The sequence below is a fragment of the Amblyomma maculatum genome, chromosome 7 (assembly GCF_055883805.1).
Source record: "Amblyomma maculatum isolate TAMU_Amacu chromosome 7, ASM5588380v1, whole genome shotgun sequence".
NCBI lineage: Eukaryota > Metazoa > Arthropoda > Arachnida > Ixodida > Ixodidae > Amblyomma > Amblyomma maculatum.
The window spans coordinates 113276676-113565033 of NC_139350.1; the positions used below are offsets into that span (position 1 = coordinate 113276676).

The window sequence follows — 288358 nt, forward strand, 5'->3', positions numbered from 1 at the left end:
CGGGTATACATGCTAGAGTTAACTATTTTTCTTTCATTTTGTTTTTCCCCGTGGTATTGTTTATGGTTCTGAAATATGATTTAGCGCTTTCTCTGCGGTTTTCTTGTCTTTCTTTCCGTATGATGCATACCATGCAGCGCTTGCACGGGCATCGAAATATAAAGCCTGTTAAAATGATTGCTTACGACTTGCTAACCACATGTATGTATCGCGACACATCTACATATGCATTCATTTTAATACTTACTGCCTCTACTTAACCCCTATCGTTGTTTCCAGAACAGAGCGATGTCGTGGCTGTTATTTTGCGTTTTATACCTCTCAATTTACAAAATGGAGCGTGTCTCGATGCCATCAATAATTACTGTCTTGTGCTGGTCTTGCGCAACGCCAGCATGTTTTTTTTTTACTTCTGCTATGCAACATGATTTTGAGGCGTGGTAAAAGACGTTCACAAAAAAAAAATTGCTCGGGCTACTCGCCTCGGGGCTCGTCTGGAAAACGCGCCGCACATATTTATTGATAAATATGCTTTACAGATGTCAGACGCTAATTATTGTTGCATATGTAATATCATGGTCTTAAAATAATGCACATTTTCTGAACAAACGACTGCTTTTGTAGGCGCAAAGTCAGCTTCTTTGCGAGCCGTTCTTTACATAAATTTTGTATGGGCCGCCCTACCGCAATGCATTTCTAACTCAGATTCTAGACAAGGAAGGGTTTCAAAACTAGATTGCCTCTGCAATGACACCATACTTCGTCTCACACTTCTTCAAAGCGCTTGGCAACGTTCAACCACCGGCCACCACTTCTGGGGCTCTGCGCAGCGAGAGAAATGTTGCGGTAAGTTCTGTTTAGATGTGTTTCTACGGATCGCACTCCCAAATCGCACCCTCATACGTTTCACGGTGTTTTAAAAATACTTTGTCTCGGTAATGAGATTTCAAACTTTCACGATCTGTTCTAGAGGGTTCATGGTTACTTTAAACGCAATAACATTTTTATAGATGCCCCGAGAAACTAGAAAACTGCTTTGGAATCTTTCGCTTCCATGTATTCCTATGGGCGCTAAGCCTACTTTCGCCCCCCAGCCGGCCCAGCCAGGCGATAGAAGCGCCACCGCATCTTTCTTACGTCACAGACCAGTGTTTGTCTATTGACGTTGGACGTAAACACAGCATTGCCCCGGTTCAGACAAGGCCATATTGGCAGTCTTCTTAAAAGCTATAGCGAGTGCTTTTCGTCAGCATCGAAGGTGCGACAAAAGCCCTTGGCAAAGCATCGCATTATCACTGACGAACACGCCCGGCCTCTTAGTAAAAGCCCCTATCGATTATCGCCGCGAGAACGCCAAGCCATCCAATAGCAAGTGGATGAAACGCTTTGTGACGACGTCATCTAGCCATCTCACATCCCCTGAGCCGTACCTGACGTCCTGGTGAAGAGGAAAGACGGAGCACTTTGTTTCTGCATTGATTACCACCGCTTGAATAGCATAGCGAAGAAGGGTGGATACCCGCTTCCCCGCATCGACAACACACTGGACTGGCTCTGCAACGCTAAGTACTTCTCGTCGATGGAACTGAAGAGCAGGCAATGGCAAATTGAGGTCTATGAACGAAACCACGCGAAGACCGCGTTTATCACGTCAGACGGCCTTTTCGAGTTCAAGGTAATGCCATTCGCCATCTGCTCAGCACCAGCAACATTCCAGTGAGTAACGGATACCGTACTGGCTGAAAAGAAATGGGAAATTTGTCTGGTATGCATATACGACGTTGTTGTCTTCTCTTCGAACTTTGAAGACCATCTGAGAATGGTTCGAACAGGGGTTGACGTAATCATGTTGTCAGGTTTAACTTTGAAAGTAGAGAAGTGTACCTTCGCCTACGAAGAAATATTCTTGCTGGGTCATATTGTTACCAAATAAAGAGTTTGCCCAGACCCACAGAAAACAGCTGCGATGACACACTTCCATAGCTCAGTGATAAGAATGCTGTACGCCGATTCCTAGGACTGTGCACGTACTACTGATGATTTGTGATGGACTCTTCAAGCGTCGCTGAACCTTTAATGCAGCTTACAAAAGCAGACGTGCCATTTGACTTGGATGCAAAGTGTATTATCGTGGCCACTGCTACCTTACCCGCTACGTTCAAGCAACAGCCCTACCTAATGATACCGCGGCAGAAGCCGGCAAGTTATTCGTTGAACGCAGTCCAGTGCGACACGGCGCCCCTGTAGTACTCTATACAGACAGGGGCACATCGTTTACGGCACAGCTCACGCAGGCTATCTTGACCTACAGTCACACATGTCACCGACGTAAAGCAGAGTAGGATCTCCAGACCAATGGACTCACGAAGCGCATTAAACGGTCGTGGACATGACGGCTATGTACGTCGACGACGAACACAAGGCCTGGGAAACCATCATTCCGTAATTGACCTTCGCGTATAACATCGCCGTCCAGGAGACAACCAGAGCAACCTTGTGATGCTTGTGCACGGAAGGGTGCCCGCAACGACGCTCGACGCGATGCTGCCGCACGTGGCAGAAGATAACCTCGGCGTAGCCGCCTACTTACGGCGAGCAGAGGAAGCCCGACGACTCGCCCGGATACGCATTAAAGACAAGCAACGCACCGACTTCAGACGCCACAACTTGCGGGGACGCGACGCAGGGTACAAACCAGGAGATCAAGTTTGGGTTTGGACACCAATACGCCGTCGTAGACTCAGTGAAAAGCCCTTGCGGCGGTACTTTTGTCCATACAAAGTCCTTCGGCCCATAGGACAGCTTAATTATGAAGTCATCCCCTATGGCACGCCCACAACCCAGCGATGCCGGGCGCGATAAGACATATTCTATGTTCTTCGGCTAAAGTCATATTACGCGCGCTAAAATCCCTAGTTATTTTATTTCTCGTATTTTGTGTACTTTTCCGTGTTTTCTTTCTAATCCTCGGGGCGATGCCTTTTTAAGATGGGAATAATGCCGCTAACATTTCAAGTCTTTATTTACTATTTTTCTACAGCCGCCGGCATGGGGCCTTATCTTTGTGAATCTAGCGCGCGGATCGCTTCAGCATTCTTTGTGTATGCTCGTTGTCGCGAGACGCGGCCTTATCATTTACTTTGTCGTGGCAGATGATTCGAGATTTATCTTGAAGGATTCTAGCCAGGCGCTTGTATTTCTACAATGTTCCCGGTTATGCTAGTCACTGCTCGGGATTGTATCGAGATCTTTCTACGCCTCTTTTAAATTGAGCGCTTACGAGTGAAACGAGCATTTGTAGGCTTATGACCGCTGAGCACAATTGTTGCTATTGCCGCCGCTAATTGCTTAGTTCTTTTGCGGGCGCAAGTCAACTCAATAGAGAGTTCATTCCTGCGAAGATGTTTGTTCATGTGTTGTCAAAGGCATTGTCACCCCCATGGGACAATATACTGTTGTTTCCACTACAGGGACATATTCGAAATCGTACAATCACATCCGGGCTACAGCTAAGACCCAATAAGTAATTAGGAAACTCTTCCGCTAAATTCCGGTCGCAAATCATCATCTCGTTTAATTATATCGAAGTAATTCTTAGATTTTCATCGTGTCTTAGCAGGTTACTTAGTTTCTTCGAGGTGATGTCGCTGGACCCATTGGTCGAAGTGAAATCAGATGTGAAGTAATCATTCTTTGATAACTTTGGTAGGCAAGTAAATCATCTATCTCCTTTGTCTCAATAAGCTTGTGGCAAAGATTGTTCTTTTTTATCTTGCGCCGAAGAAGGTGTGTGGGCCATGGTTTGCGGACGTTGTTATCCAGATTAATTCTCTTTACGGGAAAACAAGCATTACATATATCCTTTAGAATAGCAAGAACGCTTTCATAGGCCTTGTTTGCGTCACTCTCAGAAAGCATAGGCTTCTAGCTAGAATCGTGTGGACGCCGCCTGAATGCGAAAAGTCTTCAGTGATTTCTTGGTAAGAGATTGTTGGTAGTTTTTATTTTCGAGCCTTGACCAAAAAATAAAAAATATAATTATGGTTGTCAGAGATCACTACCTTGATTTAGTCGATTTATTAGTGACGTTCGTTGATTTATTAGTGACGTTATGCGCGTGAGGAGCTGAATGTATTTTTAAAAGCCTATTCATATATAGTAATAAGTCAAAACTTTTCTTGGTACTGTCATCAGCTGTAATATTTATGTTCATATATCTACCGCAAATAAATGTGTTTTGTGCGAGAGAAAAGAAAAGGATTCAAGAAAGTCTAAAAACCACATAATTGGAACCCTATAGTGGATCTCTGCTGTTATCCAAGTAAAGTGTGGTAATAATTCAGGTTCACATTCACTTTTTATTAACAAGCAAGCGCCACCACCATACCCTGTAGAGCGGTTGAAGTAGAGTGTTTGATAGTCGGAGAAACGAGGTACATCTGAATAATTTCTAGCCCAAATTTATGCAATCATTAAAACATTGAATGCTGCGTCTAGTTGTTGAACCAGAAAACTTAAACTGGATTCTGTTTACAATCGACTGGGATGCATATGGTTGCATTTGAAGGACTGTAAAATTTGGGGAAGGTGTTTTGCAAGGTCCCTTGGCATGGCATAGGTAACCGAGATTGAATCCTTTTATATTTGAGAGTTCAGAAGAAAACCAAAATGAGCAAAGTGGCTCAGTTAGGTTTGCAAGAACACTTCTGTCGTGTAAAACGACTGCGGTGTTTCTGATCGGAATTTTCTCATTGCTATGCCACACATATTTATACCTAGAAACCTTTGCCCTTTCTTTCACGTCGCTCAAATGTTTCAGGTTCCTTTTCGTTAAGTTTCCCGGGATTCGTACTTCATCATCATCATTGCTTAGTAGACACCTTTTTCCCTATCACACATCTCTGACATTTTGATTTGTAAATGTACAAATGATGCTTGGGATCTTATCTTTCTTTGAGGGCAGTCGATGAACTGCACACACATCGCATTCACTCAGTAGGCGTAGGTCTTTCTTTCTGGCCAAGTCATTTATATTGCTAGCAGGACATTATTTTCTGTTTTCTTCCAGATTAGGCCGATTGTGTTGCGTCATTCGACATCATTTAGTTGAAGCTAAGGCTATCCAGCTATCGACCTTCGCATTCAATCTTCTTCATTCGTGTTGTGAGATTTTATATGTCATGCTCTTTCCCTCCAGTACGGGTTAATGGCTCGGTCATCTGAATGGACATGAATTGATCTAAATTTTCAGTGCTGTCTCTGTTCTCTTTTAACGGCAATAACACATCGAATTTTTAATTTATGTTCTTAAGCGTGCAGATTGGGCCTTTCTATTTTTTTCCGCTTTTCTAGCACGAGAGTTTCCCGTTTTACACAGGTCACACTTGCAGTTCTTGCGGCACACTTCACCCTTCGATTTCAATGTCGCGTCAGAAACGCCTGCGCAACTTCCAGTATGGTATTCACTCTCGCACACATTACACAGTATGCTATTACCGGTATCATCCAACTGCTCATCACAACTGGGGCACTTTGTAGTATCAGATCTATGAGAGATAACCGCAGTATCGCAGATAACAAAACGGCAGCAGCAGCGGAGAAAAGATATTAAGTTGGAAGGTACAAGGGAAAGCACAAGCTTGTAATGGAACCGCAGTTAGTTTCCGACAAGATTCCTTTGGCCACTGCTGCTGCCAAAATGCCCTCCGCAGACCGTTGACATCAATTTAAGAAGCTGGAATAGAGAAAGTGTACGGTCCGCACTGCCGGCTCTGATGCTCCTCGACGATGCGTCAAAGGGTGATGAAGGGGCCGCCGCTCGAACTTCGGATGTCTCGATTCGTGCGCTATCTTCTAGGGTGGAAAGGAGCACGTTGTCTGCTACGGCGTCTGCCATTCTTGGACCAACTGTTTTCATAACGCTTCTCGAGCACGCACTGTCCGAACGCACTTTTTAGAAAGTAATCTGCATTGCTCATCGAGTGCCTCGTAATCGTATAAGTAAAAAAGCAGATGACGAAAACGTTAAAACGCTTTTCATTTACAAGGTCTAGGTGTGTGGCTGCCTATTTTTAGTGATTATTCTTCAGCAGTACAAACGGTACGTAAGCATGCAAACGATGTTTGGTATTCCAGCATGCAATATTATATCTAAATTTGATAAGACATAATTAGGAACCCTTAGACTATACATGCCGTACAGAATAAACTTTCAGAAAACTTGATCGGCCCTTGAAGAGCGGTCACATCTCAATGAAAGCATAGATGGCAGAGAAAATGACATCATTCGCTCAAAAGTGTATTATTCAATCTATGACCAGTGAACTAGCCGCCAACCTGTCTGCTTTCGTCATTGCAAAAACTCTCAACTGCGCAGGCAAAAGCTACTAGTCCAAAAAAAAAAAAAAACAGAAAAATGATCTCCTTGTAGAAGCTGACACCAAAAATCAAAGACAAATTTCTCGCCTTGAAAAATCTCTCCGGAATGAGTGACCAAGCAACTCCGTACCGCCGCCTGAATAAGACAAAGGGCGTCGTTTCAGATTACGAGCTCCTACAAAGAACTGATGCAGAATTTGAAGAAGTTGCCGATCAAGGCGTAATAGGAGCGTGCCGAATTACAATCAGGAGGAACAACACAGAAATTCAAACTACGCGCATTGTACGAACATTCAAAAGTAAAACTCTACCAGAATATATCCATGCCTGATATCTGAACGGAAAACTCAGATCCTACATACCTAAGCCACGGCGGGTTTTCACGCGATACGCTCAAAATAGAAACATACAGAAGAGAGATGCAAGCCGACACAAAAATGCACTAACCGCAGTGGTACACATGGCGCGTACTCCCGATGGTGCCCAATCTAGACCCAGAGAAGGAAGTTATCAATTTTAAGACTACAGAAAACGTATTATACCTTGAGACAAAAAACTTCGCTTTTAAACAGAAAGGAACATACTCCGGAGTGGTGACGCGGGGATCGCCTCCACCTTCAGCTTCAGTCGGCCTATAGGTGAATCCAATGGATCTGGCGTCAAAACACAGTTCCCCCCCTGTCGACAGAAGCCAGTGGCACAGTCCACAGGGCTAAAACTCTCTTCCGATGATCACGTGCTCAGCGCTGGAGGTTCTCAGTTGCAGCCTTCGGCAGTTGCCCCCTTGGTGACAGACATCCAGAACAGTTGTACTGAACTGAAGCTGTCGCACCACCCCACTAGGAAGGCGGCTGTTTCTCCAAGAGACTCTGCCACAGGAGCAGAGCCTGGTTCAGTGGTGCCAACAAAAACAGATACGTCTCAAGGCCTCTCGCCATTGCGATCGTTAAGCATCCTACACGTCCACCATGATGAATATGGATGTTGGCGACAGTAAGCCAACGTCCAAAACTCGACCATCCGCGGCGTCTCCGCCAAAATTCTAGTTCTCCACCGCCCCAACAGCGGCGAGATTTTCTCGAGAGAAACGTGAAACAGCGACTTACAGCTCCTGAGAATAAATAACTTCCCCACAACCCAGCTTACTACAATGGCATATATAATAGATTGGAACTGTAGAGGGTTAGACACAAACTACACAGACATAATAGAAATACTAAACCATTGAAGCCTACAGCTGTGTGTCGGCCGGAAACAAACGGCCACAGCCCACAAACATTGAAAAAAATATATTTTCCAGAAAGACTGAGTGTACTCTAGCCAAATTTCTGTAGGCGTCGCTATCCTAACTCAAATTGGCGTACCTGCAAGAGAGGTGGATTAAAAGCAAACTTAGAAGCTGTCGCGGTAAAGATCATAGGCCGTACTTGCGGAGATGAATCGCAGACACACGTTGTCGGGTTTCCACAAAGCACCTTACGGGACCCGAACCGCCGACATTTAGTCCTGCAGCCACGAAGAAGAATCTGCGCGCGATTTGCAGGCGTGCTGACACCCGTCTTAGTCAGTGGCCGGAACACGATGGCGTGCCTACAGGGTCCCCTCTATCGATGGAGCCATGACTGAAGGTGAATGGCGAAAAACGGATAGTGTGGGTGGAAATCGTACGCGCGGCACGATGGGGAGGTTGTGCAGTGGCACAGGAGGCGATGACGTGAGTCAAGGTGGACGAGTTTAAGGCGATAAGCGGAAATTGTGTTCTCCCGGCCATTGATGCTCAGTAGAAAATGCTTAGGGGCACGCCGAAGAACCTGGAACGGATGATGGCCCTAAGGGTGAACGTCGTGGCAACAAAGACGATAGTGTACCATTGAATGTCTAGGGGGACGTGGGTACGACGGGAATACTGGTGCTAACGTGGGAGAACGACAGTCCTCATAGCGCTATGTAGACAGTAGGCGTAATCTGTGACGTCAGTAGACGTGGGTGGCGAGGGCTCGCAGAACTCGCCAGGGACATGGAGACAAATTTGGTTAACTCTACTGCACAGGTAGAAGAGTCACTGCGAATTGCGGTGCAGAGACCAAGAGGAAGAAGGGTTGGGACTCAATCCATGGTGAAGGGAAAGCGGATGCCATAAGTGCACCTTGGAACTGACGGTGAAAACGCTCAATGATGCCGTTGGAAGTCGGGTGGTAAGAGGTCGTCTGAATGTGATTGAAGCCGAGGAGCTGAGATAGGTTGGCAAATAATGCTGAGTCTAATTGACGACCATAATCAGTCGTAATGGTGGAAGGGGCATCGTAGCGGCTTATGCAAAGTGTGATGAGTGCTCTTGCGATCAACTCCGCCGATATGTGCAGAAGGGGCATCACTTCTGGCCTTCTCGTGTGCCTGTCAATGCAGGTTAACAGGCAGCGGTGGTGCCCGCAGAGAGGAAGGGAACCGATAATGTCGACCTACAGCTGGCTTAAGCAGGCGTCCGGGGACGGGAAGGTTACAAGAGGAGCCGCAGTGTGTCGGGGTACTTTGCTGACAGATGAGGCACGTGGCGAACGTCAACGTTGATGCGAGGCCAGACTTAACGAGCCATGACGAGGCACTGAGTGGCGAGAAAGCCAGGTTAGGCCAAAGAATGGAGAGCATCAAAGACGGTAAGGCGTTATGATGGATGCAGGTAGGGGCGAGGGTGACCGGTTGACGTGTCACAAACGAGAGGAACGGCGCAGTCAGAGAGTAAGACGTCCTCCACACTCGCAGAGGTGTAGCGCGTGCAAAGCCGTTGCAGCTCAGCAACGGATCGTTGAGCAGCAGCTATAGCCGTGAAGTCGATGATTGGCCGTCCATTGCTGGCTGCATTGAACAGCATGAGAAAGAGCATCGGCCACTATGTTCGACATGCTGCTGACGTGAGGAATGTCTCAGATAAATTCGGTAATGTCGGTGAGCTGCCGGATTTCGCGAGGAGCGTAGGAGAAACTGCTGCATGTCAGCGGAGACGTCAGAGGCTTGTGGTCAGGAAGGATGTGAAAAGAGGGTCCCTCTAGAAAAGGGCGCAAGTGCTTCACGGCTGAGTATATTACAAGTAGCTCTCGGCCGAATTAGCGACCTTCAGGGGGCGCAAGCTTTTTGGAAAAGAACGCGATTGGCTGCTAAACTCCAGCCACGAATTGTTGCAAGACCGCTCCGAGAGTAGTGTCCTATGCGTCAACCATGACGGAAGTGGGCGCCTCACATCTGGGAGGAACTAGGAGCGCGGCGCCGGCGATGGCAGCTTTGATGCCACTGAATGCGCGGTCAGCGGTATCGCTCTAAGCGAAAAGAGCTGCCTGCTTGCTGTGGCCCGAGAGAAGGTCGTGAAGAGGCTGCAGGAATTAACCGCTGATACTAGATGGCGAGGCCAAGAATTTCGCGCAGTTGCCGGGTGGTGGTGGGCCTGCGAAACTGAGTGATGGCGGTGACACAGGCCGGTTTCTGGTGGATGCCATGGGCGTTCGCGCGATAGCCAAGAAAGTCTAACTCTGCATTGCCAAAATCGCTTTTTGGTCCATTGACCGCAAGATCTAAGCGGCTTAGCCTTTTGAGGACTTGACGCAGATGTACCTCGTCGGTCTCTGACGGAGGGCTGCAATATAGAATCTCATCACGATAGGCAAAGCAGTATGGCAAACCGCGTGGGACTTGATCAAGAAAGCGCTGAAAAGTTTGGGCGGCATCGTGAAGAACGAAATGCATCCTCAGATATTGAAACATTCCAAAAAGTATAACAATGGCAGTCGTCGGGATATCCGACTACTCCACAGGAATCTGGTGGCATGCCTTCAAGAGATCAACCTTGCTGAAGATTGTGCAGCCATGAAGGGCGGAAGTAAAATCATGGATATGGGAAATGGGGCAGCGGTCAGGGACTGTGCCCTTGCTGAGAGCCCGGTAATAGCCGCACAGGCACCAGTCGCAGTTCTTTTTCGGCTACATGTGAAGGGGCGACGCCCAAGAACTGAACGATGGAGGGATAAATCCAAGCTCCAGCCTATCCTCGAATTCTTCTTTGGTGACAGCGAGGTGATTCGGTGCAAGGCAACGAGCACGAGCAAGCTTGGGAGGCCCACCCTATTGCGAAAACCAGTGCCACTGGGTTCCAGCGCCCCAGCGCCATGTCTGATTATGGTCCCAGTATGACGCTGGAGACTGGGCGCACTGGGACGCGGCATACTGGCACGCTCCGCACCGGCGGCACTGGTCGCCCGGTGAAAAAAAGGCCTGGGATAAAAATGAAAGCGCGCTTCGAACTCGATACCTCGGCACATCATCAATCTCTAGCTCTTCGCGCTAACCACTCGGCCATGCAAAGAACAGAAAACGTTTAAGCATTTTTGCATTTTATGTCAGTACCGCATTTATCAGGTTAGGTCTTGATGTTTTACAGTTTACAGGACATTGCTGCTGCTCTAACAATTACATCTTCCAGATCGTTGGAGCTTGCTGCTGCTCTGACTACTTGCAACTAATGTCCTGGATGCTTATGCGCGCAATTTTGTGCACTGGAATCATTTTAACATGTGGAGTTTGACATCCCTGCCAAATTTACCAACGCCGGCTCTTCAGTGGTGCTCTGCTACTGTGGGCGTACGTTTCACTGAACACGGCGCTTTAGTACAAACCTTCAAGGAATAAGTGCAACCAAGCATCAATACCGGCAATCGCAGCAGCGGCGACACTATTTTGCATATAACGTGAACATTTCGGGAAGCGTTGCGATGATCGATTGCTCGGCTGTTTTATACGCAGATCAAAAAGGAGTGCAAAAGCTTGAGAAGCACGCAAAATATTATGCGTTACACGAACTGTATGTTATTTATTTTTCTCTCATGGGCCATCGCTCGGTAAGCTACTCTCTTCCTAGTTTTATTTTTTTCTTCTCCTGTTCATACTGGGCCGCGGTGCAGGCTACGCTCGCCTACGAGTGAGCCCGCACTGAACATCTTGGCAGTAATCATTGCGTTAGGGTGCCCTTAACATCAGCTGTGAAGTTTGTTATGCACGGTAGCCCACATTATTCAATTACAGTTTTAGTTGTACGTTATTCGTGTGTGTGTGTGTGATGAGCTGTCAAAGCTTAAGAAACTCTCAAAACGCTCGAAACTACCTATCGAAACATGGAAACTCTGAAATAAAGATACTGCCTTTGTTTTCTCACAGGTGCGCATTGAATTCGCAGGAAAAAGCGCTTACTTTAACCATATTTTTCAAATGCGCCCCGATGGTCGATTGCGAGTAGGCTAGCTGTTGCCATGTTGGCCCCCAGGGATGCTAACCTGTCGCGCCGCGGGCTGCACCGGCTATATTGGAACACAGGGACCAGAACGGCACCAGCGCACATAAAGCGCTTCTCCAAGTGCATCGCGGATGCCAGCGACACACCCAGAGAAAAAAGCTAATCCCAGTGTTTTTCTCCGATCGTACCAGTGCAACCAGTATCTTCCCGTTACTGCTCCAGTGAATATCGCAGACCTCTAGCGTGCCCAGGTGATCCAGCGCAAAACCAGCACAAAAATCTTACTGGTTGTGTACTGGAAGACGCTGGGAGAGGGCAGTTTTCACGATATGACGAATCAAGCTGTGGGTGACTGGTGCTTGAAGAAACGGGGGTCGGAAGACCTCCAAAAACTCGGAAAGTACGCTAGACCAATCGTCAGAAACTGTGCTATTCGCCTGGAAGGTCCCGTATAAAAGATTTGCCGATATGAATCACAGATAAACTCGCTGGCGGGTCTCCACACAAACGTTTTACAGGACCCGCTGAGCCAGGGGTAACAAAACAGCCAACCGCCGACATTAAGTCCTGTAGCCACAAAGAACAATCTTCGCGCTCTTGGCAAGTGGGCTGAGGTAGTCGTCGTCTTCTGCAGCCTGACCACGATGGCATGCTACACCATAAAACAACAACAATATACTCTGTGTACATACCATCACACTACACAGTTACCACACATGACTTGGAGGATCTCTTTAAACAATTGCCTGAACCATATGCGATATCTAGGTATTTTACCACGCACTCTTCATTCTGGGGAAGTGAACACACCGATTCCAGGGGACAGCTCTTAGAAGATTTTATTTTTGCAAAAACACATCCCTGATAAATACCGGAAAGGCTACATGCGGCCTTAGCTCTGCAAAACTGAGCTGCCTTGATTTAGCATTGACATCTCGATCAGTTTTTGGTGATTTGTTTGGCATGTCTGAGAAGGCCCCGGGGACGTGAACATTCACCCACAATGTTAAAGCTAACATCACTTACACTGTGAAGAGGAAGAAGTGCACAAGGAACATGCCAGTCAGTGGCATCGTGATGGCTGCGCGTGCTGGATCTGACTGTGTTCGCTGCCGCTGTGTTCGCCGCTGATCTGCTCAGACCTGCTGATCAAGTCCTGTTGACCTGCTGAATAAACCCCCCATTCTTACATTTGGTGAAGTTGCCGGTCAAGATCTATCCTCTCGCCCTGGAACTGCGCAGCCGTACATTACCGCCTCCTGCGATGCCTGAGGACGTCAACCACCAAGCCGTACAAGTTTGCTCGGCCATCATCTGTCCCGGCTCCCTCCGCCAGCGAGACCCCGCATCTTCAGAGGCACTGGCGACCACGATGCCGAGGACTGGCTCACATCCTATGAGCGAGTGAGCGTTTACAACAAATGGGACGCGGAAACAAAGTTAAGCAACGTCATTTTCGATCTCGCCGGCGTAGCAAACCTATGGTTTCGAAACCATGAAGCGGACATTTCATCATGGTCCGCGTTTAAAGCCAGCTTCTCTGAAGTTTTCGGCCGACCAGCTGTGAGGAAACTCCGCGGTGCGTACGCGGTCTCAGCAAGTTGGCGAAAATTTCACGAGCTATATCGAGGACGTCGTCGACTTGTGCAAGCGCGTTAACCCACACATGTCAGAGGCCGAGAAGATCAAGCACATTCTGCAAGGCATCGAAGACGATGCCTTTCATATGCTGTCGGCTCGAGATATCCGTACCGTCGCGGAAGTGGTCACACTGTGTCAAAGTTATGATGAACTGCGGAAACAAAGGGCCATAACTCGCGCGAACACCATGCACTCTGAGTCCCTTGCTGGCCTGACAGATGCAGGCGAACATTCTGCGCTCCTGCCACAAATTAAGAGCTTCATTCGGGAAGAAGTTGCTCGACAGCTCTCCCTTATATCCTGCCATCAAGAACCTTCCTCACACCTAGCTCCCAGTTTGCGCCACATTATTCAAGAACAGGTAGCTGAATCTCTTCCTCCAGCCCCTCAACCCATGCCTGTTACAGCACCGTTAACATATGCGGCTGTTGCGGCCCGACCGCCACCTGCATATGCTCCACCGCCTCCTACGCCTGAGCGAGAACCTGCGCAGTTTATGCGACCGGCTCCAAGGCCACGTTCTTCCTGGCGCACGACGGATAACCGGCCAATTTGTTACACTTGCGGGCTTGCTGCACACATTTCTTGTTATTGCCGCAACCGTCTCCCGGTGTCGGCACCACCTACTCATGGTTCTGCATACTGGTCTCCGACGCCTCAGTATTCCGCGCCTACTGAGCCTCCAGCCCGTCCTCAGTTCTCCCCAGACCGCTCAGCCATGTCCGACCGCCGTTCACCGTCGCCGCAACGCCGCTCTATCTCTCCGATGCGATGTCGACAGAACGCTTCACATCTGGAAAACTAGAGGCCGCAGTTCCTGAGGCGAGAAATGCGACCCAGTCGAACTTCCCAAGTCCTCATCTGTCGCCGACAAACCTAATTGAAGTTTTCGTCGAGGGTGTTGCTGTCATGGCTCTAATTGACACGGGTGCTGCGATTTCGGTAATGGATGCAAAACTATGTCGAACTTTAAAGAAAGTGAAGACGCCAATTGCGAGACTTTCGTTGCGAACGGCCAGCGCTCAGCATATCAATCCTTTAGCAGCGTGCACCGCTTGAGTAGTTATCCAGAATTCCCTTTATACAATTGAGTTCGTCGTGCTGCCAAGTTGCTCGCACGCTGTAATTTTAGGCTGGGATTTCCTGTCGCGTCATGCTTCTATTCTCGATTGTGCTCGAGCTGAAGTGGGGTTCTCGACTGTGCCCGATGCCTTACCAGACGCTGATCAATCAAATTTCGGTGCTAAAGCCCTCCTCGCCGAAGATATCGACCTTCCTCCCTGCTCTTCAGTGCTTGTTCGTGTCGCTTGTGCATCTATTAGCGATGACACCGTTCTCTTCACACCAGCCCATACTTTCCTGCGCCGCAAGTGCATTCCATTGCCCTACGCAGTGCTCGCTATTTCCGCTGACCTTTCCATGTTATGGGTCTCTAACCCATTTAACTCCCCTACTGCTTTGCGCCATGGCGAATGCCTCGGAAGTATCCAGCCAATCGCATCTCTTCTGATCTCTGAGGAACCTGACAACGCGCCGCACTGTGCCGTGACTGCGCTCAGCCCCCCTTCACCTGCGCCCGCTCCCCCCTCTACAGACTTGTTCCTCCGTTCTATCGATGCCGATCTTCCTCCAGAGCAGCACACTCAGCTTTTGAACCTACTACATCACTTTCGCTCCTCCTTCGACTCTCATCAAAGTTCTTTGGATCAAACGTCTACAGTCACTCATCGCATCGACACCGGCACCCACGCACCACTACGACATCGCCCCTATCGTGTCTATTGAAAAGCAAGTCGACCTAATGATCCAGAATGACGTGATTCAGCCCTCAAGCAGCCCTTGGGCCTCACCTGTTGTCCTTGTAAAAAAGAAAGATGGTTCTATCCGCTTCTGTGTCGATTATCGCCGCCTTAATAAGATTACGCGAAAGGACGTCTATCCTCTCCCACGCATCGACGACGCCCTCGATTGTTTGCAAGGCGCCGAACTCTTTTCTTCCCTAGATTTACTTTCCAGGTACTGGCAAGTCCCCTTGGAAGCGGCTGATCGCCCCAAAACTGCCTTTGTAACTCCCGACGGCTTGTACGAATTCACAGTTATGCCGTTTGGCCTTTGTAATACTCCGGCAACATTTGAGCAGATGATGGACACCATTTTGCGTGGCCTAAAGTGGAAGACATGCCTATGCTACCTCGATGACATCGTCGGCTTTTCTCGTGATTTTGACAAACACCTCTACCGTCTGAAGCACGTTTTGACCTGCCTATCTGATGCCGGACTGCAGCTGAATTTGAAAAAAATGTCGTTTTGCCGCCCGCCAGCTCACCATTCTCGGCCACGTTGTTTCCAAAGGTGTATCTCCAGACCCTGCCAAACTTCGTGCCGTAACAGCCTTTCCCAAACCGACTTCCATCAAAGACCTACGTAGCTTCCTCGAGCTGTGCTCTTACTTTCGCCGCTTTATTAGGAATTTTGCTTCCATTGCTGCTTCCTTGACAGAACTTCTGTCCGGCAGTTCCGACCTTTCGTCGTGATCACCAGCGTGCGACAATGCCTTCAATGCTTTACCACACATCCTCACGGCACCGCCTGTCCTACGTCACTTCGACCCCACAGCGCCTACTGAGGTCCACACAGACGCCAGTGGTATTGGTCTCGGCGCTGTGCTCGCTCAGCGCAAAGCAGGTTATACTGAATATGTGGTCGCCTATGCTAGCCGTACACTCACGAAGGCTGAATCCAATTACTCTGTCACTGGAAAAGAATGCTTGGCGATTATTTGGGCTCTTACTGAATTTCGCCCTTACCTCTATGGTCGCCCTTTTGACATAGTGACGGACCACCATGCGCTTTGCTGGCTTTCCTCACTGAAAGACCCGTCCGGCAGACTGGTAAAATGGGTTCTTCGCCTTCAGGAATATGATGTCCGCGTTGTTTACCGCTCTGGCCGCAAACATCACGATGCCGATGCACTTTCCCGCTGCCCCCTTACAGCTGAGGTCGCGAGCCTTTCCCCTTCCGACGATTCCCCGCCATCGCTTCACATGAATGACATGCCGTCAGCGCAGCGGCAAGATCTTTGGATAAACTCTATCCTCGATTTTATCTCCAATCCTACAGCTGCATCTCCATCACGTGCTCTCCGCCGCCATGCTTCCTACTTCGCCATTCGTGATAACCTCCTCTACAGCCGCAACTACTGCACAGATGGCCGCAAGTGTTTGCTAGTTTTTCCCCGGCAGCTACGTTCGCAAATTTGTTACTATTTCCACTCTGACCCACAATCCGGTCACGCGGGCGTCTTCAAGACATACACTCGTCTCCGGCTGCGTTATTACTGGCGGGGTATGTACACCTTTGTACTCAAGTACGTTCGCTCATGCCTCACCTTTCAACGTCGCAAGCCATCTCCTCAACTTTCTGTTGGAGAGTTGCTGCCTTTACCCAGCCCACCACGTCCTTTCCACCGCGTCGGCATTGATTTGTACGGGCCGCTTTCCTACACTGCGGCCGGCAACCGCTGGGCTATCGTAGCCGTTGATCATCTGACGAGGTATGCAGAAACCGCCGCACTTCCATCTGCCACAGCGACAGAAGTAGCTTCCTTCATTTTGCAGCGATTTGTTCTTTGCCATGGCGCACCTCGAGAGCTGCTCAGCGACAGAGGACGCGTTTTCTTGGGTGATGTTGTGAAAGCCTTGCTCACCAAGTGCAACATTATTCATAGAACCACCTCCGCTTATCATCCCCAGACTAATGGCCTCACTGAGCGTTTCAATCGTACCCTTGGCGACATGCTCTCTATGTATGTCCCCTCCAGCCACTCCAACTTGGACCTCGTCCTTCCTTATTTCACGTACGCATACAATACCGCAACGCAGTCTACTACTGGCTTCTCTCCTTTTTTTCTCCTCTACGGCCGTCACCCCTCTGCTACAATCGACACCATACTCCCGTATCAGCCAGACATATCAGAGTATACACCTGCGTCTCAAGCAGCCCAGCATGCGGAAGACTGTCGACAAATCGCCCGCGCATTCACGGCTAACACCCAGTGCCGCCATAGATCCAACTATGACAGCCAACACTCGACACCGCACTTCTCGTCTGGCGCTCTTGTGTGGCTATGGATACCTTCCAATGCCCCTGGACTGTCTTCAAAATTTCTTGCTAAATACCATGGCCCATACCGTGTTCCGGAGCGCACCTCTCCGGTTAATTATGTGGTGGAACCAGTTATGCCGTCCCATGATCTACGACGGCGCGGATGCCAGATTGTTCACGTCCAGCGCCTCAAACCCTATTACGACCCTGCCGTCTTACTCACGCCGTAAGTCGCCAGGATGTCTTCTCTTCGTCCCGCGGGTAATTGTGAAGAGGATGAAGTGCACAAGGAACATGCCAGTCAGTGGCATCGTGATGGCTGCGCGTGCTGGATCTGACTGTGTTCGTTGCCGCTGTGTTCGCCGCTGATCTGCTCAGTCCTGCTGATCAAGTCCTGTTGATCTGCTGAATAAACCCCCCATTGTTACAACACCCATAATCCCAAAGAGGCCACGACGTTGGAAACGTCACATCACCGATTGGGCAGTTTTTAGAAGTAATGCTACACTAGAAAAAGAGTCCTTGCAAAATTTGTGTTTAGAAGAAAAAAACGAAGCATTCACTACATGTGCAATATCTGCAACTCAGTTATCTATACCCCAAACAGCAGAACACGCAAGAAAAAGCACAACGAGACGCAACCCGTAAACGTCCTCGACGAAGAATTAGCTGATCAAGCGTGGTAGTCTGGGTGGGTAGCGCAGACATCGAATCCACTGAAGGCGTCGTCGAAAAAAAAACCAAGCTGCTCTTGGAACGAGGTCTCGAAATCTCATATGGCATTGCGAATTTACGGAGACGACAAGCAAGGGTGCTGGTGCCGAACTTCACTGAAGAATACAGGCACTCTAAGAAAGCCACATCGATAGCTTTCCTCGACGCGTTAGCAGATATCCGAGATCTCGTCACCCTACCCAAGTAGCCCGCAGATGATGCACACACCAGTGGAAATCTGCTCGCTTTCGACGTCCACCCAGCACTACCTTGGTGCAGACAAAACCTGACTAGCACTCTTCCTAAAACCTACAGCGAGTGCTTTTGTCAGCGTCGAAGGTGAGACAAGTGCCACGGCAAAGCATGGCTTTATCACAATCATGCTAAATCTTTACTCCAAAATCCCTACCGCGTATCGCCGCGACAACGCCAATCTATCCTCGAGCAAGTCGGTGGAATGCTTCGTGACGACTTCATCCAGGCGTCAAAGAGCCCCAGGATAGCACCAGTCGTTCTTGTGAAGACGGGAGACTGCGCAAGGTCAATTTAAATGGTCGCGTTACTTGGAAGAAAACGCGGGCAGCTGCCTATTGCCAGCGGCATCAACTCGATGATGATAGCCCCTGCGAACTTTGTGGCCAATTACTATAGCACAGAAAATAAGATCTGCCAGAACTCCAAAGAACTAGAAAGTAAACATAATACTTACGCTCAGGAATGAATGCAGTTTTTGTTTTGTTTTGCGTAAGAAAAAGCGTGTCAAATTTATAATAATATTTTAACTTCTTTGTAACGGCCTCTCGGCCATTTAGTATCCGCTCCGTAGTTGTCCAAACCTCAGATATGGCTCAGACCAAACCTTTTTCATCTGCGGGATGGGTGCGTCATCGGCCCCGGTTCAACGTTCATAGTTGCGTGCTGCGTGCAGAGTGTTATCTGTACCAAGCAGTCAGTATTTCGTTCTGCTGGTTGTGGTAGAGCTTTACAGCAAGGCGAAGACTGTGTGTGCCCGATGAGAAACTGATTGCCGCTGCATGTGCGCATTTCTGGATGATGGGACAATGCTGCGTCGCAGCTCGGCTCGGCCAGCTCGGCCTCCCAGGCACGTCGCAAAAGTGGTGGCTAGTTTTACGGATACAAGTCTGCATAAATGGCGTATCGTTGCATCTGTTTTAATTGAACGAAGAAGGTGAGATTGTATTGCCCCCAAGACGCATGTTGCATTGCGCAAAGCCTTCCGTTTCACTCCCTTTGCTGCGTGTTTTGCTTACTGCGTCGGATTACCGCACCAACGTTCATTCAATATGCTTTAGCTGTTATCAATGGGATGTTCCTATTGTCAATGGGATCTTTCTCATGAACATGTTAAATGCTTAAGTTGTAAATTTGTAGCCTCACATTCACTCCTTTCAGTGAGAAATGAAGCGCGAGTAAAGTAATGGCATTGTGCACAGGGCGAGATTTATTAGAAGGAATATTGCAGATATTTTCCCTTTTCAGACGCATTAACTTCTAAATACTAGCAATCCCAATTTGAATTGCTTGCCTAAGCTCTTGCCGGTTGGTGTTCTAGCGCTAGCGTTAGTTATTCCGTTCGTTTTTCTTTGTTCTTTGACACTGATATGTACTTTGCTTGTTAGTAAAATCTTTTACCCTTATATAATCTCACCGCGTCTCGTTTGGAGACCTACGCTCAGGTAATCTTGTTATCGCGAGGATTTCATGAAGACCGGGAATAATGAGCGGTGGTCGCTTTCCTACACTTCAAGATTTGCATTGTCGTGAAGCGTCTATGTAAGTAATCGTGAATTATTAAATCCTGGCTTTCTAGGCAGTACAGCTTCACTCATTTATGTCCTTAGTGAAATCCCTCAAGCCATGTGATTCTATCCATTTTCTTGCCGAATTTACTTGAAGGCCCTTGTTCACAAACGTGCCCGAAGAAAGAAGCCCCAGAATGTGTTTACATGACGCGCGACGAAAGACGACGGAGGCAGAACGATGCTATGATAAGGTGGTTAAAGATGCCGTAACATTTCAGTTAGCGTAAAACTTGACAGTAGAAATCTATGTCAAGTAAAGTTGGCTGAACAGTTACGGTGTCCATTTTTCTGCCTTATCCGAGCATTGTTCTACCTCCGTCGTCGTTGGCCTTGTTTTTCGTTCATACGTAAAAAGACAAGCAAATTCCCCGCGAAAAGTACGTAACTGTGATGTCAAAAGCAACGTCACGTGTTAGTTTTGCCTCACGGTTCGCAGGGGGCGCCGGGAAACTAAATCCTCGCTCAGAGTCTACACGCAGGCTTCTATGGGAGTTACGCTACTATTTATTCTTTCTACCATAGACTGCGTTTCTGCGTCGATTACCATAGACTGCGTTTCTGCGTCGATTTTCGCCGCTCGAACAGCATAACGGAGAAGGATGTCTACCATCTCCCTCGCATCGACGATACACTGGACCGGCTCTGCAACGCAAGGTACTTCTCATCAATGGATTTAAAGAGCGCCTACTGCAAAATTGAGGTCCAAGAAAGAGACCGCGAGAAGACCGCGTTCATCATATGAGACAGCCTCTTCGAGTTCAAGGTAATGCCATTCGTTGTCTGCTCCTTACCTGCGACGTTCCAGCGAGTAATGGATACCGTTTTGACTGCCTTGGAGTGGCACATTTGTCTGGTCTACTGAGAAGACGTCGCTTGTTTCTCTCCGACCATTGAAGACCACCTGAAAAAGCTTCGCATAGTCCTCGACGCATGAAGTCGTCAGGACTAACACTGAAAGCCGAAGAGTGCCAATTAACTTACGAGGAGCTGCTGTTTCTTGGCCACGTTGTAAGCAAAGATGGTGTTTGGTTCGACCCCAAAAAGTCTGTAATCATGCAGCTTCCCCAGCCAAGTGACAAGAAAGCATTGCGCCGGTCCCTTTTAGTGTGCGCGTATAATCGACGATTCGTCAAGAACTTTTCGCGCCACGCCGAATCCTTGAGGCTGCCGTTGCTTACAAAGAGAGACGCACCTTACAGTTCCACCCTGTCCTCTGTAATTTTGATGAAAACGCTCTGACTGAAATTCATACCGATGCAAGCAGCGTAGGTATAGGCGCTGTCCTCGTTCATAGGAATTCCGGAGTAGAAAACGTTATCGCTTACGCTGGCAGGTCCCTATCAATAGCCGAAACTAATTATTCGACGGCCGAGAAAGAATGCCTCGCGAGCATGTGAGCGATGTCGAAATTTCGTCCGTACCCATCTGGCCTGCCGTTCATAGAAAGCGATCACCATGCGCTCTACTGACCTGCCAGTTTGAAAGACCCCTCCAGTCGCCTTGCACGATGGAGCTTACGCCTGCAAGATTTCGATATCACGGTGGTGTACAAGCCTCGTTGCAAACATTCTGACGCAGTCCGCTTATCGTGGGTTGAAGGCTCTGGGGTAGCTCACATACACGGAACTAATACAGTACTTCAAATTAGAAAGAAAACGATACGCAGAACCGCACAAACATCTCAGCAGACAGGAGGCAGTAACCTGGAGGAACATAGAGGCTAGGACATTCCCAAACCTAGCAAAGTACCACAAAATCTCGCCCGAAAAATTTAAAAATTTAAAAATGTGATAACGTGATAACATGCCGAGGCCGATGTTCCGTGTTGCTGCCAAGTGCCGATAAGATCACCCAGTGTTATCACGTGATGTTCGACGCCTTTCCTACGTGACTATATATGTGCCGTGTCTTGTACGCTTGTGAAATAAATGTTTGCCTCCGGATGCGACGCAGCCTGCTCGATCATTACAGTGGCGACGAGGCACGGTCTAACCCTGCGCGGGTAGGACGGACGTGGTTGGCGAGATGGCCTTCGGCAGTCGCGTGGGCGAGTTTAATCTCAACGAAAATTCTTCATGGGAAGAATACGTGGGGCGCATCGAGTTGTGCTGCGCAGCGCACAAGCTGACGAGTGACGCCGACAAGAGGGCAGCTTTACTCAGCTGTTGTGGGGAGACAACGTACTCCTTGATAGCAACCCTCGTGAAACCTCAACGACCGCCAAATGTCGAGTACCAAGTCATCGTCGACGCCGTGAAGGACCACGTCAACCCGAAGCCTTCAGAGTTATACTCAAGGTACGTTTTTTCCCAGCGAGACCAGCACTACGATAAATCTGTAGCTGACTACGTTACATCCTTACGCAAGCTAGCTGAGAACTGCGGCTTCAGCGACAAACAGCTGCCCTTGGATGTAATGCTGCGTGACCGCCTGGTATTCGGATTGAGGGACAGCGTTGTGCAGCAGCGACTGTTGATGGAAAAAAACTTGACGTTCAAGAGTGCTTACAATCCTGCAGTGACCGCGGAAATAGCCGCTAAAGAGCAACGCGTAATGAACCAGCATAAGCAGGAAGCTGTAGATGTGACAGCAAAAGTGAGCACGCCCCCTAAAAACGAGCAGGAGGAAGAGAACCGCGTCGGAGCGTCGAGTCATGTTCCGGACGAAAGGTGTTTCCGATGTGGTGGGAAGCACAAAGCTTATCGCTGCAAGTTCAAGAACGCTATGTGTTTCAACTGCTCTAAAAAAGGGCATCTAGCCAAGGCGTGTCGAGGAAAAAAAATGCAAGTGCAGCATCAGCTGGAGGCTGCATCCACGCTGGCGCATACTGAGTACGACGCTTTACTGAGCATCAGTCAGGTAACGAACTGTCCCAAATTTGTTGTCACCGTCAGCATTGGTGGGCAGGACGTACAGATGGAAGTCGATTCCGGAGCAGCTAGGTCAATCATGAGCAGCAAGGAATACAAAAAACTACAAGTCGCTAAAAATATCGACCTGGAAGTATCAGATGCTCAACTCGTCAGCTGGACGAAAGAAGGCCTTGACATTGTCGGAAAAGCCAGGGTTCCCGTAGAATTCAAAGGGCTAATTTGCGAGCTGCCGCTACTGGTAGTGAGAAATGAGGGCAGCACACTTCTAGGTCGTGACTGGTTCAAGGCTTTAAACATAGAGCTAACCTGTCTTCACACCGTGAGCAGCAGGCAAGAAGCTATCCTGTCGAGGTATGCAGAGATTTTTAGCGAGTCATTTGCTGGCGCTAGACTGCCGCCGATTCACATTGAGCTAAAGCAGGATGCCCAGCCAAAGTTCCTGAAATGTCGCAGCATTCCGTTCGCGTTTAAGGACAATGTGATAGCCGAGTTAGACAGAATGGAGAGACAAGGAATTCTACAAGCAACGCAGTATTCAGAATGGGCTACCCCTGTAGTCGTTGTTCGAAAAAAGAATGGATCGCTCCGAATCTGTGGCGACTACCGAAGCACAGTCAACCAAGCGTTGAGGAGCAACGGTTATCCTTTGCCTACGAGCAAAAAATTATTCGCAAAGTTGGGCAAAGGCCGTGTTTTTTCAAAGTTTGACTTCACGCAGGCGTACCAGCAACTGGTAGTTGATGACGCCACAGCGCAGGTTCTCACGATAAACACCGTAAAAGGATTGTACAACGTGCGACATTTGCCGTACGGCGTGTCGGTAGCTCCCGGTTTGTTCCAACGCGTAATGGACACAGTACTCGCGGGTCTACCGCAAGTAGCTGTATACCTGGACGACATTCTGGTGGACCGCGAAACAGCCGAAGAGCACAGCCAAATGCTCGCCGAGGTCTGCGAACGAATTGCAAGAACGGGACTGCGGGTCCAGTCGGCAAAGTGCGAGTTTTTTGAAGAGAGCCTCGAATTCTTGGGCCACCGGATAGACTCGCGTGGTATCTACCCATCGAAAGCTAAGGTAGAAGCCATTCATCAGGTGCCTGTACCGAAAACCAAGGAGCTGCAAGCATTTCTTGGTATGGTGAACTTTTATAATCGTTTCTTGAAAGGCCGCTCCGAGGTAGCAGAAGTTTTGTATCGTCTACTGGAGACTAACGTCGCGTGGGTGTGGCGAGCAGAACACCAGGAAGCGTTCGAAAGCCTGAAGCAGCTTCTAACGTCCGATTCGCTGCTGGTGCATTTTGATCCCAGCGCGCCTCTAGTTCTGTCATGTGATGCTTCACCGGTGGGAGTAGGAGCAGTCCTAGCGCACCAAGACCCTGAAGGACGAGAGAGACCCATCGCGTACGCGTCAAGAACGTTAACAAGGACCGAGCGGAATTATGCCCAGATAGATCGAGAGGCTTTAGCCATCGTTTTTGGCGTCCGGCATTTCCATTAGTATTTTTGTGGAAGGAAATTCTTTATTCTCACTGATCACAAACCGCTGCTCGGCATATTTCGACAAGAGAAGCAAATTCCAGCTGTATTGTCACCACGCATGCTCCGTTGGACGTTGATGCTGTCGGCTTATGAATACCACCTTGACTATCGGAAAACGCAAGATCATGCCAATGCTGACTGTTTAAGCAGATTACCAGCAAAGGAGGCGCGAGGTGAAACCGAGCCGCCAGGCGACGTTCTTCTGTTAGAAGCAATGGAGTATCCCCCAGTGACTGCACAACAAGTGGCATCCTCTACCAGGGATGACCCTCAACTACTTCAAGTAAAGTCTTGGATTATCGACGGTTGGCCTGAGCACAAGGTGCCACCAGAATATTCTGCCTACCATGACAGACGATATGAGCTATCTGTCGATCGCGACTGTATTCTTTTGGGAAACCGAGTAGTGCTGCCGGAACGACTGCGAAAGCGAATTCTTGGCATGCTACATGCAAATCATCCAGGCATTACGGCTATGAAAGCTCTCGCGAGGTCCTATGTTTTGTGGCCCAGAATTGACGCGCAAATCGAACATTTCGTTCGGCACTGCAAACCCTGTCAAGAGAACAGACAAAGTGATCCCAAGACACCTGCACATTTCTGGACGAAACCCGAAAGACCTTGGGGCAGGATTCACATCGATTTTGCGGGGCCAGTCGAAGGCGTTTGTTTTCTTGTGGCAGTGGATGCGTTTTCGAACTGGGCTGAGATCGAGATAATGCCGTCTCTTCAATCATCTTCATTGATAGAAAAGCTGCGTAGAATGTTCGCATCGTACGGTCTACCAAATCTTATCGTGTCCGATAATGGGACTGCTTTCTCAAGCAAGGAATTTCGGGAATTCCTAAAGCTAAACGGCATCCAGGTTATGTACACAGCGCCGTATCATCCTTCGAGCAATGGAAGAGCAGAAAGGATGGTTCGCGAGCTCAAGTGTGCACTCAGGAAGCAGAGACAAGCACAGTGGCCTGTAAAGTTTCTCGCTTCTTGTTCAAGCAGCACTCTACCCCTCATGCTGATACCGGAAAGGCACCAGCAGAGCTCATGTTGGGACGGAATTTCCGCTCTGCCCTGTCAAGACTTCACCCCGACATGGAAAGCGCGGACTTGTGTCAACGTGTGCCGTCGAAGGCTTTCCAGTGTGGGGATGCTGTGTACATGAGAAATTTCAGCCGACGGCCTACATGGCTAGCCGCTCGGGTGTTACACCGTCTGGGCCACGTCATCTACGAAGTTCAGACGTCTGAAGGAAATTTGCATAGACGTCATCGGGACCATCTGCAAAAGGCATGGGTGTCGGAACCGGCAACAACAGCTAATGCAACCGGTTATTTCTTCAGATTCCTACCGCCTCCAAGCACAGAACCCGAACTACCCAAGGATGAGGCACCAGTGGTTCTTAGACGGTCCACTCGTGAACGGCGACTTGTTCAGCGCTACGGCATTAACGTAGGGGGAAGGGGTGTGATAACGTGATAACATGCCGAGGCCGATGTTCCGTGTTGCTGACAAGTGCCGATAAGATCACCGTGTTATCACGTGATGTTCGACGCCTTTCCTACGTGACTATATATGTGCCGTGTCTTGTACACTTGTGAAATAAATGTTTGCCTCCGGAGGCGACGCAGCCTGCTCGATCATTACAAAAAATAACACATGCAGTGCATGCGGTGAAGTCTTGGACATCCTTCACATAATATGGAACTTCAAAGAGCACTTACAGAAATATAAAGCTCGCGCGCTCAGCCAAGCGGAGTGGGAGGCAGAGCTGGCCCACACGGATCTCTGTGAGCAGCGCAGCCTGCTCACCAGGGTCCGGGAGACAGCCCAGGCCAATGGTATTCTGGACTGAGGAAGCCACCTACGCTATTCCGTTCAACAATTGAAGTTTTCTCTCTCTCTCTCTCTCTCTCTCTCTCTCTCTCTCTTTCTCTTATCGAAGGCACTTGTTGACGCGCCTCTGAAGGAAGACGGCGTCGACGCCTTTTGGGACCGGTAAGCAGCACCAGTTTTGCACAGCAGCAGCGCTCGGACCTTCTGTTGAGAGACCTGGTGGATTACCTAGAAGGCAAGATGACTTTCACTCCTACGTTCTTCCCCCGTCCGCTATCGTTCTTCGCATTGCACGACGGTGTCCTTGTGAAGAATCTCGCACCCAACAGGACTATATACCTGCTTGTCGCCCCTAAGCAACTCTGAGAAGAAATTTGGCAGGCGTTCCACGATGAGCTGACAGCGCAGCATCTCGGGATGATGCGAACGTTATATTGAATCCAAGAGAGGTATTATTGGCCGCGGTTACCTGCCGTCGTGGTACGTTACGTGAAAGATGGATCGGGCAAAAAATGGATCGTCGTGGCCACTGACTACCTCATCCTCGACGCCGAAGCAAAACACTGCGATAGGATACCGCGGCCGCAGTCGCCAAGTTTTTTGGTCGAAAGCATTCTCCTGCGTCACAGGGCCTTCGAAGTTCTTATCACGGACAGGAGAAGAGCATTTACGGCGGAGCTCACTCAAGCCATCTTTGAGTACAGCCAGACAAGCCACCGGCAGACGACCGCCTATCTATCACCCGCAGAAAACGGACTTACCGAGCATCTAAATAAAACTTGTGGATGTGCTCACCATGTAAAGGTCTAGTCAAAGATTCCCAGCCTGCTCTTAATGGCCGGGAAGCGGTTGCTCTCCGCTATCGCTGCGCTGCTGTCAGATTCGTGCCCCCCTGCGCGCTGGTGGGGAGGGTATGCACTGAGATGGTGTCCTCCGGCACCTTCGGTTTCGCTCTCCTTCATGGCAAAGCAGTGAAAAAGATAGCACGGCGCATGCCCTCCTGCTTCCTTCTTCAAATTTCGCTGCGCTGCAGACCGTGGCTTGGCAGACGACCCTTCGCCTGAGAGCAGAGTGAAGCTGGCCTTAATATTTAGTTGTACAATGTTTTTCTGTACTTTTCGCCTTCTTTCTCGGGAATAACATGCGTTTACACCTTACCATCAGAACTTTCACAGCTAGCGGAGTCTTACTGTGGCTTCGCTAATCGTTCTATTTTTCAGCAATTTACTGCGCACGAATTGGGGTAGAGCGTGCATTGTTTGCTTGTGCTTTTTAAGGGTTTTCTTTACTGTGTTCCATTCAGCTCGTCCTCTCGAGCCTTGTATTAGTAAGGCGTGTTCTTTGTCCACGGAAGTGACGACCGGCGAATCTTGAAGATTCAGGATATGTGACCGACATTTCTGCAAAGTATTTCATACATTTTACACAGTATGAACTGTCAGGGTTTTGAGCGCCTGCGCTGGCCTTTCTGATCTTAGTGGAATGTAAGAATACTTTTGGAAGAAAATAAACGAACAACGAATGAGTTTCACAACGCGAGGTCGCGTCAGAAATGTTTTAGGTTAAGCGATATGCAATTCTATCCGTCCCTGGATTTTAGACTCCGCGCTTCCCGTTTGGCAAACTGATATATTCGTGACCGCTGCAGAGGCATATAGTCAATATATGTGATTACCTGCATTTGCGTTGGTGTTAATACAGGGCTGCGGACATCTCGGCTTTTGTTTGGCATTTAGGCAGTGATAGACCTTCACTCTCAATATAAATTGGTAAGGCGTTACTGATAGCAAGGGGATTATAGTTCTGTGTCGTCACTTTTGAGTTTCCCAGCAAAGGTACATACGATGACAATGCAACGGCGCGAAAGGGGACAGATGTTCATGTCTACACTCTTAAAGTGGAATGGATGATCGGCCAGGGAACAGTTTGGAAATGGATATGCTCAGGTTAGTGTGACTGTGTCTTACAACAGAAACCGTGACACCAAACTGTGGCACACATGTGGAGCATGTCCAATTACAACCTGTTAGGAGATAGGCCACATGACTACCTTTGAATAGCAAACATTGATGAACGCATGGTGCCTTTTGCAAGGTGCTACTTCGACATTGTATAAGAACCTACTATGCAAAATAAACTAAAAAAGGCAAAAACACTTTGCTTTCAGGAACGTGAGCTAATAATTAGGAATTCGTATGGCTACGTAGGCGTGAAATGAGTTGTTTCTATCTCCAGCGAAACGCAGTAATTGTGAGCGTTGAGAGGTCGAAAGATCGAAGGCGACAGAGAAAAAAAAACGGAAACACATGCAAACAAATAGAGGTATAAAGGAAGTCGACCGTTTCCTCTGCGATAGTGACGAATATATCGGTCCGCTTCTCGACAATTGCGCAATTGAAAATACCGCAACGGGTTGAAGAGCACGTCACTTAATCTAGAAGAGTTTGTGATGTGACCACTTGTTGTCAGATGGTTTCGTTTCCGGGAGAAAATGTGCTTCTCATTCTCGCAAGAACAGAATAACGTGCACAAGCACTGAAAACGTACCCCTGAGAGTTCATACTGTGTGAAAACTCATGAAATACTTCACTGAAGCATCAGCGACAGAGGTTAACTCCCTAAAACACGCAGCTCTTCAAGTGTTTTGCCCGCGTACTTAGGTGAGCTAGCTCACACTCATTACTGAGAGAGCGAAATGGCAATTACGCACTAACATAAACCCCTCAGAAACACAAGCAGTGCGTGCTCTACCACGATTCGTGCGCAGTAAATTGCCATAAAACGAAAAAGGTTAGAAAGGTAACAGTGAGGGCTCCCGAGCTATGAAAGAGCAGATAGCCAGGTAAACGCATGTTATCGGCCGCTAAGAAGGCGAAAAGTACGGAGAAGCGCGCATATTACCAGTAACTTTTGAGGCCAGCATCACGTTTCTATCAGGCAATCGGTCGTCTGCCGCCCCACGCAGCGGAATCTGGAGAAAAAAACGGCGGAAGCGCGCGCCGCACTACCTTTTTCCTTGCTATATCAACAAGGAGAGCGGGAACGAAGGATCCGGACCCCTCTCAGCGCATACCTTCGCCACCACCTCGCGACCTGGTTAGCATTTGATAACAGCGCAGCGATAGAGGACCGCAGCCGCTCTCCGGATATTCGGAGCGGCCTGAGAACTTTTGACTATTCTTGTACATCGACGCCGAACACAAGACCTAGGATGCCATCCTGCCGTAAGTGATGTTCGCGGATAACAGGGCGATCCAGGAGACAACCAGAGTAACCCCCTTCATGCGTTCGTGCGGCAGGGAGGTCAGGATGACGATCGACGCGATGCTTCCGCAGAAGACAATCTCGACGTCGCCGCCTACATGCAGCGTGCCGAGGAAGCCCGACGACTCGCCCGGATGCGCATAAAAGACCAGCAACCCATCGACGCCCGCCGCTACAACTTGCGACGACGCGACGCAGAGTACAAGCCGAGATATCAAGATTGGGTTTTGATGCCGATTCCACGTCGCGGATTGAGTGAAATTGTCTTGCAGCGGTACTTGTGTTCATACAAAGTCCTTTGTCACATCGGACAGCTCAATTATGAAGTCATCCCCGACTGCACGACCATATCCAAGCGGTGCCGGGAGCGCCCAGAAAGAGTTCATGTTGTGCGCCTAAAGCCTTATTACACGCGCTCAAGGTGCTCAAGGCCCTAGTTATTTTTAATTCGCGTATTTTGTTTAGCTTTGTTTACTTTCTAAGCACATGGGCGATGCCTTTTTAATAAGGAAATAATGCCGTAGACCATTCAAGTTTTTATGTGTTTATTTTCGAAAGCCGCCAGCATGCGGTCTTATAATTGTAAATCTAGCGCGCGGATCACTTCTGTATTCTTTGTTCATTTTCGTTGTCGCGAGACGCGGCTTCATTATTTCCTGTGTTGTGACAGATGATTCAAGATGTATCTTGATGACTCTAGCCACGCTCTTGTATTTCTACAATGTTCCAGGTTATGCTAGTCACTTTTCGCGGTTTCATCTAGACGTTTCTAGGCCGCTGTTAAATTTGGTGTTGACGTGTAAAACAGGCATTCTTAGTTGGACAACCGACGAGTACGTTTGATTTTATCGCCGCCGCAGATCCTCGTAGTTCTTTTGCTGGCGCAAGACAGCCCTTAAAAGAGTTTCATTCAAGTGAAACGCTAGTGTCTTCATTTGTGGCTACTCTGCTTGTGACCACTACGTGATAATATAAAGCCCTGTGGCCCAGACAGTCAAAATGCACATTCTGATGCGACTACTCATGCAAGCTACTCCTTATGGAAGGAAAAAGTGTGGCGGGGCCGCAGCAGGTAAAAAAAACCCCACCTCGGTCTTTTATGTTTAACGTTTTTTTCCTCCGCGTCCATTCTTTTGAACACGTTTTTTATTTGTGGATCTGTGTTTCCCTCAATGGCAAAGGAACGTTGGCAGTTAGAAACTCTGGTTCTGAGTACGTCGCCGGTACCATCGTGTTCCGTGAGGCTGGAAACAGTAACATCGCTCTCGGTGACTCCATGCAGCTAAGGTCGTTTTCTTGCAAAAGCAATACTATTCTAGGTCTCGAGCCTTCAGATTAGCGCAGCGGGTAGCCACGTCTTACCCACATGACGCTCTGACGTCACACCCTGCGTGGGCTGGCAGGAGCTGCCAACTTGGGTCTCTCGTTTCACATGGGACGGTTATTTCAGAATCAGCCTTCCAGAACCCTGTCATTCCTGTTACCCCTATATGCCACTCAGGCACGTTCAAATGGCTTGGTTAAAGCGGGACTTTATATGTGGGCTGAGGAAGAAGAAAAAGAGAAGGAGAAGAACACTCGGTCCCCCGCAGCTAATGCATTCTTTCAATATTTGTTTCAGCAGCGTTGAAGTCTTGTACTTTCTTAGACTTTTTTTCAAGATGAGCGCTGGACCGAATTTGTGGCTTTCATTTCTACTTCTTCGCCATTTCTATTGTTTTTCCTTTCCGTTCAAAGTCTATCTGTAGCGCCTGTGCCCTGTTCCATTCATTACATTCGTTTTTATATAAATCAGGCCCAGTGGAAAAGAAAGTGTGTGATCGCCCGAACCTTTAGTGTTGCCGCGTACGTTTTCTTATACAGAAACTTCTTGTGAAACAGTTGCCATTGCCCCTAAAGCTCTACCTTTCCCTCTGGCACCCACACCTCACCTCGTCTGTGCTCCCTCACCCTTGCACTCACCAGTTTTTTTTTTTTTTTCAGTGTCGATCTTCCCTCACCTTCACTTTACCTAGTCAAATCATCACGAGGTGAGGGTGAGGACACTCTCATTGGGGCTCACCCCCGTGAGGATGCCCATGTTTGTGCAGCTGTGGACTCTTTTACCTGTTAGCGTTTCGAAAAACCTAGGCAGAGAACTGTGAATCCGCAAACATGCCCGACTGCTGCACTTTCGGCTGCAGCAAGCGCAAGGAATCCAAGAAGGCACTCCTTGTCATTCCGAGCGGCAAGAGTGGCAGCAAAGTGAAATTTCACCACACAAACTAAAGCAGAATAAATACATACGGCTCTCCGTGTAAAAATGTTAAATGCTAAATTTTACAAATGTTAATTATGTGTTAAATGTTTGAGTATACCGTGTGCTTCATCGCTCTCTGGATATGAAAAACTAACGGAATACGGACAAGACTGTAGAAGCGTAACTGTATGAGTTTTTTTTAGTATAATTTGTGACTCATATTTAAATATAACATTCGCTACCACACAGAACAAGGATACTTTTATAAATAAGAGTACCAAAGCAATGTATTAAAAAATATTGGATATTTCTGGCATACTCTGTTACATTCTCGTTGTTGAACAGTGGTGTAGCTTTAGGTAATACTCGTTATCAGATTTTTGATGTTATGTTTTATTTTGTTCTATCACTCCTCCACTCTCGTCGACTCTGAGCACTCGATGGAGAATTCTGCGAATTCTGAGTAATTATTCAAACAGCGCATGCTGTCTCACCTTTGAACAACCTCCAGGGCGGGAAGCACTCACGCGAAGGGGGACGCGGTCAATTGCATTGCTTTCATCCTTTTTTTTTTTCAGGACTTGGTTAACATTCTGGCCCATGTTTACTATTGTATATCTTTTTTGCCTACTTCGCGGGGCCACGTGACGCTTTTTGTGTTGGTGTGCATTCAACAAGGTTTATAGTTTCATTGTAATATGAAGCCGAAACATAACGAGGTTTTGTATAAACAAGAACGAAGAAAACTACTATCTAAACTATCTTTTGCTAACCCTCTTCGAGAAAAATGCAATTGAGAACGTATTCGGCACTAAACCACTTACGTTTCAAACTCGCAGAGCAAGAGAATTCAGATGTGCACTTTGAATGATTATGTGGCTACAGTATGTGAGGCAAATAAATATGGTGCATAAGAAATAGGTCACTCCATTCGGCTTGCCGAGCTATATCATTAAGCCGGACTGTTCTTCCTCCTGTTCAGCATGTCGAAGGTCAGTCTCGAATGAAATTAAACCTGCACTACAAGGCAGGATAGATTGTATATAATAAAGAGAAGAAAGAACTATATTAGAAGTTTGTGAGAAGTTTGGGCTTAAACCGAACATTAAAAAGACAAAGATCATGGCGTCTTGCCCTATCAAGTCCTGGAGCATCAAGGGACAAGAAGTGGAAGCTGTGACAGATTTTCTCTTCTTGGACTCCAAGATTACCCCGGAAGGAGACTGCAGCCATGAAATTAGGAGACGCTTGCATCTGGGAAAGAGAGCCATGGCTAGCCTTGACCGCCTAGTAAAGAGCAGAGACATTACACTGCCAACCAAGATCCATACAACTTGTGCTATATGGTCTTTCCAGTTGTGATGTATGGATGCGACAGTTGGACTGTGAAAAAGGCTGACCGCCGAACAATCAACGCGTTTGAATTGTGGTGCTGGCGGAGACACTTGAGAGTTCCTTGGACTGCCAGAAAATCAAATCAGTCGATATTGTCGACCATAAACCCTGACTGCTCATTGGAGGGTTAAATTCTAAAGTTAAAGCTTAGCTACTTTGCTCATCTGATGAGAAGAGAGGAGTCGCTGGAGAAAGGTTTGATGTTGGGAAAGATTGAGGGTCACCGGAGAAGGGGTAGGCAGCAAACGCGATGTTTAGATGGCGCTGCAGATGAAGTTATGGGATGTTAGGAAGATAGAGACTGGAAAGCGTGGCGTGGTATGGTCCATAGGGTCACGAAGAGTCGAACACGACTGAACGACTGAAATGAACTGAGACGCTTTAAATGACTCAACAAAGACGGACATGCCTTCTTTTACTAACAGCTATGTTTAAGGATCGCAGTCCGTCTAAATTGTTTCACAATATGTATTAGCTCTTTTAAATGAGGCCGAGAACTACTTCAGCGGTAGCGAAAAGCAACAGACTGAAGGTATTCTTAGGGTTCAATCTCTTCAGGTTCTCATTTTAAAGAAACTAGAAGCCACTGTTGGCCTTTGGACCTCACTGGTGTTTGTCATAACGTCCTTTGGGAGGCCTTTTTAAGCCTATAATCACATTTCGTGAGGCGAATGAACCTATGTTGGAAACCCTCAGGGCAAGAAAAACATCTGCCTTGAAGGCTTTAGAATCTGAGCTGGTGCTGCCAAAATTGGCTGACATAAGCCTGCGCAACTTCTTTCAATTTCTATAGTCCGTTTCCATATTATTGGCCCCACTTCTTTCTTTTTTACTCAAAAATACACAATAATCATTACGTGCTTGTAATGTAACAAGCTTGCCTTCGGCCATTTGCTCCATAATCTGTTTTTTAGCTCCTACACATTTAAACACAGTAATTAAATGATTCAGTGGCAGTTGATTGAAATATGTGACATTGCCTTTATTGTGGTCAACAATATATTCCTGAACTTTGGGAGTTTAATGTAACTATCAAATCACACGCGTATTAGTTGATACCAGAAAAAGATCTTTCTTATAAAATATATTCTGCCCACATTAATTTAGTGCTGGCTAAATGTTTCTTCATGAATAATTCCCAACCTCGTATAATTTTCTTACTCTCTCTTATAAGAATTTCACTTATAGAAGGCAATCAGTTTATTCATTCAGCCCATTATTTCGTTGCACTAATGTAATTCGGAAGTTGAATTATTTTACAGCTTTCCTGGCAAACTAAGCAAGACCTCTTAAAGCTGTTGCTAAACGGCTTGTAGAAAGCTGCGAAAAACATGCCGGCCATGGGCGTGCCGGCTGCGCGAGAACGTTGGTCGTCTAAAATTGCGTGCAGCGAACACAGCCCCACATATTCAGCTTGCAAGACTGGCGACTTTTAGTGGCCGAGGAGGCTTAGCGCATGTGCAGGTCGTTACTGGATAAAGGTCCACAGGCTCGACTGGTTGGTAATCCATTGTGATTCGAAGGCCGAGCGCGCCACGAGAGAAAGAAGAGTTTTTCGCCCGTCTTGAGCCTTTCTTTACTGTTCCCAAGGATGAGGGATCGAATCCCGGCTTCGGCGGCCGCTTTTAGATGGCGGCGAAAAGCAAGGACCCCGTGTGCTATGCGATGTCAGTGCACGTTAAAGAACCCCAGGTGGTCGAAACTTCCGGAGTCCTCCACTACAGCGTCTCCCATAGCCTGAGTTGCTTTGGGACGTTAAACCCCACAAACCTAACTAAACCAAAGCTTCTAGGGACTAAATAGAACGGGGCATGGTTCTCTGGCGTTGAAAGCCTATTTGAATTAATACCGTACGAAATTCGAAATGTGCGACTTTGCGCACGGCGCACAAATATTTCCCCGTCTTGGGGAGGAGGGGGGGGGGGAAGTGGTTACACACCTGTATGTTTAATGCAAAATGATTAACTACTTTTAGTGTTGCGTAAGTGGTGCCGTTTATGAGCGCAAAAAATCAAACCTTTGTTTCAATGGTACTGGCGAGCATTGGCTTTCCCACAGAACTTTATGCAATGGGCTACGGGAGGCAAATCTTCGTCTTGCAGTGTGTGTGTGTGTGTGCGTGCGTGCGCGCGCGCTCTTCTCCATGAAAACTTCCGCAATGATGCAGGACTCCGAGGAGGATAAATTTTTGAAGGAGTTGGACGAAAAGGACGCCGAAATAAGGGAGCTGAAAGACTATTTACGTTACCTGGAAGACAGAGTTCCCAAATCCGCCAGGACAGAACCGTCTTCTAAACAGGCGAGCTGTTCTTTTCTGCCGATGTTATGCTTTCTGCTGCTGTTCCGAATTGACACAAAATGCCCCCTTAAAAGTTGTCTCTATGCCGATATTGCCAGAAGTTTCAGGCGATGCTAGCTTAACTATTTTCGCCATGCATTTTTCGTGTGTCTTTAGCCTCATTACAGTGGCTAGAATAGGGACAGTGTGCGGACTGCGGTGCCGGCTCCGGTGCCCTCCGCAGCGCACCGGAGAAGGTTCCCTGTGCCGCTGAGACTACCATACACGTGCGCTTGCTGCATATCATCTGATTACCACGCAAATAATCGGCCGAATTTTAGACCTTCCTTCGCGCTCTGGAGCGTAATTTCATCTCATACTGCGACCTTCACTTTTATACAGCATCTTTCTTTATTCCCCACCAACTATGTCTAGTAACGATGCAAGTATATACCTCTGTGAAACGTCCCTGTTTAATCACTAGAATTACTACCCGCATTGCAGGCAAGATTTTGCAAGGTGGAGGAAACAGTGTGATAAAAACTTGCCGCCATGGTTTTTGGACATATACAGTAAAACAAAAGCATTAGCTTTGCCGGTCACCGCGTTTGACCGCTGAGGAAGCTTCATGTGCTAAGCTGAGCTTCGGATGTTGTCTTCTTCAGTCCGTCTATGTGGCAATTCAGACCATAATTAGGACCGTTCCTCCTAATCTTAAAACACCTGTTAAATACTTAACTGAACGTAATATCATTTGGTTAAGCAAAGCTAAATGAAGCCAAATTTTGCTTAACATAAAAGGTGACCAAGCTATCTTTAGCCAAAGGTTAACAAATATAACAATTGAGGTAGGCTAGATAAACCATTTGTATACAGCTGCGAACTATCTAGGCACGTAACCAAATTTTAATTTTAGTACTATTTAATTAGTAATTAAGATAATTTTTCTTATTTAATAACTATTGCCTTTAAAAACTAAATGGATTTGCAAAGTAGGAGAGTGCCTTCTAAAACCCACAGTCTGTTTATTTTCAATTAAGGAAGCCTCACGTGTGTCGTTTTTCCAAGCTTTAAGAAAGCTCGCGGAATACAAAATTATCATGTGACTAAATCATTCAGTCGCAACCTTTGTGCTGCTCTAGAACTAGGTTATGTACTTCGTCTCACAATATGTTTGCAGCACTGCGAAATGTACAGCTCTCTCATCCAGTTAGGGCTGCGAAAACACAAAACTATTGCCTTTAAACAATAAATGAATTTGCTGAGTTAGAGTGCCTTCTAAAACCCACAATCTGTTTATTTTCGATTAAGATAGCCTCACGTGTATTTTTTTCCGAGCTTTAAGAAAGCTCACGAAATACAACATTATTATGTGACTAAATCATTCAGTCGCAACCTTTGTGCTGCTCTCGAACTAGGTTATGTACTTCGTCTCACAATATGTTTACAGCACTGCGAAATGTACAGCTCTCTCATCCAGTTAGGGCTGCGAAAACACAAAACTATTGCCTTTAAACAATAAATGAATTTGCTGAGTTAGAGCGCCTTCTAAAACCCACAATCTCTTTAATTCAATTAAGAAAGCCTCACGTGTATTGTTTTTCCAAGCTTTAAGAAAGCTCACGAAATACAACATTATCATGTGACTAAATCATTCAGCCGCAACCATTGTGCTGCTCTCAAACTAAGTTTTATACTTCGTCTCACAAGATATTTGCAGTACTGCGAAAGGTAGAGCTCTCTGGTCCAGTCAGGGCTGCGAAAACTAAAAAAAATAGTCCCTCAAATGTTTGAGCCGTGTAGAGTTATTAAAAATTAACAAGCACTGGTAGATTTACATGGCAGCGAGTGTTCCAATCACTGAATAAATTATCAGAGAAAACCCGTAAGGACACAGCTCTGCGGAAGCCTTGTGCGACGTAGTGATGCGTTTCCATTTTCCAACAAGTCGTCAGCCTAGTCGGTTGTCTCCTGTGCGCCGCACACCGACAGTGTGCTGGTTTCCCAAGGAGACGAAGCAGCTGGCTCTAACTGTTTTTAAAACGCTTCACGTCTAGGCTGGGGCAGCTCAAATACGAATGCGCTCATCGAGAGGACGGCAAAACTCACTGAGGTGAGCGAGCTTTACGAGTGCACAATGGAGGCGTTGAAGGCGGGCTTAGTGCTATCACCGAAGAAGCGTGCTGGCGGAAGAGGTCGCGAGCGCCCGAAGAAGCTGGTCGATTTTGAACTCAGCGTAGTACGGAGGGTGGTGCACAGCGTTCTCCAGAGAAGCGAAATTCCAAAGGTGGTAGCATATATCTCAAATGACGACTCGCTACCAACCGTGTCCATAGCGACAATGCAGAGGATGCTGAAGAAACTCGGCTTCTAATGCAAGGAGCGCTCTCGCAATGCAATGCTAATCGAAGGGACGCATATTGTGCGGTGTCACCACCGGTACCTACGTCAAATACAGAGCTTCGAGGACAGGGTAGACCAATGTTTTTTCATCGACGAAACGTGGGTCCATACCGGCAGCACGCGCTATGCAATTGAATGCACTATGCAATGCAATATGCGCTCGAAGTACATCAATCCGGGCTGTCGACTGGTCTGCAAAATTTCAGTGGCAAAGGTGGCAGGCTCATTTTTATCCACTGCGGCAGTGAACAAGGTTTTGTTGAAGCCACAGCGGAAGTTTTCCGAGCTAAGAAAACCTTGGGCGACTACTGAGAGGAAATGAACGGGGAATGCTAAAAGAAGTGGTGAGGCTACGCTCAATACCGGGCATCTAACACGTGCGACCCTCTGGACAACGACCCCGTATCCCAAGAGTACTCAACAATCTTGAACTACTACAAAGGCTGCAGAATGCGGTATCCTCCCCCGCACAGATCCCTCAGCAAGGAGGACTCCGTCACGTGGAGGCAGCTACAGACAGGTTCCTTCCTGAACCTGCACACACAACACAAAATGTACCCCACACAATACACAAATAAATGCCCATGGCGCTTAGAGACACCCACACTATATCACACGATGTGGGAATGTCAGGGAATTCCAGTAGCGCCTATCATAACAAACCCGAGTGTGAAGCAGCGGGAGGGAATGCTCTAAATCGACCGGCGGGAAGACAAAGAAGGTCTGATCCGACGGGCCCAGTTGGCGGCGGCATCCTGCGGGACCCTGGAATAAGGGCGGACGACCACCGCTACGGAAGATGGTAGACATCTAATCACCACAAACTCTATATATGAAATAAATGTTTATTCCCTCTCTTCCAGAAATTTCTCCCACTACTACCACCCAGCCGCGTTATAGTGATGGACAACGCGCCATATCATTCAGTGAAGCATGATAAGGTGCCGCTGATGAGTAGCCTCAAAACGGAGACGTAAGCTTGGCTGTCCGAAAAAGGTGTCGCGTGGAGCAGTGAAATGGTGAAAGTCAAGCTCATGTAGCTTGTCAACAAAGTGAACACAGGTGGCAACCGATACCGAGTAGACTCCATCGCTGAAGCTGCTGGCCATCTCGTTTTGCGCTTGCCGACCTACCACTGCCAACTGAACTCGATAGAGCTTGTTTGGAGCGACGTCAAGGTTTTCGTGGCTAATCGAAACAAGACGTTTAAGCTCCTAGACATGGAGCCTCTGATTTGGTAGGAAATCAGGCAAATGGCAGCTAAGAAATGAAAGAATTATGCGCAGCATCTTATTAGTGAGGAAGATGTGATGCGAAAAATGGACCACATCATCGACGATGTTGTTGACCAAGAACCACCTATTGTTTTCAATCTGGAGGACGACACAACCAGCCGCCCTGAATGGAGTTGTGATGAGGGCAATAAGATGAGCCCTTGAATGTGCATATGTGATTACTGAAATGTGTACGCACAAGTCGGAACTATTCGCTACTGTCGCAGCGAGACTAACCAAAATGAGAATATCGTCTCTCATGGGATATGGCAGGCTCCGTAGTGGAGGGCTCTCGATTAATTTTGAGCGCTTGTGCTTCGACTTTTGAGATGCACATGCGATTGTTTTTTATTCCGCCACCACTGAAATTCCACTGCCCCGGCCTGCATTAGATCAAACGCTGGAGCAAATAAATTTATATGCATATATCAAAAACACTGAAAATAATTGTGATATGACAACCGAGGATCTGATACGAATAGGTGGTGACAAAAGAAAAAGTGGGGCCAGCCCCTTTGGAACGGGTGTTCCCCTGTCCAAGAACAAAAAACAGAACGAAAGACATGAAGCGCCACCTGCTAGAGACAAAATGAAGCTAACTATTAGTACGCCTCCTTTCACATGGATGGAGCCGTCTGTCGGGGCGACTGGCGCGTAGGAACATGTCATGTAATGCGTACAGTCCTGATTGGGCGAGAGAACCTTAAGTTTCGCAGTCCAGCGAACATCTTGTGAGACCAAGTATAGTATGCTAATTCAGCTGCGGGCTTTGCTTGACGATCTCACTGCAGTCGCAGGCCGACATAATTGCTGTGGTTTCCTTGGCTGCTGCGTGACGGTGCAAGTCGCAGCTAGATCATCATTATAGTGCTCTAGAATTGAGAATTGTGGCATCTGCTGCAGGCGAGCAGGCCGGTTCAGCGATGACCACTGCGGGCGGCCCGAGAGGGTGCTGTGTGAAAAGAAGCGCATTAGTGCTGAGCAGAAAGCTAGGTGAACCACCTTCGTCACCGCTAGCTCTTCGCACCCCGAAGTCGCGCAACAATAAACTATGTCGCTTTATAGCTCCCACAAGCTTGACTGCATGGATTAAACCGATTCTGTGGACGAATAAATGCACTACCCTAATGAAAAATCCCGTATCGCGCCGAACGGGTTTAACCGGTCCTGTAAGGTCCCGTATAAACTTCATAGGGATGTGACCACTCATGTGTAAAGCTTAAATAGTTTTATAGTGGACAGGTCATGTCCGGTATGAATCTCAATCCGGCAGTTCGGTCCGGTATGGACCAAATACAGGAGAGGACATTTTCCAGTATGCAACTCAAACAGGACATCCCAGTCCGGTATGGATATGAAATAGGGCAGAGCAGTGCTGTATTGAGCTCATATACAGAACAGGTGATGTCCGGTTTAACTGAAACTGGACAAACCAGTCATCAATGCAACTGATACGGGATAGAATATTTTCGTTTCTCAACACACTTCGGGCGGATTGTGAAGCTCAACCAGAATAACCACATCGAAACATTCCTGCGCTCAAAATAAGCATGATACCATACATATTACATTCTGCAATGTTTCTGTGCATGTGCAGAACGCGTTGTTTTCACAAATACCTAAAAGGTATGGAGCTGTAGACGTAGCAAATATATAAGCGCAATGCGTTCATCATCATCATCATCGTCACCATTTATTAACCCCTTCAAGGTCCCTTTCGAGACATTACATAAGGGGGGAGGGGGGTATACAGGGTTGCTCAGCAGTCATACATGAACATAATCATAAAAGTAGTTTAGAAATATAGAAAATAACCAGGTTAAAACAGAAAATAAAGTATCAGGTAAATCAAGCTGAAAAAAGACAAGCATAACAAATATAGATAATCACGTTAATCTACAAGGATTAGCCTCAATGACAATGTGTTCGGGGAGGTTATTCCAGCTTTCTATCGCACTGGGAAGGAAGGATTTATTGAAAGAATTGGTGGAGCCGTGCAAACGCTGGATGCTTAAAGAGTTAAATAAACGGCGAGATGATCGTACTGGAGCTCGTAGAAGGTTTTCTCGAAGTGCTGGAAAGTACAGTTTGTGAAAAAGACAAATAGTAGAAATGTTTCTGCGGAAAGCTAATGATTTGAGACCGAGAGATGATTTCAAGAATTTGATGCTGAGCTGCGATTAATAATGTGAGGTGATGAATCGTGCTGCCCGATTCTGGATGGCTTCGAGTGAATCTATCAAGTAGATCTGGTGAGAATTCCATATTGTTGAGGCGTATTCTAGTTTAGTCCGAATGTACATTTGATATGCTAGTTGTCTGGTGGCTGCGGTGGACATGGAAAGTGATCTCCTGATGAATCCGAGTGATTTGGAAGCACTAGCACATAGTTTGGTGATGTGGTCAGCCCAAGTTAGGTTGGTTATCTCGATGCCGAGGTACCTTTATGAATTTGTTTGAGAGAGCGCTATGGAGCTCAGGGAGCACGAGAAACAAAGAATGGAACGTTTACGTGAGATGTGCATGAATTTACATTTCGAGACATTGAGCTGCATTAGCCAGTCGGAACACCACTTCTGAATTTGGGTTAGGTCATCCTGTAATATTTCCTGATCTCTACAATTGATGCTGTGGCGATATATGACGCAGTCGGCAAAGAGACGGACAGATGATAAAATACCAGATGGCAAATCGTTAATGAAAATTAAGAAGAGTAACGGAGCAAGAACCGATCCTTGGGGGACCGCGGAGATTCCTGTAGTAGTTTCAGATGCATGATTGACGATGACGGTGAATTGCAAGCGGCTAGTTAAGAAACAGTGGATCCAGGATAAGACAAGAGGGTCAAGGGACAGACCTGAGAGTTTGAAAAAGAGACGCTGGTGAGGGACGCGATCGAATGCCTTCGCGAAGTCTAAGTAAACGACATCGGTTAGGAAAGAAGTGTCTAGATTTAAGTGAAGATCAGTTGTAAGTTCGAATAGTTGAGTTTCGCAAGAAAAACCTGTTCTGAAACCATGCTGATTGGGAAAGAAAAAAGAGTTGTAGTCAAGGTGAGATGCGATATGAGAGTATATTATTTGTTCGGAAAGTTTACAAAAGATACATGTCAGTGAATTTGGTCGATAACTTGAGGGGTCAGAGCGATCTGCAGCTTTGAAGACTGGTATAACCTTGCTTAATTTCCAGTCGTCTGGAATCTGACTAGTATTAAGAGACAGGGCGAAAATGAGTAGCAAAATTCGGCTCGTGAAATATTTAGTGGCTTTAAAAATCTTAGCAGGGATGTTGTTGGTCCACGGGAAGTGCATGTCTTTAGATTATCAATGAGGTTTGAAATTCCCTCTGTTGAGATTGTATTAGGTGGCAGGTGCATAATTTAGACTTGGCACGGAAAAAGTGCTTACTGTTGGTTCGTGGGTAAACACGGAGATGAAATAGGAGTTCATTACATAGGAGCGCTCGGATATTGGAATGTCGAAGCCGTCTTGTGCCTTAAGAAAAATACTGTACGAACTGCTTTTATTGGGCATGAGTAAGTTCCCAAATTCCTTAGGGTTTACTTGCATTATCTCTACGTGACAGTAAAATTTTCGTTTTGAAGATCGTAATAGCTGCGGGTATTCGTGCAGGCTTGCATTGTATTTGTCCCACATCGCAGCGCGTCCTGACTTCTTGGCATTACGAAATAGGCGTTTTTTCTTCCGCGACAGCTTCCTCAGCGCATTTTAGTACGAAGGTTTATTGGCATCCCCTCAAATGCAGATAAGCGGGACATAAGCTTCTATAAGCGATAAAATATTTTCTTTAAACAGACACCAGTTGTCATTCACGGATCTGGCATGTATAGAAATTCGAAAAGTATGAAAAAATTCTTCAAGGTGGGAGGTAATGCCTCTGAAATCGGCCTTGGAATAATTACGTATGTATTTCACAGACGGCTAGCGTATAGGAATTTTAATTGACAGGCTGAAAGTTATGATACAGTGATCACTTAGACGACTAGTACACGAAAGCGATTGAACTAATTATGAATTAGATACAAGGACTAGGTCTAGCATGTTTGAGCCTCGAGTTGGGCCACATACTGTTTGAGTAAAGTTAAAGGTAAGGACCAGTTCTAAGAAGTATTTTGATGGACGAGATGATGCAGTCAAGTTATCCCAATCGACGTGGGGAAAATTGAAGTCGCCGCAGAGTATGAAGTTGGCATGAGAGAAGCGAGACTGCAAGTACTCAAGAACAGAGTGAAGGTCACTAATGAAAGAAGCATCCCTGTCGGGGGCTCGATAGCATGCAATTAGAATGTTGGTGCAAGAGGGGAAACAAAATTTTATACATAATATTTCGCTTTTGCGCGTTCAACAACCGCTTTAGCTAGTATGATCTTGCAGTGCTTCTTGATATCTGGGACTGAAGAACTGTCGCCTTCAAAGCGAAAGTACAAGGAAGAACGTAGCGTTCCGTTAGCGAGGATAAAAACACGCTCGAGAGGAAATAAGCATCGCTGACAATCGCAAGATGCACAGATAGCCGCACAGCGGACGACGCTTTCTCGAATGTGCACATATTAAAACCACTCAGTCGGAAGTTCATTTATTTATTTATTTATTTATTTAGTTTCTGTCAGGGCCGTTGAGGCATTAGAGATAGGAGTAGTTTAACTACTTGTACAAAAATTAGAACTAGGGAGAATGTTTTAACATAGGTGATGAAGAAGGGCAGATTTGAAAGCTTCGGGTTCGGAAATGGAGATGGTGCAGGCGGGCAGGTGGTTCCAGTATGAGCTGGTCTTGGGAAGGAAAGAGTAGCAATACTGGTTAGTCCTGCATCTTGAACATTAGCTTTAAAACGATGGTCAATGCGGGACGATATCTAACTATAGCAGTGAAAAGACTTTGTTTCAAGGATTTATTTGTGTAATATATTTTGTGGAATGTGGAAAGTCGAGAAAAATAACGCTGCACCGAAAGGTCTGGGAGATCTAGAGATCTCTTCATAAGTGTGACGCTAGATGAACGGGAGTAGTTGTTCAAAATAAAACAAGATGAACGATTCTGGACAGATTCTAAGATAAATGCCAGTCTTGATGTTAGGATCCCACACAGAAGACGCGTATTCCATCTTACTACGAGCGACCGTTTTGTAAAGTAGCTTTAAAAAAACCGGAGCAAGTGAAAAGTTACGGCGAATGAAGCCAAGCATGCGATTAGTGTTGTTACATGTTCGATATGCCTTTGCCATGAGAGGTCACTGGTCATATGTACGCCAAGATATTTATATACTGAAACTAAGTCTAATGAAGAGCCATAAGAAAGTACGAATGTGGGTTAGCCTTGTTAGGAAGTCGTGTTACTTTCATTGCTTTACATTTGCATACATTAAATTTTATTATCCAAGTTTCACACCATGCATATTTGTTGTTAATATCGCGCTGAAAAACAACAGTATAAGATGGGTTAGAAATTAACCTATATTTCACACAGTCATCAGCGAAGGGCCGGATAGAAGATGCTGTGAGATCAGGAAGGTCATTAATATAGATTAGAAAGAGGAGAGGTCCTAGTACAGATCCTTGAGGAACGCCCAATGTTACCGATTAAAGATTGGAGTTATGGTCACTAGCTGTCACGTAATGTGTGCAGCCCTCCAAAAAACATTCAATCCAGTGTAACACGTCATTATCTCTGTTAAGTTTACTTAGTTTTAGGAGTAGGAGAGGATGAGACCCGGTGTCAAAGGCCATGACGAAATCTATGAAAATGCAATCAACGACCTATGAATTATTCAAAGCTGCAAAAAGATCCTTAGTAAAAGCTATTATTTGTGTTTGGCAGGAATGATTATGTCGAAAACCATGTTGATTGGCTGCAAAAAAAATAATTGAATTCAAGATGTTTTACAAGGGCAGAATATATAATATCACGTGGTGGTGGCAAGGTCGATGACACAAATGAAGAGTTGTTGATTGCACTGAAGAAAATCTTTATTGGGTTGACTTGCGCCCGCAAAAGAACTAAGCAACTCGGCGGCGGCGATAGCAACAAACGTGCTCGTGGATCGTCGAGCAAAGAATGCCCGTCGCACTCGTCAACGCTCAATTTAAGGATCCTCAGAACTATCTTGATAACGTCGCAAACTGCTAGTAGCACAACCTGGAACACTGTAGAAACATACGCGAAAGATCGGAATCTTCGAGACAGATCTCGGCGCATCGTGCGACAAAGAAAATGATAACGCGTAGTATTGAATCAACGAGCATGAACAAACACCGGATACAGAATTGATAAGCGCGCCAGAATAACAATGATAAGGCCGCATGCCAGCGGCCGTCGAACAGGAACCAATAAAGACTTGACCAGTTCGCGGCATTACTCCCCCCTCAAAAAAACATCTGCCTCGATGTTCCAAAATAAGAACCTAGGTATAAACATTACAAAGTTTAAACACCACGGATTCTTTAACGCGCGTAATAAGGCTTCAGACGAACAACATGTACGATTTCTGGGCGCGCGTGTCGTCGTTGTGATGCTGTTGTACCTTCTGGAATGACTTCATAGTCCAGTTGTCCGACGCGGCGAAGGATTTTGTATGGCCCAAAGTATCGACTCAGCAGCTTTTCACTAAGTCCACGGCGGCGAATCGGAGTCCAAATCCACACTTGGCCTCCTGGATTGTACTCTGCGCGTGGCGTCGTCGTAAGTTGTATTGTCGGGTGTCGGTACGGTCTTTTATACGCAGCCGTGCCAGTCATCGGGCTTCCTCTGCACGCTGCAGGTAGGCGGCGACGTCAAAGTTGTCCTCGTTGGTTACGTGCGGCAGCATTGCGTCGAGCGTCGTCGTGGGCTCCCTGCCATACACAAGCTTAAACGGGGTCGCTCTGGTCGTCTCGTGGACTGGCGTGTTATATGCGAAGATCACATACGGCAAGATGGTGTCCCAAGTCTTGTGTTCAGCGTCAACATACATGGCGATCATGTCCGCTATTGTTCTGTTCAGGCGCCCCGTAATGCCATTGGTCTGGGGATGATACGCAGTTGTTCGTCGATGGCTTGTATGACTGTATTCCAGGATGGCTTGCATCAACTCTGCCGTAAACGCCGTTCCCCTGTTGTGATGAGCACTGCTGGGGTGCCATTTCGCAAGAGAATTTGTTCGACAAAAAATTTGGCGATTTCTTCCGCGGTACCATTGGGTAGTGCTTTTGCTTCGGCATAACGGGTAAGGTAGTCAGTGGCCACGATGATCCACTTGTTACCCATAGACGAAGATGGAAAGGAGCCGAGGAGATCCATCCCATTTTGTTAAAAAGGCAGGATTGGGAGAGGAATCGGGTTTAGTAGTACTGCTGGTCTGATCGGCGCCGTCTTGCGTCGTTCGCACTCACGACACGTCTGCACGTAGTGGGCAACTTCGGCAGGCAGTCGCGGCCAGTAGTACTTCTCCTGGATTCGACTAAACGTGTGCGCAAATCCGAGATAGCCTGCTGTGGGTTCATCATGCAACACCTGCAGAATTTCCTGTCGGAGGTTTTTAGGCACTATACGAAGTTGCGCGGTCCTGTTGGGTGCGACGTCTTCACGAGGAGGCCATTGCTTAACGCGAATGATGATAAACATCGCCTGAACACACCAGGAGGGGAAGCGGTCTTTCATTTTAAGTAATCGGCGAGCGCTTTAAGCTCAGGGTCTGATCGCTGTTGTTCTGCAAAATTGCTGGCGCTTACCGGTCCCAAAAAGGCGTCGTCGTGGACGTCCTTCGGGGGAGCGTCGACGGGAGCGCGTGATAAGCAGTCTGCGTCGGAATGCTTCCGGACTGACTTATAGACTACAGCCAAGTCAAATTCTTGAAGTAGTAGGCTCCATCTGACAAGGCGGCCGGAGGAACCTTTCAAATTAGCCAGCCAGCAGAGCGCATGATGGTCGCTTACCACCTTGAATGGTCGGCCGTATAGGTATGGACAAAACTTAGAAGTGGCCCAGATGATCGCGAGGCACTCCTTCTCAGTCGTCGAATAATTGACTTCGGCTTTTGTGACGGACCTGCTAGCGTAGGCGATTACTTTCTCCTGTCCGGCACTCCTCTCGACGTTAATGGCTCCTTGGCCCACACTGCTCGCGTCGGTGTGAATTTTGGTCTCGGCGTTTTCATCAAAGTGGCCAAGTACAGGAGGGCACTGGAGGCGGCGCTTAAGTTCGTCAAAGGCATCTCCTTGAGCCGCTTCCCATTTAAAATGTATGTCAGTCTTTGCAAGCTGCGTCAACGGTTCGTCGAAGCGTGAAAAGTTTCTGACAAATCGTCGATAATAAGCGCACAACCCAAGGAATCGGCGCACAGATTTCTTGTCGAGAGGTGGTAGGAATTGTGCGATTGCAGCGGTTTTCTCCGGGTCTGGGCGAACACAATCCTTATTAACGATGTGACATAGGAACCACAGTTCTTCGTAGGCGAAATGGCACTTCTCTGCTTTAAGAGTTAGTCCCGATGACTTGATGGCTTTCAGCACTGTCTTCAGCCGTTTAAGGTTGTCTTCAAAGTTTGACGAGAAGACAACAATGTCGTTCAAATATACCAAACAAATTTACCACGTCAAGCCTGTCAGGACTATGTCCATTTCTCGTCGAAACGTGACTGGTGAGGAGCAGAGGTCATATGGCATCACCTTGAACTCAAAGAGGCCGTGCGGTCTGATGAATGTGGTCTTCTCGCGATCTCTTTCGTTGACCTCAATTTGCCAATATCCGCTCTTCAGGTCCATCGATGAGAAGTACCTTCCATTGCAGAGCCGGTTGAGAGTGTCGTCGATGTTGGTTGGTTGGTTTGTGGGGTTTAACGTCCCAAAGCAACTCAAGCTATGAGAGACGCCGTAGTGGAGGACTCCAGAAATTTCGACCACCTGGGGTTCTTTAACATGCACTGACATCGCACAGCACACGGGCGCCTTGCTTTTCGCCTCCATCGAAAAGCTGCCGCCGAGGCCGGGATTCGATCCCGCGTCCTTGGGAACAGTAGTCGAGCGCCGTAACCACTGCGCCACCCCGGCGGTGTCGTCGATGTGGAGAAGCGGGTAGACACCCTTCTTAGTTATGCTCCTCAAGCGGCGGTGATCAATGCAGAAGCGAAGTGTGCCGCCTTCACGAAAACGACTGGTGCCGCCCAGGGGTTGTTCGATGGCTGGATTACGTCATCACGCAGCATTTCCTCAACTTGATCGCGCATGGCTTGGCGCTCTTGCGGCGATACACGATAGGGGCTTTGGCGCAGAGGTCGGGCGTGTTTGTCCGTTATAATGCGGTGCTTGGCCAGTTGTGTTTGCATAGCTTCGATGATGACGAGAAGCACTCCCTGTAGCTTCGAAGAAGACTGCGAATCTGGTCCTTCATGCTGTGGGTCATGACGGGTTGATGTCAAATGTGGGCTGATGGTATTGGTCCGGTGCGTCTTCCAGTTATTGATCGTGGAGGGCGAACACGTCTTTGGGGTCTGCTAATCCGTCGAAAAAAGCGATCGTCATGCCCTTGTTGAGATGCCGGTATTCTTCGGTGAAGTTTGTTGTCAGCACCTGACCTTGTCCTCGCCGGAATTTCGCGATGCCTCTTGCGATGCCGACAACTCGTTCTAAAAGCAATTGGATATTTCCTTCGACAATGACTTCAGCGGTTTTGATGTCTGCTTTACCTACACTGACTGCGACGCTTGATCGGGGCGGCAAGGTGAATTCTCCGTTGAGGACGTCTAGAGCGACGTGTTTCGTCGAAGTCGTCGTAGCAGGTATGGCTTTGTCTGCAGAGAGCTTGATGAGCTTGGATCGGAGGTCGATGATAGCCCTATGCTCATTTAAACAGTTCATGCCTAAAATCACCTCTCCGGAGCACTGCTGCAAGACCACGAAGCTAGTGGGGTAAGTACGCCCATTTACGGTTGTTCTTGCAGTGCATCGTCCCGATGGAGTAATCAGGTTGCCACCTGCGGTGCGAATCAGCGGACAATCCCAAGCGGTGGTAACTTTCCTGAGCTGAGAGGCTAACGGTCCACTGATGACTGAATGGTCAACTCCGGTGTCTACTAGGGCAGTGACTCTGCGACCGTCGACATCAACTTCATGGTAGCTTATTCGCGTCCTCGATTTGCACGTAGGCCTTTGTGGCCGATCTCGGCTCCGTCGTTTCTTCAGGTCACGGCTGGGGCATACCGTTGTTACGTCGCTGGGCGGCGGTGTTGGCTTCCACTCTGGTCGTGTTGTCGAGGATGTCGTCGTGTGGACCGGCAATGAAATGGCAGCGTCGTCGTTAGTGTCGTCGACGGCGGAGGATCTTCGTCTTTTCGCCGTTGAGCAACCTCACCTCCAAAGATTGCTGCCTTTAGTTTCCCCTACGAGATCTAGGAGACCGTCCTTGCACGTAACCGCGGCCCGGCGACGTAAATGGGGCGTTGTACGGCGATGGGGAGCGTGACAGACGCCTTGGCGACGAGTTCGCTCCGCTGCGCAGAAAGTTGTTGATTTTGGACGCTTGCCAGGACGGCGTCGTGGGGCGTCGACAGCGAAACCACGGATGCCTATCCGCCTGTACGGGAAGACTGAGGATGTGTCCTGCCTCACCACAATGGAAGCAGAGCAGTCGGTTGTTAGATGTCCTCCAGGCGTGGTATTTCCTGGGGCTTGGTGATCTTTGGTACACTTGGCGGGCGGGGGCCAACAGGCGGCTTTCGGGGGCAGGATGGTAGCGACGAGGGCTTGGGAGGTCGCGTCAGGGTGCAGGACGACGTAATGCAGCAGCGTACTTCATCACTGCTGATTCATGCACTGGAGCCGTTGGAGTTGTCGCTTGAGGAACGCCCAGCGCATGCTGGACTTCTTCACGGACGACGTTCGCGAGCGTTGCCACCTGGGGTTGTTGCGATGATGGCAGCAATCGGCGGAGCTCCTCTCGCACGATATCCCGGATGAGGTCCCGAAGGTTCTCTTCGCTTGCAGATGCGCTGGGGTAGTGGTTTGAGTAGTCCGGCTGAAGTGGTCGCTCGTAGTGATTCATCCGGGTGTCCAACGTCCTTTCGATGGTCGATGCTTCCCTTTCAAATTCGTCCACAGTTTTCGGCGGGTTCCTAACAAGTCCTGAGTTTCGCAGCGTCATTCCAGCCGTTGAATACTGCCACACGGTCGAAAAGGTCCATCTAGTCTTCGGCATCTTCGTCCGGTCGTCCATGGAAGGAGGTGGGATCACGGGGTTGGGCGAAAACAACCTGTGCTGTAGGCTGGGTCATTGTCAACGTCGATGCCTTCTGAGATCGAATAGGGTCCAGCAGCAGACCGTGTTCAGGTTGGAGTCCTTGAAGCCAGCGACTGGCTCGGTGGCCTGTTGGCTGGTCCTCCAGAGTAACATGAACAAGACTGGGGTCTTCGCTTGAAGGATCAAAGAACCCACCTCCACCAGATGTCACGTGGTGGTGAAAAGATCGATGACACAAATGAAGAGTCGTTGATTGCACTGAAGAAGCTCTTTATTGGGCTGACTTGCGCCCGCAAAAGAACTGAGCAACCCGGCGGCGGTGATAGCAACAAACGTGCTCGTCGGTCGTCGAACAAAGAATGCCCGTCGCACTCCTCAATGCTCAATTTAAAGGCTCCTCAGAACAATCTAGATAATGTCTCAAACTGCTAGTAGCACAACCTGGAGCATTGTACAAACATACGCGAAAGATCGAATTCTTCGAGACAGATCTCGGCGCATCATTCGCGACAAAGAAAATGATAGCGCGTCGTATCGCGCCAACGAGCATGAACAAACACGGGATATATAATTGATAAGCGCGCCAGAATAACAATGATAAGGCCGCGTGCAGTGATAAGGCAGCGACCGATGGTCGCTAAGGATAACAAACTGGATTCCAAGGGAAGGAAAGCGTAGCAGGGGGCGGCAGAAAGTTAGGTGGGCGGATGGGATTAAGAAGTTCGCAGGGGTCAAGTGGATGCAGCTAGCACAGAACCGGATTAAGTGGAGAAATATGGGAGAGGCCTTCGCCCTGCAGTGTGTATAATCAGGCTGATGATGATGATGATGATGATAAAGGCCGCGTGCCAGCGGCTGCCGAACAGGAACCAATAAAGATTTAAACAGTTCGGGGCAATAACATGAGGGGGTTCAAGTAATTTGCATGATATAGATATTAACGATATAAGTCAGTAATTTAAAGGGCAGTGAACATCACCAGACTTCTGCACCTTAACCACCTTGCCCACCTACCAGTCATCAGGGAATGTGCCGGACTGCCAAGATAGAGTAAGAAGTTCTGACAACATAGGTGAAGAATAAGTGATGGCGTTTTTCAATAACTTCTTGCTCATACCCTCAATGCCTGCAGATGAAACTTTAGCATTATCAATAAGTTTGGAAATTCCCTCCCACTCAATGGTGATAGCATACATCAATGGCAAGCGTGAGGAACATACTTCAGGAGGGTTTGCGGGCGTAGCTCTTGTTGCGACCGTGCATGGTCCGCGCTTGCGCGCACTAATGTGCGCCTGTGGGCATGGTATTGATATGTGCTGTTTGTGCAAGGGCTCTAACTGAGCATGTTCACATGAATCTTTTTGTGTGAGCATGCTTTCCTTTGTCGTGACCCTACAACTGCCAAGTTGTCCCTGTCAGGGGAGTATCAAGAAAAATACAAAGAAACGTCGCCCTGCGAGAAATAGCCGGAAGTGCTTTTGTTCAACTGTTCACCCTTCCCGTCGAGCGGCACTATTGTCAAGTGAGGAATGCCTATTGTCCAAAGGAGACGATCGGAGTGACACGTCCGCTGATGTACAGGAGAAGAAACGAGCATAAGGATTACGGCCATTAGAGGATTTCCCGTGAATGCAGGAAAGAGTTGCAATTGCCGGAAAGGGACAATGCTGGGAGCAGTATTCGTGGCGCGCACGAACACTTGGGTTTCTGAGAAGGAAATCCACATGCCGGAACCAACATAGCGGATCTTTGCAGAAGAATCGAAATTTACCTCCTCGCCGTTCCCAAGCTCTACCCGACAACAAATGACCACGCCCGACGAAACAATACTGGAACAGTCAGTGCACCAGACCATCAGTGCAGTGATGTGGTCGATTGGTTGCCGATATTTGAGGGGTGTGCCCTGGAACTGATTGGTCAGCATCTTCAGAGAGGGGCTGGACATAGGGGATTTAAGGACGTCGCAGAGCACGAAATGACGCGCTGAGCCCTGCGTAAACGGCTCATCCAGACGCTTCTCGCTATGAACTCTTAATGCTTGCCATTTTGCTGATATACCCTTTTTTCTTGTAAATAAGTTTTCTCAAAGTGCCATTAAACCTGCTTGTGTATATTTTACTAACTTTGAAGATTCAATCCTTCATCAACCCGGAGTCTCTGCACGCTACCAAGTGAAGGCCGGGTCGACTTAGTCCCAGTGTCACGAACCTCTCATGAAACATGAAGAAAACATATGATTAAATACCGTGCTACATTAGTTCATCGGGATGAGACCACCTCGGGTATTTTTCAGTGCAATAGCTTTTTTAGGAGTCACGTCAAGAACAGCGCAGAACTTTCGCCGATTAGTAATCAGTAATTTAGGCAAGGCATCCTGAAAAAAGATGCGTTTTGCACTAGATAAAGCTTTCGTATACTGCGATGATACAGTACGATAAGCACTCCATCTGTCACTAGAGTTCGGCGCGTTAGTAATCAGTAATCTAAAACAAGATGTATGCGATAAGGGACAAGGCGGGCAACGTCATCACGAATATGGACAAGATAGTCAAAGTAGCCGAGGAGTTCGATGCAGATCTCTACAGCAGCCAAAGTACTCAGGATCGTAACGAGATTGGCGGCAGGGAAAAACAGTCGGACGTTCCACCAGTGATGAAGGACGAGGTCAAGAAAGCATTAGAAACTATGAAAAGGGGGAAATCAGCTTGAGAGGATCAGATAACTACAGAATTGCTAAAGGATGGGGGGGGAGGATAAGGTATTTACTAAGGTAATCGCTAATAGAATCAGGACAACCTTAGACTGCAATCAAGGAAAGGATCATGCAGGTTTTCTGAAACGGTACTCTACTATCGATCATATCCATACCATCAATCAGGTGATAGAAAAATGCTCGGAGTATAATCAGTCTTTATACGTAGCATTCATTGATTAAGCTTTGACTCAGTTGACACACCAGCGTTGATGCAGGCATTGCGAAATCATGGGGTAGACGAGCCATACGTGAAAGTGCTGGAAGATAAATATAGTGACTACACAGCGACCATAGTTCTGCATAAAGAAAGTAACAAAATTCCCATAAAGAAAGGTGTTAGGCAAGGAGACACAATCTCCCCAGTACTATTCACAGCTTAGGAGGTATTCACAGACTTGGAATGGGAGCAGTTAGGGATGAAGGTAGATGGAGAATACCTGAGTAATCTGCAATTTTCTGATGACATTGCCTTGGTAAGCAACTCGGAGGATGAACTGCAAATAATGATTGATGACCTAGACAGGAAAAGTAGAAAGGTAGGCTTGAAAATCAATATGCAGAAGACTAAGGTAATGTTCAACAGCCTCGGGAAGGAACAGCAGTTTACATTAGGTAGCGAAGTAGGCAAAAGATGGATCGGGCAAAAAATGGATCGTCGTGGCCACTGACTACCTCATCCTCGACGCCGAAGCAAAACACTGCGATAGGATACCGCGGCCGCAGTCGCCAAGTTTTTTGGTCGAAAGCATTCTCCTGCGTCACAGGGCCTTCGAAGTTCTTATCACGGACAGGAGAAGAGCATTTACGGCGGAGCTCACTCAAGCCATCTTTGAGTACAGCCAGACAAGCCACCGGCAGACGACCGCCTATCTATCACCCGCAGAAAACGGACTTACCGAGCATCTAAATAAAACTATTGTGGATGTACTCACCATGTAAAGGTCTAGTCAAAGATTCCCAGCCTGCTCTTAATGGCCGGGGAGCGGTTGCTCTCCGCTATCGCTGCGCTGCTGTCAGATTCGTGCCCCCCTGCGCGCTGGTGGGGAGGGTATGCACTGAGAGGGTGTCCTCCGGCACCTTCGGTTTCGCTCTCCTTCATGGCAAAGCAGTGAAAAAGATAGCACGGCGCATGCCCTCCTGCTTCCTTCTTCAAATTTCGCTGCGCTGCAGACCGTGGCTTGGCAGACGACCCTTCGCCTGAGAGCAGAGTGAAGCTGGCCTTAATATTTAGTTGCACAATGTTTTTCTGTACTTTTCGCCTTCTTTCTCCGGAATAACATGCGTTTACACCTTGCCATCAGATCTTTCACAGCTAGCGGAGTCTTACTGTGGCTTCGCTAATCGTTCTATTTGTCAGCAATTTACTGCGCACGAATTGGGGTAGAGCGTGCATTGTTTGCTTTTGCTTCTTAAGGGTTTTCTTTACTGTGTTCCATTCAGCTCGTCCTCTCGAGCCTTGTATTAGTAAGGCGTGTTCTTTGTCCACGGAAGTGACGACCGGCGAATCTTGAAGATTCAGGATATGTGACCGACATTTCTGCAAAGTATTTCATACATTTTACACAGTATGAACTGTCAGGGTTTTGAGCGCCCGCGCTGGCCTTTCTGATCTTAGTGGAATGTAAGAATACTTTTGGAAGAAAATAAACGAACAACGAATGAGTTTCACAACGCGAGGTCGCGTCAGAAATGTTTTAGGTTAAGCGATATGCAATTCTATCCGCCCCTGGATTTTAGACTCCGCACTTCCCGTCTGGCAAACTGATATATTCGTGACCGCTGCAGAGGCATATAGTCAATATATGTGATTACCTGCATTTGCGTTGGCGTTAATACAGGGCTGCGGACATCTCGGCTTTTGTTTGGCATTTAGGCAGTGATAGACCTTCACTCTCAAGATAAATTGGTAAGGCGTTACTGATAGCAAGGGGATTATAGTTCTGTGTCGTCACTTTTTAGTTTCCCAGCAAAGGTACATACGATGACAATGCAACGGCGCGAAAGGGGACAGATGTTCATGTCTACACTCTTAAAGTGGAATGGATGATCGGCCAGGGAACAGTTTGGAAATGGATATGCTCAGGTTAGTGTGACTGTGTCTTACAACAGAAACCGTGACACCAAACTGTGGCACACATGTGGAGCATGTCCAATTACAACCTGTTAGGAGATAGGCCACATGACTACCTTTGAATAGCAAACATTGATGAACACATGGTGCCTTTTGCAAGGTGCTACTTCGACGTTGTATAAGAACCTACTATGCAAAATAAACTAAAAAAGGCAAAAACACTTTGCTTTCAGGAACGTGAGCTAATAATTAGGAATTCGTATGGCTACGTAGGCGTGAAATGAGTTGTTTCTATCTCCAGCGAAACGCAGTAATTGTGAGCGTTGAGAGGTCGAAAGATCGAAGGCGACAGAGAAAAAAAAACGGAAACACATGCAAACAAATAGAGGTATAAAGGAAGTCGACCGTTTCCTCTGCGATAGTGACGAATATATCGGTCCGCTTCTCGACAATTGCGTAATTGAAAATACCGCAACGGGTTGAAGAGCACGTCACTTAATCTAGAAGAGTTAGTGATGTGACCACTTGTTGTCAGGTGGTTTCGTTTCCGGGAGAAAATGTGCTTCTCATTCTCACAAGAACAGAATAACGTGCACAAGCACTGAAAACGTACCCCTGAGAGTTCATACTGTGTGAAAACTCGTGAAATACTTCACTGAAGCATCAGCGACAGAGGTTAACTCCCTAAAACACGCAGCTCTTCAAGTGTTTTGCCCGCGTACTTAGGTGAGCTAGCTCACACTCATTACTGAGAGAGCGAAATGGCAATTACGCACTAACATAAACCCCTCAGAAACACAAGCAGTGCGTGCTCTACCACGATTCGTGCGCAGTAAATTGCCATAAAACGAAAAAGGTTAGAAAGGTAACAGTGAGGGCTCCCGAGCTATGAAAGAGCAGATAGCCAGGTAAACGCATATTATCGGCCGCTAAGAAGGCGAAAAGTACGGAGAAGCGCGCATATTACCAGTAACTATTGAGGCCAGCATCACGTTTCTATCAGGCAATCGGTCGTCTGCCGCACCACGCAGCGGAATCTGGAGAAAAAAACGGCGGAAGCGCGCGCCGCACTACCTTTTTCCTTGCTATATCAACAAGGAGAGCGGGAACGAAGGATCCGGACCCCTCTCAGCGCATACCTTCGCCACCACCTCGCGACCTGGTTAGCATTTGATAACAGCGCAGCGATAGAGGACCGCAGCCGCTCTCCGGATATTCGGAGCGGCCTGAGAACTTTTGACTATTCTTGTACATCGACGCCGAACACAAGACCTAGGATGCCATCCTGCCGTAAGTGATGTTCGCGGATAACAGGGCGATCCAGGAGACAACCAGAGTAACCCCCTTCATGCGTTCGTGCGGCAGGGAGGTCAGGATGACGATCGACGCGATGCTTCCGCAGAAGACAATCTCGACGTCGCCGCCTACATGCAGCGTGCCGAGGAAGCCCGACGACTCGCCCGGATGCGCATAAAAGACCAGCAACCCATCGACGCCCGCCGCTACAACTTGCGACGACGCGAGCAGAGTACAAGCCGAGATATCAAGATTGGGTTTTGATGCCGATTCCACGTCGCGGATTGAGTGAAATTGTCTTGCAGCGGTACTTGGGTTCATACAAAGTCCTTTGTCACATCGGACAGCTCAATTATGAAGTCATCCCCGACTGCACGACCATATCCAAGCGGTGCCGGGAGCGCCCAGAAAGAGTTCATGTTGTGCGCCTAAAGCCTTATTACACGCGCTCAAGGTGCTCAAGGCCCTAGTTATTTTTAATTCGCGTATTTCGTTTAGCTTTGTTTACTTTCTAAGCACATGGGCGATGCCTTTTTAATAAGGAAATAATGCCGTAGACCATTCAAGTTTTTATGTGTTTATTTTCGAAAGCCGCCAGCATGCGGTCTTATAATTGTAAATCTAGCGCGCGGATCACTTCTGTATTCTTTGTTCATTTTCGTTGTCGCGAGACGCGGCTTCATTATTTCCTGTGCTGTGACAGATGATTCAAGATGTATCTTGATGACTCTAGCCACGCTCTTGTATTTCTACAATGTTCCAGGTTATGCTAGTCACTTTTCGCGGTTTCATCTAGACGTTTCTAGGCCGCTGTTAAATTTGGTGTTGACGTGTAAAACAGGCATTCTTAGTTGGACAACCGACGAGTACGTTTGATTTTATCGCCGCCGCAGATCCTCGTAGTTCTTTTGCTGGCGCAAGTCAGCCCTTAAAAGAGTTTCATTCAAGTGAAACGCTAGTGTCTTCATTTGTGGCTACTCTGCTTGTGACCACTACGTGATAATATAAAGCCCTGTGGCCCAGACAGTCAAAATGCACATTCTGATGCGACTACTCATGCAAGCTACTCCTTATGGAAGGAAAAAGTGTGGCGGGGCCGCAGCAGGTAAAAAAAAACCCCACCTCGGTCTTTTATGTTTAACGTTTTTTTCCTCCGCGTCCATTCTTTTGAACACGTTTTTTATTTGTGGATCTGTGTTTCCCTCAATGGCAAAGGTACGTTGGCAGTTAGAAACTCTGGTTCTGAGTACGTCGCCGGTACCATCGTGTTCCGTGAGGCTGGAAACAGTAACATCGCTCTCGGTGACTCCATGCAGCTAAGGTCGTTTTCTTGCAAAAGCAATACTATTCTAGGTCTCGAGCCTTCAGATTAGCGCAGCGGGTAGCCACGTCTTACCCACATGACGCTCTGACGTCACACCCTGCGTGGGCTGGCAGGAGCTGCCAACTTGGGTCTCTCGTTTCACATGGGACGGTTATTTCAGAATCAGCCTTCCAGAACCCTGTCATTCCTGTTACCCCTATATGCCACTCAGGCACGTTCAAATGGCTTGGTTAAAGCGGGACTTTATATGTGGGCTGAGGAAGAAGAAAAAATGGAAGGAGAAGAACGCTCGGTCCCCCGCAGCTAATGCATTCTTTCAATATTTGTTTCAGCAGCGTTGAAGTCTTGTACTTTCTTAGACTTTTCTTCAAGATGAGCGCTGGACCGAATTTGTGGCTTTCATTTCTACTTCTTCGCCATTTCTATTGTTTTTCCTTTCCGTTCAAAGTCTATCTGTAGCGCCTGTGCCCTGTTCCATTCATTACATTCGTTTTTATATAAATCAGGCCCAGTGGAAAAGAAAGTGTGTGATCGCCCGAACCTTTAGTGTTGCCGCGTACGTTTTCTTATACAGAAACTTCTTGTGAAACAGTTGCCATTGCCCCTAAAGCTCTACCTTTCCCTCTGGCACCCACACCTCACCTCGTCTGTGCTCCCTCACCCTTGCACTCACCAGTTTTTTTTTTTCAGTGTCGATCTTCCCTCACCTTCACTTTACCTAGTCAAATCATCACGAGGTGAGGGTGAGGACACTCTCATTGGGGCTCACCCCCGTGAGGATGCCCATGTTTGTGCAGCTGTGGACTCTTTTACCTGTTAGCGTTTCGCAAAACCTAGGCAGAGAACTGTGAATCCGCAAACATGCCCGACTGCTGCACTTTCGGCTGCAGCAAGCGCAAGGAATCCAAGAAGGCACTCCTTGTCATTCCGAGCGGCAAGAGTGGCAGCAAAGTGAAATTTCACCACACAAACTAAAGCAGAATAAATACATACGGCTCTCCGTGTAAAAATGTTAAATGCTAAATTTTACAAATGTTAATTATGTGTTAAATGTTTGAGTATACCGTGTGCTTCATCGCTCTCTGGATATGAAAAACTAACGGATTACGGACAAGACTGTAGAAGCGTAACTGTATGAGTTTTTTTTAGTATAATTTGTGACTCATATTTAAATATAACATTCGCTACCACACAGAACAAGGAGACTTTTATAAATAAGAGTACCAAAGCAATGTATTAAAAAATATTGGATATTTCTGGCATACTCTGTTACATTCTCGTTGTTGAACAGTGGTGTAGCTTTAGGTAATACTCGTTATCAGATTTTTGATGTTATGTTTTATTTTGTTCTATCACTCCTCCACTCTCGTCGACTCTGAGCACTCGATGGAGAATTCTGCGAATTCTGAGTAATTATTCAAACAGCGCATGCTGTCTCACCTTTGAACAACCTCCAGGGCGGGAAGCACTCACGCGAAGGGGGACGCGGTCAATTGCATTGCTTTCATCCTTTTTTTTTTTCAGGACTTGGTTAACATTCTGGCCCATGTTTACTATTGTATATCTTTTTTGCCTACTTCGCGGGGCCACGTGACGCTTTTCGTGTTGGTGTGCATTCAACAAGGTTTATAGTTTCATTGTAATATGAAGCCGAAACATAACGAGGTTTTGTATAAACAAGAACGAAGAAAACTACTATCTAAAGTATCTTTTGCTAACCCTCTTCGAGAAAAATGCAATTGAGAACGTATTCGGCACTAAACCACTTACGTTTCAAACTCGCAGAGCAAGAGAATTCAGATGTGCACTTTGAATGATTATGTGGCTACAGTATGTGAGGCAAATAAATATGGTGCATAAGAAATAGGTCACTCCATTCGGCTTGCCGAGCTATATCATTAAGCCGGACTGTTCTTCCTCCTGTTCAGCATGTCGAAGGTCAGTCTCGAATGAAACTAAACCTGCACTACAAGGCAGGATAGATTGTATATAATAAAGAGAAAAAAGAACTATATTAGAAGTTTGTGAGAAGTTTGGGCTTAAACCGAACATTAAAAAGACAAAGATCATGGCGTCTTGCCCTATCAAGTCCTGGAGCATCAAGGGACAAGAAGTGGAAGCTGTGACAGATTTTCTCTTCTTGGACTCCAAGATTACCCCGGAAGGAGACTGCAGCCATGAAATTAGGAGACGCTTGCGTCTGGGAAAGAGAGCCATGGCTAGCCTTGACCGCCTAGTAAAGAGCAGAGACATTACACTGCCAACCAAGATCCATACAACTCGTGCTATATGGTCTTTCCAGTTGTGATGTATGGATGCGACAGTTGGACTGTGAAAAAGGCTGACCGCCGAACAATCAACGCGTTTGAATTGTGGTGCTGGCGGAGACACTTGAGAGTTCCTTGGACTGCCAGAAAATCAAATCAGTCGATATTGTCGACCATAAACCCTGACTGCTCATTGGAGGGTTAAATTCTAAAGTTAAAGCTTAGCTACTTTGCTCATCTGATGAGAAGAGAGGAGTCGCTGGAGAAAGGTTTGATGTTGGGAAAGATTGAGGGTCACCGGAGAAGGGGTAGGCAGCAAACGCGATGTTTAGATGGCGCTGCAGATGAAGTTACGGGATGTTAGGAAGATAGAGACTGGAAAGCGTGGCGTGGTATGGTCCATAGGGTCACGAAGAGTCGGACACGACTGAACGACTGAAATGAACTGAGACGCTTTAAAGGACTCAACAAAGACGGACATGCCTTTTTTTACTAACAGCTATGTTTAAGGATCGCAGTCCGTCTAAATTGTTTCACAATATGTATTAGCTCTTTTAAATGAGGCCGAGAACTACTTCAGCGGTAGCGAAAAGCAACAGACTGAAGGTATTCTTAGGGTTCAATCTCTTCAGGTTCTCATTTTAAAGAAACTAGAAGCCACTGTTGGCCTTTGGACCTCACTGGTGTTTGTCATAACGTCCTTTGGGAGGCCTTTTTAAGCCTATAATCACATTTCGTGAGGCGAATGAACCTATGTTGGAAACCCTCAGGGCAAGAAAAACATCTGCCTTGAGGGCTTTAGAATCTGAGCTGGTGCTGCCAAAATTGGCTGACATAAGCCTGCGCAACTTCTTTCAATTTCTATAGTCCGTTTCCATATTATTGGCCCCACTTCTTTCCTTTTTACTCAAAAATACACAATAATCATTACGTGCTTGTAATGTAACAAGCTTGCCTTCGGCCATTTGCTCCATAATCTGTTTTTTAGCTCCTACACATTTAAACACAGTAATTAAATGATTCAGTGGCAGTTGATTGAAATATGTGACATTGCCTTTATTGTGGTCAACAATATATTCCTGAACTTTGGGAGTTTAATGTAACTATCAAATCACACGCGTATTAGTTGATACCAGAAAAAGATCTTTCTTATAAAATATATTCTGCCAACATTAATTTAGTGCTGGCTAAATGTTTCTTCATGAATAATTCCCAACCTCGTATAATTTTCTTACTCTCTCTTATAAGAATTTCACTTATAGAAGGCAATCAGTTTATTCATTCAGCCCATTATTTCGTTGCACTAATGTAATTCGGAAGTTGAATTATTTTACAGCTTTCCTGGCAAACTAAGCAAGACCTCTTAAAGCTGTTGCTAAACGGCTTGTAGAAAGCTGCGAAAAACATGCCGGCCATGGGCGTGCCGGCTGCGCGAGAACGTTGGTCGTCTAAAATTGCGTGCAGCGAACACAGCCCCACATATTCAGCTTGCAAGACTGGCGACTTTTAGTGGCCGAGGAGGCTTAGCGCATGTGCAGGTCGTTACTGGATAAAGGTCCACAGGCTCGACTGGTTGGTAATCCATTGTGATTCGAAGGCCGAGCGCGCCACGAGAGAAAGAAGAGTTTTTCGCCCGTCTTGAGCCTTTCTTTACTGTTCCCAAGGATGAGGGATCGAATCCCGGCTTCGGCGGCCGCTTTTAGATGGCGGCGAAAAGCAAGGACCCCGTGTGCTATACGATGTCAGTGCACGTTAAAGAACCCCAGGTGGTCGAAACTTCCGGAGTCCTCCACTACAGCGTCTCCCATAGCCTGAGTTGCTTTGGGACGTTAAACCCCACAAACCTAACTAAACCAAAGCTTCTTCCCGCGGTGTATGCTTCTAGGGACTAAATAGAACGGGGCATGGTTCTCTGGCGTTGAAAGCCTATTTGAATTAATACCGTACGAAATTCGAAATGTGCGACTTTGCGCACGGCGCACAAATATTTCCCCGTCTTGGGGAGGAGGGGGGGGGGGGGGAGTGGTTACACACCTGTATGTTTAATGCAAAATGATTAACTACTTTTAGTGTTGCGTAAGTGGTGCCGTTTATGAGCGCAAAAAATCAAACCTTTGTTTCAATGGTACTGGCGAGCATTGGCTTTCCCACAGAACTTTATGCAATGGGCTACGGGAGGCAAATCTTCGTCTTGCAGTGTGTGTGTGTGTGTGCGTGCGTGCGCGCGCGCTCTTCTCCATGAAAACTTCCGCAATGATGCAGGACTCCGAGGAGGATAAATTTTTGAAGGAGTTGGACGAAAAGGACGCCGAAATAAGGGAGCTGAAAGACTATTTACGTTACCTGGAAGACAGAGTTCCCAAATCCGCCAGGACAGAACCGTCTTCTAAACAGGCGAGCTGTTCTTTTCTGCCGATGTTATGCTTTCTGCTGCTGTTCCGAATTGACACAAAATGCCCCCTTAAAAGTTGTCTCTATGCCGATATTGCCAGAAGTTTCAGGCGATGCTAGCTTAACTATTTTCGCCATGCATTTTTCGTGTGTCTTTAGCCTCATTACAGTGGCTAGAATAGGGACAGTGTGCGGACTGCGGTGCCGGCTCCGGTGCCCTCCGCAGTGCACCGGAGAAGGTTCCCTGTGCCGCTGAGACTACCATACACGTGCGCTTGCTGCATATCATCTGATTACCACGCAAATAATCGGCCGAATTTTAGACCTTCCTTCGCGCTCTGGAGCGTAATTTCATCTCATACTGCGACCTTCACTTTTATACAGCATCTTTCGTTATTCCCCACCAACTATGTCTAGTAACGATGCAAGTATATACCTCTGTGAAACGTCCCTGTTTAATCACTAGAATTACTACCCGCATTGCAGGCAAGATTTTGCAAGGTGGAGGAAACAGTGTGATAAAAACTTGCCGCCATGGTTTTTGGACATATACAGTAAAACAAAAGCATTAGCTTTGCCGGTCACCGCGTTTGACCGCTGAGGAAGCTTCATGTGCTAAGCTGAACTTCGGATGTTGTCTTCTTCAGTCCGTCTATGTGGCAATTCAGACCATAATTAGGACCGTTCCTCCTAATCTTAAAACACCTGTTAAATACTTAACTGAACGTAATATCATTTGGTTAAGCAAAGCTAAATGAAGCCAAATTTTGCTTAACATAAAAGGTGACCAAGCTATCTTTAGCCAAAGGTTAACAAATATAACAATTGAGGTAGGCTAGATAAACCATTTGTATACAGCTGCGAACTATCTAGGCACGTAACCAAATTTTAATTTTAGTACTATTTAATTAGTAATTAAGATAATTTTTCTTATTTAATAACTATTGCCTTTAAAAACTAAATGGATTTGCAAAGTAGGAGAGTGCCTTCTAAAACCCACAGTCTGTTTATTTTCAATTAAGGAAGCCTCACGTGTGTCGTTTTTCCAAGCTTTAAGAAAGCTCGCGGAATACAAAATTATCATGTGACTAAATCATTCAGTCGCAACCTTTGTGCTGCTCTAGAACTAGGTTATGTACTTCGTCTCACAATATGTTTGCAGCACTGCGAAATGTACAGCTCTCTCATCCAGTTAGGGCTGCGAAAACACAAAACTATTGCCTTTAAACAATAAATGAATTTGCTGAGTTAGAGTGCCTTCTAAAACCCACAATCTGTTTATTTTCGATTAAGATAGCCTCACGTGTATTTTTTTCCGAGCTTTAAGAAAGCTCACGAAATACAACATTATTATGTGACTAAATCATTCAGTCGCAACCTTTGTGCTGCTCTCGAACTAGGTTATGTACTTCGTCTCACAATATGTTTACAGCACTGCGAAATGTACAGCTCTCTCATCCAGTTAGGGCTGCGAAAACACAAAACTATTGCCTTTAAACAATAAATGAATTTGCTGAGTTAGAGCGCCTTCTAAAACCCACAATCTCTTTAATTCAATTAAGAAAGCCTCACGTGTATTGTTTTTCCAAGCTTTAAGAAAGCTCACGAAATACAACATTATCATGTGACTAAATCATTCAGCCGCAACCATTGTGCTGCTCTCAAACTAAGTTTTATACTTCGTCTCACAAGATATTTGCAGTACTGCGAAAGGTAGAGCTCTCTGGTCCAGTCAGGGCTGCGAAAACTAAAAAAAATAGTCCCTCAAATGTTTGAGCCGTGTAGAGTTATTAAAAATTAACAAGCACTGGTAGATTTACATAGCAGCGAGTGTTCCAATCACTGAATAAATTATCAGAGAAAACCCGTAAGGACACAGCTCTGCGGAAGCCTTGTGCGACGTAGTGATGCGTTTCCATTTTCCAACATGTCGTCAGCCTAGTCGGTTGTCTCCTGTGCGCCGCACACCGACAGTGTGCTGGTTTCCCAAGGAGACGAAGCAGCTGGCTCTAACTGTTTTTAAAACGCTTCACGTCTAGGCTGGGGCAGCTCAAATACGAATGCGCTCATCGAGAGGACGGCAAAACTCACTGAGGTGAGCGAGCTTTACGAGTGCACAATGGAGGCGTTGAAGGCGGGCTTAGTGCTATCACCGAAGAAGCGTGCTGGCGGAAGAGGTCGCGAGCGCCCGAAGAAGCTGGTCGATTTTGAACTCAGCGTAGTACGGAGGGTGGTGCACAGCGTTCTCCAGAGAAGCGAAATTCCAAAGGTGGTAGCATATATCTCAAATGACGACTCGCTACCAACCGTGTCCATAGCGACAATGCAGAGGATGCTGAAGAAACTCGGCTTCCAATGCAAGGAGCGCTCTCGCAATGCAATGCTAATCGAAGGGACGCATATTGTGCGGTGTCACCACCGGTACCTACGTCAAATACAGAGCTTCGAGGACAGGGTAGACCAATGTTTTTTCATCGACGAAACGTGGGTCCATACCGGCAGCACGCGCTATGCAATTGAATGCACTATGCAATGCAATATGCGCTCGAAGTACATCAATCCGGGCTGTCGACTGGTCTGCAAAATTTCAGTGGCAAAGGTGGCAGGCTCATTTTTATCCACTGCGGCAGTGAACAAGGTTTTGTTGAAGCCACAGCGGAAGTTTTCCGAGCTAAGAAAACCTTGGGCGACTACTGAGCGGAAATGAACGGGGAATGCTAAAAGAAGTGGTGAGGCTACGCTCAATACCGGGCATCTAACACGTGCGACCCTCTGGACAACGACCCCGTATCCCAAGAGTACTCAACAATCTTGAACTACTACAAAGGCTGCAGAATGCGGTATCCTCCCCCGCACAGATCCCTCAGCAAGGAGGACTCCGTCACGTGGAGGCAGCTACAGACAGGTTCCTTCCTGAACCTGCACACACAACACAAAATGTACCCCACACAATACACAAATAAATGCCCATGGCGCTTAGAGACACCCACACTATATCACACGATGTGGGAATGTCAGGGAATTCCAGTAGCGCCTATCATAACAAACCCGAGTGTGAAGCAGCGGGAGGGAATGCTCTCCATCGACCGGCGGGAAGACCAAGAAGGTCTGATCCGACGGGCCCAGTTGGCGGCGGCATCCTGCGGGACCCTGGAATAAGGGCGGACGACCACCGCTACGGAAGATGGTAGACATCTAATCACCACAAACTCTATATATGAAATAAATGTTTATTCCCTCTCTTCCAGAAATTTCTCCCACTACTACCACCCAGCCGCGTTATAGTGATGGACAACGCGCCATATCATTCAGTGAAGCAGGATAAGGTGCCGCTGATGAGTAGCCTCAAAACGGAGACGTAAGCTTGGCTGTCCGAAAAAGGTGTCGCGTGGAGCAGTGAAATGGTGAAAGTCAAGCTCATGTAGCTTGTCAACAAAGTGAACACAGGTGGCAACCGATACCGAGTAGACTCCATCGCTGAAGCTGCTGGCCATCTCGTTTTGCGCTTGCCGACCTACCACTGCCAACTGAACTCGATAGAGCTTGTTTGGAGCGACGTCAAGGTTTTCGTGGCTAATCGAAACAAGACGTTTAAGCTCCTAGACGTGGAGCCTCTGATTTGGTAGGAAATCAGGCAAATGGCAGCTAAGAAATGAAAGAATTATGCGCAGCATCTTATTAGTGAGGAAGATGTGATGCGAAAAATGGACCACATCATCGACGATGTTGTTGACCAAGAACCACCTATTGTTTTCAATCTGGAGGACGACACAACCAGCCGCCCTGAATGGAGTTGTGATGAGGGCAATAAGATGAGCCCTTGAATGTGCATATGTGATTACTGAAATGTGTACGCACAAGTCGGAACTATTCGCTACTGTCGCAGCGAGACTAACCAAAATGAGAATATCGTCTCTCATGGGATATGGCAGGCTCCGTAGTGGAGGGCTCTCGATTAATTTTGAGCGCTTGTGCTTCGACTTTTGAGATGCACATGCGATTGTTTTTTATTCCGCCACCACTGAAATTCCACTGCCCCGGCCTGCATTAGATCAAACGCTGGAGCAAATAAATTTATATGCATATATCAAAAACACTGAAAATAATTGTGATATGACAACCGAGGATCTGATACGAATAGGTGGTGACAAAAGAAAAAGTGGGGCCAGCCCCTTTGGAACGGGTGTTCCCCTGTCCAAGAACAAAAAACAGAACGAAAGACATGAAGCGCCACCTGCTAGAGACAAAATGAAGCTAACTATTAGTACGCCTCCTTTCACATGGATGGAGCCGTCTGTCGGGGCGACTGGCGCGTAGGAACATAAGTCATGTACTGCGTACAGTCCTGATTGGGCGAGAGAACCTTAAGTTTCGCAGTCCAGCGAACATCTTGTGAGACCAAGTATAGTATGCTAATTCAGCTGCGGGCTTTGCTTGACGATCTCACTGCAGTCGCAGGCCGACATAATTGCTGTGGTTCCTTGGCTGCTGCGTGACGGTGCAAGTCGCAGCTAGATCATCATTATAGTGCTCTAGAATTGAGAATTGTGGCATCTGCTGCAGGCGAGCAGGCCGGTTCAGCGATGACCACTGCGGGCGGCCCGAGAGGGTGCTGTGTGAAAAGAAGCGCATTAGTGCTGAGCAGAAAGCTAGGTGAACCGCCTTCGTCACCGCTAGCTGTTCGCACCCCGAAGTCGCGCAACAATAAACTATGTCGCTTTATAGCTCCCACAAGCTTGACTGCATGGATTAAACCGATTCTGTGGACGAATAAATGCACTACCCTAATGAAAAATCCCGTATCGCGCCGAACGGGTTTAACCGGTCCTGTAAGGTCCCGTATAAACTTCATAGGGATGTGACCAGTCATGTGTGAAGCTTAAATGGTTTTATAGAGGACAGGTCATGTCCGGTATGAATCTCAATCCGGCAGTTCGGTCCGGTATGGACCAAATACAGGAGAGGACATTTTCCAGTATGCAACTCAAACAGGACATTCCAGTCCGGTATGGATATGAAATAGGGCAGAGCAGTGCTGTATTGAGCTCATATACAGAACAGGTGATGTCCGGTTTAACTGAAACTGGACAAACCAGTCATCAATGCAACTGATACGGGATAGAATATTTTCGTTTCTCAACACACTTCGGGCGGATTGTGAAGCTATACCAGAATGACCACATCGAAACATTCCTGCGCTCAAAATAAGCATGATACCATACATATTACATTCTGCAATGTTTCTGTGCATGTGCAGAACGCGTTGTTTTCACAAATACCTAAAAGGTATGGAGCTGTAGACGTAGCAAATATATAAGCGCAATGCGTTCATCATCATCATCATCGTCACCATTTATTAACCCCTTCAAGGTCCCTTTCGAGACATTACATAAGGGGGGAGGGGGGTATACAGGGTTGCTCAGCAGTCATACATGAACATAATCATAAAAGTAGTTTAGAAATATAGAAAATAACCAGGTTAAAACAGAAAATAAAGTATCAGGTAAATGAAGCTGAAAAAAGACAAGCATAACAAATATAGATAATCACGTTAATCTACAAGGATTAGCCTCAATGACAATGTGTTCGGGGAGGTTATTCCAGCTTTCTATCGCACTGGGAAGGAAGGATTTATTGAAAGAATTGGTGGAGCCGTGCAAACGCTGGATGCTTAAAGAGTTAAATAAACGGCGAGATGATCGTACTGGAGCTCGTAGAAGGTTTTCTCGAAGTGCTGGAAAGTACAGTTTGTGAAAAAGACAAATAGTAGAAATGTTTCTGCGGAAAGCTAATGATTTGAGACCGAGAGATGATTTCAAGAATTTGATGCTGAGCTGCGATTAATAATGTGAGGTGATGAATCGTGCTGCCCGATTCTGGATGCCTTCGAGTGAATCTATCAAGTAGATCTGGTGAGAATTCCGTATTGTTGAGGCGTATTCTAGTTTAGTCCGAATGTACATTTGATATGCTAGTTGTCTGGTGGCTGCGGTGGACATGGAAAGTGATCTCCTGATGAATCCGAGTGATTTGGAAGCACTAGCACATAGTTTGGTGATGTGGTCAGCCCAAGTTAGGTTGGTTATCTCGATGCCGAGGTACCTTTATGAATTTGTTTGAGAGAGCGCTATGGAGCTCAGGGAGCACGAGAAACAAAGAATGGAACGTTTACGTGAGATGTGCATGAATTTACATTTCGAGACATTGAGCTGCATTAGCCAGTCGGAACACCACTTCTGAATTTGGGTTAGGTCATCCTGTAATATTTCCTGATCTCTACAATTGATGCTGTGGCGATAAATGACGCAGTCGGCAAAGAGACGGACAGATGATAAAATACCAGATGGCAAATCGTTAATGAAAATTAAGAAGAGTAACGGAGCAAGAACCGATCCTTGGGGGACCGCGGAGATTCCTCTAGTAGTTTCAGATGCATGATTGACGATGACGGTGAATTGCAAGCGGCTAGTTAAGAAACAGTGGATCCAGGATAAGACAAGAGGGTCAAGGGACAGACCTGAGAGTTTGAAAAAGAGACGCTGGTGAGGGACGCGATCGAATGCCTTCGCGAAGTCTAAGTAAACGACATCGGTTAGGAAAGAAGTGTCTAGATTTAGGTGAAGATCAGTTGTAAGTTCGAATAGTTGAGTTTCGCAAGAAAAACCTGTTCTGAAACCATGCTGATTGGGAAAGAAAAAAGAGTTGTAGTCAAGGTGAGATGCGATATGAGAGTATATTATTTGTTCGGAAAGTTTACAAAAGATACATGTCAGTGAATTTGGTCGATAACTTGAGGGGTCAGAGCGATCTGCAGCTTTGAAGACTGGTATAACCTTGCTTAATTTCCAGTCGTCTGGAATCTGACTAGTATTAAGAGACAGGGCGAAAATGAGTAGCAAAATTCGGCTCGTGAAATATTTAGTGCTTTAAAAATCTTAGCAGGGATGTTGTTGGTCCACGGGAAGTGCATGTCTTTAGATTATCAATGAGGTTTGAAATTCCCTCTGTTGAGATTGTATTAGGTGGCAGGTGCATAATTTAGACTTGGCACGGAAAAAGTGCTTACTGTTGGTTCGTGGGTAAACACGGAGATGAAATAGGAGTTCATTACATAGGAGCGCTCGGATATTGGAATGTCGGAGCCGTCTTGTGCCTTAAGAAAAATACTGTACGAACTGCTTTTATTGGGCATGAGTAAGTTCCCAAATTCCTTAGGGTTTACTTGCATTATCTCTACGTGACAGTAAAATTTTCGTTTTGAAGATCGTAATAGCTGCGGGTATTCGTGCAGGCTTGCATTGTATTTGTCCCACTTCGCAGCGCGTCCTGACTTCTTGGCATTACGAAATAGGCGTTTTTTTTTCCGCGACAGCTTCCTCAGCGCATTTTAGTACGAAGGTTTATTGGCATCCCCTCAAATGCAGATAAGCGGGACATAAGCTTCTATAAGCGATAAAATATTTTCTTTAAACAGACACCAGTTGTCATTCACGGATCTGGCATGTATAGAAATTCGAAAAGTATGAAAAAATTCTTCAAGGTGGGAGGTAATGCCTCTGAAATCGGCCTTGGAATAATTACGTATGTATTTCACAGACGGCTAGCGTATAGGAATTTTAATTGACAGGCTGAAAGTTATGATACAGTGATCACTTAGACGACTAGTACACGAAAGCGATTGAACTAATTCTGAATTAGATACAAGGACGAGGTCTAGCATGTTTGAGCCTCGAGTTGAGCCACATACTGTTTGAGTAAAGTTAAAGGTAAGGACCAGTTCTAAGAAGTATTTTGATGGACGAGATGATGCAGTCAAGTTATCCCAATCCACGTGGGGAAAATTGAAGTCGCCGCAGAGTATGAAGTTGGCATGAGAGAAGCGAGACTGCAAGTACTCAAGAACAGAGTGAAGGTCACTAATGAAAGAAGCATCCCTGTCGGGGGCTCGATAGCATGCAATTAGAATGTTGGTGCAAGAGGGGAAACAAAATTTTATACATAATATTTCGCTTTTGCGCGTTCAACAACCGCTTTAGCTAGTATGATCTTGCAGTGCTTCTTGATATCTGGGACTGAAGAACTGTCGCCTTCAAAGCGAAAGCGCAAGGAAGAACGTAGCGTTCCGTTAGCGAGGATAAAAACACGCTCGAGAGGAAATAAGCATCGCTGACAATCGCAAGATGCACAGATAGCCGCACAGCGGACGACGCTTTCTCGAATGTGCACATATTAAAACCACTCAGTCGGAAGTTCATTTATTTATTTATTTATTTATTTATTTATTTATTTATTTAGTTTCTGTCAGGGCCGTTGAGGCATTAGAGATAGGAGTAGTTTAACTACTTGTACAAAAATTAGAACTAGGGAGAATGTTTTAACATAGGTGATGAAGAAGGGCAGATTTGAAAGCTTCGGGTTCGGAAATGGAGATGGTGCAGGCGGGCAGGTGGTTCCAGTATGAGCTGGTCTTGGGAAGGAAAGAGTAGCAATACTGGTTAGTCCTGCATCTTGAACATTAGCTTTAAAACGATGGTCAATGCGGGACGATATCTAACTATAGCAGTGAAAAGACTTTGTTTCAAGGATTTATTTGTGTAATATATTTTGTGGAATGTGGAAAGTCGAGAAAAATAACGCTGCACCGAAAGGTCTGGGAGATCTAGAGATCTCTTCATAAGTGTGACGCTAGATGAACGGGAGTAGTTGTTCAAAATAAAACAAGATGAACGATTCTGGACAGATTCTAAGATAAATGCCAGTCTTGATGTTAGGATCCCACACAGAAGACGCGTATTCCATCTTACTACGAGCGACCGTTTTGTAAAGTAGCTTTAAAAAAACCGGAGCAAGTGAAAAGTTACGGCGAATGAAGCCAAGCATGCGATTAGTGTTGTTACATGTTCGATATGCCTTTGCCATGAGAGGTCACTGGTCATATGTACGCCAAGATATTTATATACTGAAACTAAGTCTAATGAAGAGCCATAAGAAAGTACGAATGTGGGTTAGCCTTGTTAGGAAGTCGTGTTACTTTCATTGCTTTACATTTGCATACATTAAATTTTATTATCCAAGTTTCACACCATGCATATTTGTTGTTAATATCGCGCAGAAAAACAACAGTATAAGATGGGTTAGAAATTAACCTATATTTCACACAGTCATCAGCGAAGAGCCGGATAGAAGATGCTATGAGATCAGGAAGGTCATTAATATAGATTAGAAAGAGGAGAGGTCCTAGTACAGATCCTTGAGGAACGCCCAATGTTACCGATTAAAGATTGGAGTTATGGTCACTAGCTGTCACGTAATGTGTGCAGCCCTCCAAAAAACATTCAATCCAGTGTAACACGTCTTTATCTCTGTTAAGTTTACTTAGTTTTAGGAGTAGGAGAGGATGAGACCCGGTGTCAAAGGCCATGGCGAAATCTATGAAAATGCAATCAACGACCTATGAATTATTCAAAGCTGCAAAAAGATCCTTAGTAAAAGCTATTATTTGTGTTTGGCAGGAATGATTATGTCGAAAACCATGTTGATTGGCTGCAAAAAAAATAATTGAATTCAAGATGTTTTACAAGGGCAGAATATATAATATCACGTGGTGGTGGCAAGGTCGATGACACAAATGAAGAGTTGTTGATTGCACTGAAGAAAATCTTTATTGGGTTGACTTGCGCCCGCAAAAGAACTAAGCAACTCGGCGGCGGCGATAGCAACAAACGTGCTCGTGGATCGTCGAGCAAAGAATGCCCGTCGCACTCGTCAACGCTCAATTTAAGGATCCTCAGAACTATCTTGATAACGTCGCAAACTGCTAGTAGCACAACCTGGAACACTGTAGAAACATACGCGAAAGATCGGAATCTTCGAGACAGATCTCGGCGCATCGTGCGACAAAGAAAATGATAACGCGTAGTATTGAATCAACGAGCATGAACAAACACCGGATACAGAATTGATAAGCGCGCCAGAATAACAATGATAAGGCCGCATGCCAGCGGCCGTCGAACAGGAACCAATAAAGACTTGACCAGTTCGCGGCATTACTCCCCCCTCAAAAAAACATCTGCCTCGATGTTCCAAAATAAGAACCTAGGTATAAACATTACAAAGTTTAAACACCACGGATTCTTTAACGCGCGTAATAAGGCTTCAGACGAACAACATGTACGATTTCTGGGCGCGCGTGTCGTCGTTGTGATGCTGTTGTACCGTCTGGAATGACTTCATAGTCCAGTTGTCCGACGCGGCGAAGGATTTTGTATGGCCCAAAGTATCGACTCAGCAGCTTTTCACTAAGTCCACGGCGGCGAATCGGAGTCCAAATCCACACTTGGCCTCCTGGATTGTACTCTGCGCGTGGCGTCGTCGTAAGTTGTATTGTCGGGTGTCGGTACGGTCTTTTATACGCAGCCGTGCCAGTCATCGGGCTTCCTCTGCACGCTGCAGGTAGGCGGCGACGTCAAAGTTGTCCTCGTTGGTTACGTGCGGCAGCATTGCGTCGAGCGTCGTCGTGGGCTCCCTGCCATACACAAGCTTAAACGGGGTCGCTCTGGTCGTCTCGTGGACTGGCGTGTTATATGCGAAGATCACATACGGCAAGATGGTGTCCCAAGTCTTGTGTTCAGCGTCAACATACATGGCGATCATGTCCGCTATTGTTCTGTTCAGGCGCCCCGTAATGCCATTGGTCTGGGGATGATACGCAGTTGTTCGTCGATGGCTTGTATGACTGTATTCCAGGATGGCTTGCATCAACTCTGCCGTAAACGCCGTTCCCCTGTTGTGATGAGCACTGCTGGGGTGCCATTTCGCAAGAGAATTTGTTCGACAAAAAATTTGGCGATTTCTGCCGCGGTACCATTGGGTAGTGCTTTTGCTTCGGCATAACGGGTAAGGTAGTCAGTGGCCACGATGATCCACTTGTTACCCATAGACGAAGATGGAAAGGAGCCGAGGAGATCCATCCCATTTTGTTAAAAAGGCAGGATTGGGAGAGGAATCGGGTTTAGTAGTACTGCTGGTCTGATCGGCGCCGTCTTGCGTCGTTCGCACTCACGACACGTCTGCACGTAGTGGGCAACTTCGGCAGGCAGTCGCGGCCAGTAGTACTTCTCCTGGATTCGACTAAACGTGTGCGCAAATCCGAGATAGCCTGCTGTGGGTTCATCATGCAACACCTGCAGAATTTCCTGTCGGAGGTTTTTAGGCACTATACGAAGTTGCGCGGTCCTGTTGGGTGCGACGTCTTCACGAGGAGGCCATTGCTTAACGCGAATGATGATAAACATCGCCTGAACACACCAGGAGGGGAAGCGGTCTTTCATTTTAAGTAATCGGCGAGCGCTTTAAGCTCAGGGTCTGATCGCTGTTGTTCTGCAAAATTGCTGGCGCTTACCGGTCCCAAAAAGGCGTCGTCGTGGACGTCCTTCGGGGGAGCGTCGACGGGAGCGCGTGATAAGCAGTCTGCGTCGGAATGCTTCCGGACTGACTTATAGACTACAGCCAAGTCAAACTCTTGAAGTAGTAGGCTCCATCTGACAAGGCGGCCGGAGGAACCTTTCAAATTAGCCAGCCAGCAGAGCGCATGATGGTCGCTTACCACCTTGAATGGTCGGCCGTATAGGTATGGACAAAACTTAGAAGTGGCCCAGATGATCGCGAGGCACTCCTTCTCAGTCGTCGAATAATTGACTTCGGCTTTTGTGACGGACCTGCTAGCGTAGGCGATTACTTTCTCCTGTCCGGCACTCCTCTCGACGTTAATGGCTCCTTGGCCCACACTGCTCGCGTCGGTGTGAATTTTGGTCTCGGCGTTTTCATCAAAGTGGCCAAGTACAGGAGGGCACTGGAGGCGGCGCTTAAGTTCGTCAAAGGCATCTCCTTAAGCCGCTTCCCATTTAAAATGTACGTCAGTCTTTGCAAGCTGCGTCAACGGTTCGTCGAAGCGTGAAAAGTTTCTGACAAATCGTCGATAATAAGCGCACAACCCAAGGAATCGGCGCACAGATTTCTTGTCGAGAGGTGGTAGGAATTGTGCGATTGCAGCGGTTTTCTCCGGGTCTGGGCGAACACAATCCTTATTAACGATGTGACATAGGAACCACAGTTCTTCGTAGGCGAAATGGCACTTCTCTGCTTTAAGAGTTAGTCCCGATGACTTGATGGCTTTCAGCACTGTCTTCAGTCGTTTAAGGTTGTCTTCAAAGTTTGACGAGAAGACAACAATGTCGTTCAAATATACCAAACAAATTTACCACGTCAAGCCTGTCAGGACTATGTCCATTTCTCGTCGAAACGTGACTGGTGAGGAGCAGAGGTCATATGGCATCACCTTGAACTCAAAGAGGCCGTGCGGTCTGATGAATGTGGTCTTCTCGCGATCTCTTTCGTTGGCCTCAATTTGCCAATATCCGCTCTTCAGGTCCATCGATGAGAAGTACCTTCCATTGGAGAGCTGGTTGAGAGTGTCGTCGATGTTGGTTGGTTGGTTTGTGGGGTTTAACGTCCCAAAGCAGCTCAAGCTATGAGAGACGCTGTAGTGGAGGACTCCAGAAATTTCGACCACCTGGGGTTCTTTAACATGCACTGACATCGCACAGCACACGGGCGCCTTGCTTTTCGCCTCCATCGAAAAGCTGCCGCCGAGGCCGGGATTCGATCCCGCGTCCTTGGGAACAGTAGTCGAGCGCCGTAACCACTGCGCCACCCCGGCGGTGTCGTCGATGTGGAGAAGCGGGTAGACACCCTTCTTAGTTATGCTCCTCAAGCGGCGGTGATCAATGCAGAAGCGAAGTGTGCCGCCTTCTTCACGAAAACGACTGGTGCCGCCCAGGGGTTGTTCGATGGCTGGATTACGTCATCACGCAGCATTTCCTCAACTTGATCGCGCATGGCTTGGCGCTCTTGCGGCGATACACGATAGGGGCTTTGGCGCAGAGGTCGGGCGTGTTTGTCCGTTATAATGCGGTGCTTGGCCAGTTGTGTTTGCATAGCTTCGATGATGACGAGAAGCACTCCCTGTAGCTTCGAAGAAGACTGCGAATCTGGTCCTTCATGCTGTGGGTCATGACGGGTTGATGTCAAATGTGGGCTGATGGTATTGGTCCGGTGCGTCTTCCAGTTATTGATCGTGGAGGGCGAACACGTCTTTGGGGTCTGCTAATCCGTCGAAAAAAGCGATCGTCATGCCCTTGTTGAGATGCCGGTATTCTTCGGTGAAGTTTGTTGTCAGCACCTGACCTTGTCCTCGCCGGAATTTCGCGATGCCTCTTGCGATGCCGACAACTCGTTCTAAAAGCAATTGGATATTTCCTTCGACAATGACTTCAGCGGTTTTGATGTTTGCTTTACCTACACTGACTGCGACGCTTGATCGGGGCGGCAAGGTGAATTCTCCGTTGAGGACGTCTAGAGCGACGTGTTTCGTCGAAGTCGTCGTAGCAGGTATGGCTTTGTCTGCAGAGAGCTTGATGAGCTTGGATCGGAGGTCGATGATAGCCCTATGCTCATTTAAACAGTTCATGCCTAAAATCACGTCTCCGGAGCACTGCTGCAAGACCACGAAGCTAGTGGGGTAAGTACGCCCATTTACGGTTGTTCTTGCAGTGCATCGTCCCGATGGAGTAATCAGGTTGCCACCTGCGGTGCGAATCAGCGGACAATCCCAAGCGGTGGTAACTTTCCTGAGCTGAGAGGCTAACGGTCCACTGATGACTGAATGGTCAACTCCGGTGTCTACTAGGGCAGTGACTCTGCGACCGTCGACATCAACTTCATGGTAGCTTATTCGCGTCCTCGATTTGCACGTAGGCCTTTGTGGCCGATCTCGGCTCCGTCGTTTCTTCAGGTCACGGCTGGGGCATACCGTTGTTACGTCGCTGGGCGGCGCTGTTGGCTTCCACTCTGGTCGTGTTGTCGAGGATGTCGTCGTGTGGACCGGCAATGAAATGGCAGCGTCGTCGTTAGTGTCGTCGACGGCGGAGGATCTTCGTCTTTTCGCCGTTGAGCAACCTCACCTCCAAAGATTGCTGCCTTTAGTTTCCCCTACGAGATCTAGGAGACCGTCCTTGCACGTAACCGCGGCCCGGCGACGTAAATGGGGCGTTGTACGGCGATGGGGAGCGTGACAGACGCCTTGGCGACGAGTTCGCTCCGCTGCGCAGAAAGTTGTTGATTTTGGACGCTTGCCAGGACGGCGTCGTGGGGCGTCGACAGCGAAACCACGGATGCCTATCCGCCTGTACGGGAAGACTGAGGATGTGTCCTGCCTCACCACAATGGAAGCAGAGCAGTCGGTTGTTAGATGTCCTCCAGGCGTGGTATTTCCTGGGGCTTGGTGATCTTTGGTACACTTGGCGGGCGGGGGCCAACAGGCGGCTTTCGGGGGCAGGATGGTAGCGACGAGGGCTTGGGAGGTCGCGTCAGGGTGCAGGACGACGTAATGCAGCAGCGTACTTCATCACTGCTGATTCATGCACTGGAGCCGTTGGAGTTGTCGCTTGAGGAACGCCCAGCGCATGCTGGACTTCTTCACGGACGACGTTCGCGAGCGTTGCCACCTGGGGTTGTTGCGATGATGGCAGCAATCGGCGGAGCTCCTCTCGCACGATATCCCGGATGAGGTCCCGAAGGTTCTCTTCGCTTGCAGATGCGCTGGGGTAGTGGTTTGAGTAGTCCGGCTGAAGTGGTCGCTCGTAGTGATTCATCCGGGTGTCCAACGTCCTTTCGATGGTCGATGCTTCTCTTTCAAATTCGTCCACAGTTTTCGGCGGGTTCCTAACAAGTCCTGAGTTTCGCAGCGTCATTCCAGCCATTGAATACTGCCACACGGTCGAAAAGGTCCATCTTGTCTTCGGCATCTTCGTCCGGTCGTCCATGGAAGGAGGTGGGATCACGGGGTTGGGCGAAAACAACCTGTGCTGTAGGCTGGGTCATTGTCAACGTCGATGCCTTCTGAGATCGAATAGCTTCCAGCAGCAGACCGTGTTCAGGTTGGAGTCCTTGAAGCCAGCGACTGGCTCGGTGGCCTGTTGGCTGGTCTTCCAGAGTAACATGAACAAGACTGGGGTCTTCGCTTGAAGGATCAAAGGTCCCACCTCCACCAGATGTCACGTGGTGGTGAAAAGATCGATGACACAAATGAAGAGTCGTTGATTGCACTGAAGAAGCTCTTTATTGGGCTGACTTGCGCCCGCAAAAGAACTGAGCAACCCGGCGGCGGTGATAGCAACAAACGTGCTCGTCGGTCGTCGAACAAAGAATGCCCGTCGCACTCCTCAATGCTCAATTTAAAGGCTCCTCAGAACAATCTAGATAATGTCTCAAACTGCTAGTAGCACAACCTGGAGCATTGTACAAACATACGCGAAAGATCGAATTCTTCGAGACAGATCTCGGCGCATCATTCGCGACAAAGAAAATGATAGCGCGTCGTATCGCGCCAACGAGCATGAACAAACACGGGATATAGAATTGATAAGCGCGCCAGAATAACAATGATAAGGCCGCGTGCAGTGATAAGGCAGCGACCGATGGTCGCTAAGGATAACAAACTGGATTCCAAGGGAAGGAAAGCGTAGCAGGGGGCGGCAGAAAGTTAGGTGGGCGGATGGGATTAAGAAGTTCGCAGGGGTCAAGTGGATGCAGCTAGCACAGAACCGGATTAAGTGGAGAAATATGGGAGAGGCCTTCGCCCTGCAGTGTGTATAATCAGGCTAATGATGATGATGATGATGATAAAGGCCGCGTGCCAGCGGCTGCCGAACAGGAACCAATAAAGATTTAAACAGTTCGGGGCAATAACATGAGGGGTTCAAGTAATTTGCATGATATAGATATTAACGATATAAGTCAGTAATTTAAAGGGCAGTGAACATCACCAGACTTCTGCACCTTAACCACCTTGCCCACCTACCAGTCATCAGGGAATGTGCCGGACTGCCAAGATAGAGTAAGAAGTTCTGACAACATAGGTGAAGAATAAGTGATGGCGTTTTTCAATAACTTCTTGCTCATACCCTCAATGCCTGCAGATGAAACTTTAGCATTATCAATAAGTTTGGACATTCCCTCCCACTCAATGGTGATAGCATACATCAATGGCAAGCGTGAGGAACATACTTCAGGATGGTTTGCGGGCGTAGCTCTTGTTGCGACCGTGCATGGTCCGCGCTTGCGCGCACTAATGTGCGCCTGTGGGCATGGTATTGATATGTGCTGTTTGTGCAAGGGCTCTAACTGAGCATGTTCACATGAATCTTTTTGTGTGAGCATGCTTTCCTTTGTCGTGACCCTACAACTGCCAAGTTGTCCCTGTCAGGGGAGTATCAAGAAAAATACAAAGAAACGTCGCCCTGTGAGAAATAGCCGGAAGTGCTTTTGTTCAACTGTTCACCCTTCCCGCCGAGCGGCACTATTGTCAAGTGAGGAATGCCTATTGTCCAAAGGAGACGATCGGAGTGGCACGTCCGCTGATGTACAGGAGAAGAAACGAGCATAAGGATTACGGCCATTAGAGGATTTCCCGTGAATGCAGGAAAGAGTTGCAATTGCCGGAAAGGGACAATGCTGGGAGCAGTATTCGTGGCGCGCACGAACACTTGGGTTTCTGAGAAGGAAATCCACATGCCGGAGCCAACATAGCGGATCTTTGCAGAAGAATCGAAATTTACCTCCTCGCCGTTCCCAAGCTCTACCCGACAACAAATGACCACGCCCGACGAAACAATACTGGAACAGTCAGTGCACCAGACCATCAGTGCAGTGATGTGGTCGATTGGTTGCCGATATTTGAGGGGTGTGCCCTGGAACTGATTGGTCAGCATCTTCAGAGAGGGGCTGGACATAGGGGATTTAAGGACGTCGCAGAGCACGAAATGACGCGCTGAGCCCTGCGTAAACGGCTCATCCAGACGCTTCTCGCTATGAACTCTTAATGCTTGCCATTTTGCTGATATACCCTTTTTTCTTGTAAATAAGTTTTCTCAAAGTGCCATTAAACCTGCTTGTGTATATTTTACTAACTTTGAAGATTCAATCCTTCATCAACCCGGAGTCTCTGCACGCTACCAAGTGAAGGCCGGGTCGACTTAGTCCCAGTGTCACGAACCTCTCATGAAACATGAAGAAAACATATGATTAAATACCGCGCTACATTAGTTCATCGGGATGAGACCACCTCGGGTATTTTTCAGTGCAATAGCTTTTTTAGGAGTCACGTCAAGAACAGCGCAGAACTTTCGCCGATTAGTAATCAGTAATTTAGGCAAGGCATCCTGAAAAAAGATGCGTTTTGCACTAGATAAAGCTTTCATATACTGCGATGATACAGTACGATAAGCACTCCATCTGTCACTAGAGTTCGGCGGGTTAGTAATCAGTAATCTAAAACAAGATGTATGCGATAAGGGACAAGGCGGGCAACGTCATCACGAATATGGACAAGATAGTCAAAGTAGCCGAGGAGTTCTATGCAGATCTCTACAGCAGCCAAAGTACTCAGGATCGTAACGAGATTGGCGGCAGGGAAAAACAGTCGGACGTTCCACCAGTGATGAAGAACGAGGTCAAGAAAGCATTAGAAACTATGAAAAGGGGGAAATCAGCTTGAGAGGATCAGATAACTACAGAATTGCTAAAGGATGGGGGGGGAGGATAAGGTATTTACTAAGGTAATCGCTAATAGAATCAGGACAACCTTAGACTGCAATCAAGGAAAGGATCATGCAGGTTTTCTGAAACGGTACTCTACTATCGATCATATCCATACCATCAATCAGGTGATAGAAAAATGCTCGGAGTATAATCAGTCTTTATACGTAGCATTCATTGATTAAGCTTTGACTCAGTTGACACACCAGCGTTGATGCAGGCATTGCGAAATCATGGGGTAGACGAGCCATACGTGAAAGTGCTGGAAGATAAATATAGTGACTACACAGCAACCATAGTTCTGCATAAAGAAAGTAACAAAATTCCCATAAAGAAAGGTGTTAGGCAAGGAGACACAATCTCCCCAGTACTATTCACAGCTTAGGAGGTATTCACAGACTTGGAATGGGAGCAGTTAGGGATGAAGGTAGATGGAGAATACCTGAGTAATCTGCAATTTTCTGATGACATTGCCTTGGTAAGCAACTCGGAGGATGAACTGCAAATAATGATTGATGACCTAGACAGGAAAAGTAGAAAGGTAGGCTAGAAAATCAATATGCAGAAGACTAAGGTAATGTTCAACAGCCTCGGGAAGGAACAGCAGTTTACATTAGGTAGCGAAGTACTGGAAGTAGTAGGCGATTATGTCTTTAGGACAGGTAGTAACTGCAGATCCGGACCATGAAAAGGAAATAACAGGAAGAATAAGATTGGGATGGATGCATTTGGCAAGCACTCGCAGATTGACTAGCAGCTTACCGGTATCGCTCAAGAGAAAAATATACAACAGTTGCATCTTACCTGTACTCATCTATGAGGCTGAAACGTGGAGGCTAACCAAGAGAGTTCTACTTAAGTTGAGGACAACTCAGAGGGCTATGGAACGAAAAATGGTAGGGGTAACATTAAGAGATAGGAAGCGTGCAGAGTGGGTCAGAGAAATAACTCAAGTTACCGACATTCTAGTGGAAATTAAGAAGAAATGGGCATGGGCAGGACATGTAGTGCGAAGAGAGGATAACCGATGGTCGCTTAGGGTAACAAACTGGATTCCAAGAAAAGGAAAGCGTAGCAGGGGGCGGCAGAAAGTTAGGTGGGTGGATGAGGTTATGAAGTTCGCGGGGGTCAAGCGGATGCAGCTAGCACAGAACTGGGTTAAGTGGAGAAATATGGGAGAAGCCTTCGCCCTGCAGTGGGCATAGTCAGGCTGATGATGATGATGAATCTAGGCAAGACATCCTGAAAGAAGATGCGTTTTGCACTAGATAAAGCTTTCTTATACTCCGATGATACAGTACAATAAGGACTCCATCTGTCACTTGAGTTCGGTACGGTGCAGCGACAAAGATGCGTTTTTTCTTGTTTAGGAGTCGTTTCAATGAAATGCTGAATCATGGTGAAGGTTTAGTGCACATTCCTCTGCGAAGAGGGATGTTCTTTTCACTAAGGGCTTTTAGTTTGTTTTTAAAAATAGACCAGTTATCACGCAGTGAACGTTCCCAGAATCCGGGAAAAAACACGTCAGTAAATTGTCCTAGTGCATTGTCAATTGCAGAGTAATTTCCTAATTTCCTTTTTGTAATCCCGAATTATATTATGATGTTTGATGGGGTGAGGTGATGAAACAGAATCAGGGCAGAGCATTTATTGACGTCGCTGCTCGGCTTGCAGATCATGAAAATAAAACGTGCAGTATTACAAGTATTAGTGCTCCTGTTACCTCTGTATATAGGAAAACTTGCATGCGCTCGTAGATGCTGACAAACCGTATCACTACTAGTGCATTATGATATCTTGTGGTTTGCCTGCAATAAAGGTACGCAGTCTAAAGATAGGGGACATTTGTGGACCCTCATGATAGCCTGGTAAATAATGCAGTGTGTTTAAACGCCGATCGGTCAATTAAGGCCACAAGCTGTACAAGCAAGAAAATATTGTAGTAATCCCGATCGCCATCAGCTCGCGCGCCAACCCAAAGAGGTAGGCGAACTGGAGCCGGAGCCTTGTTGGCAATGCACTGTTGGCAAGCTGTTGGTTCGAACGCTACCCCCGTCAATTTGGTTTGCGGACGTTGCCTACGGTCTTGCTGCTCCAATAAACACCTTACACTTGGTGGAGGTGTCTCGGTCGTCGCCCCAGTCCTCCTCGAAAATTTCACCCTGGAACTTCGGAACCGCACGCTACCGCCTTCGGTCACAACCATGCAGGACGCTCCCAGCCAACCATCGGCGCCCATCCCTGCCACTCCTGCCACCATCTTCTGTCCCAGGGCACAACGCCCCCGTGACCCACCTTTCTTCAGTGCTATCGACGACCATGACGTTGACGACTGGCTGGCCTCTTTCGAGTTCGTCAGCACTTACAACCGCTGGGACGATTCCATAAAACTGAGCAATGTCCTTTTCTACCTCACGGACGTGGCAATTCTGTGGTTTCCAAACCTCGAAGCCGATCTTTCGACATGATCTGTCTTCAAGAAGAACTTCGCGGATGTCTTCGGCCGTCCTGCGGTACGCAAACTCCGTGCCGAACAACGCCTCAATGCACGGCTTCAACCTCCCGAGGAAACGTTTACCAGCTGCATCGAGGACGTGGTTTACCTCTGCAAGCGGGTCAATCCGTCCATGCCCGAGCCCGAACGAGTCACACATGTTCTAAAAGATCTCACTGATGATGCGTACTATATAATGTCGGCCAGGGACATTACTTCCGTATCCGACATTATCACCCTGTGCCAGAGGTTTGACGAGCTACGAAAGCAACGCGCTTCTACGCGGCGGGCTGCCGCACCTGCCGACATTGCTGGCTTGGCCCTGGCTACGTCGTCGGTGGAACACTCTCAATTTATGCAGAATATCCAAGACTTCATCCGCGAAGAAGTTGCACGCCAGCTGTCCCTCCTCCATCCAGTTCAGCCGACCGTCTGCACTTCGCAATTAGCGCCGGCCAACGCGCCATCCATATCGCCGGCTATCCGCCAAGTTATCGAGGAGAAAGTCGCCGAAGCGCTGCCTTCTAGTGTTCCCATCGCTCCTGTGCAAGCCCCACCCACTTACGCTCAAGTAACCGCTGGAACGCGCGGTCCGCTTCCTACATCGTCTTACCAGAACGGCCCTACATTTTATGCTCCACCTCGTTTCATGGCCTCTCAGTCTCCGATCCCTCGACCGCGACGCCGCATTACGAACCGATGGCGAACCGCCGACAATCGCCCAATTTGCTATGCATGCGGGCTCCCGGGTGACGTCGGTCGCCTTTGCCGTCAGGGCCCGCTTCATCCTGAGAACAAAGTCTGTCAGTACCACTACGATTCCGAGCCGCCCTTGAGCAACGTCTCTTCTGGATCGTCTCCACCTCGCGCTCAGTACTCGACACGCCGTTCGCCTTCGCCTCGCCGACGTTTCATTTCGCCGATGCTCCGGCGACAGGGCCCTACGCAAGGGGAAAACTAAATGCCGCAGTTACGGAGGCAAGAACGGCGCGTTTGACGAACTCGTTAAGTCCGCCGCCTTCTCCCGCCAACGTCATTGAAGTGTTCGTAGAAGGTTTTCCCTTGCCTACGCTGGTGGATGCAGGTGCTGTCATTTCCGTAATTAGTGATGCCCTTCGCCGGAAAATTCGCAAGGTCACGACGCCGCTTTCTGCCTTTCGCTTCGTACGGCCAGTTCGGAGCGCATCACCCCTGTGGCAGCGCGCACGGTACGAGTTTGCATCAAAGACATCACGTATCTCATCGAGATGGTGGTGCTTTACGCCTGCTCCCACGACATCATCCTCGACTACGACTTTCTGTCGACTCACAGTGCTGTGATTGATTGTGCCCGTGCTGAGGTTGAGCTTTCCCCTGTGTGTAATGTTTCCCTGTGTGAGCCTCCTGTGCACCTTGCTAAACTCCTTGTAGCTGCAGACACCAACATTCCTCCCTTTTTTCTGTTCTCGTTCCCCTTATTTCGACATCTGCCCTCCCTAGTCCTGTTCTCTTTACGCCCAAACTCGCATCCGCCCACCATAACCGCCTCCTTCTTCCTTTCGCCATTCTAACGATTTCTGATGGCAGCTGTGTGATCTATGCTTCCAACCCTCTTCCCTGCCCGACGGTTGTTCTTCGCTGGGAGTGCCTCGGCTACATTGAAGAGCTGGACTCTGATCGCACTTACATGTTCTCCGAACCTGAAGTTTTTCCTCGCGTCGCTGCCCTGACGTCTTGGGCTGCTACGAGTGATGAGCTTCCTATCGACGCCCTTCATCGAGCTATCGCGACCGACCTTCCGTCCGCCCAACGGGACCAAATAGTCGCTCTCCTTCAGCGCTTCAGTGCATCTTTTGACGTGTCCCAGCCTTCCTTGGGCCGCGCCTTGACCGTTTCTCATGCAATCGACACTGGTCCTCATGCTCCCCTGCGACAGCGACCATATCGCGTGTCGCCCACTGAGCGCCGCGTCATTCGTGACAATGTCGCCGATATGCTTCAACGGGGCATCATACGACCATCTCATAGCCCTTGGGCCTCCCCCGTAGTGTTGGTGACGAAGAAAGATGGCACGATCCGCTTCTGTGTGGACTACCGGCGTCTGAATAAGATAACCCGCAAAGATGTTTACCCACTACCACGAATTGACGACGCCCTAGATTGTTTGCAAGGAGCGGAGTTCTTTTCGTCGCTAGATTTGCGCTCTGGCTATTGGCAAGTACCGATGGCTTCTGCTGACCGCCCGAAAACAGCCTTCATCACTCCCGATGGCTTGTATGAATTCAATGTGATGCCATTCGGACTGTGCAACTACCCCGCCACCTTCGAGAGAATGATGGATAACATTCTCAGTGCGCTCAAATGGGAAACGTGTCTTCGTTATCTAGATGACATTGTCGTTTTCTCGAAAGATTTCCCTTCCCATCTTCTGCGCCTTCAGCGTGTCCTTACGTGCCTTACTGAAGCCGGTCTACAGCTCAACTTGAAGAAATGTCACTTTGCCGCTACCAAGCTCACAATACTTGGTCAAGTCATATCCAAGGATGGCGTTCTACCGGAACCTACCAAACTTAGTGCCGTCGCAGACTTCCCCAAGCCCACAACCTTGAAAGAGCTTCGCAGTTTTATCGGTCTATGTTCGTATTTCCGCCGTTTTATCCGCAACTTCGCCAGTATCACCGCCCCTTTAACGCAACTTCTCGCCGTTGCGTTAAAAGAGGAGGCCCGAACCTCTCCTCTTGGTCACCAGCCTGTGATGCTGCGTTCAGTACACTACGCCGTCTGCTGGCCTCTCCCCCTATACTCCGCCATTTTTACCCTGCCTGCTCAACCGAAATACACACTGATGCAAGCGGCGTATGTCTGGGCGCTGTTCTTGCTCAACGGAAACCTGGATATTCAGAGTATGTCATCGCGTACGCTAGTCGTAGTTAGAACTGATGCTTGGGCGAGTTGGTATGTGTATCGCTTGTGTGTTTTATCTTGTTGTTTGGAGCCTCATATATATATATTACCACGTTCCGAGCAATAAACTTCAGTTGCAAGTCAGCGCCTGTCCGTGTTGTCTTCATTCCGTCCTTGTCCAAGTCGCGCTGTTCTTCAGAAAAAACGCTAGTCGTACCCTCACGAAAGCGGAATCGAACTATTCTGTGACCGAAAAGGAGTGTCTGGCCACCATATGGGCCATTACCAAGTTTCATCCTTATATTTACGGTCGCCCACTCTACGTTGTTACGACCACCACGCGCTCTGTTGGCTATCCTCCCTCAAAGACCCCTCCGGCCGCCTCGCCCGCTGGGCGTTACGTCTTCAGGAGTACGATATCCACGTCATCTATCGATCTGGACGCAAGCACACCGACGCTGATGCCCTTTCCCGTTCACCGCTTCCTAACGACTCGACGGCTGGCTTCGTTTGTGCCTACGATATGTCGCCGCTCAACATTACCAACATGAAATCTGAGCAGCAGAAGGATCCTTGGATATCCTCCCTCTTAACATTCCTGTCAACGCCCGCAGTGCTGTCTCCGTCACGTGCACTTCGTCGTCAGGCCCACCACTTCGCCACTCGTGATTGACTTTTATACTGCCGCAATTACCATCCTACAGGGCGAAAGTAGCTTCTCGTGATTCCGCTACATCTCCTTGCTGAAATCTGCTCCTCTTTCCGCGCCGATCCCCAATGCGGCCATGCAGGTGTCATGAAAACCTATTCTCGACTGCGTATGAGATATTACTGGTGCGGTATGTACCGCTTCATTCGTCAATACATCCGATCCTGTACCACCTGCCAACGTCGCAAGAATCCACCCCCTCAGCCAGCCGCTCCGTTGCAGCCATTGCCTTGCCCCAGCCGCCCTTTTGACCATGTCGGTATCGATCTGTATGGCCCGCTTCCGACCACTTCGGCTAACAACCGCTGGGTCATCGTAGCCGTTGACCACCTAACCCGTTACGTGGAAACATCGGCCTTGCAGTCTGCCACCGCACGGGATGTTGCTTCGTTCATTCTGCATCGCCTAATTCTTCCTCATGGAGCACCGAAAGAATTGATCAGTGACCGCGGACGTGCGTTTCTTTCCGACACTGTCGAAGCCCTCCTCAAACAGTGCCAGATCATTCACCAGGGCACTACGGCGTATCACCCCCAAACGAACGGCATGACTGAACGATTCAATTGCACTCTTAGTGACATGCTAGCCATGTACATTGATAGCTCTCACTCTAATTGGGACCAAGTGCTGCCTTTCGTAACGTACGCCTACAATACGGCTACGCAGACTACGACTGGGTTCTCCCCCTTCTTTCTTATATATGGTCGTGAACCCACGTCCACCATGGATACTATCCTGCCCTACCCCCCCCCCCCCCCCCGACGCTTCAGAGACCACTCTACTGTCTGAAGCGCACACATTTGCCGAAGAATGCCGACAATTGGAGCGCTCCTTCACAATGGAGAACCAGGCTCAACAAAAGCATAACCGGGACCCTACAAATCCAGCGCCTTCATATCCCTCAGGTGCCCTCGTTTGGCTCTGGGTGCCTTCGTCAGCACCCGGCCTCTCATCCAAACTCTTATAGCGCTATCATGGACCTTACCGCATTCTCGAACAATCTTCTCCCGTCAATTATGTAGTGGAGCCCTTGAACCCATCTCCAGATCATCGCCGCTGCGGCCGAGAAACTACATGTCGACCGCCTCAAGCCGTATTATGATCCCCCTAACCTTTCCTCACCATGAGTCGCCAGGATGGCTCCTTTTCCGCCGGGGGGTATTGTAGTAATCCCGATCGCCATCAGCTCGCGCGCCAACCCGAAGAGGTTGACGAAGTGGAGCCGGAGCCTTGTTGGCACTGCACTGGTGGCAAGCTGTTGGTTCGAACGCTACCCCCGTCGCTTTGGTTTGCGGACGTTGCCTACGGTCTTGGTGCTCCAATAAACACCTTACAATATACACAAAATTGGCTACATATACTGAATCATAACCACTCTAACCATAAACCATTGTGGAGTAGTGATTAAAGCGTCCGTCTCAAGAATGTGAAGGCGAAATTTCGAACCCAGACTTGTTGCTATTGTTTTCTTTACTATTTTTGTTTATTTTGAAAATGTAGTCGGGTCATTTTATATTGTTTCATGTTTTTTCTAGCCTGGGGACGCGTTTTTACTGGGAACGATGGCCATGAACCATGAAGACATTCCGGTATCAGGGCTACGCGCGGTTTCATTCCTGACTTTCCTTGGCAGTGCAGGAATTTCCTGAAATAGCCCACAGTCTTGTATCTTAGATGCTGTACAATAAACCTTTATACGATTTCCTTATGGTTTTTATAAAGGATTTTTCAAAAAAGTAGGGTAGTCCCGTATAAAAGCAGCCGTCGCCGGAAAAATGTGTGTAAGCGGCAAGACATAACGTGAAAAATCCCGTATCGCGACAAACGGGTTTGAACCAGTCCTCTATTCTCCCGTATAAATTTCATACCGGTTTGACCAGTCCTGTATGAAGCTTGAGCGGGTTTATACGGACAGACCATGTCCGGTATAAATCTCATATCGGACGGTCCAGTCCGTTATAGAGGTAATACAGGACAGACCATTTCCAGTATTAATCTTATACATGACATCCCAGACTGAAATGGATATGAAACAGGGCGAACCAGTCTTGCATGAAGCTTAAATGGGTTTATACGGACAGGTCATGTCCGGTATGAATCTCAATCCGGACGGTCCAATCAGGTATCGAGTTAATACAGGGCAGACCAATTCCAGTATTCACCTTATACATGACATCACAGTCCGGTATGGATATGAAACAGGGCGGACCAGTCCTGTATAGAGCTCATATGGAGGACAGGTCATGTCCGGTTTAACAGAAACCGGACAAACCCGATATGAATGCAACTGATACGGGACAGAGTATTTCTGCTTCTCAGTACTATTTGGACGGATCGTGAAGCTCAACCAGGATGACCACGTCAGAACATGCCTTCACGCTAAAAAAGCATGAAACCATACATATTATACGTTACAACGTTTCTGTATATGTGGAGTAAGTGTTTTTTCGCAAATACCTAGAAGATATGAAGCCGTGGATGTGTGCGCTAGCAAGTACATACACGCATCGCGTTTTCCGTGTGCAACAGTCCTTGCAGCTTGTACGATGTTGCGGTGCATCTTCATATCTGCGACTGAAGATCTGCCACCTTCAACGCGAAAGTGCAAGCAGGAACGTAGCGTTTCGTTAGCGAGGATAAAATACACTCGACAATAAATCAAAGACATCGCTGACCATCGAAATATGCACAGGTCAGCCCGACATCGAGAGTCGCTTCCTCGAGTGTTTACGTATGCAAAACACTTGGTCAGAAGTAAATTCATTGACGTCGCGACTCAGCTGGCAGCAGGTGAAGCTAAAACAAGCAGTATTACAAGTGTTGGTGCACCACATATATCTATATGTAGGAAAAATTGCGTGCGTTCGAAGACGATGACAAAACGCATCAGCACTAGTAAATTGTGACATTCTGAGGTTTGTCTGCAAGAAAGCGATACATTGTAAAGATGAGGGACACGGATAACCCTTCGTGATAGCCAGGGAAAAGATTCAGCGCGTTTAAAGGTCGATCGTTCAATTACGACGACAAATTCTACACCCTACAAAAATACACAAACTACAAAACAGCAATGTCGACTACATAAGTAGAAATATAACCCTTACCACCGTATCTAGCCTACCTTGAACCGCTTTGCTTGGCCATCCGGAATAATGAATGCATAACAGGATTCACGCTACAATCAGTGCATGTGAAAATCCTGGCTTATGCCGACGACATCGCTGTCTTTTGTGCAAATAGAGAAAGTATTTGTGAGGTGACGAATGTAGTACAGAAATTTTGCAGCTGCACAGGTGCCCAGATAAACTGGGAAAAAAGCTGCGGTTTCTGGCATGGTAGCTGGGAGGTCACACCCGAACACTATTCTCGGATGCGCTGGTCAACCACTCCAGCATTGTATCTAGGAGTGCCCCTTGATTCATACCGGGACCTAGATCCGTACTGGCATGACCAAGCATCGAGGGCCAAGGAGAAAAGTGATGCCTGGCAAGGAAGGCAGTTGTCCATGTTCTCGTGTGCCACTATATGTAATCAGTTCTTTACTGCTAAAGTGTGGTACATGATGAATGTTCTCAGTGCTTCGCGGACAAACATACAAAAACTTCACCTTGTTTTTGCCGCTTTCATTTGGGCGTCGACCTGGGAACGGACGAGCCAAACAAATTTGTTTCTTTCCGTACAAAAAGCAGGGCTTGGTGTGGCGCATTTATTTTTGCGACAAGTTGTCTCGCGTTTCATGTACCTTCGTGACCAAAATGATGTCTTCCTCTAAACAGTAATCCAAGTTCGGCTTGGTCGACTCCTTTCTAATTTTCTTGTCAGTTCGTGTCTCAATGTAGGTTGTACAGTATGAGGGTACTTGCGAGTAGTGGTGCTCGCTTACATATAGCTGCATGTGCGCTTTTCCATGGAGTATTTGTGCAATGTTAAGCGGAAAAAATTGTATGCGGACCTACTGGACACAATGCTTCCTGTACCGATATACTCTTTTGTCGCACTGTCCAGGCCAAGGAGATGTACTCAAGAGAGTTCAGAAGATGCCAATATCACCACCAGTCAAATCATTTTTCTTTAAACTCCACACTAGCACATTATCAGTCAAAACATGGATGCACGCTAAAGGCCTGTTCGTCCCTTGGTCAACAAACTGTTTCTTGTGTAACAGACCAGAGACGATAGAACACGTGTTTTTGGACTGTTGGGATGCCATTTTTTTCTGGGATGCGCTTCAGAGAACTTTAAAAAAAGAGCTACCTCTAGATGCATATGGCATACGCTTTTTACCTTTCCCTAATACAGAGGAGCTTCCCTTTGATACAATAATGCTCCTGGGCCTCCACAGCTTGTGGAAAACCAGAATGCAGTTTAACAATGCAGATATACAAGTCAATCCTGTACGAGAACATTTCATAGTGTTGTGCGGTTCAGGGAAGTGCATATGACACTCCCCGAGCAGCCACAATGGATTCATGTGCTTGACAGTTTGGTAAAACTGAAAAAGTTTTAACCCGCCGTGTGACGTGAAAGTGTGCTGGCACATTTTATTGTTCATCGTCTTGTTTTGAATCTCCAAGTCGGCAACAAATGAAAAAAAAACTGCCGTGGTGTAGTGGACAGAGTGCGTGGTTGCCGGTTGAAAAGACCGAAGTTCGAATCACATGTAAATTTTTTTTCTTTTCTATCTTCTTTTTGTTTTGTTTTTTTTCCTATTTTTTTCTTTCTTTTTCTTTTTCAAATGTAGTGGTGTTATTTTATAGCTCTGCATGTTTTCTCCAGCCTGGCGTACAGTTGTTTTCTGAAACAAGGGCCACGGACCATACAGGAATTTCCGAAATGAGAGCTCCGCGCGGTTTCATTTCGGTTCAGCCTGTATCAATTAACCGGAAACCGGACGAACGCGTCATTTCTGGAACTGATACCGGACAGATTATTCAGCTTCTGAACAGAAGCCGGGCCGATCGACGAAGCTCAACCAGAATGACCATGCCGGACACGCGAGCGCACTAAATAAGCATGATACCAAACATATACAACTATTCTGTATGTAAAGGGCACGCTTCGTTTCCCAAATACCTCGAAAATGCGAAGCCGTCGAAGTGTGCGCTAGCAAGCATATACGCGCGTCGCGTCGCTTTTGCGCGTACAACAGTCGCTGCAGCTCGTACGATCTTGCGGTGCGTCTTCATATCTACGACTGCAGATCTGCCGCCTTCAACGCGGAAGTGGAAGCACGAACGTATCGTTTCGCTAGTGATGGCAAAAAACTGTTCGAGAAAAAATCAACAAACATCGCTGACCATCGAAAGCTGTGCAGATAGCCGCACACCGGGCGATACGTTCTCGAATGTGTACATATTGAAACCGCTCAGTCGGAAGTGTATTCATTGACATCGATGCTCCGCTGGTAGCACGTGAAGCTAAAACACCCAGTATTATAAGTATTAGTCCACCGGATATCTCTGTATGTAGGAAAACTTACAAGCGTTCGTAGACGATGAAAAACACATCAGCACTAGTAAATTGTAATATCTGGAGGTTTGCCTTCAATAAAGCGACGCATTAAAAAGATACGGCACATTTGTGAACCCTCGTGATAGCCTGCAAAGATATTCAGCGTGTTTAAAGGGCGATCGGTGAATTACGGCTACAAATTCTACAGCCAAGGAAAACATACGAAGTACGAAAGAGCAACAGCAGCTACATATACTGAATAATAACCACACTAACCATAACCTACTGTAGAGTAGTAGTTCAGGTGCCCGTCTGAAGACCATGTGGCACGAGGTTCGATACCACACTTGGTAGTAGAATGTTTTTTTTTATTTTAAATGCAGTCGTTTTATTTTATATTGTTGCATGCTTTTTCCACCCTGGCGACGCGTTTCCTTCCGGAAACGAGGGCCATCAACCATACAGGCCATTCCGGTATCAGAGCTGCACGCGGTTTCATTCCGGACTTTCCACGGTAGTACAGTAATTTCCTGAAATAGCCCCCAATCCTGTATCCACGATCCTGTGCAATAAACCTGCATACGATTTCCTGTACGAATTTTATACCTGATTTTTCAGTAGGAGTAATGAAAGGTATAAACAGATTGCCTTTTTCCTGAATGTGTCATGTACTTTATTTCTTGAACGTTAACGACAGGGCAAATGACGAATGCCTAACATATATTTATAACCACAAATATTTATTATCGAATGCGCCAGTTTATGCGGACTAGACTGAATTCCCTCACTGACTCTCGCTTGGGCTGAAAACGCAACGGAGGGTTATTTAGGCTAGGCTAGCTTACCTTTCTGCGCACATGTAAATCGATGTATGCGAAGATTGCTTGGAGAGATAAATTACGTCAGGGCCTGTTCGATACTTCATTTGAATGTGGACGGATAAATATGAAGAGGCTATTGTAAACAAACGATATATTTCAGTGAGAGCTCCTACAAATGCACGAAAATATATAACGAGCGATGTCGTAAACCAGCAGGATAAACCATTCGGGACCTATGTGAGTATAAGTAAATTGTTCAAGTATAAGGTACCAACATATGAAACACTACAGAATTATATGAAAATATGAGTGAACTAGGAGAATGTGATTGCATTAGGCTGGTAAGTTTGAAAACACTTAAGACACGGCAAAGTCATTAAATAGTGCCCTCAAACACAATTTTATGCATCTCCTCAGCTTCAGGAGCTTTATCTGCTCTGCTTTACAGCTCTGGTCTTGGTATTAGTGACCTTAAATAAAGACGAAATCGCATGAGGGTGCAGAACTTCACTATGCCAAGCGTAACTTCTGACATGGGTGGGGCATCCATGCTTGTAAATGTCTACACTTTGCAGAAACATCGCAAATTCGCGAATATGCTTCTTGCATTCATTTTCCCTGAACTGCAAATGATCCTGAAAGGCCCTTTTAGCGTATTTACGACCTAAGCTCCGCAGACAGGTAAAGAAGTTTCCCTTGGTGGTAGTTTGAAAGTAATTCGTTTTTTCTCTTTGTGTCGCGCAGATGTACTTGAAATCAGACACGCAGAGTACTGCATTTTAATTGTGCATGAGCTTTGGGGCAGGATATATTGCAATATAAGCTCTGCGACTGCTAGAACTGTGCCTAGTGGCGTACCTATGGTGATCTAGGGGAAGGGCCTTCAAACTACCTTCGACGTTTTCGAGCCTTCACTCGTCAACCAAGCGGACAAGCTCAACAATCATACTTTACAGAAGGAAGGTGGGTTCCTCGCTTGTGCGGCTAACAGGATTCCTCCACCGCACGGAGAGAGTGTATCTCGAGAAAGGAAGGGCTGGAATGGGGAAGAGAGCGGAAAGTGTGCGCAATGAGCTATAAAAAAGAACGAAAAAGAACATACAGTAGAGGTGAAGGGATGGGGTGTGAAATGCCAACGAGACGGACTTGAACTGTAGCAGCGCTGCTTGCAGACGTGCGTTTTTCTCCCTGACCAGTCACCAACAACGCACCATAGCATGACAGAGAAGCAACGCGATGCAACGGAATCAACTCAGGACGCGAGTTGCAGATGCAGACGCCCCGAACAGTTCCTCTGCGGCGCGCGCGCTTCTGATGCGCTCCTAGAACTGACAGCGCCACTTACTCTTTTTATTGTTCCGGCGACCACCTCGCTTTCATTGCCACGCGCTAGAAACGACACATTTCTCAATTATTGAACACTATCATAGTACTGACTGCAACCATCTCAAACATATCAGCTTAACCCCGGTAGTGGGCTGTCGAGTCAAGGCCACAGCTAATTTTATTCATTCAAACAACGATTGAGAGCGCTACAATAGCGGCGCTTGAATGTGTTAATCACGTCATATTTTTTGTTTTGAGCTTGGAAAAAAGATACACGTGAGACCTTCTTTATAGAAAATAAATGGAATTGGGGTTTCAGGAGGTGCTCTCCAACTTTTCAAATCACTTTTATTATCCAAAGGTGTATACAATTTGATTTTTCTGGCTGATATCAAATGTTTCAGTTTTTAACCCTTGGCTAAAGTGAGCATACACCCCGGTATATGCTTAAATTTCCTTCTGTATGTAGATGCTGAGTCAACCGAAACAACACGCTTAATTGTTTTCGCTATGAATTTTTATGGTTTAGACTCTGCTTATTCATATTTCGAATCGTTGAGCAGTTGCTCGCTGTTGGCGTTTTATTTATGGGATTTGGCCAAAATAGCGATGCGCAATGCTGCTGTCAAAGTGAAGTCGTTAGCCGAGAACGCTTGAATTAATGAAAAGCTGTCAATATTTCTTGGCATTGAGGGAACTTAGCGATTACAGTCTTATGATAGTTGCAGTTTTCACTAGTGGATTATTGACTTGCTGGACTGTTTTGTTTGTTTCCAGCTATTCATTTCGCAGTTTTTTTCTGTGGTCAGATTAAACACGTCGCTTCTGCAGGAAACATTTTTATTCCGCGCATAATTAGCACTGAAATATTCAAGAATGTTTTTAATTAAAGCCATTTTATTTTGTTCTATTGCTAGATTTTTTCTAGTTCATATTGGATGCTGTCAATGAAGATTTCGCGTGAACATGCACAAAAAGACATCCTTGAACATATTACACAATATAAATTAATGGCCTGGATAATCATGATAGACAGTCACCAGGGTTGTCCAGCACAACTTTAACTGCTCGTGCCAATATTTACCATTACGAATGGTTATAGCAAACAAGACGCCATTGCTCGGCGCACCGGAGATTCGAGCCAGGTCAGGGCAGGCGCACACTGCACGTGACCTTAAGCGAAATCCGATTGAATTCGCGCATTCTCCAGGTTTATGCTAACAGCATTGTGATTACATGCATGCCTGTGAAGCTAGTCGAGGAGCGGCCGTGGGGGACTCATGAGACTCCTCAGGTGACAGCGATAGCAGCATGTCGTTTCCCACCACTTTTCTCTCCCAGCAGGCGTTGGATAGAGCCTTTTTTTAAGATTATTTTTCTTGGGGCGTGCTTTGACACGTACGCAGCACAGTAAGAAAAATGGTCTTAAACGCACCAGACAGACGCATCGGTCTCGATAGTTCATTCGTAGTGCATTCACAGTTTCGCCATATAGAACGTCCTGTAGCTGATGTTATATGAATTCTGTTGAAGTGCAGCTGTGCACTCGCAGATGGCAGCATTGAAATCTAGCATTGATACTCCTTGTTCTTGGAATAGTGAGTCATTTTGGAAACACCTTGCACGGTTGTGCCTGCTTTTACAGCCCACTAAAAAACAAAAACACTACTCTTCTGTGTGGCTCGTCAAACACCCTCAAGTGGGAATCGTGCAAGACACCCGCATCATGCATGCAGTGGAGGTATCAAGCACGCATGTCATACGCCGGCATGATGTGCAAGCGTCAGAGAGCGCAACCCATTCGGATTACATCTTCTGGCAGCTTCAACGCTTCCCATACGTTTCGCGCAGCGTTAGTCACTTTTCACGCGTTCTAGGCACTGTAGCCTCGATAAACCTATGTAAAAAATTGGGTTCCACAAGCAGCATCACATACTGGAATATATACCTCCGTTTATAGAAATAATGCAGGTTTCAAAAATAATTATCAATTGCTAACACTGTTTCAAGCAATCATACCTGGTGAAAATTCTCAAAAGGATTAATTCTACACATTGAGCACATTTGCTAGCAATTTTCAGAACCTTTTCCTGCCCCCTTTATTATCACAAAAATACACATATATTGCATTTGACAGCGTTGCTTGCATCAAATGTAGTCTCAAAAGAAAGAATTTTAGTTATTTGCTTGTGGATACTTAGGTTGCAATTAGACGTCCACAAATCATTGGTGAATAATATTTAAGAAAATTAGGGGGGAATACATATTAGGTTTGAATTTTATGCATAAAGAAGTTTCAACTGATGTTTATTGATTAAAATATGCTGGACTTCCCACAGAATGAACAGCAGGATATTATGTGACAAGGGAGAATTAATTGAATTTGCATGAGAACCGTCGGCATAGCTGTCCGAGGGCATGGATAAAGGAAGACCTTTAAGTGAGGCATTTGTCATGCAGGGGAGAAACATTGGTAGATAATCAACAATTTAGTTTGCAGTTTACTCAGGAATTCTCATTTTGACAAAGCGCTCATCTTTACGTTCAGTTTTTGGGTTGTTTTCGATTCTTGCCTCTTCTTGAGCACGGCCTTGAATGATATCTAAATGCGCTATTCTTATGTGTTTTTTCTTCCAGGTGGCAGTTCAGGCGGATCTTTACAAAGAAGAAATAGAAGAGATTCGAAGCGAAATGAGAAAAATGAAATTTAGGTGTGTGTTTTGGGCTCTTCACACATTTATATTCTAAAAAAAAAACACTAATCTATTTCTTCTGATATGAATTAGGCTGCCCTGCATAAGTCAAGGATATGGTTTACTGAGCATACATTTTAGCTAGACACCTCTACCATGCCATATTATTGTCTTAACTGAGTAATTTAAAGCGTTACAAGTTCAATGCTGGGTATTATTTATTAGGTCTTGAAATAAGCAATCGCTGATGCGAACTCTTAGATTAAAATTTCGTTTTTTCTTAAGAGGGTTGATGTGAGAGATTATCTAGAAATAAACAGTTTATTAATCTCCAACATTTCAACAACATATAAAAATAGCTTTCTCATATGAGATATCTGCCTTGTTACTGAAAGCATTAAATATTTACAGCCTCCTGTGTATAGTGTGTCCTTTTGTGGGGTTAAATTTGTTGCCCTGCCACTCAACTGGACGCGTGGAGGGGGAAAGGAATTTTCCCCTAACCAAACCCATGAAGATCTATAGCCTAGGAAACGTTTTGGCAACGTTTAGTATCATTTCTTCGCAAGTAGCGGGAATATCTAGCGATTTTGTCTACCCTTGTTAGTACTGCTTAAAATGAGTTTTATCACAACTATGAACAGCAGCTAGCCTGTTTATTCCGCAATTCAGTGACGCAGAGTTGATGCCACCAGTCATTTGAGGCGTATTAACATGATAGTACTAAAGACCCCTTCTTCAGAAAATTTGCCGTCGGTGTTGAAGAAAAACATCCCAGACGGCTCTGGTAGTGGGATATGTCCGTGCACTGATTGCTGCCGGCCTTGATGTCACAAGGACGCGTGATGTGGCGAAGGTGTCGGCGGTAGGAGTGTCCGGCGAATTATCTTATCTAAGTGGGTGCTATTGGAGGCAATTACCCGACAACCCACCTAATTACCTCAAACTTGGAAACGAAGTCCCAAGGACAGAGGTCGCGTTTTAGAGGATAAGAAGCGGCAAACATTGTGTATTTGATCCATCTGTACACCTAAGCAAACTGATGAACCGGCTGGTGATATCATCCCCCAAAACTGCCCTTTACCACCAACGAATCCTAACATTTTGATTGCCACAGCAGTAACGTAAAGACGATCCATTTCAGCTGCTCTGAACAGTTGTCTGATGCGTTGCTGAATTTGGGTTCCGGACTGCTTAATATAAACAAAATCATGCCGCCACAGCGAGGGAAGAGTGTGCACGTTAAATAAAAATGCATGAGTGAACGAACCATCAAACCAACCCAGCTGCCGCGGCAGCGCTAGCAGGAGCGCCGCAACGCGGCTGCTGGTGATGACCGTGGCTACTAACCTAGTTGTAATGTTTGTTCGGATGCCAGAATTCGGGCATTCGTGGCTATCAGCATAACGTCAGGAGTCATTTCAAAGGTTAGTTATTGGCATGTGTTGGCGTGTATGGAATAAAACGAAAATACAATTGTCCATATCTTAAACAATTCATTTTCAAAGAGTGGAAGAAAAAGTCTCGAAAAACATGCTTCCTCTGTAGAAGTCTAAACGTGCGCCGCATGTTATTGTATATATGACTTGAACTTAAATATACATCTGCTCCTGATAAGCATTTATGCATACTGCTGCACTTTGTATACTTTGTTTTCATTTTTTGTGTCCACCTTTCCAACGACTTAGAAAAAAATACCGCAGTATTAATAAATAAATACACAAAGCTCATGAGTGAGTTTACACACCCTTAAATACAATCCACGAAAGAGTATCTTCTGAATATCTACAAACCGGCTACTTTAATGAATATAGCTCTCAATATTAAAACAATGTTGACAAATGAGATTGAACAGTGGGACAATTTGTGGACGTCCTCTAGATAGGGTAATCAAGGCTGGCTAACTGGAGCAAATATCTCGGTCGTTTATTTCCAGCGATTGGGGGGAAAGCCTTTGAACTTAGTGGCTTATCGAATGTGGTGGTTCCCTTATGCTCTTTGTGGTTGTAATTGAACAAGTGCAACTGGGTGACGGTTTTGGTCTTGTGCAGTGTGGATGCCACTGTGGAGGCAGTCAGGAACATTGAGGCCAAGATGAAGCGGAAGGAAAAGGAAGCTAAAAAAACGGAGGTGCTCCTGAAAGCAACCATTCGGGGGCTGCTGAACAGCGTGTACATGGGTACGATACTCCTTGCCATACGCGTGCGGTGTTTCGAAAATTTTGAATGTTACGCACAACGCGAGTGCTTGTTTGTTTTTCTATTGAATAAAATTATTCTTTTGAAGAAAATTGGGGGGTTATATGGATGCAGCTGACACACGACCGGGTTGTTTGAAGGGATTTGGGAGTGCGTTGGGTGTAGCCAGGTTCCTGCTGCGGCTGATAATGATAATTTAGTTTAGAAGCTTTATTTCCTGCAAAAACAGATATGTGAAATTTCGCCGAGGCACTTTGTCTTAGCTTCCTAGAACAGTACTCATTCTGCAAGCATTTTGTGCTAGCCCAAGTCGCCTTACAGGTATTGCTTGCATGAGAGTTCTCTTTGGCCTCTGCATCTTTCTATGTATATCAGCTTTTAGCGTGATACCATGGAATGTCAAAGCAGTTATGGAGGGCACGTTTGCAACACTCTCTTACTGTTTTTAAATGGCAGCGAGCTGTTGTGAAACAGAACAGAAATATTGGCATATATAGATGGCTTTTCAAAAGGGAAGAAATTCATTCCTGTAGCAATTTATAATTTATATTGGCAAAGTAAGTCACAATATGTGCTAATGACGGCGCTTTGCCGTGTTCACACTTCGCCACTCTGCGTGGCCATTCCTCTAGTTGATCACTGGGGGCCGCTAATAATAAGCCTCAGTACAGCAGAAAGCTAACAGAGAAGCATGTTTTTAAAGTTTCAGGCACCTTCGTTTTGCTTTGTAATATCTAATAAATAGCCATTACGTCTTGCCTTTTGTCATGTTGCGACCCTCCGATCATCGTGCTCGCATATATCGCATATATAGTATGTCCTTAAGCAGAGTCAGAAAAGCCGTCAATGCGAACAAAATTTGAAACTGTTCTGGGATAGCCAAAAGCAAAGAAATTCTTTAAGAGCAGCCAAATATCTTTACAGCTCTGTAGAGAAAAGAAGTCCTTCATGTGTATCATAAAAACGCTTATTGACAGACTAATGTTAAAAGCGATTGCTTGCCTCTCATTCTTGGCAACAGAATAAGTTAACAATACTGTGGCACTACACATAAACTGGAACCTTTTTTGCTCCATTCAGCGGCCAGAGGTACAAAGTATCCCATAAACACGTTTTCACTTAGTTACCAATCTAAAAAAGCTTTAATGAAACACTTCAGTAATATCAACTTTCTATGCAGCTACACCGTCCAGACTACGGCAAATATATCCTGAGCACTTGAATGTCCGCGGTGGCCTGTGGAATATAAAATGGGCTCATATAACCAATCCACAAATCATACCTGCAAAATGGCCCCATAAGAATGCTCCAGCAGAACAAATTTAATGCAGCTAACATGCATTGCACGCACTTTTCACAAAAACACTCTACAATCAAATCATGGTTACAATTCTTTGTGCTCATTTGTGTTGGTAACGACTGGCATGACCTTTTTCGCTTTCATGATGGATGGATCTCGGTAAATCCCCAGTGTATTAGGACGTTTTTATTCACGGACATGCTCATCATTGGAGTATATATGCCCTCATTCTTTATAATTTAAGTCGCCAATACAGTGCTCCCGTTATGGTACATCATTGGTTAGGGCTTTTGCTGGTGAGCCAATTAGCATGCGGGTGCAATTTGCCTCAGCGGCCAGTTTTGATGGAGGCAAAATGCATGAGCCTTTGTACTGTGCGGTGTCATTACCTGTCAAAGCGCCTCTGTCGGTTGTAATCACCAGGGGCCTCCAATGTAGTTCCTCACACCTGCTATTAATTCATCAAACTCGTACTATTGTGCCATGGAATATGCACAGTACATGGTGAATATAGTTCTCGTGGGTGCGCACGTAACAATTAGAATCTCGGGGATAATCTCTTGGTGTCACAGAAGATGTTCATATCTTCCAAAATTCTTAAGATACAAACCAAACAAAATATATGTGCATTATTGTGAGACGTCCATATGCTCAAATACTTTTTTAGCCGCCAGATCTCCATTCCATCACACACTATCGAGATACCAATCCATAACCTGCATGACACAGATTAGCGCTCGAGGTCAATGCCTAGTCTCACGCGACCGGAAATCACAAAATAGGTGTTGAGCAGTAAACGTGATACTAAAAGATTTAATCATGTAATATCTGTTCTGAAGCTCACATTTGACGATGAATATTAAGAACACTGAAAATGTTCAAGATTTTATAAGAACCACAAGTCAAGAGTACTTTTGAACAATTTGAGCAGTTTTGAGCATGTTCTGGAGGACATTTTTGAACATTTTGGCGGCAGCGGCAGCTTCGTGCGCACTGCTTCATACACTTCTTTCGCTTGCGCAGAATATTATCTGGCTATACAAGCATACTGTGTGACTATACAAACATCTGCACGTTCCCGCTTATCCATAGCACCTGGTCCGGATATCGTCATCTGACAGTGCCTTCGCAATTCACCAGGTGGCGATCTTGAAGCGATAAGCTTCACCACGAGGGTCAGAGTCAAGCTTCGCGCATGCCGTATGTCGTATGCTTTATGTAGTATGCCGCGACCGAGTGACCTCACAGCCAAGGCCAGCTGCGCAGCCACCTCGCCAAGCTCCGCCGGCGTTGCAGATGCCCATATGAACCCATGCATTTGGAGGTTATCGTAACTATCACTAACCATCAATTACTAGTTACGGTGTGTTTACCTAACACTAATAAGACATTAACTAGTACTCAGAACGTGCAAGCCATGGTTAACTATCACTAACCAATATTAATGTTAAGATGTTTCGAGACGTCCATAGCTGTCACGTGGTGATGGCATTGGCAGTGACGTCACGACCGGATAAGACGTCATCATGACGTCCCATCCGGTGATTTATAAAACCTGAAAGTAATATGACGTCGCATCTGGTCACGACGTCATGACTGGTGGTGACGTCACCAGGAGAATCACGCATATACGAAGCTGACCTCGCCAGGTGTTCCATCCCTGTGTACTTGTGGCGTCTTTCATTTGGGGCAGCCTCGAAAGTTGCACCATAGTGGATATATAGAAATAGACAAAAACGAGTTGCGTCCCTCAATTAGGGCGACGTCAGTGATGTTACGTCACCGATCTGCCATCTGCTATGAGTAATAAGCGGGAACCAGCGCGCTCCAATGCCGCCGGACGGCGCTTCTTTGCCTTGCGGGAGTAACAATGCTGCGCCTTTCCTTTCCTGTTAACGAATTATAGAACGCTGCCTCGACGGAGTGGTGCAGTGGTACGACGTCCGACCACTATGCCGGAGACCCGGGTTCGATCCCGACCGCGGCGACTAAAGTCTGATGGAGGCGAAACGAAGAGGCATCCGTGTGCTGTGCGATGTGAGCGCACGTTAGAGATCCCAAAGTGGTGGTCGAAATTACTCTGTAGCTCTCCACTACGGCTCCTCTTTCTCTCTATACACTTTCACTCGACCTTCCTCTCTTCCCTAACGGCACGGTTCAGGTGTCTACAGAAAGAAGTGTGACAGATATTGTGCATTTCCCTTCCCGTGAATTATTTATAAATTATATAGATATATATATATATATATATATATATATATATATATATATATATATATATATATATATATATATATATATATATATATATATATATATATATATATAATTTGACAAAGGCAGGACCCCGGCCGAAAATTTTTCTACCGTGCGTCATCGCCTTTACATTTATATGTATGTATATATATAAATTTATAGAGAGAGAGAAAGAGAAGTAGAGCGAAGTGTACTCTTCATTTAAAGAAACATCTTATTTTACTCCATGTTGCGACCACAAGCTGGCCTTCATCAGGAGTGCGAATGTATAATATGCGGGTAGGTTATAAAGGCGAACAGCGGAAAAGAAACAGGTGGCGGAGAGGTACAGAGGGCTTATCAGGAGAGAAGTGCAATAGTATTGTAGTGGTGGTTGTTGTAAAAAGCAAAACATAAAAAAGCATGCGCAGGTGGGGAGTGCCAAACCATTCAGGTAAAGTGCAGGTGGGGGTTTAAAAAAAGAAGAGAGAAAAAAGGAGAGAAGGAAAGAGGACACATGGAAGAAAGCACGGTAATAGGTATGACTGCAAGCGACGAAAGCAGGAATTATGTGGCCTTAATTGTGTGTATGGTGGGGGAGGCTGACATTCCCTCAAGCTACTGGCAGTAAGCTTGACTTGACAGTTTTTGTGAGTTTGACGGAGGAATTTAGGGAGTAACTGAACTTTGAAGTGGAGAAAGAATACCAGGGCTCTCATTTATACCGGCCTGCAGGGCATTAATTTTAAAAATTAAGTACGATTCTTGTTGTTCCCGTTCGTGGTTGCTAAGAAAGCCGCTCTGGGGCAGGATAACTTTGAGTTTGTCGAATTCGTGACTTTCTGTTGAAGGTGTTTGAACAAGGGAAGGTGGGGGAGAAATTTAGTGTGCGCGCGATCGTTTGTTGAATTGAATTTGGAAGGGGTTCTCGGTCTGCCCTATGTATTGTATTTGACATCCGCCACATTTGAGCATGCATACCTCGTTCCTGTAGTCACAAGTCAAGTTTCCGCGAAAGGAGTATTTAAAACCAGAGTGTGGGCTCTTTGCTGTGGTCGTTGTTTGCATGTGTTTGCCAACTTGGTATCCATTTTTTCCGCATGGCAAGGAATCCACAGGATCTGCTTTATCGACAGTAGAGTTGGCTACATAATTTTGTAAATTTTGTGGTCGTCTTTATGCAACCCGCGTATCCATAGGAAAAATTTTGGAGAAGAGATCACTTTGTTCGACGATGTTAAAGTATGTTTCATTATTTTAATAATATTCGGAAAGTTGTTTGCGAGAGTTAAGATGAGATTTGAGCAGTGTTCATTGTTTGCTTCCGGCCGGCCTCTCCAAACATTCCATGCGATAAATTAATCCCGCTTTTCGAATGGCCTAATCAATGATAAGGGGCAGATAGTGGTGGTGTTCCAGTACCTCCCGCATACGGTTGGAATTTTCCGCAAAATCTTTGAGCATGAGGAGATTCGTTTGAATCTTATTGCCCTAGAGTAAGGAATTGGTTTGGTTTGTGGAGTTTAACGTTCCAAAGCGACTCAGACTATGAGATGCCGCAGTGGAGGACTCCAGAAATTTCGACCACCTGGGGTTCTTTAACATGCACTGACAATGCACAACACACGCGCGCCTTGCTTTTCGCCCGCACCGAAATGCGGTCGCCGAGGCTGGGTTCGATTCTGCGTCCTAGGGAAAAGTAGGACAGCGCCATAACCACTGCGCCACCCCGGCGGGTAGTAAGGAATTGATGTTTAGCAGTGGCGCGGGTGGCAGCTTTTAAAATGAAGGTATTGTCTGTCCTGAGTTTTCTGTAGAGACTGGTGATTAGTGCACATTCTTCAAATTGAATTATTACGTCCAGTACGTTAATTTGAGTGGAGGAGTAGGTATGTGTGAATGAGATGTTAGTATATATGTTGGTAAATGAGGTAATAAATCGGATGAGTTCGTGCTCGTTTTCTCTACTTATGATAAATACATCGTCTAGAAAGTGTTTATAAAAACCGGGTTTTTTGGGTATGACCGTACAAGCCCGATTCAATGTGGTCCATGAATGTGTTGGCATAGTATGGCGCCATTTTCGTTCCCATGGCTGTAACACTGGTTTGTATGTAATACGAGTTTGAATTCGAAGGAATTGAGTTTTAGAAGATTAGCGAGTGACACGATGGCGGTTGGGTTAGGGAAGTTTGGGGCTTTGTGTTTTTCATATGATGCTGTCAGAGTTTGGATCCTGTCCCCGTGTGGAATGTTCGTGTAAAGGGACACCAAGTCAAGGGTCACTAAAAGGGCACCTTTGGAGACAGTAAATCTAGATAACTCTTTCAGGAAGTGATTAGTGTCGCGTATGTACGATGTATGCTTACGAGGTATATATTTGACGAGGGAATCGATGTAGTTAGATATTGGTTCTGTTAGCGTGCCAATGGCGGACATGATTGGTCGACTGGGATGATTTTCTTTGTGCCCTTTCGGTAGCATGTAGAAACGCCCTGGGGACGCACCTATTGTCTCTAGTACCTTACGCACTCGCCGTGGTATTTCCTCTGTCTCCCTGAGCTGCTTTAGAGTTTGTGTTATAATTTCCTGGTGTTCGGCCGCAGGATCTGATGGAAGTAATTTATAGAAATTTGGTTGTTGAGTTGGCGATATCCCTCGTTAATGTACTCGTCTGTGTTTAAAATCACTACACCATCTCCTTTATCGGCAGATTTGATGACAGAGTCCGTTCGTTGGCTAAGTGATTCTAAGGCGTTACGTTGTTTCTTCGAAATGTTAGATGGTCCGGGTTTGTAAGTGTCGAAAGCGCGAATAATGTTCCGCTGTACAGCTTTTATGTACAGGCTCAAATGCTTTTCCCTACCATGTCTAGGGGTCCACTGTTCCCGAGACTGGGGAAGTGAGAATTATTGCTAGGTTTTTGGAAAAAAATATTCCTGTAGTCTTAGGGTTCGCGAAAAATTGTCTAGATCCTTAAGTAATTTGCATTCGTTATATCGTCCCATATTTGGGCAAAATTTTAAGCCACGGGATAGGAGTGCTTTTTATTCAGGGGTAAGTGTTACGTTCGAGAGGTTAATAATGTTCTGTTGAAAGTGCGGTCTGTCCGGTGTTTGGTTAGAATGGTTTAGGTGGGTTTCTGAGTCCTTATAAATCTTTATTATTTATCCTTGTGAATAGATTGATTTATACTATTACTGGTTTGTGGTGTCCCGCCATTCTCGAGGTTTATGTGAAAAGAGACGTTATCTCTGAAATTTTTTACACTTCTTAGTCCAAATTTCTGCATTTCTGCCCTGGAAGACCTGCAGCTTATTAGCCTAAGTTGTTGATAGTGTCATGTTGTGACGAACCAGCCCCTCCTCCCAACTCAGTGATGCCAACGTCTCCTCGCAGTGATCTATGGTTATTTTCAAATGGTAAAGTGGGGGATGTATTGTGAAGTTCTTCGCTCCAAGCTAATTTACGGGCATTTGAAAAGTCCATTGAAGGAGTTAAATCTACAGAAAGGCCTTTCGGTACCATATTTGATTGGAGATATATCTTAAGGGTTTTTACATGAAGCTGGTGTCTGATTCGTTTGTCTATAATATTTATGATTTTTAAGAAATGCTTGGAGTGCGCGGCATCATCTGAGGAGGGAGTAGCAGGCGGGCGAGTTCGGTCAGCTCGTCAGTCCCACTTAATCCGCTGGACTAAGCCACAGCGTCCCCTGAGGTCATACCTTTGTTTCGGTGTAGCGGCGCTCTCTGGCTGGTCGTTTCCAATGAAAGAAGATTGGTGGTGTCCTGCTGTTTCCCTTGGAGTGGGCGTGACGTCATTTCCAATGTCCTGCATAGCGGGTGAAGCTTGCTGGGATCCACGTGTTGTAGCTGAGACTGAACCCATCCGTGATCGGGGCCTCGTCGACGTGGAAACCAGTGACGTACTGCCTTGCACAGCGGGCGTCGGTGGTAGGGACGAGTGCTTTGATGATGGGCATGTCTGGTTATGCGGTGTGGGATCTTCTGTGGTTGTTCGCGATGATTTGGCGGCTGCTGGACGCGAAGTGAAATGCGGTGATTGTGGAGATGGCAGAAGAAATTGGCGAGGGGGTGTTTCTGCCTTTGTTAGTGTGGCGTAGCCTCAACCTCTAGGTGGTAGGTTCTATGAGGTGCGCCGGCATTTCAGCCCAGATGTATGCCCTTGGTTGATCAGGTGCTCTGTTTCCTCAATAGTCGGGACATCTCGAGTTGCGGGTGGACTGACTTCATCATTTTTTTTTTGGCACGTGACCTCAGCACGGCTGGCAACTATTCGGGTAGTTTGCTCCATGGTAGGTTGGTGGCTCTTATCGGGTGTTGGCAGGTGGTCTTGCGATGGGGCCATGCAGTTCCGTTGAGCACTGAGGAGGAGGTTGAAGATATTCCAGGCGAGCACCGAAACTCCCCCAAAGCATGGTTGCACTAAATCAGCAGCCAGAACTTTGGTAGCGGGAAAGGCCTCAATGGAATGGTATAGGTAGAAAAAATTTTCGCTTTAAGAACACAACTCAATGAGTCCGTTGTTGAACTTCATGGCGCGTTGATCAAATTTTTCCACCATTCGCCATATCCCGAAACTTCGCCGGTGATTAGGGGCCCGCACTAGCACCAAAGTGGCATATACTACCGCGATTTCAGGCCGTGTGGTGCGAATGAGCTTCAGCGTTTCCGCGTAGTGGGTGAGGCACCGTCGGTACTTGTACGGTAGCGGTCATCATCATCATCATCATCCGCCTGACTATACCCACTGCAGGGCGAAGGCCTCCCCCATATTTCTCCACTTAACCTGGTTCTGTGCTAGCTGCATCCATTTGACCCCTGCCAACTTCTTAACCTCATCCGCCCACCTAATTTTCTGCCGCCCCCTGCTACCCTTTCCTTCCCTTGGAATCCAGTTTGTTAGCCTAAGCGACCATCGGTTATCCTCTCTTCGCACTACAAGTCCTGCCCAGGCACATTTCTTCTCCCTAATTTCCACTAGAATGTCGGTAACTTGAGTTATTTCTCTGACTCACTCTGCCCGCTTCTTATTTCTAAATGTTACCCCTACCATTTTTCGTTCCATAGACCTATGGGTTGTCCTCAACTTAAGTAGAACTCTCTTGGTTAGCCTCCACGTTTCAGCCCCATAGGTGAGTACAGGTAAGATGCAACTGTTATATCCTTTCTTCTTTAGCGATACCGGTAAGCTGCTAGTCATAATCTGTGAGTGCTTGCCAAATGCGCTCCATCCCAATCTTATTCTTCTCGTTATTTCCTTTTCATGGTCCGGATCTGCGGTTACTACCTGTCCTAAGTAGACATATTCGCTTAATACTTCCAGTACTTCGTTACCTAATGTAAACTGCTGTTCCTTGCCGAGGCTGTTGAACATTACCTTAGTCTTCTGCATATTTTTTTGCAACCTACCTTTCTAGTTTTCCTGTGTATAGGCCACCAATAATTGTTTGCAGTTCATCCCCCGAGTTGCTTAGCAAGGCAATGTCATCACTAAATTGCAGAATACTGAGGTATTATCAATCTACCCTTATCCCTAGCTGTTCCCATTCCAAGTCTCTGAATACTTCCTCTAAGCAAGCTGTGAATAGTACTGGAGAGATTGTGTCTCCTTGCCTAACACCTTTCTTTATGGGAATTTTGTTACTTTCTTTGTGCAGAACTATTGCTGCTGTGCAGCAATTATATATATCTTCCAACACCTTCACGTACGATTCGTCTACCTCCTGATTTCGCAATGCCTGCATCACCGCCGAGGTTTCAACTGAGTCAAATGCTTTTTCGTAATCAATGAATGCTATGTATAAGGGCTGGTTATATTCCGAGCATTTTTTTATCACCTGAGTGATGGTATGGATAGGATGGATAGTAGAGTACTGTTTCCGAAAACCTGCTTGATCCTTTGCTTGATTGCAGTCTAAGGTTGTCCTGGTTCTATTAGCGATTACCTTGGTAGGTACCTTATACGTAACAGACAGTTAGCTGAGCGGTCTGTAATCTTTAAGCTCCTTAAAGTCCCCTTTGTTTGGTGAGCAAATGAAGAATGAGTCCACTTACACTCGGAGGCACGAAGTCCAGGATGTTTCTTACGTCGATGATTTTGGCTCTTGGTTGTAATATGAAGGCTGGAGAGTATAAGCTTGATGCGTCGAAGTAGTTGTTGAGGTGATTTGTCTGGTAATCGCCAATTAGAAACCATGTTGGCGCGCTGAGTTGAAATTTCTATAAGATGTTCCTTGAATCGTTAGTGGCGGCCATTGAAGGTAGGATGCGAGAACAGTTAACGTACTTGGCCGCTTAAAAACTTATGGAGCGAAGTTTATTTAAAGAAACATTTTATTTTACTCGACATTTCGACCAGAAGCTGGTCTTCATCAGGAATGCGAAAGTGAACGCGGTTAGGTTATTAAAGCGAACAGCGGAAAAGAAACAGGTGGCGGAGCGGCAAAGTAAGAAAGAGGGCTTAGCAGCAGGGAAGTACAATGGTATTGTAGTGGTGGTTGGTGTAAAAAGCAAAACATAAAAAGGAGTTGCAGGTGGGGAGTGCTAAACCATGCAGGTAAAGTGCAGGTGGGGAATCAAAAAAAAAGAAAAAAGGAGAGAACGAAAGACCACACATGGGAAGTAAGCACAGTAATAGGTATGACCACAGGTTACGAAAGCAGGAATTGTGTGGCCTTCATTGTGTGTATGGTGGGGGATGCTGACATTCTTTCAAGCTATTGGCAGTAAGCTTGACTTGGCAGTTTGGCTGACCTTGAGGGAGGAATTTAGGGGATAATTGAACTTTGAAGTGGAGAAAGAACACCACGGCTCTCATTTATACCGCCCGTAGGGGATTAAATTTAAAAATTAAGTACGATTCTCGTTGTTCCCGTTAGTGGTTGCTATTGAAATCGTTATGGAGCATAATAACTTTGAGTTTGTCGAGTTCGTGACTTTTCTCTTGAAGGTGTTTCGACAGGGGAAGGTCAGAAGCGGTACAGAAGCTGGTCAAAACTTCGAGTAAAATAAAATGTTTCTTTAAATGAAGCGTATACTTCGCTCTATAATTGTTAAATCGGCCAAGTACGCTAAATGGTCTCGCATCCTTATTATGTATCTTTATACACGCCTGTGAACTTATTCGCGCTCGACATGGAAGCCAAGGAGAGTTCAGCTGCTGGCGAACGGCGCACAAAACTGGAGAAATTAACTTCTTCTGATCTCGAGGTAGCCACTGTTTCGCTACGTATATCCAGGCATAGCAGAGCTAAGCCGTCTTTCAATTTTTGTCCGGCGACGCTGCAAAATGAAGAGATTCAGCCACCATCGGAACATTTTGGCAGCGGTAACAGCTTCACGCGCACATGATATACTTCTTTCTCCTGTGTAGAATACTGTCCGGCTATACAAGCATCTGCACGTGCCTGCTTATCCACAGCACCTTCTCCGGCCATCGTCATCTGACCGTGCCGTCGAAATCCTCCAGGTGGCGATTTTCGTCTGGCGACACTGCAAACAGAAAAGATTCACCCACCATCGGAACACTTTGGCAGCCGCAACAGCTTCACGCGCACCACATCATGCACTTCTTTCGCCTGTGCAGGTTGGTCATCAAAAGTTCACTCGAGTTTTAGTAGTTTTGTCCTCTGCCGCTGCTGCCAAAGTCTAGCTGAAATTGTGCCTACTGTGTTGCAGTGTGCGTTCGTAATATCACGTTTCTATTTATGCTTAGTAATTATTCTGTAAAGTGCCAACATGCGCTGAACGTGCTAAAAGAATTGATAAAATTAAAGTAAAGTTCTTGAAAGAATCGGATCGGCTCGCTGATCAGATAGTAAAAAAAATGATGCTTAAACTGCAGACATCAGATTGTGAGAACTTGGACCGGAAGAAGCAAACAGAAATAAATTAAGCGTGAAATTTAAAAATGATTTGGCTGATGAGCTGCGGAATGAAAAGACCACTCGGTTATCGAAAACAAGAATCTCTGGTCTGAAAACAGTAGCCTGTCTCGGAAAGTCGACGACAGATAACCGCCAAAGCTTCTCGTCCTTTGTATTTTTTTCCAGAGGAATTTTAAAAGCCCTCTCAGGTACTAAAAGAAACATTATATATAACAAATGTCAGGCCTGTATTAGAATATGCTTGTGTAGCATGGGACCCTTTCGCGGGCGCCCTCATTGACAAGTTCGAAAGGGTACACAAAATCGCTGCAAGGTTTGTGACTAGCAATTATAATTCCAGTTTAAAGAGCTATGAAATTCGTGATCGTATTGGTTGGAACACTTTAAAAGCCCGAGGGAAAATCTGCAGGCTGAAGTTATTGTACAGCATTTACAATGATTGTACCGGTAATAATAAAAACACTTATCTAAAAGCCATATTGCATTTCGGAGAGACTTGACAACATAAAAAAGATGAGGAGTTATCGACGCCGCATTATTGTATTTAATTATTCGTTTTTTCCTAACACAGTTCTCAACTTTCTTAATATTCTGAATGATGTAGTTTCTGCACCTGACTTCCAAAATGCTGTAGAGATGGTTTTGTGATATATTTCTTCCGGGTCTCGTGCGTTTACTAGCGCTGTGTTGACATATGTTATGTGATCGCTTATACTGCTTGTGAATTCATTTAGTGTTTTTTAGTGTGTTGTGTTACGTTGCTGACAATTTACCCAATATCTTCTTTGCATGTGTTATTGTGTGTAATTATATCCCCCTATAATAATGCCTCAAGGGCGCTGCAGTACTTACAATAAATAAATAGATAAATAAAGATACGTAGATCAGTACTTGACGATTAACAATGTGGAGATCAGAGATCAGGGAGTTTCCCTGCACTCAAGAATGCATCACTGTTATGCAGGCATTTGGCAACCAATTTTGATGCTCACTCTCACCTCCTGATCTCAATATTGTGGATCATTTTACAACATAAAATAAAGACAGGGAAAATGTTCTTGTCGCTTTTGTTTTACCACAAAAAGGACCGAGTTCATTGGTACGATTTACAGGGCAAGGCTCTCTCTGAAGGACACCGGCTTCTATGCCAACACTAGCCCCATTTTTTAATGACCACCTCAGCCAGCGAAACAAAGTGCTTTTTGCTAAATCCTCCGCGCTAAAGGCGGCGAACAAATGGTAGTATATGCGGACAGATAATTGCCAAATAAAGGAACAAAGACACCTGACGGTGATGTTCGAATTCCGGAAGAGTCGCATCTGCCGCAACTCAAGTAATAACGTTCGCATCCAACTTCATGTCATTTTTAATACATAGCCACCATGGTCGTCTCATTTCACAGAAGCACAGGTAAAACGCTCATCTAGCGCCAGTATTTTTAATTTCAACGCCCGTAGTCTTCCTAAACACTGATGATTTCCAACACATTTCTGAATTAGGCAAGTCTTTTTGGTTATTGCCATCTTTGAAACTGGGTATATGATGCGCACAGAGACCTATATTGTTTAAGTTCTTATTGAAGCGAAAAGCTTCACTACGTGGGTCAGAGCTGAGCTTCACGTATGTCGTATGTCGTATGCGGTATGCCGCGACCGAGGGACATCACAAACAAGGCCAGGTGCGCAGCCACTTCGCCAAGTTTCGCCGGTGTTGCAGATACCCATAGGAACCCATGCATTTGGAGGTCATCGTAACTATCACTAACCATCACTTACTAGTTAAGGGGTGTTTAACTAACACTAATCAGACATCAACTAGCACTCAGAAAGTGAACGCCATGGTTAACTATCACTAATTAATAGTAATGGTTAGACATTTCGAGACGTCCATAGCTGTCACATGGTGATGTCATCGGCAGTGACGTCATGACAGAATGTGACGTCATAATGATGACACATGCGGTCATGTATAACCGGAAGTGGTAATTACGTCACATCCGGTCATGATGTCATGACTGGCGGCGACGTCACCAGGAGATTCACGAATATATGAAGCTGACCCCGCCGGGCGTTCCATTCCTGTGTCCGTGCGGCGCCTTTCATTTGTCGCTTCCTCAAACGCCGCACCACAGAGCATATATACAAATACACTAAGGAAGGGTTACGTCATTCAATTAGGGTGAAGTCAAGGATGTGACATCATTGATCTGCCTTCAGCTACGAGGAATAAGCGGGAACGAGTGCGCTCCAGCGCCACCGGACGGCGCTTCTTGCCTTCCGCAAGTGACGGATGCTGCGCCTTTGCTTTCCTTGTAAACGAATTATAGAACGCCGCCCCGCTGGAGTGAAACAGTGGTAAGACGCCCGACCACTGTGCCGGAGTCCCGGGTTCGATCCCGACCGTCGCGGCCACGTTTCAACGAAGGCGAAATGAAGCGGTGTCCGTATGCTGTGCGATGTCAGCGCACACTAAAGATCCCGAGGTGGTCGAAATTACTCCGTAGCCCTCACTACGGCACCTTTTTGTCTCTATCCACTTTTATTCCCACCTTCCTCTTCCCTTACGGCGCTGTTCAGGTGTCCACAGAAACAAGTGCGACAGATACTGCACCTTTCAGTTCTCGTGAACCAATTATAAATTATATATATATATATATATATATATATATATATATATATATATATATATATATGGTTGGTTTGTGGGGTTTAACGTCCCAAAGCAACTCAGTCTATGAGAGACGCCGTAGTGGAGGACTCCGGAAATTTCGACCACCTGGGGTTCTTTAACGTGCACTGACATCGCACAGCACACGGGCGCCTTGCTTTTCGCCTCCATAGAAGAGCGGCTGCTGAGGCCGGGATTCGATCCCGCGTCCTTGGGAACAGTAGTCCAGCGCCGTAACCGCTGCGCCACCCCGGCGGGGTACATATATATATATATATATATATATATGAAGGAAAGAAGCCAACAGTCGGCGAGGCCGAGGAAAGCGTTGGGGATGATACTTTGTCTTTTTTTTAATGTTTACTTGAATAATCACAGAAATTAGTGTATTCCCCTTCCTCATTTCCCATTCCTCATTTCCCCTTGATTGATCTGCTTGTAGCTTACGGGGGTCTCGGTTCTGGCAGTCTTGAAGCCATAGGTAGCGCAAGAGGGTTCTAGCACAGCTTTCACCCTCGCTCTTGATCACGTTCTACGTGACCCTGGCGGTAACAAAGGACGTCCCACGTCCGCCGCTATGGCAGAGGGTGGCGCTGGTGAATACTCTCAAGGTTCGTCTACAGACAACATAAATGCCCAAGAAAGTAGCAGGGGGACAGCGGCCGATGTAGCTCAGTTGGAAGAGCACCGGACGCGTTATTCGGAGGTCGTGGGTTCGGATCCCGCCATCGGCACGTTGTTTTTTCTTCTACTTTGTGTCTAATTATCTTTCCCCTAAACAGATTACATTACTAATTTCTGTGATTATTCAAGTAAACATTAAAAAAAAGACATAAAGTATCGTCCCCAACGCTTTCCTCGGCCTCGCCGACTGTTGGCTTCTTTCCTTCATGTATTATAACAAGCACCCTCATTTCCCCTTGATTGATCTGCTTGTAGCTTACGGGGGTCTCGGTTCTGGCAGTCTTGAAGCCATAGGTAGCGTAAGAGGGTTCTAGCACAGCTTTCACCCTCGCTCTTGATCACGTTCTACGTGACGCTGGCGGTAACAAAGGACGTTCCACGACCGCCGCTATGGCAGAGGGTGGCGCTGGTCAACACTCTCAAGGTTCGTATACAGACAACATAAATACCCAAGAAAGTAACAGGGGGGACAGCGGTCGATGTAGCTCAGTTGGAAGAGCACCGGACGCGTTATTCGGAGGTCGTGGGTTCGGATCCCGCCATCGGCACGTTGTTTTTTCTTCTACTTTGTGTCTAATAATCTTTCCCCTAAACAGATTACATTACTAATTTCTGTGATTATTCAAGTGAACATTAAAAAAAAGCCAAAGTATCATCCCCAACGCTTTCCTCAACCTCGCCGACTGTTGACTTCTTTCCTTCATGTATTATAACGAGCACCCTCATTTCCCCTTGATTGATCTGCTTGTAGCTTACGGGGGCCTCGGTTCTGGCAGTCTTGAAGCCATAGGTAGCGTAAGAGGGTTCTAGCACAGCTTTCACCCTCGCTCTTGATCACGCTCTACGTGACGCTGGCGGTAACAAAGGACGTCCCACGTCCGCCGCTATGGCAGAGGGTGGCGCTGGTGAACACTCTCAAGGTTCGTATACAGACAACATAAATACCCAAGAAAGTAGCAGGGGGGACAGCGGCCGATGTAGCTCAGTTGGAAGAGCACCGGACGCGTTATTCGGAGGTCGTGGGTTCGGATCCCGCCATCGGCACGTTGTTTTTTCTTCTACTTTGTGTCTAATTATCTTTCCCCTAAACAGATTACATCACTAATTTCTGTGATTATTCAAGTAAACATTAAAAAAAAAAGACATAAAGTGTCATCCCCAACGCTTTCCTTGGCCTCGCCGACTGTTGACTTCTTCCCTTCATGTATTATAACGAGCACCCTCATTTCCCCTGGATTGATCTGCTTGTAGCTTACGGGGGTCTCGGTTCTGGCAGTCTTGAAGCCAAAAGTAGCGTAAGAGGGTTCTAGCACAGCTTTCACCCTCGCTCTTGATCACGTTCTACGTGACGCTGGCGGTAACAAAGGTCGTCCCACGTCCGCTGCTATGGCAGAGGGTGGCGCTGGTGAACACTCTCAAGGTTCGTCTACAGACAACATAAATGCCCAAGAAAGTAGCAGGGGGACAGCGGCCGATGTAGCTCAGTTGGAAGAGCACCGGACGCGTTATTCGGAGGTCGTGGGTTCGGATCCCGCCATCGGCACGTTGTTTTTTCTTCTACTTTGTGTCTAATTATCTTTCCCCTAAACAGATTGCATTACTAATTTCTGTGATTATTCAAGTAAACATTAAAAAAAAGACATAAAGTATCGTCCCCAACGCTTTCCTCGGCCTCGCCGACTGTTGGCTTCTTTCCTTCATGTATTATAACAAGCACCCTCATTTCCCCTTGATTGATCTGCTTGTAGCTTACGGGGGTCTCGGTTCTGGCAGTCTTGAAGCCATAGGTAGCGTAAGAGGGTTCTAGCACAGCTTTCACCCTCGCTCTTGATCACGTTCTACGTGACGCTGGCGGTAACAAAGGACGTTCCACGACCGCCGCTATGGCAGAGGGTTGCGCTGGTGAACACTCTCAAGGTTCGTATACAGACAACATAAATACCCAAGAAACTAACAGGAGGGACAGCGGTCGATGTAGCTCAGTTGGAAGAGCACCGGACGCGTTATTCAGAGGTCGTGGGTTCGGATCCAACCATCGGCACGTTGTTTTTTCTTCTACTTTGTGTCTAATTATCTTTCCCCTAAACAGATTACATTACTAATTTCTGTGATTATTCAAGTGAACATTAAAAAAAAGCCAAAGTATCATCCCCAACGCTTTCCTCAACCTCGCCGACTGTTGACTTCTTTCCTTCATGTATTATAACGAGCACCCTCATTTCCCCTTGATTGATCTGCTTGTAGCTTACGGGGGCCTCGGTTCTGGCAGTCTTGAAGCCATAGGTAGCGTAAGAGGGTTCTAGCACAGCTTTCACCCTCGCTCTTGATCACGTTCTACGTGACGCTGGAGGTAACAAAGGTCGTCCCACGTCCGCTGCTATGACAGAGGGTGGCGCTGGTGAACACTCTCAAGGTTCGTATTCAGACAACATAAATACCCAAGAAAGTAGCAGGGGGGACAGCGGCCGATGTAGCTCAGTTGGAAGAGCACCAGACGAGTTATTCGGAGGTCGTGGGTTCGGATCCCGCCATCGGCACGTTGTGTTTTCTTCTACTTTGTGTCTAATTATCTTTCCCCTAAACAGATTACATCACTAATTTCTGTGATTATTCAAGTAAACATTAAAAAAAAGACATAAAGTATCATCCCCAACGCTTTCCTCGGCCTCGCCGACTGTTGACTTCTTTCCTTCATGTATTATAACGAGCACCCTGATTTCCCCTTGATTGATCTGCTTGTAGCTTACGGAGGTCTCGGTTCTGACAGTCTTGAAGCCATAGGTAGCGTAAGAGGGTTCTAGCACAGCTTTCACCCTCGCTCTTGATCACGTTCTACGTGACGCTGGCGGTAACAAAGGACGTCCCACGTCCGCCGCTATGGCAGAGGGTGGCGCTGGTGAACACTCTCAAGGTTCGTATACAGACAACATAAATACCCAAAAAATTAGCAGGGGGGACAGCGGCCGATGTAGCTCAGTTGGAAGAGCACCGGACGCGTTATTCGGAGGTCGTGGGTTCGGATCCCGCCATCGGCACGTAGTTTTTCTTCTACTTTGTGTCTAATTATCTTCCCCCTAAACAGATTACATTACTAATTTCTGTGATGATCCAAGTAAACATTAAAAAAAAGACATAAAGTATCATCCCCAACGCTTTCCTCGGCCTCGCCGACTGTTGGCTTCTTTCCTTCATGTATTATAACGAGCACCCTCATTTCCCCTTGATTGATCTATATATATATATATATATATATATATATATATATATATATATATATATAATTTGCCACCTGGCGCTCCTGACGCAAGCAGCACACCACATTGGACAAACAATGTTGCAGTACTGTAAAACACTGGCATCTATATTGTACCAACATAGGATTTTCTGAAAATTACTACTTTTTCCGACATTGGACCATCATTCATACCAACATTGTACCAACTTACATCCACTTTGGCACAACAAACATGGGCTTATTGCTGAATTTCGCATCATTATCTAAGTTCGACAACCTCTCTAATTCTATGGAATTCCCATGATTGGAAAACTAGTGGCTTAACCCTCATCATGGTTTTCCATCCATGCCTCATCATAAACCAATGGCTTATCCTACATGGGCGCATCACTGTGTTTTCCATACTTGCTCCATCATAAACCACAAGATTATCCTACATGGACATATCCCTGGTTTTCTCATTTATGTCCGATATACAACAGGCATGTAAGGAATTTTAAGCAGTATTAAATACATGCAGCCGCTCATACTATTGGTTGTACCTCTGGATTTTGCAATTTTATGCTAAAGAGCAACGCACATACTCAAAAGGAAGAAAAATGTTTATTGTCTTTCAATACAATTGTACTTGCTCGCCTGCGGACACAGCATCCAGATGAGGTCTAGGGGAGGGAGGGTGCCTGCGAGTGAGTGGAAGGGGCCACGGGGGAGGGTGCTTGGGCGAGGGTGGAAGGGGCCTCTGGGGAGGGCTGTTGTTCTAGGGGTGGAGGGCATGCACAGGCCCACAGTGCAGGGGGGTGTCCCTGCACTGGCATGTGGTGCCACCGTGGTGGAGGGATGAAGGCATCTGCAAATTGCCTCTTCCTACCACCCCCCTATCACAGGAACCTGCGAATAAAGCCCAGCGCTTCGCTGGTATTCACCCTCAGCTTCTCCAAAATGGTATCTGCAGAAAATAAATGCCGTAAGGAACAATTCTCAATAACACTCCACAAACACAAAAATAATGCACATTAGTTAATGAAGGATATAATAGGAAATAAAAACGGGTTTGACCATTAAGAAATGATATATGAGAGTGCCATATATATATTAATTTAAATCACCTGGAGCCTTTTAACGTATATTAATGATGCACACAATACTGCTTTGTTTGAAGTTAACCTCCATTTATAATTTTGACACAAATAAGCAACAAAAATTGCTGAAAGAGCCTCCTATTAAATAAGAAGTCTGGCCTCTCATTATGATCAAACCACCTTGCCCTTGCTAAATAGCATCACAGGTGGCCGGTTAATAGGACATGTGACTTCTAATTCATAACAGGTAGACATCACTCTTTCGAGGGGCATTTTCAACTTCGATTAGTGGCATCAATGATACAGCTTCAGATATTTGGCATTAAAATAAAATTACACAAGCAAGATATGAACTTTCTATAATCAGCAATATGGCAGACGATTACAATATTCTTTAATAAGAAATTTTAGCACAGCTGTTCAGATAATTAGGTTTTGTGATATGCCAGATAGTATAGCTACTCTCCATTTCATTCATGCTTCAATTGACTCCTTTCCTGTTCTTCACTGTTATAACGGAGGCCTTGTTGCTGTGGCTTGGAAGAAGGAAAAGAAAATCCATGGGCCTTCTACTGTCTTGCAGCTGAGTCACCTCTGCTGCCTCGTGCGGACAGAAGAAAGAAAGTAGAAAAGAAAGAAAAAGAAGAGGGAGAGAAAGACTCGCGCTACAACAGCCGTCCACCACCTAAGTGATGGCCTACAAAGATGGCCTACAAAAGACAAGAATTCGGTGGCAGGCTAGCCCCCGCCGCAAGCGGCGTTGACTTACCAGTCTAAGCTCCGGAGGGCCAGGAACAGCCACCCATATAATGGAGGCCTAGTGGTCCAAACAGAGGCAGTGTTTTTCAGATGCTGGATTAATGGCAGTTCTGATAAGATAAGAAAGAAAAGATAAGATATTTTGCATAGGTTACATGAGGTCATCACAGCAATGGAACGGGTCGTGCAGTTGCCTTGGGAAAGCATAAGCATGTTTCTATTTTGCCCATTCACATTTCCGTAAGGCCCCCATCACACAACAGACTGCACTAATGGAGCATGCCCCTCTTCCCCTTCCCCCTTTTCCACTCATGCTTCTGCCTTTCCCTCTTGTCAATCTAGCTGCATACCCTTCCTCCGTTTTCATCATGAACTGTTTTTATGGTAACAGGGGTGGAAGCAGGCTTAAACATTTTGGAGCAGCTCAGGCGGCAGTAGTAAAGCCATTTTGGAGCAGATTTGGAGCAATAAAAGGAGTTCTTGAAGCACCCAAATAATGTTTTCGAACATGTTTTTGGATGAAACGCTTCTATTGACGGCAATTTTCAATTCTCGACAAAAATACATCCTATTTGAATAATTTTGGTTTAAAACTGAATGCTTTGCTTACTATGCACGCAGTCAAAACGTACAGGTGCTTAAAGTTAAATAACTGACCTGAGCAACAATTTCGAGGAGACTAGCAGCAAATGGAATGCCTGCTCCTACACTTCATAACTAATATCCTTCGGAAAGCTGTTGTCTGCTTGATGTGCTTGGTCTCACTTGTTGATTTTTCCCCTCCTTATATATGCAGTTACCTGAGCACTTCAGACTGGCCAATGCCTGTAGCTTACCTGCTGCTCGCCTGCACACCACTGCACAATTGAGGGATGCATCAGATGATCTACCAGCAAGCCCACTGCAGTGCCCTTCTGCAAGCCATCACACGTTCAGGGATGCATAATAAAGGTGATACCCTAAACACTGCTAAAAACGATAGTATGAATGGACAGCTGCTTTGGTCTGTCTGCATTATTTCTTTAATTAAGGGTGTAGTCAGCGAAACAAAATTCATTCTGAAGCAAATCTACTTGCATTGTTGTGGTCAGCAAAACCAAGCCTTATATCATGTGTGATATATCTGAAAATTATGGTTTTGTGTTGGTTGCAAATGGTGATAGCATATTTATCCCACCAACTATTAACTACGAAAGTTTGAAATGTACAGGTGCCTGGTAAAGACTGCAGACCATGCCTCTTGAGTTTGAAATTATCCCATGAGTTTTGTAGGGAAGATTTGGTCTGTGGGGTTTAACGTCCCAAAGCAACTCATGCTATGTATGAGATGCCGTAGTGGAGGACTCTGAAAATTTCGACCACCTGGGGTTCGTTAAGGTGCACTGACATCGCACAGCACACGGGCGCCTTGCTTTTTGCCTCCATCGAAAAGCTGCCACCGAGGCCGGGATTCGATCTTGCGTCCATGGGAACACTAGTCGAGCGTCGTAACCACTGCGCCACCAGGGCGGGTTGTAGGGAAGATGTGATAGTTACTTGGCTCCATACGTGAATGCTTCTGTGACGTGCTGAAGTATATGCAAGGTATCTTCCAAGATTTGTTAGGCGAAATGTAAGAAATGGTTTTATCACTGAGTTGTGCTTTGTATTATTATAGATGCGACTGTGCATGTAACATTTGGGTTTCCACAACATTTGGTTTTTTCTTCTAGCAGTGTTGTGGTTTTCGTTGTGACTTTACGCCTTGTTAGTCGGTCTCCACAACCGTACATGCTTTTCAGGTCTGCATCAATGCTAGCCAGATTTTGATGGTCTGTTACATTTTGGGAAGTAAGCTTCACATCCTAAATTTTAAGAGGGCGCCCAACTCGGCAATATGTGGGCATAGACAAGATGTTAGCTATTTGTTGACACTGCAGTCGAGCAAACAATCAGAGCAGTAACAGTTTGTTGATGCTTTTATCGTGGTCATTTGTGTAGGATTAGCAAATGACAAATGTATAGTCGTCCTTATGCCTACACTATTTTCCTCTACTCTGACCATATCATATGTGAAAACAATCTGGAAGAAGGCAGACAATTCCTATAAAAGCCCTTTTATTGCTCCCATTCGAGTTATAAGCAAAGCTGTTGTCTAATCAACACTGTTCAGTCCATGCCAGTCAATACAATATACTGCAAGATGTCGCAAGGTATCAAGATTTTAAAAATTGAGTGTCCTAGAAGTGAATAAGACTGGGCGTGTTGGTTAGGCATTGTAAATCAAAGAGTATAGCGCGGGAACAAAACGGAGGCAACGACCAGACAAGACAAGCGCTAACGTTCCACTGAGGGTTTATTACAGAAATGATAACATGTATACACTTCGGGATCAGCAATGAATAAGAAAACGAACACATCACTATCAGACAGCCACGTGCTACGGCAAGAATTCAAGCTCTTTGCTCGACAGTGCAACAGATGCCTTACTGACACATTTATCCTTGCCCGAGAGCGTTAGACAAAAAAGAAAGCTCTCTGCAAAAAAGAATGCTCTCTGCAAGCCATGTGATTATGCCATGAATGAAAGTGTCGTTATGTAGGTGGCGCGTTTGCAGGCGGCGGGCTACCCTAAACATGTTATTGTTGTCGTTGCTGAAAGCCTGCATCGCAGAAAGAAAATTGCGGCACCCATGAGTGACCAAGAACGAGCGGAAGAGAAGAAAAGGAAGGAGGTAGAAGGAAGAAAGAAAACGTAGTTGTCATTTACTACCTGCATAATATTTCTCATAACTTAAAGAAGGTGGGGCAACATTCTGGCGTAAGCTCCTGTTCACTGCAACAAAAAAGCTTTTCAGTTTGTGCAAAAAAATCCTGTCCTATGCGAACGCGGAAGCCTGAGTGTCCGATTAAACACAGAGACCCTTACGTGCCCTGTAGGAGGAGGATTGTTTATAAAACTCCACTTTGATGTGGAAAGCACTACTTCGGCCATACCGGTAGATGTTTAAACGTTCGTCTTCTGGAGCCCAATATAAAAGTTGGCAGCATTTCTGCAGACGCCCATTTGGATGCGCACTGCAGAAGATGGGATGCGAAACCACCTTGCCATCCCCTGTTTGAAAACACAATCATCTTGTATCAACGTCGTAACGAGCTGCCAAGGGAAATAATGGAAGCACTGGAGATAGCTCGGGCAGGGCATAAATGTGTGAGCAAGGCATCTGTTGCACTGTCAAGCAAAGAGCGTGAATTCTAGGTGTAGCACGTGGCTGTCTGATAGTAATTTGTTCGTTTTCTCATTCATTGCTAATCCCGAAGTGTATATATGTGATCATTTCTGCAATAAACCCTCAGTTGAATGTTATCACTTGTCCTGTCTTGTCGCCGCACCCATTTTTGTTCCTCCGCTATGCTCTTTGATTTACAATGTCTAATCAACATGCCCAGTCTTATTCACTTCTAGGTCACTCAGTCTTTTAAAAACTTGATACCTTGCGACACTTTGCTGTATATTGTATTCACTAGCGTGGACTGAGCAGTCTTGTTTAGGACACAGCTTTGGCTATAACTCTAGTGGGAGGAATAAAAGGCCTTTTATAGTGAATTGTATGTCGTCTTCCAGATTGTTTTCATGTATGATACGGTCAATGCAGAGGAAAAGAGTGCAGGCAGAAGGACGACTAAACATTTGTCATTTGGCAATCCTACACAGGTGACCACAATAAAAGCATTAACCAACTGTTACTGCTCTGATTTTTTGCTCGACTCCAGTGTCATCAAACAGCTAAGGTCATATCTATGCCCAAATATTGCCGATTTGGGCGTCCTCCTAAGACTTAGGATGTGAAGCTTACTCCAAAATATCTAACAGACCATCAAAATCTGGCTAGCATTAGTGCAGACCTGAAAGGCATGTACTGTTGTGGAGACCAACTGAACAAAGCTAAATGTCACAAGGAAGAACACAAAACTACTAGAAGAAAAAAATAAAATGTTGTGGAAACCAAAACGTTACACGCACAGTCGCATCTATAATAATACAAAGCACAACTGAATGATAAAAGCATTTGTTACATTCCACTTATTGATTCTTGGGAGATATTTGCATATACTTGAGTGTGTCACAGAAGCATTCTCCTATGGAGACAAGTAACTACATCTTCCTTACAAAACTCATGGGATAATTTCAAACTCAGGAGGCATGGTCTGCAGTGTTTTCCAGGCACCTGTACATTTCAAACTCTCGTAGGTAATAGTTGGTGGAATAAACATGCTATGACATTTACAACCAACACAAAACCATAATATTCAGATACATCACACATAATATGAGGTTCGGTTTTGATTAGCACAACAATGTAAGTAAATTTGCTTCAGAATGAATCTTTTTTCACTGACTGCACCATTATTAAAAGAAATAATGCAGACAGACTAAAGCAGCAGTCCATTCACACTACCATCTTTAGCAGTGTTTAGTGTATGACCTTAATCGTGCATCCCTGATCGTGTGATGGCTTGCAGAAGGGCACTGCAGTGTGCTTGCTGGAGATGATCTGGTGAATCCCTAGATTGTGCTGTGGTGTGTAGGTGAGCAGCAGGAAGGCTCCAGGAATTGGAAAGTCTAAAATTCTCAGGTAACTGTATATATAGAGGAAAAAATCAACAAGTGAAACCAAGCACACAGCTCCTATTGCAGTAATGAAAACAGACAGCTATAAATTCAGTACCTACAATCAATTATGAGGAATCTGGGCAAGCACCTTTAACACGACTGTTCACAACATGATGAAAAAAATGCTAGACTTCAGCCTCAATACCATATACTCTTTTTGCCAAAAGTAACCAGCCTACATGGTTTACTTCTCCCTTGTATAGGAGAGCCTTTACAGTTTCCCTAAAGAGGAAAAGGTCATGAAAGACAATCTAGGTATTGCCTTGCCTTCCAAGATTTATTATGGGAGGTGGCATAAGCGCTCCACAGTATGGATGATAGGCAAATCTCAAAGCCTGGCTGCTAGAAAAGTTTTAACATGTGACAAGTCTCAAATGAGGCTATTTTTAATCATATTTTTTTTACTCCATGATTGTGAGGCGCACCTACCTTAAAATTAGAAAATGGATAATAAAATTGGTCTCTAAATGTGTACGAATGTTTCTGTTATACATAAAATTAAAACACATGAAACATTTTCCCAATTATGGCATGTTTGAACAGAGTAGCTTGCTTCAAAACTAAAAAAAATTGCCCCATCGTCCCATAAATTGTATCAAGTTTCAGGATCTAGTCTCCTGTAGGAAATGAATAAAGAGTCTAGGTGAACACATTGCATTGTTCCACTTCGAGCAATGTTATCAAAAATGAAACATACGGCTTCTCAAACATCGTCGCAACTGTTTGAATAAAGGTGCAAAATTAGCAAACAATGCCTATAGCTAAAATTTTATCCTTATGTTAAGGCTGAGTCCTGCACTGGGAAGAGACAGCATATATGATTGCATTATTATGAACAATTGCTGATATTTGCATCAGGAGTATGTACGGCACGGCCATTTTGGGTGCAGGAGCAGCGTGAAGTGACGCCCATAGGAATGCACGTAAACAATTGCTTTGAAATTTCCAAGTTTCAGACTGCGCCAATGGCACGTGTATGGCAATTTTCTTCATTTATCATAACTAGGTGCATTGTACAGCAAAAAAAGGTTGCGTAAGATGTCATTTCAAATCCAGTATTTTTAAATCACTCCAACATCAACTTGACAAATTTGTTTCATACATCCACATTTTGTTCACATTTTTTAAACAAGGCAACCTGATTTCCTTATCTTGTAGTACTTCTGATGGGCAAAACTGAACAGGAAACTAAGAAATAGTGTGGAAATGTGAGCAATAAATATAAATTTTCTAATGGGAGCAAAAAAATCCCCAACATGTATTTCATGAATAAATGCCTTTTACAAAAAAAAAAAGTAAAGCAAGTATGCCCACAGGGGAAGACAAAGCAACAATCTGAGCATGCGATAGTCATCATAGATGCACTGTGAAAAAAAATATACTGAAAACTGTCATGTACACCAGGATCGCTAAGGGCGGTGCCACAAGCGGCTATCCACACCCATGGATAGTGGCACCGCCACAGCCTGCGCCTGTCACAGATCAGCATTGGCTTACAATAATGTATTCAGGTATGCTTTCTATTTATGTTAAAGGTCGCAGGGTTAGCGCATGGGCAACATTCTGAGGAGCGGGGAGTCTTACATGTTGATTTTGAGCCTTCACTTTAAGCCCCTCTCCCCAATGCTCGAAAAAAAAAAGTTTCCGCTTTGATAGAGTTACTAGAAACAATACAATGCAACATGTAAACTTGATTGTTAACTTTAAGAAAAATTAGGAATGGGGTTTATTCCTTTAATTCCTGTATAACACTACTATATTTAAATGCACCGAATTTGGGACAGTATTTAATGTGCTGCGATTGTGTAAATAAAAAAAAAAAGATGTTCTGAAACATTTCGCTATCAAGTGATTATCCATTCTGCCCATTCTGCACAGGTGTGCCTCAGAATCACAGTGAAAAAAAAAATTAAAATAGCCTTTTTCAGACTTGTGGCACATCTGAATTATTTTTCTAAGTAGTGACTTTTTCACAGCATCAGAATTATGCTCGACATTCTACACTCCTTTTTGCTCCGAGCACATAAAATATATTGATCAGTGCCTGTATATCTCAATCCAAAATAATTACAAAGTTGCAAAAAAGTGCATGTACCGAAAAGCGGCTTATGCCACGATGTCAGTCATACTTCTCCTCCCAAAATACTAGCAATAGCACAAAACTAATTTCCCTTCTGAAGTATTGAGCTATGTGGATATAATATTAAGGCAACCAAAGAACTGCAAAAATAAAGGCCTCTAATATCAAACTAGCTGGAAGGGCAGCGAACACGAATGGCATTAAAGAAGGGAAATGACTTTTGCATTTCTGGTTTGAAACTGTTTACTACTGCATCACTTTAAAGATTCCATGAAAAGCCACGACACAAAGAATTAACGAATGCAACTGCTCACTGCTGCTAACTGCCCGCCTGTTCTGTGCAAAAAACTAAAATACGCATAATTCATAACAAAATACCAAAGACTTATTTAGTAATGAAAGCTATCACTCTTGTAAGGCACATTTGACTACGTGCGGTCACTCAAATAATTCTTTCGAATCATCATTCTACTGCTAAACACCTAACAGCTGAGTAGTACGCGAGTTTTGTACCTTAGCGTCAGCCGACCATGTTTCACTGAGATAGAAATAGTTTTTGTACTTGCGCACAAGCACCAAACCTAATAGCAGCGACCACTGTGAAACATGCGCCACAGCAGCAACCTGCTTTTGCGCGCTTTTTCTACTAATTGCAATAATGGACCCAACAATTAGAAAAAAGGCGCGTTTAAAACAGAAAATACTTATCTAAAATTAAAGCTTGAGAGCCACAATGGTTATATTAAGAGTTGAATAAATGGCAAAATAAAAGCTAATTCGTTCACTCACTTGCCTCGAAAATGATTACACAGGTCACAGCTCGTTCGGGGTACTGATCACATATGTTAGGAACAAAAAGGGGGTAGGATATGGAAAAGGAAACACTCAACGGACATAAAAAGATAAGAAAAGAACGTTAAAAGGTTATATTCAAGGCGATAAAAAAAGATAACGTGATTAAAATTTCATACTTTCTCCCACACTTTCGCACATATTCTTCGTGGAGCGTTGTTGTACCAGTGGATCCCGCAGCTGCCACCAATGTTCTGCCGGTGGGGTTATCACACAGTAGCCCACCGTCAACAGGGTTGTACCAAGGAGTTGGTAACGCAGCGCTCGTCACCCGTTTCGTGAACGAGGGCTGTCAGCTCCCTGGGCGGTAGCGATGAATCCGAGTCGGCGTTGGTGAGATGAAGGAAAAGTTTTATACACTATTTACAGGCATTTGAACAACGAGTTCGGCTCTGGGGCCGAAAGCTAACATAGCCGTACGCGACTGTTCTCGCGCCGCGACGGCCGAGGAGATTCCGCCGCGTGCGGACTGTCAGGCGGCGAACTGCTCCCGATGAACGCTAGTGACGAGATCACACTCGGAGTCTCGAACGGAAGCACTTTGGACTCCGTCGCTGAGAACCGTTGACGCTCAAAATGGTCCAATCCGGTGGCAGCACTTTCGCAGGGCCAATGGGAGAGCTTGCTGCGCTCTCGTTTCAAATATTCCGCGGGGCGAGAAGGGGTTCACCGTCAGGGCCATGGCGCCGTGCTGTCTGAACGCTCAGCTCATGTTGAAACACGTCGCCTCTCTCCTTTTGGTACGGCTCGCCTCCAGTGCACTGGTGCTTTGCAGAGAAGTATCCGTATTTTGTGAAGGAGGCGTTAGCCGAAGAAGTTGGCGTCCGGCTGAATTTCTGGGCGGCTTTGGCCAGGCACAACAGCACCCCCGCCATCAGACAATGCGCCAGGAAGACGAGCTACTCGCATGTGGCTCGGATGCCGGGCGCGCTCGTTCGCCAGGTTCCTCCAAGCTCACGTCCAGTGCGCCAGATAGCCTCACGTGCCTCGGGTTCCACTCGCCAGGTCAGGATCTCTGCCTACAGCCTTGTTGCCGGGGCACGCCGATCAACTTCACTCGGGTCGCTCCGATGCCCTTGCCACTCGCCACTGGTAACGGTCGACTTTTCTGCGGCTTGCAAAACCGACTGACAACAGGCAACACCCAACACAAGCAAGTACCCTCGGTCACCCGTCAAACACCAGACGGAGGCAAAATTTCAAATTCAGTTAGCTAAATTGTTGTCCAATTTTTGCTCTTACTACAACAAGAGACATGTGTATAGGATCCAGTACACAAGGTTCAAACAACAATTTTGCACATAAATGGTATACATTAAATAGGATAGAAAATTAATGATCAGTAATGGAAAAGAGTCTCCTTGAAATCACTTGGACCGTAGACCACAACTGAGGAAGCAAGGAGGTCATTCAATTTTGCCCCGATCTGCCTACAAAGTTACCGTTAGCGACGAAACGCTCGTTGAAGGTAGCTACGTCTCGAATGCACGGCTCAAAGCATCCGAGTTCGCACTGTGCTGCTCTCTTCCGCAAGCGGCAAAATGCGTAGCAGTATTTGGGCGGTTTGGCTCTCCTCCCTCCGCTACAGCCTCGGCTGTCCATTTCTCTACGAGACTTTTCTTTCCACTTTACGCGTGAAAGAACAGACGTGCACAAGTTGCTCGCTTTGTTGAACGATCTGTCTCGTTCTTTACGCTTTGCGCACCAATCGTTCATTTTCTCAGCACGGGTGCATTTGTGCCGCTGGGATCGACGCTTCGTTTCCTTTCGCGATCGCTTGCGTTTTCGCACCTTTCGGTGACAGCATTCTTTCATGCACCTGCCCTTCCGCTCGTTTTAGCGGCTGCACTTGAATGTTTGCTTTCTTTCTTTTGGTGCCAGCTCTTTCAAGCTGCCGGTAACCGGAGCTAGTATGGCGCCGACATCGTCGGAGTGCGGCGCCGCGCCTGCATCGCGGCCAGCGGCGCATGACTCACTGCCAGTCGCGTCCGAACAAGGACAAGGCTCGCTCACGCCAGCCCCTGAGCTAGGCATATCCTCTGCAGGCTCGTCTCTCAAGTTACCCCGATCTGCCGGTGTGCCGCATCGCTTAGCGCTAACCGGCGCACGATCAAGGTCGTCCGACAGCAGGGGCGCTTCGGATCGTGTGAGGTCAATGTTCGCATTAGGGTTGTTTTCGCCAACACAATTGAGCACGTCAGGACAGGAAGAATCATGGCTCCTATCTAGTCGCTCGCTGTCGACTTCACAGGTGTGATTCTCGACAGCGTCCGCGTCATGGGTCTGCCTTCGCTGTTCACCACTCGTAGGCTGCGCAGATTCCATGAGCGCCACTTCGTTTTTCCGCGAGTGATGATCTACGACAACGCTGATCTCGGACATCGCCAATTTGTCGTCTCCTAGCCTGACTACATCTCCGCCATGATTGACAACTTCTGCTTCTGAGTTGTCAGGCGGTTGATTTACTGCCAGTTCCCCACTCTCGATTGGTGGAATGCTTACACCTACATGGGAATGCGTGCAGGACGGTGTCACTTCTGATTTCTTGCCGATGGAGTCGGCTCCAACCGTCTCAGCTGCCAGTGGCTCGACCACGGTAACCCCAGATACTTCTGTTCGAGGCTCGATCGGCTCACCGCTGCGGTCGCGTTGCTCGGCCGCTTCCCAAGCTTTGTCTCATTCTCTGGTACAAGTACAATTTGCTCCGAGACTTCCTGAATGTCTAGCCATTCGGTTATATCGGCTTTCAACTGATACGCCAAATCGAAGAACGTTTTGGTACAGTTTTTCTCTCGCTGATACCTGTCCCTAAGTTCCATTGGTGACAGCCGATGTCTTTTCAGTAAAGACTCTTTCAGGCAATCCTAGCTTTTCAAATCAACGTCTATCACGCGCTTGATTTCTTCCGACGCCTCAGCGGAGAGAATAACTACCAATTTTTGTGCCCAAGTATCTCGCTCGAAGCGCTTACTTTTGCAGACACGCTCGAAATCGTCCAAGTACTCTGCCATATCCTCGGCGATGAGGAACGGTTGCAGACCCTCCCGCGACGTCGAACTGTTACCTTGAATGGCAATTGTAGCTTTATGCCTTTCAACACTTTTTTTCATATGCCGAAAGCTCAAGCTGCATAAGCTTCTTTAAGCGAGAAAACCACTTTTCACGTTCATTGCGCTTTTGGAGTTCTTGCCTTTTGGCTTCCTCCTCCCCTTTTCTTTCTTGAATATCATCCCAGGCCTCTGCGGCTTCCTCAACCGTCACGTCCTCTGCCTGCATGATCTCAAGAATTTCCTTTTTTCTTTTTGTTGAGCCCAAATCGATGCCCAACTCATCACAAATTTGGAGAAGTTCTCTGACCTTGTAACTCTCCATCTTTACACCGGCCTCTTGTTGTTTGCCTTTTTAGAATAGTATACTAGACGTTCGCTATCTCGCTCCTAGCAAGAGCCGCGCAAGCCTTTCTCACACTGATTCCCCTCTCAGCAGCCCTTGGTTTTCAAAACACTTCCTGTAGGCTTGAAACACGCAAGGTTAACACAATGCTACGCTCAGCCTTTCTCTAAGCTACCCTGTGTGTCAGAGAAAGTCTGGCGTTTGAGGGAAACTTCAGGTACTCACTGCGCCGAGGTGAGTACCTGAAGTACTCACCGTGCCGCCTGACGCCGGTCAATCCCGCAGCTGCCATCCAATGTTGTACCAGTGGATCCCGCAGCTGCCACCAATGTTGTGCCGGTGGGGTTATCACACAGTAGCCCACCGTCAACAGGGTTGTGCCAAGGAGTTGGTAACGCAGCGCTCGTCACCCGTTTCGTGAACGAGGGCTGTCAGCTCCCTGGGCGGTAGCGATGAATCCGAGTCGGCGTTGATGAGATGAACGAAAAGTTTTATACACTATTTACAGGCATTTGAACAACGAGTTCGGCTCTGGGGCCGAAAGCTAACATAGCCGTACGTGACTGTTCTCGCGCAGCGACGGCCGGGGAGATTCCGCCGCGTCCGCACTGTCAGGGGGCGAACTGCTCCCGATGGACGCTAGTGACGAACTCAAACTCGGAGTCTCGAACGGAAGCACTTGAGACTCCGTCGCCGAGAACCGTTGACGCTCAAAATGGTCCAATCCGGCGGCAGCACTTTCGCAGGGCCAATGTGAGAGCTTGCTGCGCTCTCGCTTCAAATATGCCGCGGGGCGAGAAGGGGTTCACCGTCAGGGCCATGGCGCCGTGCTGTCTGAACGCTCAGCTCATGTTGAAACACGTCGCCTCGCTCCCTTTGGTACGGCTCGTCTTCAGTGCATTGGTGCTTTGCAGAGAAGTATCCGTATTTTGTGAAGGAGGCGTTAGCCGAAGAAGTTTGGCGTCCGGCTGAATTTCTGGGCGGCTTTGGCCAGGCACAACAGCGTCCGCTCTAGCAGACGCCGCAATGCCCACTACTTCACCCTTTTCTTCCAGTTCCCGCTCTCACTGACGACACACTGTTGCTCTGAGCACCGTGATGCGCCGTCTCACAGCAAAACATGAACGCTCTATTCGCTTCACACTAGGCCCATTAAAAAAAAAAACACCACAGCCAAAATAAGACAAACACGGACGGCCCGGTGCCGCCATGTCGGAGTCTCACTGGAGGTGGGGGGTTTTCGATTTATATGTTCCCAGGCGCACGTACTGGAGCCTCACGTGTGGTTCAGTGTTCACACACCCGCCACCAAGGCGGGAATTCCCGGCGCAATAAGTCACCGCTTACACATTCAATACACACCCGCCAAGATTATATCATGAAATATACACCATAACATAACTTTTTCGCAGAAGGGACGAACTTGCATACGAAAAGCGACGGCTTCCGCAGAGTTGTATAACGAAGACTTTTTGAGACCACATGCAACGATATTAACAGTGCGTACCTCATTCGAAAGCAACGTTAAAAAACAATAATTTCAAGCAGCGTACTCTCATTTTCAAGCAATCACGCCAGTTCATTTTCTCCTTCCGTGTTCATGCCGGCGTTGCCACGGCGTGGTGCAAGCAGTGTATGGTAGTGAATATATTTACTACTATTTCACGTACTTCAGAACACCTATTGAAGTGCACATGTCACACACTAATTATGCGGTCCATTCAAAGAACCACAGCACAAAAGAGCAGCACAACGCAAGGAAATAGCGTCCACAATCGCAGCGAACGACAACAAAGGCAGCATGATAACATCGCACCTCTCCGCCACTGATGACTTCGGATTGGTTCGGATTGAATTAGTAGTGGCTTTTGTGGCTTTTTCAACTGTCGCTTCCTGACAAACTTTCCGATTCGGAAGCCAGTTTAGGCAATCTTTCTTTCTTTTTTTTTGTAAAGGCAGCGTAAAGTCTGAGTCCAGGGTTCTAATTAGGCACAATACTGGCAGACTGGGAGAAAGTGTTTTTTGCACGCATCTTCCGCCGTCATGAAGGCACGGTCTCATTCTGTACTGTCTTTGAAGGGGGTGGTTAAGCAGTATAATCTCAGTCCTGGTTATATGGCTTTCATTGGATCTTTTAAATGTGTGCTTGGATCGATCTGCGAAAAAGAAAGTTCAGAATCGACGCATGAAGACAATGGAATCCTTAGGTGCCACGTATGCTCTATGTCATCCTCAGAGATCAACAGTGGCATTTTTTTAGATCTTGTTGCATTCAGTTCGTTCATTTGTCAGAAATTTTGTATTATATGTAACCCCACTCCCCTCTATAATGCCTATGCGATTAAGGGCATGGAAATTAAATAAATATAAAAGTGAAATAGAGCAGCAATGTAATCAGGAGTGTTGAATACTTCAATATTCCTGTTGTGTATAGTATCAGATATGGTCTGATCGTGGTAATAACAATTAGGGTATATTTACTACCCCTGCTTCCAGTGAGCTATTAATGAGGTCGTGCAAAGGCAGCTGAAGTCAAAAAACGTAGTAACAGCAGGAGTTACTACCATGTTACTACGTGAGGAGGTTGTAGAAATGTAGTAACGGTTAAAAAAGGTAGTATCGGCAGACATTACTACCTGTTTACTACCCTTTTTTCTAAGAGTGTTTGCAGATAGCGAAGAAGAGGTCCCTTTGGTATGCATGCAGTGACATATATGCTTATGTTAGTAGCAAACACACAAAAATTCACCCGCCACAATTACAGCTTTCGACACCTACCACTGGAAGCATATATCAATGCGCGTTTTCAGTTAAAACCAATTTCTTGAAATTTAATTGCTTCCATGTATGCCAGTTGTCTTTTTGTTCAGTTTATCCTGAAATGTCGAAACCGGCGCATATCACTGCAGGGTGCTGAATAAGGGATGATTTGTGACATCATTATTCGGGACACCATTTAAAATGAAACATTCACCGTTTCATATATGTCGTGGAACCGAATGTCATGATCAACTGAATGGCTATTCTTGTGCTGCTACATGCATTCAGTCAAATGTCACTGGAATCGACGAAGCCCCGCGCGGTCACATCCGATCGACAATTTTAAATCAAATCGCATGCGTCTGCTTCATCTCAACTGTGTGCAGTATACGTGATTTTGATATACGGCTACTTGTTCAGAAAATGATAGTATGTGTACTGGCTAGTTATATGTAAGTGCTGTAACAATATAACACGATTCAGCATGACATGCAAGTGCAAATTTTGCCGGGATACGGATATGGCGCTGATTTTATTGTCGTAAATGACTGCATGTTTGCTCTCTCTCTCTCTCTCTCTCTCTCTCTCTCTATATATATATATATATATATATATATATATATATATATATATATATATATATATATATATATATATATATATCTGTGCACGTAAATACATGGTTATTTTTCATAGTACAAAACGTAAGTTGAGCTTTTTATGTCAATTATTGTTACATATCTGCATGACGTCATTGCAAATTTATTATTATCCGCAGACCAAAATATCTTCAACAAGCGCCAATGAATTAATGAGATCGACCGGTTGGGAATTAACGCTTGATTGCCCACTTCACGCTAGTGAAAAACAATTTATATGAATATTACTTCATCAAAGGATATGTTCAGCGGCCTTTCTCAATTTATGAAACTGCTAGCATGCTCGTTATCCTCAAGCGAAGCCCACGACTGCTGCCGGTAGATTAAAACATAACTCGACATATGTCGGTCATATCGGCGTTTGGCGCTCATTGTATGCCCATCTTGGCATCTGAGCAGTCGTCGATTTCACTTCATTTTCGCCGATGCTACACGCGACCATTTGCATTTCCTCAAACTCATGCATTCACTCTCCACACTCGCCGAAATCGCTACGCTAGTTAAGTCCGTACTCGCGTTAAAGATGTCGATTGAGACATGGAAAACTTATTGCTGGCGACTGCTGAAATGCACCTGAACATGTGAAATGTGTATAGCATATCCTGATAGTGCCCACAGGAGCGCAGCTATTCAGGCCGCACTCGTCGACGGAATTCTATACTGGTACCACCGACCAGCAATAAAAGCGTCATCATAAATAAATAGCTGTCACTGTGCTATTGTGCGGTGTCATGCCTCCCGGCCATTGTGGATGACCAAAATTACTGCATGTCTGGCGCCGAAATTTTCAATGTACGTACGCCTCGTTATTTATATAACTCGCTGTCTGGACAATCAAGAAATGTCAAAAGTATACGGCCCAGGAGAGGCTCGCTTCTGAACCCTATAACGCGGCTGCTAGCAGAAATACTGGAATATGAATGGAAGCTAAGAGGAGAATGAGGGCAAGATCTAGTTGTCATCTACGAGATTTTGAATGCTAGAGTAGCTTTACGAGCTTCGTAACTGGGCTTACAACAAAAATCCTTGGGCCGTATACTTTTGACAAAGACTGCATGTGTTTTGATCAGCAAATTTATAATATCTATACTGAGTAGAAAAATATATGTTTCATTTTGTTAGCTTTTGAGTTGATGCCGGCTGAGGCCGAAGCGTAATCAAAATTTTTGAACGATTAAGAGATAGATGAATCTTTTTATTGTTTCCAGCTTGCGCAGTGTGAAGCTACTGAACCGATGCACCTTGCCTTACGCGTATCGCATGAACGGCTTTAGTGAGAAAAACTCCGGCCGTCTGCAGCTCAGGGCGTCCGTTAAAGCCTATTATTTCAGTCATAATTGTTCCCGAGGGAATAGGCTTCTAGATGCAAAAAATTATTTATGCAAGTTCAACTTCACTGGCGACCGCTATACAAAAGGTGCACCTTAATCATAGCGCGGTTAGCAATTCTGCGTTATTTGCTAATATATAGATGCGAAAAACTAGCGCGTTTCGCTCGGACACACACACACACACACACACACACACACACACACACACACACACACACACACACACATATATATATATATATATATATATATATATATATATATATATATATATATGTATATGTGTGTGTGTGTGTGTGTGTGTGTGTGTGTGTGTGTGTGTGTGTGTGTGTGTGTGTGTGTGTGTGTGTGTGTGTGTGTGCATGAGCGGACAGGCAAACGTGACTGCAGTGCTCTGTGAATGCGTGTTGCACCCGAATCTCATTGTCAGAAAGATGAAACAGCTTCAATCATGTATTATATATAGAAAAGTCTATCTGCATAATCAATGCATTGTAATTTTTCAATGAATTGTAGCCATGCTTTAAATGCAGTGTGTCAATATCGAAAGAGCCCTCTCTGGAATGAAGCAACTGACCCTCGTCAGTTGTTTCGTTGCAGCCAATTTTCAAATATGCCGGGAAGAATATTGGAAGAAAACAAGACAAATTGGTCCAATGCAGCCAGTTGTAAAAAATGGCTTCGCTGATACTGAAAAAAGCAAGACAACTTGGTTAAAACTTGTGCAGCTTTTACAATGGCGGGGCCAATAGTGGAAGAACACACAACAAATTGGTCCAATGTAGCCAGGTTTTAGAAATGGTGCATCCAATATTGGAAGACCACTAGGTCCAACACAGTTGGTTATCAACAATGGCTCATCCAGTACTGCGAGAACACAAGAAAATAATCCAATAGAGCCAGTTTTGAGAAATGGCGCGCCCAATATTGGAGGGCCTCTAGGTTAGATTTGTCTAATCCAGCCAGTTTTCAGAAATGGTGCCTCAAATATGAGGACAACCAATAGGTTAGACTGGACTAACGTAGTTGGTTTTCAAGAATGGCATGCCAATTTTGGAAGAGTGTAGGAGAAATGAATCCACTTTTAACCAGCCAAAGGAAGAGACACAAGGAAAAATAGTACAGTACAAGGCTGGACTAACAACTGAATGCTTATTGAACAAAAGAAAATAACAGACTCATTCTGAAAAGCACGCACACAACCCAACCGGTGAAATGGCAAGAAATTGAGAATGAGAAAATTCAAAGTCAAGAACTAACGATGTTCCTAGTAGAGCGAATTCCTTACAATAAAGGCTAACCGATGCCTTAGCTACACACTTGTCCTCAGCCTTAGCAATGTAATATGTCTCAACCAACTCACGACAGAATTGTTTACCATCGCTGTAAACTACACCCATATTACTGAAATCAGGCATGCAAAGAGACGGGTCATCCTCCGATATATACTACCGGGATTACACATAAAGTGGCAGATTAGAATTCGCCTTCCCTCCCAGAGAATTAGAATGCTCCGTCAGGCGCACACTTAGACATCTACCTCTCTGCTCGTAGTAGCATCGGCCGCATTTGAGCGTAATGCGATAAACCCCATTCTTTCTGCAGGTGGTGAACCTTTTCTTATGTGACGCTGTGCAACGAAAACCATCATGAGCTACATTGTTCACCACCTGCAGAAAGAATGTGGTTTATCGCATTCTGCTCAATTGTGGCCGGTGCTACTACGAGCAGACAGGCAGATGTCTAAACGTGCGCCTCACGGAGCACTTTAATTCTCTAGGAGGGAAAGGGAATTCTAATTTGGTGCTACTTGTGCAATCCCGGGAGTGTAAATCGGAGGATGACCCGTCTTTTTCACGCCTGATTTCAGCAATACGGGGGCAGTTTACAGCAATGGTAAAATATTCTGTCGAGTTGGTTGAGGCGTATTACATTGTTAAGGCTGAGGACAAGTGTGTGGCTAAGACATTGCTTAGCCTTCATCGTACGAAATTTGCTCTATTAGAAAAGTCGTTAGTTAGGCCTTGGCTTTGAATTTTCTCAGTCTCAATTTCCTGCCAGTTTAATGGTTTGGTTGTGCGCATGCTTTTTCAGAACGAGTCTTTGTTGCTTTCTTTCGCTGAATAAACATTCAGTGGTTAGTCCAGCCTTGTCCTGTACTCTTCTTCCCTATTTCTCGTCCTTTTGCTGGTTAAAAAGAAACCCTTACTAAATTGCACAGTTGTCAACCTTTATGAATCCAATGTAGACCAGTTTCACGGATCGCTCATCCAATATTGGAGGACCACTAGGTTGAATCGGTCCAACGTAGCCAGTTTTCAAGACTGGTGGCCTAATATTGATGTACCACAATGACAGATTGGTCCAATGTAGGAGGTCTTTAAAATGGTCTTGCCCATATGGGTGAGCCACCTTATATCGTGGTCCAATGCAGCCGTCATTAGAGAATGGAACCACCTACATTGGGAAACCATTGTATAGCTTGGTCCATCGTTGGATTTGTTACTGATTGTCATAGCCTATGTTGGGATGACACCGGGAATTCTGGGCCTTTTTAGACCATTGATTTCCAGTGGACAGCAAATATTGGGCCATTGTCTTGTGCTGCCTGGGGATGTTCTTAGGTGGTGCCTGGAAGAAGAGGACACTGGAGTCGTCTCGAGCTCTGTGTTCAGAACTGTGCCTGCCCTACAGCTTAGCCCGGTCGTTCGCGTCTTGCCCTGTTGTCCATGACATACTTTGGTACGGCGCTAGGTTTCGATCCCCGTACATGTCCCGTACACCACCGCACGGCCAGGACTCAAATCCTGTGCCAGTCGACACCCTGTGCACCATACACGACTGCCTGAGCCCTTCAATGGCAGTCAGACCGAAGACGTCGAAAACTGGCTCATGAAATTTGAACGGGTCGCCTCGTTTAATCAGTGAGATGATGCTGCCAAGCTTCGAAACGTCTTCCTCAGCCTGGAAGATGGCGCTCATACTTGGTACGAGAACCGAGAAGATGCCCTAACATCATGGCGCGAGTTCTGCCGACGCATTCGTGAGACCTATACCAGCACGGATCGGCGAAAATGCGCAAAAAGGGCTCTACAGTCTCGTATGCAGATGCCGAATGAGACTGTGACCATGTATATAGAAGACATGAACCGGCTCTTCCGACGTTCTGACCCGGCCATGACCAAGGACAAAAAGGTGCCGCACCTCATGTGTGGTATTAAAGAGCAATTGTTTGCTGGCCTCGTGCGTAATCGACCAAGAACGGTTGCCGAGTATTTGCGGAAGCTGTCACAATGGAGAGGATGCGCCAGCAGCGGTCGTCCACCTACGACAGGCCGTTGCTCGCCACTTCGGTTATGGAGCCGCTTTAGGCTACGCGCCCATCTCGAACCTACGCGACATCATTCACTCAGTTGTACGCGAAAAGCTCCAGACACTTTTCGGTGTTCCCAGCTGGTGGTCCGCTCTGTAGCGGACCGCGAAGAGCGTGTCCGCGAAGAGCTTCAAGCGTCCAGACCTTCGGTAGCGTCCGCTGATCCGTAACTTTTTCCCACGGCGAATCTACGTCCAACTTATGCAGAAATGGTGCAATGCCCTGCGCCTGCTTTGGCGCCATTACAGCCACCTGATCAAGGCTCATGGTATTGCGCACACATTGAGCCGTTCGTCGACAACCAACGACCACCCAAGCGGAAGGCGGACTTGCGGCGCGCCCAAATCGCCAGCGCCTGGGATTTCATTGCGGGGAACCAGGTCATCTCTATCACCAGTGCCCCTATCGACACCTTGAACTTCACGGATTTCCCTTCGGCATGCGTCGCCCTCCAATAGGCCAATGACCCGTGATAATGAAGACTACATAGCCCAGCAGCACACGGCGCCAACTGCTCAGTGGCAGTCACGCTCCCCGTCCCTCGCTGACCATCGCCGCAACCTAGTTCATCCTGGATGGCGCAACGACGGTCGCCAAGTCCCCGCCAGGAAAACTAAAGACAGCGAGCTCTGGGGGTGAGGCCGCTTGTAATCGACGTGACGAAGACCCCCTGACAACGAGACTTGTGAGCGATCACGATGTTACGGCACCGACTACTGTTTCTATGCATGAACATCGATTCTTGCTGGACATACCCGTGGTTCTCGACGGGCATAGAGTTAGCGCATTGGTGGACACTGGCGCTGATTTTTCGATAAAAAGCGGGAAGCTAGCAGCGCTATTTAAAAAACTAATAACACCATGGTCTGGCACGCAGATGCGCACCACTGGCGGACATGTCGTAACTACTGGTGGCCTGTGCACGGTACGAGTTCAAATTCGCCGCACCACGTTCACTGTAAGCTGCCTCATTACACCTGACTGTTCCCGTGACATTACCCTTGGTGTTAATTTTCTCCGGGAGTATGGAGCTATTATTAATCTCCCGAAGCGCACAGTGACATTTTCAACTGAGAAAGCTGCTCATACTGAAGCCAAGAATCGCCAACGCCGCACCGCCTTTCGAATTTCCGCCGAGAGCGTTTCGATTCCGCCACGCGCCAGTGTTTTTGTGACTGTTAGTTGCTACGAACTGTGTGACGGGCATGCGGTCGCGGAAGGCAACCAGTCTCTTTTTCTCATCCACGGCATGTGTACAGCGCACAGCCTTACCCACCTCCATGACGGCCGGTCTGAGATCCCAGTGACAAACTTCACTAACGAACCCCGCACCGAAACCCGCCACCGCGTTTACGGCACAGCTCATGCGCGACGTGTTCGAGCTTAGTCACACGAGCCACCGAAAAACCACTGCATATCACCCGCAGACAAATGGCCTCACAAGAGACTCAACAAAATCATCGCCGACATGATCGCAATGTACATAGACTCGCAGCACAAAACTTGGGATGAGATTCTCCCCTACATCACATATGTCTACAACACGGCCGCCCAAGAGACGACGCGTTTTACACCATTTCGCCTAGTCTATGGACGTGACGTTCAACAATGTTGGATGCCATGCTTCCGAGCTGCACAGATGATCATACACCCGCGCCAGACGCCGAGCAGTTTGGTCAGCGCGCTGAGGAAGCACGTCAACTGGCCCGCCTTCACATTCAGCAACAGCAGGGCACGAATGCACACCGCTACAACCTCCGTCATCGACACATCACATACCATTTTGGCGAGAAATTTGGGTGTGGACCCCGGCTCGTCAGCCCAGCTTGTGTGACAAACTGATTTCCCGTTACTTTGGACCTTACCACGTTCTGCGCTGTGCCACGGAAGTGACATACTATGTTCTTCCAGCGGGTTCTGTGCAGCCCTCGCGTCGGCAACCACGCTCCGAGGTCGTACACGTTGTCCACATGAAGCCCTATTTTACGCGGTAGTGTGCTATGCGCGTGTTTTGTGTTGCATAGGACACCTTACCTCGCCTCCGTTATCTATTTGCCCATGTGCTGATCTTTGTTTTCGCTTACATTGCCCATCGCTCGCGCTCCATCTGCAATTTCTTTTAAGAGAGGGAGTAATGCCACCTGGCGCTCCTGATGTTCTTAGGTGGCGTCTGGAAGAAGAGGACACTGAAGTCGGCTCGCGCTCTGTGTTGGGAATTGTGCCTGCCCCTAAAGCTTAGCCCTGTCGTTCGCGTCTTGCCCGGTTGTCCGTGACAACATATATATATATATATATATATATATAGTGTGGCGCTATATAGGGTATATATATATATATATATATATATATATATATATATATATATATATATATATATAGGGTGGCGCTATATATATATAGGGTGGCTGAGGGTGGCGCTGGTGAACACTCTCAAGGTTCGTGCACAGACAACATAAATTCCCAAGCAAGTAGCAGGGGGGACAGCGGCCGATGTAGCTCAGTTGGAAGAGCACCGGACGCGATATTCGGAGGTCGTGGGTTCGGATCCCACCATCGGCACGTTGTTTTTTCTTCTACTTTGTGTTTAATTATCTTTCCCCTAAACAGATTACATTACTAATGAAACATTAAAAAAAAAAAAACAAACAAACATAAAGTACCATCCCCAACGCTTTCCTTGGCCTCGCCGACTGTTGGCTTCTTTGCTTCATGTATTATAACGAGTACCCTCATTTCCCCTTAATTGATCTGCTTGTAGCTTACGGGGGTCTCGGTTCTGGCAGTCTTGAAGCCATAGGTAGCGTAAGAGGGTTCTAGCACAGCTGTCGCCCTCGCTCTTGATCACGTTCTACGTGACGCTGGCGGTAACAAAGGACGTTCCACGTTCGCCGCTATGGCTGAGGGTGGCGCTGGTGAACACTCTCAAGGTTCGTGCACAGACAACATAAATTCCCAAGCAAGTAGCAGGGGGGACAGCGGCCGATGTAGCTCAGTTGGAAGAGCACCGGACGCGATATTCGGAGGTCGTGGGTTCGGATCCCACCATCGGCACGTTGTTTTTTCTTCTACTTTGTGTTTAATTATCTTTCCCCTAAACAGATTACATTACTAATGAAACATTAAAAAAAAAACAAACAAACAAACATAAAGTACCATCTCCAACGCTTTCCTTGGCCTCGCCGACTGTTGGCTTCTTTGCTTCATGTATTATAACGAGTACCCTCATTTCCCCTTAATTGATCTGCTTGTAGCTTACGGGGGTCTCGGTTCTGGCAGTCTTGAAACCATAGGTAGCGTAAGAGGGTTCTAGCACAGCTGTCGCCCTCGCTCTTGATCACGTTCTACGTGACGCTGGCGGTAACAAAGGACGTTCCACGTTCGCCGCTATGGCTGAGGGTGGCGCTGGTGAACACTCTCAAGGTTCGTGCACAGACAACATAAATTCCCAAGCAAGTAGCAGGGGGGACAGCGGCCGATGTAGCTCAGTTGGAAGAGCACCGGACGCGATATTCGGAGGTCGTGGGTTCGGATCCCACCATCGGCCCGTTGTTTTTTCTTCTACTTTGTGTTTAATTATCTTTCCCCTAAACAGATTACATTACTAATGAAACATTAAAAAAAAAACAAACAAACAAACATAAAGTACCATCCCCAACGCTTTCCTTGGCCTCGCCGACTGTTGGCTTCTTTGCTTCATGTATTATAACGAGTACCCTCATTTCCCCTTAATTGATCTGCTTGTAGCTTACGGGGGTCTCGGTTCTGGCAGTCTTGAAGCCATAGGTAGCGTAAGAGGGTTCTAGCACAGCTGTCGCCCTCGCTCTTGATCACGTTCTACGTGACGCTGGCGGTAACAAAGGACGTTCCACGTTCGCCGCTATGGCTGAGGGTGGCGCTGGTGAACACTCTCAAGGTTCGTGCACAGACAACATAAATTCCCAAGCAAGTAGCAGGGGGGACAGCGGCCGATGTAGCTCAGTTGGAAGAGCACCGGACGCGATATTCGGAGGTCGTGGGTTCGGATCCCACCATCGGCACGTTGTTTTTTCTTCTACTTTGTGTTTAATTATCTTTCCCCTAAACAGATTACATTACTAATGAAACATTAAAAAAAAACAAACAAACAAACATAAAGTACCATCCCCAACGCTTTCCTTGGCCTCGCCGACTGTTGGCTTCTTTGCTTCATGTATTATAACGAGTACCCTCATTTCCCCTTAATTGATCTGCTTGTAGCTTACGGGGGTCTCGGTTCTGGCAGTCTTGAAGCCATAGGTAGCGTAAGAGGGTTCTAGCACATCTGTCGCCCTCGCTCTTGATCACGTTCTACGTGACGCTGGCGGTAACAAAGGACGTTCCACGTTCGCCGCTATGGCTGAGGGTGGCGCTGGTGAACACTCTCAAGGTTCGTGCACAGACAACATAAATTCCCAAGCAAGTAGCAGGGGGGACAGCGGCCGATGTAGCTCAGTTGGAAGAGCACCGGACGCGATATTCGGAGGTCGTGGGTTCGGATCCCACCATCGGCACGTTGTTTTTTCTTCTACTTTGTGTTTAATTATCTTTCCCCTAAACAGATTACATTACTAATGAAACATTAAAAAAAAAAAAAACAAACATAAAGTACCATCCCCAACGCTTTCCTTGGCCTCGCCGACTGTTGGCTTCTTTGCTTCATATATATATATATATATATGAAGGAAAGAAGCCAATAGTCGGCGAGGACAAGGAAAGCGTTGGGGATGGTACTTATGTCTTTTTTTTAATGTTTACTTGGATAATCACAGAAATTAGTAATGTAATCTGTTCAGGGGAAAGATAAATAAACACAAAGTAGAAGAAAAAAAACGTGCCGATGGTGGGAACCGAACCCACGACCTCCGAATATCGCGTCCGGTGCTCTTCCAACTAAGCTACATCGGCCGCTGAGCTACATCGGCTTCTTTCCTTCATGTATTATAACGAGCACCCTCATTTCCCCTTAATTGATTGCTTGTAGCTTACGGGGGTCTCGGTTCTGGCAGTCTTGAAGCCATAGGTAGCGTAAGGGTGTTCTAGCACAGCTTTCGCCCTCGCTCTTGATCACGTTCTACGTGACGCTGGTGGTAACAAAGGACGTTCCACGTCCGCCGCTATGGCTGAGGGTGGCGCTGGTGAACACTCTCAAGGTTCGTATACAGATAACATAAATACCCAAGCAAGTAGCAGAGGGGACAGCGGCCGGTGTAGCTCAGATGGAAGAGCACCGGACGCGATATTCGGAGGTCGTGGGTTCGGTTCCCACCATCGGCACGTTGTTTTTTTTCTTCTACTTTGTGTTTATTTATCTTTCCCCTAAACAGATTACATCACTAATTTCTGTGATTATCCATGTAAACATTAAAAAAAAGACAAAGTACCATCGTCAACGCTTTCCTTGGCCTCGCCGACTGTTGGCTTCTTTCCTTCATGTATTATAACGAGCACCCTCATTTCCCCTTAATTGATTGCTTATATATATATATATATATATATATATCTTGTGGGACAGCACTTGCACAAAACGTCTGTTCTATTCCAGAACCAGCTGGCACACAGCGCGCGACGCTCCGAGCAGCAATCAGCGATGATGATGATGATGATGGATCTATGCAGATGAAAGAGGTGAAAGTTCACGCGTTGCGCTCCCACAAATCCCCCCCGACAAAAGAGCGGCCACCCTGGTCGCTGATTACAGGGATGAGGGACGACGGGCATAAGGCTTCATGCGCGAGACGTGGACGATCTCTTCGGAACGACGACGTCGATCTGCGACGGTGTGCGAGGGAATAACGCGATAGTTCACCGGAGACATTTGTTGGAGTACTGTATAAGGGCCAATGTAACGATGGAGAACCTTCTCACAAAGGCATGGAATGTGGATTGGTGTCCAGAGGAGAACTACATTACCAGGGTAAAAGGAGGGAGTTCGATGGCGTTGATCATACAGGGCTTTGCGTTCTTGTTGAGCATCTTCAGTGTTCGAACGGGCAAGTTGGCGACACTGGGCCATACAAGTGGCAAACTCTTTGCCCAGAGATTCAGACGTAGAGGGAGCAGAGAAGAGAAGTAGTGTCGAATACTGTCGATGGTTGACGGCCATAAACTAAAAAGAAAGGGCTATAACCAGTAGTGCGCTGAACAGCGGAATTGTAGGCGTAGGTGACGAAAGGTAAAACGTTGTCCCAGTTCCGCTGATCAGGAGCGATATACATGGATATCATGTCGGACAAAGTGCGATGAAACTGCTCGATGAGTACGTTGGTCTGAGGGTGGTAGCTAGAAGAAGTCTTATGGACGGTGCTGGCGGCGCGCAGTACTTCCTCAAGGACTTGAGAAAGAAATGTCTTTCCACGGTCGCTAATGAGAATACGAGGAGCACCATGACGCAAAACTATCGCACGCAGGAAGAAATCGGCGACTTCAGAGGCGGCACCGGAGCGAAGAGGTGCGGTTTCAGCGTACCGCGTTAGATGGTCGATGGCAGTGACAACAAAACGGTTTCCGTCTGACGTCAAAGGGAGAGGACCAAACAAGTCAATGGCGACCGTGTCAAAAGGCACAGATGGGCAAGGTAGAGGTTGCAGTGGGCCAGCAGGAGGGGATGTTGAACGCTTGCGATGCTGGCAAGACGGACATGATGAAATGCATTTGGCGACGCTGGCAGAAAGCCCAGGCCAGAATTAACGGCTCTTGATACGGTCATAAGTGTTTTAAAGTGGCCTAAATGTCCAGCAGTGGGGTCGTCGTGGTAAGTCTCCATAATTTTAAAATGAAGGGAGCGAGGGGCAACGGGTGCCCAGCGTTGTCCCGTAGGGTGATAAACGTCGCGGTAAAGTGTTCTATGGTGAAATCGGAACCGACGAAGCTGACGGCGCAAGCGCCTTTTTGGGACAACTGATTCCCCACGGAGGCGAGCGATGATTGTGCGGCAGTAAGGGTCAGTCAGCTGCAGGGACGAGAAATCAGCGTTGTTGTCGAGTGGAGCTATAGCAATGGGTGCAACATCCAGGTGGCGAGCAGAAGGCTGACTCGGATGGCAGGAGGGAGAGGAGACCGTATGTGGGGCCGCGTCAGTAGGTAGCAATGGGAAGCGAGAGAGGGCGTCAGCGTCGAGGTGTTTTCGCCCAGATTTATAAGTGATGGTGAAGGTGTATTCTTGAAGACGTAGTACCCAGCGACCCAGTCGACCCGATAAGTTCTTCAGCGATGACAGCCAACAGAGTGCGTGATGGTCTGTGACATTGGTGAAGTGGCGGCCATACAAATAAGGTCGAAATGTTTGAACCGACCAAACAACGGTGAGGCACTCTTGCTCAGTAATAGTATAGTTACTCTCAGCTGCAGTAAGCGTACGACTGGCGTATGCGACAACTTGCTCTTCAGACACTGCGTTGCGTTGCAAGAGAACCGCGCCAATACCGTGGCCACTGGCGTCTGTGTGAAGTATGGTGGGCGCGTCAGAGTCAAAATGGCGAACACAGTAGTGGAAGTCAGTGCCTGCTTGAGAGCGTTGAAGGCGTCTTCACATTCAGTGGACCAGGTGTAAAACACTTTGGAAGACACGAGCTTGTGTAACGGGGTCGCAATTGTTGCAAAGTTCCGAATAAAACGGCGGAAGTAGGAGGCTAAGCCAAGGAAGCTGCGAAGATCTTTCTGACGTCGGGGCCGAGGAAAATTAACGACAGCCGTAATTTTTTCGGGATCAGGCTGGATTTCTGCCTTACTAACGGCATGGCCGAGTATTGTGATGGTCTTACTGGCAAAGTGGCATTTCTTAGTATTCAGCTGAAGCCCCGCCTGGGCACGTGAGGACTTCAGTAAGACGCTGCAAGTGCTGAACGAAGTTTGACGAGAAGACAATGATGTCGTCGAGATAACATAGGCATGTTATCTCGTTAACATAGGCGAAGCACGGTATCAATCATGCGCTCAAAGGTGGCCGGAGCATTGCAGAGTCCGAAAGGCATCACGTTAAATTCGTAGAGACCGTCGGGGGTAGAAAAGGCAGTCTTGTCCTTGTCTGCATCGTGCATAGGAATTTGCCAGTATCGCGAGCGGAGGTCGAGACTGGAGAAATACTCAGCGCCTTGGAGGCAGTCTAATGCGTCATCAATACGAGGCAAAGGGTAAACATCCTTGCGCGTGATCTTATTAAGTGCCCGTTAATTCACGCAGAAGCGGACTGAGCCATCTTATTTTCGAACTAGGACCACAGGTGAGGACCAAGAGCTCGTAGTAGGCCGGATGACATTTCGAGCAAGCATGTCAGCAACTTGCTCCTCAATGACTTTGCGTTCTGCTGCTGAAACGCGATACGGCCTTCGTCGAACAATAGCAGAGCCGTCCGTCTCTATGCGATGAGAGGTGACGGAGGTCTTCCCCAACGCTGAGGCGCACACATCAAAAGACTCTCGGTGCCGCAAGAGGACATCTAGCAGAGCTGTGGACTGCTCGGGATGTAAGGTCAGGACTGATGGCGGCTGCGAGCGCAGAGGATGTCGGAAATGGAGGCTTGGCAGCAGGCGGTGGTGCGCTGGAATGTGTGTTGAGGGGAACGGGATCGCAGTCAAAAATAAACCCAACTGCGGCTCCTCTGGGCAGTAAGAACGGTTGGAGAGTTGTACTGAGGGCCGCAACCACCGCGCAACCACGGGTGAAGGAGGTGAGGCACGAGGCAATGGGAGGTGGGGCAGGTGCCACAGTGCAGTTGAAATTCGTCAGTTCATTTTTGATGATGCTGCGCAAATTCACCTTTGCTGGCGGAAGAGTTGGATATACTGCAGAGGGGTTTGTAAGGCCGTAGAGCTCCTCTCGGATCATGGTGCGTATTAGGGATCGCAAATTTCCATCTATGAGGGAGCCACCATCACTGGAGTCTTTCACGAGGCGGCACGACTGCAGCTGGTCCAGACGTTGGCATGTGGATGTGATGTCAGACACGGACGATGGATTTTTAACCACGAAGGCATTGAAAGCAGCAGTGTTGATGTCCTTAATTAAGAGGCGAACGCGCTCAGATTCAGGCATAGCAGTGTCGACACGGCGACAAAGAGCCAGAACGTCCTCGATATACGATGCATAAGGACTCGCCGGGCTACTGGAGACGAGCTTCAAGTTTTTTCTTTGCCTGCTCTGAGCGACCAGCCGGAGTGCCGAAAATTTTCTTTAGCTGGTCCGTGAATGTAGGCCAGTCAGCGATGTCATCCTCGTGATTGAGGAACCAGGTTTGGCGACGTCAGCCAAGTAGAAGACGACGTTGAGCAGTTTATGAGCGTCATCCCAGGGGTTAAATGTACTGAGCCTGTTGTAGTTGTCGAGCCAGTCGTCGACATCTTCACCGCGAAGGCCAGCAAAGATTTGGGGATCGCGCTGGCGGCTGGTGACAGTCCAGGCAGGGGCAGCCGCAGTAGGAGCAGGAGACGCCGGGGGTGAGCGAGTACCGTTGCCCTCATCCATAGCGCAGGGCCGTTGATGCAAGCGAAGGCCTGAACGGAGCTCCAGGGAGAACGGTAGGTGGGTCTAAAGCGAGAGGTGGGGAATACGAATCGCACCTCCGCCACGTCAACCCACCCCGCCTTCCCCGACTTGTTCGGCACCCGTGTGCGGTCACGTCGCTGCCATGATACCATATCCTACAGTGCACCGTCCTGTTACAGCCTGGCGCCCCTCCCGCCCTGTGTGCTACTATTGTGGGATACGTGGCCACATTGCCCGTGTCTGTCGCCGCCGCCAGCAAAACGAGCAACGGGGTTATGCTCCCTTTGAACGTGCCCGCGTGCGCCAGTCTGATGATTCTACACTGCCCTACTCAGAATTTTACCGGCGTTCTTCCTCTCCTACGAATTCCACCGATGTTTCACGGCCCTCGCGTCCTTCCCGACGCCGATCCCCTTCGCCTTTTCGCCGCACGTCATCGCTTCGTCCTGCCTCGCAACCCTTCCAACCTATAACGGAAAACTAACCGAAGCAGTTTTTGGAGGGAAAGCTGCTTCGAGTTCGAAATCTACAATTCCTCCTGGGCGACCGTCGAGTATGTTAGTAGTGATTGTTGAAGGATTGTACGTTGAGGCCCTCATCGACACCGGCGCCGCTTATTCCGTCATGCATTGCTCTCTGCGTTCTCATCTGCGCAAAGTTCTAACGCCATACATCGGTCCGCCACTTCGTTTAGCTAATGGAACTATTATGAAACCCACCGGCCAATGCACAGCACGTGTCCTCATCGATAACCAGCGGCATCATATTGAATTTATTGTGCTCCCCACGTGCGTTCATCTCATGATCTTGGGGTGGGATTTCTTATCGTCGGCGTCCGCCCTCATCTCTTGCCGTGAGCGCCTTATTCATCTTGTGGACCCCGATATATTACCGACTTCTGATTGTTCACCACCACACGTGTTCGCAGCAGTTGATTTCGTTTTGCCCCCAGGACGCGAGCATTTGATCATCGTGGCATTGAACTACCCTCTCCATGGCGAGGCCTTCGTTATGCCTGCTCCTCGGTAGACCTCCGACGGCCTAGCTCTTACCCCGCACCTCCACCACTTGTGGGACAGCACTTGCACAATTCTATTCCAGAACCAGCTGGCACACAGCACGCGACGCTCCGAGCAGCAGTCAGCGATGATGATGATGATGGATCTATACTAATGAAAGAGGTTAAAGTTCACGCGTTGCGCTCCCACAATATATATATATATATATATATATATATATATATATATATATATATATATATATATATATATATATATATACACGCTAGTGAACTCAGACGCGCTCGACATGGAAGCCAAGGAAAGTTTAGCTACATGCGAATGGCGCTAGAGACTGGAGAAATTAACTTCTTCGGATCCCGAGGTAGCCACTGCTTTTTGCGACGTATATCCAGGCATAGCAGAGCTAAGCCATCTTTCATTTTTCTGATGAGTATTGTCACAGACAGCTGAGCCGTAATGGGGGTGCGGCCATTTTTGTGTTGTCTACCACCACGTATAAGCGTGGGTATGATCTTGGATTTAAAATTGCTTACTGTGGATTAGTCTGGTTAGAATTTGATTACTCTTATTAATATTGATGACAAAAAGGTAATTTTACGCTGTATTCACCATCATCTTCAACTTGTGAGTATTGCAACGCTCTTGAGCATGCCTTGGAAGTGTTGTCATTTGAGAAATGCATTGTAGTAATTATGAGTGACATCAGCAATAACCTTAATGACACATATTCCGCCTTTATGTTTGTTCGAACTGTCTACAAAAATTTTGGGTATGAATGCTTGACTGCTGTTTCAACACAATGTACACACAGGAGTCCAGGCGCTCTAATCCAACACTTACTAATTTTGGTAGTCCATCATATGCATGCGTTTTATTAATCAATATTACCTACGACTATCATATCTGTTTGCGTTTTCACTCCAATGATTAGTCTAACACAACCACGTCTCACAAAGTTTTATTCGATGAGCTCTCATTCATTACTGCGTATGTGACGCTGACTGGTCCGAGGTACGCTCATTGACTGACCCACAAGAAGAGTTTTTGCTGTTTTCTAAACTGCTGTTATCATAGTATCAGCCACATTTCCTCAAAGAAAAAATAAAAGGATAGCACCATCATAGTATCCATGGTTAACAGAACAGTTGCTGAAGTCTTAGTGCAATAGAAAAAATGTCTCTGAAAAGGAAAAAAACCTACCCTTCAACGCAAGATTGCTAGGTAGATACAAAAAAAAATTGCCAGCTCTTTCTCAGCACAATCAAATATAGCGAAACGAAAGTACTATGACTGTAAGCTACTAAGCTGCGGAAGCAATATCGGGAAAAAATGGGTGAATGTCAACGTTTTCATAAATCGCTGTAAGAAACATATGATTACCAAGATAGTAGATGATGGCGAGGAATATTGCCACCCCTCAGATTTAGTGTATGCCTTAAGCAACTTTTTTCTATGTATGAATAATGATACTACATCTTGCTATTCGCATCCACCTATTCGCCTTGCGCATTCGTTTTTCTAATTTCCAACAGCACCTGAAGAAGCTTGCGTTATTAACAGCCTCAAGGTAACATGTGCTGGCCTCGATATCCTTTTTACCTCAATCATATTAAACTCATTCCAAACTTATATTTCATGTTTTAACTGCAATCATTATTTTATGTTTAAAACAGGTTCCCGCGAATTAAAGTATGATAACACCAGTTTTTAAGAAAGATTATCGCACCCTAAAAAAGGACTAGAGCAATTTGTGCGCTACCGTTTTTTAGTGAAAAAATAAAAAAAGCACATTCTAAAGCGCCTTAGAAATATCTTGCCAAGTTTAGGAGCCTTTCTCTGTGTCAGTATGGGTTCCGCTCCGGGTACACTACTGATCCAGCAATTGTGTGTCTGACAGAGCAACTCAAGAAGTAGCTTGAGAATAATGAATGTGCTGCCTGTGTGTTCATATACTTATGTAAGGCTTTCGACTCGCCTAATCACGCCATTCAATTTATTAAACTCGAAAGAATTGGAATTACAATCCCACCTTTATCGCTACTTCGTAGTTAGTGGAAAGAAATCAGGTTGTTAGTGTTGCAGGGACTTACTAGAAAGTAACAACTTATATAGGCTTCCCTCAAGATTCCAGCTTAAGACTGCTTCTATTGTTACTTAACACTAATGATCTGTCTAACTGTCTTACATCCACCAATCGCCTTGTATACGCTGATGACACCACGATCCTAAGCTTTGACAATTGTGTCTCTTCGCTAGTTAGCAAACTTAACCATGACCTTGCTAACGCTATGGCTTCGTTCAAGCTAAATTGTTTACAAGTCAGTGTTGGTTTGGTAGTTAACTTTACCTGGACTAAAGCAGTCTTGATTCGTCCCCTTAGCCTTGATATTACAGTAAACAATACTCCGCATCCAGAAAATAACATTATTGAAATTATAGAGAAGCTCAAATCGCTCGGTGTTGTATTCGACTCTCGCATGATGTGGTCTGACCATATAATGTATATTGAAAGCAAGCTTACCAGATCTGTCGGTTTCCTCTCCAGACTGCGTAGCGAATTTCCCCCAAAGTATAAGCTCCTTTTTTACCACGCTATAATTCAATCACACAAACTATTGTCCCTTCGTTTGTGGTACAACATCCAAAACATATCTAAACATCAAACTTGGTCTCCAAAAGAAGGCAATTAGATTGATCGCTGGTGCATGCTACACTGCCCACACAGAAACATTATTTTCGCAATATAGGATTCACCGTGTTCATACCATGACTGAGTATCGTCAACTTCACAGCCTTAAATTGTCACCTCAATGCTTAACTGATGTCTTGAAGAAAATATCAGGACTTAAGCCTTACGAAGAACCCTTTCACACCAGAAGTAAACAAATATGGGACGTTCCTCGAAAGAGGACCTTATGCGGTAACCAGAGCTTTCGTTTTACTTTACCATGCATATTAAATCATTAAAAAATACACAACCGAAACATTTTTAGCGCCTCAATTAAGGAATTTAAGCTTTGTTTTATCAATTCCGCACTGTCTCTCTGTACTTTCCGTTCCTTGCCTTAAACTTTATTATAAAAATAGTCATTTCATTTTCATTACGTTTTGCCATGTTTTGTGCCTACAGTTACATTATTGTGGGCCGTTAATTTACTGTGCTGGTTTTTAACTTGCTGTTTCATTTGTATATATGTGCTCTTTCTGTGCTTCATAATTTTCATGTTATATATGTATATATTTGCCTTAATGTCACACGTCTTGCTGCTCTGCCATTACTGGGCCTCGGACATCTTTCAAGTTATCGTTGTAGCTTTTCGCCTGAGGCCCATTTCCTGTATATTACTGGAAATATATATATTTTTTTCAATTTTCAATACTAAGACCAAATTTGTCGTTTACTTCGCGATCGTGACTGCCTAACTCTATTCCTTTCATTTCAGTGATTCACTAAGCAGTTTCTCCCAACGATTGCTGCATATACTTAGGGGTTAAATTCGATCCAGTCTGAAGTTTTATCATCATATAGATCGCATAAACAAGAAAATTACTTATGGAATTCAAATTGTTTTATCCCGTATATTCTTTCCCATATCTACTCTTATGTTATTGTATCATGTCTTCATTCATTCCCGTATTAACAATGATATACTCTCATGGCGCCACACAACCCTACTCACAAACTCCCTTATGGCGTGATTGGAGCTAGCTCTACGCACCCGGACACTGGCCGCTCCCAAGTTGTACGGGCAGAAAAGCGCATGATGGGGCACTGTCGCGACTTAATTTTCTTTTTCTTGTGTGCCGGAATGGGCTAAGTAAAGGGGGAGAGGAGGGGAAAGATTTTCAATCGGCCGAATGGTCGGATCTACTAGAGCTTGGCCAAGGAGTTTTGCCATGTGGTCAGAATTTATGGAATACTTATTGCTGGTGCGAAGTTTTCTAGTTTTAGAAAAAAGCCTTTTATAGGCCCTTAAACATTTTCTTGGTGTATGTACTCTACTGAATTTAGCCTAGCTGCGATCCCTTATATAATTGAGAAGCTTCGAACAGATGGTTTCTTTTTTATTTCCATTTTTCTGTTGTCTGAGGAAACAATAATTCAAATTCCGGTTTCGCTGTTTGTCCTCCCTCTCCCCCACTTACTGCAGAAAGTGGCGCCCTCGGGAGCCCGAAGCTTCAAGCTGCAGGAAACAAGAAGATACAGACGCCAAAGCGTGGTGGCGCTCTCATCAAGTCAGGATCATTGCTGAAGATGTTGAAGAATAAGACTCCTCATGCCCGAGAAGAAACACAGGTCATGAAATTTGGCCGCATCCTGGAAGGAGACACAGCTGGTAGGTAAGTGAAGATGGATCACTTCAAGAAATTCCTTTACACCCATGCCACCGAAGAAGAACCTGACTGCGAGATACAAGGATCATGGGCTAATCACAAGTTAGTGCATTGCTTATCACTAAAACTATGCAAGATTTGGAAGGCTAGAGCTGGAATCGGCGGTCGATTGTAAATGCGGTACAGCACAGTTTCTAATTGCTTACCTTACAACCCGAATTGTGTCTTCTCATGCTTACTTTTTATGAAAATCTCAAATCGAGCTCGTTGTTTATGGACCGAGAGTCCAACATGAACGTTTCTGCTGGCGTAAATATAAAATTAGAAATCACTGCATATGCTTATGTTGTCCAGCAACTTGCAATAAAACCCACTTAAAACATTGAAATGCTTAGAAAATATTATTATTATTGTTTGTTTGGCGGGGTTGTATCATTTTTCTTATTTTTTTAATGGTTAGCTCTCGGTGACTTGATTAAATTTTAAACGATAATGCACTATTACAGCATCTTTACAGTTATGAGCGGTTTATTTTAGGATAGAAAACATGGAAAAGCCCACAGTGCCGGAGACGTTCACTGTTTTATCCCATATGTTACTCTAAACAGTACGGTTATAACTTATTTAAACTGCATATATTTTACAGTGCGCTTCTTGGTGCTTAATGCCTTAACCATGAATACGAATTTTCGCAAGTGGTCTTAAAAAAAAAATCAATATTCAACTTTAAACCATAGAAGCTGTTCAGTAACTCTGTTTTGAGCCAAGCATTGCTCTGAAAGGCGATAACAGGCCATAAAAACAGCGACATCTGTGATACGCTGGTTTTCTTGTTTTTGTTTATTATGTCTGCTATTAAAATCAATGTCTTAATTGATCACAATGCTTTGCAGTTTTATTTAGCTAAGAAACATCAATATTCCGCATTCCACTTCAAAATACAATGACAAGAAGATGGGTGTGGAGAGTGTAGGGTCAGGGTAAGAGCAAGGGAGCAGACTGGAGGATGTAAAGTGGAGGTGCAGGTGCCTTCAAGCTTTTTTTTCATGGTTTTCTTCATATCTTAGTCTGTCATATATGTTCCAAGTTCCTATCTTGCATTCATGTCACGTTATTGATAAAGGTTCTTAAATATATTTTCATTCTATCGGCCTTGACCCATGTAGTGTGAGCAGTCAAAATAGTATTTAAAACAAATACTGACGATATAAGGACCATTGCGCCTAATTACCTGGAAATGAGCACAGTATTGCTATTTTACCGTCCATATTTATGAGCCGCATAATTTGCTGTTTTATTGCAGTGCTAAGGGTTATACGAAATTTACAGGAAGCAGTTTGATGTTGCGTACAATATGCGGCAACAGTGGTACTGCCACTAGATGCCGCCATTTCGAGCCTTTTAGCCACGACGGACAGCGGAACTGAAAGTGTTGTATGTCAAAGCGTTTTAACAGGCATTTAATTGCCAAAGTGTCCGGTGTTGTTGTTTTTTTTTTTTGTTTCGAGTATTGTGGCCACCAGCAAACACTGGTGCGTCACCTCGCTCGGTTCAATGGCGCAAGGTATATACAAAAAGAGAAAACTCAAATTTTCCTTTCGTCGGCATTTTGCAGAGGATTGAGCTCATATTCCATGATTAAAGTACGTGCTCTTTACTGTGCCACAGAAAGCTCTGCTAAACAGTGCTGTACTGAATACAAGAGAGATGCAGCGATAAAATCGAGGTTAGCAACAGTTCCTCCCCGTAGCTCTACGAAACAGGGCAAATATTTTGATCCTTCAATCCACTCGCAGCGAAGCCAGCGCGTGCACTTCAATGTCCATTCAAGAACGCATCGTTTGACGTCGACATATTCTGACTTTGGATCACGAAAGACTATAATTTCCTCCTTAAAGGTCAGGCAGCATGTATACGAAGTTCTTCATTACCTACAACTCCCCGCGTTCTTATAGCAATACTGAGTGACGGCTATTCAGATCGCCAAAAAATTTGACGGTGAAACTTACGCGCAGGGATTTTTGAGTCTTAAACAGTTTTTTCTGAAGTTGTTTTATTTCTTTGCTAATGTGCATGATTTTGTGAATGCAAGCAGAGGTAAAATAATTTAACTTGGCAAACATTTTTACCGGTAGACAACATCAGCCCTTGCAGAGCCTCCACGAATGACTGAGTCGATAATCACGCAGCAGGACGGCTATAATACGTCTCTTTGCCACTTTTCTAAACACTTTTGATCTTCCCAATACACTGAAGGCTAGTGTAACATTGTACAATCCTGGTGCTTAGTTTTGTTTCAGTAAGGATGAAACCTATTTTCTTGCTTCGGTTGGCGAGAGAGCGGAGACACTCCGAGGTTCCTTTTCCATCTTCGTCCTAGGATTTCTGACTGATGCTGAGAAAGTCGGCATTAATGTTGTTAACCTACCTCGGCGACACACTTTCAACATTACTATTAATGGGATAACCGTTCCGTACATACAATAAAATAGAACACGTAACTGCGATATTTCGTAAAACAGGGTATTTTATTCTTCAGCTTATCCGCTCTTGTAATGAAGTGGACTTGTCAGTGACTTCCGATGAATAATGTAAAGCAACAGATCATCTATCAATTCAACTGATTACAGCAAATGAGGCACACAGTTTTGTCTATTTAATGAGAACAGCTGAGCACTTAGACAATCGTTCAAGCAACTTGCTTTGAAGTGTACAAGTTGGCCAGGACGCTGAAGAAAAGTAAAATAGCGTACCAGTAGAAAACGTGGGCGAACATATGCGCACGCGCGCGTGTTCAGTTGTATATGTCATGCAGTGCTAAGGCCCTCAATAGTTCTATCCACATTTCTTGCAGACGCTCCAATGCAAAGCACTATAAAGGAAACTTTCAGACTTCAATACTGTGAAAACTCAGTATGCGTGATAATTATTTACTTTCTCCGCTACCGCCATCAGATTATCAATAGAAAAAAGGAAATGTATAAGCTTGCGAGAGGCTGTGTGTTTGTCCCCAGATTCAAACCAATCCTTATATTAGGTAGCAGATATGCAAATTAAGATGTGTTAAATACAGCAAATGCTCCTGTGAAGAAGGCTTTCGCACCTTCCGCGAAAGCTCGAAAAGCTCCTTGCTGTATGCCACACCCGGAACACTATGCGCGCAGGGGTGGCGGAATCATGTGATGAAATGCGGCAGCGCCCATGCTCTGACAGTGCAAAGCATCTATCAGCAGAAATTTCCAGTTGTTTGATATGTGTAACACTGAAAAACAGTACCCCCTCAGGTTAATGATGCGCAATGGCTTCCATTTGCTGCCCCCCTCGCGGATCCTCACTCGTGTACACTCATTTTGTTATTACCTTAATTTCTAATCTCTTAATTTGCGCCTTTGTTATCTCACACGCACTCAATAGCATAGAAGCTATCATACTATCTATTACACCACCTGACATATATACTATAAAGCACAACTTAAACCAAGTTGTGCGAATGGGCCTGCTCGTTTTTATGGCTGACTAGAAATTGGTCGCGGAGCGTAGGATTTCGATCTCTAAGTCCAATCTGAAGTGCTACCGGCATTAACAGCACCTGTTATCTCAGCTAGGTCATGTCTAAAAGACCGGCCACGTCATTGTCCAAATATAACCTGCCGAGGGAGTGGTCATTATACTTTGCTCGCAGCACTGACACCGATTTTCGAGAATGCGGACAATTCACGTGTGCACGTGTTAGATACATAATAAATATTTCCTGAACAACGAATCGGATGTTAGGCGAAGAATTGTATTCTGTCCTATACATATTCCATCTCATTTCTTGATTTGCCAAGAAAACACCCTTGACTGGCCCCACGGCTGAAAACTGTTATGACGAGGGCATGTAACCCTATCCCTTGGCAAATGGTAGTACATCTAATAGACAGCAGCAAAGCACAGACAAAAACACGCCATTTGAGAGCAATAATGGAGTTATAGTACAAACAAGAGTGCAAAACAGAAGTGGAATGCGTAACAGTGCCTGTAGAAAAATCGCACGGATGAACAGTTTGACAGTTGAAGGTATTTGCAATATGTTCCTAAAATCGCAACTTATGAAAGAATTGAAAATTAGTGTGCATTATCTAGAACAAAATTATAAAATAAATATACAGAAATTTGCTGCCAACTATGGAGATTTAATGTGGGATTTTGTGCATTTCGGTATTTAAATTTTATGGCTAATTGTAATGCAATGTCTGCAATGCCGTTCTTCGAGTATGTGCGTGGCCCTGGTTTCACAACTAAAAATGCAATAGCAGTGAGGAATTTTTTAAAGTGGCTAGAGGAAAAATGAACATAAGATGCAAAAACGACACCAGTACTGAAGTTTAGTAATGGTGTATTTTTAATACAGTCTGTGTGGAAGAAAAATATTCTATTCTTGCCACTTCTGCAGGTACTGTAGTGTGGCAATATTATCTTTCGAAATAGTCACCCATATTAGGCTATGTACAGTAACTTATGTGAGACAGGAAGCGCGCTGTATATGTAATTTAGCTTTTATTGCCAAAAATCGCGACATCAGGTTAGTGCTTTGGTTACAGCTGCCAGTTTGTTGCACAGGTTGGTGGCATGGTGATCCCAGCAAATTTGATAAGAAAATATGACACCAGGAGTTTTGTGCTGAATCTGAACAACCCGATTTGCCTAAGGAAGCGGTTTTTTTAAGTTGCCGGTTTTGTTCTTGGCTGGGAGAAGTTTGCATTGGCTTTTGTCTATTAATATGTCTCCAAAACTAAACGCTCATCCTCTGTAATCCTCGGCACTCCTCTCATGTTCCCTAAATCAATGTCTCTTTTGCAAGGCTCCGTAGAATCAGTTGTATGCATCTAACCTGTTTCTAAAATGGAGTTCCTTTTCCTCTTCTGTTAACACTGTTTTCAACATTGGTTCAGGACTTAGGAAAGAATGGTTGTTACATTACTAATAACAGGAAACGCAGGACCAATAATTCCGCAAAAGGTTATTGCCCCTATTGGGATTATTTGAAGCGCTCTATATATAACTGACTATTACAGCAATGTAGTTAACAATGTTTGTGGCAGATTCATGCTTAGTTCGGCATATAGAAGAGCCTGATGTCGGAGCAAATGCGTTGAATAAGGGTTATAGTCTGAGTTAGTATTTTTGTTGCTACTAACAAGAATATCTTTGGAAGCTGCATTTTATGAATTCCTATTAGAAGAATTATTCATATATGCTATAGTTTTCATTAAACAGCAGGGAACTAACTTGCCCTGATTGAAGTCTTGCTTTTGCATACTTCTCCAACAGTGGGTATTCTCTATATCAATACACTAAGAGTGATAATCCTGGTTAACTTTACTATGTCAGTGTGCTGCCTATCTTGACAGTTCTACTATCACAAGAGAATAAGGATTACACTTGAGGTTCTGGCTTTCTAGGGAGGCTGACGCTATCCTGGGTTCTTGCTACATGTGTAGCAAGGCTCGAAGTCTGAACCAGTACCCGTCCTGTGTTGTGTTCTTGTACTCGATTTTTCATGCATTGGTTACGTTTAAATTGTTCAACATTCTACTCTCTACTAAATGTCAATTTCGTTCAAGATACATATCAATTGAACTAATGCAGCCAAAGGTTTTATTCCTGTGATTATTTTGGATAAACCGTGGGTGCATGAACCAATATATCGAAATATGAAAACTGAAATCATCTCTGGAAAGTAAAGATCGGCGTCCACAGCATCAAAACATGGCTCAGCTTTCAGTTTGCATGCGTACTGACCACATTGTCAATGCGAAGCAATATTTTTATTGTGTCATATATTTTTTTCAGCTACTTAATATCAGCATAATTATGGCTCTACCAGTAGCTCCAGGGCGGTGTTCTGACGAAATGATGTCTTTTAGATTTCTTTCTCCAACGTATTGTCGTTTACTTTCATTGCGTGGTGTTAAGCATTGCTTAAAGGTCAATGTTTTTCAGGTCACATGCCAAGAAACAATGCCCCCGGAAAGCACATCGCACTAATCCTCCTGAAGAAGCCAAGGAATGTGCTGGGGGTTTGGATGGTATGTGACAGAATATGTTTGTCTCAAGTATTCAGTGTAGGTAAAGCTTCGGTCAAGTCCTTAATCTAAAGGATCTTTATCTCAGCCGCAAAATGAAGCCGTCCCGGTGTCGTTTAAGACTGAAGGGCCGTGAAATGCTATGCGCCAATTTTGCACTTATATAAGCAATTTCCAAGCATTTTAAATTCCTTTTGACTTTTAACAATGGCACATTGGCTCCATTTTACGGCGGACACAAAAATGGTTTTGCTTCTGCACTTTTGGCGAAGAATGTGCTTACTTTATTCAAGAGGTGAGCGCAGCCGAAACTCTCTGCTCAAACCGAGCCCGGACATTATGCTGCAGACCCGAGCCCGGACCAACACACAGAGCGTTTTAGCCCGGCAAGGCCTAGTGCTCACGCCTAAAGCCTGGGTTCGGCCCAGCCCGACCTCCTTTTTTGCGCTTATTTGTCGATACAGAAAGAATGAGGTTATTAGGTTCATTTATCATCAGATGTTACTTTGAGGCTGCTAAAAGTTCTCTCGCTGCTTTAACTTCTTGCTACAATGACCTATTTTTTGCAAGAGCAAGATTGTGGTACACAGCTTCCTTGCTTCTTCAAAAAGCTCTGGCTCAGACTCTGAGCAAAGGGTTGATGCTGTGGCCAAGCATTTCGAGGACTCATGTTGTTCCCCAGGTGCCTGTGAAGGTAGCGGCAATGCGACACCGCTGCATTGCGTGTGCCGAGAAACGAGGACACAAGTTTGGTTGATTTATGAGAGTCATTGTCCCAAAGCAATTGTTGCTTTGAGAGACACCGTAGTGGGGGGCTTTGGAAATTTCTACCACCTTGGTCTCTTTAACGTGTACTGGCCTCGCACAGAACACGGGCGTCTTACATTTGACCTCCGATCGAAAAACGGCTGCTAAGGCTGAATTTTATACTGCATCCTTGGGAACAGAAGTCAGGCGCCCTAACCACTGCACCGCCCAGGATGAAGAGAATAAAATAGCGCCACGGAAGAAAAGACAAGAATGGTAGACATGCGTCAATTGACAGCGAAGTAGTGTATTGCAAAATGTATAGGATTTATATAAACTAAATGACACAAATAAAAACGAGAAAGCGAAAGCTCACACCGATACAACCTGGCTGAAATCAAGGAACATTAATGATTAAATTACACGTGTTCATATGGGAACAGAGTTACCAGTGGTCTGGTAATACAGGTGGTGCCTAGCATTTGTATATTGAAAGCCTCGTAATTGAGCCTCGAATTCTCATCATTACATAGGGTAAAGGTAGCAGTGTAATTGAGATTCATGTAGGAACCTTTATTCTGTGCATAATAAAGTGCAGGGTGGCTTCTACATGACCGGGTCTCTATCATTATCATTTGCATGTTTATGTAGTTGATCATTATAGCAGCGTCACATCTCACCAATATAAAAATGGCCACATGACGTCGGGCCACATGACATCAGCAATCTTTCTTCTTCACCCCGCTGTGGTAGCGCAGTGATTAGGGCACTCCACTACTGTGGCCAAAGATGAGGCATCGAATCCCGGCAATGGCGGCTGCTTTTCGCTGGAAGTGAAAAGCCAGACGTCAGATGTCCGCGTGCTGTACGATGTCAGTGCACATTAAAGAACCCCAGATGGTCATAATTTACGGACTCTTCCACTACGGCATTTCTCATAGCCTGAGTCGCTTTGGGAACTCAAACCCCATAAACAAAAACCAAGCCTTTTTCTTGCTTTTAATCCTTATTACATATTCTGCTTATTTTATTCGTGGCTGAAAAACCTACCAAATGCCTGCTTTGCTCATAATTCAAGTAAGGATTTGCGAAACTGTACGAACGCGGGATTCACCCTATTTTCTTATTGTCTGCTTGACTAGCATTGGTGCACTTGTTATTTGGTAATATACATTTGTCAAGTAATCAAGTCAACGTTTTTTGGGTCTCCTGCAACCGATAGCATAGGAGTAGATGTGTCTGTCTTAGCCTGAGACCGAGGCAGAAAGCTGGTGAGGGATCAGAGACTGACTAGTGCACTTTGCGGGGCTTGGACTCTCGGGCGGGCCTCAGCCCGTTAATGCCTCAGCATCTTTCCATGAGCCTTAGAGTGTGATTGCCAGCAATGAATGTATGAGCGTTCCTTGATCGTTGGCAACGATGAATAAGTTCCGTAGTGAACTCCTAGCAGCAGAGTCTGCAGCTGATGCCCCTCGTGGGCTTTTTTTTATAATTACATCAACAATCTGCACTACTTTATCCTTGCAGGCAATTGCATGGTGCGACAAATGGCTTTTTTTCAGCTTCTTTTCTAAGGATCTTAGTGTAAGCAGTTGTAAATGCGCCTCCCAAGGTAGATCAGCGGCTGGGGTGCTCGACAACTAACCCCAGGTATGCAGGTTTGATCCCGACTACGAGAGTTTGAGGGATGCAAAACTTGTGGCATCCATGTCCTGTTTAGTGTCAGTGCGCATGAAATAACTTTAGCTTGCCGAAATTTCTAGGGGCCTCTACTGAAGTGCCCTTATAGCTATAAGCTGCTTTTTCATATCAAAGCTACAAAGATGATTTGCAAGGCAGGCCTCAAATGTTGATAACAAATATGTTATGGGTTTTCACAACATTGTAAGAATTTCTCATTGAGTAAAACTTGTTAGTTAAAGGTTTGTCAAACTGCAGTTTGAGGTTTCCTGTTTTTTGTAAAACAACTAATGTCAGAAAGATAAACACAAAATATTTTTTCTTTTAGTGATTTTACTGATTTTTAGTGATTTTATTCTGCAAACTTTGGGCTGAACAAAACTAATAGTGGGATGGTACTGCTGATGAAACATCCGGCAATAAAATGCAAATAGCATTCTGTGCCGTTGCCTGGATAAAATGGACATGCTTATCTTAAAATTTTACATATTATCGCCAAGAATTACATCATCAAATAATAGCAAAATCAGGTGAAGCTTGAATTGAAGAGCGTCAAATGAATGTCTCCGTCAGTGCTGTGCATATTTGTGAACCCTAAAAGAGAATCAGGTTTTTGCCACTCCCTTAAAGCGGATAATTGGCCTAGTTGTTACGGCATTGTTTATAAGGCAGCGCACCAGGAAACACATAGACAGGAAGAGGGACAAGCGCTGAACCTATAAATAAAGTTCATTCCGGAGCATGTCAGAATATTACGAAACTTCAACAAAACAAACACAACAAGGTCGGATAATATGAGGATCCCGTGACATCGATAATGACGGCTTACCTTCGCGCATCTAGGAAATTCAGAATCCGTTTGCAGAATACTTTTCCGACTGCAGAATCCTGGCGTAACATGAGTGCAAAACAGCATTATAGATTATTCAAGTAGATGCAATAGCTAATGCTATTTATATGTCAATAGAGGCAATAGCTAATTGATGTGTCAGCCCACTATCACTATCAATTCTATCAAAAAAAGAATTGCATTTCCTTGATGCCTGGTGGTCCGCATCTTATCCGACCTTATTGTGTTTGTTTTGTTGAAGTTGTTGCGCATATATTTTGAGGAGCTCCCGAACAAAATTTAGTTCAGCGCTTGTCCCCTTTCCTGTCTATGTGTTTCCTGGTGCGCCGCCTCTTATCCAATGCCACACCCGACCTGCGGTCGAACAGGAGCACACCGCATCAAGGTCAGGTAGTAAAGGTATAAGACAAGAGCAGTATGCTGAAAACACACGTTCTCGCCATTCTTTTGGTTTGACAAGATTCTCTTTACTGTGTGTAACCGCGTAAAAGATTACGCAATCTTCGTCTATTTCAGATGCCAACCTTCACACTTAAGTTAAAAATGAAGGTGAAAATGGAAAAACGTTTGATGTTTCTTATCAGAGAGTACTCCCTGGATGTACTTACATCTGTGTGGTCAGTTCTTTGATACCGCAAAGTTTCTAAATTTTCCAACTCTGAACAAATTGAGGCACATTCATGTGAGAACGCTATACATGTTCTTAATACGTAAGCATATGGGCATTTAGATGGGTTTCGCTTGGGAATGACATTCTAGGAACAGTAAAATGGGAACTACTTGGTATATTGGAAAACAATGATGCCATCGAATAGAGCGTAAAGGTGTGGTAGTATCAAAATGATTGATCTGGGTTAATTAGCTATATATTGAAGTAAGTTTGGTCAATCAGACGTCTAAATAGCCGGAGGGGTACATGGACGTTCAAAGGGGGTCACGCGGTACTGGACTTCCAGTGACGTAGCATAACTTCCATGTTGCTGAACATTGAAAATGTTTGAACGTGAACGAGCGGGAAAGGATAAGATTAGCGTGCAAAAATGGGTGGGAATGGTTGCAAATTGTGTAAAGAGAGGTTATCAACCAACTGCAGTCTGAAAAATTTCTAGATGAAGCAGAATCTGCATTGTAGAAATTCGAAAGCCTGAACGTTGCTACTGCACACGGTGCATCACGCGCCCCTTGTTGAACAAAACCAGCGTTTTGTTGAACACATTAAAGTTAACTGGTGTTCTATAATTGGTCTATAGGAAAGGAAAGGCGCAGTATCTGTCACTCGCAGAATCCCTCTGACACGTCTCGCGGACAACGCAGCAGCACTCAGGTTTACGCATTTCTTCAGTGCAGATTTTGCTTTGATCTCGGAAACTTGCTTAAATGGGCCGTTTATCCATGATATATCGATTGGGTTGTCGAGAAAACTGTTAGCTAGTGCCCAGTTACTAGAAATGTGGCATTACACTGCAAATTACATCATAGTGTAATGCAAATCACTAGGAGGGGAGCACCTGCAGTCTCTAAAAAGCTTGGCGTGCTCACACGCCGTTGATACATCTACGTGAAAAATGCAGCAGACTCCATTGTTTCTTGCCTTTCAAATAGAGATCGGACTCAGATGCAACAAAAATATGACACAAACAAAAATGGAGCGACACTTGTGCTTCGCGTGACGCATGTCCATTAATGGCACCCTATTGCAGGCTCCCTTTGTGGACCTTCATATGCACACATGCCCTTAGCTAGTCATATAATATGCGTGTTCTTCACTATACAGTCGTATGCTACCACAGTATGCTACCGCAATGTAGAAGAGCACACCACACAGATATAAATCCCCTTTTTTCTAAGTAAAGTTATGCTTGCAGTTATGAGGTACAAGGTATGATGTATATTTTAATTGCTTTTCTCCTCCTTGAGGTTTTTAAGGATATTGCTAGAGTTAAAATTAGGTCAGGCTCAATTATTAATTCATTTATAAATGGTGCTTTCAAAGGAAATGCCAAATGCATGTAACAAGCGGTATTTCTGCTGACAGAGCAGTTGTAATAAGATTCATCGCGGAGATACTGTTAGGTTCTTTCATATATTTTCCCCGCGGGCATGATCAATCTTATATTGATGCTCTTGACTTCGTTTCGACCCGCAGCTGTGTTCTATGGCAATGTGAATAACAGTCCTATTTTCAAGCCATGTTTATGAGAGCGCATAAAGCGCTTCTTTTTTTTCGGAAACTTAAAGCACTGTTTTAAAACCAAATCACAGGGTCACTGCCGAGACGTATTGCGCTCCCAATGAAAACGAAAAATACCGCAGAAAATGATGCGTTGTGTTGTGTTCAATGGCGCATAAGCAACTAAGGTAAAAATGCGCCAATCTCGAAGTTAAAAACCAGTTTGGTGCATTCAAGAATTGCAGTTGTTCTGGGCTATACTGTGTGTATATTAGCTTCTTTAAAAAAATTAATAATGCAGGATAATTTTACAAGGGAATTTTCACCTAAAACTCAAGCTGGGCATAAAGGAATTTGTTCATCTTAGAATTTCTGCGAAATGTTTCCTCCTCAATGTTCGAATTTTTTACACGAGTATAAGGCATAAGTCAGGTAATTACTGCATGCATCGCATAAGGGTTTGTCTTGTTTTGCGAGTAGAACAGTATGTGTGAGATGAGTGTGGCCTATACGAAGAAAACATAGAACTACTTTCTTAAAATACCGCAGAAAACATTAAGAGTAGGAAATTGCTCCTAAAAGAGCCATTGATGAAATCTCAGACACTACAGAAGCGTGGTTCACAATGACAAGAAAATTGTTCTGGGCTATACTGTGTGTATATTAGCTTCTTTAAAAAAATTAATAATGCAGGATAATTTTACAAGGGAATTTTCACCTAAAACTCAAGCTGGGCATAAAGGAATTTGTTCATCTTAGAATTTCTGCGAAATGTTTCCTCCTCAATGTTCGAATTTTTTACACGAGTATAAGGCATAAGTCAGGTAATTACTGCATGCATCGCATAAGGGTTTGTCTTGTTTTGCGAGTAGAACAGTATGTGTGAGATGAGTGTGGCCTATACGAAGAAAACATAGAACTACTTTCTTAAAATACCGCAGAAAACATTAAGAGTAGGAAATTGCTCCTAAAAGAGCCATTGATGAAATCTCAGACACTACAGAAGCGTGGTTCACAATGACAAGAAAATATGACAAGAGTAGAAAATATTTTTACTTTGTTATCTGCTTTCATTCAAGAATCGCGAGAGAAATTCTGGAATGAACGTAACTCCAGCTTCACTCCCTAATACATTTAATTGCTAGTGTGAGTGTGATGATGCTATGGTGGGCACATATTTCAATCATTACTTGAAATAGATGTTTACACAGGATAACAAATCTCAGCTCTTCCACTGATTTCCCGTCAATTTGAGATGTGATTTTCTGCACCATATGACATTCTATATCCTTTTATGAAGCATTATTTAGAGCGGTGTTCCCAATACTTATGCTGCTTCTTTAACAATTTAGTGCGCGAACGTTAACTTCCTGAGCACTGACGAAGGGCCAGAATTAAACTAATTCATAAAAATTATGACACAATATGTATTTTGAGTTGCTTACCTATATAATTAACCCCTGCTGCCGGGGGTGGCGCAGTGGCTACGGTGCTCGACTACTGTTCCCAAGGACGCGGGATCGAATCCCGGCCTCGGCGGCGCTTTTCGGTGAAGGCGAACAGCAAGGCGCCCGTGTGCTGTGCGATGTCAGTGCGCGTTAAAGAACCCCAGGTGGTCGAAATTTCCGGAGTTCTCCACTATGGCGTCTCTCATAGCCTGAGTTGCTATGGGACGTTAAATTCCACAAACCAAACCATGCAATTCATTAGAGCACAACAATAATAAAGACGTAGATGCTTTTCTTCAGAAACACGACTTTTAAGCTAATTCCCAGTAAAGGTTTTGTCAGGGAACGTCCACCGCTGCTACAGTTGTAAAAGCTATTCGACTTTATATAGGCAATAAATGAAGGTAGCGAGACGGACCCTATATTCATGAACATTAAAAAGTACGGGGGACCCTTAAGCTCCGCCTTTCAGAGTACGACGTGATAGTGCTTGTTACGAGCTCACATATAAAATTCCACTTTAACTAATCCGTGTTAACGTGCCTGCATGATGAGGGAGCAACGTGGATGACAGGGGGTCTGGCGGGCTCATTCTGACATCACCTGTGCACATGAAAAAAGAGAATCGAGGTCGCAGCCTGTGCCAAACGCGACGTCAGGCAACCACTGTACATTCACTCAGTGCTCGGCCACGTCACCTACCAGCGTCATGATTGTTATTCTCCCCTCGCAATGAAAACGCCGGTGCCGGATTTCCGGCAATCAGTACATTAACGCTGTCATGTTAAAATGCATTTCATCATGTTTCGCACAACAAGCTCCTTTGGAAGCGAAATCATCAATTCATATGGGCAAATTACACGCAAAACTTGCTCATTTCAGGAACCCCCGTAGGTTCTGGTTTTAAGTGGTTCCTTCCCTACAGTTCTTGTGGACTCCGGTGTTCCCCATGCTTCTGTTGTGGGCGCTTTTTATTCCTTGATTTTTGTAATACTTTTGCCAAAATCTCAGTTTCTACTAAATAGTACGCCGACTATTGTGAATTGCATAAAAAGTTTAGTACGACTGAGGATTAAGTAAAGTTAAGTAACATTCTCACAGCGTGGCGTGACTACTGATAACTGTCTGTTTAATATATACTATCTACGAAAATATATTGTTATGCCGCCTGGGTGGCGCAGTGGTTATGGCGCTTGACCAAGGACCCGGGATTGAATCCTGGCCTCGGCGGCCGCTTTTCCATGGCGGCGAGCAGCAAGGTGCCCGAGTGCTGTGCGATGTCAGTGCACGTTAAAGAACCCCAGGTGGTCGAAATTTCTGGAGTCCTGCTCTACGGTGTCTCTCATAGCCTGAGTTGCTTTGGGACGGTAAACCCCACAAACCAAACCGAAAATATATTGTTTATACGTATAGCTAAGAAAAATAAGCCTGTCCAGTTTAACTAGGCTACTATGAAAAAAAAACTATCTCTATGTACACCTACAAGCGCCTTGGCCTTAGAATCTGCTATAACCATTCTTGGATAAATTACGTTGGCAACATCCGAACTAATGCCCCGTTTAACATATTTTTGCTCATACATATTGAGAAGCTCAGCCCTCCCTCAATGTACGTTCACTCTGATATAACTCTATTATTCGTTTCATGATTGAATATCCCGTCATAACCTAAACCTAAAATTGCACAGAGGTAATCAGTTGTAATAAAATACACACAAATGCAAAACTAAATAATTCCTCTGGGTATTAAGCAATATAGTGCAATGTCATTGCAGGCGTGAATTAGCAAGTATATGCACAATATGTCACCTGAATGGCTAGGGTGCAAAATAATATTACTAATACTCTTACTAAATAATCTCACTAAACGTAGTTTATTTCCAACTTTTAATTTTTATTTTTTTGTAATGCTGCATTCCTGTGCTTGCAGTTTTGCTTTCCCAGCTGTTGTTTTCGTATTTATGAACTTACCCATGGATTTTCCATTATTCATGTACTTTTATATTGTGTGCCCACCCTGCTAATGTGTCGTAGAAGATCGCAGAATTAATAAACAAATGATCACCTTGCGCAACTGCTCGTAGTTGTGCACTACCTTGACGCCAGTTTTCTTGTCCTTGAAAAAGTGGTATGCTTGTTTTGCGCTGTGCAAAGACGGTTGAAAAGCAAAAGACGTCCGTGGGTGGGAATATCCTGCACGGATTGTGGTGCCGAATCGTAGTCTTAATACGCCCAGTTAATTCAGTGGCCGAAATCTGATGGAAGTATTGATGTCGCCCCTCCGCGGAAGAGCTGCTGATGTACGTCGGACCCGCTTTCATCTACTGTACCCAACGTTGTCGCACTAGTAGGTCGAAGGGGACCTTCGTATTGTCATTACCTGCATGGCAGTCCTTTTTGCGATAAAGGAAAATTTTTATTTGCATACGCCTAACTCGGCCTATATGTGAGGTGTTGACTCCGCCTCCCTCACTCTCCCCACCCCACTCTGGTGGCTGCTGCAGTCATGCTATCAGCGGGATTGCAGAACTTTTCTCAACGTTTATGACTTCGAAGAGAAGGGCTTATTTCGCTCCAAATTTTGCGCTGTTATTTCAAGTCTCGTTGTGTAAACTAAGCATAACGAAAAACTGGGTGTAACAAAAATGCACTTTATTTTATTTTAACTGGCTGTAACTTTATATAGCGGCCAAACAATCATGAACATTACTTGGCAACTTGCATGCTTTCCCATCCTTTATTACAGCCATAGGAGCTTTCTTTATTTAAGAAAGTTCTTAGACAATAGGAACGAAAGGTACAATGCGGGTATCATTGAGTAGAAGTATGTCGTTTTGTATCCCTTCTTACTTTGTGTGAGACGCATGATTGTTTCCCTCCCGGATGGATATTAAATTGTTTTTTGTGGTTTAGCGCCTCAATACACCTCAGACTAGGGAGATGTCGTAGGGGATGGTTCCGGAAATTTCTACCGCCTGGGGTTCTTTCACGTGTACTGGCGTCGCACAGCACACTGTTTCCTTGGTTTTCGCCTCCAGTAAAAAGCGTCCACTTTGGCCAGAATTCGATTCCGCATCCTTGGACACAGCCGTCGAGCACTCTAATGATTACAGCACCATGTTTGGGTGGTTTATTTGTTAACACTAGAATGGTTACACAAGAGGGTAATCGTCTGGTGGGATATTTTCTCTCTAGCTGCCGTTCGCCGTTGGAAGTATGTACATAAGGTCTTGCACAGGATTAGAATGCATGAAGAAATCAGCTTTTCTTGCTGCTGCTGCTTCAACCTGCTAAATCATTGTGAAAGCCCTTCTTCCCATGTGTTGATGGCGGGTATATCGTGCTGCGAAAAACTAAAAGATCGTAATTATTCGCTGCAGGAGAATACTTATTGTGCACATAAAAGAAGAAAAGACGCAATAAAAGAAACTTGAATGGGCTTTGTGGTAGATTTGATGAAACGGGTTTATTATGCCTCAAATTGCCTAGAAAAAGTCGAGCTTTCCTTGAGCTCTCAGTTGTTTTTTATATATTTGTACAAATTTAACTAATTCTGAAAAGTCACTTGTCACCGGTATATTTACGGTCCCTAGCAGTCGCTATGGGTGTCGTTATTTCTATGTTCATGACCTCTGCAGTTCTACGGCTTCCTTCTTTAGTCAAGATAGCCCTTATTCAGAAAAGATACATGGTGGTAGTTTTTACATTCTTCTTTTGTCCTATGTCTTAACAAATGCTTCCTTGCACTCACATAGATGTGTTTTCATTTTTCTTTCTGCCAACAGACTCTGGAGCTCACCTTGCAGATACGAATGAAGTACACAACATTGTGGGATCTGACCATGAGAATGGCTCCCCATAGAATTCGCCTAGCAGTGTACAAACTGCCACACCTCCCGGTACCTTTCCCCGCCTTTTATTACTTTATTTTTACATTAATATCAGTAGCATCGCTTTTTCATCATTACTGTACAACAAAAGAGTGGTTCTCCTGCGTTGTTCCACACAACATGCCTGCTTGTAGATTTCGTACCACACGTGTACACTCTTCTCCCAAGGGAGTTGCTCATGTCTCTAAAGCAGCACTGATTCATCTGAACACCTGTTCAAATGAAGGAGGGCCGATGTCAGATGTGGTCTTGTTTTTCTACCTTTTGCCGCTTTAGCATTTAGCATCCCTGAATCACTGGATTCATAGATGCTTCACACCAGATTTGAGTTGAAATATTGTTATAGTGTTGCTCTATGCAGTGCCAGCCAAACCACTTTCACCATAGCCCCAAGAGAGACCGCCTTCAAAGCTTCAACTCAAAGGCAATGCAGGTGGCCTGAGATAGAAATGGACACTCATGCTGCAGAGTAAAATAACAGTGATTCTGTATATATTGCAATATCTGCTAATTCTAGGCAGGTAGAACAAATGAATGTAAATGGCTGTTCAAAATTTTTTTTCTGGGTGGTAGTACAGCTCCTTCGATTCTAATCGATAAGAAATTGAGGTCAGGCCATGTTTTTCCGTAGCGAAGTGTTCTTATATGCTTTGGACGCGAATGATGACGATGAAGATTTACACATTATACACTGAAAAGTTATGCGTAGCCTGGTGACATGGCTACAGTGAAAGCATACTCAATGTTAAAGTTAGAAGTATATGCAGGTACTGGGGCTCTGCCAGTCAGATGCCTATGACACGTGAAATCATAGATTCGCAACAACATATCCCTTCTTAACCCCTTTGGTCTTCGCCAGTTGTGCAGACCATCTCATAGATATGGCATTTCCTGATGCAAGAGTAGCCGGTAGCAACGTAGAAAGGCTTGCCAACTTCTTTCCAATGAGTCCACATCACCCAGTAGTACACAGAGCAGGAAGAGCACAAGAAATGGCATAGCAACGCTGGTAACACGTGGTTAGACAAGTGAAAGGTAAGAAAAAAACCACCATGATATTGTTCTAGTGCCGCCTGCTTATTCTAGAAGCATGTACCCTCCAACAAGACAGAATATTTTTCTCTCATCCACACCACCATAACGGCACATAGTTCCATGGCCGACGGGGAAACCTATTTCGCCTGTTGCCTATAAATTTGACCTCGCTCACTCCACAGTGGTCATCCATGCTTTTAGGCAGCATACATGCATAGCGCATGCACATCATTAACTAGGAGCCCCTGCTGTGTAATAATCTGCTTTTGGTTAGAGAAATATATATCAAAACAATTTCCTGGTAGTGTGCTCACGATCATTCCCGCGGTAAATGGTGTATGATAAGCCTAAATATCGCGACATTTTATTTCCAACATTACGCAAAATAAAAACGGATCTTTGCACTTGTGAATATACAACACGTTGATGCGTACAATTTTTTTTTTTTTTTGCGGTGAGAGAAAATCCCGAGATAGTGAACAATAGGTACAGATGTTTTGGCATAAAAGTTGTCAGCACTGAATGAAGAAGTCTGTGTTTAACTGTAGCCAACTGAACGTGCAAACACCATGGATAACTTTATTACACACAGGACTCTGTGCACAGGTGTCAGCGCGGTGCATATTTGCATGGTGACATGTCTTTCTGTTTTGATTGCTTTTCTTCCCGCAAACATGTTCCATTGAATTTGAACTGTTTTAACTAATATACAGCTGATGGAAGGATACCTTGCCTCGGATGATGTACCTTAAGTAAAATTTGGTGATGCCTGTCAGATTTTGTAAAACTGCTTCGACCTGCAGGACAGAATGGGAGAGAACAGCGTACCAAGTTTGCGCAATCTGCCTTCAGTATAGCCTGAAATCATAGTTACTGTATCCTCAGGATATACCTGTAAAATGATTTTCAGTCCGTCCAACGCACTTAAACCAACGTTTTCGCACACAACCTATGCCACATTTTTCTTGTTTATGGCTCTAATAACATAAATGTAAGAAGAAAAGATAAGGGGGCCTGCACTGAAAGGAGTCATCGCGAACTAAATCCAATTAAAAATGATAAAACCGTGGGCCTGACACTAGCGAAAATAAAAAATTTATAAAGTGAACCTGTTCGAATAAAGGGAAACATTAGGCACGGTAGACAGTTTAATATCCCGCCTTATGCGCAGCATCGGTTGGATTTCAGACCTAGAAGCACTACACAAAAAAAAGAAGGCTCGCGCCGAGAGCGTCAAGCCATACAGAAAAGTTGTTAGGCTGCAGGAATCCGAGTCTCGCCGGCACCAAAGTGATGACGGTCATGTGAAGTCGATCGACCCAGCTTTTCCTCCTTTTTTGTGTTTTTGGCCATGGATTTCTGTTTGCGCTCAGCCACTTAATATCGGCCTAAATGTGCCTGTACTAAAGCTTTAGTTCACGCTCATGGGTTTTTTGATATCAGTTCCACGCTTTTTAAAGCAGGCGCCGATACCGACTGTTCTTGCAAAGCAGTGTTGAAGTCCCGCGCATAGTACGAACAAATGTTCGTTACCACTGCGGGCTTTCAAAACCCACGGAAACCTTGATAACTAAACGATGAATAAACACACATCCTGCTCCCTGATTTCGCACTCACGTGGGTAAGATAGGCTGCGCAAAGATCGCTATAGGTTATCTCATTGAACGAATAAGGTGACAGCGTTGGTTCAAATTCCTTTTACGGTAAGAGGCTCTTGAAGGGTGAATGGAACAATGACTGTGGTCAACGGAAGAAACAACCACAGCGTACATACAGCAACATAATGAACAAAGAACAAAATCTAGCTCACCTGCTGGCAAAAACGCTGCCTTTTTTTTTGTCAACCTGTGTAGTTCAGTTAATCCTGCATCACAGTCACCGCACCACCACAGCGCCCACAGTTGCATAGCTCTAATTTTTCAATACCCGGAACGGGAACACAAGGTAACTTCATAAAAAGGAAGACATCTAAAGGCAGATACAGCTACGTATCAGCCCTTAAGGGAGGTATAGGCAGCGCCGCTACGACCCGTACGCATCGGATTTATGAATTTGGGGGCTTATCAAAAGCAGATCTACATTATTTTGCGAATGCAAACACTGCACAATATAACAGAGCACTTGGTTTGCAGCGTTTCGATCTCAAGTGATTTTGGTAGACATCATAGCAACCCCCTTCGCAGATTCACTATTGCCGTTCTGTCCGTGTTAGACAGAAAACAGCTGTATGCTCTTTTATCGAGGGTTCCTACGCATAATTTAGTATTTTGTTTTGCAGTGTGGCAGAAGCATTGACCAACGCTTAGAGCTGCTGTATACATCAGTGGGATTTACGTGGGTTCTGGAGTCATTTTTTACTGTCGAAATTGTTTTCGCACTGCCTGGGTGACAAGCTAGATGATGACGAACGTCGTCGATTTAGGACACTCACAGTCAAAGAAAAAGTCCCCTACGTCCCCGGGGTCTACGTGGTAAGCAGATGCCTGGGAAGCCCTTGCGCATGGATGTGCATTTTACCCCACCGCCCCGCCGTAATGTGTTGTTTAAAAGCATGCTTATGCCTAGTAAAAGTAGTAAAAACAGCATCATGCGTTTGGGAGACGCGGTGATTGCACATACAGGAACTAAAGGTCTCTTCGAACCAAAAGACTGAAACATTCAATGAAATAACAAGAGCACAGTGTGAGCCAAGGAAACCATTCAAACATGAGGAAACCACTGCTATGCACGCAAGGACAACATGACTCCACAATGTTAATATTTCGAGCTATCGCGGACTTGAAATCACGTGCGCCATCTTCCCGCCTTTGCGGCGAGACATGGCTCCATCATCCACGGTACTTTCCGATGCGTTACAAAGTGCCCCAGCTGATCGCGCGGCCCTCACTGATAAACCAAAATGACATATATTACAAGCTTTGGTATACCACATTTAGCGCACAACTTGATTAGTGTACAATTGTTATAAACTACCGTAAACCTCGCAATAAAGAACCCACTAGGGATATTTTGTCTGCTTTTACTTGAACAAGATAATCAATAAAAATGATAATCAAGCATAAATATAACAAAGGTGTGACCACGTGAATCTTGCTTTTTCCGCTACCGTGAAGCCCACGTAACGACATCCAAAGGACGATAACCACATAGTGACTAAATAAACCATTAAAATTCGGAGACTTTCGGAGGGATGAATTCCATGTGTTTGACAGCATCCGTTCATCATCTAAAAGCGTCGCCAGAGCTCATGATGAGGCCGAGGTTTGGCAAACTCGGAGCATCCCACATAGCGATCATGGTTTCGTATCTCTTATTACACCGTATATTTTTGGCGTACTTAAGTGTCTTGATGCAGCGGTGTTGAGCATCATATTCATTCTAGTTTGTAAGCAGTTGATTTAAAGATTGTTCTTGCGGGTAACAAATAAAATCTAGTGTGGAGTAGTGGTCACAGAAAAAAAAAATACGGCTAATTTGGAAATGAATGAAACCAACCCAAGTTTTTCCTGTCACTTTAAAGTCATTGGAGGAGGGAGTTCTCTGAAATGTGAGCAGCTTTCGATGATAGAAATTTACTTGCAAGTATGGAGGTGAACAAGCTTGAATGGCTGCAATAATGTCGCTTGGTTTTATCGTCTGCGTATAGCTACACGTGAGAGCGTGAGTGCGGGGATAGTTACCAAGCGAAAATTACCAAGTTTGGTCGCGAGACATTCGGGCAAATTGGAGGTGGTACAGATCATGTTTCAGGGAAGCATATTCTCAAGTAAGTCATTTACTGGAACGCCTTGTACGCTGTGTTTTCGTACAGAGAGATTCTAGAGATGTGCTTCCAATTGCTAGGAAGTAGGACATCTGGCGGACGTGTGTTATCGTCGAAGACAATCTCTGTTGTCGGTGCAAGAAGGATTATTCTTTACTACCGGAGGGCCAGCCGCTGACGTGCACTCCGGACTGCATCATAAGCCATGGGGCAGACTATGCGGCAAGCTGGAACTGCTTTTGCCTAGACCTTAAGCCGCCGACGTCCGGCAGCGGAGAAATGAGGGCAAGAGCCAAACTGGAAAAGAGGAGCGGGTTCCCTCTTTCGTTCTTTTACATTTTTTTTTTCATATTCTGAGAGGAATATTAGAAGGTGAAAAAGGCGGAAATAAGAGCAAAGGCCATTTACCGCCGTTCCGGGACCCGGCGATAAAAAAGGAGAAGGTTCCAATCGTGAAATACCAGCGGCACGACATAAACGGTGAGCTGGCGAAGCACGGACTACCATATTGAGACTACTCGATAGAAGGAACTGAAAAGTCAATTGGAGCCACAAGGGGAGACACAATGAAAAATATGGAAGCCAGGATGGCAGAGATGAAACGCGCGATTAATTGCGGCAAAGGACGAGGGGCGAGGCATCGGTAGTGAGGGCCGCACAGAAAGCAGCACAGGCGGCGGCTTCACGAGTAGAGGAGACCTCAGCTGCGGAAGTGGAAACTCTGGGTACAATAAAGGGGCCACCGCCGGCGGATGCGAAAAATAATAAAAAGTGGGCGGTAGAAACAGCGTCGGCGGAGGTCTGCAGGCGGACGTTGACATTACTAGCCTTAGAGCGGTTATTATTACACTTGCAGAAAAAGCGGGAAAACGAGAGAAAAGTCAGGAAAGGTTGGAGGCTCGGGCGAACAGGATCAGACCAGACTAAACACAATTATGGAAAATCTTGAAGCCTGTACCTATATATTCCGCGCGTTCCAAACTAGGGTATGGACATGCTTCAGCTGTTGAATGCTACGCTGCAGGCTAGACTGCCCCTTCAATCGGCCAAGAGCCGAAGTTAGTCAATCCCGTGCCGTATCATGGCCCCTCGCCAGCAAATTCAGGTCTGATAGCGGAAAGGCAGGGGCTTCCGTTGCAAGCGAGGTAACCTGCCGCTACATATACAAAATGGCTTGAGTAACGGACATTAATGCCTTTGCAGGAGGCGTGTGGATATTGAAATTACCCGGATTCAAGGAATTCACACCACCAGAGATTGGATCATGGGGCGCATCAAGCGTGTACTAGCCTGTGCTGGTGTAGCACTCCATTGCGATTCAGAGTACCATAGGCGGCGGCAGAGAGGACAACGTCCTCCTAGATATTGTTGACAAAAAAGGACGATAATAGTATATTGGCCTTTACAGTTTACTGTTCTCCGAAAGATAAAGGAGTGGCCTTTCCACGGCCCCAGATAAAGACCCACAGCTCAGTGGCTAGAGCTAAGGGTATTGTGGTATGTGATTTTAATGCGCCCCATCCGGAGGGGGTTATATCACAGATAGCCCAAAGGCCAATCGACGGTGACAGGAGGCCCCGGACCTGCGATGGACAATCTTGAACAACCCATTAAATTACGCGTGGGCTGGTAACAAAGCGAGCATAGACCCTTCTCTGAATCTCAGGTTTGTGAAGGGGATCCGGCAGCAAAGTGGACAAACGTGGCACTGGTTGGTGATTCCTATATCCTTTCCACGGTGTTTAGTAGTTCGAAGCGCAATGACAAGGGGAAGGAGCCTAAGGTGACGAATTGGAACAGATTGCTGAAAGTCAAAGAGAACACTGCTAACAGTGAAATCGAGGACATAGGAGCCTGTGTAGAGGTACTCAAGCGGAATGTGTCGAATACTAAGGAACGGGTTCCGATGGCGGAGGGGGGCTTTATAATGGAAGAAGCACAATCACAATGAGGTCCACCGTAAGATGACTGCCAAGCTAAAATGAGAAGTCGAATTTTATAGATTGGTCTTGCAATGCAAGAAATTGGGGCCGATTTGTGATTGTAGCAATGACAAATTGTAATGGAAAATATAAGGCAGTTGTTAGGGCACCTTATAATCCGTTGACAACTAAGTCTGCTCAAAAGTGGCAAATGACAAGATTATAGCGTCAGTGTCAAGGCACAATTAGTGGGGAGTTTAAAAAATAACTGCGCGATTTAAATAAACGGCAGTGGGATGGTTCCTTTCCGTATTACTCAGGGGAGGAAAACTTATAATTATATTCGGATTTTCGGTGATAGAGGTGGAGTTGGCAATGGGGAACTACCTACTACGTCGGCAGCTGGTCCTGACGAGTTAACGAACAAAATGCTGAGGAGCCTGGAATGCACTCACGGACGAGATGAACAAGCAATGAGGAGCCGGGGAGATCCAGGAAAAGTAGAAGTATGTTAGGTTTATATTTATTCCTGAGATAGAAAACAGCTAAAAGGATGTGCGGCCCATCTTTCTCAAATCCTGTGTGCGGAAATTGATAAAGCCCGTAGTCCTCAACTAGCTCCAGCTGATGCGGCGGAAATGGTGTTGATACCTGCAATGGTGATTGGCTTAAGGGCCAATTTGAAGTTGATCCTCGGTACGACACAAACACTAAGGCTGTATCGGGCTGGACCTAAGTCTACTGGAAATCTAGCCCGTCAGGCAATATTGAGGAACCTACCAGGGAGAGCCGAAGGGTAGAATCTTCCGCTGCATAAGATCATTTCTTAGGACAGGAATGGGAAGAGTGCGGTCGGAAAAGTAAGTTGGATCTCCTCCCATTGGAAGGAAATGGAACATGGTAGAGGTCGCTTTACCGCGTTCCTCCTCCCTCAGTTTCCCTCAGGATAGCTGGCGCTCGATGGGAGAGCAGTCACACCTGGTAAAGCGAATGATTAGAGGCATTGGGGTCGAAACGTCCTCAACCTATTCTCAAACTTTCAATGGGTGTACGGGAGGCCTTCTGGGTTGAGGCCTCCCGCTGCGATGAGAGTGCCAAGTGGGCCACTTTTGGTAAGCAGAACTGAGCGGCGTATCTTAAATGAAACACATTTAACGCCGACGATGTTACTCTGTGAGTCATTAGCAGTAGCAATGGATACGAGAATACGCTACGACAGGCACTATTGTGGAGCAGCTAGCAGGAGAGGCAGGACTCTTGTGCTCTTAGTACGAGTCGGAGATTCTTGTGGTTAGGGATAAACAAAGGTGGATACGCGCAAAACTCTATATGCCTCCACCGCAGTTAGAAGTAAAGCTGGGGGTTCCAGTCGGTAATTACTGTATCCTTGGCATATATTTGCAGACCAACAGGAAGAATTGTTAGGCCTTAAGGAAGATAAAGAATACGGTAAACGCTACTGTGAGTCTCGTAGAAACACGAATAGTAATAGTGAGGTGCAGGAAAGGATTTAAGACAGCTGGTACTGGTGGTCGATGGGTAGAAATGCTTATGTAATGCCTTATATTAATGTGGACGCGACGGAGAAAAATTATTGGGATGCTGTGTTTCGGCAGGCATATAAGGCGGCCCTTAGGTTGCCTAACAATGAATTTACCGGAATGTCCCTTGGATCATTGGATTACAGAGGCAGAACACCGAGGAAGAAATTCAAGAGGCGCGCCTGGTGATGCAACTCGCTAGGAGCTTGAAAACAAAAGCGTGAAGGGGCATAATGATGAGGTTCGGCAATGGGTTTGATGCTTCAGACATGGACATAAACTTTAGGTGAGAGGGATGCACAAAGATTTGTACAAAATGCCCTTGTCGAAGACTATGCGCCACGTACATTGTGAAGAAAGCAATAGTCAAAGCGACATATGTTAATTATGGGAAGTACAACTTGGCCGTCTGTGAAGACATTGCGGAGTAAAAGGGCAAGGACGCATTTGCAGTTGTGGTTAACGGATGAGGACGTTGCGCCACCTGTGGGTATCTATATTTATATCTGATAATAATGCTGGCCTGATTTTCAGCGGCTATCCGTAATTTGGCGGGAGGCGGAGTGGCACAAGTGCTTAATCAGGCCACGGAATAGGGGCCCAGACAGGTGGTAAATATCTTGGCACCGGCACACTCTAGCAGTAGCCCCATGAACGAAGCGGCTCGCATTAATGCTCGAGGTTACGCCAGCCGAACTGAGGAGCCGACTGTGGCGGGGATGTCAATGATAGATAAATTGGTGTCATTTCACGACATCACAAATCATTATAAACGTCAGTGGAGGATTTATCCACCCCTGGACAAGCAGTCAGTCATGACACAGGAATGATTCTGGAGAACATTGCAAACTAGGTCTTTCCTCTGTCCCGTGGAACTAAGCAAAATATACGCGAAGGAGATTTATTTGGAGTACATATGGTGCAAGGAGGCGGAAGCCCTTTACAAAATCTTAACGTAGTGTAGCAAATCGCCGCAGCCCATGATATTATGCGTGATCATTCTATCGGGCAGTGCTAGACCATGTTGGCCAGCTTAGAGACAAGCGTCGCCGTGGAGTTGGTGTCCCAGGTCGCCGTCAGTCATGTGTTGATGGCCAGATAAAACGGGTCGTCTGCTTATGCTGTCAGACAGATTAATGTGTTTTCGTATATCTATTCGTGGCCGGCTCACGAAGATGCGCTAATTAATGCAAAAGCTGTTTGTGCTATTTCTACTGCAGTGCTTGTCAGAACCTCGCCGATGACACACGGCAGGAGAGGCGATTCTTTGGTGTCAGATTCGAGGCCGGTAGCTCCACTCTGCGACGATGGCACAGGTTGTTGCACAGCTCGTCTTCCCATGGGCCGGTGCCGTTCTCCCTCCTGGAGACGGGGATAAAAGCGTTGTCGTCGGGCTGTCTACATTACCACAAAGGCTGCAAGAATGCACAATAATGAAAATAAAGTTTTTTTTCACCTGCTCGACTGGTGTTATTGGATAGCGCACTTGGCTATACTAATAGGAGGAGTGGGAGTCCGTTATCGATAAGGGACCTTTTCTTTTTCTAAATGAGCGGACTATTTCTACAGACAGACTCTGCGGACGCGAATCAAGGGCCAAAACAGGCTTTCGTGGTGTTGCGCGGGCTCCTTCTCCAGTACGCCGCGTGGACAAGATTCAGCACCGCCCCCCCCCCCCCCCATACCATGTGTTGAAGACAATGCTGGAGGCAACAAACGAAACGGTGAAGCTGCATTGAAATAAACTATTGTGTTTTCTTGTGTCAGCAAAAGAATAAGGCAACTAGCGGGGCTGACAGCAACAAACACATCGGTTAGCCGTAGAACGATAATTCCCTTTGCACTCGATCGTCAGCTCTGAAGCCCTCTTAATTTCACCAGAAAATTTAGGAACCAATTCGAAGTCTTTGAGCACCTCACGCTACACAAACAGTACTAGAGCTGCGTCTCGGCGACAGTGAAAGTGAGCAAAAGCTTGGTCCAATCTTGGTACAAGCTTGGTCGGCCCGCCTCAAGCAAAGCTATACGTTCACAGTGCTATAGTTCTTGGCATCAGGAAATAGATTCCTAAAGCAGAATAAAAAGTCCCTATAACTACGGCATTCAGCCGCTTCCTCGGTTTTTTTCTTGACTGGCTAACTCGATAGAAGCGGCCACAAAATTTCAAGCTATACATTAGTCTTCAGAACAAGAATGTGGTTCTATATATTGCTTCAAAACCAACCGTATCTAACATGGAAGGAAGGCTGCACAGCCGTCAGAACACCTTCTGCGGACGACGAAGGTGATGGAGCTACATACGAATACTAAGCAATCATACAGCCATTTTGGAACTCATATTCTTAATTCTTGTAATGTCAAATAAAACGTAAAAGATTATGCTTTAGAAATGTGGAACTCGCTTGGACTGTAGGTTTCGGCATGTGTCTTTGTTTTACACAAATTTTCAGAATCGTGTAGATATTAAGATTCAGATGACTCGATGCACGATCGGTTTGTTACTGATGTCGCATCGAGGAGTCAATGGAAGGTTTCTCCCAGAAGGAGCAAAATTCACAAAAGCGGTTCTCATCGCTTTCCAGTATGAACAGAGCAAAACAAATGCAGGTGAGTTTGAGAATATATCCTGATTACGCAACAAGCAACTGCATTATTGCAACTGCATATTTATTTTATCGAGGCCTCCGAACAGTATCAGCAGTACAAGTAGCGACGAGTCTTCAACCATTGTGTACTCAATACAACTGGCATCGCATAGGCTACTCGGAATTAATTCAGTATAACTGGAAGAATTAACGGCCATTTTCAAGAAAAGGAAAATACTTCTGAGATTGTCAAGGAGTCGATGTCAACGTTGCAGCGAGCCTAGCGGGCAGCAAAATCAAATTATACAAATGTTCAGCAACGGGCAATGAAGAACTGCTTTTTGTGTGGCTCAAGTTGTGCACCCCGTTAAAGTGGATTCACACGGCCACAAAATCGCGAATAGCCCACGCGATGCGGTGTGGCTGACACCTACGTCAGTGATTTCCAATGCTTCGCTTCAGTTCGCGAGCAGCAATTCGCAATAAGGCCACGAGTCCTTTTCACATTTCGGATCCTTCATGGACAAGACACATTTTTTTAGTTATTTCTTTCACGGAATGCCTTCCAGCTATGCTCCCGGTGCCCAAGCATAGACAACGTAACCTACAGTGCACTAAAACTCTGTAGGAAAGCGAGAAGCGACTTCAAACGACTTACTTGTACAGTCGCGAAGCAAGCAAAAACGGTCGTCATACTGTTGTATCCCGAACATCTTAGCCCGATGCTTTTATTGCGCGGAGCTATTTCTGTTACCCACAATCACGTAAAACGAGAGCATCAGCTCATTAGTACCACGCCGCAGTCGTTTTTACTTTGGAGTCGAAATACCCTGTAATTTAAAGCCATGTTTTTGCCTTCGATCGCAGTACATGTTTTTCACAGATATTACAGTGGCAGGCTCTTGCAACTACGAGATACCGAATGCGTCAGTTTTGTGGCTGCACAGAGCAGTCGCTTGAATGTATTGATTGCTTTCCGTAAGTGTTTTGGAGCGCTTACAGTTACGCTGTATAAGCATTGGCATTTGGCACGTACCGGAAGCATAGGGGCAACATGTCGGAATGGTCGTCTTCCGAGGATTGAAAGCAGCATGTTCATGCACCTATCATAGAGTAAGCGCGTTCGCTTGCACTGCAGAGAACTGCCTGCGTAGTATACTACAGCGAGCGGAACAGCAACCACAACAATACTTTGGCAACACGGCGCAGCAGCAGTAGTTGCAGGCCGCCGCACCAACGCATTCACCCACCGTCCATAGTAGGCTACCCTCGAAAACAGTGCGCCAACACAAGGCTCTACTATCGCGCTGTACTCGGGAGAAAGAGTAAGTCCGCTCTGTCGTCTGCAATTCTTTTCCGCACTGCGAATGCTCAGCGCGGACGGGCTGACCGCGGATGAGACGTCACGGGATCGATCGCTTCGCTATTCGGTACATCGTTGAATCCACCTTCACCAACGTGAGAAAAAATGGCAGATTGAAAACGCGGCCCTATAGTGATTAGTGCGGCTACTCTAACAGCTTTCGCTTGCTTCACTAGACTCAAGCAATACGCAACCCCCTTCAGTATTTGCGCTAATACTATACCTATTTAGATGCAATTCAGCACAGTAAAATGAATGAAAAGGGTGACATTTTGCGCTTCGCACCTCATGGGTCAGCAAACTACGCTCAGTTCCTGTCAAAAAGCTTTACGGCAAAAAGTTCGATAGGGATTGCGCATACTGACATCGAGAGTATAATTCGTACGCGATATCATAAACATGAGGCATGACTTGGTTCCTTATATAAAGACAAGTCTTAGGCGGGATTGTTTGGTTTCGTCAGATATAGCCCAACAGTAGGACAGTTCAACGTATCACACCATCTGAATGAAACATCCTAGAATCTTCAGTTTCCACTTTATTGAGTTGCGTGTACATTCGAGTTCGTTCAAAATAGATCATTTTTGTGCCCTTAATGGTATCCATTATGAAGCTATAAACATGTCAGAGGTATTCCTCAAGGTTTTGACCTCTTTCTTGCCCTATGAACATCCAAATGAGCTCAATTATGTCCTCCCACAGTTAACGCATGAGATCAAAGCGAATGATATTTGGATTTTGTGACTGCATCAGACACCCAATCTCTCATGTTCTCATGTGATCGTACCTGAGTTTTGGTCGGAATTGGGTCTGTGCTTTGTAACTTATGGTAAATGGAAGCAAGTGCAAAGACAATACTTAAAAAAATTCTTTCTGCCTTATCAGCTACAAACTATGCCTCTTGAAGGGCAACTCCGGTCATGTTTTGATGCTTACAGATAATAATATTTGCATCAGACGTTCTTCTTAACGTCAAGATTACGCGTTCTAAAAGCACGGTTGAGAACACTTCAGTTTTTGGCAAATTAATTTTAAGGGTAGCGCTCTGGGAACACGCGACTCAAGCTGCCAGACAAAAATTATACGGCTAACACTGTTCTTGAGTACACCACGGTCGTGTAGGAATGTGTCTCGAGCAAACGACGGCGACAATGCAGCGGCCCTACTGGGCGCTGCTAGTACAGTGTGGCGGCACTTGTACGATTGTGTGAGGTGCTAATACTGGAACGGAGCATGACGACGGCGGCGCCACTCATAAACAGCCTGTCACAACGCAAACACCACCGACAGATTGCTAGTACAGAGCATAGATCGTGGAATCACCGTCTTATAGTGTCGGCTGACTCTTTAATGCATTCTGTGCAGCGATTGGTGGGAACTGTTGCTGTGATGTTGGCTGCACGAGTAATTCTACGAAAAACAACAGCAATTTACCACCGTTTTTCCGAAAAAAAAAAAGCTCCGCGACAAATAGAATCCGGCGATCCGGCGCCTCCTGTGAGTCTCAGAACGCATGCGTGCTCAGACAATTCACGCGGGACCGCTAACACCCCTTGATGCTTAATGTGGAGACGTTTGACCGCGTGAGAACTAGGCGATGGTTGAAATCGGATGTTGTGCCGAATATCTTTCCGCACACGACGTACGATAACCGCCTGCCGCAGTTCCCGGCGGATTGTTTTGGAGCCACCATCAGAAAAATACATGCTAAAATGTGTTCGTATCTTAAATCATACGTGATTGAATAAACTATAGGCCAAAAGTAACCCTCACTGAGAATCGCTGATTTGCAACGAGATTCTGGCTATAACTGCGATGCAAGTAAATTTCTGCTCGCTGCCACCCGCTGCCGATGTGGCACAGCTCACCCGACTGTACCGTCTGTTGCAGAAGTTTGCAGCCCAACGCGCCGGGCAGAGGAGCAGTATCACTCCCGAGAGGCGGCGCTGCGCCCGCCGGCGCTGCCTGGTGACGCAGCTATAAAGAGTGAGGAGGCTTGTTCTCTTCCCCTCATCGCGCGGCTGAGAGCAAAAATGTGCGATATCAACCCCGGGATGAGGGGAAGAGAACAAGCCTCCTCACTCTTTATAGCTACGTCATAAGGCAGCGCCAGCGGGCGCAGCGCCGCCTCTCAGGAGCGATACTGCTCCTCCGCCAGGCGCGTTGGGCCGCAAACTTCTGCAACAGACGGTACTCGAGCTCTGCTGCTAAGGCGTCGCCGAAATTATATCCTTTTTTTTTTTGCTGTGCGGCGCCTAACAGTAAGGCTGATCCACGAACAGACCACTTACTATAGCTCTGATCTATTCCGAAGTGACGTCCTTTTAGGCTTCATTAGAAACAGTAGGCCTAGCAACAACTAGGACGCAACCCGCGCTCAAAGTGCCATTGTACGCCGCTCTCGCGGGCTGTACCCTTGCGATAAACTCGCTGCATTCAGTGCGGCAAGCGTTGTGAATTTGTCTTCTACTTTCTTGTTGTGGCAGGTGTCGGTCATTTTTCGATGTACCGCCTAACATATATTACGCTCAGTAAACAATCTAACGAGGACTGACGGGGTTACATCCTTCTCATTCGGGCGCGTACTCTCGAAGGTTTTATCCGTTTGTCGGCACACTATATGCAGTGCCTATATGACTTGTTGCCCTTGAAACCTGGTTTTGTGTGCGATGTATACATAGTGAAAACAGCATGGCCAGCCCATGCGGATTAAAATTGTAGCACCCGGACTCGGCGTACCTTCAGTACCCTTCCGTAAACAAAACGCGGACACCACTGCTGGACTTCGTAATGGATAGTCGTGGTCAGCAGGTCGGTTACTTATGGCATGTAAGACGTCAACGGAAATTGGAATACTGCTTTTGCTCAGACCGCAGTCATTTCGAAACATGTAGAAGGCCTAGAAAATTTTATGCAACACCAATTTTTATCCCTTTCAGTTGCTATTATAGGCCAAAAGAGTTAGGTTTGGTCCTGTAGCAACGCGTAGAAAAGATCACATTTTATTGAAGAAATGCTATTCGTTGGGAATGACGTTTAATTTGCATCATTTTTCATTTTGTAGAGACTGCTTTGTGGAAAATAATCACATTCTAACAGCGGCATGAACCTGCTCGCTAAGAATGCCGGACAGGCAAATCTCGCCCAAAGGGATTGGATAAGCTGTATCCCAGCTGGCCGGAACATCCTAGATGAACTTCACATTGCTCCAAACAAAGAAGTTCGTCCTTTAAATAATGATCTGTATCCGCCTTGGGCCCCGCCAGGTTTGCTGACAGATGGCAGGCCATTGCCACGAAATATGGCTCCACGCTGTGGCACCTCGGAGCGACGCGAGCGTTTCGCTAAGGCGCATAGCCGCAGAGTAGCGAACAAGCAACGGTTACTACCACAATATTATACTGATATGACAGAGAAAATACTCCTCATAATAAATGCCAAAACAGCGACACTGATGTTCGCAAGAACATCCGGACAGTGGTGTGGGTCGATGTCGTCCGTCATGTGTTGAGTACATCGACACGGCCTATCGTCGAAGCCGTCGACACTGTGGAAGTAGAGCTTGCAGCCCTTTTTAAAGTACCGCAGAGCGTCCTACAAACAGTTGCAAAATATATTTCGAAGCACAGACGTTATCATTCACTGACTCGTCTTGCACGTGTGAAGTAAGCAAACGAGTGATCTCGAGTCCGTCAACATACCCTTAAATAACCAATGATTTATTAGAGACATTTGATGACCTCAATCCCAATGCAAACATTACAGCAATGATTTCTTGGGTGCCTGCACACACAGGCATTGAAGCAACGTGTGGGCCAACAGCGAGGCGCGAGCAGTAGCACGCAAAGTATCAACCGCACCGAATGCACATTCCACCATAGCGGGTACCAAAACCTGCCCGTCAGAACCCTCAACCTTCAAAGCAATCGCGAGGAAGTGGCGGCGCAAGGCCCTTGAGCACCTGCGCAATGGATGAGATGAACACGCCGAGGAGCAGGCGCGCCCCGTTCCCCTTACGCCGGTAAGCCGGAGGAGTTGTGGAGGGCCACGCAGAAAAATAGTCCGCCGCCTCGCATTTAATACTTCGTTAATCCTGTCATTGAGCTACAAAATATTGTAACGTAACGTTACACAGAAGCCGCTCTGGCACTCTGACACCGAAGAACACCAACAGCCAGTCAGGGCAGCACGAAAGCGGAGCACTGTTTCGCTTCGTCGTCTTCTCCGAATCGCCGGTTCAAATCTTCGTCGTCTATGAATGGCATGTGTCATTGCCACCCTTCTTGGCAGCATCGCCTCGATGCTGCAAATGCTGCTTGATGCGATGAGCTGACAGATGTTATGCTAGGTTGGCGTGGGATACCACAACACAAAACGGGGCACCATCAGTCTCAAGAATAGTCAGCGGGGCGATCGTGGTAGGGTTTCATCCGGACGACGTGTACAACATCAGTGAACTTTCGTCGTCTGCGGCTTGAGGGATCTTGGGTCGCGGATTCAACTTCGTAAGTAACGTCGCTGAGGCGGCGTAGGACACGATATGGGCCGAAGTACCGGCGCAGCAATTTTTCAGACAGCCCACGATGACGAACGGGCGTCCAAATCCATACATAGTCTCCAGGCTCGTAGGCAGCGAAGCGCCGTCCCTTGTTGTAACGGTCAGCGTCTAGTTGCTGTTGTAGGTATATGCGCTGCCTTGCCAGCTGCCGTGCTTCTTCCGCACGCTGCGTAAAACTAGCGATGTCCAGGTCAAGCTCATCTTCGTCGTCGGTGTATACGGGCAGCATTGTATCCAGTGGAGTGGTCACTCGACGGCCGAAGACAAGCTCGAAGGGTGTGAGCCGCGTCGTCTCCTGAAGTGCCATATTATATGCGAACGTGGCATATGGGAGGATTTGATCCCAGGTCTTATGCTCTATATCCACGTACATAGACAGCATGTCGGCCAGAGTTCTGTTTAGCCGTTCCACCAAGCCATTAGTTTGTGGGTGGTATGCCGTGGCCCGTCTATGGCTAGTGTGTGTAAGGTTCAGTACAGCCTTAGTCAGGCGGGCCGTAAAAGCTGCCCCTCGATCGGTAATGATAACAGCCGGAGCGCCATGACGCAACACGATGTCGTGGACAAAAAACTCTGCGACTTCGGTGGCAGTTCCATTTGTGAGCGACGCGGTCTCAGCATATCGGGTTAAGTAGTCTGTCGCGACAACAATCCAACGCTTTCCATTACTTGACTTCGGGAAAGGACCAAGAAGATCCATCCCCACTTGTTGGAAAGGAGTTTTCGGTGGAGCGATCGGCTGAAGAAATCCAGCTGGTTTCACGGGTGGAGTCTTTCGGCGTTGACAATCACGGCAGGTTTTTACGTAAGATCGCACTGAAGGTAATAATTTCGGCCAATAGTATTTCTCCCGAATTCTTGCAAGCGTACGACTAACTCCCAAGTGGCCGGAGGACGGTTCGTCGTGACAAGCGCTTAAGATGTCAGGCCGTAGGTGCGTAGGCACTACGAGTAGAAATGTCTCTTTGGATCTTTCAAAATTGCGCTTGTAGAGAACGAAGTGGACTTCGTAAAGCGTATGACTGCAAGCCACGACGAAAAACAAGCGGTACTCTACCACCGTGTCCCTCCAGATAATCGATGAGCGGCGCCAGCTCCGGGTCCTTGCGTTGAAGGTCAGCCATATGTGATTGGGTAATGGCCCCAATAAAGGGAAAATCATCGGCGTTTTCCACTGCAGTGGAGTCCAATGGCGCGCGTGACAAACAATCCGCATCTTGGTGTTTATGTCCCGACTTATACACAACAGTGACGTCATACTCTTGAAGACGGAGGCTCCAACGAGCTAAGCGTCCAGACGGGTCTTTAAGGCTTGCCAGCCAGCACAAGGAATGATGGTCGCTGACAATACGGAAGGGTCGTCCATACAAATATGGTCGAAACTTGCTGATGGCAGAGATTACCGCAAGGCACTCCTTCTCTGTTGTCGAATAGTTCGCCTCTGATCGTGAGAGTGTTCGGCTCGCGTAGGCGATAACCCGTTCTATTCCGCCTTGCCACTGAATGAGTATCGCGCCGAGGCCAACGTTACTGGCATCAGTATGTACGTCGGTTGCGGCGTCTTCATCGAAATGGGCGAGTATTGGGGGTCTGTGTAGGCGGCTTCTAAGCTCCTGGAAGGCTTGTTCTTGATCGTCTCCCCACATGAAGGGTATGCCTTCTCTGGTTAGTGCTGTCAGTGGTTCAGTTATCTTAGAAAAATCTTGGACGAACCGTCGGTAAATGAACAAAGACCTAGAAATCGTCGAAGTGCCTTTTTGTCGGTGGGGCGTGGAAAATTTGACACTGCGGTAGTCTTCTCGGGATCAGGGAGAACGCCCTGTGCACTGACAACATGGCCGAGAAAGCGTAGTTCCTTGAAAGCAAAGTGGCATTTCTCAGGCTTGATCGTTAGTTGCGCGCCTTTGAGTGCTTGAAGCACGATGCGCAACCGGTCCAAGTGTTGCTCGAAAGTAGGCGAGAAAATAACGACATCATCTAAGTACACCAAGCACGACTGCCACTTCAAACCGTGTCCATCATACGTTGGAACGTGGCCGGTGCAGAGCAAAGACCAAACGGAAGCACCTTAAACTCGTATAGGCCGTCGGGCGTCACAAATGCAGTCTTCTCTCGGTCTCTCTGATCCACCTCAATTTGCCAGTATCCGCTTTTGAGGTCTAATGAGAAGTACCTGGCGTCGCGTAGTCGGTCGAGGGCATCATCAATCCTGGGCAGCGGATAGACGTCCTTTTTAGTCACGTTATTTAACTTTCGGTAATCGACACAGAATCTCAAGGTGCCATCTTTCTTTTTGACAAGGACCACTGGCGATACCCATGGGCTCGTCGAAGGCTGGATCACGTCGTCCGCGAGCATTTCATCCACTTGCATTTTAATGGCGTCACGTTCTTTAGGAGAAACCCGGTACGGGCGCTGGCATACCGGTAACGTGGTCTCATCGGTGATGATTCGGTGCTTGGCGACAGGAGTACGACCAACCTTAGAGCCTGTGGCGAAGCAGTCTGCGAAATCGCTCAGAAGAGCCGAAAGAAGATTCCTCTGATCGGGCCTCAAGTCGGGGTTAATTTTAACGGTCTGCAGAGCATGACAAGGTGCGGCCTCCTCTTTAGGGTTCGCTCCGGTGGTGCATAAATGAGGCAAGGCAGTAACATCGTGAAGGACGGCAACAGCCGTGTCCTTGGCGAGATGCCGCATCTCCTTAGCAAAATTTGTCAGGAGGACAGTAGCACAACTGTTCTCGAGTTGTACGAGTCCTCGAGCAACGGCTAATTCCTTCTCGAGTAGTAGCGGAAGGTGCCCATCCGCGATGCCCTCGTAATCGTGAAATAAGTCATGCTTTACAAGAACCAACACACTAGAACGTGCCGGAACCCTCACGTCATCGTCGACTATACGCAAAACGTTCAGACCCGGATCTTCGTTTTCAATGCGCGCCACGGCTCGTTTCGTCGAAAAGGAAACACGCGCTTCTTTCAGGTAAATGACAGCGCCGTTGGTCTGCAGAAAGTCTAGTCCAAGGATCAAGTCTTTCGAACACTCAGGAAGCACGATAAATTTTCCGACATACACAAAACCACGGATGCCGACCCGCGCTGTGCACTTGCCTGCAGGTTCGATCAAGTGGCTTCCCGCCGTGCGAATTTTCGGGCCGGACCAATGTGTCAAAACTTTCTTCAATTCTCGGGCGAGACCACGGCTCATTACTGAATAATCGGCACCAGTGTCGAGTAACGCGGTGACATCCACTCCATCAATCGTTACACATAAATCGGAGGTAGTGTGCCGGATGCTGTCGTTACCTGACACAAGCGAAATCTCGTCGGGTCGGCCTGACGATGACGTAGGATCTTCACATTTACCGACATCAGCGACCCTGCCTCCGAATGCCGCTGGTATTAGTTTTCCCGGCTAGGGCTGGGAGAGGAGCGGCGTCGGGAAGAGTGGGCACTTGTCGAGCGGTAGCTCGTCGGGGACGTAGACCGACGCTCTTGGTAACCGGACGTTACGGGATACTGTCGCGCTGCAAGGTCGCTTGTAATCTCAGTAGGCCGTTCGTCATTCCGAGGGTGGAGTTCATCCGAGGCGAAACCCCGCATGTTGACGCGGCGGTACGGGCACGCCCGGTAAAGGTGACTGGCTTCCCCGCAATGATAGCACAGGGGGCGACGGTCCCGGGGCCGCCATACTTGACGGGGTCGCTGGTAGATTGGCGGAGGGGAGTAGTGAGGCCCCATGCGGCTCCATGCGAGTCCCTCCATGCGAGGACCCTGCGGCTCCATTGCTGGAGCTGCGGCGTTGATACTATGATCCGGCGGGGGAGCCCTGCGTAAGACGGACGCGTAGGTGGGCCTCGCGTCGATCGTCTGGTGGGGAACGCGTTGCTGGGGAACGTCAGCAACTTGCTGAGCTGCCATACGCACCTCGTCCCGGACGACTTCAGCCAGTGAAGGAAAAGCTGTTGTGTTGCAAGGCATCCGGAGCGCTTGCAGTTCCTCCCGCACGACAGAACGGATGAGATTTCGTAGTGCGTCCATGTCGCTGCCGATATGCACAGGAGGTGCGTCGGACCCAATCATGTTCACGTCACGGTTGTACTGACGGGCTCGGTGTTGCAGCGTTGTCTCCATAGTCGCTGCCTCGCTGAGAAACTCCGCCACAGTGCGCGGTGGACTGCGCACCAGTCCCGCGAAAAGTTCTTGTTTAACGCCCCGCATCAGGTGACGCAGTTTCTTATCTTCAGGCATTTGTGGGTCTGCACGCTTGAAAAGGCGTGTCATGTCCTCAAAGAACATACGCACGCTCTCGTTCGGGCGCTGATTGCGTGAGTGTAGCGCAGCTTCTGCTCGCTCCCGGCGGTCGGCGCTAGGAAACGTGGCTTTGAAATCACGACAGAAGGCTGCCCAGGATGGGAAGGCAGCCTCATGGTTTTCAAACCATGTCCGTGCAGACTCTTCAAGGGCGAAGTACACGTTGTGGAGCTTGCGCTCATCAGTCCACCCGTTGTAACGAGCAACTCGCTCGTAGTTCTCAAGCCAGTCCTCGGCATCCTCGAACACGTCGCCATGAAAGGAGGGGGGTGTTCGCGGCTGATGACACAGGATGTGGGTGGGAAGCCTGCTCTCAGATGTCATTGCAGCAGGTTCGACGGCCTTCTGAGGATGCGTCGTCCTGGTAGCAGCCGGAAGGGGTCCGAATTCAGGGGGCTCTCCACGTAGGCGGCGGCCGAGGCGTTGATTTACGGGGGTAAGCTCCGTATTGGCAGGTTGATTCTGCAGGACTGGATCGATACCTGGCAATTCCTCCACCAGATTTGTAACGTAACGTTACACAGAAGGCGCTCTGGCACTCTGACACCGAAGAACACCAACAGCCAGTCAGGGCAGCACGAAAGCGGAGCACTGTTTCGCTTCGTCGTCTTCTCCGAATCGCCGGTTCAAATCTTCGTCGTCTATGAATGGCATGTGTCAATATTTCACAACGACCCCAACGAAAGGATTTGCCGTCACTGCCGAAGTCCAGCCACCGCTGCCCATATAGTATGGGAGTGTGAAGCGTATTCGGACTTTAGAATCAGGGCTCTCGCCTATATTCCAATTGCCATCCGCCCGACCAGGTAAATTGTCTGGGTACTTCCCCTGTCTCTCGACAACGCGGCCATCGCTATGCTTTGTGCAAACCTTGCAGAGTTTGTTGGCTTAGGTCCGATAGCCAAGCTTTACGGCAGATGTCCAGCACCCTCCTCGGCCGCCGTGATTGTGGTGGGGCCAGATGCCCGCGCAGATTGCAGCAGCAAAAGTGCATTACAGGGCTGTCAGTAAACGTGCTTCAATCAATCAGTCAATCGCAGCGAGGCAGAGTTAGTGTCTGTATTGTGGAAAAAAAATTAAAGACCACTGCATAATCTGCATTAGAGTAATACAAATGCACGGATGCTGCTGTCGGTTGCTTCTGGTTGATTCTAGTTGCTTAATTCACTTCTTGTTTACCCATTTTAGTTTTGGTACTTTCAAATTGCGCGCCAATCTTTTTCTAAACTCTTTTTCAGCTCTGCTTCCGGTTGTGTGATGTCACTATAATTCACTTCTTGATCGCCCATTTTAGTCTTTGGTAATTTCAAAATGTCCGTCAATCCCTTCCTATACCCTTTTTTAGCTCTACTTCCGGCTTCGTGACGTCACATTCTTGACATCACATCGATTGCGGCCCCCTTTCTCTCTTTCCGCTTTCATTTCCACCTTCCTCTCTTTCATTAAGGCGTGGTACAGCTGTCCACAGAACAATTGTGACAGATACAGCGTCTTTCCTTTCCTATGAAGCAGTTATTTTATATATCTAATTACCTTAGTCACCTAATTATTTTCCGGACACGTCAAAACGTCATCCTCTATTGATTTACACCCCTCATTAACCTCTGTCACTTCTCAATTACTCAAAACTGCTGCGGACTCAAAATTTCAGACACGTTCTGCGGACAGAAATCTGTGAGCTTAGCGAAGTAATGCTTTCGCATTACAAAAAAAAAGAATTTGCAGCAATGATCAGTCACCCTCATGTATGCCGGCCACTTGAATCTGGGTTTGTGAATGCATTATAGGCTTAAAAATTCTAGGGAACTAATGGTTCATACGACGGGAATTTAGTAACAATCAAGATCACTCGCACGTTGTTACCCTCATTGGCCGCGCATGCCAATCGTTGCTTATTTTCCTTTAATTGCTTTTTAAGAACGAGTGTTATCAGTGCCCAATGGTGTCGAGAATGACTCACCGACATCACACAGTATGTTTAACCTGGTTTAACGTTCGCACACCTCGGCAGAAAGGCAGCGGGTGCGTGCGGCAAAGGCGTCCGTCACCTCGAGACTTATCCTTCCGGGAACAGTGTACATGCACGTACATCACTGCCGCGTGGCTTCGGAGATTGCTTTATTAAGCAAGAAAAGTGGTTCTTGTTTAAGATTTGGAGGTTATCATCACCGTAAATTTTCATGGAGCAAGAAATTGCTTCATTTAGAGAAGATCGAGGTCGCTCTAACAAAGCTGCGTTGCAGTAGACTGCCCCTGAGTATTTTGCAGGGAGCAGGAAAAGCAGGAATCTGTAAAATGTAAAAAAAGTCCTGTTTGGAAGGCGGTTGTTTAAGAAGCTATTACACAGCTGGACCTTCGATTAAGTAGCGCTATCTTATTATTATTTGGCGCCACAGTTGGATACTTGCGCACAGCTATAGCTCTTACATTCGAGAACCGATTTTGGCCTTAATGGGAGAAGACCAGTCGGGGTTAGAAACAATCAGAGCTCTGTGGAAAGATTAGGACTTGGTGCCGACTGCAAAACTACCAACGAAACAGTACAAGGAGACATGGGCTGGCCGGTTTCTATGCACCAGAAGCTCAGAACCAAATATTCTACTAAGAATGCCTCAGGAAAATCGCAGTCTAGGTTTGGCAGTTAAAATATTTAAATACGTGTGCTGTATGTGCATTGACTCACAGCGGCGGATATGACCTAGAAAACTAACCAGTAAGAATATAGTAAAGCAGAACGGAGAAATAAACAACTTTAATCGCTAGCAAAGAGTACCGGGTGTAATAACTGGGATAATTTACGAAGAGCAAACCGACTTTAGGATTATATAGGAATTGGAAAAAAACTTTGCCAAGAAGTCGAAAAATGTGTTATGTGTCTTAACTTTTTCAAACAATTCATCTCATACGGAAGTGCGACAGTATATATCTAGTTGTTGATGTTACGTTGAGTTCCTGGGGTTTCACATAACAAAGCAAGTGAATGGCTCGGCGGTAGAGGCTAGCTAATTGCGTGTAGAAGATTGGTGGCAAAATAGCCGGTCGAGAAAGACAAGGGTGTTAAATCAAAATTATAGAGTGTAATTATTAATATAGTGCGTCTACATCTACAGACGGTAAAGGTGAATGCTTGCACAAAGAAGCACAAAAAGAAATGCTGCGTATCGTGATCACCTTCACCACCTTGATTCAGAAGGGGCGCGCTTAACTTCCATTCGTCCATCCATTCGTGTATACTTAGGTTCCCCCTCAATCCGGAACGAGCTTAGTCTAGCAAATAATTGTTATTATACGCGCATTGCTTTTCTGAAGCCTCTTTTCTGTCCCCTTTCAGAGCACTTTTGGCTAAAATATTTTTTTGCGGAAGAAATATTTTAGGCCTTTCACTTCAGAAAACGTACAAAATATATAGTGCCACAAGAACAACGAAAAGTTTACCACGTCCTATCAGATCCAAAACACTCATTTTTACATTTTATTCATTCTTCTCAACCGCTAGATATGTGAAGCAGAAAAATCCAATTGCAATTCCCAGCATTAATGTGGGACCCAATGTCGCGACGTGGAAAAACAAGCAAAGTTGACACGATGGTGGCAGGTTATTTTAAATTAGGATTTCTAGTATTCAAACGTGTTGTCACTAGAGGGGCTCATTCCATTGTGTTTTAGTGAATCTGGCACCAGTAAACTATGATTCGCGCTTCCCATTAGCAATCGCAACTTGTCGTACGCACCATCAAAACATGTGTTCGGCCAGCTTCATCCATCTGTGAGACCGTAAGGTGAGTGGTCATTGATCGCCATGCAAAATTGATTACCCGCAGACGGTAGTGAGAAAATGCCTCGTCACAGCTTTAATAGAAAATAGCATTTAGAAACACCGTTGCATCGACTTCGCAATTTACTCTCATTCTGATTATATGTCCCAAATGCAACAGGTTACCACTACTGGCCACACACTTTCGTCAGGTGATGTGGACGTGGTTCAGATTACCCAATGCCAGCCCAAGAAGGAGGGCTAAATAAGAGACAACATACATTCATTGAGACGAATGCTTTCAAAACACATTCCAAATTACATCAAATTCATACCTGTACGCATTAACAAGAGAGATTTACCTCCTCTCACAACACATTTCGGAGAAAGCTTGCGCCAGGTCCCATTCCATAAGTATTCAACCTAGATTCGTTGCGTTTTTTTTGCTAGCTGGTGTTATTGTTATTGCAGCTATAAAGACTATTTGTTGAGAGCAGGTCCTAATAGCAAGGCCCGCCGTAGTAGCAGCGCGCTCAGTAGCGAATGCGACCACAGGTTGAGGTCGGTGGTTTTGAACTGTCAGATCAGACTAAGCGGAAAAAATGCATTTATACTCTGTTAGAACCTCAAGAATTTCACCTACCCCGTGCGCACAGATTTGTTTGCTCATTCCTTAAGCCTAACTGGTAATGGTGACATACGCTGCTGGGAGAGAAGGTGATGTACGGGTTTTGATAGATTCTCGGTGGCGACGGCTATATACGTTCATTCAATGCCGTCGCGCCTACTCGGATAAAACTCAGGTTAGAGCTGAACTCAGAGCATCCTTCATTGTGCGGCTGTACAGCCCCCTGACTATATTTCAGTTCTTTATAAATCTACCTATTCTACAACCAACCAATGCCTGCCTAGGTTGCGACTGACTCAAATGCATTATCAAAAGTAATAGGGGCCCTGGCTATATTCTACGCATTTTTATTAATCCTATAATACGGCTACTAGGAGTATCTTTTATAAAAGCCAGTGTGTCCTCTTTGTAGGTTAAATTCATACGCTGCTCTGAATTTACTGTCGAATACCTTAGCAAATACATTGTAAGCAACAGGCAGTAAGCTGATCGGTGAGCACATTTCTAAGCCCTCGTCGTCTCTTTTATCGTAGATCACCAAACTCTCAGCGCTATTTCATGCCGCTGGTAAGCTCGAAGCACTGAGGCAATGCGTCTACAAAGCGGTAAGTTTATCTATGCAGCCTGTCTACCAAACCCTAGTTCATTAAACGTCACTAGCTCATTTTCTCCTTCGCACTGCGTACAGGGCTCTAATTACTCCGCTCTTTCTTTGCGGGCAAGATCACACACGCATATATATATATATATATATATATATATATTTAAGCAGATAATTGAAGGGGAAAGAAGGGTGCTCGTTTAATAGATGAAAGAAAAAAGCCAACAGTCGGCGAGGCCAAGGAAAGCATTGGGGATTGTACTTTAAGTTTTTTTTTTATTTTACTTCAGTAATCACATAAATTCGTAATATAATCTGTTTAGGCGAAACATAAATACAAAGTAGACGGAAAAACAACGTGCCGATGGTTGGAACCAAACCCTAGACCTCCGAATATCGCGTCCGGTGCTCATACAACTGAGCTACATCGGTCGCTGTCCTACCTGCTACTTTCTTGGGTAATAATGTTGCCTGTATACGAACCTTGAGAGTGGTAATTAAATAAAAACAGCGCAAGGAACGTTCCTTGCGCTCTTTTATTTCATTATGCAGTACCAACTAAGCCGGCATCTTGCACTTGAGAGTGTTCACCAGCGCCACCCTCAACCATAGCGGTGGATGTGGAACGCCCTGTGTTACCGCCAGCGTCACGTAGAACGTGAACTAGAGCTAGGCTGGAAGCTGTGCTAGAACCTTCTTACGCTACCTATAGCTTAAAGACTGCCAGAACCAAGACCCTCGTAAACTACAAGCAGATAAATGAAGGGGAAAGGAGGGTGCTTGTTATAATACATGAAGGAAAAAAGCCAACAGTCGGCGAGGCCAAGGAAAGCGTTGGGGATTGCACTTTACGTATTTTTTTTTACTTCGGTAATCACAGAAATGAGTAATGTAATCTGTTTAGGCGAACGATAAATACAAAGTAGAAGGAAAAACGTGCCTATATTGGAACCGAACCCACGACCTCCGAATATCGCGTCCGGTGCTCTTCCAACTAAGCTACATTGGCCGCTGTCCCACCTGCTACTTTCTTAGGTAATAATGATGCCTGTATACGAACCTTGACAGTGTCGACCAGCGCCACCCTCAACCATAGCTGTGGACGTGGAACGTCCTGTGTTACAGCCAGCGTCACGTAGAACGTGATCAAGAGCGAGGGCGAAAGCTTTGCTAGAACCCTCTTACGGTACCTATGGCTTCAAGACTGCCAGAACCGAGGCCCCCGTAAGCTACAAGCAGATAAATGAAGGGGAAAGAATTTATGAGGTTACCGAAGTAAAATAAAAAAAGACATAAAGTACAATCCCCAATGCTTTCCTTGGCCTCGCCGACTGTTGGTTTTTCCTTCATATATATATATATATATATATATATATATATATATATATATATATATATATATATATATGCGCCCGTGTGTGAGTGCGTGCATATGTGTATGTGTTTGTGAGTGTGCGTGTGCGCGTAAATTATTCTCGCCAAACATCTAATCTTACTAGGTAAGATAACTGGCCTTTGTTTTCGCTCTCAATATGTTTAATCCATGCCTAGTCCTCTCTTAAACGCCTTAATGCTACCAATGTTCTTTAAAGCATGGCCGATCATTGCGTATTATCCCCAGTTATTTCGGATTCCTTGAGCTTCGGAATCTTTTTTGCAGCTGCCAATTCTGTTTCATCTAAGGGCTTGAAAATTTAATTACCTGGCATTTCTAAGCAGATGCGCAAACATCTGAGAGAGCTTATAAGAAACCTGTCGACCTACCGCGCCCTCTCCTACTACTGCACACTTCGTACCGATACGTGTGACGTAGCGCATTGGCTGGACACAGAGCGAGTCATTGCTGCAGTTACAGTGGAGTACGTTTTCCACAACGCCATCCCGTATTGTTTCACTTGCCCTCCTATAAGCTAACCAGGTAATCTTCACTCTTACTAATTTTCTTCGTTCAATTTGGTTGATCCACCGCGCAACGTGGTTGTGTATTAGCGTCGGCGCCAATGCCGTCGGCAGTACTGCAAGTGATGGCTATTATGTCGAACTGCGCGAGTACACACTTACCGCGCTCTTCATATACTGTCGCACCAATGTATGCCTCTAAATTTGTCAGTCGACGAACATTCGATAATAACCCTTAGATCAATGAGGCGCAGGTTCAAACCCAGATTCATTAGAGGAATGTGCGCACTACAGACAATTGTACCAAACTTAAAGTTTGAATACAAAAAGAAACCATCACGCTCTATATTAGCACGTGGGGCTCATAGCGTAGATTTGATAGAATCAGGACTAGTTTTCGTGTGCGCTACAAAACAAAATTTAACGTTTTCACGAGGGAGCTTTGCTTAAGATCTTCAGCCGACAGCATCCAGGACTTGCCGCGGCAGATCTCAAATCCCCTTTCTTCCTATGATTGCCGCAACAGTGTTTCCACATTTCACTGCATCCCGAGAAACTGCTTCATTGGTGCTGCCGACGTTCAAACGTAAGCAGACCTCGCTCTCGCTTCCAGTCCCGCTTGCATGAGCTGGAAGCAGGAGATCCTGAGTATTTATCCCTTCGAGTATATATAATGAAAACAAAAAGCGACATCAGCGTCTAGGATTTACCGTTTAAGAGTTACGAAAAAGCAAGTTACATTCCACGCTCCCTGCACGTTCGCCTTGAGTCTGAAACTATAGTAGCATTCTCTACATTCTTTAGCAGTACATTTAGCGCAAAATTCGCTGTGTAAAACTACGCACTTTCCCATTTGTCGGCGGCAATCAGTGAACATTTGGAAGTTTGCAGCGTTTGCTTGGCAGGTATGTAGCTTCCTAGGCGTAAATAGAGCTCCTGAAATCTTACGCTGTATTTGCACAAATGTGGTGTTAGAACAATTCATTGCATTCAACAAGATTTAGAGGGACAAGTTTTCCATCAGCAAACTTTTTGGTTGTCTAATGCAGTGCTTTCGTTTAGTGAACCTTATACATTCTAAGATTTAGAACGTCTTATTCAATGAAAGGCTTCACATATATGTACTTTCTTAAGTGGCGGACATTGCTGATGCGCTGGCATGATAAATTATTAGGCCTCAACATATGTTAACATCATGGCCAGGAACCGCTATAAATGTAAGGATAAGACAAAATAGTCCCCAGTTTTGTCATCATTCAGAAACCGAAGTGGCCGAGACAAATTGGTGCTGGAACTTTTATTACACCTGGCTTAGGTAACAATTGAACGAACAGAAAATCAGGTATTGCGATGTTCACAGTTGAATTCTCCGACTTCTAGGACACAGGTCCGCGAGAAATTGTCTTGCCCAACGAGTCACAAACCCACAGTTTATATAAAAAATCTGTTTATTCCAGGTCCACAAAAAAGCACTTTGGAACGCTAAAACATCAAAAACACCGGAAGAAACCAGAAAACCGAAATACACAAAGGGGATGCGGCACGGCAAAATCGCCCCAAGAAGCACCAGAGACATTTATATGCGCGTGGCAATAACTCACGCAAACAGCGTAACCCTTCTCCGGAAACACCGCTTCCGTCTTCATCCTGGTAGGGTTCCACTCCGTCGTCCGTGTTCATGCGGGATGCCATAACAGCTCCTGGGGATCTGTCTGCATGGTGAATTCAGCCCCATCAAATTACATGTTAAATTTCTTTAGTGCGAACACTATCGCTAGGCACTCCTCTTCAACGCTACAGCTGCGCTCCGGTCCCATGAAAGTAGGCCTGGCAAACGCTAAAGGGCAAAGCTTCCCGCGATGCTCGTGAAGCAATACTGCACGTATGCCGTACATGGAACCGTGAACGGCAGATTGAGGTCAGAAAGCCGTAGGCGTGGAATATCCGCGATGGCTGCGGACAATGCTCTAAATGATCCCTCCTTAGTGTCCGTCCAGGACCAACGGGTACCTTTCCGAAGGAGCTGATAGAGGGGTCACTCCACGTCGGTGAAGTTCGGGGTGAAATATTGGTAGAATCCCACCAAGTCCAATAAGCGCTGGAGGCTCTTGACGTCTGTTGGCGGTGTGAACTTCAGTATAGCCTGAGGTTTTCTTCGTCTGTGTGAACTGTGCCTTGCTCCGCAACAAAACCAAGGAGGTTGGTTCTCTTTGCCACCACTAGACCTTTCTGGGATTAATAGTGGTGTATGCGTTCTTAACTATATGAAGGACGTTGGCTAGTTGAATAAAGTGTTCTTCTTGACTGTCCTAGAATACTATTCTACCATCCTTGTAGGTCATAGCTTAGTGGAACTTAGCATCTCGGAGTTAAATATTCATACTTGCTGAAAGGTCACAGATGAATTGCACAAACCAAATGGCAGTCGTACGAATTCGAACAATCTCCGGTGGCAAGCAAAGGCAGTTTAATCAATGGCACGACTGTCAATCGAAATTTGCTGAAATTCGTGCAACAGCCGAAAGCAGTCAAAAACTGCTGATCCAAGTGAGTAAATGACCGACTCGACTGATGGAAAGGGGTAGGAGTCTCGTACTGTTGCGGCGTTCAGCCGCTCATAATCGATGCACACTCGTGCTGTGGCATCTTTCTTAGACGCAAGCATAACATGGAATGCCCGGGGCTTTTTGAGGGTCTCACCGCACTTGTGGCAAGGGTTTCGCAGAGGACACCATCACTCAGTGTTCGCTTGTGGGCCTTCAAAGGCCCTGGGGAAATAAATCCTCTCAGTCCTGTGAGCCAGAACGTTGGCCTTCACAGAAACCTCCATGAACATTATAGGGAAGGGCCTCAGAATCCTCTCCATTCTGCATCTTTCGGTTGGTAACCCCGTGAAACACTTCAAAACAGTGAGAATACCACTTGCAATGGCGGGGGCCAAATAGCTTTTTGTGGCCAGCAACTGTGACTGCAAAGCATGTGGTTGTGGTGAGAACTTAAATTCTGCAGTATTTGTGGAATACTGGTAGGTCCTGTTATGAAGCAATTTTCGCCTTGGCTATGAATTTGCGGCCCAATATCACTGGGCAGGTAAGAACGGGAAGGTGTAGAAAGCGCTGTCTTGTCTTTCGCCCATTGATAGTGACTCTTAAACGGGCTGCTGTGGTTAGTGTTTACACTATGCAATAGCAGGCGTTTCGTATCACAGGCTTGTTTCACTCGATGGCCGAAAACTGAAACCGTAGAGCCTGTGCTTAAAATCGCAGGCACTTCTATTCCGGCCACACTGACCGCAACCAGCCGCACATTATTGGGGTGGGTCTCACTGGTACGAAAGGTTGACGGAGCAGCGCTCACCGTTTCTCCCTGGAAGTATTCGGGCAATGCCGGTAGCTCCCACGTTCATCTGGTTGGATGAGCCGTTCTCGTCTCTGCTTTGCCTGCGGGCGTGTCGTGTGCAACGGACGGCGCGGCTCTGAAGCGAACACAGACAGGTCAGTTGACCACTGAGGTGCAACCGAACCCCCGTCTTTGTTTATAGGTTCCTTATATAGTCACATATGGTGATAAGCCTCCGACGTGCGCCGTCTTACCACGGTTGCGCATGACCATGTGCGCACAGGTCTGGCGCGGCTCTGGAGCGAACACAGACAGGCCAGTTGACCACTGAGGTGCAACCGAACCCCCGTCTTTGTTTATAGGTTCTTTATATAGTCACATATGGTGATAAGCCTCCGACGTGCGCCGTTTTACCACGGTTGCGCATGACCATGTGCGCACAGGTCTGAATGACACCACAGGTCGGTAGCGGTCGTGCCTCCTGGAAGCTGGGTGGTGCCACGATCAGAATATCCTGCTTCGTGTTGTGGTACCTGCCCCAGTAGACCCGGATTTGAAGGCGGGTGGTGTAGATTCGTGCTGTACGCTTGCCTCGAAAAGCATTGTATCCACAACTCCGTCAGCGGGAAATCCAGGCGACACGTTGCATCCACAAATTCGACACCGTGAGGCGGCGGACGACGCGTTGCACCCATCACTTCGTTAGCGGGAGAGGACGAACGAAACGTCGCAAGCACAACTCCGACAGCGGGAGGGGGAAAACGAAACGTCGCACCCACAACTCCGACAGCGGGAGGGAGCGGACGAAACGTTGCACCCCTCCACCGTGTGACAGCCGGCAGCTGATCCGGGCTACGAACAGGACGGCTTCAGGCAGGTCTCCGTCGGGGAAGGCCGCTTGTAGTGAAGCTCCGCCCGGAAAGACGCCTCGGCGAGGGACGCTTTTTCAGGCCCCGTAGTCGACGTCAATGAAGTGGCGGCACCGGAGGTATGGCTGGTACCTTACATGGCACCGATGTATGGCGTGAGCCACCTTCTCTGCTCCGGAGCTCGAGGATCTGCCAGCTCATGCACCTCTTCAAAACTGCGCACAAACTCGAGCAAACCCTTGTTTTCGTCTTTGTCCTGTCGCAAAGCTTGTCTTTCATGCGGATTACGTAGTCAGTCGGCAAATATTCTTCTCGAAAACGCTCTGTTGTATGCTTGTTTGTTGTGAATGGCCGCTGTCTTCGCCTCCAGGCTGATGCGGAACCTATTAAAGCTACAGGAAGTACACGTGTGACCAAAGCGCTGTTCGAAATTTCCATTGCCATCTGATAGTAACAGATGGCAGAAAATCGCAAACAGATGTATTGTCGGCGTATCTTCAAACCTCAGCACGGGCAAATTCAGTTGCAGCTGATTATCGCGATACAAGCGAATGGGCACTGTCAATGCTCGCGCGCTTCTCAGAATTTCTCCGAAATATGCCTTCGATTCAAGTAGCTGGGCCAGTAGGTCAAGTATTCCGCTATCGAAGACCGATGGTTCTATTTTCCTGTCTCATAATTGCCCTTATACCAAACCCGCATGGGTGGGAGGGTAACCTGCATCTGTCAATTGAGTGCTTACCCTATTAAAACCTATTTGCGGTTTCAATGTCCTGTATGAAATAATATGGGAGTATGCAGGAGTCGAACTGCGGCATAAAGGACCTATAAATAAGCATTCAGGACTAGTAGGAGGACGCTCAGGTTGTGCATATAGGTCCTGCTTATCCAATGCAGGCTCTAACTCCTATATATCACATGTGGTATATATATTAGGAGTTATCGGAGTTGTGAATCGGTCCTGTGTACCATGATACAGGAGTTGGTTGGGATCCTTAATCAGGATTCGTTTATGCAAGGTTCAAAGGCAAAGTTTGATATACCCATGCGGTGTCCCAGCTAAATTTAATCAAGAATTAAAAACAAGAACGCCTTTCTCAAATTTGAATGCAATGAACATGAAAGTTCATTTTGCATTTCGATCTCTGCATGCGCTCATGCGAGCGCATGCGGTATTTACAATCAACAATCGCTGCAGGTCTTCCGATCTTATGGCGCACGATCATATCTGTAACTGATGACGAGTCTGCAATACGAAATTACAGGGAATAAATTCGCCTTTCCACATGAACATAAGTATGCTCGAGCATAACTCAAAACACGCGTCGCCGCCCACCGAACTATTCATTGATAGCTGCATATCAACAGCAATGTTTATTTAATGGTTTGTATATGCAAAAGGCGTGATGGGAAGTGAAATACTGCCGCCGCTGCTCCGCTGGCAGCATGTGAAGTTAAAAGGTGATATGTAACAAGCGGCTCCGTACGAGATATCGCTGTAGTAGAAAGAAAAATGCGCGCTAACACGGCGAGAAAAATAGCCAGTGCGTAACATATTCTCATATTCTTAGGTGTACGTGCAAAAAAGTGATACGTTTGAATGATAGATGATATTGCCTATCTGTGGGGATAAAAAAAAGGTTCAGCGTGTTTATAGGGTAATCGTCGAAGGACCACACTCGAGAAAAAGGTGCAATGCGAAACAGCAAAGTAGCAATAGAAAACGACGAATATAAGCACACCAATCATTGGTTGCCGTGGTGTAGTAGGGAGAAAGACGAAGACGCTGTTCCAAGCGGTTGCATTTCTCGATGTTATCCACTCAAAGGCTTCAGTCGGCCTCTGGCCGAGGTACTGCTCAAGCTAATGCAAGCAGTAATGAATATCGGATTGTTTTGCCCCGTCTCCCAGCTGGTAAGCTGGTCTCTGACTCCGTTTTCTTGCATGCGGATCTTGCCGGACGCTCATGCCGGGCACAAGACTTCAGAGACTCCCGTCGTATTGTTGTGATCTCAAGGAAATTAGTTCAATTGTCCAATTTCAAATGTCCCATGTATGGATGGTCACCTGCAAATCGGCACAATGGAAAGAGAAATTGGTGGCTTGCGGTGATCTCGTTGTTAAGGACCGCCGCTGTGTCGTCGTAAAACCAGAACCAAAAGAGATGGAATTGAAGCTTCTGTGGCTTCCCGAACGCTTGGAAGACGCCTTCATACGTGAGGCACTACAAGCCTACGGGAAGGTGACTTCGATTTCGACGAAAAATTGGAAAGTGGCGGAAATGGAAGATTTGAGAACGCTGAACCGGGATGTTGTGTCTCTCGCTGAAGGAGTCGGCGTTGGCGACGTCGCACATGTACTGACTATTTGTGGTATACAGAACCTTGTTTTAATAGCAGGCAGGCCACCGCTCTGCCTCCGATGCAACCGCGTTGGCCACATTCGTAGGCACTGCCGTACGCCGCGTTATGACGACTGCCGACGCTTCGGTCACACCGCAGGAGAGTGCGTCGTTACCAATGCGGACAAGATTCGGCATCGTGTTCGGCCACCAGCTGACGCTGTACAAGAGGATATTGTGGACACCGCAGAAGTGCTTGACGCGGCTGGTGTCCTTTCAGCTGCTACTGTGGACACGGCTACCACTGCTAATACAACGGTTGTTTCTCAAAGTGACTCCAAGGAATGTGAGACGCTGCTTCCATATGAGACGCCGAATCCGGTACATAATAGGGAGCTTGCCACCTGTTCTTATCCTGCCAAAGATACCGCCCCGGTTACTCCAGCCACTGAAGTCAACGCCGAGGAAGAGCTTGCAGGTCAGGCCACTCTACCTGCAGCTGAGGCCGTCCCTCCTGTTTAAGAACATCTTCATAAGCGCCGGGGAAAATGCGCATCTGACTCGAGTGAAGATGATGATCTGGTAAGCGTGAAGCATCGCCGCCGCCCGCGCACGTCGAAACACAAGGGGAAGTGCCAACGTTCGCGTTCCCGCAGTCGTGGTGGAGGTCCGGAGGCGACGTAGCCGTATCCGGAGAGACAAATGAAAGCCTAGTTAGCACTTATGTGGTCACCATGGCGACCCCTGAGGAGCTAGTGTTTGCAACGCTGAATGAGAGAGGCCTTAGGTCTCATCAGAAGCAGGTGCAACTTCGTCGACTTTTCAGCAGTAGGCGGCTTGATTTTGTCGCCGTCCAGGAAACGAAGATCGAAGTTATTGTGACGCAGTTAGAACGAAGTTATTGTGACGCATGCTATTGGTTTTTCGGCGGGTTGCTTCTTGTTTCTGCGAAAGGCTCTCCCTTATTTTGCGTTATCTTACTATACTGACCCTGAAGGGCGGCTAATAAGCTTTGATTTTTTGCTCAACGGGAAGCTATGGAGACTTATCAATATTTATGCGTTTAATAGTGCAGCTGAGCGCGTTGATATGTTTGAAGCCAAGACTAACCTCGTAGATTGGGATAAGAATGTTCTGCTAATGGGAGTCTAATTGTGTATGTTAGCTGAATGATCGTGCTGGGCCTAGTGTACACAGAGACAGAAGTGGTGAAGTGTTGTCGCGTGTTATAGATGGCTCAGGACTCCTTGATACAGGGGCCTCATGTCATGCAACTACACTATCCACTCATATCGAGAGGAGGTCCCACGCGCGCCCAGACAGGATTTATGTTTCTTCCACGCTGATTTCCTGTGATTTGTTGTGTGAAACAGTACCGGTTTCCTTCTCAGATCATTGTATGATGGTTGCTCGGCTCGGGAGAACATACTGTTCAAAATTTAGGCCATAATGGGAGCTTTGGAAGATAAATTCTTCACTTGTAAATGATCAGGAGTTTGCTTTTCGGATACGCTCCCTGCTACAAGTGTGTTTGACAGGTGCCATGCAAATATTTGCTGCATGGGAGCGGTTTAAACAGGAGGTGCGAGCGATAGCTATTGAAATTGGGTCTGTTAGGTCATTTTACAGGAAATTTCAATAGAGGACATTGCATAAGAGTTTGTGTAACCTGTATGAATTAAAATGTGAGGCACCTGGAGTATATTTAAACGAAATTGCTAGGGTAAAGTGTGACCTACAAAAAGAGGACGCTGAAAGATACAGGGGTTCCCGAGTTCGATCCCGTACAAATCGTGCTTTGAACTCTGAACCCCTTCGCGACAAGCTCTACTTGATGAGCACCGTAATGCTACGGCCAAACTGATACCGGGAATGACGTCCAATGGCACCCTAGTAACGAAAACGTGTTACATCATCTCTGTGTTTGTGAGCTATTGCACAACACTGTTCAGTGACGCTTCTGCTACTTCTACTTCAGATCTACTATTTAATTTTAAAGCACTTATAACGCCTTTATCAGATGAAGACTGAATACGCAATTGACCATTTACCCCTTTCTAAAACACCTGGCCCTGATGGCATATCATGCAAGTTTTACAAAACTTTTAAACCACCTTTGCTGAGCCCTGTCTTGCTGCAGATCTTCGCTTTAAGTTTTGATGTGGGGGTTCTTCCTCAGTCCTTTACTAGGAATCACACAGTCTTAATTCCAAAGAGTATGGATAAAAAAAATTGCTCTCAGTGGATGGCTACAGGCCAATCACGTTGGCAAATGTGGACTAAAAAATTTTTGCGAAAGTACTATCAAATCGTTTACAGTATGCCATGACGGTTCTCATTGGCCCTCATCAGACGTGTGGCTTGAGGAGACGCTCCATACAAGATAACGTACATATTGCACGTACAATTCTCGAATCTTGCTCTGGCTCTTATGAGTAGCTTGCTCTACTCCAGATTGACCATGCGAAGGCATTTGTTCGTGTCCGGCATTCGTTTCTATTTTCTCTTCTCGAGCGTGCAAATGTTGGATGGAATGTACTGAAAGGGGTGCAACTTTGTTACGACAACTGTTCCACTCGCTTGATTGTTAACGGTCACCTCTCAGTGCCTGTGCCAATTCGATCATCCGTGAAGCAGGGCTGTCCTATGTCACCGCTACTCTTTGCCCTCTACCTAGGACCACTTTGTTTTAATGCACTGCAAAACCACAGCATCCGTGGTTATTCATTATTAATTTAAACTGCGCGAACACGAAGACCAAGGACAAGATAAAAGAAAGCCACAAAGAAAGAAAAAAAGACAAAGTCGTTTGTCTTCTTGGTAATCCGTGGTTATGTTGCCTTCAGTAATGAAGTGAAAGTGCTTGCGTAAGCCGACGATTTGGCGTTGTTCTGCCCAGACAAACCCAGAATTGACAAAATTATAACCACCGTTGAGCAGTTTGGCATTGTATCTGGCGCTCAAATGAATGCCTAAACTTCGGGTCTGTGGTTCGGTTCATGGGGAGCAATGCAGACTCATTATGCTGGAATTGAATGGTCTCGTGTTCCCTCTTAATACCTTGGAGTTCCCCTTCATGCATTCACGATTAGTGGGCGTTACTGGAAAGAGCGGGTCACGGCACTCAAAAGCTATGCTCAGACTTTTGTTTCGCACCGCCTATCAATTTTTTGCCGAGCACAGGCATGGAACATGTTTTTATTTATTATTTTATTATGTTTTACAGGTACTCCATTGCACGAGGAATTACATCCACAGTTTTCACCGAACTTTTGCGATGTTCATATGGTCGTCCAGTTTTGAGCCTATGCAGCGCAATAACTTATTCAGGCCTGTGTCTGCTGGCGGACTAGCTTTGACACACCACTATGTCAGACAGTTTGTTGCTCGTTTCTTCGTTTTACGTAATAGCTCCTATCCAATTACCAGAGCATCCCTGAAAACTTACCTAGTGAACCTTCTTCCAAACTCAGTGGTCTCTTCCAATTTTACCAATCGGCCCTTATTATTTGGTTTTATGAAAGGAGTTTACAATTCAGTGCGTTTTCTGGCAGTTCGCTTCTCTTATGAGTACTTATTCTCTGTTTCACGGAAAAATTTATACCAAGATTTGATATGTATGTTGTTCCCGCCTCCCTTAGATCGTTCACTCTATTCTAATTATATGGGGCATGATGTGTTAAAAAGGGTGCGCAAAATGCCGATCTCGCCTTCGACTAAAACGTTTTTCTTTAAACTTCATGCCGAGGTTTTGCCTGTTAAAGTGTGGCCTCAGAAAAAAAAATATTTTCGTTTCTTCTGTTAATTGCCGGTTAAGTGATAAACCTGAAACCACGAACACTGTTTTATTGCCTGCAAATATGCAATATTATTTTGGGACGTTCTGCAAAGAACATCGAAGAAAGACGTTATTTTGAATTCCCACAGTGTGCGTTACTTGATAATTACCGAACATGACCACGAACCCTTTGACATGATTTTCCTCCTTGGACTACAGAGCCTCTGGAAAACGCGTATGTTGGATCGGAATGCTGAACCTCTAGTTTCCCCCGTACTCATTACGGCCAGATTGTACACCAGATTAGAGGCACGAAGACCGTGACTATCAACCGGACTGGCTGCCATTGTTGATGAGTTGTCTTTCCTTGCCACCGTTTTAGTGTGAAGTTGTGCTAAGTCGTATTCTAGTGTTGTATTGTGGTGTTGTGTTGTATGTTCCAATTCGACTTTTATCCAACTGGACTCCATACGCACGAGCTCTTGCTTAACTCGGTCACGCAATGGTAAGGCTATGCGACGCGCAACATGAATTGCAAAAGGGGTCGAGTTCGGCTTTAGTCTAAATTTGTATTCTCCTTTTATCGCTCCTAGACCACTGAAAAGCTGCGGGTAGGAAGCTTCGACGGCTGTTGCGCTACTGACCGAGTCCGCAAATTTAATGACTTCCAGAGCCTCAAGCTCTGGGAGACCCAAAATTACGGAGCGTAATGATGAGACCACGTACAAGATTTGCTGTACAGTCTTTTGTTTCCACTGGATAGTGGCATGAAATTTTCCCAAAACATTCAGTGGCTCATTCGACGGGCTTGATAGGATTAGGTCACACTTTTCTAGCCTGGTAGGTAAACCGGGAAACGTTGAGGGCACAACAGAAACTTCGGCACCGGAATCAACTTTAGCGAACACCGGAGTGACGTTAATGATGACCTGTACATACCGAGAATTACAGTACTCCCCGTTCACCGCGCCAACGAAGTACGGCTGCTTGTCCATATGGAGAGAAGAAAGTTGTACCTTCTTTCCATCATGTGCAGCCTTTTTTCGGCATACAGCTTCGAGGTGTCCGGGACAACCGCAGTAGTTGCATTTTGCTGCTTTTGCTGGGCACGAAGCTCTAAGGTGCGCTCCTTGACCGCAGTTGGGGCATGCCCGGGGGTGCCTGGTCGGTAGGACTGGACTCTGGGTCACGGACCTTGTATTCCAGATGAACAGTTCTTTGACGAGCTGTCCGAATGCTGTCCTGAAGAATACTTTCTGGGCTGCCCTTGCTTGCTGACCGCGTCAGCATTGCCGGTCGTCGTTACCAAGGGTTCGTCGCAGGTTTCTCGCAGTTGCAGCTGCTGTCGTTGGACGGTTTCCTTAACGCGCTTTTGCCAAACCGCTGGCGAGAGCCAAATTCGCATCCATTTGAAGCGACTCAGAGAGCTTAGCATCCCTGAGACCGACCACGAACCTGTCGCGAATCATGCGTTCTTTTTCCTTGTAGTCGCACCGGTCTGCCATCGTGTGCAACGCGGTAACGAATCGGTCGACCGACTCTCCAGGTTCTTGAGTGCGACGGTGAAAGCACGCGCTCTCATAAACAAGGTTCCTTGTGGCGACGAAGTGCTCGTCAAACTTCTTTTTGACGACTTCGTATTGCTTCTGTTCTTCTGCGGGTAACGAAAAAGTAGAGGAGATTTCTCTTGCTTGCCTGCCCATCGTATAAAGTATAGTCCGGACCTGCGCTTCTTCATTCCGCTCATTTATCATCAATGAGTTGGATCCAAGAAGGCCATTCGGACGTCCGGTCGAAGTCAAACCTTAGTGGAGTTGGAACCGCGAGCATGCCGTTGGAGGGCTTGACTGCGTAGTCCTCTGACATGGCGCCCGTTGACGAAGTTAAGGCAACGCCCTTCAAAAGCCAGGGGACCCCACTTCTGACACCACGTCGCGTTTGGTCCCTTGCCGGACGCCGAGCGCGGCCGTGTAGCGTTTGGTCCTTTGCCGGAAGCCGAGCGCGGCCGGGCAGCGGGCAGGAAGGAACTGAGACTGGCCCCGATCCCGGCACGATAACAGCAACCCTTTATTTCACGCAAACAGCATCTTTATATAGCAAGCACTCATGTGACCCGTGACGTCACAGACAGACAATGTTTCAGGCATCCGATAACGTAGACACATGACACGCGGCACAGGCGCTATCAGCACAGCCTACAGGCTGATTACTCTGTAAATAATGTACATATCTCTGCGCTGAATTTGAAAGCATATAATAAATACCATGCTGGAAAGAAGTTGCCGTGGAGTAGTGGTTAGTGTGCTGTGCTGGTATGCGGAGTAATATGTGAGATCATAGTTCGATTCTTGGCGCAGCAAGTATGTTTTTCAATTTCTTTTATATTTACGTGCATTGTTTTGCTTACCTGAACGTCTTTTAGCCTGCATCCGCATTTTCTCCACAACGAGGAGCGAAGACCACATTCTACAACACACATAACGTGCGACTCCAGAGACTCCTGCTTCTCCTACCCCTCCCACAACTCCCATGTCCAATAACCCGATATGAATAGGTCCTATATATATAGATTTTTTTAATAGGGTACGCACAGTACGTTTAAAATAGTCCGACAAGGCTGCGCTTGAAACCACATGAAACTAGAATTGCGACACTCGCGTGACAAGCTAAAGCTTGAGAAGAAATCACGTTGTCCGCCAGATGCAGGCTGAGCCTTCTAGAAAATGGATCTGCGAGAAATGGTCTCACCCGAAAAGTCATAAATCCACAGTTTTTATAAAAAACAGTTTTTTTTTTTCTCGATTTAAAAAAAAGACACTTTGCAACGGTAAAACAGCAAAAGCAACGGTAGACACTGCAGAGCAAAGCATACAATCGAGGCTTGCGTAACCGCTATGCTATAATCAGAAGAGGAATGGGGACTCTACTCTTACACGGCGCGTCAAGGCAAAGGAAACTAGGACGCGAACATGGGGAGGCGGCAGGGCAAAATCTCTCCTAGCGCCCAGTCGAAAAAAACTACAGAACTGTGTCAAAAATACGACAAAAAGTCCTGTAGTTCTGTCGTAACCATCAGACTTTTCTGTAGTTCTGTAGTTTTTCTGTAGTATATTTCTGTTGTCTGTAGTTCTGTAGCACTTTTCTGTTGCAACTACAGAAATTTCTGATGTTACGACAGAATGTTCTGTTGTCACAACAGGTTTCGCGTCAAAAACCGCACAGAAATTCTGTCGTAACATCAGAACATTTCCTGTAGTTTTTTTCGACTGGGCGGCACCAGAGACATTGATTCGCGCATGGCAACAACTTGTGAAAAAAGGGTAATCCTTCTCTGGAGGCACCACTTCCGTCTTCATCCTGGTAGGGCTCGGCGCCGCCGTCCGTATTCACATGGGATGCATCATGCCGCTTGCTGAGAGCATGACTGCGTCACAGCCGCGCTGTCTTGGAATCCCCCTGTTCTTGGCTTTCCCTCATCAAGGCTGACCCTCAAGCCAAGCGCATGCCACGCCTCACGATAAAGTCTGCACATTCGCAGTTCTGCCATAGAGAAAGATACTTGTAAAGAGCGGACACTCAGCGAACATTGGGCCCAGGAAATGACGCGCGACGTGTTGCGCTGCCGCCGATTGATGGATGGCGGCAACAGCGCGGACATGCGCGGACGCGCGCGCGACGGCACTCGCTGCAGCAGTAGCCCCATAGAGAAAGAGACTGGTAAAGAGCGGACACTCCTATAGGTTCCAGCGGCCCATTTGACTGTAGCGCACCAAGCGGCCGGCGGCAACTAATTCCGGTCTTGCTGAGAGGAGCGAGATTTGATAGTTAGCATGCGCTGCGCCCTTCCCTGCCCTTTTGGCGCATTATTTTGGTTTTACGTGGTCTGCTAGTGTTTCTATTTTCAGCATGCATAACATGAAAAATAGATTCCCAGTTCTCTAAACTGGCCATCAACGCAGCTGCAGCCTTTGCAAAACACCATTGCAGAAAAGATGCCAAGTGCTTTGTGCAATGCACATTTATTTTGCTGCATATAAAACACATAAGAGATGCAACAGATGTAGATGGATGCATTGACAAAACTTGGCGCACATTAGGCGAAATGCACAGTAAAGAAAAATAAAAATAAACAATGCGAGAAACAGCACGTAGGTAAAGAAAATATAGCACAACGTTGATTTCCGAATTATGACAAATGATATGTAACAAAACAGGCATTATACATTAGCTACACAGTCCCAGTTGCGGTTACCATGGCAAGGGTAGCTTGTATTGTTCAGGGCAGAGAGGAGTACTGACGCTTGGGGGAAGGCTACACCGTTCACTCGTCGCATCTGCCGAGCTTCGGCTGCAGTCCGTGGGTCCATGCAGTGCTGTTGGAAAAGGAATGAATATGATGCAGAAGATTGCAATGCACTGTAAGGCCACTGCACCGCGCGCACATCTGTGCATGTGGGTGCGTACTGAAGACTTGGTGAGCAGCAGTTATGGTTCAGGACAGAAAAGCTGTCATTCGTAAAATTGATACCAACGCTACTCTTGCAAAGTAGAGGTCACGAAATGCAGGCGAACCGCACCTATCTGAAAATGCATTTCTACAGTGATTGAAATAACAGCCACTGAACTAACAATATTCTTCAAAAGCACTGAACAGCTGAAGTAATGAAGCTTGCAGCATAATAAAACATTTATCACTTTAACGTTGTAACGTTAAATGCATCGCGACACCACGCAAAACTAGCCGTTTGCAAAACCGCTGCCTGGCCTCACCGCGGCCGGCGAGCACGCCATGTTGGCTTGCCCTTCATAGGCAACTTTGTGAAGCGCAGACCGCCGTGCTAAGCTAAACTGCCCGAAATGCCTCGCAGTTTGACAATAATAGAACATTTCTTACCTTGCGGTTGCCCTGTTAAACGTGACGCCATGCAAAACTAGCCGTTCGCAAAACCGCATCACGCCATGTCACGTCACCGCGGCCAGCAGTACGCCTTGTTCATGCCTGTTAGCTTGCCCTTCACGCGCGACTTTGTGAAGCGCAGTCACCGCCGTACTGTGCTAAACTGCCTGAAATACTGCGCAGTTTGACAAGAAAGTCAAGAATGCAAAATTTCTCACCTTACCGTCGCCATGTTAAACGGGACACTTTGGAAATCTAGCCGTTCGGCAAAACTCTGATATGGTAAGGTGAAACTGAAGTCCCAGTTCATCTTCCATAGACAACTGTACATTTTCCCCCTTTATAGTAAAGATGTTTTGGTAAAAATAAGTTAAAGTGCTTCTGGCCATGGCGACGACTCCCGTGCACAACCTAGAATTGCGAGGCTAAAACTTTTTGTATTTGAAAAAAGAACAATCACCCCGAATTTTCGTTTAGGTGGTTTTACTACTAGGCTTAGCAGCAGCCAGGAGAAGCCTACTTTACATAAGCCTTGGAGCCGTGAGGGAAAGCGCGCAGCGCGAAGAAAAAAAGTAAAGCTGTCTATAAACATAGCAAGGAGGTGGCGTGTTCCATTCAGAAAGTAAAGCAGTAAAAGTGCAGCAAGAAATAGGGAAGGGAAAGAAATTGGTCAACATTCACTGCAATGTGCAGCACAAATTATGAGGCAGTGGTGGCAGAAAGTGGAGGTGCAGCGAGTACGGTTTTGCAGCACTTGAGTGCCATACGAATTTATCATTTATTGCCTTTTGAAAGACAGAAAGAGCAAAAAGGGACACCATGTTTATGCAACGCTTTAGTTTTTACATGAAATCGAACTTGGTTGCATTCGTAATCACGTCTTCATGCTTCAGAGGTACTTCCACCAGATGTAGAGAAATTTTATAATGAAAAAATCACAGAAAGATGATCAAAGCGAGATGGAAGGTATTTAAGTTTTTTTTTTTCATTAAGCAACAAGACGTGTTCAGTAAGTGCCTATTTAACTACTAGACAGCACTTTCAGGACCATGTCATCACAGACCACTGATACAGTAAAGACCATGATATAGTAAATATTTTCGCTGGCCCCAGTGGCTTTACTATAAAGAGGTTCTACTGTATATATTGAAGGCCTATTGCCACACATTCTTCTTTTAGAGCATTTTGAGACAGGTTTCTGGGCCTGCAAGAACATGCAGCATCTTATGATGTAGGGATGATAAATATACATGCAAAATAATATCCATTCCAGATGCAAAAGAAAGATATTTGGAAGGAAAAACCTGCTTCCGGCAAACCAATACCTTCAGGTGGATGCTTATTGCTCATATAGAATTACAGTTCCTGAAATATGACAGTTTAGGCGCCGGAACTTTTCAATTTAAAAAAAATCCCTAAAAATTCCTGCAATAGATAACATGGATTACTAAGCATGCAAAACTGGATGATATTAATGAACGCAAAAAAGAATATTTTTCTTCAGCGCACCAGTTACAGGCACACATACATTACTGCGGCCGGAATAAAGAAATCATTGCCCTGACAGAATCAATCAAGCTATCTTCAATCAGCAAACTGAGGGAGATGTGTGTATCGCAGATATTCTCAAGGCTGTGTACGCATATAATATTCCTAAGATCAGTGAAGAATGAGACCCACCTGTGTGGTTTAATAATCGTACCATTTCAAGTTCTAGGTTTTTAGTTTTCACAGCTTTTATTGCTTTCTGCATTCTACTATAAACAATTGCCTTACTTGTAATGTAGCAAGGAATAGTTTTCATACAGTGCTCATTATAAATTAAAGGCACCAGAACAACATGCACACACACAAGAAAAGAAGAACGGGACAGAGTGCCATTCACAACTGATTTATTTTGCAGAATAATGTACATATATATCTCACTGCCGGCGTATGCGCAAAGAACACATTCAGCATCATGTAGTTTAAGATAAGACATGTTCAAGAAACGTTTTCTCAGCATTATACAGATTGATCGACGTGTCACTGACGCACAAATTACCTTTCTTTCCGATATAAAACGCTTCAATTAGCTCTCTGGCCATCGTATTTCCACTCCTTGCAAGAATGCGCACATCAGAAAAACATGGTACACAAGTGCCTGAGGGGCAGGATCTGATATGCTTCGGAATATTGGAGTCATCTTTATTTTGCTATATGTTACGTTCATGTTCCCGGATTCGCTCAATAACACATCGGCCGGTTTGTCCGATGTAGGAGCAACTCCTTTGGCACATTTTATGATTTGTCGCCCATGACTCATACCACAGCCTCTTTCTCTGAGAAAGCATTCCTTGAATATAGCTTATCTTAAACTACATGATGCTGAATGTGTTCCTTGCGCATGTGCCGGCAGTGAGATATATATGTACTTTGTTCTGCACAATAAATCGGTTGTGAGTGGCACTCTGTCCCGTTCTTTTCTTGTTTTAGAGCCTTTAATTTATAATGAATAAACACCAACAAGCCCAACAAGAAGTTCTCTTAATCATACAGTGCATGCTTGTTCAGCTAAAATTATTACAGTCAGCCTGCAATGAGCAATTGAGCAAGTACTAGAAATTTACTTTGCATAAGCAGGAAAATATTATGCTAGATCTGAGTAGAATGATACCATACTTCCTTATCAGCTAGCAGCCTACCAGGTATGCATTTTCCCTCATCACAGCTAATTATATGACCATACCATCGGCAACCTTCCACGTGCAAGATTATTTTCAGTTAGGCATACATGGGTCATTTTTTATCCAGGTACCAGGTGTGATGCTCGGGCATCTGATTTCTTCAAACCAATTCATAGTAGTTGTTGGTATAGAGAATAGTAATCTGCCTGAATATCTGAGGCCAAATATTATTTTCATTGCTTAAGCACACCTTAAAATACAATGCTTGATGTGACTATGGGATCAAAAAATAAACATACATCTAGCTTGAGAGTGATTTTTCAGTTTCACCCCTATCACAGGTTTCTTGAAAACCAGTTTAATCCTGAGCTGAAAAGTTGTTTCGCACACAATTTATGTTTCAATATCTATAAAGTCTTTCTATTTTGTGAATTGATTTTAAAGTCAAAATTTCTTAACAGCCTCACAAATTATTTGTTTTTCAAAAATGGACAATATTTTGTACTCAAATTAAAAATAAGATTGTGTCTGGAGAAATAGTATTGTTTGCAGAACAAAACAGCAGATATGCAAAAAAGCACCAATAGTTCGTGCATTGCACCAATTTAATGTGCAATGCACGAACTGAGAGTTCACCAAAAAATTACAAGTACAATAGCCCTGTATACATGGACTGGACAGCACCGGGTTGAATCAGCGTTGAGTAAGCAAGGTCATCATTACTCGACCAGGTTGGTGTCTACATGAACTCGCTTTCTAGTGAGTGTATCCTAGCAGAGCGTAGCATCGAGATTCGAAGTTATTTTGCAAGTTCTTACTCGTACTATCGAGAGCTTCAATTATTTTTGATCGTTGATGAGCGCAAAAAGCATTCAATTTGAATGAGGCTCGTCGCCGCTCCAGAAGCTTTTTATATCCCAGAGTTCCCCATAACTAGACTCCCTCACTGGACAGCGTCTACATGCCTTTGGATAAGCGGGTCAAACGAGTTAACTTACCCCCCTGCAAGCCAGTTAACGCGACCCGCTCCGCCGCCTATTTTACTCGACCCGACTGTGTATACATGAACCCCACAACTGATTTACTCGACAGACGTACTCGACCAATTCTGCCAAGTTCATGTATACAGGAATGGAACACACCTCTAAGTAGTAACAATGTTGCTAAGAATCCAATCTATTTTCTTCTGGCTCCATCCAGTTTTCAAAAAAAAAAATATCTTCTCTGACAAAGGAGAATATTTGGAGTTAAGCAGCTAAGCATGGAGTTAAGCAGCTCAGCAACACAAGATCCATATGCTTGCCCTAACACATGACTCCTCAATGCACTTACAGTTGCAATTTGCTTGGTCATGTGGCAGTTCACTAATCGTCTAACTAGACATGACAATAAAAAAAAATCGGGGGATCATTTCTACTTTTATTAAGACATGCAAAAGCTTTTTTTGTTGTTGGCATAGCATTCAGAGACTGCTGGAGTTTGGCAGTTTTATACGTCTTATTTCGTTTGGCAGTTTCAAGGGGATGTAGAAAAAGAAATATGAGTAGGGTATATAAGGGGTGACAACATCCAGAAATGAAGCTAATGGACCAATTATGCACACTGCGTATCTTAAATGGCGTCACTGGTAACATCGAACACAGAAAATCGTCCTTGAGTATGACAAATTTGAAGCCCAGGAGGTGAGTTGGTTGTGCGCAGGTAGTTTGAAAAGGTCAGTCCCCCTTAGAGGTAGGCGGCAAAATCACTGCCACTAATTATGGAGAGAGCCCTAGCAAGCATGCAGGCAAAGCTGCACATATAAAAGAGGAATAAATGCACAAGCAATGTACGCCTGAATGAGCAGCTGCACTAAAAATTTCCTTTTGCCTTGCAGCCCACCCCTCCTGCACTGTAAGCAAGTCTGCTCTGCTTTCCGAACTCAGAAGCCTATGCAAAAGCAAACAGAATGTTCTCTAAAATTTACAAAATTTGAACGAGTACTTCATGATGATCTCCTTTCTGTAAATGTCTTGCTCTAGGGTTACAGACTAAATTCATTGCAGCTGCGAATAAAGAGATTTGGGAGCTAATGGCGAATCTCAATGGCCTGGGGAGAGAATTATTTATAATTGTCACTTTGAGCAAAGCAAATAGCCTGGTTTGGGTCAAAGTAATATTATACCTACATGGCTGAAGCCAGTGTAGGCAACCAGAAATGTACAAGCAGTCTGTAACCGCATATCAGTATGAACAAATACATACAGTGCAGGCAGCAGTAATGAAGGGAGAGTGGAAGGCAAATACCTTGAGCAATACTGAATGGCTTTCTCCTCTGCAGCCTCAATACATGCTTCCTGCGGATTCTTGTAATTCAAACATAATCAAGTATGCTAAATATTCCATCACCTAAAGAACCTGCACTTCCGTGTTACGCAATTGACTACTACTTCGTCATTTCAACAAGCTATGTCTGTTATTGTGCTATTACACCACATGTTCACTCAATCATGCCTCAACGTGAAATAGTCACATACTATTGAAATAAAGCAGCCAAATGTATATTACCAGCTATTAAAGCACTGCCAGGGACATGAAGGATGTTATTTTCTGCATATTGTGGGCAAGGCTTCTGAACAAGCAAGACTTGAGCTAAAAAGCCAGAAAAAGTCATATAGCACGCACGCAATCATATAGCAATAATCCAGCAGAGCATTTAAAGCCTTTATATAATGCAAAACAAAGGCAATGTGTCATACCTACCGAGGCAATGTTTTCTTACAAACAGCATGTTTCTTGGCAAGCCTCCCACAGTTGTTGACCGGTTATGCAGCACCAAAATGTTGATGATGTTGTCTGCCTCACATTCAGGCAGCACCCCTTTGATGGCAGATGATTGCTTGTGCAAAAGCACTGCGATGATACAAGTGTAACAGATGGACTGCGGGCATTATAGAGCAAAGAGCCCTAAATGCTAGGAAAGAAAGTCTCCATTAAATCGATGCCTCTAAAACATGATAACAGCATACCACTGCTCTCCTCTGTTTAGTTAATCTATAATTTGCATTGAAAGCTGTCTCAAAAAATGGACTAATTGCAACTCTATGTTGCACATGGTATAACATGGGTGAGCGAGCGCGGCGGGGCGATCAGTAAACATATAAGACCGGAAAATGCATACTGATGTTTGATGCAGTCTTGATGCTGGAGCAAAGTGTCACGGTGCGAAGAACAAAATTAAAAGCAGGCACGGGCGCCAAGCGTGCGCCACACAACTGACGCGACTAGAGGTGTACACGGGCATAACTATTGAGCCCAACCCGGGCCTCAGCTACAAACCCGAGCCCATCCAGCGCTCACACTTAAGGCTCCGGCCCTGCTGGACATGCTATAATAGACCAGTTACAAAACCTACAAGTCGGCTTCCCTGTGAGGCAGGAATTCGTGCACAGTGGCGACAGAACCTGATTCAGGGATAATAGGTGCAGTACATGCATCTACTACAGTCGACGCTGCTTCGGATACAGTTCCCCACGCACAGGCCATTGTCAGATAAAGGTTTTCGGGCATTCTTAACGCTGAAGGGGGGAGCACTGTAACCCTAGGGATGAAGGAAGAAAATTTCGAAAAGGGACACTAACCGGAGAGGGTAATAGTGGGGCGACAATGCGCACGCAAATAATACTGTGACGAATGGGCAAGAGGTGCGGGAATTACCCTACCCATCAGGCGATGTGCAAGTACTGTACCCAACTATTACCCCAAAGTCTATGTCGTCATTGTGCAGGAATGTCTGCCAAAAAGGGAAGCTCACTTGTAGGTTTTGCAACTGATTTATTGCAGCTGAAGCAACAATACAGAAAGAAAAAATAGGCGACAATCCGTGCCGATGCATCGCGCGACGACGACGCCAACGCCTGTCGCTGCCGCTGGTGCACATCGCACAGAGTCAAGGGCCTCAGCGACAGAGACGCGTTTTCAGCCTTGCTTTGTTAGCGTCGCCTCTTCGTTTGGTAAATGAGTACAGTTACGCTATATCCAGTTTCTTGCACTAAACAGCAACACTGATGAAATTTCTTGAAAAGCGTCGAGCCCCCCCCCCCCCAAAAAAAAACAAAACAAAACAAATATAGCACTAGCATAGCGGCGTGCTACTATACTGCGATAAAGACATGATTGAAAGCAGTGGCGTTTTTCTACAGCTTTCAACAATTAGCAATATCTAGCCACACTAGCATTTTCTTGCTTTACTACCCTACCAAGCTTTTACTAAACCGTCTCGATGCTCTCATAATATGCACGGATCAGACGAAATGAGCGCCTGCAGGATTTTCCTCATACCGGACTAGGAGAACAAACTTTGCATGCAAAAGAAAAAAAAAAACGAAGGTGAGTACCCCAAAGCCTTTGGCAATTGGCTACCTCGCGAGCTGGTTCCGGCCACATGAGCGATTTTCTAAAAACCCAGAACCTGGGCGACAGCGCCGAGGGCGATGCTTTACCGGTCCTCAACCCACCGCGCATCGTGCTGCCGCGCCACTCAAGCGGTTAGCGCATTATTGCACCAGACGCGAGAAAATATGCTTTTGCCCGCACTCCGCCGAGTCCGCCCGAGGACATCCGAGAGAACCCGAGCGGCTGAGCCCCGCAACGGCTCTACGCCGTGAATATCCGAAGGTGGCTTTTAGGGCGACGATGTCACGCAGTTGTTTATTTTAGGAAATTAGTACTCTGCAAAACAGTAACGGTTTAACATGAAATAAGCTGCAAAATGATCGGGATCAAGTCGCCCACACTTGAGAACCGCTTTTGAAAAGTTAACAACGTAATAAAGATGCTAAAAGAAGATAAATCTCCATAGCACATCGCTTACGCAGCCTGCAGCAACAATGAAATGTAAGACAACGCTTTTAATTAAAAAAATGCTCAATCTAAGAGGCTAATATTTTGCTCCAATATACACAAAGGCTTTATGAAATCGGAATGAAAACATTTGAAACTTACATGGAATATTTCTTGAAGAAAGAAGCATTTTCGGTGCCCGGTGCCACCGAACTTCGAGCCGAGCGTACGAGTGGCCGTTAGATGGACGAAAGAACGGAGCGCCCTCTTTGAAACAAAATACAACTGTCACCCTCATGCCGGCTAAGCGATAGTCGTGTCATCCTTCGGGCTTTGTAGTAATCGCTTTTTCAGCAGCCCGATGGCCTCGTGTTTGTACCCTCCGTTTAGCAAGCGTTTTCTAGATGACAGGACATGAACCAGCCTTGACCAATGCGCTGCTATTGCTGATCATCTATGTCGGGCTCTGTGCCAGCAGCAAAGCGCGTCGTCGCCCTGGAGAGGCGCCCAGCTGTTTTGTTTGCAACACCCAAATCTGTTCAAGTTGTATTTTGTGAATGCTGTGTTTTACTACGAATAGTTTGTTCACTTTTATCATACCACCGAAAAATTTTTCATACAATAGTGCTCAATCGAGTGCAATATTTCAATCATCCTGAAATGATGATTTCAAGCAAGTTTGTTAAAATTGAGCTAAGCATCTCAGTACCTCGACTTGCCACCTCCTTATAAGTTAGTTGCATACGATGCTTACATTTGTTTCTCATATATCTACACCGTCAGCATCATTCTATCTGCTAGATTAGTCGTTTGTTGGCCCGATTCATTAGGCGATTGTTTCTTTCTCACAGTTTAGTTTCTTGCGTATATTTTATTGGCCAAGAAAATGCGGTAAAAGCACATTTCTCTATGCAACCTGTTATGAGAGCCCGGTAATGTTTTAAAAGAAGTCTCCAGTCTGTTAGCGTTCGTCTTTTTATTACTGCGCAATTCCTTCCCTTGGGCGGCGTCCGTCCGCCCCTTGGACCCTGAGTGGTGCGTCGACCCGTCCACCGCTTTGGCGCACCTGCGTGGATTTCGACGCGCGCATGCAACCTCGGACCTTGCTCGCATCGCATGCGGTGAGAGAGTGGGATCCGGGGAACACCAGGAGTGCGAAGTGCGCGAGGATGGGATTGAGCGGTGCGTCAGCACGGAGAGCGGGCGCTGGAAAACTGTGCGAACGAGCGTATGCGAAACAAAGATGTGTCATTGTAATCTAGTTGTTAAATGTTAATATACGCATTGTACTTTTTCGTATTTTATTTGTGTTACCAGTCTCTTCTTTCACGTTTTTTTTTTCGTTCTATTGCTAGCAAGTCAGTTTACTTGTGGGTATCTTCTCTCCATGCACAATATTTGTAAAAAAAAAAAACTACCTTCCCCGCGCACGCCTGTAGCTGTTCCACCACAGAGGTAGTTAGAGAATAAATAAGCTTTGATACCGAATTAAGCTTATTTGTAAAACAACGACTGCTTTATTTTGTTTTTGAACTCTAGAGTTATTCCTTCTTGCCATATGTAGCGCAAGCATTGTATTGCAGTGAACGACGACAGAATCGCTAAATTCGGGGTGTGAATAAAAGCGGAGAAACGTTACAGACTTCTTTTTTTAGCACTTGTGCGAAAAAAAGAATAAATAAACCAGAAATTCTAAAGTTATGCTATCCATTAACTTGACATGCCGTCGAATCAAATGTTGTTCTGCTGAGCTGCCGTTCTTGTATACTGGCGGCTACGCGAAGCTATTTTGTGTTCCTATGAAATTCAGTGTGCCAAAGCCCCACGCGGATATATTTCGCTTTTCAAGTTCTTGTGAAATGTGGAAGCCGGCCCGCCGCCGTGCCGAGGGCGACTCTAGCTGGCTCTGCGACCATTTTTGCCACTGCAGTGATTTGAATATTCGCGGCTTGTTTAGCAAATAGCTGGCGTAATCGTTTGCAAAATGAGTGTTTCAAGATAATCATAGAGCATTTACCAGTACCGTATGTGTGCGTTATTCCATCAGTGATTAATGCGCCATGGTCCTTGCAGTCGTACTTTTGATTACACACGTATGCAATGGTCTACTCTTGCAAAGCCTATGACATAAGTTACGCTAGCTCGAGTAATGTCAAATAGGTATATGAAAGAATAGCGCCTTAAAGTATAGCGGCTGATGAATTGCGTCGTAAATTCCCGCCAGGGCGGCCTCCGTGTGGACCTTGAACCACACGTGGAGCGTGAGGGCCTGCGTCTTGGATTGCATCGCGCAGCGTGTAACCCGACAACCCCACCTGCAGAGCGCATCCACTCGGGCACGTCGGCGCCGCTATTGCTGGCGCCGTGCCTCCATGTTTGTCTTCCTTTGTATGTAATGTTTTCAATGGACCCAGCAAGCAGCGAACAGAGCGTCCATATTTCAGCGCGAGTGAGTGCCATCAGTGGACTGGAACAGAAGTGCGCGGTGTGTCATCAACAAGAGCGGACTCTTGAGAAAAAACAAATGTGAGAACGAGTGCGATGATGAAAAGTGAAATTGTAACTCAGTTAATATTTTTCAGCATAACATTATTATTATTCATAATGAGATTGTACGTGCAGTGTTTTCTCTTCATTTTTTTTCTAATACTTCTTAGAGCGACAAAGAAGCAGGGAGCGTCGATACGATTAGCCATATGTGGGAACATCCATGCATGGGCGGACAGACGTTTAATTTGCCACTCTATAACCCAGCTTTAATTGAGATCACCAATGTTAAATCGTGTAAGCGAAAGTATGTGCTGCGATGCTTCGTATTCGTATAGCTTAAACGGCCTTGTGTATTTTGAAAGTGTATTTCGTTGGAAGCGCGCTCGCCAAAGTCGATCTGAGTCACGTACGTGCATTATTAGGCCGACGCTTATCGCTCAATAATTGCATCACACTGCATGCGTGTCCTGCGGTAATCGTCTGTTGAAGCCACTGTTGTTAAAACTAATACACTCAGGGGCAAAGAAATTTGCTAAAACTTTTGGAATTCTCTTCACCCAAAGCAGCAGGAATCTCCACGGAAGCAGCCATGGAAGAACCTAGACCATTGCCGAATAGAATACAAAAATAGCAACCATTGCCTATGCACGATATATGACATGTCGTTTTGAATATTTCTAATCTCCCGGTCAGCCTGGACCTATTTATCGCTGCCGCCGCCCTGGCGGACCGACAAACGGTGGCGAACTTATTGATATTTGATGCCGTTGACCGATCGTCGGTTTCATCTAAATTCGTCACAGTATACATGTGGATTGATTACAGTGCCAGCATAGGTCAATGAAGATCTAGTGTAAAAGAACACGGTGCAATCCCAAGCAATATCAACAACAGCTAGGTGTGATTAAAGCAAACACGACAAAACCAGCACCGCGGAACTATAATTATTTAGATGCAAGATTTTCGAAGCATTTAAAATTGCAAAGTTAACTTGAAACCATCTATCATTTATTTTTATTTTTATTTTGATAAGAGCACAGTTAACGAATCCAAATATTAAATGGGCCTGCCAACCGCAAAAGCACGCTAATGCGGTTTCCCACAGAATATTTCCAGCCACATGCTAATTTGCATCTAATATTGACCAGTAGGCGAAATAGAGAAGAGAATGTTGACTAAATATATGCCAATGCATCTAGCGGGACATGGTAACAGAACTGACAGTATTGTCCAGCATATGCCATATATTGGCCATTGTCAGTGGAGTAATGGCTAACGCTGTTCGATATAGCCATCCTTATGAAATGGCAATTCCAATACTGTTGATATGTAAGGTATGCCAGTGTATATTTGACATTGGCAGGCCATTGTAACAGAGCTCACATTATTGTCCAGTATATGTCAAATATTGGCCAACATCAGTGGACTCACGGCTAATGCTGTCCGTTATAGCCATCCGTATCAAATGGCAACGTCAACACCGGTGATATGCCGGATATCCAGGCCCATCATTGCCATCCTCGTATAATGGTACCACCGATATTGTGAGAGCATCGGATATGACGGGCCATTGTTGTTATCATTATAAATAGGTACGACCAATATTGGTTACCAATGGAATCCTCAGGGCCAGTGTTGGACGTGTTATAGAATGGCACAACCAATACCAGCCATACGATGCAGCGATGGCAATATTGGCCCGGGCTCTTGTGCTGCCTGGGTTACCTATGATATCGCTTGAGCATCACGAGCTTGAAACTAGTGATACAGATTGAGCACCAAAAGCTCGAAACTAGCACTGAGCCTTTTACAGCCAAAAGCGGCAGCTATATAGATGATAGTCTGCATATCCTTGATGAAATTTTACCTAGTTTGCGTCGGGTACGACAAAAGGATAAGCTTTGTTGAGACAGCAGAAATGATAACGTAAATACTGTTTAGATAACTCCATAGTATCACGGAGACCACGTAGCGGTGCTCCGAGGTAATGAACTTGCTACTGAACTCCCCTTATGTGTGTGTGATTTTTTTCCTGTAGCTTTAGTTTCTTACACTTCTTACTAGAGCCCTGCATGGGTTGAAGTTTCCAGCCCCTTCCCTGGCCCACGTTTGAAGACCATCCCGGGCCCATGGTTCTAAGCCCATCGGCAATGATTACATGCCCCGGACCCGGCCTGCGCTTCCACGACAGAGCCCGTGCCAAACCTGCAAAGTAAGTCTGTGCAGACGCCTTTAAGTGTATTGCTGAACTAGCACATAACAATAGATCCAGACGAGACAAACTTTGCAAAATATTCTTGGTAGAGAAGGGCACAGTGAAAGCACCGACAAAAGCAAAGGCTTGGTGTAGAATATTTTGATAGGACATTTTATGTAAAGCTATCTAGCACAAAGTACATTTAAAAGGTATGGATTACGGGCATTTTTACGGACTCCTTATGAGCAATTGGCTTTTGGTGCAAGTTCTTTGCTTAATCACCTACAAAAAGACTGCGTCTGGTAACTTTGCCCCAGGAACATGAGTGGACAAGGGCAGAAAAAAACAAATTTACATATTTATTGAAGAAATCACAGCCATATTGCCACATCTCTGTGGAGACGAAACGTGGTAGTGTCTGTTTATTGTGCATGTATATGTTATTGGATATGTGAAGGTTCCCAAAGCGATGAGCTCTTATTCTACGGCATTTATTGTAGCGTAGAGACATTCTTTGGGGAGGGGAAGGCCAAGGTAGGCAGTAGAATTTTTATGAACAGACAGCTGCCTGCCGAGCAGTCAACTGAAGGTCCATGTCCAGGGGCTGTTATGAGGCTTCAAATGTCCAGCCGTTAGCGGTAACACAAAGGTTAGAAGCTACCCTCTTGCTTACTGATTGCTGAGAAATCCTAAGCTGGTGGTGTTGAGTACTTTAGTAGGCACGTGCTCATGCAAACGGGCCCTGTCATGCATGACAGGTTACAGCACTTCATAACAGCTGCATTGTAGTAAAGTTCGCTACCGGGTTTTGAGCTTTTCCTTCTTTTTTCACTTGTGTCATTGAATGCAGCCCGGTATGTTCGTCCTAAATTACTTGGACAAAACACCGAGTGGCACTGATTAAACTCTGTTTACAAATGACCATTCTCTCATTCGCTGTCAACATATGTACTAGCAGTGGCTTATTCATAAGCCACTTGAATGATTTTAGTGCTGGAATTCCATTATCTCCAAAAGAAGCCATGCACAGCTTTACCCAGCCTGGCCTGGTTCCGCCACTGCAAACTGCAAGCCCAGGCCTGCGAAGTCAAACCCGAGCCAGGCCCAGACTCATAAAAACGACAATTTGTTAGCCCGGCCGAGGATTTCGGGCCGCCTGAATGCATGCTCTGCTCCATACACTCTGTTGATACTATTTGCCAAGAATAAGTTCTCAGCAGGCAGTACTTTGGTAATCTTTGTTAGGAAGAAATTACATGCATAATATTTTGCTTTGGAAACTTGAGTGAAATCTGGCTTAGACGACTACCTCAAAAATATCCCCCAGACATTCCCCTACCTGCAGTCGCTGGCTGTGCAAACAGCATTGCAATTTATTTGTTGACACTGTGGCGCATGCAGTGCGAAAAAAGAGAATATTATTTGCTAAAAGATGATTGTGAAAGTATGAAAAATTTCAGTCACTGCTATTTTCATGGGAAAATGTCGCATGGCCTTGTATAGCCAATTAGGTCCAGTTGATGAGAAATTTTTGCTCAAGATTTCTGCCGCGGAGTAGGCACTGCTGTCATTTTTAATAGCTATTTCGTTGTTCATCCATTTGCAGCGGCGCCAACATGTTCTGTTGCCTGCGTTTTGTGCTCCCATATTCTGTTTGTTGCTTCAAAACATTTCTGGGTAAGTGCGGTCGACACCGTGACAATAGTGTTGGGTGAATTCACCAGGCGGCATGACAAAAGGAGGCAGTGTGGCCATGCCGGACAGGTTGCCAAGACATCGAACGAGAAGCCAGACTAGCCCATTGCCAAGAAGCTTACCAAGTGCAGAATCGAGCCAAGATTGAAGCGGCAGCTACAAATGCGGCACCGGCCGATGGCTAATGCTCTTGACTTGGTTCAAAGAGAGCTGAACCTCTACAATTTTACAAATATTTCATAACAAAGGCTTCAAGGATTTCACTCAAGTGATTCCAGGTAGTACGCATGCACAAACCTTTGTCACGGATACACCTGCAAGAGACAAATGGTGGCGTGTAATTGCTTCAAGCCATGTTCTTTTTATTTTCCTTTTTAACTTGATACCATGAAAAGCACCGGGTGTGGCAGCACCTGCTTACTTGGCCATGTCATGTAACGTTGGTATGTCACGCAACCTGACAGACAGTTATTGCAGTGCTCCGTCACCTTCCTGCCACTTGCCAGATACATGCCCATAATTTTTCATGGATGCCAGATTTTCTGGAGTATGGGACCCATCACTATTTTTTTTTGTTACCAGGATCCAATAGTGCAGTGTTTCGTGACTTTTTTGTCACTTGTCCGGCAGCAAGACACATTTATTGCCGCGATATTTTGATTTGAAGTTGAAGGGGTCTTTTTTTCTTCCAAGGGATTCAGACTCGGGAAAATGACGGAAACGATGGTGTAAACATAGACTCCGTGATTCTTGATGCATAGCCAGAAGTGCAATCTAGCAGCAGCTGAAATTAAAGCTACAGTTCGCCAAAGCCATTTATTTGTTTGCACTAGGCATAGATCCTGAGCTTGACTGCAAAGTTCCTGCAGTGAATCTTGACCTTGGCACCCACAGAGCATGCGGGGCTTTTTAGAGCTGAGGTGACTTGACTTGCAGGATAAAATGTACGAGCGCCGACGTGGCGGTAAAGTTTGTAGCAAGCGAAGCTATGGATGCGGCCACCGAACCAAAAACTTTAATGTTCAACAGCCTCGGGAAGGAACAACCTTTTACGTTAGGTAGCGAATCATTGGAAGTAATAGGCGAGTATGTCTACTTAGGACAGATAGTAACCGCAGATCCGGACCATGAAAATGCAATAACAAGAAGAATAAGATTGAGATGGAGCGCATTTGGCAAGCACTCGCAGATTATGACTAGCAGCGTACCGGTATCGCTGAAGGGGAAAGTATGCAGCAGTTATATCTCACTTGTACTCACCTATGGGGCTGAAACGTGGAGGCCAACCAAGAGGGTTGTACTTAAGTTGAGGACAACCCAGAGGGCTATGAAAGGAAAACTGGTAGGGGTAACATTAGGAGATAGGAAGCGTACAGAGTGGGTCAGAGAAATAGCTCACGTTACCGACATTCTAGTGGAAATTACGAAGAAGAAATGGGCATGGGCAGGACATGTAGTGCAAAGAGAGGATAACCGAATGACGCTTAGGGTAACAAACTGGATTCCAAGAGAAGGAAAGCATACAAGGGGGCGGCAAAAAGGTAGATGGGTGGATGGGGTTAAGACGTTCGCAGGGGTGAAGTGTATGCACCTAGCACAGAACCGTGTTAATTGAATAAATATGGGAGAGGTCTTCGCCCTGCAGTGGGTATAGTCAGGCTGATGGTGATGACAATGATGAACCATATTGAGAAAATCTAAGATTTTTTGAAGCGCCAGTTAGATTTTTTTTTGCTTTTGAACTAATTGCATGCCTTCGCTTCCGCTTTTCTGTTTGTTTTTCTTTGTGTTCGCAAACAACCCCTTATAATAACGCCCTATGGGAGCTGTAGGTATTTGTAATAAATACGTAAACAAATAAAAACAATTGGTGATGGCTTAGCTTGGTTAAGCCTGAATATCAGAAGCGAAAAGCTTCGGCGATGCCATGTCTTAGCTTGAGGCTCTGTTACATAGTTGTGGCTTACCTTGCTGTTCACGGTTGCACCTTATAGATATTCCATGGCTTATCATCACGATGAAACAATGATTACAGCCGTACACCGTATAAAATAAACTTTATTCCGATTCCCCCTCATCATCATCGTTCGATTTCTGTATAGACATAAACACCGCCCGCCGAAAGTGCGCGGCACCAGGGAAAGGTCAACCACCTGCGCCTCTCCTGTGATGTCACGTGGTTTGCGCAAGCGCAGCTGTGGCCTTTATTGCGAAAGCAATACTACGCCATGCCTAACCGCTCGTTGCTGTGTGCTGTGTCCGTGTGTCCATGACGATGGTCCCCTTGCAGGAGCTGCCAACTTGGGTCTCTCATTTTACATGGGACGGTTATGTCAGACTCAGCCTGCCAGGACCCTTGCAATCACGTTACCCTTAAAAGCCACTAAGACACTTTCATACGGCTTGGTTAAAGCGAGGCTTTATATGTGTTTCTAACGACGGAACACACGCAAGACTCGGAGTTGACTAGCCTATTGAAGCTTTTCGCTTCAAAACAACAATTCACTCCGATGTAGAACCACTGACGCGTCGATCATGATGAGTGCATCAGTACAGTATTCATCCCATTCCCTCACGTCAGCTCTGTGCTTTCGTGAACATACATCATTAAGCCCAGTTAAGCACTGCTTAGCATACCTGTGTCGAGCTAGGTGCACTTCCTGAAGAAGCAGTAGAGCAGAATTCACAAATAAACTCTGCAGCAGTGGGATAAAAATACATTTTGGGAAAGAATCTCTGCCTTTAAGAGTATGATGCAAGAGCGTCAATGGCTCCCATCTGCAGCTCCATCTGTTGTTGTACACATGTACTAGTGCCCACAAAATAAAACGGAGCTCGGATTCGGGAAAAAAGTAGTCTCCTTCATTCGCGCTACTTATGAGGTGAACACTAAAGGTGTGAAGCTGAACATCCGGGTGACGTGACCCACACGCATCCAAGCTATATACATACTCACGCGCTTACAGGGCGCGCCGCGAAACAAATTTTCTCCGTTGGTGTGCCTCGTTTTATTTTGGGGGCACTAGTACACACACACATGTACTTTGCTATTGGCTTAATCACTAATGCATCAGTATATTCCTCAAACTTTGTCATTCGCATATGTTCGTAAGCTACAGCATTATGTGGAACATCACAAAGCATGATACAAAGTCCTTCTTTAATTAAGCCACCTAGGGATAACATGTCTGACTCGGGGTCCCAGGGTCCCAGGTTTGATTCCCATCTCAAAGCAGCTATCCGAGTTGTCAGTCCCTGCCAACTCTGCCATCATACTGTTTCACAACATCACACGTCCTACCTACCAATCAATGCCACTTACGTCACCTGCCAATGACCACCTGCCAGAGGTATGCCTATAATGTTTAACTTACAACGGAGACAACACTGACAATGTCAATGAAGGAATTTCAGGAGAATGGGACCTTGATCACGGTCATGTTAATAAAATGCCCTACATGATGTGTAAATACTCACCTATGTAGTTCCTCTCCCGGCAGCTTGACGAAAAGAACCAGTAGTTGATGAATTGCCTGGTCACACCAAGCAGTACATAGTGCATATATACTAGACAGTGCAGCACGACACAGGATCAAGTTACTTGAGCCGCCTGAGAGGGATGGACCTTTCAGATCATTGATTGGTGTGCCCAGCTCCATGGCACGTCTCAAGTCCTTGCGGACACTCTCCAATGTCCTATTGTTTGCTGGTGGGTCAGTGATGGTATACAGACACCGTCCTGGAAACCACAGATGTACATCTAAGTTTAAGGCTAAAACTGCACTAATAAAACCTTTCAGAACGTGTAACATGTTCATCTTCACGAAAGGTTACCATAAAGATTCCGCTAAAAATAATAAAATGTCTGTTGCAATATGAACCTTTCCTGGGATAAGTATGAAAATACACCTGCTGCTCCTAAGTAAAATAGTGCGGCTGGCTCGGTCTGAGCTCTGTATCTATTTGATAAAACAGTAGATACTGCTTTATTTACTCAAATTATTCACCCTCGCTGTAGAGCCACAGAAAGGTGTCCGCAAGTATTGACTTCAATTTTGAGTTTTGTTAAGTAATTGCTACCCGGCCAGCCACAAAATGGTGCAAAGAAACTAATAACAAATACCAGTAAAGTTTCGACGTTCCTACCTTCTTCCATTTTCTAACATTCCAGGCACACGGGCCAACCGAAGAAGCCATTAAACTGCTTGTGGTTGTCAACAGATGCTCTTGCTGGGGATCCAAACACACGCATGATACATATACTTTGAAATCAAAGCTGTAGCACCATGTTGCCAAATAACCTCACCAACAGTCTGCAAAGTGTTCACAAATGCTTCTAGAAACACAGAAATGTCAGGGTGTTTAGATCCAAATCACAACTCACCTAGGAAGGAATTCCCACTTCGGTGAGGCTGTGGCAGCTCATTAACACATAACTAAATTGGCCAGATGGAGGAATTCTTGGATTTGATTAGTGGGCTGCTATCGGTGTTTAAAGTCAATGTTAAGTCACTCAGTTCAGATGCCCTCGTTGGCGCATTCCCTGGCACACTGCAGCATTACTGATGTCATTTAAATCCATGCTTGCTGCCCCCCCCTTTTAGCCAATTTGGACAGACTTGTGAAAAGATCTCCAGCTTTCTCGGTGATTTGGAGAAGCTGCTCCTTGAGATCCATTATCACAAAAGCTTCTTTTTTTACACTACCAACACTTAGTGCTATGATTTTGCATAACTTGCAAAACTTTTTCTGGTTTTCTTGGGTGAGGCCAAAGAGAGAAGGGGAAATTTCACAATAATAATGATGAATATGGAGGCGTGATCATTTTAGTGACCAGAGCTTTCTGAAGAGGTACTTTGAGTGCGGCAGGCTCGTTCACTGCTAACCAAACAAAGCATCGACCAACTTTAGTAGCTCACAAGGCGCTGCCTTCTTCGTGCGAAAAACCACAATCTTGGGCCTCGCTGCCGTCGTCACCACTGATGCCCAATCGAGAGCACTCCTCGCTGCAGCTTGTTTAGCTTGCGGCACCTGCTAACGGCACAGACCCGATGACGGATTCCCTCCTATGCCCAGCGGCACTGGAGTCAACGCAGTCATCAGGTGCGGCAGCATCATTCTGGCTCCGGTCACCAGAAGTTGAAGGTAGCGCTTCAGCCGAAACGCTCGACCTGACCGATCGTTGCTTGTTGAAGCATGCTGTGGAGCATGGCACAACACATGGGCTGTTTTCATTGCTTAAATAGAGCTTACGATGCTTCGGAATCACAGGTTGGCTATCCTGGCTCATGGCGACGTGATTGTAAAAAGGTAAAAGGCTTTCGCGGCACAGACCAGTTTCAGGAAAAAAACGAAACTATTGTGAAATAAGGCCAGGTCGAGGCGCCAAAGTCGTGACGGCAGGCAAGGTACGCCGTGTCAGCGTTTTAGTCTGATGGTGAACCCAGGCGCGTGCTGGAGCCGGCGCCGCGGGAAGATGACGATGGTATGTACAAAAGAAGATTATCGTATGTACAAATGAAAGAAGATCCGTGGAAGGCTCACACAATCTTCCCGGGGGGTCGGAAGCGGCCAGCCTGGCCGCTCTTAACCAACCGATGCACCGCGGCCCACAAACGGCTTCAAGCGGGAGACATGAACAATTTCAGTTCCACGGTGGCGTCGATCGGCTGGGGGATCAACAGGTGTGACTTAGTAGTTCACGGGGAAGTTTGGTTTATGGTCTTGTAGGGACCAAGATAGCGACGCTGAAATTTATCACTAAGGCCCGGGGCGCGCAGTGGTGTGTAAAGCAGGACTTCGTCACCGGGACAAAAAGAGACCGCACGATGCGTAGAATCGTAGCGACTCTTGCGGTCTTCCTGGCGCGCTTCTGTGTTGAGGCGGGCAAGATGACGGCATCTGGCCACACGGGATAAGAACTGGGCTGGTACTGATGAGGAGTAGTCAGGCGTAGAGAAGAAGGAAGCGTCGAGCATTGTAGTGGGAGGACGGCCAAAAACGAGGAAAAACGGAGAGTAACCGGTAGTCCGCTGTACTGCTGTATTATAGGCGAATGTGACGAATGGTAGAATAGTGTCCTAATTTCGGTGATCCGGTGTGATGTACATGGATATCATATCGGATAGAGTGCGATGAAATCGCTCAGTCAGACTGTTAGGCTGGGGATGGTAGCTTGAGGTTGTCTTATGAAGAGTGGATGACGCATGAAGAACTTCGTCAACGACTGTCGATAAGAAGGCCGTCCCGCGGTCACTTAGAAGCACCCGAGGAGCGTCATGACGCAGGACAATTGATCGCAAAAAAAAATTAGCTACCTCTTCGGCGGAACCAGTCGGTACAGGGGCTGTCTCAGCGTAGTGTGTAAAGTGGTCGACAGCTGTTATAATCCAATGGTTACCTCCATCGGAGAGAGGTAGGGGACCATATAAGTCGATGCCGACTACGTCGAATGGCGTGGCGGAACATGGAAGAGGCTGTAAGAGGCCAGCGGGCGAAGAAGTCGGCCGCTTGCGGCGTTGGCACAGATGGCAGGAAGCGCCGTATTTAGCTACGGTAGAAGATAGGCCAGGCCAAAAGAATCGTCTTTTCACGCGGTCATATGTTTTGTCAAAACCAAAGTGACCTGCAGTAGCGTCATCGTGGAAAGCCGCCAGTATACGTGGGCGAAGCGCACGTTGGCACGACTGGGAGCCAACGAGTTCCATCAGGGCAATACACGTAGCGGCGTAGTATGCCATCTTCGAGTTTGAAGTGGCATCAAAAATGGCTTGATGGGCTTGAAGCAATTCCAGCAATTCTTTGCGTTGGTGCGGCATGAGGTCCGGACTGATTATCTTCGACAGCATCAGAAGAGTGACGTGCGATGAATCACGTTGATGAGGTAGCGGGGCGGTGAGCACCATCATGGACTTAGGGTGAGCATCCACTATGCATGGCAGGGAAGTTCCTTTAGTCAGCACGAGGGATTCACGGGATGTGTTCGTGGCAGCTACTATCGCTGAGCCGCTGCGGAATCGTACAAGACTTGATGAGAAGGCGATTCCACGTGCAAGATGACGATAAGATGGTGCGAGAAGTACACCCCCGTCAATGATGTGTCCCGAAACAAAGGTAACAAGTTTTTCGCACTGTGGAGGCAATACAGTGTCAACTGCGGCAATGAGGGAATGACGTCCTTCAGACATGTCAGATGAAAAATCACTGTCTGTCATATGAATGACACGTCGCCACAAGAAATTAACGCTGACGCGGTCGACAAAAAATCCCGTCCAAAAATCATCTGATGCGCACACGGTGAAAGCACAGCAAACTGCACACGGTGGCGGACGCCGTCTATAACAATTCGAACTGTACACTTTGATGAAGGATGTAGAGGGACGTCATTTGCTCCACGAAGTTCAGGTCCATCATATGGTGTCATTACTTTGCGCAAACGGTGGCACAAATCAGCGCGAATAACAGAAATTGCAGCCCCTGTGTCAATCAAAGCTTTGACCGGTAATCCTTCAGCTAAAACGGAAATCATATTGTACGGGTGATGAGGAGGACTTTTGGTAAGTTCGCAGAATGCAGTTTCACCTCCGGAAACTGCATCGCTTAGTTTTCCGAATGACGGACAGGAACAGTTGTTGCTGGTCGAAGTGGAGAAACAGAGCGAAGGTATGGGGAAAGGGACCGGCCTCGGGATACATGGGCGCCACTTGGTTCAGACGAGGATACCGGCGGTGGAGAGGATCGACGAGGTGGGCTGGGAACAGATCGTCGCTGATAATATGAGGGTACGTCACTTTCGAAGGCGTCGTAACCGCGCCACTCGTTCTGAATGCGTCGACGACAGAAGCGGGAAATATGTCCTCTGATTCCACAGTAGTAGCACACTGGGCGAGAGGGGCGCCAAGGTGCGTAATAGGGCGGCGTAGGCTCAGCCGTCGTCATGGCGTTGATGTGGTTGTAGGGCGGTGCTTGTCATGGGGGGGACAAAAGGGGGAGGGGATGCAGCAACATGAGCATACGTCGGCGCTGTACGAGGTGGAGGAGGGTCAGGTGCTACAGGGTAGGTGATAGTTGCAAATTCATCTTTAATGATGGTGCGGAGGCTGGCGTCATTAGAAGAGTGATGACACCCGTGCCGGCAGAAAGTGCTCAAGGCTTGGAGCTCCTCAAATTAGGGCTCGTAGATCGAAGTCAGAAGAGGGGGGGGGGCAGTAGAGACGCCGGGCTGTAATCGGGAGGACTGCAGCTGTTCGAGGCGTTGACAGGTCGTAATTATGGAATCAACACTTGATGGATTCTGGGCAAGTAGGGTGTTATAAGCAACAGAATTGATTCCTTTCATGACATGGTGCACGCGTTCAGGTTCAGGCATGGTGGGACTAATACGCCGGCAAAGTGCAAGTATGGCCTCTATGTAAGACGCATACGACTCATCGGGACCTTGCAGACGGGAAGCGAGCTTGTTTCTCGCGATCTCAGTCCGAACTGCCGGGTCGGCGAAGTATTGGCGGAACTGCTGTTTGAAGGTGGGCCAGTTAGTGGCGTGGGGCTCGCGGTTGATAAACCAATTCCTGGTGACCTCAATAAGGTAGAAGGAAACGTTGAGGAATTTTGAAGTGTCATCCCACCGGTTGTAGGCAATGCAGCGTTCATAAGTGTCAAGCCAGTCATCCACGTCCTCGTCGCGACGACCGGCGAACAGCGGCGGGTCGCGTATTCGTGTGGGCACAGGGGGAGGCGGCGGTGTAGCCGAGGTAGAGGGTCCGGCCGGGTCGGGACTGCTCTCGGTTGACATAACGATGGTGGTTGTTGCCAAACGGCGACCAGAACGTAGCTTCAGCAAGAGGCAGGGCACAAGGCAGCAAGAGGATCAAATTTCACCTCCACCACTTGTGAAAGAAGGCCAGGTGGAGACGCCAAAGTCGTGACGGCATGCAAGGTACGCCGTGTCAGCGTTTTAATCTGATGGTGAACCCAGGCGCGTGCTGGAGCCGGCGCCGCGGGACGATGACGATGGTATGTACAAAAGAAGAAGATTATGGTATGTACAAATGAAAGAAGATCCGTGGAAGGCTCGCACTATGCATAAAAAATATACAGTTTCTCTGTGGCTAAATGACTGTACCTAGCTGTGAAGAACGTCGCGCGCTACCAAAGAGAGAAGTGGCCTCTATTTTGCGCATAAAATGCCGCTAGAGCAAAACAGAGCGCTGCGGTTGAGAGCGCCGTCAGCGTTTCAGAGGAAACTCATGAAATAAGCCAGGTTTGGCGTTTTTTGTCGCTGTGTGTATTTGTGTATATAACTATATAATTATATGGTACGTCCTGGCAATAATGCCTGTGACGTTCAATTAGGAGAAGAAGAAAAAGATGCGTGCATACAATTACCTAATAAAAACATTCTGCCTCTGAAAAGACACACTTGAAATCACTGCCTTTAACATTCATGAAATGCGTGCATGCGTGCTCAGGCCAGCAGGAAACTAATTAAAAGGGTCATGGTAGCTAACTCAGAAGTCCTCACATGTTAAGTTATAAATCCTCGAAATTTGAGCTCATTTCATGAAGTATAGTTTTAAAAAAATAATAATTATTATTATCGGAATCAGCTGTCTGGTCTGGCAACCTTTGTCCACTGACGTCCCAAAGTCAACGCTGATGTCTCCATGTCGTCTGCTATTCGTGGTACCGGCTGCACTCTTGATTTCACGTCGTGGATGGTGGTGAATGAGTTCTTTTTCTTCAGCAAAAATATTTTATTCACATATTCTCTTTTCTTTGAGTAGCCTTCACTATAATATGCGACCTTAGAGATCCCCGGACTTGTTTTGGGCTTCGTCTAGAGATTGCCGAGGAGGCCGAAATCGACGGACTCATGCTGTATAATTTAGGCATTATTAGGTTTTGGCTGCGCGACTGGGTATCGTACCGCTGCCAGCAGTTATTACGGTTGGGGCTCGCGTGCTCAGCCCACCGCTGACGCCAGTTGTTACGTGTGGCTCGCGGCCTTTCGGTAGCGGTGGCCTGGCGACTCCGTGGCTCGGCGGACGGCATGAATGGTCCCAGCAAAGACGAGGCATCTTCTAACGAAACAACTTTTACTACATCATCATGAAGAAACGGGCAGAGAAGCTGACCCGGAGAGGATACAGACACTCTCACACAGTTGGTGTCTAGCGTCATGTCAACGGCGCGTCAAAGTAGTCTCTGTCTCAGCGGAGTCGGCCGCTGCTTTTTATAGGCTTGCCAGTTCACAGGGAAAGGGAAAGCCCTCACAGGAAATGGAGAGCCCGACAAGCCTGGGCAAGACGGGATAACCCAATCGCAGGTGGTCCGACCGCATCTCCTCCACCTTCTGCAGACGGGCGAGGGCGACGCACTCTCCCTCGAGCTCCGGGCTTGGCCGGCGTTTGCACACACACGCACGCATAGACATTTGGCGTGTGGCAGGATCATGTCGAGACTTACCCGCGGGAGGAATCATTGGGCGGCCGATGAACGGCGCCGAAATGGCCGATCCGCTCGCTGTTCTGCCTGTTGCTATGCGGTAGCTTCGTCAGCTGACACACTTGTCGGTGGCGAAACGTAACAGACTGCCCCGCCGGGTCCCGAAGGGCAGGGGACTGCATCCGCTGTCCGGAGGGATCGGGATGTTGCTGCCAGCCGGGGTTGTCCGACTCTGTTACTCTTGAGCCAGTCAGCCTGAAGAATTCCTTGGCAAGTCCTGGTTCCCAAGGCACTCTGCAACTTGTCTTCAGGAAAGTTTTCTGACAACCCACAACGTCACAACCACCATAAAAACTCAACCGTTTAGCCAGCAAGCACGGCACAATCTTCAATAAGTTTTGCCAGACTATTTCCCTCTTATGCCCCCATCTATATTAAAGGGCAGCTCAGCAGCACTTGGAACGCGTCCACAAATTTGAAAATCGCGCTTTCAAAAACATATTTCTCAAACAAAAATAATACAATGCAATCTGTTCAAAATCGTATGTCAGGAAGAAAAACATCAACTAGTGAATACAGGTTTCTTCTCACGTCATGGGCTCCGAGTCCAGCCAACGGAGTTACCGTTGAGATCACCCTTTTCACTAAAGCTTCGGCTGTCCGTTTCACGGAACAACCATACCTTCCTGTTTCTGTGCAAAGAAACGAATGAGCATGAGTCGCTCACTTTCTAAACAACCTATCCCTCTCCTTACGGGTTGCGCACCAGTCACGCATTTTCTCGGCAGGGGTGCATTAGTGCCTTTGGGATAGTCGCTTTCATTTTCGCGATAGCTTCAACTTGCTCCATTCGTTCGCGCGCCTGCCTTTCCGTTTTTTTCTACTGCAGCACTGGAACACAGGCTCTCTGCTTTCTTTTCGTATTCGTTTGAGTTTGCTCTCCTTACGATGGCAGCATTCTTTCTTGCGCCTGCCCTTCCGCTTTTTTCGTCGGCCGCACTGGAATACTAGCCTTCTACTTTCTTTATTGGCCATCTCTGACAAGCTAGCGGTCAACATTCTAGCGGTAACCGGAGCTAGTAGGGCACCGGTGTCGTCAAAGTGGTCAAAGTGCGACGCCACGTATACATCGCGGCCAGCCGCGCATGACTCACTTTCAGTCAATTCCGAACCACAGCAACGGCTGACGTCAGTCCCCCTTCGAGGCATTTGCTCTGGCGGCTCGCCACTCAATGCGTCGCCTCACTCAGAGCTAACCGGCGCACGATCAAGCCCTTTCGACAGCTGGGGCGCTTCGGATTGCGTTAGGGTCATGTGTGCTACGTCCGCGTTCGCACTGGGGTTGCTTTCGCGAATACAACCTAGCATGGTATCGGGGCTCGAACGCTTCTGACTCTGCTCTGGTCGCTCGCTGTCGCCTTCGCAAGTCTCACTCTCTACAGCGTACGCGCATTCCTCGTCGGTCTGCCCTGGCAGATCACAACTCGCGGGCTGCGCAGTTTTCCTGATCGGCACTTCGTTTTTCTGCGTGCCCTGCTCTACGACACAGCTGATTTCGGAAACTGAAAGTTTCTCCTCTACTAGCTCATTTCCATCTCCGTCGCGCTCTAAACAAGCTTCTGCTTTCGACTCGAGAGACGGTTCAGTTACTACCAGTTCCCCACGCTCATTTGATGGAACTGTATCTCCTACAGCTGCTTGGGTCCGCATGCAGTTCACCTCGCTCAACGGCGTCACTTCGGACTTCTCGCCGTTAAGCCTGTGCTAACCGTCTCAGCTGGTGGCTCGACCAAGGTAACAGGATACTCTTCAGTTCGAGGCTCGGTCGGCTCGCTACTGCGGTCACATTGCTCAGCCGTTTCCCCAAGCTGTGTCTCACACTCCGGTGCAAGTTCGATTTGCTCCGGAACTTCCGCACAGTCTAGCCATTCGCTTACAGCGGCTTTCAACTGATACGCCAAATCAAAGTACGACTTGTAACAATTTTTCTCGCTCTCTATCTTTTCTGAAGATCATGAGGCGTTATCTGATATCGTATCAGCAATGACTCTTTTAGTTCATCACAATTTTTCAAGCGGTTGCCAACCAATCGCTTGATTTCTTCCGACGCTTCAGCGGAGAGAAGAGCTACCAACTTCTGCGTCCAACTATCTCGGTCGAAGCGTTTACTTCTACAGACACTCTCACAGTCTGTCAAATACACTGCCATATCCTCGGCAATGAGGAACGGTGGTGAACCGTCTCGCGGTATTGAACCGTTACAATGAATGGCATTAAAAGCTTTAATCTTTTCCACGCTCATTCCATGTGCTGAAATCTCCAGCTGCATCACTTTCCTTAAGAGGGCGTCCTCTTTCTCGTGGCGTTCCCTACGCTCACGATCCTCTTTCTCGTGACGTTCACGTTCCTCTTTCTCGTGACGTTCGTCAGTGATCTCAAGGCATTCCAAAAGCTCGTCATCTTCAGCTTCCATCGCAAGAATAGCCTTTAACACTTCTGGTTTTCTGAGTGAAAAATTCGGGCCCAACTCCTCCGCAAGCTCAAGCAATTTCGGTTAGCGCAACGACTTCAAATCCAAATACATGGCTGTTCCGAGTGCTGCCTTCTCTACTGCCCACTATTGCCTTGCTGCAATTAACCCAGCAACAACGACAACACAATTACCAGCTCTGTTCTGTACTTAACAAAAGCCTCGCAAAACTCAGTAGAAGAAAGTCCCGCACTCACCAAACCTCGCAGCCAAGAATCCAACGCCGTCGTACCGCTGCAGGCAACCAGTCATCACACAGGGCTCGTTGCACTGCTCCCGGCTTTCCGCTGAGCTGCTTGCTTCACGGGTCAGGCCTAGGACATCTCCGCTCTTCCCACCAGATGTTGCACCTCGGTCAGGCCTGTCTCATTTCACCGACCACGGTCACGGCTTGGTCATCCTCATCCCTCCGCTGTTCACCAGTTGTTGGACGACGGTATCGCCTGGCTCGTACCTCCGACCACGGTTACGGCTTGGTCGCCGTCGTCCCACCGCTGCCCACCAGTTATTAGGTTTTGGCTGCGCGACTGGCTATCGTACCGTTGCCAGCAGTTATTACGGTTGAGGCTCGCGTGCTCAGCCCACCGCTGACGCCAGTTGTTACGTGCGGCTCGCGGCCCCTCTTAGCGTTGACCTGGCGGCTCCGTGGCTCGGCGGACGGCATGAACGGTCCCAGCAAAGACGAGGCATCTTCTAACGAAACAACCTTTACTACATCATCATGAAGAAACGGGCATAGAAGCTGACCCGGAGAGGATTCAGACACTCTCACACAGTTGGTGTCTAGCTTCATGTCAACGGCGCGTCAAAGTAGTCTCTCTCAGCGGAGTCGGCCGCTGCTTTTTATAGGCTTGCCAGTTCACAGGGAAAGGGAAAGCCCTCACAGGAAATGGAGAGCCAGACAAGTCTGGGCAAGACGGGATGACTCAATCGCAGGTGGTCCGACCGCATCTCCTCCATATCCTGCAGACGGGGGAGGGCGACGCACTCTCCCTCGAGCTCCGGGCTTGGCCGGCGTTTGCTCACACACGCACGCACACACATTTTGCTCGTGGCAGGATCACGTCGAGACTTGCCCGCGGGAGGAAGCGTTGGGAGGCCGATGAACGGCGCCGAAATGCCGATCCGCTCGCTGTTCTGCCTGTTGCTATGCGGTGGCCTCGTCAGCTGACACACTTGTCGATGGCGAAACGTAACAGCATGAAATCAGAAGCGTATTATTTATACGTTATAAGGATTAGCATGTTTTAGCAACAAGCGCTCCCGCATATAAAACGGCACTTGTCCCATGTTTCCTTCAACCGCGTACATGTGCCGCGAAAATGGGGAGGGGATAGCGTTATGTTCCTGACAGTTGAGCTATTGCCGTTGCTCTTTGTGTCCAAAACCTAAGAGTAAATTTCAAACAAGCATAACTCGACTTGAGAGCATACCTTGCGGCATTAGAGCAGCCAGAAGTTTTGAACGAATCGCTACCTCGTGTCTTGCTGTTAAATGCGCGTGTTAGACTTAATTATTTTTGGCTGTTAAAGCATTTTTGCAAAACTATGTTCACTCTGGCCACGGTCATTGCACGAAAGAATGTGCCACCGCCGCGGCTCCAGTCCCGTCATCGCGAAACCTAATGCAATATGATTGCTCTTCACTGCATGCCCGCACCGAACAAGTGCCTCTCAAGTCACCGCCGTCTCCGTCTCGCATCCCCCTAAGCTGCGCGCCCGATAGCGACGGAGGCACGAGCCTCACCTTCCGTTTTTCTAGTGCTTCTCCAGCAAATGACTTCTCGTGAGTGCTTGAACGTAAGCATACACCATTTAGTATGTAGTGTGTGAACCTAAACTCCCCCAGCAATGCTCCGATTCGCTGATGACGACTGCGACCCAGCGTGTTTGTTTACACAGCTTAATTACTGGAACTTAATTACTGTTTGTTCGCATGACATAAAATGCAAGCTGAGCTAGCAATACCAAAACTTGCCACTTCTTTTCGCATCAGTTGCACCTATATTTGCTCACAAATTACAACTGCGCTGCAAGAAGTGCCGTGGATGCTATGTCCCCTGTCTTTGCCAGGTATACACACATGCGGCGCCTACTAGACAGGGTCACATATATCGATGCTTCCCGCTCAATGTGCACTCGTTTTGTGATGTAAGCAGTCGTCGATTTGGGTTCGCTACTGCCAGAACTACCCTTGATGATCACACGAGACCGCTAAAGCTTGTCAAAATGCGCGCTCCGTAATCATCGAAACTCGATGTCGAACTAAACGCGCGTACTCAAGCTAGGCCTACTCGTGGCTGAACGAGCCGGCAGTTCGGCGCCGATTGATATTTCTGGCCAAAGTCATTGCTGATGACAACGGGAACATATAAAATGTAGCTTCTTCCTGTTTTCCGTTTTCTAACTCGGTTAAGCCACAGACAAGCGCAGCTGTTCAGGCCGTTCACTCGATCGAGTATCGGATGTCAAGTTCTCGCTCGGCCTCCGATCTGACCTCACACTATGGTGATAGGCGACCGTTGGTCGTGCTGGGAAAGTCGTAGGTGTAAGGCGAAAAATCAGTGCGTCGATAAGCTAAGGGAGGAACCGTACAGCCTACTGACTGTAAGCGTGCTTTACGCTGACGAAAACATGCCTTACTCTTTATCGCTTTCGTGCGGTAACATCTACATCAAGGACTTCTGCATGAGGGACGACCTCTGTGTCAATCGTCACAATAAAAAAAGCGTGTCCTTTGATATTTCATCGTATATTGCAGACGACGCTTTACCGTGTATCCTTTGTGACGTGTCGTGACGCCGGGACTAAGTCGACCCGACCTTCAATTGGTAGCGTGCAGAGACTCCGGGTTGATGAAGGATTGAATCTTCGAAGTTGGTAAAATATATACAAGCAGGTTTAATGGCACTTCGAGAAAACTTATTTACATGAAAAAAAGGGTATATAAGCAAAATGGCAAGCGTTAAGAGTTCATAGCGACAAGCGTCTGGATGAGCCGTTTATCCAGGACTCAGAGCGTCATTTTGTGCTCTGCAACGTCCTTAAATCCCCCCTATCTCCAGCCCCTCTCTGAAGATGCCGACCAATCAGCTCCAGGGCACACCCCTCAGATATCGGCAACCAATCGATCACATCACTGCAGTGATGGTCTGATGCACTGACTGGTTCCAGTATTGTTTCGTCGGGCCTGGTCACTTGTTGGCGGGTAGAGCGTGGGAACGGCGAGGAGGTAAATTTCGATTGTTCTGCAAAGATTCGCTATGTTGGTTCCGGCAAGAATATTTCCTTCTCAGAAACCCAAGTGTACGTGCGCGCCACGAATACTGCTCCCAGCATTGTCCCTTTCCGGCAATTGCAACTCTTTTCTGCATTCACGGGAAATCCTCTAATGTCCGTAACCCTCATGCTCCTTTCTTCTCCTGTACGTCAGCGGACGTGTCACTCCGATCGTCTCCTTTGGACAATAGGCATTCCTAACTTGAAAATAGCGCCTCTCGACGGGAAGGGTGAACAGTTGAACAAACGCACTTGCGGCTATTTCTCACAGGGCGACGTTTCTTTGTATTTTTCTTGACGTTCCCTTGGCAGGGCCAACTTGGCAGTTACAGGGTCATGACAAAGCAAAGCATGCTCACACAAAAAGATTCATGGGAACAGGCTCACTTAGAGCCTTTGCACCAACAGCACATATCAATACCATGCCCACAGGCGCACAATAGTGCGCGCAAGCGGGGACCATGCACGGTCACAACACGTCTCACGAGCATTTCAAAATGGCCGTCTTTCTTGGTGGGAGGAGCCTGCGAATTCCGATTTCTATAGCGTTTTTTCGTAATATGTGCAGCGAGCTAGGCAATAAAGCTTTGCGAGTAGAATCAAAGACCTGTATATTATTCACAGTACAAAACGGCAATACATCGAACGACCTTGTCATCGCCCTTTTAAGGCTCGCACAGATGCCCAAAACTGCATGCCGTTATATTTCTCTATTTTCAGGAACCGCATGGCAGCAGTAGCGCAATAGAAGCTTTTGTATGTCTAAAGGACTGTGGCACCTGCTAAAACTTCTAACATTGGTAAAGCGCAATTGCACAACAACCGTGTCTCAGCGCGAAAAAAGTGGATTTGCAGCGTGCGCTCATACCACTCTTGACATCAGCGCCGCTGCATAGCTTTCACGGGAAAGGGGACGTTTCTCCTGGACGATTTCGACACCTGCGCTCCTAGCCATCAAGCTAGACTTTACCACTATTTAGCGCGGCTTGCGCGACCTACACGGCGCCCCGAAGCAAAACGGCGATTTAACATCTTGTGCGTTAAAAAGTGCCAATAAGCATAGCTATTTTCTTGTTAAAGCTCTATTTGTAGTATTGTGTATATGTTTCAAACTACATGGTGGTTAACTAGTTTTGCGTCGCATGCTACTGCATTCAGTCAACAAGCTTGACGGATGCGCTAGACGACGGGGCTGTAACGCGGAACGAGAGAGAGTTCATGCTCGGCTACATAGCTCCACCACGAAAGTTAGGCAACAAACGAATAAAATGTATATATTACGGTGGTTTGTAAGAAAGGAATAAGGAGTTCGTATCCAGCGCCCGTCAAAACTATGTTGAGTTTGGTTTGCGGCTTTTGCAGTCTTCGCGGTAGCAAGCCGATCCAAGTTCGCAGTTGCTTTTTTATCCCGTTATAGTAGACCATTATAGTAGACAAGGCCGTTATTGCTGTTGTTGTGCTCTACAGTTCGGTAGCTGCTCACCTGTTATACTCGTCTACTTGCTCCATCGTTGGAATTGTAATTGGGTGCACGTAAGATATGGTATCGCGTTTTGTGACAAGCTGTGCCCCCGAAACGAGGACCCGCCTTGAGTTCGCCGCCAAACGTTGCCTACATGAAGTACTCCGATGGCGCGAAAGCCATCGTGCACATATCGCTAATACGGGATTTCGCCCCGTCATCTATTGACGACTTTGCGAAACACGAAGAAGTTTACTGGAGTAGCAGCAGAAATGGCGACGAAGGTTTTTATTCCGCCGATTTAATGGAACTTGGAGGTGAGTTTTGCGTAATTGCAGTTCCCTCCGGAACACGAAATCGCATTTTTTTAGAAATTGCTTGAAAAATATAATTCAAACTTTTAACTATTACGATTTCCAGCCTCGGCCCCTCTGCATGCTAAGCAGGCATGCAACGTATTGCCACTAAGGATACCCGCTTTTTTAACATTGGTAGTTATTAGCCTCGCTTTTGTCGCGTAAATGTGTTGAACAACACATTGTTACTTTGTGTGTTTGTGTAGGAGGGGCATCTAGTGAACACGTTGCGGTGCGTATGATTTCCTAACGTATGTTTTGGATGTGTACTAATATTACGTATAGTACTCTGGCCGCGCGTCGATATCGCCGATATTCAAGATTTCAGTTTTGGCGAGTAGTTTGATACTTGCCTGGATTTGCATCGATCTCTCGTGTGTTTGCCCGTGCGAGCCATTCGCGTCGGTACCGCTAGAGGAATCATTTGCCTTCTCGCTCTCCTGCATATGCATTTTTTTAAATCGTGAAAAACCCGCAGTTAGCCTGTTCGAACGCGCCAGTATCGTTGGCGCACACTACGCGACCATGTAGACCAGGCTCTGTGGCAGAGCCATGCTGCGTCCTCTGCTGCCAACGACATCATTGCGGATTAACCCAGCATGCATCGCTTCATGCAAGCTCCCTCTAGATATGGGTACCGGTCTCAGTCTCTTGTAGTATTTACACTAATTAAATAGCCAAAGACGAGGACGAAGAAAGACGAGGCACACATGGCAGACCGCTAGGCCTTGTGTTCGTCCTTAGCTAACTCTGCTAACGTATTAGGGCACCGCTACGAACAGAAGGCGTGAATCGGCTAAGTATTGGGCGGCTAGACCTCTTTTCCTGTTTTCCCCTGCGCATTTGCGCTTTTCATCGTGTTGATAACGCTCACAGAGAGATTGTAACTGTAGAGTGATGTCTACGCAGTCTCCCGGCCAGGGGCGCTCCCCCTGGTCGGCTTTCATCACGCCTCACGATCTACCTCTGGAAGCGTTCCAACGATCTGGCGTTCCAAACATTCCTGTGGCGCTGGTGCCCAAGGATGGCGGATTTATTAAAATGAATAACCCTGGAACTGTTCGAGCTGCTCTCCAGGCAGCCTCTTCCTTGTATGACTCGATCACAGAAGTGAGGCAGTTTGGGCGTGGCGGGATGCTGTGCCGATCTCCAAACCTCAATTGCGTGAAGGATCTGCTTAAATGCAATTCATTTGGATCGCTTCAGGTGAACGGCTTTATCCCTACTCATATTGCATGCACAAAAGGATTGGTCCGAGGAGTAGACTCTTCTTTAACTCCAGCTGACACCCTCGACCTTCTTTCGGCGGCTGGTGTGGTAGCGGTGTATCGTTGCAGCCGGGAGGTTAATAATACGCGGGTACCAACAGAGTCGGTGATTGCCACATTTGCGGGAACTTCATGCCCGTCGGAGATAAAAGCATGGCCATTGATCTTCCATGTGGATCCTCTTGAATCTAAGCCACTGCAGTGCACTAATTGCTGGCGATATGGTCACAGTGCTCGAGGTTGTAAGTCCTCCGTGCGGTGTTCCAAATGTGGCGATGGTCATCATTCGTCATCATGTTCACAACAAAACGACAAATGCTGCCTTTGCGGAGGAGCTCACGCTGCAAACTCCTTGGAGTGTCCATCTCGAAAACAGAAGCTGAAAATTCTAGAAGTAATAGATAAAAAACGCTCTTCGCGTCGTGACGCTGTAACAGAGGTTAAGGAGCGATTACACGGTTATGCAGGTGTGTCAGCCCGATCAGGTGTGCCGCTGGATGCATCAATCTCAAAGGCGATAATGACTGCAGTGGAAGCATCAATGACTAAAATGGTCGACCGAATAGTTGCTACTGTCCCAGAGTGTTTTTCTAACGTTCTGGCAGTTCAGCTAACGCAAGCCCTGCAATCAGGAACAGCCCCTTTCACAGCAAACATGCCCTCTCAAAGCTCTCAACTTCTTGAAAGCACTACTGTTGCTTCGCCTCACAGGGCTGCTCCTTCAGATGACGATGGAAACATTAATGACGCAGAGATGGTGGAATCAGATGTAAGAACACTAAAACGGTGTGGGTCTCCAATGTCCAACCATTCTTCTCCGCGGCCCCAACCAAATTAAAGAAACATAAGCATACATCAAAGCCGAAGGATAATATTTCGGGGCAGGCTGTTGCGGCTGCCCAGATTTCGCAATCATAGGGGCACTAAGAGTTATCCAGTGGAACTGTCGTTCAATTCTAACAGCTTCAACGGATTTAGTTTACATTTCCTCTCAATATAATCCACACATAATTATTTTGCAACAAACTTGGCTAACAGCCGAAAAGCATTTCTATTTATAAAATTATCATTCATTCTGACAAGATCGCCAATCAAAAGGAGGAGGTTTAATTATATTTGTCTGTACAAAATTCTGTCACAGGGCTAAGATTTCTTTGCAGCTATCTTCTACAGATTGTGAGTTAATGGCCCTAGACTTTGAAATTCCAGGTTACTGTCCGTTTTCCTTAGTGAATGCTCATTTCCCTAGCGGTGTACAATATACAAAACCTCTAGATCTGCTATTAGTTAATTGTCGAAACCCAGTTCTTCTGGCTGGGGATTTTAATTCGCATCATGTGTCATGGGGCTACAAGACAGATAGTTGTGGCAAGCGTCTTTGGGATTGGATAACAAATAATAACTTTTCCTGTAGAAATTCGGGCTCGGCCACTTTCATAAGAAAACAAAGTCAATCTGTGTTAGATTTAACTTTTACCTCTCCCAGTCTTTTCGTTAATAATTGGTCGACACTTGATTGTGGCACCTCTAGTGACCACATACCGATTGCGTTTGAGGTTAATCGCCCTGTAACTCCAGCGACTTCTCAGTTGAAGTCATTTATTAACTATAATAACTTTCAGTTAACGTTACGCTCTAGTCTTGAGTCATTGACTAGTACGGATGAAGAACAAAAATCAAAACGCTTATGCTCGGTGATTGAGGATTGCCGTAAGAAGTCTGAGATCTTGGTACGGAGCTCAAAGGCGAATACTTCAGCTGTTTGGTGGAATGCTGATTGTTCCCGAGATTACAGACGTAGAAAGGCAGCATGGAAAAAGCTTCTCCACAACCAGTGCCCGAAAAACTGGCAGGATTACAAATTCATTGCAGCTACAAAAGCGAAGGACGAGTATGATGCTAAGCATTTTGATTTCCTCTCTAAATCTGGCAATCGAACTGCTCTTTTTAGTTTTTTACGCTCGCGGAAAAAGATTCCGCAAGCACAAAATCTACATTCCTTTATTTTGACTCCCCATGAAGCAATAGACACAATTGAAACTATTGCCAAAGGACTGGAGAAGCGTTTCTCGTCTGCACTTCCTTCGGGCTCGATACCTGTAATGCAAATGAAACCAGTTAATAATGATCCTCAAATTTCCGTTTCTGAGCTTTCTCCTATAGTTATGAGATTACCAGCCGCTGCTCCCGGTCCTGATAAAGTAACTTCAAAAAATGTTAAAAATGCTTTTTGACGAGTCGCCTGAGACGTTATTAGAGCTAGTAAATTATTTCATCAAACATGCTTGGATACACCCAGAATGGAAACTTGCCAAAATAATTCCTTTACTTAAGAATAAAGGCGGTGCCTTGTGTCACGAAATCGGCGCCCATTTTCATCAAGCCGGTACAGCGCTAGGCGCGCGCGGCGTCGCGTGGAGAGCATGGAGAGAAAAGCCCCTTCCCCGCGCGGGAGAGCGCGTAGCTTTGTACGCGTTGCCGTCACCCTCTTTCTCATTGCCTGGGGAGGACGGTGGTTCATCGGCCAGGAATGTGCCTGGCCTTTCGAGAACTTACTATGGGACCTGGCCAATGACGACGCGCGGCTCAACGGGAGGAGAAGAGGGAGCTATAACCAGCGAAGCTATGTGTGTGTGCGCGCTAGCTTTGACGCGTGCTAACAAACAGATGCGGCGCGCCCTATTTAAAGAGACCGCGCCGTTTGATGAGTCAGTCAGTCAGTCAGTTCGTCAAGTGTTTTGCGACGTGCTCGTGCTTCGGCTGGACTCCCGGGGATCACCCGCTGCTGGCAAGCCCACGGACTTTCAAGGGAGCGGCGCTCGTCTCGTATGGCGGCCACATCGTGACTCTTGAGGCGTCGGACTGCAACAGTGCCCGGTGAACAATTCGGTGTTTGTTTATGTAGCTCTCTCGTGTTTGATCTGTTGTAAAGTCTGTGTTATTGAATCATTCTGCAGTTGCATGCTTAGCGTTTGTATTCTGTGAACCTCTCGTCTATGTATTTCAAGTGATCTTGTGTATCCCTTTGTATCGTCTCTTGCTGTGCATAAATTGTGTTTTGTTTGTTACTTCTGACTCCGATCCTTTCTCTGGTTTGAACCGGCGACCGCTGGGCACCAAACGACCACCCCCTTCTGTCACTACAAGGTAGTTGAATTCCGGCTGAGCTTGCCACGCAGGTCGAGGGCATCTCCTTTGCGACCGGAACAGCTACCCCCACTCACTCTAAGGGTGTCTGGGAGTGTGCGCACCGTTAAGGGCGCATCGTTAATAATACCCCCTAATTATTAACGGGTGACACCTTATCCATTGATAATATTAGACCAATTGCATTAACATCAAACATTGTAAAATTAATTGAAAGAGTTATACTTCTACGTGTTTCGGAATTCATGAATAAAGAAAATATCCTCAGCCCTTGCCAAATTGGTTTCCGTCAAAAGTGTTCCATCTGGAATGCACATGCTGATCTGGAGAGTCGAGTTCGTTTTGCGCGGCGCCAAAAAATGCATGCTGCCGTTATAACGCTAGATATAGCCAAGGCCTATGATAGCGTTGAGCATAGCATTCTATTGCAAAAATTAAAATCTCTTCAGTTTCCACATTATTTTGTAGCCTGGACATCTGTATTCCTCCAAAACCGAGAGTTTTACTGTGCATTAAACGGCGTTCATTCTGGCAGATATAAGCAAGCCAGGGGAGTGCCGCAAGGAGCAGTCCTTTCACCAGTCCTTTTCAACATACTACTCAGCTGAATACCAGTTAATCATGACGTTCGCACTTACGTATATGCGGATGATATTGCGTTTTTTGCAACTGCATCGGATATTCAATCCCTTTATCTCCACTTGCAAACGTACCTAAACTCTATTTAGAATTGGTTGCGTGGCTCGAGTCTCACATTAAATGTAAACAAAAGCGCAGTCCTCGTATTCAATATAAAAGATTCTGTAATTCTCTCTGTAATGTATCAGCAGCAAATAATACCATAGGTTAAACCATTAAAATATTTAGGGGTCGCTTAAGACGATAATGTTTCATGGCAGCCCCACATTAACCATATTGCTATGAAAGGGGCTCGGGCCGTGGGCATGTTGCGCCAAATTAGTCGTCCCAGGTCTGGAATGCGGAGAGATGTCCTTTTAATGATTTATGTTATGTATGTGCGTCCAATTTTAGAATTCGGTTCAGTCTTGTTTTCAGGATCAGCAGCTTATAAAATTCGACCGCTTGTTCTCTTGGAGCGAGGCGCTTCGGTTGTGTCTTGGACTTCCAAAATTTGTTGCCAACAATGTGCTCTACCTTGAAGCCCGGATTCCACCCTTGATATACAGATTACAAATTCTGACCGTTCAGACGTACTTGAGGATATATGAATAGAGTTTCACCGATCTATGTCTATTTTTTGCTGTCAACCGACCTCTTTTTTCGGTGTCCATTGGCCTAAATTTCACACCCCGCAGGTTGTTATGGTCAAACATTTGCTGAACCCTTTAAATGTTTCTCTTCCTAGTATTCTACCCATACAAACCATCGGTTCATCTATTGAAATTGTCTTTGACGACATATTCCCGAGTAATGCCAAAAACGTATCATCCGTTATTCTAAACGGATTATTAGAAGATCATTTAAGAAGCCTTTCTGCTAATTTAGTTGTAGGTACTGACGCATCTCATAGTAATGAAAAGGCGGGTGTGGGTATATATTGTCCACATTTATATTGGTCTTTTTCTGTCCGGCTTCCGGACTTCACCCCAATTTTTGAACCCCGCCGGGGTGGCGCAGTGGTTACGGCGCTCGACTACTGTTCCCAAGGACGCGGGATCGAATCCCGGCCTCGGCGGCAGCTTTTCGATGGAGGCGAAAAGCAAGGCGCCCGTGTGCTGTGCGATGTCAGTGCACGGTAAAGAACCCCAGGTGGTCGAAATTACCGGAGTCCTCCACTACGGCGTCTCTCATAGCCTGAGTTGCTTTGGGACGTTAAACCCCACAAACCAACCAACCAACCAACCAATTTTTGAAGTGGAGTTTCTGGCGGTGGTACTCGCTTTACGGAAATTAGACTCCTCATTTTCTAAAGTGGCTGTAATTTCCGACTCTCTATCCTTGTGTTCATCTCTCTCTTCGTCGGTGGATTCTGCAATAGTAAAAATCTTTGTCTCCCTGATCCCTAGACATTTGAAAATTGTACATATGGTATGGGTACCAGGCCACAGCAATGTGACTTTAAATGAATATGCTGACAATTTGGCGAAAGAGTCCCTTAATGGCCCCGTATTAGCTATCCTTCCGGCGACCGCGTACATCACCGCAGCGAGGTTTCGAAGAAACGTTCTATTAAATACAAAAAAATGGACATCTTTTAAGATCTGATGACTACCTGCATCTAAATTATTCTTGGAATAGAGAATTATGTCATTCACGGCAACTTGAGATTTCACTAACAAGGCTGCGATGCCGTATCCCACCTTTAAATTTCTATCTTTACAGGTCTGGTTTGGCACTGTCTCCCTTCTGCGCAGTTTGCGGTGAACAGTAAACATTAGATCACTTTTTATTGTTTTGCCGCCGCTTCACTACGCTGAGAAAACAGTTGATGGAAAGACCATTGCAACAGCTTGGCCTTAGTTTAAGCAGCCCGACATTGTTATCATTTGGCGCGACCATCCTTGGGCACAGTCACAGGTCTGATTTTACCGCCATGCAAAAGTTTTTACTGGACTCAAATCGTTTGCCTTGCTAAATATTTAAACATCACTTCTTCTACAATTGTAGTGTCAATCTCCCGTGAGTGTTATCACTTTTCATTTTATATTTCACTTATTTCCCGTTTTGTTTCCTTTCCTCTATCCCTCAAATCATCTTTTTTTTATGCAAGTATATTTAAAAAAAAATTATTCTTTGCTACCTAATCCTTGGCCGATCCCCCTCTGTGGGTATGTGCCATAAGTTATTTGGAAAACAACAACAACAACAGACCGACACAGAGCACAAAAGCCCGAAACAGTAATGTCTCCGCGATAGCCAAGGCGCTTGAACCGGTGTGTGCCTTGTCTTTCTTCGTCCTCGTTCTTTGGCTGGTTTATTATTTCTAAAGACAATGTACCAACTGATCCAGGTTTCAACTCTCCATCTTGTAGTAGTTGCGCACACAGGCCCTATGTTGGCCAAGAGCCCTAGGAAGATCAGAGAGCCAGGAGGGCTGTGAGTGTCGGGGTGGCGAAGGTTGTAATGGCATCTTTAGTGGTCTCAGAAGTGTTGATCCAGTCCTGAGCAGCATTGTAGGCATCGGCACAGATAATAGCATCACAAACATAATACTTGTGGAGTCCTCACATGGCAGTAACCTGCCAAAGAGCAGCGAAGGGTTGCACCCAAAGAAAAGAGATCACCTGTTGATATCATGGTGTGAGGAGTTGTAGGCGAATGTGATGAAAGGTAAACTTATGTCCCAGTCTCATTGCTGGTCAAAAACTAAAATTTACAGCATGTACACCAGCATGCAGTTAAGGCGCTCAGTAAGGCCGTTAGTTTGGGCATGGTAGGTCGCAGTGAACTTATCATGGGTGCACCATTAGTGGGAAAGGTCATAAATCATTTTAGAAGACAGCTGCTGCAGTCGAAAAGTAGTTGACAGGGAGCAGCACGAAGCGGGATGACACCATAGAGAAGAAAGCCGGCATGCCAGAGGCTCAGCTGGCAGGGATTGGTTATGTTATGGGCTTGGTGCACTGCAACTTGTTCCGTACATGTGGCACCGTCTGGGAGGCGCCTCGGAAAAAGGTGGCTCTCTGCATCCGCCGCAGTGAGTAGCACCGACGCTGTTCTCCAATTTCTTCCTGATTCCTGTTAAGAATAAAACATAAACGTCAACCGAAATTAAAGCCCCTGCTCCCAGTTGTCTATGGTCATTTCCAACCTTAAATTGCATCCAGTGCTTTTCATTTCGGCTGCGCATTTAGCACTGCACGCTAGGTGTCTGTCAAGCATCACCGATCGCTTGTTTGTATCGAGCACAGGGCACATGAAAAAAACCGAGGTAGGAATTTTGTTTTTAGTTCAGGACCCAGCTGTAGCTCTAAGAGGTGTACTATGCATCATGCTACTCACCGCACCAAGTCACCACTCGTTTCGACGCACCGAGTTTAAAATAAAAACTACGGGAAAAGTGCCGAGCGTCAAAAAAGCATGCAAGGCCCGACGCCTTAGAGCACATCTCCATATACAACCTGTGTTCATCCCATCCTGCGGAAGAGCTTTTGCTTTTAAAAGCCTTTCCATTAACCTGCAGTGGCAGCTGTACTCTGCTCTCGCTTCTGTGGGTTCTGGCATGAAGTCTACACATACATTGCCACCGAGGGTAAAAGCCAGTGCTGCATATGGCCCAATGGCTTAGTTTTTATTTTATTTATCGGCTTACTTTCAAAGTGTCATATTACTCGGGTCCGAATTCCTACTTCAAAGAAAAAAAAAAACGAAGCCGCCAGAGAGCGCTCGCACTTCGACGTTGAGCTGCACCCAGAGCTCCGGCGGCCTTCTACCAGACTGAATTAATTGGTAGCGGCTTTCTTCGTTTGGTTTATTTTTTAGCACACAGCTTCGGGGGGTGGGGTGCTTGCATCTCTTATGTGCACGTGTGGCACAAAGGAGGGAATGGCAGAAAAAAGTTTCGTTCTCAAACGTTTGCTGCCGAGAAAAGTAGAATTCGCGTTCACTCCTCCGCCTCTCTCCGAAGAGCAAATAGACCCATTACTAGTGCGCCGCGCGGGAGGGGCCGTCACTTGTTTTGGAGCAGTGGTGCCTAAATACCAGCGATCAGGCCCATAGGGCACACGGTGGTGTAATCAGTTGCAGCTGCAATAGTGTTTGCATGTCCTTATCAACTGTGGTCACAGCAGTAGTGAGCCGATAGCTCACTACTGCTCATTTGCCTGTACGGCAATGCCAATATGCGTGCATATTGGCATGCCGTACAGACGCATATCGGATGTGGGGGCACGTCCATATGACACGTATGAGATTTATGGGCACGTATGACATGTATGCATACATCACAGCAGATTGTGGCAAGCTTCCAAGAGATGGGAGTTCCAGTTCCCCTCCTCTGTCTCCTCAGGAACCTGTATGAAGGGCAAGAGGCCACAGTCAGAACTGGGCATTGACTTACTGAATGGTTTCCGATTGAGAAAGCAGTGAGACATGGCTGCATACTGTCACCCTCTGCCTATTTAACCTATGAAGAGTGCATCATTAGGAAGGCCGGTCTGGACGAATCTTCAGCTGGAGTGATGATTGCTGGAAAACGTATCAACAACCTTAGATATGCGTATGATACCAATTTAATAGCAGAAAGTGAAGTGGAACTCAAGAGACTTCTGATGCGCGTACAAGAAGAGAGTGAGAAGTTTGGGCTTAAACTGAACAATAAAAAGACAAAGATCATGGAGTCTTGCCCTATCAAATCCTGGAGCATCAGGGGACAAGAAGTAGAAGCCGTGACAGATTTTCTCTTCTTGGGCTTCAAGATTACCCCGGAAGGAGACTGCAGCCATGAAATTAGGAGACGCCTGCTTCTGGGAGAGAGACCCATGGTTAGCCTTGACCGCCTAGTAAAGAGCAGACATTAGTCTGCCATACAAGATCCGTATAAATCGTGCTATGGTCTTTCCAGCTGTAATGTATGGATGCGAGAGTTAGACTGGGAAGAAGGCTGACCGCCGAAGAATAGAAACGATTGAATTGTGGTGCTGGCGAAGACTCTTGAGAGTTCCTTGGACTACCAGAATATCAAATCGGTCGATATTGTCGACCATAAACCCTGACTGCTCATTGGAGGGTCAAATTCTAAAGTTAAAGCTCAGCTACTTTGGTGATCATGTGAGTCGCTGGAGAAATATTTGATGTTGGGAAAGGTTGAGGTTCACCGGAGAAGGGGTAGGCAGCGAACGCGATGGCTAGATGGCATCCTCGAGGCGCTGCAGATGAAGTTATGTGATGTTAGGAAGATAGTGAGAGACCGTAAAGCTGGGCGTGACATGGTCCATAGGGTCCCGAAGAGTCGGACACGACTGAACGACTGAACTGAACTGATGACATGCATGGGGTACATGGGCACGTATGACACATATAGCACATATGTACGTGATTGATTACATGAAAGGGATACGAGCACATACGGCACACGAGCACGTATGACACTTATCAAATAATTGCGTACATACGATACACATAGGGTACATATATATGTGGATTTTTGCTAGGGACGTCACGTATTACTCTGCCTGTGGGCGGTGAAACCTGTCCAAAACTTTGGGAGTGTACGATGTGTCACATTTACTCACACGTGGAGCTGTATGTCAGATCATTTGGGAGTTTTCTCTTGTATACAGTGCCACAAAGTGCCGTCGCAATGCAACAGAGCACAAGGGAATGTTTTTCACAAATGACGTAATAGTTAGGGTGATTTTACCTTGAAAATGAAAGCTGAACTGATGGTTGAAAACTGAAATATGAAACAGGAATTGAAAAGCCGTCTGCTCATGAACAAGGATCACAACTCTTTTATATCAAGTTTTACTGCCGGTGCAGGGGTCTAAATATCACATAACATACTTTAACGCTTGTAATATGCTCGAAACGTTCGCAGGATATATGTTATCTAGAAGCAGTGCTTAAAATTTTGATTCAGTACAGTTATGAAAACAGTTATATAGTTACGGAATCACAGCTGTGCAATATAGTCATGCAAAGTTATGTTGCAGTTATATAGCTATGTCATAGAGTTATCACGTTGATGATACAAGCTAGTATAGTCCCTTTACAGCGCGAGCGCATAATTATCTGTAAAACTGAATAGATTACAATCTGATTATTCCCTCAAACGTACTTTTTTATTTTCTTGCGCAAAGGGCGAACGTATATTCAGACCGTGCTGGCTGAGACGCAATATAACCCAACTGAAAAACCAAACGTTCTAAGTGGCAATACCCTCATAAAATCTCATCTAATCGCATAGAGTCTCATACGGTTCACATCATTATCATAAAATATTGTACATAATTTATGATATTGTACAAGAAGCTATGAGACCTTATGCAATTATATGCGACTTGTATGTGATTTCTTATGTGAATTGAGCGAGATTGTGTGTGAAAATTTGAGGTTATTGCCTTATACAATTTTTTCGGTAGGGAATTGTTCACCATTTGACATTGTGCACAATATTTACTGCTCAATATTGATGCGCGTGTAATTCCCGACAATTGATAAGATATAATTTTACTCCTGTAAACGTCCTGGCTTCAAAAGACTATTATGCTGCTTGAAGGCCGCATCAAGCGCTCAGCGGCTTTCACCTGCGCTCGGGCAATGGCGACTCGAAGCTGCACTGGAACTCAGAGCCCATAGTAGGCAGCCCAAGCAAGCAGGGATATAAAAGATCTTATCATGGTAAATTGCATCATTTGCCCGTGCATTAGTTTCATAAAATTAGCAATTATTACATGTATTGCAGCAGTGCTTGTCTAACTAAAGTTTGGTTTGGTTTGTGGGGTTTAACTTCCCAAAGCGACTCAGGCTATGAGTGGAGGGCTGTAGAAATTACCGCCCCCTGGGGTTCTTTAACGTGCACTGATATCGCACAGCACACGGTCGCCTGGGTTTTCAGCTCCACGGAAAAGCAGCCGCCGAGGCTGCCTTGGAGACATATTTGGAAACAGTACCAGAAGGAACTATTGGCGAACAAGCTTCGATGATTCACCGAATTCAGTCAGAGCTCAATGACAGTGAACAGTACAGCCGTCTGTCTAATCTAGAGATAAGCGGACTGCCAGTTCAGCCACAGGAAGACCTGCGGGCTGAAATTGCGCAGATGGCTGAAGCGCTTGAAGTGCGTGACTTCAATCCTTCGGAGATAACCGCCGTGCACCGCCTGCCATCGCGTCAAGAGAAGATTCCGGTCGTATTGGTCAGGTTTTCGTCCGTGACCATACGGGAGAAATAGCTGCAGGTTAAAGGCAAACTTAGGACGCTAAACAACTCCGACAAGCTCTCTTCAGTCTTCTTCAATGAAAACTTGACTCGAATGAACAGTGAGCTGTTCTGGAAAACTCGAATCCGAGGAAAGGAAAAATCTTTCAAATTTGTCTGGGTCAAGAATGGCAAAATTTTTGCCAGGAAAGCAGTGGGGGCTTCCGCCATCAAAATCGCGTCTCTTTCAGACATTGACAAAATGATGTAGGAAGACTGTTATTGCTATGTCTTCTTTTTCAAGCTTTGATGCATGTTTTCAATCGTTTCATCCAATTTCACTGAGTTCACTTATAATTGTTCATATTAACATTCGAAGTATTCGAAAATATTGGAATCAATTTCTGGTAGGCGCACAAGACCTTCACCAAGTCGTAGACATATTTGCATTCACAGAGATAAATATTGCTGATCATAATACTTGCATGTTCAAGCTTCCAGGCTATACGGAACATTTCCTTACCCGTCAAGTAGGTAAATGTGGAGGAATTGCTGTCTTCTTCAAAAATTCATTATCGGTTTCCCATATTAGCATCTCCTTCAACGCTGCAGAAGCGATGGGATCTGAAATTTCATACTGCAACATCTCGAGTCACCTCCTTATCATATACCGCCCGCCGTCTGGAAACGTGTCTAATTTTATCACAGAACTGCATGACATTTGCAAACAAAGGTTCAGCCAAGGTAACCTATGCATAATGGGTGACTTGAATATAGATCTAATAAAGCCTGAGAGAGCGTCTGCGGAAAACTACCTAAATGCCCTTGCTGACCATGGTATAGAAGCACTACTTTCTGATCCTACTAGAGAAGAGTTCGTAAATAACAGTATGTCTAAAACTTGCATAGATTACGTTAATGTTCGCACCTCGGACCTGTCTCACGCTATGGCAGCTGTCATTCAACAGAAATTAGCAGATCATTACTTTACATTATGCCACGTTGCTAAGGTTGATTCTGCACAGAAACCCGATGATAGCAAATGTGTCATTACTCTCCTAGATCGAAAACTGTTTGACAGAAAGGTGTCATCTTTCGACTGGAACTCATTTCCATCAGGAAATAACAAAGATACGGCGTATGATAACTTCATTTTGGTTTTTAAAAATTCCTGCAAATCCTGGAATCCTGCAAATGAAGTATAATTACCAAAAAACGAAATAATAAATGTTACTGGCTTACACCTGACATTCTCGCAGCCATCAAAGAGAAAGAAGCCCTTTGGTCGAAATGCCGCGCTTCACCGAAAAATACAACCTTAAGAATTGAATTTCGGGTTGCTAGGAACAAAGTAACCGCTCTTCTTCGGTCCGCTAAAAGACGCTACTACGCTAGCCAGTTTCACAGTTGCCACTATGACGTGGCCAAAACGTGGGCTATCGTGAACGAACTACGTGGGCGTCAGCGTAGGCCTGTCAAGGACGCAACAGAGCATAGTTTTGGTCACTTGCCGTCATCTTTGGCAAATGATTTTAATAACATTTTTTCTAAGGAACAGCACATAACCCTTGCCGCGTCACGTCCGCCGTTACTTCCTTCTTCTGTGGCTGACTCGGCATTTCTTCCATCCATAACAGAGCCAGATCTTTTCGGTATAATTTCCAGCCTACAGCACAGCAAATCGGCTGGAATTGATGGGATATTTATCAGCGACCTTTCCAGAAACTTTCAAAGCTTAAAGTGTGTCCTCCTCTTTATGCTAAATAGTATCATTGAAAGTGGCTGCCTACCACACTCTCTCAAACGAGCACGTGTTATTCCACTTTACAAGGGTGGCAAAAGGAATGATATTTCGAACTATCGCCCAATTTCTATCGTGTCATGTATATCACAAATCTTAGAAAAACATATCTCATCTACTATGTCAGCATTTTTGCTGAGGCATAATTTGCTCAGCCCGCATCAATACGGATTTGTTGCTGGTTCTGGTACCCAAACATTATTAGAAAACATGTCGGATTCTATTCATTCTAATTTTGATAGAAATGAAGTGGCATTTGGTCTTTTTCTTGATGTTAAGAAGGCGCTTAATTCTGTGCACCACGACATTCTGTGTGAAAAGTTGTATTGCTATGGGTTTCGTGGTCCTTTTCAAATGTTACTAAGAAATTATTTGTCTCAGCGATCCCAAATGGTGGTACTTGGACCTGTGCAAAGCAGTATTATAGACTTACATAGTGGTGTTCCTCAGGGATCCATCTTATCACCTCTCTTATTTAATCTTTATGTTAATGACCTTCCCAGATTTATAACTTCATCACAGATTTATCAATATGCTGATGACACCCTCCTCATCTCAGCTAATGCAGATTTTTCGTGCGCACTCCAACAACTTCAAGAGGATGCCACCAAGCTATATGATTGGTTTCAATGTAACTTGATTGAAATAAATCCCCAAAAAACTCAGCTAGTGTGCTTTCGCAATGCACACAAACCAATCCCTAAAAACGCAGCGGTTGTTTTGCACAGCTCCAGGTGCACTGCATGTTCTTGCTGCCCCATTACATGTGTTCCGACCGTGAAATATCTTGGAATTTACATGGACAGCGATTTATCCTGGAACACACATATGGCTCACCTCAGTAGGAAGCTTAGAGGCGTCGCATGCTTGCTCTATGCTCTAAGGGCCTACCTGCCGTTTGCCATAAGACGTTTAATTGCACAGTCCTTGGGATATTCTTTGCTGAGATATGGCATGTGCTGTTTCTTTAACTGTTCTGAAACATGGAAAAATAGGATAAACCGTATTCTCAAGAATATGGCTAAGAGTGTAATCTATTCAACACCCCATAAACTGCAAAGTGTATTCCTTTCTTCAGGTTTGCCATCCTTTGACACTGTTTTCAAACAAATCACTGTACTTAGATATTTCTGGAACACCGAATTTAGGTTGCCTAATGTTAAACCTATTCCACTACGGAACATTCCTAGATATTTCGTGCCTACAGTGCGAACTCATTTTCGTATGTCTGTGAGGTCATTTTAAATTCCATGTATATTCAATGAGCTGCCTGATGACGTTTTCAACTTAAACACTCGCAGGTAGTTACGGGGTGCTATTGCCGAGCTTGAGCAGCTCTAGTTCATGCTGTTTTCGTCCACAAAAAAAAAATAATTCTGTGATTTGGTAACAGAGGTTGTTGCTGCTGCCGGACGGTGCCCTACAAGCTCAATTGCGGCTTTGGGGCGTCCGCGTCCTGTATTGTTTCTTTGAAGTGAATAAAGTATTATTATTATTATTATTAATTAAAGTAAGCAGGTTTAATGGCATGCCCACACTGAATTTTCTTCTCTGCATAATCAATTCGAATAAATGCATATACATTAATAGCCACGTCAAGGTACTTCTTAACGCCCTGCGAAAATAGCGCGGCAGCAGTGCAAAGACGCAATATACACCTAATCAGAAAACGTCAGGGTCGTTCTCGCATTCCCATGGGAACTGCCGGCGCTAACATGAGCTCGTGCGTGAGGTATATAGTATTTCTCTACAATTCACAGACGCTTTCTTGTTCCAGAAAGGAACATGAACTCGTGATACACCTCCGAGAAAAACGGTGGCCTAGGCCATGATGTGCACCTTATGTAGAAAGCATCATCTGTTCTTCCGCCAGTAAACAACAGGGTCATTAGCTCTACTTCCTTGCAGAATACTTCGACAATGCAGATGACACCTGCATCAAAGCAGCGGTGTTTAAAAGTCAGGCGGCGTTCGTGCACAAGATGCACAGCAGCAGTCCGCACTGTACGGCTATGCGTTCCGAAGGCCAGCAATGACGGCTATCCCAGTGGCGCCACCTGTTAGGGAGAGTGGAACTACTCTCTGTAAAAGGTCTGTAGTGCATGAATGTAGAGGCTCACTGACCATTGCTTTAACATGTAGAATTTAAGCCAGTTTGCATTTACACTTAAACAAGTCATGTTACCCACGCATGTCATACTTTTAGTTACTTAACTCTTTTCGACACCACAAATTAACACAGACACTTTGCCCAAGCCTACGTTTGCTTTAGGAGTGACATGCGAAGTCATTCAGAAAGAAAAAGAAGGGGAATTGCTGCACGGGTACGCCCACCGTGCGCAGCACACAGGGGGTAGACTCTGCTCCTGAAGTGTGTTGCCCGAGCACCCCAATTAGAAGGATGCGGACTGAGCACCCTAGACTAAAAAGTGCTAACATGAACATATTTAGGCTGTACCCCATGCGAGAAGCCATGTACACTCCTAAGAATGCAAACATTTTTGTGTCGAGTGACAAGAAAGTACGTTGAAATCTTCGTAACAGGGACATTTTCTGACTTGAAAACTAAAGTTATACGTTTTCCCGGGCGCTCCAGAGCAGACAGCGATAAGGAACCGCTTCGTTATGGTGGTTCGACAACTTCGTTCTTAGGTTGCCTTGGTCACCTCTTTTGCCTACTTCGCAAGAACCTAACAAGGCCTGCAAAAGTCTCATCAGTGCCTATGCAATATCAAGGGGGGTGCCAAAAGAGTGTTGGAAATCGTTTTGAAATTAGGAACGTTTTAATATCTTACCTCATTCACAAGCAAAATTATCAAAATAATAATTATTTATGTGGAATAATTGTTTTTCGTAGTGATAAAATTTCTTATTTTCAGTGTTTAGCCAACCGACTTGTGGCCACTGAACCACATTTGGGCCCAGCCTTCACCATCGCTTTCCTGCCGCCATGCAATAACATCGTTTGCGCTCGCAATTTGCGAGCATCGAGCTCGCCGTACGAAGCTAAAGGCGAAAAATAGCGAGGGGAAACGAGCTACATGAGCTGCTTAAACACTGCAACAAGAACAGGAACGACTGGTCAATCGGCGGCGTAAAAAAACACAATGGCGGTTCGTCAAGTAGAAGCGGCCGAACCAGTTGCCTCGACATCGTCGACTCCGCACTTCGGAATAAAAGGTTCTACTACGCGTAACCATATTCTGAAGCGCTCGTCGAATACCCTGTATAACTGTACTAAACCTCCGCTAAAAAAGAGATGAAATTTTATTTCACTATTCCGAATACTGGTGACGGGCAGACAAGTTGTAGTACTAAGCTTGGCGAAATCTGCGCTCCCTTACAAGGCACACAACATGACTAGTACATTTCATTATGACAGACTCACACACTACGGAAACCGGAGATTGTGCAATAAGCTTGTGGATAAGCAACAGGTCTTGAGGCAAAACAGATCGTTGATAAAATAGAAACATTTTGCTAACGTACGCAATATCTATGGTACGAGAATTTAGGATTGTTTACACCTGGATTTTTACTGCATTGGAGCCCGCCACCACTTAGGTACTGCAGGAAGCGGACCTGTTATTTCACACTAAGACTTGAAAGGCACATGAGGAATATTCAATGAAAGGACATGTCAATTCGTTGTGTGTCCATACGCAATGAGAGGTTTAAAGTGCTCGCAAAAACTTTGTGCTCTAGATGTGCTGAAAGCTACCAGCGCTGTTTTACTCTCTTGGGTACTGCAAACTGTTTGCTGTCTTTAAACGAGCTGTGTCCGTGTATTTAGTTTAAAGAAACGAAGAAACAGTGCTAACAGACGGGACGAGTGTAAAGGCGAGACAGACACATGCGCTTCCCGCCTTTCTACTTGTATACCGTCTGTTAGCGCCGTTTCTTCATTTCGTTCAACATCACCCAGCCAGCTCGACAAAGCCGTCTTCTTGGGTTTGTGTATTTGTTGGTTATTCATGAACTCCACCAACCTTCCAAGTTTACCGTGCGTGATTTTTCTAAAGATTTAGAGGACTGCGAATGAAAACGGCAGAAATGGCAAAGCCACATGACGCAGTGTTTTCACTGCATGCATCATTATCAACACTGCTATTGTCACCACTATTGTCACTTAATGCATTGTCAGTGCCATCTTTACATCGTCCTTATCATTATCACCAACTGCAGCAGTCTTGCCATAGCTACTACCATCCTCATGCCATACAAGGGCAATTGCGATCTGTTTCTGACGAGCAAGGCGAGGCATAGTCGTTTGCTTGCTCAACGCGAGACCGTAGTTAGCTGTTCGATTCTTGGTGGAAAAAATATTTTTGCTTGAATTGTCACTTCGTGTGAACATTTCATGCGGACACTTTCGTCTACACCACCCATCAGGCAAGGAAGGCTTTAACCTTAACAAATTTACAGGGGTACCTTCTGTTCAACTGATTATAGTGCGCCGCGAGAACGGTGAGTCATTTTGCGTCATATCTGCTCACTCGTCGTAATTGACGTTTTAACAAGATACTCTTGATCAACATTTCCACAGGACACTGGATGAACCAGTTCATCATCTTTTCTTTGATGTCAAGTTACCTTACCATTGTTTTTACCATAGCATTGAGGTCCGTTGTTACTATGGCCGTTGCTTTCTTGCTCAAGAATTCGACGAAATTTTCCGGTACTGCTCCATTAAGTACTATTTCAACACCGCTTACCATTTACAAACGAACGGCCTTACCGAACGCCTCAACCGCACGGTAACGGACATGCTGTCAATGTATGTATCGGAAGATCACCACGACTGGCATTATAATTTGCCCATTGTAACAGTCCCATATAATTCCTTCCGTATCAATATAATGAGTACTCGCCCTTCTTTCTATTTGACCGAGAAACTGCACGTCCGTTTGACAGCGTACTGCCTCCCACCGCTAAGCACAGTTCCTACGTTGGTGACGCTCTATCCAGAGCTGACGCTGCCCGTGCTATTGCTCGCCACCGACCAGCTTCCTCCCAAAACGCCGCCATGATTCATGTCATCAGGATGTCCACTACTCTCTGGGTTCTCTCGTCTTGCCCTGGAGTCCTGAGCTATGCCCACTCTACGCAGGCCCCTAGAGTGTTCTATGGCCAGTCACGTCCGAGATCGTGCATGTCGCCCAAATGAAGCCGTACTACTCCTGGCGTATTTCACCGACCTAGTACAACTGGGACTGTGCTTTTCGCGGGTGGGAGGGGGGTAATATTACGTGTCCTGAACATTGAAGAAGACGATGCTGAACAAAAGAGAGAGAGAAGGAAAACAAAGGAAACCTAACGGTCGTTGGTGCTAAAAGAAAGTTGGTACTCGACGGAACATTCACACGTCATCAGCTGTTGTTTTTCTAGTCTCGTATCAATATGTCATTTTGCCTGCGACATTATTTTGCGATTTTCTTCTGCCCCACCGGGGTGGCGCAGTGGTTACGGCACTCGACTACTGTTCCCAAGGGCGTGGGATCGAATCCCGGCCTCGGTGGCCGCTTTTCAATGGAGGCGAAAGCAAGGCGCCCGTGTGCTGTGCGATGTCAGTGCACGTTAAAGAACCTCAGGGGGTCGAAATTTCCGGAGTCTTCAACTACGGCGTCTCTCATAGCCTGAGTTGCTTTGGGACATTCAACCCCACAAACCAAACCAAACATTCTTCTGTATGTACGTTGCTTTGCTGCGTTCTCCTGGTCTATTGAGTTTGTGGTACTCTCGACACGTTTTTGCGAAAATAGCAGGGACTTTTTCCATTTTAATATTTTACTTGTTTGAATGCTTTTGTATTTTCTCTAAACCTTTTTTCGATGAGGCATTATTTTTTGAACATCTTCAGGTCGTTTATGTACGGGAGTTTCCAATTCAGCCCCTGACTACGGGACCAACTCCTAAATAGTTGGTGAGTGTATCATGTTCGTGAAGGAAATAAACTCATGTTCACGTTCATTTGCTTGTTACTATAGGCCACAGGTTCTGCAACCTTTTTGCCTCAAAGAACTCCAAACCGTTACTATTACAAACAAGAAACATCCTCCCCCCCCCCCCCTTCGTATCTATCACAATCAGTCGATGTTGCTTAAATATACAGATACGCTTGCCGGTGTTTCCTGTTTTTTATTTCTGTTGCAAGTGTTTCGTTTTTTTCATGAGGTTGGTCCTCACCTTTGTTAAGTGTTCGTCTCTAATCACGCTGTGGCCTCTAAATCAAGAACAAGTCCATACAAAATATTCTTAAGACTAACGTCCCATCTCTTTCGCGTGCTCGGCCAAAGTACGGAGGCCACTATAGGCAAGGCTCGACCAGCCGGCCTCCATAAATACCCATTTGACGACACGCTCGGTTTTCATCGGCTATCTACCGCTTTTGGTCCGGCGGCAGTGATATAGGCGTATTTTCCTACTTTAGCAGGTACATACGTTTCTTTTTGGTGCGTGCGTACTTGCCGGCGCCAAAACTTCAGCCCGTAGTGTGAGCAGCGTCAAAACGCCTGAAAAAACATTCAATAAGGCGAGCACCCTTTTCCATCTTGGCTTGGATCAGCTAGCTCGATTGTGTAGCTGACGTAATTAATTGTCACGTGCGCGAGTACGCGTTATATAACAAGCGCAGCACTGTGGGCGATGCTCTCTTCGCCGTCACGCCGGTGTTTTGGCCATGCTTTTAATAACCGAGCAACATGACACCCTGTCAAGTTTGCGGGGTGGCCGCCTCCGCCGGCGTTGTCTTCATGATTAAACAAGCAAGTGACGCGCAGCAATTTGGTGCGCTACGAAAGTCGGCAGTCGGTCGGTGCCTACACTGACGGTAAGAAACTGAGGGACAAGTAAGCAAGTAAGGATAACAAAAAAAAGCTTTAATGCTGGTTTCAAGGAACCATGCACGAAGTGGCGGCCGAATGCGTTGAAAGAAGTGGGCCGAGAATGAAGGAGGCAGTGGGAGACGGGGGAGTGAACTCCAACATTCCCTGGTTTGGTAACCCCCTGCTATAGAGAGCGTTGACAGCTGAACTTCAGATCGATTTGGGAGACGCAGTGCCTTCCAGTACTTCATGCTTAAAGCAGACGGCCCGAGAGGTCCTGAAAACAACAAACAAATCAAGCAATGGCGAATACATAATAAGAGAATTGCTACTTGTAGCAAAATATACTCCCTTTCTTGTCATGATGGCTTGCTTCCTTCTAACCTATTAAAATTATTGTGCAATATACAATCCCGCTCACTTGTATATATGGCAAGCCGTATTTGAAGTTTACGCATGTCACCAATAACTTGTTGAAGTCTCCATCAATAACCTTCCCTTTAGAGGGACGCAGCCTTGAAGTTGTCAATTTTGCTCCATGAAAGAAGAGTAAACTCACAGCGTGTAGTAAGATGCCTGGAAAGGGCGACGCCCCTCACGCAGCAGGCGGCCATCCCGCTGACCGGCTCATTCAGTGGAGCAGCAGAGCGCCAAGTGTTTGTCACAGGCGAGTAGCACTCAACCCCGGATATAAGGTGCCTTCCTGCGTTTCGTGAGAATGGACGTAAGAAGTAGCAGAATAGTTTGAAGAATGAAAACTCTGTTTTCTATTTCATTCAATTCGTGTTTAGTTATAAACAGTGGTAAGCAGAAAGTGTAGCGATCAATATTGTGCTGATGCCATAGAATCCTTTGGAATCTCCGGTTCCGCCTACCTTAAAAATGCAGTATATATAAAGGTTCTATTTAGTCAAAACCCTGCCAGTGTGATGTGTAAACCACTACGGCTTTGCACTCGTTCAATATTATTTGTACATATGAGGAGCTTTACTTACGTGACATGAATTTTGCCGTCCGTAATCGAGCGGTCCTATTTTGCACTATGGGAACCTATTTTGCACCAGCAGTATAGCAGCTCCCCATTAACACATAAGTCGTCAAAAGGTTACCGATGAGAATGCTTAAAGTTTTCTGTTCACGCACCGTTGGCCTGCTGCTGAACATTTTCCAAAGCAAAAGCTGCAGCATTTACCCTAGTCCCTAAACGCTCTTTTTTTGTACTTTCGAAAAGTCATTTTACGCACATTGTTTAAGGCATAGGGCCCTATCACAGCCGACTAGTGTCGAAGCCTGTGTACTGATCATATAAGATTTTGCCACATAACATGGTGCGCTGGTTCACAAGATGGTTCTAATCACTGCACTGTCCCCATTCCTCATATCATAGCAGCAAAACAAGATGGGTTAACACAGACGGAGATCGGACATTGTGTATGGGGAGGGTCGTGGACTGAGTATCAAAGCCAGAAGTGCGCACCATTGAAACCGCCGATGACGTAAAGGTCGCCGTAGAGTTGTGCCATAGCGAATAGGCTTCGGGCAACGCACATACGTGGCATGTACTGCCAGGAAGATGGAGGTTGGTCCTTCTGGCTCGCGATCACTGCGCAAGAGATGGATTCAAGGTCAAAATTAGCAACTAATCATGTAAAGAATCGATGTGTAGATACCGAATTAGCGCGTGAAATTCTCTCGCACAGCAGGATGCACTTGTGCCGCCTGTGCAGAATCCTGTCTGGCTATACAAACAATGTTGGCATTTGCCTGCTTATCCATCGCATCTCATTCGGCCAGCGTCATCTGAAAGTGTCTTCGTAATCCACTTGGTGGCGTTTTTATTCAGGCGATGCTACAAAAGAAGAAATCCACCCACCATCTGAACATTTTGGTAGCGGTGACAGCTTCACGCGCACCGCCTCATATAATTATTTCTCCTGTACAAAATACAAAATGTCTCTGTCGAGCTTTAGTTTTGTTTGCTGTCGCTGCTGCCAAAGCTTCGCGCGCACCACCTTATACACTTATTTCGCATATATACAATACAAAATTTCTTTCTGAGTTTTAGTTGTTTGTTCGCTGTCGCTGCTGCCAAAGATCAGCTGAAATTGTGCCTACCGTATTGCAGTGCGCCTTCTTGTTATGACTTTTCTTTTTGTGTTGACTGATTGTTGGGCAACTGTAGATGCTGAATGAACCTTATCGGCTTACTGATGAGATAGTAGGAAAACGCATGCTAAGAATGCGGACAGCACGGTTAGACGTTCTGGAGCTCAAGAAAAATACGCAGCCTTGAATCTAGCGTGAATTGTTTAAATGATTTGGTGAATGAGCTGAGCATTAAAATGGCTACTCTGGGTAATAAAAACAAGGCTCTCAGGACTGACAACAATAACCTGTCTCGGAAAGTCTACGACCAATAGCAGTACTTGGGAATGAATATAGTGCAGATCAGGAGAGTTTCCTGCACTCAAGGGGAAGACTGCATTGCTGTTATACAGGCCACTGACAACCAAATTGGATGCTCTTCTTCGCCCCCGATTTCAGTATTCTGCATCGTGTCTAAACAAAGAATAAAGGCAGGGAAAATATTCTTGCTGGCTTTTGTTCGCGCGCAAAAAGGACCAAGTTCATTGGGAAGGTGCGCAACGCAAGGCTCTGTGGGAAATACATTGGCTTCTCAGCCAGCACTAACAGCCCCATATTTTTTAATGACAACCTCACTCTAAGGAACAAGCTGCCTTCTGCCACAGCCTTGGCTCTAACAAAGGCATACAAATGGCAGTACTTTTGGGTAGATAATTGCCAAATAAAAACAAGGAAGGCTCCTGATGGTGGTGATGTTAAAATGTCGGAAGATTCGCATCTGTCGCAGATGAATCCAACTTTTTGGCTTTTTAGTAGATAGCGCCTGTGTCGTCTTAGCTCACAGCAGCTGAGGTAAAACGTTGCTTGTCATCTACCACCCGTTCTTTTTTTCATTTCAACGCCAGCAGCCTTCCCAAATACTTGAAACATTTCCAACACGTTTTTTCTCAATTAGGCAAGTCCTTTTGGTTTATTTCCGCCTTAGATGATGATCGCAGAGGCCTATATTGTTTCAGATCTTATTCTTCTGAATACCCTCACAGACAGTTGAACCGCCATTAAGGAGCGGCGAGTTTTGTGTCATCTAACATCACGTTTAAACGTAGACAGGAACTTGAACTTAAAACTGCAATTGTGAATCGGTCTGTTTAGAATTTGATTCCTCTGTTAAGAATATTGACGACAAAACTGTCTTTTTAGGCTGTATTTTTAGGTCACTAGCCTCTTCAATTTCTGAGTTTTGCAATGCTCTCAAGTATATCTTGAAAGTGTCATTTCGAACAAACAATTCAGTTTGGTTTGGTTTGTGGGATTTTAATGTCCCAAAGCTACTCAGGCTATTAGAGACGCGTAGTGGAGGACTCCGGAAATTTTGAACACCCGAGGTTCTTTAACGTGCGCTGACATCGCACAGCACACGGGCACCTTGCTTTTCGCAGCTAATGAAAAGCGGCCGCCGAGGCAGCGATGCGATCTCGCGTCCTTGGGCACAGTTGTCGAGCGCCGTAACCCCTACACCACTACGGCGGGGCACACAATTCAGTAATACGAGTGATATCAATATTATCCTTAATAACACAACGTCCTGCTTTTATAATATTTATTTAGGTTGTTTTCTGTTTTGGCTATGAATGCATGATAACTTTGCACACACAGCAGTCCAGCCACGCTTATAGACCACTTACTATCTATATTTGCTAGTCCATCAGAAGTAGGTGTGATACCAACGACCACCATTCCATCTGTTTAACTTTGACTACCGTGATCAGTCTAATACTCCCATTAATCTCATTGAAACACCCACAAGAAGCTTTTGCATTGTCTTTTACAACGCTGCTATTGTATTATCAGTCACATTCTCGCAAAGAAAAATGTAAACAAAGGTTAGCATCATCGCAGAATTCATGGTTAACTCATAAGTTGCTGAACGCTACGCGCACTAGAGAAATTCTTTATAAGGAAACAAAAACAACCCTTCAACCCAAGATTGCTAGCAAGATACAAAGAATTGGTAGCGTTTTTTCAGCACAATTGAAAACAGCGAAAATAAAGTACTTTGAGTATAAAACACTGAGCTCCGGAAACAATGTCTGAAAAAAAAAATGACATACTCAGCGCTTTCTTAAATCACTTTAAGAAGCATACGATTACGAATATTATCGGCGACGACAAGGATTATTTCATCCCATCTCAGATTGCTTATGCCTTTAGCAACTTTTTCCTGAGTACGGATAATTATACCACATATCGCTATTCGCATCCAACTAATCGCCTTCCGCCTTCGTTTTTCTTATTTCCAACTACACCTGAAAAGTTTTGTCTGTTATTACCAGACTCAAATAACAAGTACTGGCTCGGATAACTTTCACCCCAGTTGCAATAAACTAATTACAAACATCACTTCTCATGTTCTAGCTACAGTCATTATTTGATGTTTAGAAAAGACGATTTTCCCCGCGAACAGATGCATAGTAAGATAGCGCCAGTTTTAAATTGGTGACTGCACCTCAATAAAGAACAATAGACCAATTTTTGTGCTACCAGTCTTTGTAAAATAATTAAAAATCTAATTATAAAGTGCCTAGCAAAATATGTTGACAAGTTTAATATATTTTCTTTCTGTGTGGCTTCTGCTGCGGGTACTCTACTGCTATAGCACTTGTTTTTTTGACAGAGCAACTTAAGAAATCGCTTGGCAATACAAAACCTGCTTGCTCTGTGTTGATAAACGCATATGAAGTTTCTGACTCGCTTAATGACGCAATTTGGTTTCTTAAACTTGAAACAATTGGAATTACAGGCCCACCTTTATCGTTACGTCGTCATTACTTAGTGTATAGAAATCAGGTTTTGAGCATTGCAGGCAATTAGTGAAAACTACAACTGATATAGGTGTCCTGCAAAGTCCCCATCTTAGGACTGCTTCTATTTTTACTTTATAATGATGATCTGCCTGACTGTCCTAAACTACAAATTCTATATGCACTTCACACCACGATCCTAAGCTCTCACAATTGTATTACTTTGCTAGTTAGCAAATTTAACCATGGCCTTGCAAACGCTATGGCCTGGTTCAATCTAAATCATAGACAGGTCAATCATACTGAGACAAAATGGATGTTCTTTACTTCGCGTTCGTGTCAGCCTAGTCTTATTCATTTCATTTCAATTAATCAGCACGCAGTTTATCCCAGCAATTGCTGCACATTTAGAGGAGTTAAATTCGAGTTCAGTCTAAAATTTCATACAAGTAATTGCTTATAGATTTCGAGTTCTTGTCAAACCCTGCAGATTCTTTCCTATATCTACTCTTACTTCTATGTATCATGCATTTATTCATTCCCGCATTAACTATGGCAGTGCTCATGGGGCAAAATGTACAAAACATAAATATCGTCGTTACAATCTTTACAGAATCAAGCAGTTTGGATTGCCACTTTTAATTCACATAGCTTTAATGCAACGCACTTATTACTATGACAATCATATTTGAATGGACAATGAAATCATAAAATATACTTTAGGTGTTTTTCTATTTACGTTGATAAGCAATCTAACTCCTTTTGCTTTCATTTTTAAAAAAAGTCCTCATCAATATGAACAGAACAAGATTTGCACAAAATCTTAACTTAGTTTTACCTAATGTGCATAATAATTATGGAAGGCAAACAATACATTTTACATTGTTCTTTGGAACACACAACCAGCCTTAAAACTGCAGGATAGCGGCAGGTTTAATTCAGAACTTAAGAATTTTTCACGCTCGCCGAACTCATACCAACCAAGCAAAGAAAAAACAGCATCTTCATTTTGAACACCTACAGTAAGCCATCGCGGAGACTGCAGAGGCAAGCACGACGGCCGGCCAGAGCACGCTGATCGCATGCAGCGACTTTAATGCGATGGATCCGGCGTGGGGCTACGTCAAGAGTAATATGAAAGGCGGAAACCTATCCCAAGACGCGGCGGAACTCGACTATACTCTCATAACCGACCCGGCTTACCCACGAGAATTGGCAACTCCGTGTTCCGAGATACCAGCCCCGACCTCACTTTCGTCAAGAACAACGAACCTATCACGTTCACGTGGAGGAACACGGGGGTGGACCTCGGCAGCGACCACATGATCGTGGAAATCTTCATACCGGAGCAGAGCAGTACCAACGTCAGGAAACATACTTGGATCGATTGGACCGCTTTCAGAGATAATAGAAATCAGAAGGCGGAAGAGACCGAAATCGACGACATCGACGCGCGGACAAACAAGATCCTCCAAGATGTTCGAAACTCAACCAAGGACATAGTAACAGACTTCGAAACGAACAGAATGGATAGCCGACTGGCCCACCTTATCGAGGCCATGCAGCCCATTCTCAACAGATGGAAAAAACAACGCCTTAATCGTAGGCTACAAAAGAAAGTCGCAGAACTCAACAGAGCAATAGAGGACCACTGTCGCACGCTATGTGCGCAACAGGGGAACGAGATATGCAACGCAGCCGACGGCCAGATGCACAACGGGAAAACATGGAACTTGCTGAGGCATCTGCTCGATGAAACCAAGAATAAGTCACACCAAAGGGACCGACTGGCGAAACTCATCCATCGAGAAGTCACTAAACACGGCGCCGATAAGGTGACGAAACGCATCAGCGACAGATACCTGCCGACTACGCCCACGGAGTGCCACGGGCCGTACTGGGGGCTGCCCAACGCCCGTCTCGACAGAGATATAGACGTAGAAGTTCGGACGGCACTGCAAGACCTCAACAGCAGGTCGGCGGCCGGGCTGGATAGGGCTGGACAAGGCGCCTAAGAACCTCAACAGCAAATCCATAGAAAGCCTCACGAGCTATTACAACAAATGCTGGAAAACGGGAACGCTGCCGACGCAGTGGAAGAAGGCCAAGATCATCCTGATCCCCAAGCCGGGCAAACCATCCGACACGGATAACCTCTGAACCATATCACTCACATCTTGCGTGGGCAAGGTGTTGAAGCACGTCCTGCTCAACAGGTGGCAAGAATACCTCGATAAACAAGATCTCTACTCGGAAAAGATCATTGGCTTCAGGCAGCATCTAAGTACCCAAGACGCCATGATACAACTCAAGCACCAGATCATCGACGGCAACACAGGCGACAACAAAGCAGTACTGGGACTCGGCCTGCAGAGCGCGTTCGACGAGGTGAAGTACTCGGCGATCCTATCCCAAGTCTCGAAACTCAACATGGGAAAGAGATCATACAATTACGTCAAAGACTTCCTCACGGACATAACGGCCGAGCTCAGAGCGGGGGACCTCCAAGCGCAGGAGAAGAAGCTGGGAAGTACAGGACACCTCAGGGATCGCTCATCTCGCCGGTGCTTTTCAATTTCGTGATGATAGGAGTGGCCGAAAGGCTCAGGAACGTCAAGGAAGTCCGACATACGATATACGCGGACGGCATAACGCTGTTGGTGGAAGGCGGCAGCGATGCCCACATCGAATCCACCCTACAGGCGGCCGTTGATGCGATCGAAGACCAACTCGACGGAACGGGGCTCAGATGCTCGCCAAGCAAGTCGGAGCTCCTCGTCTACCCGCCCGTCAAGCACCGCAAACCGGAGAGCAGCCCGAGAGTGTACGAGGCAAAGTCAAGACCAGAGAGGGAAACGCGATCCCAAGAGTCAACAAGATCAGCGTTGGGAATGACGATCGAGACGCATGGCAGAAACGGCAAGACCGTCACCCAGCTCATTGCGAAAGCGGCGAACGCCACGAGGCTACTCAAACGAGTCACGAACAAGAAAAGTGGAATGAGGGACGAGAGCCTGATCAGACTGATCCACTCGTTCGTCATATGTCACGTAGCGTACGTGGCGGCCTGCCACAAGTGGAAGAAGAGCGAGAGAAACCAGATAGATAAACTCATCCGCAGAGCCTACAAGACGGCACTGGGACTGTTCGATACAACGAGTACAAAACGCCTGCTGAAGCTGGGGGTGCACAACACGCTGGAGGAGATAGCGGAGGCCCAACGCGCCGCACAACCCAAAAGACTGTCTACGACGAAGGCCGGCTGGAAAATCCAGGACAACCTGGGAATTGAATATCAAGGCAGAGAGCACACGCAGCTCCCCGTTCCCGATGAGATAAGGCGCAACATCAGAGTGGACTCGGTACCGAAGAATATGCACCCGGAGTATAATACAGGGAGGAGAGCAGCGAGAGCCAAGGCGCTGATAGACCAGCACGCGGCCGACACACACGCATGCTACGTTGAGGCGGCTGAGTACGCCAAGATACACGGCTTCATGACGGTCGTTGTCGACGAGACCGGCACCGTTCGCACGACCGCACCAAGGCAGAGCAAGCAGAGGAGGTGGTCATCGCCCTGGCCCGGCGCAAGCGGGCGAGGCATCAGACCGCAACGCCAACCACAACGAAACGGCACACGCCGAGGCGCGCGCGCTAACGGACCGCGCCTCGGCCGAAACAAACAAGGCGTTCCGCCTAGCCCGCAGAACTCTTCCCCCCCGCCCCCCTTGCTCGGGGCTCAGTCGAGAGCAAGCCGTTTTGTTCAGACAGCTACAGACGGGCTCACTCCCCAGCCCGTTGCTGATGCACAGAATGTATGCCGAGACGCACCCGACAGACAAATGCAGAGTCTGCGGAACGGAGACGGCCGGCTTCGCACACATTCTGTGGAATTGCAACAAGTACCAGGAAGAGGCTAAGTCGGGGAGGATCCCGCCGCGACTGGAAGCAGCCGCAGGGAGCTACAATCAAAAGGAACAACTCAGCCGTCCAGCAGGTCATCAAGGCGCTGGCCCGGCAGGGAACCGGCGAGCCGGCCACGGCGAGCGGGGACCCAAGCAGCGCGGCCGGTGCCCAGTGAACGACATAGGCCCCGTCCGGAGCGCGCGTGCGCGTGCGCGCGTTCTACTGCAGGCCACAAATAAACGTTTTAACAATCCAATCAATAAAAACGCATTATATTGTTACATATCTCCTCAACCTTGAAGAAGACGATCATGAAGAACAGTGAAACAGAAGGAAGACGAAGCTGTAGCAATGGTCGTTGGTGCTAACTGAAGGTTGGTGCTCGAAGGAACAGTCACGCGTAATCAGCTGTTGTTTTTCTTGCCACGCATCATCATGGTGGGGCCAATTTAAGATCCCCGAGCACACCGAATAGCTTATTTACGCTACGAAAAGCTGGATTTGTGCAGTTGCCGCCACCAACCTGGGCTCACAACGACGCAAAAAACGACCACTATAGCCTGCGAGGCAGCCCCTACCATCGCAGCAACATCGGCCCAGCCAGTTGTACTCACGAAGGTCCGCCCCCCCCCCCCCCCCCCCCCAGCTTTAATGGCGAAGACAAGCTAGACGTTGAAGATTGGCTGGATGAGTACGAGTGAGGTAGCAGGAGCAACCACTGGGTGCTAGCGAACGTAATTTTCTATTTGACGGGAACAGCTCACACGTAGTTCCAAAATGACGAAGGCCTAGTGACCTCGGAAATCTGTAAACAAAAGCTTCAGGACATGTTCGGGAAGCCGATTGAGCTGGCGCTGGCAGCAAAAGCAAACATTCTACTCGCACCCAATCCCCCACTGAGTCCCACCTTGCCTATATTAAAGATGTGCTGTCGTTGCGCCACAAGGTGAACAGCTCCATGACGTTAAGTGGCAAGGTAGGGCACATAGTAGGCAGGGCATAGGGTATCACAGATTATCCGTTCGACATCCTATTCGGCGGGAATTGCTCTACCGTCGGTTCGGTATTTGAAGTCTGTGAAAAATACAAGCAGGCTAAACAACGACATCTAGGACGCCGCTTTCAGCGCCTTCCAAACACGGCGGCTACATAATCCTGCTATGACCTGGCGTCTTTGCAACAGCCTTCTCAACCAGGAAACATGGCTCGGATCGTCTAGAGAGAAATCGAGAACTTGGTTTCTGCACCCCTCACATCTTCACTGCCCGACACCGCAGCCATGATACAGGCTGTTTGCAAGGAACTTAATAATAATAATAATAATAATAATAATAACTTTATTTCACCACCACAAAGTACATGGTGGCAGGATGCCTACAGTAAAAGCTGCCTCTTGGGCAGCTTGACAAGGCCACAGGCACCCAGCCGTTTACATTGGCAGTAAAAATAGTACACAATATTTAGAAAAACGACAATACATGTATCACAGAAACCTACATGAGCACATGACAAGTATTCGTCACAAAAACAAAAATAAAACCACATACATAATTGTTCACATGCAAAATAAAATCACCATGTAGAATTTTTACTTTCATAATGGAGTCTCGCTCAGTAGGAAATATTCAAGCAGTTTTTGTTTGAGGTATGTTCAAGTGGGATATTATTGAAATGAAGGGAATTCGGGAGACGTGGCAGCGTATTTTCCAGTGTTTGACAGCCGTATGTTGTTCTGTATGTTTTAATATGCCACTTATCTATGTTTCTCGTTTCGTAGACTTTGTAGCTGAGTTCAGAGTTAGCCAGTTTATGAAAAAAAGACGTGTTATTAGAAATCTCGCGTTTTAAAGCGCGGCATAAATGAAAGTTATACTGTTTAGGAATCGGAAGTATTTTATGCTTAGAAAAAAGTTCTAGTGTGTGGTAAGTTCTAGGGACATTTTCAAGTATTCTTAAAAAGCTTTTTTGTAAGATATGCAACTTTCTTAAGTTTTCTTCTGATGTTTTACCTCAAACTAAATTGCAGTAGCTGAGGCGAGAATGAAATAAAGAATGATAAACTGCGAGCATTGCTTTTGAAGGCAAGATGTGACGATGGCGATATAGCAATCCAATTACCTGCGATAGTTTGTTTACAATAAAATAGATGTGATCATCCCAGGTCATTTTTCCATTGATTACGACGCCCAGCGTCTTAAATGTTGGTACTATATCTAAAGGAACGCTACTGAAGTAAATATCTTTTGTTAGTTTAACTGTCTTATTCTTTGCTTTAAAATTGACTGCTTTAGGTTGTGTGGCATTAACTTGTAAGCCGTTTTTTTCTGTCCAATCGTATAAATGGAAGAGTGCAGAATTTACCGTGTCTATTAAATCATTTACGTCAGTTCCTGAAAAAAATATGCTCGTATTATCAGCATATATTATATACTTTGCAGGAGCAAATACCTGCACAATATCATTGATAAAGATATTAAAAAGGAAATGACCCAATATGCTACCTTGAGGAACGCCACGAGAAACCGGTTCTATATCTGATACATATTCATTAATACTGACAGCCTGTCTTCGATTTCTTAAATAGGACTCTACAAGAGACCCTGTGTGACCTCGAAAACCATACCTATGAAGCTCGGATTTGTAGGTTATGATTCTACTACTCAAACGCTTTTGTAAAATCTATGAATATGCCAACAGCTGTTTTACTTTGATCCAGCTGTTTTAATATGTATTCTTTCTGATCTAATAGTGCATGCTCAGTAGAACGGTGTTTACGAAATCCATATTGCGAATCTGTTAATATCTGTTGTGCCTTTTCAAACTACGCAAAGCGTATGTGAATTAATTTTTCAAGGGCTTTCGAAAATACTGGTAGCACTGAAATAGGCCTGTAATTGCCCAGGTCGTTTTTGTCACCTTTCTTATATATCATGAATACACTTCTTATATATCATGGATACACGAGCAATCTGCATTTTGGAAGGAAAAACAGCATCAGCAATGCATAGAATAAATATATGCGTAAGGGGCGGAAGGAGGATATTTAGGACAAACTTAATAGGTTTTATCTGCATGCCATCAATGTCTACACTTGTAGTATTATTAGGCTCTTTAAACACGCTTCGTACTTCATTATCTTCGATGGGGTCCAGAAAGATGGCTTACATCCAGAAGTATGGTTTACTTACAAACGTTGGCCTCTCCTCCAGCACCGCGCCGTCACCATCTTATCGCACCCTGCTTCTAGTGGCAGCAGCTACCACCAGCTAGGCTTCCCCACGTCGCTCATTTAGGCGCAATCTTGTATAGTGGCGCACCTCACTCGAAAGGCCAATTCGCTTCATTTGCTGTCGAGCCGCTCACACATCGCGTTATTGCCGAAGCCATATCTGCTTCGCCCCTCGCTCGTATTACAACGCCGACCGTCAATAGTACTATGTACCTCGACGCTTCCCTGCCCAACCAGAGGAGCGCCGCCATGCCTGCGATGGACCTGGACACTTTCTTCATCAACCAGACGAGCCTCGAAACGAAACCGCCCCTACTGCCTGTCGCTTCAGCCGATCCCCATTCCTACTGCCTCGTCGATCCCGTTCACCGGTACCTCATCGCAGCTCCTCCCCATCATACGACAGCACCTACTCGGGAAACTAGCAATTGCAGCGCCCGGGAGTGAGGCTGCATTACCGACCCGGACTGCCAACTCAAACCTGACCCTCGCCACCAGACGTACTGTCATTGATATTGTTGCGGACGGAGTCCCAGTTTCTGTCCTTATCGACACTGGCGCCCACATTTCTGTCCACAGTTCCTCGCTCCATCGGCGCCTCAAGAAAATCCTCCCGCCCGCTTCTCCATTTACAGTTCCTGTTGGTGATGGTACACAGCTATGATGATTGGTATGTGTACTGCGAGAATTGCCATTGCAGACCGCCACATCCATGGGCTAGTTACAGTACTCCCAGTTGCCTTCAAGTTGTTATAATATTACTCGACTTTTTAACTGCACATTCCGCTCTTATTGACTATTTTTCTGGATTGCTTCATCTAGACCTGCCGCTCTGTACTGACAAACAAGCTTCTGACACTTCAACGGTCCTACTCGCCTACCTCCAGAAGCTGCAGTGTGTGCGCTCATGTCACCTTTCTCCTCCGTTTCTGATGGCGACTACGTTGTGTGGCCCATAACCGACATGACTCATAATATCGTGCACGTAGAGAATAACAACGCTTATATTCCAGTCTTGAACTCCGGCCTTTTTGTACAAATTTTTCCTGAGGGCATTACTCGAACCGAACTGACTCCACTGTCTGGCATTATAGTGTCTGCTCTTCTACCAGACCCTACAGCTAAAGTGTCGGCACGACCTGCACCGTTCCCACCTTTGGATGCCCGCATTTCAGGAATGGTTGCGCCTAACTTGCGCCCTGACCGTGCAAAAGCATTTACGAGCCGTCTTACTTCGTACAGCGATATTTTTTGTGACCGAATCTTTGGAAAAAACGCCCCTTGTTACTCATCGCATTGATACCGGAGATGCCAGCCTAATAGACAGACGACATTACCGAGTCGCCATTTCTGAACGTCGCGTCATACAAGATGAAGTAGACAAGATGTTGGCAAGAAACATTATAGTCTTCGAGCAGCCCCTGGGCGTCACCTGTCGGACCTTTTATAAATAAGGACAACACTTGGAGGTTCTGCGTTGATTACCGACACCTTAACAAAATACAAAAAAGGACATTTATCCACTCCCCCGGATATTTGATTTCCTCGACTGCTTGTATGGTGCCAGCTATTTCTCTTCCATTGATCTTCGTTCCGGTTATTGGAGAATTACAGTTGATGAACGGGACCAAGATAAGACCACCTTCGTCATTCCCGATGGCCTGTACCAATTGAAGGTGATGATTTTGGCCTCTGTAATGACGAACTCTCTCCTGCGCGGCTTGAAATGGACGACGTATTTATGCTATCTCGATGACATCGTTGTATTTTCTTCTGCATTCGAGAGCTACCTCCATCGCCTTGATGCCGTTCTTGGAGTCTTCCTAAGAGTTGGCCTTGAACTGAACCCGAAGTAGCGTAGCTTCGGCCGACGTGAACTCAAGGCGCTCGGAAACCTGGTCGTCGCCCGTGGCGTTCAATCCAATCCCAACAAAATTCGTGCTGTACGTGCATTTCCTACACCCCGCTGTACCAGTGACGTGCGTAGTTGTCTCGGCTTTTGATGCTATTTGCAGCGGTTTGTCCCCAACTATGCGGAGACGGCCAGTCCACTCATCATTCTTCTGAAGAACGACGTTCCCTTTTGCTGGGACCAAGAACAATCTCAAGCCTTTTCTGCGCTCATTGCGGCCCTCCCCAACCCGTCCGTCATGGGACACTTCGACCCCATGGCGCCAACGGAGGTTCGCACTGATGCCAGTGGTCACAGTAATGGTGCCATTCTCCCCCAACCGCAGACGGGTCGTACTCGCGTCATTGCTTAAGCCAATGGCCTCCTTTCTGCGTTTGAGCGGAATTATTCGATCACAAAACGGGAGTGTTTAGCCCTCCTGTGAGCCATTAAAAAGTTTCGCCATTACTTGTTTGGCCACCCGTTCTCCGTTATCACCGACCACCACACGCTTATGTTGGCTTTCTACATTGAAGGACCCTACTAGTTGCCTGGGGCTCTGCGCCTTCAGTACTTCAATACACTTCTCTCGTTCACAAGTATGCCTGGCTACGCGCTAATGCATACTGCCTATCCCGCAACCCGGTAGATCCACCGCTTGAGAACAAGTATGATGATGACACATGTATGTGGTCCATCTCTGACCTTTTAAACATTCGCCATGAGCAGTGCTTGGATCCTTATTTTGGAGCATTATTAATCGCCTGAGCACGGATCAACCTGGCGCTATCCTTGCTTTACGCTCCACAACGGCACCTTATACCGGCAGAATATCCGACCAGTTGGCACTGAGGTTCTGTTCGTAATCCCCGAACACCTGCGTGCGACCATTCTTCAGCCGCTGAACCACGCGCCCAGTGCGGGCCAAGGTGGCGTATTTCGTACGTACAACAGCATCCGCTGTCGTTTTTTCGCCAGGCCTCTGCCACTCGGTTCGTAGTTATATGGCTTCTTGGGACCGGTGTCAGCGACGGAAGAACCCCTTCGGGTGTGCCTGCTAGATCCCTGCAGCCGTTCGACATCCCAGACCCATTTTTCAGAGTTGGTCTTCATCTCCTCGGGCCTTCCCCACCGTCTGCTTCGTGGAATAAATGGATTGCAGTGGCCACAGATTACACTACGCGCTACGCTGTCACACGAGTGATACCCACCAGCTGTGCAACTGACGTGGCTGCGTTTCTTTTCCATGATATCCTCCTACTCCGTGGTGCTCCACGCCAGCTGCTCGCTGACCATGGCCGTTGCTTTTTTGCTCGAGAATTCGACTAAATTCCCCGGTACTGCTTCATTAGGTACTATTTCACCACCACTTACCATCGACAAACGAACGGCCTGACCGAACGCCTCAACCGCACGCAAAGGGACATGCTGGTAATGTATGTATCAAATGATCACCATGACTGGCATAATAATTTGCCCATTCTAACATTCGCATATAATTCCTGTCATCTCAAATAATGGGTACTCGATCTTTCTATTCGGCTGAGACCCTGCACTTCCGTTTGACAGCGTACTGCCTCCCACCGCTAATGCCATTTCCTACATTCGTGACGCTCTATCCCGAGCTGACGCTGGCCGTGCTATTGCTCGCTACCGACTAGCTTCCTCGCAAAACTCTCAAAAACGCCGCCATGATTCTCGTCATCGGGATGTCCACTACTTTCCGGGTACTCGTGTCTTTCTCTGGAGTCCAGAGCTCTTCCCACTCTACGCAGGCCCTTGCCCTGTTCTATGGCCCATCACAGTCCGCTATGCCACGTCCGAGATCGTTCATGTCGCCCACATGAAGCCGTACTGCTACTGCCGTAGTTCATCGACCTAGTAACACTAGGACTGTACGTTTCGTGGGTAGGGGGTAATGTTGCATGTCCTGAAGATTGGAGAAGATGATGCTGAACAACAGAGAGACGGCGAAGGAAAACGAAGGAAAACGAACGGTCATTGGTGCTAACAGAAAGTTGGTACTCGACGGAACATTCCCGTGTCATCAGCTGTTGTGTTTCTAGTCACGTATCAATATGATGTCATTTTGCTTGCAACATTCTTCTGCGACTTTCTTTTGCCCCGCCGGAGTGGCGCAGTGGTTACGACGCTCGATTACTGTTCCCAAGGGCGCGGGAGTGAATCCTGACATCAGCGGCCGCTTTTCGATGGAGCCGAAAAGCAAGACGCCCGTGTGCTGTGCCACGTCAATGCGCGTTAATGAACTCCAGGTGGTCAAAATTTTGCGTAGTTGTCCACTACGGCGTCTCTCATAGCCTGAGTTGCTTTGGGACGTTAAACCCCATAAACCAAACCAAACATTCTTTTACCTGTATGTTGTTTCCCTGCGTTTTCTCCTGGTATAATGAGTTGGTGCTACTCTCGACAAGTTTTTGCGAATACAGCGGGCACTTTTTCCGCTTCATTACTTTACGTGTTTGAATACTTCTGTATTTTTTCAAAACCTTTTCGATGTGGCATTATTTTTTGAACACCTTCAGGTAGTTTATGTACGGGAGTTTGCAATTCACCTTCTGACTACGGGACCAACTCCTGGATAGTTGCTGAGTGCATCATGTTCGTGAAGAAAATAAACTTATGTTCACGTTCATTTGCTTGTTACTATATGCCACAGGTTCGGTAACGTTTTGCCTCAAAGAACTACAACTCCTATTATTACAAACATCCTCCCCCCCTTCGTACCTATCACAATCACGCGATGTTGCTTAGATGTACAGGGACCTTTGCTGATGTTTCCTCTTATTTCTACTGCAAGCGTTTTTTTTTCATGAGGTTGGTCCTCACCTTTGTTAAATGTTCGTCTCTAATCATGCTGTGGTCTCTAAATCAAGAAACAGTCCATAAAAATATTCTTAAGACTAACGTCCCATCTCATTCGCGTACACGACCAAGGTACAGAGGCCAGTATAGCCAAGGCTCGACCAGCCGGCCGCCGTAAATAGCGATTTGATGACAAGTCCGGTTTTCATTGACTATATACCGCTTCTGGTCCGGCGGCAGTGACATAGGTGTATGTTGCTACTTTAGCAGGTATAGATGTTTCTTTTTGGTGCATGCGTACTTGCTGGCACCAAAACTTCAGTCCGTCGTGCGAACAGTGTCAAAACGCCTGAAAAAAACGTTCAATAAGGCGCGCACCCTTTTCCATCTTGACTTGGATCAGCTAACTGGGTTGTGTAGCCGACGTAACTAATTGTCACGTGTGCGAGTGCGCGTTATATAACAAGCGCAACACTGTGGCCGATGCTTTCTTAGCCTTCACGCCGGTGTTTTAGCCATGCTTTTAATAACTGAGCAACATGACACCATGTCAAGTTTGCGGGGTGGCCGCCTCGGCGGGCATTGTCCTCATGATTAAACAAGCAAGTGACGCGCAGCAATTTGGTGCGATACGAAGTACTGCAGTCGATCGGTGCCTACACTGATGGTAGGAAACTGAGGGACAATTAAGCAAGTAAGGATAACAAAAAAAGGTTTAATGCTGGTTTCGAGGAACCATGCATGATGTGGTGGCCGAACGCGAAGAAGTGGGGCGAGAATAAAGGAGGGAGTGGGGGAGGGGGGGGTGGATGTGGGAGTTCACTGAACTCAGTTTGGGAACCGCCTGCTATAAAGAGCGTTGTACGCAAATCAATCGCACGAGGGTTGAAAAAAATTGCTTCCCTGCTTATCTGCTTATAAATGACCATCATCAGTTCTCGAAAATTAAATGCAGTAATATTCATTATTTACTTATGCTTTCTTATATAACCTCACCGCTAGAATTTGTGAATAATACAAATTTGCTCGGTTGGAATGCGCGGATAGGAAGTTTAAAAAGGACGAACCAGAACGGGGTTATCTCCTCATTCACTTGATGTTGTACAATTAGTTTGGAATCATACTCCAAGCAGCATATATATGAACGTTGACCATGCTGGGTGACCTAGCTAAATGTGATCAATCCTTTAGAAAATGCGGCCTGCCCTAGCCCAACGTTAACTATAGAGAGCTGGTAAAAGTCTACTATCCTTCTCTGCAGTATTGCTATCCTCGTTAGCTAGCGTTAACTATTTTTGAAGCAAAATTGCCTGTTTATTTATTGGCTCTAAGAAGAAACTGTAAACGCAAATTTTAAAAATTGCCCCTAAAGACGGCTAGCTGCATGGTTTCCGTTCGCTACGATGTATGTGAATGTGTTCATCGGGTTTTAAAAAAATTCTGCAAAATAATAAAGGAACCACGAGATAGGACCGCAATTTCAGCGGTTATTGGTGACGGGTGAAGTAACGAAATACGTTTATCTCTTTAAGGCTGTCCAGTACAGGTCTTGCTTGACGTTTTGGGATTTTTGCGAGAAGTGTGTGCCATAGAAAAGGAAGTGTTCTAGCAAAGTGTGCTATCAGAGTGTTCTAGTAGTGTTTAGCAGTTCTAGCAGAGTGTCGGTCTAAGTCGCGTAGTGCCAGTGGTGGCGGTGCAGACGCTTCGCATTCTGGAATGGCGTAAAGAATGGCGTAAACATCTCATTGCTGTTAGATATAGCTCCAGTCGTGAAATTATTCTTGAATGCTCAATGGGCAAAACTATAAGAGTCAGCTTTAAGCAAATGTTGATTGCAGAACACTTTCATAGTCAGGAAATAATAATAATAATAATAATAATAATAATAATAATAATAATAATAATAATAATAATAATAATAATAATAATAATAATAATAATAATAATAATACTTAATTTCCTTTACTACAAGGAAAGGAAAAGGGCAGCCGCTAAAAAGCAGCTTCGAAGAGCAGCTTGACGGGGCGGCTGCCCACATCCCTATCTCCCTATGTCCTACTTTCCCGATGTCCTGCTTTCTCGCATATGCACCGTACTTGCGACAGTCACTAGCCCAGACAGCACAAGACAACAGCCGAATATTGGAAATACATCGGCAAACGGTGGTCCTACAATGGTTCAGGATTGTCGATGGTTCCGCACCATGGGTTCTGAGCACACAACACTTCTAATCACGGACCAAGTTTCACGTGTTCTCCCCAGTGTTGGCACCACCGTTCTCAAATACGGGCAGCATTGGACAAGTTTGTCATGAGTCCTCCCGATATTGGACTAGCCTTATCGAGAAACAGGCAACATTGCACCACTTTGTCCTGTCATCGAGATAATGGACTAGCCGTATTTAGAGACTGGCAACAGCGGACCAGTTTGTGCTGCGTCCTCTCGATATCAGAAGAGCCGCTTTTAGAAATTTATGATTATGGACCAACTTGTCTCTTGGTCTCCCAATATCAGCCGTGCCGTTTCCAACAACAGGTTACAATGGACCAGTTTGAAGCGCATTCCCGATATCGGCAGTGCCCTCTCTAAAAACGGGATAAATTGGAACAATGTCTCTCGTGTTTCTCTGGCACCAGCAATGCTGCTTTAAAACGCAGCAGTCAATGGACCAAGTTACCACAGATATTGTAAGCACCACATTAAAAGCCAGGCTATGAAAGTTTCCAAAATAAATATAGTCCGATATATATTAAAATCGAAACAGAGTTCCACATTTATATATTTTAACACGCATCTAGAAGCCATTTCACAAAATTTGCGGCAATCGTATTTTAGGCGAAGGGCATTCAAACGCAATCACAGGATCAATGTAGGCGCCGCGTTTTGTTCTGCCGTCCGCCAATTGTTGTACAACTGGTATTGCTATCCTTTCTTAATATATTACACTTTGGTTCCTGAGAAAAGCGTGCAAATCATCTGTATATCACATCGCGAAAAGAAATAATTTCAATACAAACTATGAATACGGTGAGGTTTTTGCATAATGCTGGCGAGCGAAATTTATAATACAATTTCTAGATTTACAAGACTAGGACTGCAATACATATTGTACTGCAACTTGAAGCTTCTAGTGGTTTATCTACCTTATTTATTGGCGTATGAATAATAAATCATTTCACGTTTAGAACAGCGCGAACGGTGCACGCAGTACATACCAGCAGACAGTGAGAGTGACCTAATTTAGCGTTCTATTTTGCTGAACCTTCATTGGGAGTTGTGCTCACTGCTGCTATTGATGCAATGCGCGTATAGCCACCGCCAATGAGCATCGTATCAGTTACGTGATAAAGTTCCAGACAACACAGTATGTAACAATTATATTCCGGGGTTATTTGATGGGTTATTTACTCCCTTCCGTGCCGATGGTGATGTAGTAAATTCTGGTTTCTGCGTTCATCATAGCCATCTTGCGGAATTGTTATTTATATGTCATTGCTTATCAATTCCTTTTCTAAGTTCTTGACTTATAAGCATAGCATTTATTGAATAAAGAATATGAAGTAGATATAATTTAAAATGGCAATCATTGTTGTATGTTTCGGCTTAAAATTGCGTGATGTTGCAGCATGTTTAGAATTAATGCAATTTATAGCACTTTGTCATATTTCTAGCTACCATAGATCACCACATGCTCATAGACTCGGTGGACCTACCAAAACGTTTGCGTAAGAAGGGTAGAATTCCTTAGATCTGCAATGCTCTAAAATAATAGACGATAGTTTTTTTTCAGTGTGTGCATTTTAGTTTGTCAAAGAGCCTGCACCTGAATTTTAATTTTAGTCATTAGTTTTTATTTCTTCTTATCTTTGAGTAGGCTTTTTTATTCTACCATGGACCAACAGGCCATAGCACATGGCCGCGCATATTAAGCGAGTATTTGGAGCTGCTTTGGAGAAAAAGATGGTTGTGCTGCACGTTCTTCGCTGAAGAGTAGTTGCAGCAAGAGGTTATATAGTTAGAAATACGACAAAGGGGGAGGAAGAGCAAGATTTGTGAGAGCCACAGCCTCAAACACGAAAATCGCGGCTGGCAGAATGAGTGAGCGAGTGGACAGTAAGGGGAAATAAAAGAGGAGTTTTTAGAAGAGAGTACAAGACATAGGTCGGGTCAAATTAATTATAACAAAGTGTGTACAAGAGCGTCACCCACTCTGAATTTTATTGTACCGCTCTGCATTGCAAGTAAGTCTAAAAAACGCGGTATCGGAGTTTTCATGCCATCACCTTGAAGATGCCAGCACTCCTTGAAGTATGGCCTTGAAGATGCCAGTAGAAAGACGCTCGCCGTGTAGGCGTCCGAACAATCCCGTCTCTTCCCCCATATCTTTCTTGCGCCTGTTCTGTTTGTCTCTTTCTGAGCGTCGTCCGTTTTGGCGCTACAATTTTACAAAGGAACATGCGCCAACTAGCACCCCAGCAAGTGTTATTGCCCAGAAGAGTTCTAGCTTCCACCGTGCGAGGCGCAATTTTGTGTTTTTGAGTTTAAGTACTGGAATCCGGAACCTTTTTTTACTGTCGCCCAACTGCGCACCGCTCCGCATGAATTCACCCTCCTTCGTCTAAGTTGTGAATACTTTTTTTTTTTTGTTGTTGAAGCGGAATAAGGGCGGGCGAAAACAATCTTCATAATTCTGTGTCAGCATGGAGCTTCCAGGGCACTGTGTGTTCGTTTTCTGCTCCCTTATATCTTTTCAGCTTGCGTTGACGGGTTTCATCCGCACGTGTGTGTGGCGTGAGGGGCCGTTGGGAAACAGCAGGGGGCAACAGGGACCCATGCCTCTTCTGCTGCTGCTGCTGCTGCTGACCCGAGATCGGGCTTGTTTGTCGCTCTCTGGGAGGCTGGAGTGAAAGGGAAATGTCCTTCCCGCCGAAACGTCGCGGCCTTCTTTTCTCCTTGAAAAGTTCGGTTTTAGACAGAAAGAGGATATGTGTATCAAGCCTCTTGCCAACTGCTTTTTCGGTAATTCAAAAGTTAGTTTTCTTTATTTGTGTTAACGAGCGCGTCCCCCTGTTATCAGTATATCTATCGGCAAGATTAATAGTCACACAATTTAAATCAGCATATATGAAGCTGTTTCTATCTGGGGAAGCAAAAGCTACATTTGACACGCCGTGACAGCTCCAGCGTACCTCAGAGACGCGGGCTGCAAGGAGCTATTTCTAACATCTTCCTTTCGTCCTTTTATGTTGTCGATCGTTCAAAAATTATTGTAGCTTATATGCCAATTTGTTTTTGATCGGCAAAAAAACAGAATCCGGGCAAATGAGTTCACAAATTACAGACCAATTTCAGTCTTACCGGTATTTTCAAAGGTATACGAAAAAGGCTATAAATAATCTTTTGACTGTGTTCATCCAGAAACACAAGATAATCTCACCCTTTCAATTCGGGTTTCAAACGAACAAGATGCCCGAAGAGGCCCTGCTTAAAGTAAAATTGTTAATTATAAAAAATATTGAAACAAGAATGTACACTCTGGGAATCTTTCTTGATTTAAGAAAGGCTTTCGATTCAGTTAACCTTGAAACTATGCTTTATAAGCTCCGCAGGTATGGAATTCGAGGCGTTGCATCAGACCTCATTAAAAGCTATTTTTCATACAGATACCAATTCGTAAATCTCAATGGAGAGCACTCGGAAAATCTAGAAATTCTTCCATGGTTCCGGTACCGTCGATGACACCAGGCACTGCGTTTACAGGGTGGCCAGTTTTTCTAGCACGATATCCCCCCCGTCCTTCAGCAAATCTGTAGTTATCTGATCCTCTCCAGCTGATTTCCCCCTTTTCATAGTTTCTAGTGCTTTCTTGACCTCGTCCTTCGTCACTGGTGGAACGTCTGACTGTTTTTCCCTACCGCCAATCTCATTACAGTCCTGACTACTTTGGCTACTGTAGAGATCTGTATAGAACTCCTCGGCTACTTTGACTATCTTTTCCATATTAGTGATGACGTTGCCCGCCTTGTCCCTTATCGCATACATCTGGTTTTTGCCTATGCCCAATTTCTTCTTTACCGCTTTAAGGCTTCCCCCGTTCTTTACAGCATGCTCAATTTTCTCTATGTTATACTTCCTTATATCGGCCACCTTGAGGTTGTTGATTAGCTTTGATATCTCGGCCAATTCGATCTGGTCTGCTGGATTGGAAGCTTTCATACTCTGGCGTTTCTTAATCAAATCTTTCGTCTCCTTAGACAGCTTACCGGTATCCTCTCTAACTATCCTACCGCCTACTTCTACCGCGCACTCAGTAATGATATCTCTGAAATTATTGTTCCTTGCCTCTACGGTAATGTCGCCATCCT

General features: G+C 46.1%; 2 protein-coding genes and 1 pseudogene across 2 annotated transcripts in view; 1 reads left to right on the plus strand and 2 right to left on the minus strand.

Moving 5' to 3' along the window:
• The first annotated feature begins 21960 nt into the window (after positions 1 to 21960).
• Positions 21961 to 175363, plus strand: LOC146184449 (uncharacterized). Its single transcript, XM_084608543.1, has 5 exons — positions 21961 to 23127; positions 23527 to 24026; positions 98449 to 98576; positions 152241 to 152426; positions 175278 to 175363. The coding sequence occupies exons 1-5, from the start codon at positions 21961 to 21963 to the stop codon at positions 175361 to 175363; spliced, it is 2067 nt and encodes a 688-aa protein (XP_084464669.1).
• A 25194-nt stretch (positions 175364 to 200557) lies between these two features.
• LOC146184450 (uncharacterized) lies at positions 200558 to 209524 on the minus strand (annotated as a pseudogene).
• Positions 209525 to 266715: 57191 nt separating this feature from the next.
• Positions 266716 to 288358, minus strand: part of LOC146184451 (uncharacterized) — a 49977-nt gene continuing 28334 nt past the window's right edge. Inside the window, exon 4 of the mRNA XM_084608544.1 lies at positions 266716 to 266861. Within this exon, the coding sequence (XP_084464670.1) occupies positions 266716 to 266861 (146 nt within the window). The remainder of the gene's footprint in view (positions 266862 to 288358) is intronic.

What these genes read in the sequence shown, in the direction of transcription:
- LOC146184449 (XM_084608543.1), top strand. Translation starts at nt 21,961, where the DNA reads ATGGCCTTCGGCAGTCGCGTGGGCGAGTTTAATCTCAACGAAAATTCT. An exon ending in CTACTGGAGACTAACGTCGC is followed by an intron (nt 24,027 to 98,448) that starts GTGGGTGTGGCG and finishes GGTCTTGTGCAG; the next exon opens with TGTGGATGCCACTGTGGAGG. An exon ending in CCTGGAAGGAGACACAGCTG is followed by an intron (nt 152,427 to 175,277) that starts GTAGGTAAGTGA and finishes ATGCCTTTGCAG; the next exon opens with GAGGCGTGTGGATATTGAAA.